The following is a 239,731-nucleotide window of genomic DNA, read 5'->3' as shown; positions in this document are numbered from 1 at the left end:
TATGGGGCTGTGTGATCCACTCCTCTCAAGGATGATGGTGAGTGGTGTGCCTGCACATGTATGTCGGGGTAGAGGGAGGGAAGGGGCCAGTCTTCACAACAGTCCATGCACACCAGTGACAGTCACAAGTGCTGACAGTGAGCCAAGCTGCTCTAAAGTCGGTTACTGCGGAGAAGTGATCTCTAGGTAGTGTGAGACTGTCGATGAGGATCTGTTACTGGTGTTGTGTACAAGGAGGGACAGGATGGATGAGAGGTTTCTAGAGCAGCTGTGTGTGCACAAAAAGATGGCTCACTGTCACATAGGGTGCATCCCCATAACACCTACTTTCTCTCACACACTTCCAACGGGTGACACTAGAAATATTCACAAGAGCTGATCTCTAAGGGTGAAATGAGGCCACCATGGTCATAGAAGATGGCCTGTCCAACACATGCTTGATCTTTGCCTTCAGATAGCAATGCCTTTATAGAAACTGCCCTAACCTAGGGATCAAAGCCCAGAAGATGCCCAATATCGATCTTTTGGCCACGATTTTGGTCCAGTTTATCGTGTTAGTTTGAATATTTTTGGATACATCCAAATCAAAAGAGGGCTTTGGCTGTCTCTGAGCTGCAAAGTGCCCATGTTCCCTAAGTTATTTTCCCTAAATTATGTTTTTCCAAGTAAACAAGAGAAAAGCCAAAGGACCAGTACTAGAATGGCTAGGGAGACCTGGACCACCAACAGCATGTTAGGTAGTATGAGGACGTTTCAGGGCTGGTGAGGGTACAGGACCTCCTGCGTAAAATGCTGGAAGACTATCTCAAGTTGAAACAGTGTAACTGCAGTCTGTCATCTTTCCTCTTGGGTCCACGCAGCTGAACAATTAGACTGCGGGTTCCAGTCTGTCATGGTTTGTACCTCTACACTGTGTTTATACCACCTTCAAGCTTGCACCATGGAGTGAATTACTGTGTCGCTGGCACACTGAAAACTCATCTTGCTCTGTTCTAGCTTGGGCTCGGTGGAGTGAAATTCTTGCATATCCTGTGGATATTTCAAGGACTAGCAGTCTGGACCGGAACGTAGATTGCACCACATAGAGTAGATACACCTAGAATGCTCCACTTTTTGATATCCTTTATCTTGCTATAGCATTTGTCAGTAAGATGGTGATTGCAACAACCCTCAAAGCAGGAGGTGTCATGGGAATGATCTTTCCATATAGCAGTTGTCCTTAGTGTAAATAAACAAGCACGTTTGTGTCTGCAGCATTCCGATGAGTTGCTGTGGTTGTATTATTCTCTTTGTCTTGAGATGGTAATAAAAAAGTAAGGTCTGAATGCTCACAGCACAGTTCTTTTTGATTTCACTTGCAAATTAGGCCTCAGGTGTCTCAGGTAGACTACCTAGAAAATGGAACCTGGACAGAGACTGAGTCTGTGATGTTTAATTTTAACGATCTGCCCAACATCATGAGGCAGATCAGACAGTGCCATCCAGTTTCCCAGGAATACATTTGCCTGTCTTCAACACAAGACAGCAAGTTCAAGCACAGAGGAAGTTGGAACACTTCTCTCTGAATACAATATGTTGCCCCACAGAGTTTTTTTTCATCTAGCAAGTTTGATGGGATTCTACTATGAGAAATAGAAATGGCAAAAGTTGTTGTAGTAACATCTGTCAGATGGTTGAAAGTTCTTAAGCGACTATGTCCCATCTTTGAAGATTCTACCTCAGCTTATCCACAAAACTGTTTTTGACCAAAAGTATCAAAATCCTGAAGAATGAAAGACTGGCAGTGATGAAAGGCACCATCTAACACCTAGTGGAGGTCTGTGGAGAGCAAATGTGGCAACAAGCATCCTGGGCCTTCCTGGACTAATCTTGAGAGATGCTAAAACCTTGAGGTAAACTCCTTTTCTTTTTTGGGGTGTGGTTTTCTTACTGTAAAAGGGAATTGAAGAAGAAGAGAGAAATAATACTTCTTTGGGGTAGAAAGATTGTTCACCACTGAACACCTATAGCTTTATAGTGGGTAGTTATGCTTTGAGTTTGCTAGCAAAATCAATCAGTATACGTAAGAAGAAGTAATTCCAAGCAGTTTGTCAAACAGTTTTGACAAAGGTGGAATTACGTAAGTTAGGCCTACGTACGTGTAGGCATTGGCTTGTTGGGGTTACAGTATAAAAATAATTAAGAGAGAGCCACTGGCAGACTGCCAGACCTGTCAGAGCCTGCCTTCCAGAAACTGCTTGTTTTGGCACTGTGCCTGTCAGAACCGTGTGTCAGGCATTTCTGTCTAGGTGCTTGTTTGAACTTATATTTGCAGAAAGCAAGTGGACAAAGGTTTAATTGACTGTAGTATGGGAGAATTTGTTTTTAGCAGGCTTGTGGCTATGGTCGGTTCATTTCCACCACAGCAAATCACAAAAAAATCCATTAAGGGAGGCGCATCCAGGAGTCAAGACTCGTTTGGATTTGTTAACATGAAGTTTTTAAGATAAGTGCTATGGCTGAGATTCTGGTCTAAGAACAGGAGTTACATGGAATATCCACAGGTAAAGGGATCATTAGTAATCAGAGAAGATCCTGCATAAGCTTTGTGAATAAGCAGATATATAATCAAGAGCTGAGACATGGCTGATGCCCAGCGATGTGCTTCTGGTAATAGTGACGCTCATGGAAAGTCAGCATGAATTGTGCTGTTCAGCAGCATGAGAGTGTCGCTAGATAGGGATTGCCCTCGGGGGGGGGGGGGGTGCAACGATAGGTTTATCTGAATCAAGCAGACCAACAGGCCAAACAACTTGAATAAGCTGTGAGTAGGGGGGCATTTCTGGGGCTCTAACAAAATTGTTATTCTGGAGTCAGAGATGAGCCGCATCTCACTATCTTTTCCCCACTCTGAGAGAAACTGGGACAAAGCAGTTTAATGGAAATACAATAGGTTCTTAAGAATTGATTACCCTGTGGTCCTTGCTAGTATCTAGCAAGTTAGTTTACCTGAAGGCCCTTCGTGCAGATGTTCAGGAGATGTTGGTGGGGATGTCAATAGTTGGTTGGTAAACAATTGTCATGTAGAGCTAAATGAGTGACTAATCATCAACTGTAAAACTGTATGTGCAAGCGAATAAACTTAGCTTATTAGACAGTGGATAGGAATCATAAAGCAGACTCCTGGCTGGGGTCTGTAAGGCTCAGAGTTCTCCGTGTGGCTGGTGTGTATTAAGTGTCTCACTGTGGTGTTGCTACCTGTGAGACATCCTTACCGGTGTCTGTATCAATAAAAATTGTAAGCGGATAATGGGCTTGCTGTTATCTTCCCTGAATTCTATATATATTTTAACATTTCCTGGTAACAAAATGAGGCCTGGGCTTTTAATGGGGTGCTTAGAGAGATCAAAAAGATGATCACACACACACACAAAAGAAAGGCATAGTAAGCTCCTGTAGTGGGAGTAAGGTGAGCCTTTTGACTTTTCCAACAAATGAGCAGTTTCTTTTGCTGTGTGATCCTGATTTATCTCTCCTTGCCTGATCTGTCCTGGCAAAACAGTGTCTTGCACTCATGCAATTTAAGAGATTAGTGTAAAGTACTCATGTAGTAGATCAGAATTCGAATTCCCCAGGCATTTCTTACCTTTGTGTGTTTTATTCCATCCACACATTCTTTTGACATAACTTGAAGCTCCTGAGTTGTGTTTAAACACTTCTAATCAAATACCTCACCCACATACAGCATTCTTAACCTGTCACACTTAATTTATGTGGATATTTACTGGTAGAAGAAAACTTTAACTACTTGCAGTTAGAGGGCTGCTCAGCCTCATCATGGATGGGATCTGTGCAGCATGCTGTGCTCCAGAAGTCCATCCAGTGCGGCATTATCTCAGGGTTCCCAGCATCTGAAAGGACATAAGCTGAATTTGAATTCTCTCTTTTCTGTTTGCCTCTTAATAAAGGTATTTTGTAATCTTGTGCGGAGTGCTCTTGCCTTTCCTATTGGGATACTAAACAAACAACAGCCGCTGGTGCAAAACAGAATTCCTTTGATCCTCCACTGCATCAGCTGCAGAGGTAGAACTTTGGAAGACACTGAAGAAACTGCTGCCATTTCAGCCCATAGAGCGAATGAGGGAAAATGGGAATTTCTTCCAAACAGATCTTCTGCTTTGATCTACAGAAGGAGGAAGACAACAGTCTTCTAGGGAGTTTTGCAGAATTTTCTGGCAGCAGAAAAATGGTGAGACTTGAAAATGCTGATTTGCATTCGGGATCTGAAGAGGAGAGTAATAGATTCAAATCTTGCTCACAACCTGCTCCATGCACAGACTTCTGTAAGGAACTGATCATGGCCTTGGCATAAATACATACATTTTACCTCCTGTCATAGGACAACCCACACTTAATTCTTCCCATCCACTTGAAAGTGATGTACAAGCAGATCAATAGAGTGGAAGTCCTTGCAACAGCACAACATTTTGGACATGCTTGACCTTAACACTGTTACTTTCTTTGACCAGATATGAACACACATGCTATAATTTCAGGGGCTATTTGCTTCACACAAATGTTATGACTCATTGTAAATCACACCCACTGTACTGGTGTGGTCCTGGAGAACCTAGAACGGAGCCAGTCATCAAGAAGAGCAACATGTGCAGGAAAGCATGCTTTACGAAGTGCTGGCCTTGGGAACTTGGAAGAGATTTACCACCGAATCTGGAGCTGAGTTTACCTTCCTTCCCAGGCACTCTAAGTACCCTTCTTGGTAGCATTACCTCATTAGCTCAGTGCTGCTAGGCGTGCTAGGCTTGCCCATCAAGAGTGATTTTCGTGGTGGCAGTCAGATAGGCTGTAGCCTCATCCTTGGTCCCTGGTCCTTTAAAACAAAAAGTCTTCCCTAGAACTTGACGATAGTGCCTACATGTAACTATTTCTCTTTGTTCTTGTCTCTGTGCCTTCCTAAACCTAATCTGTTGTCCCTTCTTTTGGAAACCCTGCCCTGCCTTCATCCTCTTTTTTTATTTTTTTTTTTCCCCTTTCCTGGGACTTCTTATTCAACTGCAATAGACACTTTAGCCTTGTTTTAAAAGTCTTTTTGTCTTCTCATCTTCCTGTGGTCTAATTTGTCTTCCTCTGCTTGCAATCCCCACAGTCTGTTTTCATCCTAGCAGAGCTCCCAGTCTTAGAACTTCTCCCAGCTTCTAGCTGCAGCTCAAGCAGCTCAACCTTGCAAAGCCTATCTTGTATTTGTACTTCCGCACTTAAGCCAGGCAGTTTTTTTCCCCTTCATGCTGTCTGTACATCAACATTAAGACCACAGGGGGGAAATGGTTCCTTGCTTTCAGTTCTTGTGTTCGTTGCTAAAGCAGCTCCCAGGTGGCAAGAAAAGAGCTGAAATTTTCCATTTCTTCCCTGCAGGCTTGAGTTGGAGGATGTCCATGGCAATTGGTGCTGTGGAGCACTTATCTCTAAGCCCTAGCAAATTTCCCTGAGCACATGCAAACTGACATTTTTCAAAAGCATTCACTTAGCCACACTTCGCTGTTCTGGTTTAGTTTGTTTGCTTTTTTTTGGGGGGGGGAGAGGGGGGAATGGGGGGAGAGAAGTGGTTTGAGGAAGATCAAAAGGCATGTGGCTACACCAGGAACCCCTAGCCCATGTTTCCATCCTGTCCTCCTAAATAGGAAGATGCTGGAACTTCCAAGTGAATGGAATACAATTTTCTAGCATTTTATTCTTTGAAATGACTGAGTTATTTCCGAAGAAACTTTAAAAATAACCTGAAGCTAAGTTCCTGCAATATGACATCTCAGATGAGACAATTAAAGTTTGGTAGTCAGCAATGGATTAAGCTTTCAAACCAAAGCTATGACATTTTCATGGGAAAATGAAGATCCATCAAGTTCTCTGGAAACACATCAGCCTCAGTGCTGAGACTTTGTGAGGAGGACATCTTCTCATCGTTAATACTGAGATGATAGAAACTAGGGTCTACTGAAGTTCAAATGACTATGGGCCTTGCAGTTTTACAATGTTTAAATTTAATGAGCAGTAGGAAAAAAAGAAGACTTCTACCTTTGTGGATATATCATGGCATAAAGTAAAAGATATTCATACTGTGCAATGGTGGACTTTGCAAAGGTATCATAGAATCGGTAAGGTTGGAAGAGACCTCTGGAAATCATCTAGTCCAACCCCCCTGCTCAAGCAGGGCCACCTAGAGCATGTTAGACAGGGTTGCATCCAGGCGGGCCTTGAATATCTCCACAGAAGGAGACTCCACAAGCTCTCTCGGCAACCTGTTCCAGTGCTCTGTCACTCTCACAGGGAAGAAATTCCCCCTCACATTCAGGCAGAACTTCCTGTGCTTCAGTTTGTGTCCTTTGCCTCTTGTCCTGTCACATGGAACCCCATCCCCTTGACACTCTCCCTTCAGGTACTTGTACACATTGATAAGATCCCCCCTCAGTCTTCTCTTCCTCAGGCCAAGGAGGCCCAGCTCTCGCAGCCATTCCTTGTTGGGCAGGTGCTCCAGCCCTCTGATCATCTTTGTAGCCCTACGCTGGACTCTCTGCAGTAGCTCCATGTCTCTCTTATACTGGGAAGCCCAGAAGTGGACACATGACTCGAGATGAGGCCTTCCCAGGGCTGAGTAGAGGGGCAGGATCACCTCCCTCGACCTGCTGGCAACACTCTTCCTAATGCACCCCAGGAGACCATTGGCTTTCTTGGCCAGAAAGGCACATTGCCGGCTTATGGTCAACTTGTCATCCACCAGCACTCCCAGGTCCTTCTCTGCAGAGCTGTTCTCCAGAAGGTCAGCCCCCAGCCTGTACTGATGCATGGGGTTATTTTTCCCTAGGTGCAGGACCCTGCACTTGCCCTTAATGAACCTCATGAGGTTCCTCTCCACCCAGCTCTCCAGCCTGTCCAGCTCTCTCTGAATGGCAGCACAGCCCTCAGCTGTATTAGCCACTCCTCCCAGCTTAGTATCATCAGCGGACTTGCTGAGGAGGCACTCTGTCCCCTCATCCAGGTCATTGATGAAGAAGTGGAACAGGATGGGACCCAGTACGGAGCCCTGGAGGTCTCCACTAGCCACAGGCCTCCAACTAGACTCTGCACCACTGATGACAACCCTCTGAGCTCTGCCATTCAGGCAGTTCTCAATCCACCTCACTGTCTACTCGTCTAACCCACACTTCCTGAGCTTATCTAGGAGGATGTTATGGGAGAGGATGTTATGGGAGACAGTGTCAAAAGCCTTGATGAAGTCAAAGTACACAATGTCCACTGCTCTGCCCTCATCTACCCAACCAGTCATTCCATCATAGAAGGCTATCAGATTGGTTAAGCAGGATTTCCCCGTGGTGAATCCATGCTGACAACACCTGATCATCTTCTTTTCCTCCATATGCCTGGAGGTGACATCCAGAATGAGCTGTTCCATCACCTTTCCAGGGATGGAGGTGAGGCTGACTGGCCTATAGTTGCCTGGGTCCTCCTTCTTGCCCATTTTGAAGACTGGAGTGACACTGGCTTTCTTCCAGTCCTCAGGCACCTCTCCAGTTCTCCAGGACCTTTCAAAAATGATGGAGAGTGGCCTGGCAACAACCTCCGCCAGCTCCCTCAGTACCCGTGGGTGCATCCCATCTGGGCCCATGGATTTGTGGATGTCAAGCTTGCCCAGAAGGTCTCTAATCCTATCCTCCTCAACCAAAGGAGTCTTCCTTTCTCTAGACTTTCTCCCTTGTCTCCAGGCTCTGGGATTCTTGAGGGCTGCCCTTAGCAGTGAAGACTGAAGCCAAGAAGGCATTCAGTAATTCTGCCTTCTCTGTATCCCTTGTCACCGGGGGATACTTTGTTCTTCTGTCTGAGTTTGGCCAGGAGCTTCTTGCTCATCCAAGCAGGTCTCCTGCCCCCCTTTGCTGGAATTCTTACTCACAGGATGCACTGCTCTTGAGCTTGCAGGAAGTGATATTTGAATACTAGCCAGCTCTCCTGGACCTCCCTTCCTTCTAGGTCTTAACCCATGAGATTCCTCTGAGTAGGTCCCTGAAGAGGCCAAAGTTCACTCTCCTGAAGTCCAGGGTTGCAATCCTGCTTATTGCCTTAGTTCTTTCCTGCAGGATCCTGAACTCCACCATCTTGTGGTCACTGCAGCCAAGGCTGCCCCCACCCTTCATGTCTCCAACCAGTCCCTCTTTGTTGATTAGGACGAGGTTCTGTAGGACACCCTTCCTCATAGGCTCCTCCACCACCTGTGACAAGAAGTTGTCATCAATGTATTGCAGGAGCCTTCTGGACTGTTTGTGCCTTGCTGTGTAGTCCCTTCAGCAGATATCAGGGTGGTTGAAGTCTACCATGAGAACCAGGGCCTGTGACTGTGAGGCTACTTCCAGCTGTCTGTAGAAGGCCTCTTCCTGTTCAGGTGGCCTATAGTAGACATCTACAACAGTGTCCCTCATGTTAGCCTGCCCTGTGATCTTACCCATAAGCTCTCAGCTAACTCCTCCTCTACTCCTAGACAGAGTTTGGTACATTCCAGTTGCTCTCTCACATAAACAGCAACTCCACCACCTTGCCTTCCTGGCCTGTCTTTTCTAAAAAGCACATATCCATCCATGACAGCATTCCAGTCATGTTTGCTATCCCACCATGTCTCTGTGACTGCAATGAGATCATGGCCCTGTGACCTCACACAGATCCCCAGTTCCTCCTGTTTATTCCCCATGCTGCATGCATTGGTGTACAGACATTTCAGAGAGGTAGTCATACATGCAGGTTTCCCAGGAAGTGTGTAGGAGGTCTGTGGGGGTCTTGGCTATCTTGCAGGATTATAAAGAGCTGAAGTAAGCAACAAGCCATTCAAAGGTCACCAAGGAGGAATTCCTTGGTGACAAGAGGATTAAGAAGACAAGATAAGCAGAGGCCTGTAATCACTCACAGGATGTGCATCCAGAAAGGGAGTCAACACAGCAGCCAATTAGAAACTGAGCAGATGCACGCGGACAATGCTAGACAACCAATAGAAATGCTTTGCGAGGTGCGTGGATGCATGAGCTTATTGGAAAAGATACATAAGCTAGATAGACAAAGGAATAAATTTGGATTGAACCTGCATCACATTGATGTGTGTGTTCCTTCCCGTCTTGCCAAGAATGGGCTATGGCAGGGGTCCCCCATAGCCATGTCCCAAACGCACATCCCCAGCTGCATGCACCCGTTGGAGGCCCCCCAACCTGAGTTGTGTTTTATTGACTACCCTCTCTCTATAACTCTCCCTTTCCCCCCTTTCTACCTAGTTAAAAGCCCTCTTTACCAGGCTGGCTAACCTGTTGGCAAAGACAGAGGTGCCTGCTTGGTGAGGTGAATCCCATCTCTCCCCATCAGTTCCTGATCTTCAGACAAGGTCCCATGATCATAGAAACCAAAACCCTGTTGCCAACACCAGCGGCATAGCCTGTTGTTAATTTGGAAATTCTTCTGCTCCTCCTCCCATGCCTCCCTCTAATTGGCAGGACTGATGAGAAGACCACCTGGGTTCCCAGACCCTTGACCACCATGCTCAAGGCCCTGAATTCTTGCTTGATTGTTTCCAGCTTGCTCTTGATTTCATTAGCACCCACATGAAAGAGCAGCAGAGGGTAGTAGTCTGATGAGCGGACAAGCCTCAGCAGCCTTTTAGTCACATCTCGTATCCTCGCCCCCGGCAGGCAACAAATCTCCTTAGGGAAGGAGTCAGGTCAGCAGATAGGCGCCTGGGTCTCCTGCAGCATGGAATCAACCACCACAACCACCGGTTGCCTCTTTGAGTGGTCACGCAAGTCACCGGGTCTGACAGCCGAGTTGCTTCCCTTGAAGTCAGGTCTGGGTCCTCCTCATCCTGGAGTGTATTAAACCAGTTCTTCAGCTGTAAGTCTTCTACAGTGCTGTGCTGTACTATTTCACTCTGCACAGAGCCTTCCAGCAACTCCCCTGCTGCAGGGGATTGGGACTCTGGGAGCAGTACGGTGTCTGAGAACACCCTATCTATCACCTGCTCACTTTCTTGGATGCTTTGCAGTCTACTGACTTCATCCTGCAACTGCCTGACTTGACGACACAAATCATCAACAACAGCACACCTCTTGCAGGAGGGCAGACCATCAGTCCAGGCCTTCTGGAGTGGCTCCAAGCACTCCCTGCAGCCTGAGACCTGTAGGGCAGCGTCTGTTGTCAAAGGCTTTGCCTGAGCTGAAGCTTCCAACACAGCAGATGCAGCAATTCCAACAGCTGACAGCTACAGGCAAATGTGCTTTGCGGTGAGTTAAAACTGTGTTTGTGAAAGTGGGCAATACTAGTGCTGGAAAAAAAGAAAGATGTCCTCTTGCACCTAACTGTGCTCCTCCTGCACGAACTGCTGCCAGATGGCTGCATCTGCTCACTGCCTCTGTTATCTGCCTCTGGGAGCTGTGCTCAAGGCCTGGCTGTTATACAGACCTCTCACTACCACTGACTCACAGGTGCTTGACCCACCCTAAACAAGGGCTACCTGGATCAAAAGCCCCAACTGCCTTTATTCAGGGGTGACCTGGACAGCTCATTGGCAGCAGCTACACCTAGCTAGAGTGGGTGATAAGTGCTGGAGTTTCTCCCAGGAGAGCTTAAGCCTTCCTGCAGTTGCCCTTGCCCTTGCCCAGCTCCCCTTACCTGTTAGCAGAGTCACCCTCCAGTCTCCTCGTTCCACAGGGATCGGTGGACCAATGTCCAACAGGGCCCCAGAAGTTCAAGGCAGAGCCAAGACAGTGCCGCGCAAACTGCTGCGGCTGTTCGCTGCCTCTGGGAGCCGCTTTCTATAATGTTGCTTTCTACAGCTACATGCACACAAGCATTTTACAGTACTGTTCAGTTTATACTACTATTTGGATTTCTCCATGCAGTGCTAACTGATCGGAATTGTGTGTTCAATCTTGGAATGCTGGCTTAGGTTATTCAAAAATGGATTTCTGTCTTAAAATGACTGAGGTGCATGTGATTTCTTGCTTCTGTTCCATGGTTATGTTGCTATGACAGTAATAATTCAAGAGAGTGGAACACAAACTCGTATTCTGAGAGGATGTTAGGACTGTAAAATGGAGCCTACACCCTTGTGTCCCTCAGGCCCCACCACATCCCCTGAGGACTGTTATAAAGTCTAGTTATGAATAGTACACTCTTTAAAGATAAAATTAAAAAATAAAATCCTTTGCTCAATAGATTATAAGTTAAAGACAGAAACTACAATCCTTACTACAAAGTACTACCCCAGTAAATCACTACAAAAGGTGATCTAGGTGAGACTAAAATGCAGGAATAGCTAATAAGGAGTAAAAAAAACAGTCTGTATGTTAATTGGCTCACAGTGCCTTTTCCTCACATCCCTGTTACACATCTTTCTTAAAGAAGTTAGCCTGCCAGTGTCCTCTCTTCCAGTAATTTTGGACTCTTTTGGCCAGTATCAAGCAAATACTGTAGAAGAAAACCTTGATGGGTAGTTTGAGATGAAGAAGCCAATGATAATTCTCCCTGTGCTAAAGTAAAGGCCAGGAGACCTCCGCTCTCAGGTTAGTCCACACACCGATGTATGTGCAGTTCACAGTTAGTTGCAAGAGATATTGATGTATACTCCACCAGGAGACAACATGGGATGGAGTTAGGGAGCCACATTAGATCCATAGAAAATATGGATCTGAACACAGGGTATTGTAGAGGGATTCAGGAGTTGCTGATTGCAGAAGTGAAGGAGCATCTCTGTCAAGGAGATGTGTAGGACACGAATCTGTGAGAAACACTTTGTTAATCCCACTGCTTACAGTACTTCTCTGCCTATCTAGTTCTTTAATAGTTTACCTGCAATGATTACAAAAAAATGTGTATGTTTATTTTGCTTGAGGAGTACAGAGACTGTCCTGAAATGCAGGCACTGCAGAAGCAAGAGTGACGGAGCACTGGCAGAGGTTGCCCAGAGAGGTTGTGGAGTCTCCTTCTCTGGAGATCTTCAAGGCCCGCCTGGACGCAACCCTGTCTAACACGCTCTAGGTGACCCTGCTGAACAGGGAGGTTGGACTAGATGATCTCCAGAGGTCCCTTCCAACCTTACTGATTCTATGATTCTAAGATGTAATGTTGCCAGAAACAATAGAAATAGTCAAGGCAAGGAGAATTTATTGCAGAATTCACCTTTAAATTGAACTAAAATTAAGTTTGGCACAGACAGCTGCTTGTTCATGCTAAAAGACATAGGGAACTAAAATGGGCAGGGCTAGCACAAATCTGAAAGACTTGTAAGATTTGTTAAGTCCATAGTGTGCTCTTGGGAGGACTTCAAGGAACAGACAAAACAATATAGGTTAGAAATAACAGGCTATAAATACAAAGAATACAAATTAAGACTAGGATAAACGCTCGACCTGTGCATAAAATTATTCTGCAGGTAACAAAAAAGGAACGCTGTTCCTAGATCCCAGTGGATAATAGACTGTGGCATACCCTGCAAATTCATCTTGTAGGACATTTACAGTGGACATATTCTCTGGATGCCAGTTTTCCTAATAGAAACCAGCAGGACCACCACAATAGCAGAACAGGCATTTTCTTTCAAAGACCTATCTGCAAAATTAGAACCAGACCAGAGAATCCACAGTATAGGAAACTTGTACAAAAGTATCCATAAATATCATGTAGAAGAGATTTATGTTCCTTTGCTATCCTCAGTGAAGGAAGAAAAGATAAATGGAATTTTAGTACCAATATTAAGCATATCTATCTCAAAAAGAAAAGATTGGCTACTTTCAAAAATGAGCAAATATCAACACATTAAAGCAAAAGACAACAGCAAGATAAAATAGCATAAGCAGAAAAATGCAGGCTTTTTTGTGTTCATTATCACAACTGGCTTGCCAAGGGGTATCGATAAAAGGAAAATTATCTGATCTTATCAATGTGGAATGATTACTTTAGAGGTAGATATCCTGAGGTTATGTCAGAGGTTGTAAGACACTGGTAATTTGTCAAGCTCTGTAAACAAGTGTCCCTTAATGTAATTTGCAATTTGGGTTCAATGGTGTCACATCCAGCAGAGTTACTGTTACTATAAACTGCTCTATGTAGTTCCAGTCTCCAGTACATTTACTGCATAGCATTTTTGCCAATATTAGAATTGCTTTGATAAATTGCTGAATGGATTGGCCACTGTCCATTCAGACAGCTGCTAAGAGGAAAATACCTGCAAGGAGCAACATTGTGGCTACATGGAGTATCTACAGGGAGCAGCATAAAAAGCCTGAAGACCATCTGCTCCATAGAAGCAGTCTTGATATACACATAAATGTCACAAGTTAACATCAGAACTCCTCTTGTGGTCAGCCTGGGCTTGACAGTGACCTGTGTAACAGAGGGCTGACCACAGTAGTGCTGTCTGCTTCACCTGTGGGCATCTCCAGTGGCTTCAATACGAATAGGTGGTACAGCAGAATAGACAACAAGAAAATTTTTTCATAGGGAAACCTGATGTTGCTCCTCTGCATTTCTGTTCTGCATCTCCTGCAGCTAGCTGTGGTTGAATGTCTTCTGATCTGCAGGCACATCCAAACTGAGTTTCATCTCTGGTATGAGCTTTGATCACTACCTACGAGACTTAAGTATGCACGTGAGTCCCCCAACCTCAATTTTAAAATGATGTTATCACAAAAAAGTATTCTCTTTATAGAAATAAGCAATAGCATGGATAAACCACAAAATCCTGACATACTTTAATATATGGAGGTGACTTAGGAATACTCATTTTAATACATAACTAAAGGTTAGTACTGAGGATTTAATGGTTTTGTAAATGCTGTTAATTTTGTGGTATTAATGTCAAATGACATTTTTATACTCTACTATAACAGTATTTTCTGGGTAAAGCACTGTCATCTCTCACATGAACTGACAAGAAGCTTCACACTGTTATAATGAGCAGGACAGTAAAAAGGGACGTTTAGTAAATAACTGTGTCCTCAAGATACTTGTACTAGATTTACTCGTGAACATGAGTCCTAAAATGCTTCTGACTTGTATTAATTTGGCACTAGAATGATAGGTTTCCACATGTAGTGTAAAGAAAGGCTCATGGGGGAAAAAAGGAGTAAAATGATGAGTCCTGCTGCTGTATGGTAGTGATGCATTTCGTACTGGGTGAGTACAAATGGCTTTAAACTTTACTGTGCTTTTGGGATGTTTTGCTCCAACTGAGATATGAAACTACAGTACACTCCAGGCTGTTTGTTGGGAGCAGGAGGAGCATCAAGCGGATGCATGTTAACATAGATGGTGGCTTGACATATGGATTCTATAGCTGCAAGTGCTGCTCCTTCTCTTGGGTAGGTTGGACTTCTTCCTGGAGTTATTTTCAGATTGCATCAGAGGACAGAGTCTTTCTGTAGCCTCATCTGTTTTATAAGCCTTCCTTGATTGTTATGAACATTTATTCTTAATTTTAACATGAATACTGTTTGTGGGAAGCAAAATGTGGATCGAAAATGTGTTGTTTTACTGCTTGCAGCTTCCATTTTGGAAAATCAGGAGTGAGAGGTCAAGTCTCGGTGAAAAAACTTGAAATTAGCAAGTAGCTATATTTTTAGAGGAGTCCCTGGCTTAGTCAGGCTGAGATATCCCTTTAGCTCTGACTCTAGACAATGTTTTAATGGTAAAATATCTTGAGGGTAGAACATGGTAACAGCCATGCGTTCTTATTGATTACCTCTAATGTGTTCTTAGTTGATTAATAAGGTGCAAGTGTGAATTTTGTTCTGGTAACAGGTACGTAATTTAAAGTGGAAAATCACTTCCCCCTGAGGGAGCAGAAAGCTTTTCTGCATTGGTAGTGCATGAGGAGGTGAGGAACATAAAAACCCCTTCTAGCCCGGGGCCAGGATGTTACATTACCACATAGTTCATGTGCTTGAAAAATAGGCACGCTTTATCTCCTAGGATGCCCACTAGCTGTGACGTCAGTAACATATCTAAACTCTGGGAAAGAGTCTGTTTTTTCCTAGAAAAATGATAACAAAAGTACAGCAAGAAAACTCATCATGTGATGGTATCTGTTCAAGGATTGTTGAGACTGTTTCAGAAGCAGAGTACAGGGAGCCCTCAGTTTCTATTCCAGCAGTTGACAGTCCCTTCTTCTGGCAAGCAGTGCATCCAAAAGAAACTTAAGGTTTGGTTTCCTCCCAGGGCTGTGTTTACCACTTATGGCTTACTTACTGCTCTTATGTTCTACTGACTTCCGGGGTCAGCTACACCAGACTCTATCTACTCAGTTCCATGGCTCTTGCTTTGTAACAAGTGTTAAGAAAACCCATCAGCTTATTAGCATAGGCTTAAATGCCTCAGACATTCATGGTTCTTTACAGAAGCACCACCTTGGCTAAATTAGACCAGGTCATGCCAATAGGAAACAGCACAGCAGAACAGAGCTCCAGAAGGAAACCTAACAGAAGTGAGAAACGCACTGGAACTTTCCAATAAAAGGAGCTTAACCACAAACAACTAAGTATATCCACATGCTCAGTTGGGATAATTAGTTTATGTATTCATGTTTTGATTACAGAAAAAGAATTCTGCTCTGAACTAATTTTTCTCCAGTGCTGAATTCTGTTCCTTCATAGTGCCTTCAACAGGGAACAGGGTTTCTATTAAGAGCTTGGTGGTAGATTGAGTAAGAGCTTGGTGGGTATCCTTGATCTCTAGGAGACCTGCCACCAGTTAGCAGGGTCACTAACACAGACTTAATCTCCAGCTGTTATTTGTAGCTCCTAAGTCGTATCTAGCACATACACCAGTTTCTGAATACCTTGTGTCCTATGTATAAGGGTATGTGCAATGTGAGAACATCTGCTTCATTCAGGTTAAATGATCGAGGACCTTTTCAGCACGGAAGGGATGATAAATAAAGCCAAAATCAGAACACATAGAGAGACAAAACTGATAGACAGGGGATAACAGAGATAATGACAAAGACCAAAAGTCTTCAGCCACTAATTACCGGGCCATTAAGAAAGTACAGGGACAGTTCTGGAGAGGGCCAACTGGACTTTGTAACTGATATGAAGGGAGGAAGAAGATGAAGATGAGGATGAGGATTTGGGATATCTGAGCAGTGCCTGTGGGATCCCTTTTTCAGGCATGTGTAGGGAAGGGGATTGAGGAGGATCAAGGAGGGATGTAAAAGGGATGTGAAAAGCACTGGTTGTGTGAAAGCCAAGGAAGGCTGCTCAGCTCACTTGTCCGACTGAGCCCTGCACCTGAGCTCTGCAGCCTACCCTACTCACTTGCTAAATTCTTTTAAAACTGACTTTCAGTGTAATCTTACTCCCTGCCGACTATGCGAGCGTTGTCAGGTCTGGTGCCAGCACCTTGTGAGGCAGGAACAAACAAATCTGAAGCCAACACCTGGAGCCATAGCTTGGGTGGTGGTGGCCTCTTGTCTGTGGTATCAGCATGGGGGGTGAGAGGGGTTCTGGTGCCAGTGGCTCATGCAGGATCAGGGTTGTAGGGCCCAAGGGCCCATGTACTGGGGTGCTGGCTACAGGGGGGCCAGAATGTTTGTAATTTTCCCTTACTGGGTGTGTGTGGGGGTGTAATTTGCTAGCAAACTTCAGGCTGGACTAGGCAGCGGGTATCCAAGGGATCCACAACTGTGCATGTGTGTATGAAGCAGTGAGTGAGGGCATGTGCACTTTCACTGGTGAATTTCAGTCTTCAATAGCCACAGAGGAGGAGAGAAGGATGGGGACTCGGCTGTCTACTGATGTTTGTGTGAGCTCTGGTAGTGTTATACATGGGTGTTGTTGAAGGCAGTCCCTTGTCTGTGACAGCCTATGTAACCGGCCGTGTTAGTGTCCTCTGTGTGTGTGCCCTTGGGACACACGTTCAGCCTCTCTACTGGTTGAACTCTCAAACAGGAGGGCAGCAGCTGTGTCCATCAGCTTGGGAGGGAGAGACCCTCAGGTCTCCAGTTTGGGCTCCAGTGGCTGGGCAGGAGGGATCCTCCTGTCCTAGAGCCTACTGGAGGCAGCAGCCCTTGTAACATCCCTTAACACTTTGTGCATCATGTATTACTTGCTATAACTCAAGTCAATTAAAATTCTGAAAAATAAATTGCTGTAAACATCAGGTTTCTGGAAGGCAGGTTGGCTGAACTCTGCACTCCCAGCTTATGTCTAGGAGTCAGCCATAGATGTGGTAGTTATTCCCTTTTCCAGCTAGATGAATACTGTAGCCTATGGAACATTTTTTTTTCCTCTGAATTTCTGCAGAAGGTCATTCAAATGGTTATTAAAATGGAGATTTCTATTAGAAACAACCTTGTAATACAATCTTACAAAAGCTTTTTGATAGAGCCTTTGATGTGAATGCAGAAGCGCAGTTAATGAAGAAAAGCTGGTATGCGTGATCTGCTGGTTATTGCAAACTAAACAATGTTTAAGGCCTCACTCCTCCTTTCTGTTGTATGTCAATGACCTCATATTCCTCCTTTATGTCTTCTGTTAAGTCATGTTTCCTGACAAACAATACCCAGAGTTAGGGTGAGGTCAGGAGCCCGCAACCCCGCCCGCCCCTGGGCCACTCCACACTGACTCCCTAGGGAGGATGCGGCAAATGGCGTTTATTGCGTCGTTACAATTCTTTATATACGCGCTCGCACTGTCTTTTCCTGTCTTAGCCCTGCCTCGTCATGACGTCACATCCCGTGATCTTCTGCAACGCCCCGTTTCGCCTATCACAGTTTCCTTCTTCCTCAGTTTTTGTAACAGAAAATCTGAAGGCAGCAGGATATTAAAAGCCCATAGTAGGGAAAGGGGACCACTGAGGTGAGATGGATCAGTAATCGAATTGCCAACCTAGTGCAAACATGTTTAGCATTTCTTCTGATGAGATAAAAAATAACTAGATTAGATTAGTATTATTATAACTGTAAAACAGTAACCTAATTGCTGGTCTGACATTAATGTATTTAGCTAATTGCTGATCTAACAACTAGTAGGTTGTAGGGAAGACATTGTAATAACTCCATGGTTAAAACAGCTGCAGAGTAAGGATGAGGTGATCACTTATCTCTGGGTCACTCTGGGGAGCTGATGCCCAGGAGGGCAGGTGCAGAACGCAGGTGGAGTGACCCCTTATCTCTGGGCCAGATTCAGAGCTGACTCCCTAGGAACTATAAGCAATCTGCCTGTGGGAATGCGGAAGCAGAGGAGGCCACAGGCCACAGGAACTGAGGCAATAAAAGGGAAAACCAAAGAGGTACTGAGAGGTAGGCCCAGCAGAACAGGATCAATGTTGAAGAGCCCACTGGCTGGGACTCAACAGATACCGAGGCAAACATCTCTAGGTCACCACCACACACGAGATGGGACACCCCTGGGCCTGCTGTGCCACAAGCATGGACTCTAGGGGCCAACAAATGTATCTTGCACACCTTTATGGACAGGGAGAACTCTGGGTTTGGAGGCTGTTTCTCATGGCTATAACACCATTCTGCTGACATTCATCATACCCCTATGCTGTAAGTTTATCATTGTTATATACTGTTAAGGTTAGGTGAGAATAACTGACACAGTTGTACATCATAATTTCCTTAACTCTGTAGTACTTGAGTCTATGGGGTAATTTCTCAGAGCAGGGAACTCCAAGGAGTGTGGGGTCAGAGCCTGAAGAGGCAGAGATGCTGCATGGAAAGAAAGAAAAGCAGCCAGGGTGCTTAACATGTTAGAGCTGTCTTTGAAAACTGGAGGGGTATCAGAGGACACCTGGGTCATGTACAGTAAACCCTTAAGGACATTTATTCTGCATCTGTCACAGCCAAGGAACTTCTCTCTTTTCCTTATAGTAAGGTAGAAGCATTTTCCCAAAAGAAAGGAAAGGAGACATCCTGCAGCCACTGGTTGACAAGGGGGAACTAGCCCTGCTGGGAGTCACACTAACCCAAAGAAAAAGGGATTATTGGACAAGGGGGTTAAAATGGAGGAAAAAAAAGTTATTTTAAAAAGGGAAGTTAAAAAGGAGCAATCTCAAGAGAACTGATTGAAAAGAGCAGAAAGTGTAGAAAGAAATGGTTTGGCTGTGTTATGTCCACAGAAACTGCAATGTAGTATGAGGCTGAGCTGTGGATATAACTATTAAATCCACTAGAGGACAGTGTGGAGATTGCATTCTGCGCTGCAGGAACATCTCTCGTGTTTTTTATGGGCCTGCTGCTGTTGTCTCACCACGCCACCTTAAAATCAAACCTTGAAATGTGCCCCCTCTCATACCTGGGTTTGTAGTGTCATCCATGGAGAGAAGAGGAACTCGGTAGGTGCTGGTAATAAATGTAACACTGGCATTGGAGGAAGGATTGGAGGAAGCTGCTTTAGCACCGGCTGTTTTTTGTTTAGCCTAGAGATTTGGGGGCTTGGATTAAATTGGGGAGTAGTGACGGAAAGTAAGTTCATGGACAAGAACCGTCTCTTTGCTGTGCCTTGCAGCTCTGCAGGCTATTCTGCCCTTACTGACCCACTGCGAGCTCTCGCCATCGCTCCCGTGGTGCAGTCCCACCGCGTGCGGTGCCTGACCCAGCAAGTCCGCCGGAGACTGACGACTGAGGCAGCAAAGGAAAAGCTGGAAGGAAGGGACTAGAAGATGGTGAGGTGATGGGGGCTATGGTTTCGGCTTCAGTTTTGCAAGAGGTAATGAGCAAAGCAGGTGGGAGCGACCATGAAACAGCAGGTTTCCTTTCGCAGGACTGGTATTGCCACACGGCCTCCCTCTAGCCAGTGACCCCATGTATAGATGCACCCCTGCAGCTGTGGGGTGAAGGACCACTACAAGTTACTATTGAATAGTTAATACCCAACTGAGATTTACAGTCACAAGAAAAAGAAAATAGGAACAAAGACTGTATGTGGATCAAAATCAGTACAAAATAAGTTAATATAAATAATGCTATATATATGTGTGTGTGTGTAATGTAATTTTATGGCAACACTGTCTGTTTTGAAAAACATGCCATCATTATTCAGGCAAAATATAACCTCAGTCTGTAGATCCTGGTTGTTGTGATTAACCTTGCTGATCTTTATTGCTTAGCCCTCTCAAATACCCTTCCTTTCGGAGGGCATCACCCGCTGTCAGCCCGAGGCTGTCCAGCTTTCACACGGGCTCCAGGTGTTGCTCTGCCTCCCCCTCCGGCCCCGCTGATGTGGAAACATGCCCGTGTCGGAGAGCAGGACATGCCGAGGGCAGCTTCGGGAGCTGCGCGCGGACGGGGAGACTACGGCGAGAGGGGCGAGCAGCTCGCGCACCCCTTGGAAAGGGGGAGCGGGAGGGCGCTCTGGCTAACCGTGCGAGAGGGGTGAAGGTCAGCTGGGATGTCAAAAGAGGCTGCGCAAAACCAGTTGGGACCAGAGGTGATACTCTCCCGCTCCCACCGCTGGCTCCCACCCGAACCGGCAGGTTGAAGGCGGTCGTGGTTATGCCCATCCGATTTTCAGCCACGCTCCTGCGGCCCGATTCCTCCCGGCAGGTTGCAACAGCATCTTCCTGTGGGGCCTCCCTGGGGGCAGGAGCGCTGCCCGGCACCCCGTCGGGCACGAATCCCCTGAGCGCTGGCCCTGCTGCCGTGGGGATCGGGCGATCACCCCCTTCCCTTCCCTTCTGTCTCCTCCCTGCAAAAAAATAGCTTCGCTGGAGAGACATGAAATATTAATCTGTTTATGCCACTTCTTGCGGCGCAGCTCATCATCCCCTGGAAACCCCAAGTGCCCTCAAGTCTCTCTCGGCCGCAGCGCTGCCGGATGCGTACGCCTGGCAATCGGCGTTTGGCACTTGTCCCAGTGATTTTATAACACCCAGGGCTTCAGGATTTCTGTTTCGTGTGCTGGAGAGACGTGTCCTTATATGGGGTAATATGAAATTCCGCAAGGGAGAGCAAACGGACTTTCTTTTGCTCTGCTTTTTCTTACCATTTAGGGAAGATTTGTCTGTCTGCTTTTCCTTACCACCCTTTCTGTAAGGAGACAGAGGAAAAGGGATGCTGTGAGTGATCTCACTGAATAACCACCAGTCTGTGAGTCTTGCATGGCCTTTGGATCAGGCAGCTGTACGAAGAAAAATTTTAAATCGGGACCTTTGTGATCGTCTTTTCCTTCTAAATTAACCTTGTATTGCAATTTCATGAACAATTATTTCAGCCTCTTTACTTCTCAGTGCAGCATTATTTATCATTAAAGGCTGCTTTGAATGTAAAACTATTAGGATGCCCTTTATTAGACTGGCTTACAGCAACTCTCTTCCTAATGATTTTTTTGCTCTATGACTTACTCACTGAGTTTGGGCTCTTACTTTAAATCATGCAATTGATTCAGTGTTCAAAGTCAGTTTATCAGACCATGCCTTCATGAAATTGCCTGCCAGTGGAGAAGCCTAAGTAATGAAAAATTAAGATAGAAAACAAAATAACCTTGTTATTTTTAAAATTGTCAAACATTCGAGGTCTGCTGCTGCAACCTTTAAACTGTGAGAGGGAGGCAGGGGTATGGAGCAAGGTTTTTCTGACTGATCACATCTCAGTGAGCTGTCAGTGGACCCCAGATCAGGCTGCAAGAGCAAGCGTAAAATTGGGTCCTCTGTGAGTTATATATGGGCCTTGTTTTGAAGGTTTTTAAGTAGGATGGAAGAGAGGACCACTGACTGCAGATGCGTGGACAGTGGCTACTGGGGGGCGAGGATTTTCAGTGGTAAACAGAGATCCTTGCAGTGCTGATTGCTTCACACCTTTGATCCTCTTTCTGAGGACCGGCATTGCCTCTGCAGCAGTGTTATTTGGGGAATTAGCTGTACTTATTTGCTGGACTGGCGTGGGGCACGTCTACCTTGCACAACAGTGCCTGGTACAGAGAAGCCTGGGAGAACCGCGATCCAACCGAAGACACCCAAATGACGCACCACAGAGCTGCGTGGAGGGGCGAGCCAGGCTCCCGAAAGCAGCGCAGCCCCAAAAGCACAGCTGATCTGCTTTCAGCTCCCCCAGTTGCTCACCTGGTGCTACCAGGAGCATGGCTGCACCGTGTGCCGTCATATAGTGCTACTGTGCCCACACCGACAAAGCAAACTGCTGCTCCAGGGAGGCCATCTGCTTCCAGCCTAGCAAACCTAAAAGCAAGGGGTCCTCTGGGTGATGAAATTGCAGGTGGAGACAGTCCTTTATTTTCTACTGGGAATATTCCAACATGATCTCCTCTTAACTAACCTCAGGACATCCCTTTCTCCAGTGCCTTCCAGAAGGGGGAAATGAGCTAAGGGGCCATCATGGGAATGGCCTGGAGCTGCCCTGCTTTCCTGCATGGTTCATCAAGTGGCAGACTCCCTCTTTTTATTTTTTGAGGTGAGATGTCTGTAAATGCCTGCACTGAGTGTTTTGTCGGTGGAGTGTACAGGGAGTGTGACAAACCCAAGAAAGCCATCATTCCCAGTTTGTAACGGCATGGTGAGTTATCATATCTAGTATAAAATGATGGGCAGGATAACATAAAATGCCTCATGTAGCAATGGGAGAAATTTTACAAGTTTTTATAACTGAAACAATCATGATGAGAGAGGCAGTCTCAGAGGATGAGGTTACAACAGGCAGAAGAGGGAAAACATTTGTTTCACATTGGCTGGTGTGGTCTTTCCACCAGTGAAGTAGACACCAAAGGAAGCTAGGTGGTCCTCAGAGCCTGGCACATTTGAAACTGTGCTGGACCCAAAGCAGAGCAATTGTAATCTTGCTTTGCCTTAGACGAAGAAAACGTGGTGCAATATATCTTTATAGTGTCTATCTTTATGTGTCTTCTAGTTTACAGCTCTGCGATTCAGTGACTGAAATAACTGGAGACTCAAAGGGCATCCTGCCCTCTCTGTCCAGCTCACACAGGAGGTTGGCAAGGCAGCATTTAAACACAGCAAAGATTTGATTTGCCAACAAGCCATCCGGTAGCAACACTAACTGAGCAGTGCTCTTTGGGAGTACATTAGCCTCTCTGCTCCTTGTGCAAACAACAAATTCACTTTTGACAAATAACAGCCCCAGCCTTGTGTCAGATGGTGGGAGCAAGAGTCGTACCTGGTAAGTTGCTGGAGGAGAGAAAGGCTGGGCGTGATCTGTATATGGGAAATCTGCAGTTTTGTAGTCAAGGGTAAGAGGTTTTCTGGATTAGGCAAACTCAGGTCTCATCACCTAGACCATTAAATGGCATTGTTTGCATTTTTTAATTTTTCAGTGCAAGGTTGTGCCCTGGAGCTGAATTCCTGTGAGCCCCAGGCAAGGCATAGCTCCTGCCTGCAGGACTGAAATGCTGCTGCCTACCCACGTCTCGACCCCACGCACCAGCTGCAGGGGTTAGGCAAAGGGAGCCACGGGGCAGCCTGACACGCGGTGTCAAGTGTGACCCCAGCAGAGCCAGACTTTGAAGCTGGCTCCGGCCCAAATCATAGAATCAGTAAGGTTGGAAGGGACCTCTGGAGATCATCTAGTCCAACCCCCCTGCTCAGCAGGGTCACCTAGAGCATGTTAGACAGGGTTGCATCCAGGCGGGCCTTGAAGATCTCCAGAGAAGAAGACTCCACAACCTCTCTGGGCAACCTGTTCCAAAATGGTCTAGCTGAGTGTAGTAGCTTTAGCACTGGCAATTCTGCACATGGCGCAAACAGTTTATTAAATTACTTCAGTTTTCTGGTTAGCTAGGTGCCACTTTCAGGTTCATATAAATGAAGGATGCTAAACTATGTGAGGTGGTTTAATGTTTTAAAATTTGCTCATATACTGCTTAATACTATTAATACTTAATAGTATATTATTATTATATTATAATTAGAATATGTATTTTATACATAATTATACTATAGAAAATACATGAATATATAATTATTATAATATTAATACTATATTTTACTTCATACTGCCAAAATAATTTTTAATTGGCCAACAGAACAAAGGGTTAAATAAGAATCCAGAAAATCTTTATTCTTGAAGAAACATCTCATTTCATTTACTCAGAAGAAAAATTATTTACATTAAATATGCATCAGAGCTTTATACAATTTTTTGTCATTTTTATTGCTTTTTGGTTCTTTCTAGAAATATACTGAGTTTATTTTAATGAAGCTGCATATACCTCTGTCTCTTGGTACAGAAGCGAGAACCACTGGTTACTTGAAAAATATTTCTTGATTGCGCAAATGTTTTGTTTAGAGTAATTCATCACTAAATAGCTTTTCCAGTATTGTGCATTGTGTCTTGGATGCTGTTTCTGGAGAAACCTGACACTTGCCAGAGGCAGAGTTTTCTCATCAGATAAATTCCCCATAGCGCTCTGAGAATCCCGTAGCTCCCAAAAAAGCCCTGTACACTTGGTTTAAATAGGGACTGCACTGAATTACGTAGCACAGGTCGTGGCTTGGAAATCAAACCACTGAGAAAGAACAGAGGCTTGCAGTATGGTCTCTATGATATAACACACTGCAGTCAGCAATGGCAGTTTATTTTACAGTGCTTCAGAATGAAACATTTTAGGCCACTTGGAAGAATACTGAACTTTACTTCAACATCGAAGTATATTCTATCTTGAGTACAACCTACAAAGTATTTATTTCAATTATTCCAGTTGTAAACTGAATTTATTTTCCTAAGGAGAATTTTAATTCTGTAGAAGCTATTTTCTATTAGGAAATGCACTAGCTGTTCAGTGCACAAAAGACTTTTCAATTGACTGTTTTGCCCACATTTCAGAAGAAAATACGACTTGTTGTCTTAGATCTTGTTTGGGTTTCATCAGAAAGAAGGAATCATATGACCAAGACTGCTCTAAACTGTAGTCAGACTCTGTCCTCCGATTGACCTAGTTATTAAAGGTATTTCTCTGTATGAACTGAAAAAATCAGTCAGGCTGATGTGATAGAAGTCATGCAAGTGAGTTCAGAAACGAGCATGTAGTAACTATGCCATTCTAATGGACGACAAAATCGGAAGTACATTATCTGCAAATTGATCTACTTGATGAAAAATGTATACCAGGTAAACAGAGGGAGACATAATATGAATTACTTTTAACTGTAGCCCTATACCTTTAGGTGTTGTCTTAGGACTTTCTTAAAAGGAAATAAGCAACACCTACTTCAAGTAATCAGAAAAATTTTGGCTCCTATGCGAGGAACCTATGAGGAACCTATGTCTGAGCTAGTAACAAGCATTGAGTCATAGGGCAAGGGGTGGAAGTCCCTGAGGAAAGTCATTTGCTGCGAGCAGACAGGGAATTTCTGAAAGGGAATTCTGTGATGATCCATTTCTAGAGCGAATAAGAAGGCTGAAGGAGAAGAAACCTATTTGGAGAGGCAAAGACTAGGTGGGTGGGATGTTGAGGAAAGCTAAGAAAAGTGATTGCGTGCAGGTTTTGTTTTTTTCCCTTAGCTTTGTATAATCTCTTGATCTGTCTGTATAGTTAAGCTTGTGTGTAGCTATTTGCAGACTTCATGAGTTCTCACTCTATCACATATTGTCCATGAACAGAGAAACCAGAGAGGTCACATTAAGTTCTGGATAGGTGTATCAGGTACAGAATATTTATTGGGAATGGGAATTAATGACCCTGGATGTGAAGCATACCATGCTGAGGAAGAACCAGCCCCAGTTGCGCTAGATACACACAAATCAAAATTTGGGATCAGCATCGTAGTTTATGCATATGAAGCTCATCCAGGCCCCTGACAGTTGGATTAAAGTTTATTCATTCTGGTAGGAAGCTGTGGGAGTACATGACATATGGAAGAGAAGACAGGAGATGGCAAACTATTAAAATCTGCATATCGTGCTGGGTGTGCCTGTTCTGGGTTCAAATACGTTAATATAAATTAATTATGAACTTGCCATCAAAATGAGAAGATGGAGTATTTATGGAAGGGATACAAAGTGGAATAATGTTAAGCAACATGGCAGAATTCTAAAAATAAAGCAGTTTGGGCTGAATAAGAGGAAAAATGGGGACAAAACATGCAGTTTTCTATATCCAGCTTCCATGTTTTGAAGAGAACCTGACTGAGTTTGTTCTGCAGTGCTGCAAAATATTATAGGATCAAAAAGGCTGACCCATATGGAAATTTCTGTTGAAAAATCAAATCTGATCATGCTGCTTTTCTGACAGCAGTGAGGTTTGATAACAATGCAAATCACAGACGCATAGAAAAACACAGCTGAAAAGAACCCTCTGAAGTGATGCTCTTCCTTTCCTTTCCCAGCTATCTTCCAAATGTAGCTACTGACACCAGGGCTACGGGTCTGTGAGGGCAAGAGAATCCCATGAAAAGATGCTAATGGCATCTACTAGGATTCCCTCCAAAGAAACTTATAAACAGTCCCACTCCCAAGAAAATGGGAGAAACTGAAACATTTCTGTTTTGCTTATAAGTCCAAATAAAATGTCTATCACCTGATCCTAAGTTTTGGACTTCGAAAAAATCTAGGGAAATACAGAGAATAAATGGAAGCAAAACTTTCCTCTATATCTAGACTGATTAAACTAACATTACACAGTAGATACTACTTAGATCTTTACACACAGAAATTTGATTTTAGCTTCAATAATAATAAGAAAAACGATGAAGAGTGACTCTCTCTAAATTATGGAATAAATTGCAAGGCTTGGTGGGGGCATAAAGAATCACTATTATGTACCTGAATAATTTAAAAAAAAATAGATTGAAATAATTAATCGTAGGTGTCCTGTGAAGGGATATTATTATTTGAAGAATATTTATTCTAAATTTGCTAGGGAGTCAATGATGTATAACGGTTTACTGTTATAGCTGAGGAAATGGATTTCTCTTCTGGTATTACTAATTTCTTACAGTACCTATCTGTCAAGGTGGTCCTAGCAATTATCATTCCTTTTCAGAATGGAATTTCTGATCTGAAGATCGATTTCCTAATACATCTTTGGGGCTGGCTGAGATTTGAGCTAGAGAGTAAGTTAAATAAGTATGCTTGCAGCTCTGCTTTGGTTTAGGTATCTCAAATCTCTTAGTATCACATTCATAAATGGTGTGAAAAAAAGACTGAGTCTGACATGGGAGCTCCAGTTTTTAAATCACTTTATCATTTCTACTCCTTTCCACAGAGAATATCTACTTCCTCATGTTCTCATTTTCTTGTAGGTACATGTTTCTTTTGTTATTTTGTCTCCAACGCTCCAACTTTAAGATTTTCTCTTTTTTATTATTTGAGAGATGTGGACTTTCTTTAAGTGAAATATAATTCGCTTCTGCATGTTTGATGGACTATTTGAAATAATGGACATAGTTTATCACAATTTCTCATTTCTGATTATATAGCACTTAAAAATAATCATCTTGACTAAATTGCAAAAGAACAGCTGTACAATATCAAAACAAAGGTCCAAATATCCTATCTGATAATTATATCTCTACCTTATCCAGTAGTAGATAGCAAAGAAAAATGGATAAAAACAAGGAAATCCTGGACTCATATTTTTTTCCAAGATACTCTTCCAGTTTCCACTAATTTCTAATTTAGTGACTTTCTGATGTACAGATTGCATCTATATCATCTTGTCTAGCTGCCCTTGACAGACTTTTCTTCTATGAACTTGTCTAGCTGCTTTTGGAATTCATTTATACTTTGAACATCCAAGCAAAACAGGATGATACATCCTGCAGTGTGTAGCTGCTGTGTGTGGAAGTACTTTCTTCCATTTGTCTTTGATTTCATTTAGTGCCCCTAATTCTTGTCACGTGAAAAATAATGACTGATCATTCCCTTGTCACCTGCTCTATGTGATCTATGACTTTCTAGACCTTCAGTCATCTCTTTTCCAAACTGAAGAAACCAAATCTCTTTACTGTCTTCTCCAGTGGAAATTCTTCCATACTTCCGACCATTCTGATTCTCCTTCCCTGTGTATTTTCTGGTTGTAAAATATCCTTTCAGAAGTGAGGCAACCACAGCTTCACACAAGCTTGGCTACAGCATAGCTTTACAGAGTGCCGAGTTTCTATTCATTTCCTGGCTTTTTTGATGGTCAAGGTGCAGGAAGCTTCAGCTTTCAAAGAACTGCTTACAATGACATACCAAACTTCTTGGTGATACAGGCTAACATGAGAGCCCGTCACTGTGAACACACAGCTAGCGTCACTCTTCCCCACATGCACTGCTTTGCGTTTATCAGTGCTGAAATTCTCCTACCACTTTGTTAGCCCCTCTGCACTGGGAGATCCTGCTGCAGCTCCCGGCTGGTGATTGCAGGTCTGTCTCTCTAAAGCATTGTACCTCCTGAGAAAAACTGAACAGAAATTATACAGAGTTTTATGTCAAACTGTATGGAAAGGTCACTTATTGTGCTTGTTTCCAGTTGTTAAACAGCCAGGAGTAAAAGAAACAAACAAAATACAGATTTTTTTTTCCCACTTGTTTTGTCTCCCAAATTATTAGGCAAACCATTTCCTTCAGTGATAAGGTGAAGGCAGAGACTACAAGCAGGTTTCTTTATTGTGGAGTCTCCATTGGTAAAATTTTCAAGAACAGGCCAGACAAGAAGCTGTAAAGAATGACAGACCAACTCCTGTCCTGGGCAAATGAACTTGATGTCTGTATGAGGTCTCTAAAGTGATGACTGTAAAATAGCCATAGACTTGGAATCAATATGCACACAATGAGACACACTGGGTTTGGCACATTTCATTATACTGAGTGAAAAATGATTGAGCTCATTGGATTATAATTCTTGTATGTGTTTTTAAGGATGCAGCATACATCACAGATATGTGATGTATATATCAGTGTCATGTCAGTATATAACAGCTGAACACAGCTGTGATGACAGTATTTTTTAGATTACTTATATATAGAAATGCTTTGAAATTTCACTCTATTAACAGCTCACATAACCTTAATGAAGCAGATGCTCTAACACTGCACATACCCTTACAGCCTGAGGAAAGACATGAGTGTAAAGAGAACAGAGAGAGGAAAAAAAAAAAAAAAGAAGAAGAGGAATGTGCAGAGGAGTGCTACATAGTGTCAAAGGGGGATTTAAGAAAAATAAAAGTGTGCAAAGACCAAATAAGCAGATTTTTGCCTCCCAGGGAACAGACTGAAGTTGTCTGGGGATGGTTGAATAAAGGGCAGAAATGTAAAGAACTCATGCCTGGAGCAAATAACTCTTCTAGTGGCTGAGGTGTCCCTGCCTGTTTCTCACTGTTGTTTAGAAAAATCTGCAAAATAATACAATAGGAAGCACAGAAACACATCTGGAATTTCTCATCATAAGCCCATCAGAATCGTGCTTTCTTCATTTGAAGGACTAAGCACTGACAATAGCCATTTTACAATTCTACTCTCCCTCTGCGTGGGCATGGAGCTGCTTCAATGCTATGTTGGCTTGTGTAACAGGTAAATGTGACTTTCATGTATATAAGCACATCTGCAAAATTCAGCATTAAGTATTGTTTAGAGAAGTGCTGTTTCGTTTTAAATATAATTCTTACCTCAAGGACTCTAGGCTGTTAATACGGACTCATTCAGTGAAATGAGCAGAGCTGTGTGATGAAGAGAGAATGAACCAGAAGACAAGAGATCCTTAAAGACTTTTTCTAAGTTCATACTCTTCACCAGTATTTAGTTGTGTAGAGATTAACTCCAGTCAGAGAAAGCAGTTTAATCATGCTGAAGTAACCTTGAATTGCAATGGTCTGTCAGGCTTGGGTAGATGGCTGTTTGGTGCGCAGGGTTTCAGGGGCAGTGCCAGCCTGCAGAGTCCCAGCTGGCTGCTCCTCCTTCCCTGGCCCCGTTCCTCTGCGCCAGCTGGACGGCTTGAGATGCTCTGCACCATGCGGGATCAGGGAAGCGATCCGCCGGGGAATTTATGCCACCTGTAATATTGTTGGTTTTCCTTTTAAGTAGATCACTGGTCAAAAAGGAAATCAAGAGTCTTAGAGCAGCTAATGTGATCTCTGCCTACCTTTATTACATCCAATCAGTACAACCACAGCTGATTAATAGCAACAGTTTGAGAGGAACTTTGCTTAATAGAGGGTTTCTTTTCCCCTTAGGGTGCAAATAACTTTGCAGTATATAATGTAATTTTTCAACATCAGGTTTCATCTACCAGGCTGGCTGTGATATGTCTCTCTCTCTCTCCATTTTTTTTAATGTTTAGACACCTAAGTAAGTTTTCTCTTAACATTTTTATTCAAGTCTCTCTATCAACACAGTAGAGTAGAGTACATGAAGCCCCAGACTGAGGTGAAAGCAGTGTACTGGAGAGGCTACTGGATGGTAGCTGTCAGACTGTTTGCCTCCCGTGAGAGCAGCAGCAGCAACGTACTTTTGGCCATATTTCCTGAAGGGCCTTTTTCTGCTCTGGTGATATCCCAAGACACTGATGACAAGGATCAGAGTGGCAGGTTGCCATCTCTGAAGATTATACCAGGCAAGCTAATCCTTTCTACCCTCAGTTCTGTCTCTGCTCCCCTGATGCCTGTAGTTTGCTCCCTTCTCAGTCAGAGAAGTCTCATTTTTTCCCCTATATCTCTTTATTTTCTTTTTATTTTCCTCTTATTGCCATATTGCTAAAATCATCCTTCCATCACTCTCTTCCTCCCTTTCTTCCTGCTTCTCATTTGTCATGGGTGGAAAAGGAATGCCAGACAACGTGACACTGCCACGCTCAACTTACTAAGTCAGTCAAGCAAGGGATAAGCTCTATCAGGAAAGGCCATGCGTACATGTATGCACACACACACACGCACATACACACACATGCACAGGGTTCACTGACGCTTGTCGTGCACAGTGAGTCGGCCCAGTTGAGCCCAGGGTAGACGCTTGCTCCCTCTGAGCTATCTCAGCGTTGGGCTTGTGTAGCAGCTTGGCACCAACGCGCAGTGGTTCCACCTCGAGCAATCTACCTCTCTGTAGTGTTGGGCATCTCCATAACAATGTCTGTCCCTTGTCCCCTTCCACCCCTTGTCTCTATTACCTTATAGCAGTGAGAAGTTTAGAGCCATAGGATGGCACAGGCCACCAGTCAAACCAGTCCACAATGATACCACCTTCCTGGCAGTTTCAGGTATTTTTCTTCTGCTATTTGTCAACTCATGGCCTGTCCCATGGCTCAATTAGTTGAGTAACTATAGTTACCCAACCCTTGACCAAGGCAAGATCATGGTGCTCCTATGACATCGTTATAAAAATACACAGATCCATGTTTAAATAGTGTTTTGTATTTGCTTAACAACAAACATCAACAGCTTGGTGTATGAAAGATATTGTAAAAGAGAAAGGAAAAAAAATATTTGCTCACCCCTCTTCTCTGGTCAACCAGGGTTGGACAACCAACCCTGCAGCATGTGTGGGAGTGCGGGTCTGTTCCAGCTTCCCATGGCCGGGAGTCAAAGGATGCCAGCTAGCCGTCATGCCAGGTCAGCCAAGTGATATGGCTCTTCTGACCATTCCTACCAGGAATCCTTTGTTCAAAACAAGTCTCTCATCCTGCTAATTCATTTTCAAAACATGTTTCTACTGTGACAAGTCCCTTGCAGAGAGAATCTGTGACGAGTTTGCAAATCAGCCGTCCCTTCTACGTCTAACATCAGTGAATCGCCAAATCTCTTAAAATGTAGCAGCTGCCATTTCCTCACTATATTAAGGAGAGGTAATTCACTTAAAGAAAACTAGAGAGGAGAGGGCCTTAATAACGGGGTTTCTCCCGTTATCCGAGTTGTGTTGTTTGTATCGTGCTCGCACTGTTTTCTCCATTGTAGCCAATTTCTTCCTTGGAGGATGTTCCCTACTTACTCAGCTGCTTGTGAACAAAGGCTGTGAATGATTGGCAGCAGGCAGCAGAGCAGCTGGAGGTCGGGCAGGAGGAAGAGACTGATCAGGTGCCCACATTTATTTTCCCATGGTTATATTTTACACTCCAAAATATCATCTTTTTTTTGAGGGAAGGTTGTTTCTCTAGCTTTGTGTTTGCAGAGATTGTGCCGTTTGTATCATGTAAACAGTGAGATGACAGTGGCTTGAGTTTTCAGACAGCCTGAAAAACAGTAAGATTTATGAACCATCCTTATTTACCATAAAAGGAATAATAAGCATCAAAGTTAAAAAGTATCAATATGTGCTATCTTTTTGCTCATCAAAGCAGGCAAAAAAGAGAGCTATGATTAGACACAATGTTGATAGATGTTCTGCAGGACTGCGTAATCTGTTTTCACAACTATACCAAAGTATTTTGGTGGACTTTTGGTTGTGACCGGAAGATATTATCACTCATCTTTATTCAATGTGGGACATAGCAAAATAGTTATTTTATATGCTGTCCTATATAGCTCAGTTATTTCTGATCTGACACACCTATTTGGGGACTTGCAAGGAACTGAGCTAGGTATAACTCAGCGTAGACCAATCCTTCTTGTCAGGCCCCTTCCAAGTGCAGAATTACACTCTTTCTGCCATTTTCTCCTATACATCCCATATTTACATTTGCCATTCACAAGATGTCTCTGAAGCTTTTCCACATAGTAACTCCAGGAGCTCATGGGGGAAGTAGTAGCAGACAGATGGGTAACTTGCATCAAAGGAATTACCATCTGTTATTTCACTTCCCAATTTTGTGCAAGGCTGGCATGGATTTGGTTGTTTCCCCTCGTCTCCCTTGATCGTTTGCTGCCCAGTTGGGCAGACAAAGGTAGGCAAATAGCAGCATTTCTTGCCTTTTCCCCTCTTCATAACAGGAACTCCCATAAGCAGCTGTGACATTTGGCACCCGAAGGTGATTATGCGCACACTTCAAAGACTCCCCACGCCAAGCTTCATCTGCTGCACTTTCAGAAACTCCAGATCATCCAAGAAAAAATGCAGAAATCTTAGCAGACAATCTCACGGAAACCACAAGTTAACTTTAGCCCATTCCAAAGAGATATTACATGTCAGGAGGGGCTCTGGCACCATGGTATTGTTTTACTCTACTCTTTCTTACACTGTACTATTGTTTCCCAACTACATACATGTAGAAAGCTGTTGTTAAACTATAATTCCATATCTTTCGACATCTGCTTGTTGATAAGACTTGCTCTAGAAATAAAATGTTCTGCTCAAATCTTTACCATGTCTCTACCAGGACAGTGCTAAGAAATCAGGCACATTTTCTGCTCTGTAAGGTCAAGATTAACTGCTGCATTCTTATTATGTCTTGCTAATTTGCAGGTTTTGTTACAGTCCATCTCACTTGGGCCTCAAAAGCTTATTCAAGAATGTCAGATTCTGTTAAAAAAAAAGGCTCTTGGTTGTAAGGAAAAGCTGGGACCAGATACCAGAGATACTAGTTAGTTTTGATCTGGCTCAGAAAGCAGAGAGCAAATGAAAATAACCTAAAATATTGTACCCTCTCCCCCAACAAAGCAAACCAGAAAGAAAAATCCTTAGTATTTTTAATGAGTTTCATCATTTTTGAATGGTCAGATTTGACAATACAGAACACATGTGAAATAACTTTATGTAATAAACATTTCAGCCATTTCGATCCTTTTCTGCATGTTGAATAACACAACTGTTAGGGGGAAAAAAAAAAACTTTTTTGTAATATGAGTGCAGTTATTGTAGGAGAAAATAAGTTGTAGCGAGGTTTTCAAGTAGTTATGCCCGTGATACCCTGCTACAGGACAGATCAACCTGATGTGTGACAGACCAATCATTTGGTCCAAGACCTGTAAAGTGTGAGTAGGAATAATCACACTGAAGTCATCTGTAGTTCATACCTAGGTTTTAATTTCTTAAATGTGCTTTACTTATCTGCCACCCAAGGAAAATAAATGTAGCTTTAATTCAGATGCCTTCTTTGTAAGCCTTCATTTTTGTGTTTTAAATATACACCACATGTTCTGTATTAGATGTTTTGACAAGTATCTAATAAAACTCAAGTTTATAGGATGGTATCATAAATCTGGCACCTTTCCCAAATGCTATACTCACTTAATGTAAACATTATATAATTTTCTTTGTGCTGTGCATTCTGCATCCATTGTAATGTGTGTTTAGCAGCTGCTTTTGAGAGAAGGCCACCATCAACCCATTCCTGAGAGCTCAAATATTAGCCTCCATCTCTCTACAAAGTAAGTTAAAATATGTGCCTTATTTAGTATCTGAATTCAGATATTTAGTATCTGAATCATTTTTCCTAATATTATCAGCACAACCTTCCAATTAGATTCCCCATAATAATTTCAGTTTCTCTCTCAGCCATCTTTCTCTATGACTGTTTTTAGACACTGATGCACGAAAAGGGTTGTAAAGCAAATGCGAACTTCAGTAGAAATCAGTGCTTTTCTGAGCTGTCTCTAGGTGTGCTGCAGCTTTCCGTTTCAAGGAAAAGCAGTGTATTACATGTGAGGCTGTTCCCCGGTCCCACACTGATCACTTGCAAGGAGTGGTTCTCCGAGCAGCGGGTGCTCCTGCCGTTTGCCTGCCGGAGACTGCGCTCTCCCTTCTCTTCCTCGCCTTAAACCCACCCAGTAAAAACCAGCACTGTGGCACTCATTTGTCTAGACCGAATTGCTGAGAAGCTCTTTAGACGACGTCTTCTAAACGGGCAGGTCCTCCTTGCGTCCCAGGAAAGTGCCTAGTAGTTCAAGCATAAATAATAATCCTTTCCGGGCTTCTTTAGGGCATTTGCTGGGCTAGAAGACCCTGCACAGAGTGGAAGAGCCAAGTCCTAGGCCGTGAGTCTAAGGGCAGCGCTGTCAGTTAAAAGAAGCAGCTGACATCTGTGAAGCTCAGTGAAGACCCACGTACAGCGCTGGCTGAAAGCAACATCCTGTCTGGCTGAGGCGATATTATCCGGTTTAATGGAACAATATCACATTCTTTGCTATGGTCTGTAGTTTTTCTATGCCGCAGGAATTGCTGTGTGGTTTAATTCTTGCTGTGTTCTGTCATTGTGCTTTATTTTTTTGACATTTTTTTTGTAAAAAACATTTTTTGTTCTCTGACTTCCACCCACTACATACAAAACTTCCTGACAAACATGCTTGTATGGTCCTTCATTGTGATTTCCTCGCTGAAGTGTTTCATTTTATTCTGTTCTCCTTTTTGGATATTGTATATTTTACATAAGTAGTTTTCAACCTTTTCAGGTTTGCAGGACCCAGAATTGTTCTGGTGGAGATACAGGTTCCCACAGAGTAAATTTTAGCCCACTTGATTATAGGCTTGTTTCTTTACTTTTCGCAGATCTTTTAGAGGTAGTTTATGTTTAGAGATAGGAGTTTATGGAGAACTTAGATGAGGACACCACTATTCAAAAACCTTTCTTCTGAATACTGACACTCACGTTAATCAGTGTAATACCATTACTTTTCATTATATACAGTATTGCTTATTAACTTTTGTGTTTAGTTTCTCTTAATGTTCTCTATAAACTAATTGTCTTAAAACCTATTACCATTTCTACTGCACTAGGAGCTTTAAATTTCTTCTTAAATTTCATTTTCTTCTGAGTGCCTCCCCTTTATCTCTAGGCTGATCATTCATTACAAATGTGTTGTGTATATTCAGTGCTCAAGAAAGGTGAAGGTTTGGCAGTATGACAGCTACTTGTTTATTTCCAAAACAGATAGAGCACAGCTATTGCACTGGCTTCCATCAGTGCTATTTTCCTCTTCTTTACTTTCAGGAAATCAATCTCATTCCTACTAACGAGGACAGATTGGTCCTCATACCACCCCCCCCCCCTTTTTTTTAATCTTTGGACACTCCAGTGAGTCTGTCAAACACTACTAATCAGCAGTTGTTAAATTTGGGCTCCAGTCCTGAGAGATGCTCCATACAAATGGACTCAAAGTGATGTCTGCGTACGCTGTAGGTGCAATGATTCAGCCATCTGCAATTAGTACTGGACAGATTTTTCAGATGCATTTTCCACTACAATGTAGACCTAGTAGTTCATTTCATATAGATGATTGAATGCCTCTTAAATGTTTTGGAATTTTGATAATAATATCATGAGCAAGATTTCAACCATACCATTTTGCCTGTCATTGAAAGTCTGATTGTATCAAAACGTGTAATCAGAACAGCATTTTTTGGTACTGGAACCTAGTATCCTCAGTTTAGACTCTAGCAATGTCACATGCCATGAATTCAAAGGGCAATTTCTGCTCATAAAGTGGATGCAATCATAACGAGGCTTGCTTTACAAGGGTGTTTTGAAAGTCACTAAATGACTATAAACTGTTTTGAAATATTTATGTGCAGGGAGTGCAGCAGGGTAAAAAGAAAGAGGAATAATGATGTAGCCTTTAATAAGGTGGAGACATGGTTTTGAGCTGGGAAAGTCAGAAAACATAAAAGTGTTGTAGCAAGGCTTAAACCAGCGTGAGATGATGCATATTTGAGCAGTGAAATTATTTAAAATACCCACATATTGTTTAGGGTTATTCTTAGTATAATCTTAAGTTATACTTAGTATAACTCTTAGTATTGTTTAGGGTTATACACTTAGTATACACATACTAAGAGGCATGCTCCTAAAGGTACCAGAGCCATGACTTGAGACCAGCTCTTTGCTGGCACCACCATGCAGTCTTTTCCACCCATATATTATTATGGGCAGTTGAGAGAGCAAGAAATCTCCATCAAAGGAGACACTGTTGTTTCAGTTATGAGACATTCACTAGAGAAAGGCCACCGTTGGGTCATGCTACAATATTTTCTTCTTTAATAATGTCATTCTCTATGACTAACATGTTGTTTGTAGGCTCATTCATCCTTTCTCATCTCCAGGGAGTCAGGAATGAGGTGAATCAGAGCTCACTATACTGGTGAAAAGAGCTTGAATATTTTCTAGCTCCATCAGTCACCTTAGTAGTCCATTAAAAATACAGGTGGTTGTGGGAAACTGGAGTCTGGGTTTCTGTTTCAAGCCCAAGAAAAAGTATATAGATATCTTTTATTACTTGAATTATAGACTCACTTGGTTAAACAGAGAAGTCTGAACATAGACACCTATGACTGGTCATCCTTGCTCCAGGTCAGTGAAGAGAAACTGCCAAGTCTAAGGCATGATTCATTTCACCCTAAAGTAGATGTCTCAAACAGTAGACTTCTAAAATGAGATATCAAAAGGTAGTCAAGATGAATCTCATCAAAGAGCCAGATTTGATACTGCATATGTATAGAAGGCACAGTGCAAAATAAATCAGTGCTAATGATAGCAAATCACAGGCCCACTGGGGGTTTTCTGTTTAGCGTAGCTACAGGACTTCCAGTTTAGGAAAACTTTCTCCTAGTTACTGTGAACTTCTGCACAGTGCATAATAACTGGAGTTCATTCCTCCTTCCAATTTTAAAAAGCGAGATTCTTCTAAGCCTTCTGTGTGAGGTAATGCAGAAAAAAAGGATGCATTTTAATGAGCTGGATTTCCTTGCTGAGGCACAGATGTTCAGACATGTGGTGAGGCTGCCCTTGGGTTATGAGTGAGATTATCAACAAAAGGATGAAGTGGAGTTATACCAAGGATAGACCATGTATAGGCAACCAGTGGCTTCAGCCAGTTTCCACATCGTCCTTCAAACCACTGCTCATTTTCAGCACTGATCTTAAACTGTTTTCCAATTCATTCCTGAACGTTCACAGAAGACTTGCTTTCACAGTGGCCTACATCGAAAGCTGAAGAAAGAGCCCTTTCTAGAAGCTGTATAGACTCTAAAGATAACATTTTGTTCCCCCCTCACCTTTTTTTTTCTGCGGTTCATAGGATCTTTCATCCTCTTTTGAGAAAAGGATGTTAAGGATAGGAGTACTGGTGGGATTATGCTTGGAGTATTGTTTTTTTTTCTCCTCTGCTTTGAGATTGTCATTCATGAGAGCCACTTGCCTTCCTTTCCTATCATTATTCACTCTTGTTTCTTTCGTATTTATATTCACTCTTGTTTCTACACTGGAATTTATTGAAAATGTGCATTTTTGGAAACTGCTTTCAAGCCCCCAAAAGCCTGTCACCTGTGTTGACAGAGCACCTATTACTTTGCATGCTCATCCTGTTTATGTTCTCCAGGCAACAGAAGCAATGTTTATGCAGATTATAACAATCTGTTAGAGTTATGCATGCATGCATGCATATATATTTATAATATATGTGTTATACAGTATATGCATATATTGTATGATTAATGTTAATGCTTTTATTTGCAGATCTCAAAACATCTTACCGAGCAGTCTAAACATTACTACCTCTTTTTTACAAGACAGGGAAGCTGAGGTAGAAAAATGATGCGACTTTTCTGAAACTGCATAACAAGTCAGCAAGAAAGGAATTCATGTCTTTGATTTCCAATACAGTGCTCCACTGGAGGATGGTGATATCCATCTTCTATATGTAGCATTTTTTTATTTAACAAATCATCTTCCTTTTCCTGGAAATTATAACCCAACATCACTGTGTAAAGACATAATTTTGCTACTATTTTTAAAAAGATGTTTGTCAAGAGTGAAAAATTAATCTCATTAGTACTTATGTCAAAACTCAATCAAAATCAGTATGATCAGGTTTCTAAGCTGTAGGCTGATGAAACAGTAAATTTGGGTTCCAGATGCCTAGTGCAAATCAAAAAGGCTGTGGCAATGACATATTAAGACACTGATTTGGCACAGTCTCATTTTTCCAGTTCAAATACAGAGAACTCCCTGATTTGGTGCGTTAACTTGGTACTGGCAGACGTTGTACAAGATCAGTTACTGTCCGTCTGCACCACTCTAATTTTATGCTGGACAAGTATCATCTGTCTTTCTGCAGCCAGCATAAATCTGACATAATCTATGCATCAGCTTCTCTGGTTAATTTGACAGAAAAACAATGGTGTGACTGCATCTGATCCGGATCAGATTTGTACTGCTGTCTAATCAGTAGTGCAGAGATCTCGCATTAACAGTCATGGAAGTGTGGCCTGAGCTTAACGCCCTGCTCCGTGGTTGTTTCACAAGCAGGTTCCCTGCACGCTCCCGTGTACGCACACTGGGGCCAGGGAATGGAGCAGCCGCTTATTCCTTTGCAGTTTTCCGAAATGGCAGGTGGATGCTTGAGGCTGTGCTCCTGCTCCTGCAGTTCACTGGCTGCATCTCAGATTCTATTTTTAACAGCACCGCCAGCAGTGTGGCCCTCGCTGCAACATGCTCAGAAAACCAAGAGACGCTCAAACTGCATCACAGCTCCCCAGCCCTGCTCCGCTGCCAGGAGCGCGCTGGACGGTGTACAGGAAAGGCTTCAAAATTAGCCGGAGCAGAGACGCTGCTGGGCATCTTAGGCCCGAAGGCCAGGCGTAATCTGCGAGGAAGGGCGGGCTGCAGGCGCGCAGTGCGCCCGGCGCGGAGCGCCTCCATCCCTCTGCCCCCTTCTTCTCCTGTCCATTAGCGGGGACCTCCGGACACCGTCATCTTCAGGAGCGTGGGGGAGGGACCGACTGCGCGGCCAGGGGGCGGCGGGCAGCGGGGAGCGGCACCTTCCCCCGGCGCCGCACGAGCTGCAGCCGCAGCCTCCGGCCGGGCCGCGCCGCTGCCGCTGCCGCCGCCGCCGCCGCCCGCCCGGCTCGGGCCTCCGCGGAGCGCGGCGCGGCGCGGGCACTGCGGCGGCGGAGCGCGCAGCCGGCCCAGGGCGGCGGCGGCGGCGGCGGCGGCGGGGGCTGCGCGGGGCTGCGCGGGGCTGCGCGGCGGCGGCGGCGCCGCCCCTCCGCCGCCCCCGCCTCCCCGCTGCGCCCGCGGCGCGGCGCGGCGCGGCGGCTCCGCACTGCCGGCAGGGCTATGGCTGCGGAGGAGGTGCTGCAGAGCGCCGACCACTACAAGAGCGAGATCGAGCGGCTGACCCGCGAGCTCTCCGAGACGACCCACGAGAAGATCCAGGCGGCGGAGTATGGGCTGGTGGTGCTGGAGGAGAAGCTCACCCTCAAGCAGCAGTACGACGAGCTGGAGGCGGAGTATGACGGCCTCAAGCAGGAGCTGGAGCAGCTCAAGGAGGTGAGCGGCGGCTTTTGTCCCTGCCCGCGGCCGGCGGGATGCGCCCGGGGCTCCGCGCAGCGCCGCGCAGCGCGAGGCGGCAGCGACCGGGCGCTGCGCGGCGCTGCGCGGCGTTGCGCACCCCTCTGTGGCCGGCGCCGCGGCGTCCGTGCTGCCCGCGCAGGGGGGCGGCAGCCGGGAGCCACAACTTGTGCTGAGAGGCGTTTGCAGCGCTGGGGAGGGGGTTCCTCAAGTCGTGCCTGGTGCCTGGAGCTCTCTTAGGAGGAGGAGATTGAGCAGCGCATAGATGAGAGCTGAGCAAGCCTAGTCTGTATATGTATACATATATACGTTTATGTCTATGTGTATATATACAGGATCTGTGTAAACGGTTGTCTGCAATACATACAAGAAAATTCCTCTTGAAGTTATTTGCAGACCTGTTTTATTTTACCAGTCAGGGGAGTCACTGCCATCCAGAGGGATGAAGTAGCCATACGGTAGTCCTGAGGTCACCCCCAGTCAGTGGAAATTAAAGTTCTGCGTCATGCTGAAACGTTAAAATATTTGATCCTCGTTGAGAGGTGCTTGTTGGATTATCTTTTAAATGAGCTTTTGTGGCAGCCAAAGTACAAAGTAGGTGAGTGCTGCGCCTAACCTTTTGGCTTTACTAAGCATGACTCTCAAATTTATCAACACTGTTCCTATGTTCGTCATTAAGGGAAGTAACTTGAGACTGATACAGTGCACACACACAGGGTCTATGGAAAGGGTGTGTGTACACATATGCAGTGCTCGTCCAGCCTCCACATTTCATTGTGATACAGTGTAAAAACACTATGTAAACTGTTACATATTTGGCAAAGAGAAGGTAAAGGATAAAACCAGATATTTTTCAAAATTTTGAAGATTTCTTCTTGCTTTGTCTACAGAATTATATTGCTATATATAATGTGCAGAAATTCTTTGAACACATTCTATACTGAGGGAAGTCACTTAATAATCAAACTTAGATTATATATAAATCTATTCTTTAGAATACTAGCTTTGAGGGTCTTTTAGAAATATCTTTTGTAAGAGTTTGATTTTATAAATATGCTAAATATATTTTGCTACAGTCTTTGCTCAGCCACCAGAAGAGGTTTAAAAATTATTTTTTGATGAGGAAGAGAGCTAATTTTCAGAAAAACCTATTGATGCTCTCAAACTTGTTATCTGCTTCCCCACCCCCTGCTGAGACTATGCAGTAGGCTCAGGATTTCTGAAACCCATAATCACAGGTGCAGAGATGGGGATATAATGACTTGCCCTGGCATGAGGACAGTGCTATTTGAAATGACCCAGCAGTAACAGAAGAACAGAATTAAGAGGGAATTGTGCAATGCAATTTCTATGAAAAAAAATAAGCAGAGGTAGCTGTTACCACATCATAATAATACACAAAAGAGGACTGATCCATAAGTAGGGAAAATACATGCGTATTCATGGCCACAGATACAATGGACAATGCAAGGAATTGAGTTTAAATTATTAAACTAGAGGGATTAGGCAAAATGATTAACTGAAATCAAAGATGGGCACAAATTCTCTTCCTATTTATGTCCCCTTGAAGTCAATGGGATTGCATGCTCTGCAGGCCGGAATTTGTCCCGTGGGGCCATGCCTTCATTCTGTGCCAGCCACAGCCTGGGCATGGAGGATGACAATGGAGCGAGGAAGAAAGAAAATCCCGTGGCTTGTCCAACACCAAGCAACAGTGGGACCACTCTGATTTCCACTTCAGGCTCTGGGCTCTCAATTCCAGACCTCTTCAAAGCTGGGATGGGGTATTCCATCCCTTGTGTAGGCTGTGGGGAGATATTTTTCTCCTTTCCATCTTTATGGGAAAAATTGTACTGATTTTTATGGTATGTGCAGGCCTGCGAAGGAGAATTTGCTCATATACCTTCTTGTCACTGTAATCTATTTTCTGAATTTATCTGTTAACACTTCCATTAGAACCATTCCTTGAAGGCAGATCATACTCATAACTGTGAGTTAACCGTAAGCAAATGGTGCCTCTAATGACATTATCTAGGGAATTTAGTCTGAGATGGTTCAGGCAAACTGCACAACGGTGATTTGGGGGCTCAGACTTTTGGGTTGTAGGGTTCTGTCTGAAAGTGCTCGAAAATGTGGCAGGGTAAGCCCAAAGGCAGCTATCTCATTAAGGCTCTCTCTAACATATGTTGAGAACAGTCTTTGTGTCTCCTTTCCAGCAGGCACTGCAGGGAATGTCCTGGGCTATGCACCTGGGATGTGGACTGCATACTTGGATATCAAAAAACTGTGACTGAAAAACAGGATTTAGGAAATCTCCTCATTTGTCAGTGAACATCTGTGCTGCTCTCTGTATTTGTATCCATTCTGAAGTCACAGTGGAGTAAAATTTAGGTCTCAAGTTTGTACTGGAATGAGTAGTTTATCCATTCATGAGGAACAGCAGGAATGAGTGTGTGGGCAGGATTAAGTTTAGGGTTATTACCTCTCTGTGCGGACCTTCTTTGCACGGATTGATTTACTGGGGTTGAATCTCATCTGTATTTGTATTGAAGCAAGTCTTCATTTCTGAACTATTGCATTATTAAATTCTTATGTTTTGCTGTTAGGAACTCACTGTGTTTATTGTTCAGCAGATGGCTTAGTGATCTAGGATCTGAAGACTTATCCTGTACACCTTGGCAATTCAAAACTACAGTGAACTTCAAATCTAGATTGCAGTGCAGAGTCTCAGCTGTACAGTAGCTGACCATAGTTGGTCCGTGAAATGGGTAGGTAAGCCCATTATGTAGAAGGAAAAGCAAGTTGCAGTACATTACATTAAATATTAATACTTGTACATAGAATATATGCAATCTACCATACAATATGAGTTGTTGTAGTAACCTCTGGTGTTTTCTTGTGGTTTATTCAGAGATCTCTACTTTAGACTTTGATGTTTTGGATATGAGATTGATGTACATTACAAAAGCCTTGAAGTTTTAATCGGTGACCTAGTGTGGACATCTGTCATCCAAAATCGAGTAGTTATTGCATCTTTCAGCTGTCCAGGAAAGACTTGAGTCATCTATCAGCTATCAACCTTATGTTTTCAAAAACTAGACTGAATAGTAGGAATGTGAAAAAGTATGTTGTGTCAATTTTTAACAACTTTCAGTGTTATGAGATGGAGTAGTGATAGTCCTGATGTCAGATAGGATTGTAAGAATAGAGTTGCAAACAGAACTTTATTGCTTTAGAAGCTTTATGAATTTTCGTCATAGCTTTTTTTCCTTCTGTAAATAATGTTTCTGTGCCTCATGCAATTACATCTCAAACCAGAGGAATTTTGCCCCTGCAGTAAAAACGCTATACTTGTAGGACCTCTGTTCAGAAAGTTACTTTAGCAGATGTACCTCTTAACCTGCAGTGAACAGGAATACAGCAGTAAGACTCTCGGATGTCATGCACATAAAGGTAGCCTGCTTTCACTGTCTTACTGAGGTGGGATCTAATTACCAGCATTTTTATAGAAACCATTTTCCAGTGGTTTTAGTATTTGTGGTCTGACATTGCGTTTGCTGTAAGGATGATGTTTGTTTTAGTTTTCATTCTTTTAACAAAGTATAAAAGAGCTTCCTGTTGACTAGTTACTATGGAGGGGTAGTCTGTAATGTTTTTAGAGGGGAAAAATATCATTCACCTCCAGTCATGAAACCATGTGAAGAAGGCTGATGCAGCTTTGGTGACCAACTCTTTCAAGACATTATGGGCTGGAAATCCCAAGCAGACCAAGATTTCTCTTTGGGAATCAGATCATGAGCATAGTGGCCTGTGATAAATAGATCTCCTTGGCTCCCTCTCCAACTGACTAATTCAAGCAATTTCTCACTCAGCTTCTCAGCTTTTGTGTCTTGCATTGTATGGGGACAAACTCTTCTCCTGAGTTGCATATAGAGCTAACTACCTGAGTTTCAGCTTGAAGATGGATTTTGGTGTTTCTGTTATTTTAAACCTAATTATACTTGGTAAATTGTTGGAAACCAGGCTTTTGAAGAACAGCCCTATCCTTGTCAGAAGGAAAATCTATGTTTCTTTTATTCACAGAGATCTTGTATCAATCATTATGAAGAGTGGTTAGTTAGTTTAGTAATGGGGCTTCCACAAATGATTCTTGGTTTCTAACAAGAAAAGGGTTTCTGAGAAATAAAGCTGAAGCTCTCTGTGGCAGTTTCTTTTCTTTTTCCCTGCACTACTTTAACCCGGGTCATTCAAGATACAGCTCCCCACTTTTCTTACCCAGTGTCAGCTCCTCTGACTCCCCCACTGCTCTCCAAAGCCCTGTATTTGCAGATTCCTGCTCTTACATGCCTGCTGCTGGAGTCACTTTTCTACCTCTTCCGTCTTTGAAGTGTACACTTGATGGGACCTCTCTGGGTCCAAAAAAAGGGCAGAAAGCTGGAGGGGGAGACAACTTGTCCCAAATATAACCCTGTTTTAAATGGGGAGTTGCTCTACACAACTGTCTGCAGCACAGGATGCTTAGGAAAGTGTGAATTGGCTCATACATCCCAAGGAGACAGTTTGAATACTCCCAAGAGATGAATGTGTCCCAAATACATAATTCTTGAGAGTTGTGAACTGCTGCGATTTCAGTACGTGTTTTCACCTCCTTTTCATGACAGGATTTGTGGGCTTAGGCCAGATGAGGCTGAGCATTTTCAGCACCTCATCCTGGCCTCAACACTTTGCTCTTGGTGTCTGCTCACATTGTGTCACTCAGAAAAGCACCATTGCCTAACACCTAGCTCAAAGATGAGCATAGAGAAAGCGTGACTGGGCTGCAGACCTGGAGGGGCAGTAGTCAGACACTGTCTGCAGTGCTGTCTTCTCCAGAGCCTGGCTAGCACTATCTTTGCCTCTAAGACTCACACTGCTAATGGAAGGCATCTTAGCCCATTCCCTTTCAACTGGACTGGTTAGGTCAAGAGAGCAGGAGAATATGGAAAAAAGTTACCTGTAGAAAAAAAGAGAGTGGAAGGCAATATTTAGGAGCCTAATAACTTCAGTGCTAAAGCCGTTATCTAGAGGCTTGTACAGCAGCTGGATCCAGAAGAGCCTTAAGGGGGGAAGGCTGACAAAAGGATTAAGTATCCCTCTAACTCTTCATTTCTCTATACTTTCCTTTGTAAGCAGAGGTCTGCAACAAAAAGGAATCTGAAGATATTCTGAGCAGTTTGTTTTGGGAGCTGTGCTTGTAAGGACTGCCTTAATAAAATGAAGCAGCAGCTTGCAAAGCTTCCCTGTGATTGTCACTGGCCGGGGAGCAACTTTGTGCAAAAGGATTTGGGGGTTCTGGTGGACAGAAAGTTGAATGTGGGCTGGCAGTGTGCCCTGGCAGCAGAAGGCTAACAGCATCCTGGGCCGTATTAACAGGAGCATAGCCAGAAGGTTGAGAGAAATGATTATACTCCTAAAACTGGTACCTCTTAGACCATGTCTAGAATACTGCATCCAGTTCTGGGCCTGCAATACAAGAAAGACATGGATAAACTGGACCATGTTCAACAGAGCACCACCAAGATTGTCTACAGCAGAAGAACTTGCCCTGTGAGGAGAGGCTGAGGGAGCTGGGCTTGTTCAGTCTGCAGAAGAGAAAGTTTCAGTGGGACCTAGCAGCAGCCTGCCTGTACCTGTGAGGAAGTTACTGAGAAGACGGAGACAGGCTCTTCACAGCAGTCCATGGTGGGAGGACAAGGGCCCTAATTTGAAACAAGATAGGTTTGGAGTGGTTTTAAAGAAGACCTGTTTCACCATGAGGAGAGCCTGGCAATGGAACAGTTTGCCCAGACGGGTGGTAGAATCTCCTCTTGAGGTTTTCAGGCTCCAACTGCGTAATGCCCTGAGCAATCCAGTGTAAGGTCAGAGCTGCCCCTGCTTTGAGCAGGAGGTTGGATTAGAGAAGAAAGCAGGTGGACAGTGAGGGACATTGACTGATCTTGGCAGGGTCTCTGAGAGCACTCACTGTGTCTAGCTACATGCCAGTAGAATCATAGAATCATAGCATCGGTAAGGCTGGAAGGGACTTCTGGAGATCATCTAGTCCAACCTCCCTGCTCAAGCAGGGTCACCTAGAGCATGTTAGACAGGATTGCATCCAGGCGGGCCTTGAATATCTCCAGAGAAGGAGACTCCACAACCTCTCTGGGCAACCTGTGCCAGTGCTCTGTCACTCTCACAGGGAAGAAATTCCCCCTCATGTTCAGGCAGAACTTCCTGTGGTTCAATTTCTGCCCATTGCCTCTTGTCCTGTCACATGGGACAACTGAAAAGAGTTTGTCCCCATCCCCTTGACACCCTCCCTTCAGGTACTTATACACATTGATAAGATCCCCCCTCAGTCTTCTCTTCCCCAGGCTGAAGAGGCCCAGCTCTCACAGCCGTTCCTCGTAGGGCAGGTGCTCCAGCCCTCTGATCATCTTCGTAGCCCTACGCTGACTCTCTGCAGTAGCTCCATGTCTCTCTTGTACTGGGGAGCCCAGAAGTGGACACAGTACTAGAGATGAGGCCTCCCCAGGGCTGAGTAGAGGGGCAGGATCACCTCCCTCGACCTGCTGGCAACATTCTTCCTAATGCACCCCAGGACACCATTGGCCTTCTTGGCCACAAGGGCACATTGCCGGCTTATGGTCAACTTGTCATCCACCAGCACTACCAGGACTTTCTCTACAGAGCTGTTCTCCAGAAGGTCAGTCCCCAGCCTGTACTGGTGCCTAGGTTTATTTTTCCCTAGGTGCAGGACTCTGCGCTTGCCCTTGTTGAACCTCAGGAGGTTCCTCTCCACCCAGCTCTCCAGCCTGTCCAGCTCTCTCTGAATGGCAGCACAGCCCTCAGCTGCATTAGCCACTCCTCCCAGCTTGGTATCATCAGCGGACTTGCTGAGGAGGCACTCTGTCCCCTCATCCAGGTCATTGATGAAGAAGTGGAACAGGATGGGACCCAGTACTGAGCCCTGGAGGTCTCCACTAGCCACAGGCCTCCAACTAGACTCTGCACCACTGATGACGGCACTCTGAGCTCTGCCATTCAGGCAGTTCTCAATCCACCTCACTGTCCACTTGTCTAACCCACACTTCCTGAGCTTATCTAGGAGGATGTTGTGGCAGACAGTGTCAGAAGCCTTGATGAAGTCAAAGTACACAATGTCCACTGCTCTGCCCTCATCTACCCAACCAGTCATTCCATCATAGAAGGCTATCAGATTGGTTAAGCAGGATTTCCCCGTGGTGAATCCATGCTGACAACACCTGATCACCTTCTTCTCCTCCATATGCCTGGAGGTGACATCCAGAATGAGCTGTTCCATCACCTTTCCGGGATGGAGGTGAGGCTGACTGGCCTGTAGTTCCCTGGGTCCTTCCTCTTGCCCTTCCTGAAGACTGGAGTGACACTGGCTTTCTTCCAGTCCTCAGGCACCTCTCCAGTTCTCCAGGACCTTTCAAAGATGATGGAGCAGCTTGGCAACAACCTCCGCCAGCTCCCTCAGTACCCGTGGGTGCATCCCATCTGGGCCCATGGATTTGTGGATGTCAAGCTTGCCCAGAAGGTCTCTAATCCTATCCTCCTCAACCAAAGGAAAATCTTCCTTTCTCCAGACTTTCTCCCTTGTCTCCAGGCTCTGGGATTCTTGAGGGCTGCCCTTAGCAGTGAAGACTGAAGCCAAGAAGGCATTCAGTAATTCTGCCTTCTCTGTATCTCTTGTCACCAGGGCCCCTGCCCCATTCAGTAGCGGGTCCACATTTTCCTGAGTCCTCCTCTTGCTGCTGATGTATTTGAAGAAGCCCTTCCTGTTGTTCTTGACATCCCTTGCCAGACTCAATTCCAACTAGACCTTAGCCTTCCTCGCAGCATCTCTGCATACTCTGACTGCTGTGAGTTACCCAATACATAACAGCAGGCTTCCTAGAAGCAGTGTTCATTAGCAGGGCTGTATTCTCACTTCATGCTTGAATCTCACTTTCTTCTGGCATCTCATTAAGCTTATATTGACCTGGGGTTACCAAGGGGGTAGTTTGATGTGCTTTTCTCTCAGCAAGACCAGCCTGCATCTCCTTTCGTCATTGCTGCCCCTGTTCTAGCTGTCAGCTGTAGAGTTGTTTATACTACTGCACATGCCCAGGGTAGAGAACTGACCTAGGCTAAAAAATAACTGAGGAGGGGGTATATGCCATCTGTAACCTGGACTGGTTACATGATTCGGTTCACAGTAAGTTCCCATGAAACTGTTTTACCTGCATTGCCTAAGGGTCGGCAGGAGGAGAGGGAAGAACACAGGGGAAGAGGGGAATGGGCCGAACTGCTTAAAGAGGAACTGTCATTAAAAGAGACCCTCATCAAATTATGGCAAGATTGCTTCCCCTAAAGGGAAATAGATGCTGTGCCTACAGAAAACCTAAGCAGCTGAGATCATCTTCAGGGAGATGAGGGCGATTGTTGGAGTCCAGTGATGGTCGTCTTCAAACAATTGGGGTTCACAGCCTCATAAAATATATCTAAATAGAGTTCATTTTTTTTCTCCTTAGTTAAATTCTTTTCTGACTTTTACTCTTTCTTCTAAGAAATCCTGTATGAAATTCCTCTTTAATCTGAGGGATTCTGACTGAACCAGTTATCTGTGTTGGACTCCTCTGAGATAACTGGGAATTGCAACTGGATTTTATGTCAGGGAAAAGTTAATTTTCCATAGATTTTCTATAAAATATTGGATTAGCACCAAATCTAAAATGACTGATTGAAATGTTAATGGGTGAACCAGACATTATTATTGTGAAGTACTTCCTATTTAAGACGTGAGAATGTAAAAATGATGGCTCACTGAATAGATTTTAATCTAAAGGTCCGCATCTGTTTGGAATTAGGCCTTTTGTATTGGATTAAAAAAATTAATTTGCTACCATCTTTTCATCTTTCTTTATATGAAATATACTTCCTTCCCTTTTGTATTGTGTTGTAGCATTTTTCCTTCTAAGATGTGGTGTGTGCAGTAGGTAGTGTGCATAACGGCAGTCAGACTGAACACTTGGCTTTATTGAAAGTGCCACCAGGTGCAAAACTGGGATAGAGAAAATAAGCTTTGGCATAAAATAGTAATTTATGAACATTAATCAAGGTAAAATAAGGATTCTCAAAGTCAGATGCATAGATTAAATTAGCGCCTGATCTTCTTTTACAAATTTTATGCAAATGACACTTGGAGGAAAATGTATACAACATCATCATAAATTTTTCTGGCTGTAGAGAGGGCTTCTAGAAAAGGAGTTTTTCTTCTTGAACAACCTCTCAGTTTTTCAAACAAGCTTAAACATGTTAATTCTTCAGCACCTCATTTTCTGGAATGTTTTTGCATTGGTGTTTTCTTCATCATATGGACAATGGGAATGAAGTCTGATTTGTTGTCCACTTGTTTTTTATTTTTGCTGTGTCCCTTATAGCTCTGCTGTATTGTAGGTCTCTGTTTCAAAGTTGCCTTTGCTATGTATTTCCCTTCCATACTTGTCTGATAGCTGATGTGGTAACGGTTAACTCACTGCAGTTCTGCACCATACCTTTCTTCTTTGGGATGGTTTTAATTTAAAATGGCAGAGCATGAAAAACACACGTTCATTTTTGTTGCACTGTCTTATATTCGTGGCGTGATTTCCATTTCCCTCTTTCTTCTTTTCCTTGTGAAGTCAACAGCACTGTATTTTATGGGAAAGGAGAGGGCATATTCCTAATTTAGAGGAAGTGATACGGCATGTGAAGACATGAATGTTCTGTTTGTCCCCTTACTCAGGTCTGCTTGCATCACGAGCAGCGAATGACTATGAGAATACAGCAGTTCTTTCATACTGTATTGTGCAAACAGTCTGTGAGTACAGACCGGCTACAGAGAGAAGTAGTTAGAACTATTCAAAAGGTGAAAAATGCATCTCAGCAAGGGTAGGTTGAAGTAAGCAGGTAGAAATTAATCTGGATTGCAGATTAGTGCTTTAATGGGAACTCAATTTCTCTGTAGAGGGTAAGATTAAAAATAATTTCAGGACTCTAATATTTGGATTTCTGAATTTCTTTCACTATCAAAGTTAATAAAACATAATAGCTAAAAGAAAAAGCAAGGCACCCTGTCCTAAATCTATGGTTTTGGGACAGGTCTATGAAGCCTGTTTAAATGTCAAAAGGCTTTCACAAGACTGAATTTGGTCTATTCCTGTTTTCTGCATATCTCACGTGGTTCCTTCCTCTCTGGCTGCAGCATTTCATTTTCTGCATCTCATTCTTGTACAGCATTTGTCTCCTGTCCATGATGGTGATTGCACTCTTTTATCTTCCTGTTTGCCAGTCTCTGCCCTACATCTTAATTAGTGTTGATTTGCCGCTTCGTAAGACACTGAGCTGAGTATTTTGTATTAGAGACCCTTTTTGTCATTGTCTGCATGTAAAAAAATCCAGCCATTTAGGACAGACTAGACCTTCCACACTGTGCCTGGCTATTGCAATGACAGGGGATCACAGAAACTCTTCGTAATGCTGTTTTAACAAGGGCTGCAAGTGGAACAGCAGAGGATTTGTCAACTCTGCTTTGTAGCAGCCGCACCATCCTGATCCTCCTTAGAAAGATCATCTTTTCAGGGAGTTTTAAAATTGGATTGGCTAAGGGAGTGCACAAGAAGATGCCCTTTCATGAGGTTTTGCCAAAAATAACCTTTTCTGTGACCTATTGAACTGGAAAGTTTTGCTGCTCTGTTTCTAGGGTCATTTACTTGTTTGACCCCCAGGTAGGAAGAGTGATGCACAGGGAGGTTGAGTGATGCAGTCAGGTCCTCGTGACCAGAGCTGCGTGTGGAATCTCTTAGCCACACTGCCATGACATACACTCGCTGTCTTCCTTTTTTCTCTGAATCACACTCAGTTTGCCTCTGTGCTGTAGATCCGTGTTAAGCCCGTGTACATAGCACGTAGTTTTGTAGTGCTAGCAGGAGTATATACAACACTATATGTAACCAAGACGAATAAAAGAAGCCATCAGAGCTACCACAGGGTAGTCACCTTTCACTGCAGTCTGTCGACTCTGGGGACCTTTCAGCTAACTTGTGTAAACCGCATCCGTCCTTGTTCCTTTTGGTCTGTGTGTGCTTATTTTCAATTTTGTGCTCTCAGAGATCACAAGTGACACACAGTTATCAGGATAATGCCGTGCATTCAGTATGAATGCTGGGAAGTTTATCCATGTAAAACAGCCTTTCCTTGGTTTCCCTAGTTACTCTGCATAGATTTAAATGCCAATGTAATGAGAACGAACTGTGAATTGCTGTTCCTCATCACTGACTACTGGGCACATCCATGGAGGGAAGTTGGAATTTGATAACAGTTGCCATTGTAACTTTTATTTTGAATATTGAGAAGGGAAAAAACAGCTCTTAGTAGAGTTAAAGCTCGGATAGGAAGACTGAAAAGAATTGGCAAATTTCTAGGAGTGATGGTAGGAATTGGGGTCAGTTATGAGGTGAGGCAAAGGGAATAGGTGGCTTGGTGAAAGAATTCATTTGTAAAAGTTTGGCTATTGGCCAGACATGAACAGAGCATTTATTTGGATTTAGTTTTACTCAGGACTGGAGGACTGTCTGCTTCCCACATCCACATGGCAAGATGCAGGATGCCAAACCCTGCAGAGTCCTGGCCCCGTGTTTCCAGCAAGGCAGAGCTCTCAACCTTCGGCACTCACATTTTAAGAGAGCTAAGAGACTCTTGTATGAAGATGCATGAGGAGTTCACAGTTGGGTTAAACTATGTAGACTGGTTTCAAATTTTATGCATAATCTGGGGTACCTAACAGTTATTGTCCAGTTTGAATCAGCGATTCAAATTTTATCAAAATGTGGTCTCAATAGTTTATACAATTCATTGACAAGATTTTTTTTATTGTGTGGGAAAAGTTTTTCTCATATTCATAATACATCACAGAGTTTTTACAATGCATTAAAAGATTGCACTGTTCTGAATAAAACTAGGCATCTGCACAGCAATCGCAAACATGCAGAGCTGGTCCAAATCTAGTTAATGGGAATAATTGCATTCATTTCTTACTTTATTTGATAACTGCATGTAACCTATGGATAGATAAGAAGGGTTTTATATATACATTTTGTGTGAAGAATGCTATCTCTAACAATGTGCCCTATATTGTGCCTCAGAGTCATTTATGTAGGTATGATTTGAAGACCTGTGTTCAAGTCCTGGCTACATAGGTAAGTCAAAGATAAAATTATCAATGGGGCAATGATTTAATAGTTGAGTGTGTGCCCACCTCCTTTTGGGAAACAGCAATGTCATCAAGATGCAAATAGTAAAATGTTATAAACTTGAGAATTCAGAGTTGTTCACATCAAAGAAGGCAGAACCAGAATAGCCGTAATTTCTAGGTCTGAAATGTGATCTTATTATTGTAGTTAAATGAATTGTCATAACTCAGCCCAGCTTCCATAACTGACCGTGTGTGTGCACTTGGCTTGCTGCAAAAGAATAAGGGTGAAGTAAAAAAATAGCAGACACTTCAAGGAAAGCGATTTAACCCAGTATGTTTTATCTTATATCTGCAATGAGCTAAAAATGTGCAGAAGATCAATTACTTACTGATCTGTAAAGTCTGTCTTAAATCTGGGTCCTTACTGACAAATTTTTAAGTCAAATTTAAGGATACGGTCACGACAAATGTTTATTTGACATTTGTCATATAAAATGTGTGCTATATTACTGTATGTAAGAGGACACTTTGTATGCTAATATGGAAGTTGGAGGCAAATGACAACTGTTAGGAGTTCAGTACTTTGGGCATTAGGTCATTCCATTTCTAGGGCGTTAGGTAATTTCTTATTTTTTCTGCCAGTTAAGGGCTGATGTTTGTGATCTGATAATAACAAAACCTTCATTTAACATGATGTAAGCTCAGCTGTGTAAAAATAGGAGCATATCTGGAATAACACAGTTGAGGAATAGCATTTTTCCAAATTTGTAGAATCTGAAGTTACAATGATCCTTTATATAGGATCCTAAAATAAAGTTCATATTGAAGTGATACAATTATATTATCAAACTTTGATACCTGGAAGTTCATGCCTTAAAATCTTTATTTTAGTTGTCTCATGAAAAGCATTATTTTTGCTTTAGTAAGCAGGCTGAGCAACCTCATATTGAGACCTATATGACTTCCGTTTGCTCACATACTTTGAAATTACACCTATCTAGTTGAGTAACTATTTGTAGATTTAGACATACCTATTTAGACTGCCAGATATAAACTTTTTTATTGTAATCTGCTTAACAGTGCTTCATGATTTGTCATTTCAAGCATTTTCTGTCTTTTTGTTTGCAGTAGTGTAGAACAATATATTCAAGAACAGGAAATGACACTTTGAGTATAGTTTTGGCACTTAGTGCTTGAAAAGTATTTTAATCTCCATTCTTTGGGCTGAGATTACATAAATTCAGAATCCTATGTTTTTCTGCTGTTGATTTTGCTTTTCTAGCAGATTAGATGGATGAAAAGCATTTAAGTTGAGCCCCTTGTTTGGGTATACATATCCCTTTCCTAGTGTATAATAAGAAGAGTTAGTAGTTAAAAATCTTGCTGTATATACTTTTGTTCTGTAAAGTTTCCTGTTTGCAAGATTCTTCTTGGAAGGAGGCCTCTGGTTTCTCTACCAGTGAGAACATCTATTAGAGACCCATAGCTCATGCTGGGCACTAAATCTAGATACAGACAGTTGTCACTTCCTTGCTCTTACTCAAGAATCAGCTTGTTGTGAGAAACCAATAAACTAATCATTCCACTCTGCAGAAGGAGGTTTGGAAAAGGAGAACCTAAATTCTACCCCCAAAACCTGTGGCAGAGATTCTTCTCCTACTAGCTTCTGCAGCTCAGCTCTTCCCTTAGGAGTGTTGTCTGGTTTAGAGTAAGAAGTCTCTATTTCAAGTGTTTTAAACTCCCCGCCCTTTTTTACCCTAGGTAGAAAGTAATCAGCTGTCTGAAAAGGAGTCAGAAACCTGATAAGCGAAATTTTTAGGAGCTTGCAATCCAATGCTTTGTGCTGTCTGTAGCGAATGGAATTGCAGCTTTGCAAGTGACAGCGTTATGAATAGTCAACCACTTACCGGAGCACTGGCAGTGGATGCAGGGGAAAAGCCAGAGAGAGTGAGTCAGCATGACCTTGGCTGCCGCCAGTGATGGGTAATGCATCTAGCCTAAGCAGTGCTTGATATTGGTTGGGGTCTTTAGCAGGAAGAGCCTATGGTGAAATAAAATTCACTAGATTAACCACTAATGGGACATGTCTGACAGGTGAAACGGATGAGATGCATATAGCGGTAAGCAAAATGTGCATCAGCATAAAATAGAGTATATACTTAAAAAAAAGTAGCTTCATTGGTAAACAGGTCGAATTCTTTCATACACTGTGAAAGAACATGGACTGCTCTGTGTAAAGCAGAAACATTCTGAAAAATCAAAATACTGCTTGTTTCACAAGCTTCTGTTTTGGACACTGGATCTCAACAGAGTGGGATAAATAATTGATCCTTTTTGTGTGACTGAGGATTCCACGACACTAAGCCCAATGACTTTTAAGCGTATAAATAATAAAAACCCAGAGATCTTACAGTGGAAACAGGCATAATTGCCAGGGATTTGGTCTTAAGGAATAATAAGGGGAATTTATACATGAGGAATGGAGGCCCAGAAGCTATGGAGTAATAGGTTGCTCAGCCATCATCTCATAGGAAGTCTGTGGTTAAATCACGAAGAAAACACAGATTTTCTCAGCTCCAGTCCAATGATTTATCTGCCAAAGATCCCTGCATATAAAAAAGCCAATCAGCCCAAAAGCCGATGCATCAATTGCCCTGTACCCACCAGATGTGAAGTCCCCTGAGTGTTCACGGACCAGCATGTGCATTGGCAATAGCTCCCACAGAGACTAGTGAGACCAGTCAGGCTAGTTAGGAGTGGTTGTTTGGTTCAGTGGTTGTTTTGCTACTGTAACACAATCAAAACTTGATGAAAAATGAGGATGAAAAATTCATGGAAGCTCTTTGGTTTCTTAATTCATTATTTGGCGGTGTTTCAGTGGTGAAGTCCTTGTCATTAAAGACTTTCAGTAGCTCTCCATCTGTATCTCTGCCTCCTGTGGAATTGCCTTCTTCACCTTACGAGCCTTTTATGGTGCCTCTCCCATGTACTCCAGTGATCTCATCCCTCTGTCTCTTTCCCAGCTGCTTTTTCTGTTCTGCCACTTCTGGCTTCTACTTTGCACTTTCTACCTTTGGCAGTTGACCATTTTCTGGCTGCCATTCCAGTATTTGTAACAGTCTTCCCACTCCTTCCCACTCGTCCTTTTCCAAAACATGACTCTTCTCTGCTATATTGAGATTTTCACATCAACATTTGCTAATTCCCTAGAGCTGGCTGAAAGACTTCATTTCTTTTTGTTCTTTCCTAAAAGCTTAAATGTTCATTGCAAGGGGAGAAAAAATTCCAGCCACCTCTCCGTGTAAAGAATGTTTCCCGCCTCTCCTCGTCCGCTGTCTCCATCTAGCCTTATCCAGCTCTTGACACAACATACCCGTTGTTGGTACTGCTGCACGCGAAAAAAGTTAAATGACCCTGTTCACTGCATCGGGCTCTGGAACGTGGGACGCCCTTTGCAACGGCAGTGCGGGGGAAATGCTCGTTTAATTCTGCGAGGCATGACTTTTGCTGTTTCCTACTGGCAGAGCTGGCAATAGTTAACGGGGAGCTTGGACCGCGAGTTTGTAAGCGGCGAGCTCCGTGGGGCAAGGCCTGTCCTTGCCCATCTGTTTGTATTGAATGTAATACAGTGAGGCTCTATTCTTGGTCGGGACAATTAGGTTCTGCCACAATATGAGTAATTAATAATAATAACAGGGCCTCTTCTGTGGATAGACTGTTAGAAATAATTTCCTTCTGCCAGTTGCTTCTCTAGAATGTGCTTTTGAACTCGGAGAACCCCAAAGAGATAATGAAAACACCAGCAGCTGTCACAAATCTTTAGCTTTGTTTGCATTGGCAGTGACGGAAGTTCTTTAAACTAAATTGCTAATGGCTCGTTGGTTTGTGTCTGTTTTGTTACAGCACTGAGCTGTTATACAATGCAGCCTCGTTTGATTAAAGACCATTCTCACTAAGAGTGGGCTTCAGCGATCACTAGTTCTTCTAAGGGGAGAAGCAGCAAAACCATGTGAAGCAAAGCACTGATCCTCTGTTGCTCTGCATCTGTTTCAGTCACAGGAGCGCCCAGGGTCACCCTGTGGATTTAGCTGTGTTATGTACTGAGCTTGCACTACTGTCATGGTGTTCCAGCTGCTGGAGCTGCAAGAGTGGACTCTTCTTTCCAGATTTATTGTAGTGGTGACCCTGAATCCTGCTGTTCACCCAGGCAGCAGCTTGGGCCTGAAGGCAGGATAAAGCATCTGGTTACTTTGGCAGGTCACAGCCCTTCAACAGCCGTTCTTCATCCCCTTCACAGGAGAGTCTGAGCCATCTGTCCCACTGGCTGCAGTTTAGATGAGCTGGTGAATGGTGCCACAATACAAAAAGTAGTCTAACATCAGTCTTCCTATCCTTAGGGTTTCTCAGCACTCTGAAGGTTCCTCTGTCTATCATCTTCCCCATTTCTGGGGGGAGCTGGACCATGCAGGCCTTCAGGAGCCTTTTCCACAGCCTCCTTTGTAGCCTTTGTCAAAGCATTTCCCAGAAAGGTATTAGTGATCCCTACATTTAAAGTTAAGTATCCCAATTGTACTTTATTCCTCCAAATTATTTCCTACTAATAAAAGAAATGTTCCTCCAGTGAATGCCAGCCTGACGTTTTTCAGGAAGTTGACAGCTGGTCAGATGATAGTGAAGATGAGTATGACTGAGAGTGTCATATTGTAATTCAGAGTTTTAGAGTATCGGTCTCCCACCAAGCAATGCAAGCACAACTTCATCAGACTGTTGCTAATGAAGAAGTTAGTCATTTTTTAAATGTGGACATGTGCTCTAACTTCCTTCTCCCCTTCTCTCCCCCGCCATTTCCACTCTAGTAACCATAGTAATTACGCTACAATTTTGTTCTAATCCTTCCAAAACCAGATCTCTCAGGTGACCAGATCTGGCCTGCAAAGACATTGGTACTAATAATGACTTTAGCTGTTCTCTTAAGCTACATAGAGCCAAGTACAGTAAGTATTTTTTTTCAATTTATTTTTTATAAAAAGATTGGATTTCATGACAACACTATGTGAATTATGGTCTGAATTCTTGGCTGCTGCACCTCTCCCAAAATCAATAGAATTATACTAGCAATGAATCTGGCCCTTTGTAGTGCTAAATCACACAGCACTAATAGCAACTGTCATGATGATGTTCCCAGAACTGTAAGGTGTTTTGATGAGAGGACCTGGCAGCAGAATTCAAGCTCTGGTGACTCAGTAGGCAACAACACTGACTTCTGAGTCCATAATGAACCAGTGCTCCAGCAGTGCTGTTGGTAGTTTGGTTTTTGTTTCCCTCTTTGAGAGGTAAACCCATCCGTTGTCATAAACAGTGTCTTCCATCAAGAGGATGCTTTTTTGTAAGTTACTATCAAGAGAGCCACTTCTGAAGATGAGTTCACTCTTTGTATTATCAAACTGGTTGAGTTATTCTTCATCACTTTCTGCACTGGGAAAAAAGAAACAATTCTAAAATAGTGAAGTGAATTAATTTGTGAGAGTAACTACCCTGTTTCTATTCAATATTGTCTGCATTTTGCAGGGATGGATGAAGTGATTTCTTTTTAGAAGGAGATGGTTTTCAGAGACACGTGGGGGCCTCTAAGTCAGTGGATGTAACAGGTACAGTGGAGGTAGCAGGCATCTTTCAAAATCAAGTCTGTAATCATTCTGGAAACTTTTGTGAAGAAGGAACCTTTTTTTCCTGTATTTTCCACCTCTACCTTTAAAAATTCTTTCCTTTTCTTCTCCCTGTGCTTTTCCTGAAAGAATGTCAAAAGTGGCATCCAACCTTGCACATCTAATTGTAAAAATCTGCCTATAGAATAATAATAAAAGAAAAATAGGAGCAAATGTGTGACTTTAAACCCCATTTCCTCTCTCCTTAGCTGTCTGTTTTTACAGGTCTGGTAGAAGATGAATAATCTTTGGAATACTTTTCCCTCTGTCAAGTTTGGTTGTAATTAGCCAGCAGATTCAAAAATTATTGGAGAAGGTGAAACTTTAAAAGCCCATAGGAAAGAGGCTAGGAATTGCTGTCTGTTGTTAGTTAGACTTGAATTGCTAAGTCTAAACTTGTACTACTGAACATGGCCTGGGCACCTTTCCGGGCTGACGTCCATCCTAATGAGGATCAAATTTCATTCTCAGGTGCACTGCTGTAAGTCCTAAGGTATCTCATTGACTTCAGTAAGCATCTAGATTTTTATGTCAGTTTTTATAAATGAGACGACCTCTTACACTGGAATAAATAAGAATGCAGTTTGGTCCTTATAGCTAGTCTAGAAGATGTTCCTCTCTGCAAATGTTAGTTGAAAAACTTAGCTAATACACTCTGAAACTCCAAATAAGCAAACTGATGTGTTACCTCTCAGCCTGGGTGTGACAGTCAAATTTCTAACTCTGATATAGGAGGAAATGTGGGCAAATCAGTCCCTAAATTAATCACCTGTTAGTTTGTTGCAGTATGTCTATCAGGATTCATGCAACATACTTTGGCCTAAGGAGCCACCAGAAATCTTTTATAGGTATTCTTTTTTTCTAACATGTATATTGCCAGTTAATATGAAATTATTAAAAAGGTCTGATTTTAGGTCATGCTAGCTGAGTGGGGGCTAAGGAACTTCTATGATCTGTCATTTGTGGAAGATTATTTTACAGCTTATATCTGAAATCCAGTTGACCTACTGAGGAGAGAAGCAAACAGGGATAAAAAGTCAGCACTTCAGGGACCTACTTTACCTGTAAAGTTCTCAAATGGACTAAAGTTCCTTTAACAGTCTTGCAGAAGCCAAACTGTTTAAAGCAACATACAGAAAACCCTTAAGTTAGCAAAGAGATAAAGGAGTTCTTTAAAATGACTATCACTTCAAGTGTGGTTGTGAAAACCATGGAGGATCTTTGTTTCTCTTTTTGAATTCCCTCATCACTTTCATAAAAATGAAATAAAGGAAACCAAATAGACTGTAACCAAAGAAAGAGATCAGATTTCCAGACAGAGCATCTCACCAGGGCAGGCTTCTCCTTGGATTGTCCCCTAGCAGAGTTAGCTTTGTAATCCTGTGGAAGACCTCCTGAACTAATGAGAACTGGTATGTAACTATTATATGAGCTTGGCTTGTTATTTTTCTCTTAATATTATCCAGTAATAAGTATATTCTAAATAGGAAACTTCTTCATATACAGCCTGCTGATCTCACAGGAACAGGCAATATTAAGGGGTTAGATATTTATGCAACGGCAGTTCCCCTGAACTGGGTTAGAAGTTAGGACACATCCTTTCCACCAAGTTGCAGAGGGTTGCATGTACCATGTCTGTAAGCAGAGATTTTCTTTATCATATCTGGCGAACAGCGGAGGGAGGGAAATATTGGTGCTTGTAACAGGAGAACCATCCAAGAGCTCGTGCTCCCAAAGCACCCACTAACTGACCAATCTATAATAGACTTTCAAAGGACCACTAAAGTATATTTTTAAAATTATTTTTTCTTACTATATTGCTGTAGAGTTTAAGCTTATATTATCAACTCTTTCTCTCTCTCTCAAAAAAATCTCCCCAGCAATCAACAGCAGCTCCCCTGTCCTACCTATGTACAGGGACTACTGTATGTGAGAGAGTGTATATGTGTGTATGTATACATTATATATATATGTATACATATATATATGCTTATATCACTTGTGCAGTTATTTATGTAAGTATATCAACATCAGTGAGAACTGAGATTAGATGGCTTTGCGTACAGCTATTCATGTACAAATCTTACTGTTTTTAGCGATCATTGCTGTAATTGTGATCACAATAATTTTGTTGCGATGTAGAGATTAAACTTGCATCTGTTGCAGAGGCATGCAAATGAAACATGTTCTAAATTTAGCTTAAAACAATTTCAAATAACTCGCAATATTTTGTTTCAGTTCCAAATGGAAGTCTGTTTTATTTCCCAGATGTTCTCTCAACTTTATCTACATTTGTGCATCATTTAGAGGAGGCAACTTTTTACCTCCTTTTCCCCACATGCAGGGGGAAAAAAAGCCTGCATTAATTGTTTATTTCAAATTAGAATATGATTTTTGTCTTGTGTAACTGATTTTGTGTTTGTTTGTTTTGGCTATAATATCATTGGAAGTTCTAAAAATATTTCTGAAATATTTTCCCTGTCTGTAAATACTTGTAGTGACTTGTAAATGAAAATGAATTGTATTGCAAGATTTTAATTTTTTTTTGTGATAGTCTTCATAAGATATGCAGCTAAGCCTGCTTTGTGATGCATGCAACAGAGGACGAGTTAGTAGTATAACAGTAAGTATAATTTACGTTTGGTAAATTGAACTGCCTCTGACAGCATCAATAAGGCTGTGCTTCCTATCTGCTAAAGTTTGTGTCCAAGACAACGTAATCAGTTTTTGTAGATTATGTTATTGACATTTTTGTAAGGAATTTCTATGTAAATACTACACTTCTGCGTAGTGCTGTATACCTATAGCAATTACGCCGGTTTAAAGAAGTCTCGTGCATAATTTATGAGTTATACTCCCATTCCCACAAGTTCTGAATACCAAAGTGGTTTATTACAGGTATACCCAGGCAGTCATGAAGCAGCTCATTTTTAATTCATGTGGAGTCGTATGAATCCATAGCCAGGATTGCATAAAATGACAGCTTTTAGTGCCAAACACACAACGAGGTGATCTGGGGAAATATGCCTGCATGCTATATATGAAATCTGGTAGTGACTATGAAATTGCTGCAGTGCTGAGTGCCTACTGGAAGGCAACTCATTCGTATGCTGTTAGGACTGGATCACTTCATCTTACAGATGAAGCAAGGTCTAGGGAGTCGTTGAATTTTGATGGCTTTTTTATTTATTTATTTATTTATTTTTTCTAGAGAGAGCACCTCAGGATAAGAGCCTGCTCTGCTGAATTTCAAGAAAACTGAGCTGACCTAGTTTTTCTGCACGATTAAGGTTTACAGGAATGAATTTACAGCAGTCCAAAGAGACCAGATACTCTCATTGTCCCTGAAATCCCACTCTGTGAGAACAGGAAAAATTAGGCTTGCAGTCATATAAACTATTCCAGTTGTTTTGCTGAAGTGAAGGATTGCTGCCTTAAGCTGCATATCCCATCTCCTTCCCCAGTGCTCACTGTCCTCAATTGCTCTGTAATGCAGTTCTGGAAAATGCATGTGAAAAGGCAGGTTTACAGTCCTTAGTGTGGTTCACAGACTTTTAGGCATATTGTGTGGAAAAGAGAAACAGAAGGGATTCCTTTATTATGGACTCAGCAGGATCAGCTAGGAAAGAAAGAAATAGGCTGTAAAGGAGAAAGGAAAGAAGGTGGATCTTGAGGGGTAGGAGCATCCTGTCTTTCCAGCAGAGAAGGCACATGGATCCTGAATTGATTTAAAAAGATTTAAAAGCTGTACACTGAGCCCGAGCAATATTCAAGAAGCTATTTCCCTGTCTCAGTTTTCACACCAGAGTTGATACCAGCTCATTTGCTGCTATGAATTGTAAAAAAACACTGTTTTTGAAACTTGTACACGATCCATCTGCTTCAGCTGTGCGTCCCTGGAGGCTAGGCCAGCTCGATATAGGCCAGCTGAGAGCGCAAGAGCTGTGATGGAGGGTGTGCTTTGGCTCAGGCTCTGGTGATGTGTATTCTAGAGGTTTTTGCTGCTCCAGAGAGGTTAAAAAATAAACAAACAATCCTGCCGTGTTTGCAATAAAGAAATGAGACAAACTAGCTCCCAGCTGCTTGCCTTGCTCCTCTGCTGGACTTCAGCCTCCCCGTATGGAAGTGGCGGGGAGCCGTGCGCCAGAGTACTGGCTCGCGTTGCAGGTGAAAGTGGGTTTACAGTAATATGTTGGCATTGCAAATTTCTGCTGCCCCTGGCAGGGGAAGTTGCTGGGGCTGCTCGTTTGCTAGTGCCAGGCTGCTCCAGCTTTAAGACAGCAGTGCTGCCTTACAAGCACCTGTGCTGTGAAGACCAGTCTCTGTGTAAGAGAGGAGGTGGTGGTGGCCCCCATGGGAAGTGGCAGTCCTGGGCTTTGCTCAGAGCTGGGTGAGTGTCGGAGCAGCCTGCAGGGAGCATTTTTGGGGCTGGTGGCTCGTGTTCACCTTGGGAGGAAATCCTGTGTTTTTATCAGTACGTATGGATTTGTCTGGGCTCATGCCATTCCTAGGGTGTCTAGATAGGATGCTTCCGCGGGCAAGCTGCAGGAGTATGGCAGCTGCCTGGCCACGCAAGGTGCCTCTCTTTGCTGTGCGACTGCATGAAATCTGCTGCTTTTGCTGGTATGTCCTGAAATACCTCAGAATCTTCATAGTCATTTTGGGGTAAATAGTATTTCATATGATTTTTTTTTTTTGGTAGCTTAGCTGTGGAAGTGTAACTTAGGCTGTAATTGGGCTTGTGGAAACCTTTCTCCTGAGGGTGCATGAGAAACTGTGAACTCAGCATGACTGTCATATTTAACAGCAAGTATTTGAAAGTAACATTTAGGAAAATCTTCAGCTTTTTCTTTTTTTCTTGATAACTCAAGCACATATGCTATTGCTCTACCATAAAACTGTAAGCTTGGGATCCTGAAATAAATTTCTTTCTTTTTTTTTTTTTTTTTTTCCTATTCTCCTTTCTGAAGAGGAGAGAGAAAGAGAGGTACTAGTGGAAGCGAAAGAAAAGATTTGATAATTCAGCACAAAATTGAGCCTTTATTAGTTTGGCTGCGGTCTTGATGGATTGTGCTGGCTAACAAGGTGTCAAATGTGGTAGAGCTGAGACTTCCCTCCTTGTTAGCTGATAATTTGGTGGGTGATACTTTCTGTGTCAGACAGTGCATTAATTTGAACATTCATAGCCCTTTTCACAGGGCTGAATGTATGAAGCCAAATATTTTGATGGATCCATGTTCCCTGTTTGCTTTCCCTCTGCATGGGGGGGGTGTGTGTGTATATACATAAAATTTCTTGTCCTAATCCTATACATGAGACTGCTGTATTCCATCAGATTCTCGATGAGCTGATCGAAGAGACTATCCACTGGTTTAGTTCTATGCAGCTCTTGGCTGAATGAGGAGCTGGAAGCAGCTTTTGCAGTACAAAAGAGCTAACAGACTTTTCATCCTAAAGTATTTTAAAGTCGTGAGATAGTTTTGTTGTTTTTATGTTTTAATCTCTTAATTTTATGTATAGGATTGTTACTTCCCCCCCCCCACCTACCTGCATTTAATAGATCTGCAACACTTGCTTCAAGAGGAGCATAAGCTGTTGGGGTTGTGATGGTTTCTGCAGAAGGAAGGAGCAGCAGATGCTTACGAAGACTTGGAGAGTGATTGCCCAGCTGTAGAACTCTGCACTAGTGGCTGTGATTAAATGGAGAGTATGCTTAACGGACTTCTGTGCAGGCATATCAACATATCTATTAAAAATCAATCATTGACAAGACAGAATATTCTTCATAGAAATGATACTACCAGGCTATGCCTTTGTCTTGACAGAAACTCTTTTGGACCGGTCTATAGCAAAGCTTGAAACTTGAGTCCTGCTCTTAGTACTCTATGTGCACTAAAATCAAAGCTTTCATGGTATGCATCAAACAGCTAAAAGAAATTTAAAGTATAACTAATCTTCCAAATAATTATTTTGTTTAGATTTTGAAAAATGTCAAAATTTTTATTTTATTTTTTTTAAAATATTGAAGATTTGACTTGGATAAAAAGTCATTCTTGTTTTCACTTTTATTACTACAGATTTTGCTGAACACTAGTTAGAAGGAATCATAGAATTAAAAGTCTTCTTTTTTTTTCTTTTTAGTACTTCAGGACTGTTTACTACATTGCCTGACTTTTTTTTTTTTTTTTTTTTTTTTTTTTTTTCCCCCTCTCAGAAAGTGAGAGAAGAGATCAAAGAGATCATGTGGCCAATGTCAACTTACCATCCTACAAAAAAGCAAAATAAATTTGTAGCTTGAAAGGACTCAGTGAGAAGAATATGTGTTTGAGGTATTGTTTTTTTGTTTGTTTATTTTTGTGTTTTGTTTTACCTTAGTTGTAGCTGTATCCCAAAGCAGAGGGACTAGAATTAAAGGAGACTCCCTGCATGAATATAGAGATGTACCCCACAACATCAGACATACTGCGGCTGCTACAGAACTGCCTTTAATAGAAAACAGTAATTCTCAGGCTTTAAGACGCTGCTTCACTTGCATTTTTTGACCTGCAAAAGTTATTTAGCATGTCTTTTTCCAAACTCACAATGCCCTGTGTGTGACATGTAAAAGATCTCCAATGATTCCACTTTTCTTATTTAGATTTAAATCACATATGATTGCTGTTGTGTATCTGTTATCTATCTTTATTTCCTGTTATGTTGTTTTTTTTCTCTCAATTTCTTGCTCATCAGTGGCTCTGTCATCTTTTTGTGGTCAGTAGGCTCTTCTCTCCTGAGTATACAGCATATACTTCTGGAAAACTGCATCATACACAGCTGTCTGGATTCTTAAAAATATTTCTTTGGCTTACATTGAGAGACTATTTTATTAGCAGATAAACTTATGGGGTTACTTTTAGAAGAGAATATTTGTTTATTCACTAGCTATTTCTATCCACATAAAGATTAATTTAAAATTTGGGATTCTATTAAGATTTCTAAGTTCTTATAGCAATTAGTCATTTAACTAAGGCTAGAAACAGCAAGAAGGGAAAAATGATCAGATTTTCCTGTAGTGTTCTCTCATTGTGTTTGTTTTTAGATAAGAGGAAAAAGATATTTAAACTAGAAATCAGAAACCTAAGTTAGCGATAGCCCAGAAGATGATGAGCTGTCACATTGCAATATTATTACAGATGACTGCTGTGATTTTTTTTTCATAAGCAAGCACTTCCTTTTTGCTCTACTCTGCTACACATATTAAATATTTAAATTTGTCATTGGAAAAGAGAGTCAAATTTTATGACAGTGAGGTATTATTTTTTGCTTTAAAGGGTAAGATGAATTCCCCTTGCCTATTTGAGAGAGACGGTTTATAAACTTCCACAGAGAATCTCAATGTCTCCTTTCCAGTCCTTTTCACAGAACATTGCTTGGTCTACAGAAACCCCGATGCTGTTTGATTAAACAGTTTGTCTAATGTACCAGCAATCGGTTCTGACAAAAACAGTCTGGTGGCTCCGGTGTGGGAGAGGGTCAGACCGGCAGGCTGCAGAAGGGCCCTTCTGGACGTCCCCCACAGGCAGGACCTAGTGGCTAGTTTAGATGTGACACCAAGCTGTTAGATGGGTTGATGCTAGGGATATGTCCCATGCAAAAGACTTATAGCTGTGCTTTGCAGAATTGCTTTAGGCTGGATGAATAAATTTGGTTTATTTAAGGCTGGAAAAGCACTAAGGGTTTCTCTAGTCTTGGCCTCCTGATTAACAGTTGGCATCTAACTATCCTGTTAGCTCTGCACTGAGCACCACAGTCTGTGTTTAGCTTACAGACATCTTCTGAAAAAGGTGTTTGGCCTGTGTGTGAAGACATCAAGAAATGGACTCTACCATCTCCTTGGCAAAAGTTTTAATGGTTAATTTCTCAGGTATCTAAAATTTGGTTCCTATGTTCAGCTGTGTTATTTATTTATTTATTATTGTTTTAATTATTCCAGCTGGGGATGGAGTGGAATATGCATTTCTCTGCTTGGGGCAGGAGGAACCCTGAAGACTGGCAATTTCTGCTTGATGCGATTACTATTATTATTATTGTATTTTTTTCTTTTTTTTCTTTTTTTTTTTCTTTTTTCTTTTTTTAAGATGTCATAATCAAGTCACCTGGCCATTGCCTGTCATGTGCTAAACAGAGTAAGGTCCTTCTTTCATTACTGAGTTTTTGTATCACCATGAGACAACGTTCTAATTTTCTGCATCCTAATTTTCACTGTGTTCAAAAAGAAACTGGATATTGGAACTCTCAGTTCTTCCAGTATCTGAAGAGCTAACACCTTACTCTTAGAGAATAATCATCTCTGTGCTTCTTGGTTCCTTTTTATGCATCTGAGGACTGCATTTGCTCTCTTCTGACATAGAATCATCCTGGGAATTGCACTGAATTGCTCATCCTCTATGATGCCTAATTTCTTTTGAGGGTTTTTGTAGTTGCCCATATTATTGATAAAAATACCGAACAGCATCAGATCTGAACATTATTAAATTAAAAAAAAAAAAAACCCTTTCAGTGAGTAATATCTCTGTAGTCTTTGGTCTTTAACAGAAATTGGTGGCAGAGGTTTAATTAAAAAGTGTATTTGTCCCTGTGTTTTGTTATCTCTCTTGCATTTCATAATATCTGCCTGCAGATTTACAACTTTATCTAGATAAAGGTGTAGAATAAGGAAAGATAGACTTTGACAAGTTCTGTGAATTTTAAATTTTAAATTGCTCTTCAAAAGAAATAGAAAAAAATTGCCTGTAAAATGATTTGGTTTATAGCCTTATCTGTTACAAATTAAGACTACCCTAGTTGAAAATCATGGTACTTACATGTGCGATTTAAGCACTGGTGTATAATGTGCAAAACAGCCATTTTCTATTATGGGATCTGAGGAGAAATAAATGGCAGTAAGGATTGCATTATATTTACATTGGATTACTTCACTTTGAAGCCTCGACGTTTGACTGCTAATGTTTTATAGTGCAGTGCAGCCTTTGCTCTTCCTTAACCTCACCTGAACAGCTTAGAGTGGCCAGCTTCAAATAAAAAAATAAAGATAACTAAGGTGATCAACAAGACATTATGAGATTCTGAGAGAAGAGCCTTTTTCAATGTTACTGCTAGGTAATAACCTGTCATTATACCCTTTACCTCCTCTGTCTTGGAGGAAAAACCTCAGGAGCTCTTCTGCAGATAGGTATTGTGATGTGCAATTAAAAAATGCAAGCTAACTGCTGGTGCAGATGCACCTTTCTGCTTGTGAAGGCCCAGCCTGGGTGGTGGCACCTCTCTTGGCAGTGTGTGCTTCTGGAGCCCTGCTCCCCGACTGATAGTGATCTGGTGCTGTGCTGGCTCCTGGTGGCGTAACGTCATTTCCATGGTGCATCGGCCGCGGAGTGATGCGATTAGCGGTTGCGTCCCCACAGCTAAATAGGTTTGACAGACCACGGTGGTGAGGATGATGTAGCTGCTCTGCCCACTGCATTAGCTAAGTGACCGGAGATCAGTATGGCCAATAATGCAGCTTTTCCAAGGCTGAGAGTGTTACTGCTCTAATGTTGTGTAATTGTCTCCTGGAAGAGATGCTGTTGCTGCTCTGCACTTCGCCTGGGGTATGTGAGCAGGATGTCAGCAGTGAGACGAGGCTAATTCGCTGCTCTCCGCGTAGAGATTATCTACGATGGGTTGTGTGGCTGGGAGGTCACCCATCTGCCATAGTTCTGCGCATCTCTTTTTCCCCACCTACCAGTTCCTACTTGAAAAGTTATATATCATCATCACTGTCATCTATTTCCTGTGTTACTGTGGACCTTGTGAGCATTGGTAACAGAGTAGGACTTCATTGATCTGGACATTGCGCAGGCACAGAACCAGAAGATGACCCCTCTCCCTGGCATCTGAGCGCTTTTCAGGGAATGATCTGAGTGAAAGCTGCTGAGATAACTGGACTGAGGGCTTTTTTTCTTTTTCTTTTTTCTTTCTTTTTTCTTGTATGAAAACATTTAGTTTTTGTTGAAATAGTTTTCAGTTCACAGTTTCTCTAATATTGCAAAATGTACGATTTAAAAGATAAGTGCTACTCATTTGGGAACAAGTTCAAATATACATTTGAGTCTAGTAACAGAATGAATATATTCTTACATCACACAGATGTTAGGTTTGGAATTTCATTGAAAAAGCTTTTTCACTTATTCAATATGACATTTTCATTAAATTTTTACCACTTCATTCCACCATTGTCTAGTGCTAGTCATACTGTTTGCTCCCAAGAAATAGATTTCTAAGGGAATCACGCTTCCTCACAAGTTATGAGAAGGAAGTTTTTCATGTGGTTTTGGGACCTTCATCAAAATGTCCTTCCTGTTTAAGGAAGCTTGTATGGCGAGAGGTGGATTTGTGGTATCAACTCTGGTAGAGACAGAGGCTGAGAGAAGTCTCTTCACTAACAAACTTGCTTTGGGTGCTGCACAGTGTGATGCAGGAGGAAAAGGAGGGCAAATTCTTCTGTAGGGTTAGAAAACATTTTTCCCTAGACTTAGAAGGTTTGTGACAGTCATCACTGGCCAAAGCTTAAACAAGTGAACAATAAATTTGTTCATGCTTTAGGAAATTCCCTTTCTAGTGAAGGGATAACAGCGCTGTTATGCTCTCTGTTGAGAGACTGGCACAGAAAGGAAGAAATGATACGACCCAAGTCTGCTGTTTGGCTCAAGGGGAATTTGCCTGTGAGGTGTTTGGAACAGAACAATTAATTGGAAAGTGCTGAGAGCCCTTTGGGAAGATCTTCTCTAAGCAACTGCTTGCACGTGAGCATCTGCTTCCCTGCCTGAATTGCAAAATGGGACGGAAGCAGAGCTAAATCTGTATAACTTACTAGCCTATGATAGCTTTATTTATTGCTTTGGATACTAGTAGTTGTGTGCTCAGACAGGTCAGGGAAAGAATTTGGCAGCTGGCAAAGTCTTGCTACACTGAATCTTTTCTCTCTTGCTCTTTTTCTTCCTCCTACCCTTCCCTTTCAAGGGAAGACGCTGGATTTAATAGTCCATTATGTCCTACCAGTCCAGTGGAATTTATAATCCACTGGAAGCAAGTGCTGTTGGTGTGCCTGGATGCCACTGTGCATCGCTCGGTGCTGATGTGAACAGTAAGACCAGCAATCATTCTCTCCAAGATGCAACCTGCTTTTATTAAGTACATCTGACACATCTCTGGAGTGGCTAACCTTGCTGTTTTTAACAGCATAGTAAATTCACGTAACGATGTTATTTGAATGTTATCTGCTGTGTGAGGGTAGGATTTAGCCCATGAGTTTAAGATGATACCTGCCTAATTTGATAACGTACAGCGTGGAAACCCTGGTACGCCGTGATCTTTGCAGGCGGGCAATCAGGCTAGAGCAGTTTAAATCATGTAAACAGGATGGTGTGTGTGTTTTTTTTTTTTTTTTTTTTTTTTTTTTAATCTCCAATCTGTCATTGAATTAAACTTGCAGTGCAACCATAATGCCCCTTCTTATTGCTTAGTGATGATTATTTCTGCCAAAACAAGATAAAATGTGGCTGTTTTGCTTCAGAAAGGATGTAAGTAGCTTAATTGAAAACTAATTAGTTTCTGGGGTCGTGTGCTGTGCATCGGTTAGAAATCTAATCGCTAGTGTTTCTTTGCATCTTGGTCCTTTACTTCCCAGAGGTTGACTGTAGGTCATGCAGAAAGTAAATGTTTTAGCACTAGTAATTCCACATCTCTTCCTCAGAATACTGCACCATTTTCTAAATATCTTTTTACAGGTGGCCAGTGCTTGCATTTAGTTAGTTTTAAAAATATTAATGCTGAATGGAAAAAATAAATATTCTTTTTGTATATGTGTTTTCGTGAAGGAGTTTGTATATGAAAGCATCGAGGTGTTTCTCTGATAACGCAACTAGATGTTTTGATAGCTATCTAACTCTTCTGCTGTGGCAAAAAGGTGGCATTTTGAATTTGTAAACTAAGATTATCTCAAGGGGAAGTGGTACACTTCCAGTTTGGCTCATCTGCACCTCAGATTGCTTTCGCCTCTGTTTGTTACAGGTTTCACAAAACTTGAATATTCTGTTTCAGTTTTGATTTTGAGAGATGTAATAGTTCCCCAATACTAATAAGGAGTTTCCTGTAATATTCTTAAAATAATATGGTTATTTCCATGGTTAATAGCAATGCACGATATATTACGATGATAATACTAGGTAGTGTGTTTTTTTTTCTTCTTTTTTTTTTTTCTTCCTCTGCAGTTTCAGTGTATTTAAGATTTCTTCTCTTGACCACTGTTTCCCCTGTGACCAGAAGCAGATCCCAGCAGATCCCACAAGCCGTAGTGCTGCTAGATGTCATGACTGCCATGGAAAGACCTGGCTGTGCCGGGCGCCATGTCCCTTCTGAGAGGTGCTGAGTTCCTTCACGGCGCATTGACCGCGGTGGGAGCTGGTCTGTGCTTTGGTCCCCGTGAGGCGCTTGGAAAGCGTCACTATCAGTCGTGTGGCAAGCGTTTTTCCTTCTTAAAAGTTTTGTCCGTATAGACCTGTTCTTATTTGAATGGTATTAGCAACCTTCTCTCCAGAGCAGGTTAAGCTGCCTGCTCAGAAGAACAAAAAATGGCAGAAAACTTGCATTTTAAACATGTTGGAAACTGGGGGTGAGATCATAGCTTCTGGTTCGTTCCCATTACCTTGCTCTGACAGTGTGCCTCCAGGATACTGCTACTCTTAGGCTCCTCTAAGTTATGTTAAGGTCTGACCTCAACTGAGGATGAGGAAGCCAAAAACATTGGCTTAAATGTGCCTTCTCTTTAGGGTCCTGTCCCCAATAGCAGTTAGTAGGTAGTACAGCTGGCTACCAGTAGGGCTTTAGGGGTAAGACTCAAATGGCCTTGGCTTTGCCAAGATGTTTGGCTGGCAGGCTGACCACAAGCAAAAGGGAAATAATAAGCATTTGAAATTATAGCTGCAGCTATTTACATATACAGAAATGTCTTTCTATGAGTCTATGAGTCTTTTTTTTTTTTTTTTTTTTTTTTTTTTTTTTTTTTTTTGACTAATGATAAAGGACCTGTTTGGTTATGTCTTCCAAGCGTAATTAGTATTATTATTATTATTAATATTACTTTGCTTAATACCTTCTGACTTTAGTTGAGCTAATGATCTAGAAATTCAGGTAATAAAGATTCAGTCAATTGCTCTTTCCAAATCATCAACAATCTGTTATGAGACTGGCTGCAAAATTGCCGCTTTTTGAGGTATCTAAAGCATACTGTTTCCCCAAGAAGTAATTAATTCCTTTCCAGCAGTTCTTGGATATTTATATATTCTATATGATGTGCAGACTTTTTTGCATTTACTGTCCCATCAATTTAAACACTGAAGTCAGGCAGAGACAGAAGGTGACAATGGTGACATTTTGTATTCTCTGTATGGAAAAATTTATTAAAGTTATTAAAAATAAAAATCATTAAAATATTAAAAAGTTGAAGCAGCTTCATGTGAAAAAAGCATACTATAAATTACTCAGACTGTGGAGCAAGTGGAGACTTTCCTACTGTGTAACATTGAGTCAAAAAATGGATCAAGTGCAGGTATTGGGTGATGGTGGGGGGGGTATCTACACTAGCAGGTATACATAGAGCTCAAGGCCTGGCTGTTCTGCCTTCAGGCTTCAGTCAAAAACAACCTTTTTTAACTCATGAGGACTGGACACTGTCATGATCATTCAGGTAGAAATCTTAGTCTGCATTAGAAATGCCTGTGTTTGGTGAGGCTAGGCAGTGACTCTGTTTTGAGTGGTGGCATGAATCGAGTTGAATGGAAGGTAACGGGACTGAATGAGGAATGCTCAAACTGTTGTAATAGGCTTTCCCTTAACAGGCACAGATTATAAATAAATAGAGATTAGCATCTTTGTTAGTCATGTTGTAGCATTGCTAGGCTGTAAGTCCTCGCAGGTCTATGTGAAGCAGAACCCTGGTAGTACTTACATTAAGAAGACATAATGGCAATCTGAATGCTTGAGATTTGAGTTCAGATTTGTTGTGGGGAAAGTCAGAATCTCTAACAGCTGTTCTGGAAATACAAATTTTCCTTCCATGAGGATATGGAAGAGATGAGAAAAAGGTATGTGTAACTGTAACCCCCATTAGTTCAGGCTTAATCTCTCTGATAGTTTATCCCACACTGGGCACCTTTGAAAGCATGGATGCTTTATTTCTCCAGCTAAGGAAAACAGGACAGAACTTCTTTTTGACCACTCAGCATGGTTTCTTAATTAACTGGTGTGTTGATGATAATTGCTTTGCATGAGGAAATCGCTCTCCTGAGGCACGGGAAGTAACACCCTCAGCAGTCCTGCACCTGGCTGTGCATAGTGATTTGATCTGACTTGCTATGCTTTAGCACGGAGGCTGCATGCGCTCTAGTTCTGCCCAGCTTAGTGCTTTCCTGAGGACACTCTCATAGATCTGTTAGATACCTTTTGCATTAGAGAGGAGATGGTTCCTCTCTCTGAAAGTGATGGAGCATGCTCTGCTCTACTTTCCCCAAATTCACACCCTGATACAATGCAGTATTTGCCAGACTCTGAGGTTCTGCATTACTTTTTTGCTGGTGATCATTTGCAGTTGAGAGGTCGTATTCCCACTGTCCTCCTTTAAAAGATTGCTACTCCCACCAGTGTGCCAATTCAACTGTTTCCATGGGCAGACCCTCCCCAAAAGCCTGCCCAAAGATCTGGGTTTATAGACACTTCTCAGGGAAGGTGTTTTCTCTGATGCAGGTTAGGACACAGCCATTCAAAGAGCTGAACTGGAGCCACGCTGGCAGTGCTCCCTGGTGGAGAAATGAGCTGGAGGGGGCACAGCTGCAGTGGGTGTCAGACTTCTTGTGTCCCATCAGGTGATGGATGGACAGAGATGTAGAAACACAGCTTTACGCTCTTTGTCCACCTGGGAAAATAACCTCACCCTTTTCTCTCTTTTACTTCTTACTAAGACCCTGCTGGGTGCTCCAGTGTCAGCAGGAGGAATGCTTTCTGCCTGGGCCAGCTCCAGCTGGCTTCATCACCTCTGTGACAAGTGCATCCACTTCTGTCTTTGCCCACGCAAATGGTGCGAGAGGGATAAAATAGGAAGGCAGAGGTAGCCTGAATTCATGAGATGCAGGAGTGAGTCTGCGTACCGCTCTTATGAAACTGCGGAGGCTTGTTCTGATGCCAGTGCCAGTGGTTTTGTATATCCATATGGGACAACAAAAATGAAGGAGGACAAGGCAACCACGAGAACCTACCCCGTTTGTAGGTTTTCTATTTCTGTATTTCCTGGACCATTATCTAGCCCTGCCTGGATGTCTTTGCTCATTGTCCGAAGAGCTGATTTCCGGAAAACTCCTCATATTTGACTCCAGCCTCTTCCAGGCCTCTTGCTTGGAGACTACTTGAAGAGTGCTGTGCTGTGAATGCTCAGCAAGTGCTTAAGCCAACATTTTGGTTAATACTTATTGCCAGTGTTGGCAGTAGGGATCACTGGTCTGGGTTTCAACAGCTTCAGCGAGGTTTTGCTCGCTTCTCCCAGGTGAAGGACTGACTTCCTACCCGTGCAAACCAGATCAAAGTCTTTAGTCTGGAGCAGCACAGTGACTATAGTCCAGCTAAGCAGGTTGAGAGTGGTGGTCGCAGGATTACATGCAGGAACATGTTTCATAACAACGGCTTCTTCCATGATGCCTGCACCTCCCTTTTATTCCTTACAGACTGGCTTTATATAAAGGAGGAGAGTGCAACCATTACCTTGCTGTTTCCAGTGCTAACAGAAAGTGTTCCTAAATAGCTTAAATAACTGGCTACATAAATAATGTGTTTAGTGTGTTGTTTAAAGGAGGATGCTTAATTTATGCGAGCCACATTGTCCAGCTGAAATTTGTTTACCACACTAAAATGTCAATATTATTATCTGCTATTATCTTGAAATGTTTGCTATATCTGTCCTCTGACAGTAGAGCATTTTAGAATACCAACAAGGTAGCTCAAGTGAGGAGACAGAGGACTTCTATAGCCCTCTGTCCATAGCAAAGTCTTATGTAAATCTTTGCAAAATTTACTCCATAGCTGTTATTTTGAGGAAATAACGAGTGAGATTTTGGTGCATGTTTCTAAAAGTATGGGTGCTTTTGTTTTCGTTGTTTACAGTGTCTTTAGACCACTTGAGCAGGAATCAAAAACCTATGGAAGTTGAAAATGGTTCTTATACAGTAGATATTGTGATGTGATTTATAATCTCAATGCGGGAGAAGAAACAGTTTGTTAATATTACTGATAGTACTGCTACATTTCCAGTATATAGGGTCTGAAGTATGTGGCTGTTTTTTTTGTTTGTTTTTTTCATTCAATCTTTGCTCTAGTTTTAGTGATAATGTGTTATTCCCTTTCTGTGTGCCTAAGCAATGAAAATGCAGTCAGGAAAACAGTTGCACAAATATTAATTTGTGCTCACTCATTGGGTGCTTGTGTACTTGGTGCTTTAAGGGCCAGATATTTAAAGCTAGCCCCCCCCCCCCCCCCGTCCGCCTTGCCAGCAGGTCAATGCTTTTAAAACAGTGGGCTGAAAAAAATCAGCCTTTGGGCCTTGGAAGACGAAAGTCAGATCGCAGTATGGGTAAGTTGCTGCGGTGTTGTGCCAATCCTTTCCATCTGGGTGGCTGTGTGGGCAGGAAGAGGCGGATGGAGGCAGGGCAGAGCTGCTGGAGTCTCCGGCAGGATCAGCGGACTGCCAGGTCCCACAAGCAGCAGTTGGCGCTGGGGAGAAAGTACCTGTGAGCCGGGAGGAAGAGAGCTGTCCGCAAAAGCTGCGTCGGGTTTCGCACCATGAATCTCCACCGATATATTTGCCCAGGAATTTACCCAAAGAGGCAAAGCTTTACTTTTAGACCAAACAAACAAACAAACAAAGAGAGGAAAAAAAAAAAACCTTGAAAGTGTATTTGGGTGGGCTCTGCCTTGTGGGTAGGTGAATACTTGTTGACTGAGCAATGCTCATTACGAAATGACAGAGGCCAGAAGATAAATATGTTGCGTCTTTGATTCTTGTTGCCTCCTTTACTGTCTGCAGAAGTGTCTGTGAGCATTTAGAAGTGATTTGAGAAAGTATTGCTGTAGATTGGTGGGTTTGGGGACATTGGATGGGAAGGGGAGGGTGGGGAAGAAGACATCCGAATTAGTTGTTTTTTGTTCCTCTCTGTTCAATGGTTTTGGCCGTACCACAGTGCTGGATAATATACCAAGACTATCCCTCATAGTAAGGGGCTCTTTCCTGTGTGATATTTTAGGAGACAAGACAATAATGGAAAATAATTGGTGATGTTAATGGCTCATCGTCACTGCTAATTTATCTCCTCTACAAAAACCCATCATACTGGGTATTTAGAATCCTAGTCTTTTTGCTAATCCAAGTTTTATTGCTAATCTGATTTGGAGGATAAGTGTCAGTTATCTGCACCTGCGGTTGCTGTTCCATGCATCTCTCCCAGTCTGCTCTGGAGGTGGGAATCAAAGTTATCTGGATATAATGTCTGGTTTCTTTGGGAACTTTGTGACAAGGATTTTCCAAAAAGAAAACTAAATCCTAGTATCTGAAGGCTGAGCCACTGCAGAGACATCTGCCAAGACAGCTCAACCATTTTAGAGCCTACTAGCTAGCTAGCTGTAGAGGTAGGTTGCGATTGCTTCTTGCTTTAGTGCCTGCGTGCTCTTAACCCATAAAGCTGACCAAAAGAACAGAGATGTGGTTCATTCAGTGAATTAATCTTAGAAAACATCTTCTTTTAGAACTTCATCACTAGATTAGTGATCAGTGAAACATTTGTCTTTTGGAAATAGCCCTTAGCAGTGCCACTTTAAAGTATCTCCAAGGTTTTCTCTGTAACTTTGTTCTACCTACAGCAGCTCTTGCAAAGCAGCCAGTTTATCCTTGGGAACTTGTATGGTCATTTTAGACAAGCTTCAGTGTGTGGAAGGGAGGTGTTGATATATACAATGAGGAAAACTATGAGCATATATGATGAGAAAACATTTAATGTCCTGGATCTAAACATGAAGATTCAAAAATCCTGTTCAGTAATCTTTCTTGGACTAAATATAATTTTATTCTTGCTTTATTCTTCCTCCATCTGTCTGCATCTATCTGTTGTTCCTTGTTTTACAGTAACTTGTCGCTTGCTTTTGTATCTGAAAATAGCATCTAGCATGTAGCAAGGGCTTCTTAGTGTTACAATGATACAATTAGCAGCAATTAATAACTTCCTGAGCTTCTGTCAGAAAATCGCCTTGAGGCACTGAGCCTTTTAATGCCTGGTGGTGCAGAATGTCTCTGAATACTGTTTTTTTTCATCCTAATGTGCCGTTACAGCTACCTGACTCTTTGCTGGGTCTGTGGAACAAACTGTTGGAGCAGTTTTGGACAGGCTGCTCCGTATGATCTGCAGTTAGGTTGCTTTTGGTAAGAGATGGTTTTGCTGAAGTGAAACATGGCCATCAGAAAGGGGTAGAAGCCCTACTGATAAGGATTTCATGTTGTGATTTAATTTGCTATCAAAATCTGAATAGCTGTAACGTTTTGGGGTATTTGGATTTTAAAGTTTGATACGAGCCAGGATTTTAAACTAAGACTTTTTTTTTAAGAAGGGAAGTAAGAGGGGGAAATCTAATGGTGTGTTAAATCTGAAGCATGTCAGTGTGACTAATCCTTCCAAGATTTGCATGATTGGATTATTTCCCAGTGACTTTTATTTGTCTTTAGGTCAGTTTAAGAGCAGTAGGTATCTGAAAACAAAAAATAATTTTTTATGTGCAGTCTGATACACGTAATATACTTTTGCTTGGGCATTGATTATTCCAAATGAGCTACCTTTGTGTTATAAGCACAACCAAGAACACTTCCTGCTGTAAAATTTCAGCTGTACTTCATCTTCAATTTCTTTTTCTCCTGACCTTTTTTTGAATTAGGCAAGTATCAGGTAATTTTGAGTCAGTAGCAAATGGCTTGGTCCAAATAAATTAAGGGCTGCTGGTTTTCATTCAACCTAATTGTGTGTGTATGGTCAACCTAAATGTTTGGCTTGATGCATGTATGCTGCTTTGCAGCAGCAGGTGATATGGTCCCTTTGTCCATGTGTTCAGTTATTTAGGAAAATTGTAATAAGCTGGATGAAATCTTCAGTAAGAAGAATTCTTTAAAAAAAAAGAAAAAAGAGAGAGAGAGAGACAGAAAGCATTGCTTTTGTTTCCTGGATTAGATAGCTGTGCACTGTCTCTATAGCATGGCCACTCCAATATAATTGGATTTGGAAGCTGCTTCATAGCAGGAAAGGACTTGTAACTTTCAGTAAGGTTGCAAGGTCATCACCATTCGAGTAATATTAATAAAGCTCTTGTAAGTGAGGTTTAGAAGGAAGTGCAATAGCTTTTATTTAGACTGAATGAAAGAGTGATAAAATCAAACATGCATTCCAAAACCCAAGGCTCTCCTGAAGTCTGAAACAAGTACTAACTTTGGGCAAACTCCCGACTGAGAACAGTTGCTCTCTGTTTAATTAAAGTATCATCTCTCAGCATCCAGTCATGTTGCAATAGGAGCTAACAGCTTGTGCTTCCTACCTACAGAAAAGGAATCAATGTGTAACATCTGGCAATAATTCTTACTGGCCTGACAAAACGGGGAGCTGTGCTGCACTCTGTATTGTAGAGGGCCTTCACGGAGCATCAGATTTGTCCACAGCAGTAGCTGAGTAGCTGAACAATTTTTTTTTTCCTAAGAATACACAGATTTAACAAAATGGAAGCATTTCATGGGTATAGCCGCAGTTTTCCTAGGAAGTTTTCAGCAGAGTTGGTTTCTACTTTGGTCATGCTTACCATGATAACGCAGATGACCCCATTCACTGATGGTCATGTCTAAACTCATAACAAAATGGGCATCCCTGGGACTGCTCTGGATTGGAAACTTGTGGTGGTTTTTAAGTGAACCTTTGGGATCCAGCATGAAAGATTCCTTGCTTACAAGTGTGATTAATCATGGATAGGGAGCAAGCAGTAATTTCTATGAAAAATGTAAGTCACAGATGACAATTAGGGGGACTTCTAGATGCCAGTTACTTAACACCTCTGGCACAAGTAAATATAATCTATGAAATTGAAAAATTGCAAGAAGGACCATTCCTGAGTGTTTTTCAAAGCTGCAACACATCAAACTGCAAAAAAATAGACTTTAGAGGAAATGGATTTTGGCTGACACTGAATGTACTTGCTGAGGCATTTTGGCCTATTTAATTAAAGTGTCTGATACAGTGCATGCAAAAAAGCTTTCTCAAAAAGTCTACGTCCAGTTGTAGGATGCTTTTTTCACAGGTGCAGACTATGCTCTCAGATTTAAGCAGAAGAGAGAGAGGTTGAGCAGAATCCCTGTGGAAAATGTGGCATATTCCTTTTATAACCTCTGTTTGACACATTATGTTAAGTGTATTTGTGACTGTTCATATGGCAGTGATAAATGGCTTACTGGGTCAAAGGTCTGGGATAAATCAATAAAGAAACTTCTGCTTCAGTATACTTGTATCTTTTGATACCGAGGGGATATTATTAAATATCAGAGATGAAGGGAAGAACTGTCTTAACAACTGCCAAACTATGCTGTGTTTATTGGATAGGCAGGCAGAGGCTTGGAGGAATTCAAAAAACTTAGTTCTAAGCAATTTAGATGTAAAGTAGATCAGTAATCACTCCATTGAATGTAGCACATATCAGAGAGTAAGACCTCTTGCATATTTTTAAAAGCATGAATTCAGTGTAGTTAGCGGAGACTGGGAAGCTCCCCATCCAGACAATTTCCTATGTCAGCACCTTTTTCTGTGCTCAGTAATATGAATAATTTAGTTCCTTGGTAATGTCGGTAAGAACTATTTTTAAAGCTTGCTTTCTACCTTTTGTGTGGGCTTGTCTTCCTCTCTTCCTACCTCCAGATTGCATTATGAGCTCTTCTTGCATTATTTTGGCTTGGGAGCATATATAGAGAGCTGAAGTCCATCCTCAATGGTAGTGTCACTGCACAGCATGAGTTGCCGGGAAAGAAGTGTAGTGGTGGTGAAACGTAGTGCAGTGCCCATGTTTGTTCTCTGAAGTGTTTATGCTGTTTCAGACACTGATTTCTCTCGTAGCAGCTCAACTCTTTGTATATTGCCATTTTGAACTGCTTGTGAAAAATATATATTGCCTTATATTTTTGAAGTGGTTTTATATTGTTCCCAGTGAGGGAATGGGACTATAATTTTTTTGTGAAAGATTCAGCGTAGGGAGTTATTAGGGATTTAGGTGTATCAGTTCCTAAACAGAAGTAGGGATGCTCAACTTTTTCATGTTTGTGCTTTCCAGCTTCTCTTAAACAGTGAGAACTCTTCCATGAGCCAGTACCTTGTTTGGGTGAAATACCATCAGCAAAGTCCAGTGCCTGTTTCGGTGCAGGAAAAGGAAGGAGGGAGGGGAACAGCTGTATATTGTGAATATTGCTCAAGGGAATGAACATGGTGACAGTGAATCTTTCTGTGGTTCCACAGATGCTGTATGTCTATGATGCAGTCCCTGAGCTACAGGAAATGTGATACATGTTTCTAGCAGTGACTATTATTAAGCAACTGTAAGAAACCTGTGGTTAGCAGTTTGTTCACCTGTCTTCAGCATTCTCCTTTGCAGCATACTAGGCTCAGTAATTCTGTGGCTCAGATGTATAATTCAACTAGAAAACCTGTAGAATCCAATTATATTGCATGAACAGAGGCCAGTAAGTTCTCCCTTCCCAGCATTGTCAATGAATCACAATAGGAAAGTTAGAAGGACCATCCGGATGTAGATGCAAAAATAAAACAACAACAATGCCCTCAGATAAATAAGTATTATAATGTAAGTAGAAGTTCACCAAGGGAGAAATAGGTTCTCAGTTTACTGCTCTTAGTATCCTAAATGCAGTTTATGGGGTCCTGACATGCGAACAGCTCAAGGTTTTCAGAAACAAAGTTCTTCTAAGGCTTCTTACTGAGCAGATTCACTTCTACCTGAGTGATGCTGATGCTGCTGAGGAAGAGGCAATGAGGCAGAGAAATGTGCTGAAGAGCATGCCAGGGACTAGGGCAGTCCCATCTCTAAACTAGCAGTCCTAGTTGCAGGGCTGGAGAACAGTGGCTTGGTGAACAGTTGCAAATTGGTTGCAGTAATGAGTCCTCCACATAGCAATGTGTCCCCTTGTGCTGAAAATCTCCTCCCAGGACTTTGGCTTTTGAAAGAGTAGGGGAAGCTGTCAAATAATGAGGGATATATATATATAAAACCAGTCCTGTTAGTCAAAGGAGGACTGCCCAGTGACTTGCCTGTTGGCTGCAGGGATGGTGGACATCACAAAGTGTTTGAGCAGGTTCATAGGAAACGGGGCAGACAACCCAGTGGTCAAGGCCTCTTGCCTGTATCCTTGTACAGTGAATCCAGAGCTTCCAGAAACAAAACTCAGGCTCCCTCCTCTACTGCCTCTCCTGCAAGCGACAGAAGAGGGCTTAGCGGTAGTTAAATAGGAAAAGAAGGGTAGAAACAAATGGAGTGTCATTTAAACATGCACAGAGGAAAAGAAAACCAGAACATAGTATACATGTTTCTGCACTAATGCTAGACACCTAAGAAGGACACCTAAGAAGTAAATCAAGGGAACAGAACACTTGTCTTTAAAAGAGGACACTGACATAATAGACGTCTTAAACTTGGTAGGAGGAAGACAACTGGTGGGATAGTATTAAAGTACAACAGAACAAAACAGGCTGAGCTGACAGAGAAATTGTGCAGTATATTGAAGCTTAAAGTCAGATTAGCAGCCTGTCATAGATAATGTAAAATCCTAAAGGGTTCAGATTCTAGGTACAGAAAATAAAAACTTGGTGGTAGGTCTGTATTATAATGACCAGTGTTGTTACACCAGCAGTGATGCTCTGAGGAGGATAGAGTCTGTAGAAGGATGAAGTTCAGTAGTAATGGGTGATGTCTTTTAGCTCTATGTAGCTTTGATACCTGTTGCTTTGGGTTGTGATGTGACTATAGATATAGTCAATAACAGCTTCATGGACCTACTTGCAAGGGGATTCATAAGAGGAAAGACAACATTTGATTCCTGAGCTGTGTATGCAGGACCAGTTTCAAAATGCTGACTTAGAAAAAGTAACTGCAGCGTACTTAAGTTTGACATCTGTGCAGGAGCAACAAAAGCCGGAAAACTCATTTCGGGAGCTAAGTATAGTAATATTCAGACAACGGAAAAGGAACTGATTTGTATTTATTTATTAAACAAACACTGAAACAAAAGACTCATTTGAAAAGCTGTATTAGGATCCAAATGAGTAGCGTAGGAAGTATCAGACCTAGCAGGTTAAATACAAAAGCAGATTAAAAAAAAAAAAGTTTGTGAAAATACTTGTAAAAAGTGTGTGTGTGTGTATATATATTTTTGCAAATACACTGGAAGTTGGAATACTGCTCCTAAGTTTCCAGGGCCAGCAGACTACTACAGTTTTAAAAACAGCAAGAAAAATAAAAGAGTAAAAGCATTCAGAGAAAACAGACCATATTAGTAAAAGCATTTTTTTTTTTTAAGCTTTATCTTTCCAGTGAAAAAGATTTGGGAGGTTTATGTTCTTCAAGCCTTCTCTGGGGATGGAGGCGGGGAGGAATCAAGGGACTTGTCTTGATGTCAACGGAAGAGATGACTAGAGGAATAAATGAATAAAATGGATAATAGGAGGTCATCATAATGATATGTTTTGCATCGAAGAGCTGAACAACTAATTGTGATGAGTAACCTCTCACTTTAATATGATTCTGAAACAGAATACTGGAAGGATGATAGAGGGGGGCCAATGTTTCAAAATCTTCCAGGGAAGACTGGAAGCCTGCTGTCCGTATGTGGGGGATTAATTGACACTACTTTCAAGAATATAATTTACCTATGGATAAGCATGACAGAGAGAGGAACAGTCAATATGGCTTTTGCACCCAGAGGTTAACATCTAAGTGGGAATTCTTTGAAGCACATGATGAGCATGTAAACAAAGACAGTCCAGGTGATGTGATATACTTGAGTTTTTCCAAAGGTATTTGACAAAATCCCTCACCAATCTTAATTGATTGGGGTGGAGGGAGAGACCAAACAGAACTTCTGGGGTGTAATGGACTCAGAGTAAATTTTCATATAGATTAATAATGGATGAAAAGTTGTGAGCTGTAGATGTGAATAAAATGGGCCAGTCTCATGGTGGTGGGAAATCAGTAGAAAAGGTCTGCAGGGATCTCTGCTGGAGCCTGTGCTGCTCAATATATTGATGAATAACTTGGAAAGGGGGATGAGCAGTCTACTGGAGCCTGTGCTGCTCAATATATTGATGAGTAACTTGGAAAAGGGGATGGAACAGTGAGATGATTGAGTTGCTAATGATACTCAGGTATTCAGGGTAGTAAGGCTGAGATGTGACCAAAAAATTGCAGGCAGACAGGCTTTGTAAGATTGAGCAACTGGGCAATAAAAGGGCAAATGAAAATTGATGTAGATAAATGTAAACCAATGAATATAAGCAAACAGTCCTAACTATATGTGGTGGAGTCTGAGCTGACAGTTTCACTTCAGAAGTGATGACTGAAGGTCATAAAAGATGCTCTCATGAAAACAGCTTCTCACTAGTGGTTAAAGAAACCAAATCAAATGGTTAGAATTATTAGGGGGGAACTGAAGAACCAGCAGAAAACTTCCTAAGGCTTCTCTGTAGGTCAGTGGTGCACCCACATCTTGAATACAGCATGAAATTGTGGCCTCCTTTTTCTACATACCATTTTAAAAATGATATGGCTGAACTGGAATACATATAAGAGGGACAAGGGTGATTAAAGGCCCAGAGTGACTTTTGAATGAGGAATGATTTGACTACAGTAAGAGTATTTATACATATGTATTTTCAGCCTGGAAAAGGGCTTTGGAGGGGGAAGTGTGATGGAGGTCTGCACGTGTGCGATTGCCAGGATGGAGCTGCCTAGGGAATGGCTGTTCGTGGTATCTTCCAGCACAAGACCTGGGGCAACAGGCTACAAGCTCAAAGCAAATAAAAGAAGTCCTTTTCTGTACGATGTAGTTAAGCAGTGGAATGTGTCGCATGGCATTTTGGTGCATTGTTTCACAAAATGTCAGAATGTCTTTCAGAAAAATCGGCTGAAGGCTGTTAAATACGAGGATATCATTTCTATCTTGGCAAGTCCCAAACGTGCAGACTGGTGTATGTTCTGTGGAAGCCTTGCCAGGTGCTTTGCCTCATCCTCAGGAGCTTCCCTAGGACTGTAGTAGGCAACTGGTGGGCCTCGGCCAGACTGGTGCAGTTTGTCTTACATCACTGAAAATACAAAACAAGTGCATGGATGGTCAAATATCTGTAAATTACACTAATCTTTGGGGTTTTTTTTAATAATATCTATGAATAAATCTTCTTTTCATCCCTGGTGTTTCTATGGCTATGTATTTCTGTGCTGCAGTGAACGGAGCAAGACAGTTCTGCTTTGCATACTTGTGAACCCAGAGGGAGCTCACCAACGAGTAGGCAGAATCACTGGCAAGTAAAAAGTGAAATAAGTACCGCTTGCTTTGGGTTCTGCTGGGGGTTTTGTAACGGGTTGGCTTTTGAACGTGTTGGCTCCCTGATGTGGCTGCTGACACAGCTGCCCAGACACAAGAGGTGAGTGCAAAGGTGGGTGTATGTGGTCAGGAGGGATAGGTTAGGGAAAGGGGTGCACCCTGGCCTGCTGGGCGAAGACTGGCATAGCTAGTCTTTGTGCAACACTTACGTTTGTTGGATTAAAATTACTTTTCAAGCAAATGCTTAGAAACTAGTATAAAGACACAGGTTGAGTTTCATATGTGTATTTAATTCTGCTGGTTAATACATTAGCGTGAATTAGCAAAAAATATGTTTAAATTACATTGTTGCTAACCAGATTATAATTAACGAGAACAGTTTTACAGCAGTTTCACAACAGCAGTTTAAAAATTAAAAAGAAAAGACATTTCTAGGTTAAGCTGCAGATTCTTTGCCACATCCGTATTACAACTGTGCTCAGAAGTCTCAGGAAGGCTTTAGAAATCTTTTGAAATGTGTTTTTTTTTTTTCTTCTTTCTTTTTTTTTTTTCCCCTCCCTCTCTCCATTGGTAATGTGACCCAGAAGCCACTGAAGTTAGCTGGATGCTTCAAGTGACTCCTGTGTTGGGGATGGTGTTAGAGCAGAAGAGGAGAGTAAGGCTGGCACTAGGAAATACGGGAGGAGTCAGGCGTTTCGTGCAAATAGGTCGCTGTTCCCCACAGCCAGGAGTCCTCCCTCAACTCCGCAGCATTCGGATCAGCTACGCATGGGAAACTTGCCGTGTCCCTCTTGGCCGAGGGAGGGAGGGGACGGAGAGATGGGGGGTTCGTCTGAGGATGGATAGTGGATGTTGGAGATCTGTTGGTTAGCTAAAAGAAACTATTCTATGGAAAAGTATGATGTGCTGAACCCTCCAGTAGTTTTTTTTTTTTTTTTTTTTTTTTTTTTTAAAGTCTGTGCTCAGTTAACACTCGCATGAGCAGTGTGAGAAGCAGCTTTAAATCGTGCGATATTGGCAGCAGCTAATTAGGAATGAGGAATTGTGCAGCTGGGTTTTTACAGCAAACCACTTTCAAGTTCAGCCTAGAAAAGCCTCCTGCATTCCCTCATGCTTTAGGTTGTGGTTCCTTGTGCTATAGGCACTGGAAAGTGGCCTGTGTGGGATGTGCATGTGCAAAATAGATAAGTTAAAATTCTGTTCTTGAGCACATCTAACCAAACACAATATCTTAAAAAAATAAAAATCAAAATAGTACTTTTTTCTTCAAAGAGCCTACATTTTTTTTAATTGTAAAAAGTAAAAATGTTGTTAACTTTTCTGTGAAGGTGATACCTAATGATTAATTACGTACAGACTGAAATATAAAGTGTCCAGGTTTAAAATATTTGTTACAATAATTCATAAAACTAACATTCTTAGTTAATGCATAACAATCAGCTTTGTAGCTGTAGCTTTTCTACTAATTCTTGTAATGTTGTTTTGTGTATATTTAATTCAGCTGTTATGGCTGATTCAGCTTCTTTTATCAGATTTGCTCATGGTAAAAGTCTATGAAGTGCTTTAGTGTTGAGTTGGAAAGTGAGGGAGCTCCTTCCCTTTTCATAAGGGAGCGTTGCAAGGTGCCCTGAAATCCATTTGAACCACAAAGTACATCTTGATTGAATTACATTACTTGCATTTCTGTCTATGCAAGTATTTTCTGTTCCTTTTCAGCTATCCTATTTAAAAAAAAAAAAAAAAAACTAAAATGAAAACAGTCTGACAATAAAGCAGCAAAAACTGAAAAATTTTCCAGTAGTTTTTTTTTTGCCCTCCCAATTTGTGATTTAATTTTAATTTTATTTTATTTTGATCTTGTGGTCCCAGGTGGAAGAGAAAAATGTAAGGGCTATGCAGCAGGAGCCACCTGGTTCCTGCAGTACTAAAGGTGCCAGTCATCTCCATCCTTGTGTGGAAGGATGGAAATCTCCCGTATTAACTCTGTGCATGACAGCAGTTTGACACTCGTTGCTTAAAATATTACCAAAACGTCGTAAGCTGGGGGGGTGCTGCCGTCAGTAGCTGAACCATGTATGCTGCTGCAGTCTGTTATGAGCCAAAAATGCTAAAGAAACTTTCCATCTTTCAGCTGGGTGTTAGCACTAAAATCCTTGCTTCCTGGGTTGTGGTTTCTGGGCTTTAGGGAATGACAGTTTCCCTGCCTGGTTGCTTAGTTTCTGTAGCATCATTAATGCTCATGACGAGGAGAGATTTACTTATTTTTGAATGTAATGTAAGCTTAGAAGATGCCAGGAAGACTGGAAAGAGTCAAATCTCTGAGAAATTAAAGAGCGAGAGTGAAGGCAGTGATACTGCACTACACGGATTCTTTTTTATTACATTTCATGACGCATTAAGCTTCCTTTACCATAGAAGCACTGTGACTCAACTTTGGAAACCATAAAGAGAGAAGTGACTTAGGTTATTTTCTTGAACAAAGATTCTTATTTTATGGTGTGTAAATTCATTTTCCTATATGGACTCCAGTTCTATGATGACCCAGGCAGAATTTTGTGCAAAAAAATCTTTTTTTTCCTCTTCTCTTGCTATGTTCAGTTTAGTGGAAAAAAGAACAAACTCCTTGCCAAAATCCTTGAGTTGTGATACAAAACAGGAACAAATCTAAACTACCTAATAAAAGTGAAAAATTGAAGTGTGTATGTGGATTTTGTGCTTATGTCCTGAAGCCCTAATTCGCTTTAAGATCACCTCAGGTTTTAAGTACTTGGAAGAAGAGATGCTGCTTTGCAAATTTTACAGTGTATACTTTAGACTATTTTTACTGAAAAAAGTTATTTGCACATAATGCAATGAGTGAAACAGCTCAGTAAAATAAGCTATTCCGAGCACCATGAGAAAATCCTTGATAGTTAAACCTATGGTAGCATTCTTATGCTTACAACTTGGACAACTTTTTTTCATACAAATTTTCCCTAAAATATGTTCAGTTCAATGAGAATGTGGTTACAGAAAGTGTTTAGACAGCAAGAGATATATCAATTTTTTTTAATTTCTGAAAGAGTAGAGCATCAATATGGTTACTTGTACGTTGGAAGCGAGTGTCTTGTAAACTGTCAATAGAAATTCCTGACATAGAATATGTGCTGTCTTTTTTTTTAAAAAATATTGCTTCCCTATGTTAGCACAAAACCTATGATCTGTATGTGAATACATATTAGAGTTTGACTGTGTTTGACTAGTAATGATGGAAATGATTTTTCTATATGAGTATTTCTTTAGACAATAGGACAGAACACAAATGACTTTTATTTTTCTTTTTTTTTTCGATGGGTATATAATTTCCTGTAAAACTCCACAGTTTTACTGTGCAGGATTAACTTCTTCAGAGATGAAATATGTTTAACCCAATACATCCTTCCTTTTGACCATCTGGCAGAGGTTCTTCTGTTGAAAAATCATGATTCCTTTTTTCCAAGGCTTTTACCTGTTTGCAGCTGGCTAGAGCAGCTTGCTAGAGTAATCCCCATTAGTAGTGTGGCATCATCCAAAAACACAGTATTCTCAGCATGAGAACAAAGTAGACTACTATTAACAAAAGGATTTTATCTGAAGGAAAGTTGTGTGGTTTCTATATAAAGTTCCTGGCTTTGCAATTCTGACAGATGGAGGTGTCATTTTTTTCAGAAACATGATTCATCTCAGATATTCTAACTATAGCTATAACATTTTTGAAAGGCATTTCATAATTTATTCACTCACACAAGCTCTCCCAGCTGTCTGAATTTGCAAACTGCAGGGTGAACGCTTTTGCAACATTCAAAAGCAGGCAGCTAGTTCGTTAAGCAGGGTTCTGCTCAGGCACCGCGCTGAATGGAAAGAAGGAGTAGGTGGACCAAGGACCAAAGGTGGATTTCTCGTCGTGTTACCTCTCTAAACCAGCTGAGTCCCTGCTGCTTGTGTAGGAGGCACTGGCCTTGTATGGTAGCATGTGTCCAGCACATGGGGGAGGAAGAGGGATATCCTCAAATACATCACACTGCCATATATGATGGAGCACTACTGAGTTGAAACTGAAGCAGTATCTAGGAGTGTGTCCCTTGAACTACTCAATTCTCCCAGCCCTATCAGGATAAGAGATATTGTTTTAAGATATGATAAAATACTATTATTTTTGGCTATTCAAATGATGGCGGGTTAAATTCAAAAGTAGTTGTTATGTTCTTCATGTTTATTGTCCTCCATGGAGTGTGATGTGGTTATCCTATTGCAAGATGCATCCGGGTAGGTTCTTCGACATGCATACATGATTGTACAGCGTATTTTCAGTGTTATCAGCTTATGTACCTGCAGTTATGGTACAGACCAGGCAAAAGATAGTGAATAAGCATGTATGAATGCTATAGTTCCCGAAGCCTGGACAAAACCCGATTCTTTGGACACCTGGTAGGGATGCACCCTGAAAAGGAAGATGTTTGCTGTTTCTCATTCCATTATCAGAAATGCGATTCCATTATTTATTCATGACAATACAAGAAAGTGTGAAACGGTGGATCAGAGATGGCTATGATTTTAGAGGGGAAGGAGTGGGATTGGGGCTTGTCAGTGTCTTACGGGAGATGTGAGAGTAGAAAAGACCAGAAAAAGGGGTTGAGATTCAGTGAAGAAGTCTAGCATTGAAGGCTTTTGCTGGGAGAGGCCTCTCTTCCCTAACCGTTCCAGTAAGTGCTGAGTGTCCATACCCGGGTAATAGAAATCATATAGCTCTAATGAAGTCGATGGGAGCTGATGAACATTCAGCATTTGATTTTAAAGTGATCAGCCTTGGCAGTTAAACAAGACATACTCTTAGAAAGCCATTTTGGAAAAAAATTGCATATTACTTGCCCAGTGAGAATAGAAATAGGGGCAGGTGGGGAATACTAAACACAAAAGCCTTCCCATCTAAGCGTTAAAATGTTGGTTCGTTGCTGTAGCTCCTAGTTTGGTATCTCCCCCAGCTGTGCAAACCGTAACTATTTTTGCTGAAGATGTTCCTGCTACATTCAGATGTCTTCTTCCTGGAAGATGCAAAACACAGTGTCTAAAATTAAGTGTGACCTGTTTTCCTCTTAGCGTTAATAATGTTAGTGACTGCCTTTGAATACAAAACTTTAAAGATCTTCTGTTTAAAAGGGGGGGGGAAAGGACCAAAACTTCATAATCATGTTGGCTATTGTACTGCATGAACCTGAGTATAGTTTACTGTGCAGCAAATAGATATTTTGCCTTCAGAAGAAAGCATTGAAGAGCATTAGCAAAATCGATAGCACGTTAAAGATTCAGGCTCCATTAAGTTGATATGAGAGATTATTTTCGGTGAGTGCTGAGGTCATTCTTTGGTTGCATATGTCCCTGGATCCTCACGAGGGAGTGCTACTGCTTGCTCAGCATTACTGAGACCTTCAGCCTCCTGGGAGATTCTGGCTTGCGCTTGTGCAGCGCCGTCCCTCCAGGAGTGGTCTCCCGGTAATCGTGGCCGAGGCTGCGGCCGGCCGGATGTCCTAGCACTGCTGCCGGTCCCCAGGCTCTGCGCTGGCCGGGATGCTTGAGGTGGTCCTTATGGGCCTAGCCAGGGGCTCGCATTAACCAAAAGGTGAAGCAGGTAGGTTGGAAGTGGTCTGCAGAAGGCCCCCAGAGGAATGTTGGTGGTGGGGAAGTCAACAGGAGAGTGAATTTCTTCACTGAAGTTTCTGTATTTATTTGCATGGAAACATGTGGTGCAATAGCAGGATACCGAATTGGGACAAAAAAGCCCCAACTTCTCTTTTCAACTATGTCACTGGCTCGCTTTGTGGCATTGAGCAGTTTGCTTTCTACTTTTTCTGTGTAGATCAGGAGAATAATGTTTATCTTTTATGGTACTCTGAGACGCCCAGTGGTAAGGTGGTAAGCATTATTATTCATGGAGTTGTTACTTGACTTTTTCCTTTTCCCTTAGTAATTTTTGCATGTTATAATTAAATATTTACATAACTTATTCTGAGAAGATTAATTTCTCACTTAAAGCAGATGTGTTGATCATTACTTTAACGATAATTCCTCCCCAGTAAGGCACTGGTATATACATCAAATAAAAAAGACAAAATGGTCTGAATTTCAAAGGCATAATCTTTAGTGTATTGTGAGCAGTGGCTGGTAGTTAGTGACTTCCTTTACTGAGTACTCAGCTGTACTTTTAGGAAACTGTTGATTTCCATTAACACAGTTCCTTCAAAGCCTGGGAGTAAAAACTTACAAAACTGTGTGTGCAATTTAAGACTTTTATAATTACATTAGCAGCTCTTGTAAAGCTTTGTGAAACAGGGAAGTAATGTGACAGTTTGTAAAAATCAGTTGCCTAACTGTCATCTACAAATAAGATCAGTGATTTAAGCCTAACTATAGACTTAGATTATTTAACTCTATCTTACTTGGCTCTAATTCTGGACACACCGTTCTGAAATTTCATTTAAAAATGTCTAATCAGCTACTCCTTGTTCAATTTGATTCTCCATGAATGCAGAGTTTCATCTTCCCCTCACTAATGAAGTAAATAAATCAATACAAATGGCTTGCAGTCATAAAATCTACTGAGTTATAAGCTTATGCAACATTACTGTCTGCGGACACATTATTTCAGTGCTTCACTTCTGATTTATGAAGCAGCGAGTTTGGTAAGGAAGTTATCAAGGCTGGAGTCAAATTCACTGCCACCAAAGTCAGCTTTGAGCAATGGCCCAGCCGGGGTCAGAGGAGCAGGGGGCTGAGAGGCTCGCAGCAAACGGCTTGCTCTAAGTGAGCCGTGCGCGGAGGAGGCGCGAAGAACAGCCGCCAGCCCGTAGGGAGCTGGCACGGTGGACAAGGAGCGTTTCCCTTCCGGAGGAGTCCGTTTTGAACTTCTTCTGATGTTCTGCCAGAAAATGTCCCCTGCTGTCCCAGGCATGCCGGACCTCCTCGGCACGGAGGGGCAAGCGCTGAGGTTTCTAGCGGCAGCAGCGCTTCCCGTGCAGGTGCTTCCTGGGGGCATCCTACAGGGCGCTCTGCTTCAGGTGTCCTCTCCCTCTGTCCCTCGCCTGCTGCGCTCGTGCTGTTGGGAAGCTGAATCAGTATTGCTGTTCTCGTCTTCTCTTCTTCTGGACTTTCCCCTTACCTTCTGTTTCTGCTGCTTTTATCTTTCTCTTGGAAAGTGATCATTGCTTTATGTGGAGGTGGCTTTGACAGTCAGAAAGAAAGCAGGTGACTGGTCAAAATTTCATCTGCAAAGACCTCAGTACTCATTTATCTTCATGTTTAGCATGGGATACGTGGGCTAAGCACGTGTGTGTATGTAGGTATTATTTATTTATATATGCGTCCATAAACACTCACACACACTCACATGCTAAGGCTACAGTACACCGCTGGGTCTGTGGTTGGCAAACGATGTCTGTCCCAACACCTCTGTCCTGGTTTCTGACCAATTCTGTTGATATTTGTGCTTCATTCGTTCACATATGAATGCACTGCACTTGAGAACAGGGTCTTTCGCAGGTTATCAGTTCCTCAGCTGTGCCCGTGTTCCACATATGGAGAGGTTTTAATCAGTTTTCTTGCATACTGTTTAAGGAGATAGCTTATCAATTCCTTACCTCAAAAATGGCTATTTTCTACAGCTTTAATCTATAACATTACAAGAGCTAATCATGTTCTTTTTTGCTTTTACTGAATCAGGCACTGAGGTAAAGAATGGCATGTTGTGAAATGGCATTTAAACGACAGTCCCAACTTTATTTATAACCTCAGCATTTGGATGCCAGCTTTTGCTTTACAAACAATGACCAGAATTTATCTGGTCCTTGGTCTTCAGTGAAACATAATTGGAAATAGAAAAAGGAGGTCATAGAGAACCAGAAGTTTGCATCCCCCTCCCCCCCCCCCAAAAAAAAAAAAAAAAAAGTAATGTTGAACCACATATTCCACCTTCGGTGCAGACACATTGAATCATTTAGGTTGGAAGGATGTTCTGAAGGTCACTCACTCCAGGCCCTGTGCAAACCAAGACCAACTTCAAAGGCAAATCAGGCTGCTCAGCTGAATTTCAACCATCTTCTAAAACAGGGTTTGTGCAGCCTCTCTGGGCAACCTCTTCTGCTGCTTGCACCACTGTCATGGTGAAGTTTTTTTCATTATGCCAAACCAGGTTTCTTCCTACAGCTGGAGACTGCTGCCTGTTGTCCTTTCCCCTGTGGATCTCGCAGAAGAGCCTGATTCTGTTTTTGCCGCAACCCTCCTTTGGGTAGTTGGAGACAGCGATTAAGTTTCTCCTCCCACACAGCACACATTTTACCTTTTGTTCTGCAAGCTGGGCAAACCCAGCTCCCTTGGCATCTCCTTGTACTGCATGAGCTCGTACAAACTTTGCTGGTGGCTGCCTGCTGCACTGACCCCAGTTTGTCAGTGGCTTTTTTGTACTGGGGAGCCCCAGAGTGGACACAGTACTCCAGGTAGGAGTACTGACTAGTGGGGTGCTCTTCTGGTCCGTATCCAATTGTGGACTTGAGTTTTTGGCCATCTTGAAGGTACAACAGCTTTTTGTTACATTTTTTTTCCTCCCCTTGAATATCAAATATCTTTTGGCTCCAGTCAGCTGCTCATTTCTGGGAAATTCCTTTTTGATTCCTCTGCTAATGAATGCAATGGATTATTTCATAGCATGAGTTTAAACTCTGGATTTTGGGATAGGTGGTCTTTGTTTCAGCGCTGACTGAGAATGGGTACCGCTTGGGGGCAGTTTAGTTGTATAAAGCTGGTCTTTTGAGCTGAGCCCAGTCTAGCCCTTACCTGAGGTTCGCTGCTTTGATTGACAGCACTTTCTATCGTCTGTTTAAATCCTCTCTGTCTGTGAGATCTAGCTTTTCTTTAATTACAGTTCTCCTCTCTAACAATCACTGAACCAAGCCTTCTTATTTTTGAGAAACTCAGAGAATTTTATCCACCTATTTTTGAGTATTTTTCCTGTTACATATGATAAAACAATAAAGGGCATAATAGTTATTTTCATGTGCTAGAAGAGTACAAAGATATGAAAAAGATTCAAGAAATGTTATGGCTGACTGACAGAGAAAGAAAAAATACCTGTTCCTGTTTCAGCGTTGTCTTCAAGAAATCGAGTATCAGACAAAATATGACAAATCACCATTTACCCCACTTTTTTTTTTTTTTTTTTGCTTAGCTCTGTGATGCTAGTGTGCATTTTTTTATTTTTTTTTCTCCACAGTGTGACATTGTGTTGCATTTTCTGCAATCCAGGATGCAATTAATTTGAAAGTACAAACTGCATCAGCACCTGAAAGCTAATATTTAATTGAGGGGAGCTTTTGACATAATCACCTTTTCTTTAGCCTTTTTTATAAGTATGGGTAGTAGGCAAAAAATAAATTTTGTTGGCTTCCTGAAAGAGAGAGTCAGTACAGACAAAATAAAAGAAACAGAAAAACGGAAAGTTTCCTCTTGAAAAAGGCAAGCTTACGTTTTTAATTTGCCAAGCATCAAATGTTCATAAATGAAATACCTAAGACAGTAATAACAGAAATGTACTTTTTTTAATGACAGGTTGTTCATTACAAGCACAGAAATGCAGCACATGTAAGAGGGATAAACTTGGTTCAGACTGCTTTGTAAATGAGTTTAGTATATAAAGCTTCAGGTAAAGAAGCCCTGCGACACCTCCCGTAGCACCGGATTGATTTGCCAGTATGCGAATTTGCCGCATGTGCGCACACACCACAAAATGAAACCCCATTTTCTCAAGGTACTCTCCATTCACGGTCGCACCTCAGACACCGTGTTGCAGTGACAGCTTTAGTGGGACTGTTTCCACTTGTCAGTTCTCTGACGACTGGGGATGCTACAGCTCTCCGCAGGCTTAAACCAAGAAGTTACGCTGCTGTGGTCTTAGCCTGTTTCACTGACCAGCCATTTAAGAAAATTGGAGTTTATTGATGCAAAGGAGATAGTGTTGTGTTCCGCAGCTGGATAAACAGTCTATTTGGACAACTGAAGGTAATGCTTTCTGAAAGGAGCCGGTATCTTTTCTCCCTTTATTGTCCTCGCTCGTAGTGCAATAGGAAAGGGAATCTGTGAGAGGTTTCAAAGACAGCGTTAGCTCAGAATCCATAAGGTGAGAGCAAAGGGTAAATCTATTGGCTTCCGCAAGTTTAACCTTGCTTTCAATCTCTCTTTCTTAGATGGTCTTAAATTCAGCAAGAAGCGTGGCAAAGGAAACGGTCCATACTGTCAGCATCTCTGACCACTGCTGCGTTCTTCTTTGTAGTTGTTTCTGTTTAGCCTTGTCCCTTTAAGCTGCACTAAGCTGACTGGATAATTTTATTTGTAAACAGCTGATTTAAGCTCTTGAAGAGAAGACTGTTACCTGGGAAACATCTGGAATGAGTGGTAGCTGAACAGGCAGGAAAAGTGTATGAATCGCCCTCCCTGGGATTCACCGCTCGGCATCATTAGAGGTGCAGAGCAGGCTGATGCTCTGGATGCTAGGACCTGCTTTCCACATCTCTTCTAGCTCTGCCTGGTCCTTCCCTGTGTAACTCACCTTAGGTGGTTTCCTAGCTAGATGGTGAAAGGACTTCCCGGCACTTGGAAGAACCAGTGGAGGAACCTGTGCGTGTCACAGGTGCTGAGGGGCCTTGGAAACAGTGCCAGGGAGGGCTCTCCAGTGTACGGCTTGGGAGGACAGCACCTCAGTGTCTGTTGGGACTTACAGGTGGGCACAAGCAGAAAGCCTGTAACCAAGTAGCTCGGTGTTCGGCAGACTTGCTGCGTTTTCCCACCTTGAAAAAAAGCACGGAATAGAAATTATATGGGGAATATAATGTTGATTTAATAAGTCACTGTTGTTTTTTTTTTTTTTTTTTTTTTTCCCTCCCTTCCCATAAGTGAAAGATCTAACATGCTGCAGATGGTATAAGACAAGCACGACAGATGTAGGGCTGCTGGAGATCTGGGCTTGTCATTCTAATAGGCCTTGGGAACATGCAGGAGGAATGCTGGCGTTCTTCTGCATGGTACTGCAAGTCATTTAAGAAAAATTGGCTGAGATCTTGTGTTTTCTACTGCCTATGTAATTGGTTCAAATCTAATGGTGCAAGAAATCCCTTAAAATAGAGACTGGTCCTGCATCTGTTAAAGCGAGTGGAAAATGAATCTCATAAGCAAAATCTTCCTTCATTTGTTCCTTCTTGGTTTTGGGGGTGTTTTTGTTTGTTTTTTGCATCTTCTTAACTCTATTAGTGACTGATTTGGATAGACATATGCAGGAAGCAAGTCATGATGGAATTGATATCTTGTCATATTGTCAGAAACTGTATAATGCTGTATCCTGATTTCTTGAACTGGTTTTTGAGCCATAGTGAAATATGGGAAGGTATGTCCACAAGATTCATGGTTAAAGTAAAATGAGAAACTGAGCCCATTTAGCTATCTGTATAGGTCTTACTGGTGAGCTGCAGCTTTTTGTTTCTCTCTACCATGGTGTAGTTAATGTATTTTAACTGTGTGGTTGGTGCAGGCCTCTTATTGCATTGTTATTTCAAACTCGATATCCTTTATTAAACACGAGAAGCTCTTTTTCCTTCAGCTGTAAACTTTTAAAATGTTTCTTTCATGTTTTCCTCCTCTTTTCTGTATGGTCAAGTTCATCTCCATCATTCTTGGCAATTAACTGTTTTACTAGCAAGCTCAATGCATGCCCTTAATTTTTTCAGCCCTTCTAAGCAGAAGCAATCCTTGACTTAAAGCTGCAGCAACAGATAATAGAATCGATGGGAAGTCATTCCGTCGATATGAAGATGCACAACTGACTTGCTCGTATTTATGTGCAGTGTGGAATCACGTTTTTTTGGTACATAATCGTAATGCTGTCTGAGGGCTTCAAGTAAGTTTGAAGTGGTCAGATAAGGAAACATCTAGCAAACTTCTGCCTGCCTGCCTTACTGTTCTCTCTCTCTCAGTGGGAATATCAGCCTGGACTTGAGTAACCTCCTACTAGCGGTAGCTCTCAGGGCAGTTTCAGAAGATGTGAATGAGGTAAAGCCAGCATTCCTGACTTCAGTGATTTCTCTGTTGTTCTACATTGAAAATGCAGATTGGATGTTTTTTATTGCATATGTCACAATATTATTATGTTGAAAGATATAATCAAGCCAGCATTTGATCTCAGACACTGTTAAAGCAGATGGAAATGATTCCTTTAGGGAAAATAGAGAAGAAAATTAAGGGAAAGCTGGAAATTACAGGAGACAGTTACTTTATGTGAGCTTATATTTTTGCAGACTATTACGCTTTAAAGACGATAAATTCTATTAGATCAATTTTCAGTGTATCCTGAATGGATTTTCTCTCTCTCTCTCTCTTTTTTTTCTTTTTTTAAAGAAAGGAAAAGAAAAAACTCTGTCATCTGTTACTGAGAATTCTGAATTCTCCACTTCGTGCTCACCTGCTGGCTCAAGCCAGCAGGTGCGGATGTTTGTAAGGGGAATGTGATACTGACAGCCTGAGTCAAGAGCCACTGAAGTCAATCAAGGGCCCTCAACTGGCGTCTGCGCTCTCTTGATCAGAATGTGCATAAATGCTGGTGATGTAGGATGTGCCCTAAATTTAAGTGGAATCAACTTTTTGACTTCAGGAGCAGTTTGAAATATATATATATATATAAAATATATAATATATATAAAATCCCTTATTCCATATGGCAGAAGTTTGTTTTTTCTGTGCATATTACTGTGTGTTTATACAGATACTGCTGCAGGTCTGGAGTATGTCCCATAGCTCTGCCACCCTCCTCTCTATTTCAGATTTCAGTAGTGGTTTCTTGATGGTTAAAAGAAAGAGGAAGGCTACTCATTACTGTGGCCTTGAAGGACAAAAATGAATCTAGAAAGAAGCAAACTGATTTTCATCAGAGTCCCAGTATCAAGCTAAAACACATTTGAGCAAGCACAAACTGCTCATACTCATCTCTCTTGCCTGTCTTAATCAAAATTATTTTTTCCCAAGTTCTATCACAGATGCTTCTGTAAAGGGAAAGACAGGGTGACAGGGCTGAGGCTACTATGGAGAGCATGAACAGAAATGGCAGAAGTGGTTGCGATGTCATTGTCACAAGAGAGAAATCCTTACAGTTAGATACCCAGGTAAGCTTTAGTGCAGGGTTCAAACCTAGACACAAGTTAGCTAATGTGCAGATCCATAACCTATGTGAAGAACAAATATAGACAACACTTGGAAGGATAAAATTGAGGAAAGCCCAGAGCAGTGTATGGCCAGAAGGACACCAAGTGAGGGATGCTTGGAGGAGCAGAGCTGAGGTTACTCAGGGCTGCCAGCTCAGAGCTAACAACTGGAAAAGATAACATGCCTGGATTACCTTGTCAGAAGCCATCATTGCAGAGCCTCAGGATCTAAAATTGGATTGTCATTTTGTCTTTTAGGGATATTGCGGAATTGCATTTGCTTTGCGAGCAGTACTTCAAAGAGGAGAGAGGATGTCTGGTATTTTGGGTATAGAGGAGGGTGCAGAGGACTATTGCTTGAGAAATCTTGAAGAAAACTCTGAAATAATGAAATGATTGAATTTTAGCCTGGTGTTTGAGATGACTTTCCATGATAGTGTTAGTAACTAATTAACCTTGTTAGCTGAGGGATCAAGGAAAGACTGTCTACTAAGAGCCAGGTGGAAACCTGCCCATGTTCTTGAACAGTCCTTGGCAAGGCATTTTGACTTTCCTCAGTCTGATATTACAGTTTTTAAGGGAAGGAGTGCCAATACATTAAGAACTTGGGGGAAGGAAGAAGTGATTTTTTTTTTTTTTTTTAAGAAAAGCCATTTAAGTGCCAAGTCCATCATTTGCTTTATTAGTGTGTCATTTGCTGTGTTTACTGAAAACTCCAGTCATGCTGGGAATTATCCATCTGATGTGAGGCATGTACTAGGAACATTACTTCTAATAAATCTGATACTATAAGCTATATTTACTGTATGGAAAATCTTATACACAGGGGATTTCAGTTCTCGGAAGATCCTAAGGATGGAAAGGAAAATTATATTTCCTCTTCTGAGTGAGAGGAAAAATGGACTAATCAGCACTGTAGTTAATATGAACTTATGCATTTCTGTTAAATTAAATGAGAGAGATAAAACACACGAGGACAAGAGTAAGAGAAGGGACAGAACAAATAGATGTTAATAGTGCAGTGAAGGGGGATCACTTTAAGGAAAGAGCAGGCTAGCAGTAACTTCAGGTATGCCCCATTGCCACCAACCTCTGAAGCATGTGGCAGAAGAAGGGGGAATTAAATAGCCAGCACCTTGTCCCTAAGTGAACTGATCAACGTGAGCAGCGAAGGAGGAACTTTCGAATGAGAATGTCCTAGCAGTACGTTTTATTTTCTTATCTGCCTCACTCCGAGCTTAAGCACTCAAGTACAACCCCTTTCAGCTTCAAAACGCATCGGACTGCAAACTGCTTAACAAGGCAGAAGTTAATTCCAGCGAATATGCATGAGCTCTGGCCCGTCGCTGCCGCGGTTGCAGGAGTGAGTCCCCCATCGATCGGTGCCCATCGGTTTGGGCACCGCTCTGTCCTTGCAGCGCAGACTGCGGGGTGTCTTTCGTGGGTGCTCGCTGTCCGAGTGCCTCAGGCTACGCCAAGGATCTTGGCTTGTGCCGTGTTCACCCTTACCGCACTGTTTCCTCCTGCTCCGCTTGTGAATTTATTGGCAATTGGTTTAAGTTTTGTTAAATGTATAGTAAATATTACTGCAATAACTGGAGTAATCTAACTGTCAAAACCCAGGTAACAGAAAGGCTTATAATTCAGCATCTTATTTCATGTTCTTACAATTAAAAGTAGTCCCTACAAGTCCCTTGTTTTACATCTGTGTAATTTTCCTGCAGGTTTCCTGTGCCCGAGAGCTTCAACAGCTAAGACGGCCACTTACGCTAATTAGACCGAGGTTTATACCTGCATCTGTTAAGAGCTTTGGATGCTGTAATCAAAACCTTTTTATTTGCAAGAATTAACCATGATTCTGTCTTTTTTTTTTTTTTTTTTTTTGGGTGGGGGGGAGGGTTAGTGATCAGGCAGATCACAGAAAAAACTTTACAGGCAAAGGGCACCTGATTTTTGTAATGATTTCCTTTGCTTTCCAAACTGGATGTTAATACAGATGTGGATCAGTTCAAATACAGAAGACTAATTTCTTAAAAGCACATGGTACACTTGAGTTGATAAGAGATTAGCCTTTTTCACTTTGAAGTTAGGCTTTTTTTGGGGCAAAGTTTCAGTTCTGTTCAGTAGCATAAGTTAATATTTGAGTTACTCCTATTTTATCTCAAGAATGTCATAATCTCACGGTTTTTGGTCGTGACGAGTCTTCCTGTTCTAGTGGAAATCGGGTGCGTGAGCAGGGACTCTGTGGGGTTGTTTTGTTAGGATTTGAGGCTTAATTTGCTTGGGGTCTGGGATTTTTTTGGGGAGGGGGGTTGGGAGGAGGGTTAGGGGCTGGCTTTTTCATTGTTTTATACAATCAAATCCAGAAACATTCTTGCCTTTTTCTAAGAAATAAAGGGAGAAATGAATAAATAGTCCTACTTTACAAGGCAGATAGCAGATGAGTCAAAGGAGAAGCTGATTGACAGCTGAGTATTTTGCTTGTAAGTCATCATTAAAATTCCAAAAAATATACACATATTCAGTGTGTTAAGTACACTGTTCAGTCTCCAAAAGGAATTGGATGCGTGCATTGCAGAGGAGGTATTTTAATGCATTGTAACATGACAGAAGGGCTTTGGGCAATTGGATATACCTTGGCCACTTTCTCCTCACTCACCCTTCATTTATTTATTTATATATTTTTGCTTTCCAGAAAAAAGTGTAGAGCGTTTTCCTATCAATTAGATCCGTGATTTTAGTGCCGTACTCAAAACTGACTGAAAACGAATGGGAATGTTTCCCTTGGGCTTTGATAAGGCCCAGGTTTAATTTTATAATAAATGACGAGTGAATAAAATGTAAGTGATAGTTTGTTTAATGAGGTGGTGATGGAGTTTTAGACATGTGACCCGGCACGGGACACCCTTTCTGGACGCGTAACAGCAGGCAAGTTCTCCCTGCTACATGGGCAAAGCCACTGCCTGCGCTGGAGCTGACCAAGTGTAACGCTAGGTCGGAATTCAAAAGATGAGCTAAACAATATTAGTATAGACCTTGATCCCCTTGTAGCATTAATATTGCATAGAACATTAGTTGTGTTATTAATAACTGAATAAAACAGATTTTTCGACTTTATGTGAATTGGTGAAGCATAGAGGAATATGTAAAATATAATTGGATACTCTTAGAGAGTATGTTACTTAGAAACAGGAAAAAATATATGCATAGGAAAGAGGTGCAACTCTCTTGTTGCTTGCTCTTGACTCTGGAATTAATTAAAGATGCCAAAGTAATCTGCACGTGCCTCCTTGGAAATACCAAGGGGCACTGATTCATTAAGTGGCTTCTGAAGAGGAAGCTTTTCAGATTAGGCCACTGCCAAAAGCACTAATTCTTTCCTGAAAGATTTTACAAAAACTTGCTTTCATTGTTTTATTTTTGGCATTTTTAATAAGGGACGGGGAAGGGGAAATCTAGAGATGTGCCGAATATGTGGGAGAGCTAGGTGAGACGTTTCTGCCAGCTGACCAAAGACATTGCTAACTCCCTTTGAATGCACATTGGTAAAATCAGTGCGAATATTTCTCATGCATTTCCATCTGCTACCCTCAAGTTCTGTAATTCAGCTGATCTCTAGCACTAGTGAAACTAGTCTGCTGTCTGGTAAAGTACTAGTCACTACAAAGTATAACATGGAGGGGTGGGAAAAAGCTCATCACAAGTAGGTATTAAGTAACTGAGTAGTATAGTAGAAAGAGACCTTAGACTGTGCGTCATGCAGACCGTGGCTTCATTTATGCCATTCTCTGTTTTTGAATGCCCTTCTTGATTCACACATTACATTTTCCACATTGCTCATTTTAAATCTATGCTTTGATCTGTAAGAGAACTAAATGGATCATTGTACAGAACTGGGAGCTTGGTGTTGTTCTGGATCTTATTACAGGAGAAGCAAAATTTGCCATTTCAGGACATATATGGAAAACAACAGGAAGTTTCACTGGGATAACCAAGTTTGGATTACATTAGAAATATAAAATATTCATCAGCTGTGTTGATATGGCTTTGATTCTAGGCATTTATTCTGGATCAGCACAATAAATTAATTACAATATATTACAAATACTGTTTTTTTTAACCATAGTGTGGTGTTTGGGATTATTTATGTCAAATATTATACTTCAAACTTAATTCTTTTGATTTGCTTATCTACATTTAAAAAATTCTGTTTTTTCTTGTAATCACTAGAAGAAGGCAAAGAGACTAGATGTTAGCTACTCTTAAGCTGATAGAGGGTGCAGAGGATAATGCAACCTTTTATGCATTTGAAGAAGCAAACTCTTCTAGATCTTATTGTTAAAGACAATCTCTTGTCAGAAAAAGATGATGACCTACAAGTTTATTATCCTGGATTAAGCATATAGAAATAGAAGGATTGTAATAGACTGGAATCATGTATCTCAGCTCCAAGAAGTAAGTAGTTAAGAGGAAGCATGGGGAACCGCTGTGTCCTACTGGACGAAGTTCTTGATTCAGGGTGTCCTCGCCTGCAGTGTTGTAACCAGGCTGGCCTAACGTGACTCATGTCAGATAAGATGGCTGATCTGTTGTGGGTGTCACAGTCTATTTTACTTTTGTTTCTGGCTTGCTTATCTAGTCTTGCAGAGCATATGGAAGAGGACTGCATGGAGGCTGAGCATCCTGCGGTAGTGTCTGGCCATCGCTATAATGACAGAGTGGTGTTGACTGAGTAGAAACTTGAATACATGCTTTGCTCAGGATAGATTGTTTTCAAAATGTGATGCTGTTCCCACTGAACAAAACAAGTTGATTTGTTTTGGATTTTAAGCTTTACATAATTAACTTTTTCATTCAATTGAACTGGACCAAGTTATGCCTTTGGCGCTACTGCAGATGCTAAATCAAACTGAATTAGCCCGGAAAGATACTATAATCTTATGAGATCATCTAGAATTTCAATGAGATGTTATTAAACTTGATTCTAATGAGCAGCAGAAGCAGAACCATAGAACCCAGGTTATCGGGTGAGCATATGGTTCTGCATGTGTTGCTGCGTGATGCCAGCGAGTCGGCGCATCTTTGAAAAGGGACGCGTTACTCGTAGAGAAGTCTGCAAAATGCAGCTTTTGCAGGGAGTGTGTGGCTGCCTGGGATCGATTCCAATGTTCGTGAAAAATAATTCTGTGGAGCATGGACTCAATTGTGATTCCAATTCCTATCTCGGCAGACAGGGCTGTACCCTTGGAAGGATATTCACTTTCACCACTTTACTGATAGCATGGAGTTTTGTTAAAAAGCAGGTGTGAATTAACGTCTATTAAACTGAACACTAAGTCTCCCTTGGGGAAATAGACCAAGAATCTATTTCCATTTTATTTCTTTCTATGAAATATTCATAAATGCTATTTGGGAGATGGACTTTTTTCTGAAAAAGTTAAACAATTATCTGGGCCTTCCAGAACACTTACTAGCAATGGGAGTGGAAATATAATTAAAATACCCCAAAGTCTGTGTTACATTACCTTTTATTCAAGTATTTAAGTCATTTATAGATGATATTGTATTACTTACTGTGTATTTGGAATTTATGAAATTTTCCCTTAGAGTTTAATGACTAGGAAATCTTCACAGTTCTAGGATTGCCAAGTATGCCCAGGAAATAGTTTGTTTTGTATATCTATTTTAGGGGATTGGGGGGAATTGTGTGTTTTGGGGTAATTTTTTTTTTCTTTTTCTCCAGTTCACATTGAATCTATTGTGGATATCCTAGATCTTACTCAGCCTGAAATAACTATCTGAGTAGCTGCAAAGAGGAAATAAGGAGTATTGTCCTAATCCAATGAAACGCCTTCTTTGTTGTTAGTTCCGTAGAAACCAGGAGGCCTATTCACACGCTTAAGGTTATTGTGTGCTTAAGTGCTTTGCTTCCTTGAGGCCTCTTTTGCATCTTGATTGAAAATCCACTTACACAACATCGAGATCAATCTTGTTGCCATTTTAACTCGTAAAACAGGGCTCACAGTGCTCCTGCTTTTCTTGCTTAATGCTGACTCTCTTCTGAACTGCTTTTATTGTTTTTTCCTACTTGAAATAAATTCTTTTCCTCTTTTTTCTGTCTCCTAGTACCTGAGGGTGAAATCCTCTCTCTGATTTAAAGGACGAGGATGTTGATGATGATGTCTGGCAGGAGCTTGGATAGGAATATTTTGCTCACCAGCCCTAAGAAAGGGCCTGGAGTGAACCAGTGAGTTTAACTGATATCCTCTTCACTTCACCATTAGATACAAATAGATTTGGATTTTTTCATTCATCTTTCATGCTGAATAAAAACTAAATCAGCGGCATGTTGTATGGCCATTAAGTTTATATATTTGATGAGTTAGGAGAGCAGAACTGCATCTTAAAACATCTGCCGAGACGACTCAAGCTGCCATTTGTATTTTGGTAGTTTTAAATTCTTAATTTAATTCTGAGTATCAGACACCTCAGTGTAGCCGAGGTTCTCCATGTCTGCCTTAAGATAGGAATCATGTTTGACGAAAACATTAGCTATAAGAAAAGGTGGAGGGGGGAGATGGAGAGAGAACGGTGTTGTTTTCTAATGTACGGAGCAATATCCTGAAGTAGCAAGTAAGCTCCTGGTTTCATGTCACAGTCGTCGTAGGCCCTCGTTCTTGCACCTAGAACCACTGCGGACTTTAAATTGAGCAGCTGCTTTGCTGTGGAAATGGGAGTGTAAATATAATTAAAATACCCCAAAGTCTGTGTTACATTACCTTTTATTCAAGTATTTAAGTCATTTATAGATGATATTGTATTACTTACTGTGTATTTGGAATTTATGAAATTTTCCCTTAGAGTTTAATGACTAGGAAATCTTCACAGTTCTAGGATTGCCAAGTATGCCCCAATACTCCTTATTTCCTCTTTGCAGCTACTCAGATAGTTATTTCAGGCTGAGTAAGATCTAGGATATCCACAATAGGTTCAATGTGAACTGGAGAAAAAGAAAAAAAAAAATTACCCCTTACGCAGGAAAACCCTGCGTAAGCAGGGTTACGACTCAGTGTTGCCAAAAGCATGTATGACCTGGCCGGTGATTAATGTTAGGCACAAGCCGGTGGGATGGATCCAGTTCCCACTGATTTTTGTTTTGCTTTAATGCTGAGTGCGGCTTTTGTTACCTCTGGCTTGCTTTTAGAGTGAGGCCCCTGCCTCCAGGGAGAAAGTGTTTCTGGGTATCAAGGCCACAGAGTGAACAAAAACGAAGTACCTGTTCCTGCAGAGGAAAAGAAACAGCCTTAATGGGAAATTATTGGATAGCTTTTTTCTTTTTTCTTTTTCTTTCTTTTTTTTTTAATCATACCTCAGGAAAAGTATTAATCATACTTTAAATTGGCTTGCTTGGTCTTGCAGTTATTTGTAGCTGAACTTTATTGCATGAGCCAACGGAAAGCATAGGAAGAGAAAATCTGAAGCTGAGCAACTTTTAAAGACTTGTGCGATAATGTTTTGCGCAGTCCAACTGCATAGGTGGGAGCCTGCGAGTGGCTTTCAGTGTGTGATCCAGCGATGTCTAGCACTTCTGCAATGACTCCCCTGAACGGATGCATGGGGGTTATTAAAAAAGCAAATCTATTTGCAACAGACTTAAATTCACTTTACAACAAATTTCTTCTAGGCACCTGGAAGAAGAAAAGGCAGGAAATAGCTTATCTAGATTTTTTTCTCAGATTGTTTCTCAGAAATTTTTGAACACTATGGGTAAATCTCCTGCTGCAAGACAGCAATATACAGGGAATTAAAAAAAAAAGAAAAATCTGAACGAGCAACAAAGATAGTTAAAGTGTAAGCGGTTTTCTTCTGTTATATAAGTTCTTATATGACTATGGAATGATGGATGAAATCCATCATTAATCAGGGATGTTTTCCTGTACAGGAACAACAGGTGCCCTGTTGGCTTAATTCTTCTGTCTCGCTTTTGTGCAACTAGTTGGAAAAGATTTGTTGTAAATATGGTTACACCATCCTAAATACACATTCATTTGTTCATTCTCTCTCTGTCTTTTTTCTTTTTTCTGCTTTTGTCTCTACCTTCTGCTGCCCTGTAACACCAACTCTCCAGTGCATTTCCTTTCCTAAGGTTAGGACTAGGCGTCGTACCTTCCCAGAAGGGACTCATTACCTGACTTCTTTGACTAGGGGGGTCTCCTGACTAAAATATATAAATAAAGTTCTCCTGACTTTATTGAACTGGCTCATTCACTGGTGTGTCGGGTTGTCTTTGTCTCCATATTTTATAGAAGCGAATAAGTAAAACCATTTTCTTTCTGTCCTACGTCCTTTACTGTAATTTAGCAGGAGGGCATTTGGTCAGATCTGGTGTTGATGGCAGCCACAATTCACGGCTTGTTCTGCTTGTTGCCTTGGAGCCGGTCTGCGTCGCTGAACAGAAGGCTGACAAATTCCCTGCTGGATTTCCAGGACTGCTCAATGGATAAATTGTGTGTGGGAGTGAGTAGGAAGAGAAATGTTTCTCTTCTATTCTTTTCTCTCTTCAATGAAAATTGTTTTCTCTAAAATAGAAAGTGAGGCAACCCAGCTCTAAAAGTGGGCAGCACCAGCTATAAAATCAGTTCGTAATGTGCAAGGGTATAAATTCTGAATATGTTTTTTTTTTTTTGCAGATAAGGCATACAGTTTTTCAAAAGAAAAGTAATTCATCATTACAATGTGCCTGGAAAATAATCTTTAATATTTTCGTTGGCTACTCTGTATTGCAGGCCGTCAACTTGGACAAAATCCAGCCCAAAGAAGGGAGCAGTTCTTATAAGTAGTCCCTGTGTCTGTCTATCTCCCACTTCCACCACCCTTAATCCCCCTGCTCAGTAGCGTACAAGATCTAACAATATAAATGTCTTCATGCTCTCATTCCAGTAAATATTTCTGTTCTTTGTAATTATTTCATATACAGATATATTCACATGTATTAGGTTTTAAAAGTATTAAAAATATTCTTTACTATTGTCATAAAACAGCTACCTATGATGGTCTTCCTAGAGGAAGCAGGTGTATACAAGAAAAAAAAAATCAAAAAAAAAATACAGTATTTGATATATGATACTGTCATGAAAATAGAGGCTGAGCAGGCATGAAAACCTTTGTGGAGTAATAAGACAGATCTTCCAAAATAATATGCAGGAAATGATAGGTGATGGAAAATAGCTTGTTTATTGGGGAGAGATAAATTTTGTCCCAGATCTTCGTATTGTGAGTAAAACCAGAGGGTACCTGTGAAAGGAAATGAGATGTTTTCTACCTGATAGAGTAAGTAGAGTAATCAGGTGTGGATATACATGTATTACAAAGCAGCCTAAAAATGTAATTGATGGGTCTCTAATTAGCTCTTAGACAGGAAAGAAGGGACAGTAAATGGAAAGCTGAATTACTTAAACGTTTTTCAGTAATTAGAGATTTGTTAGTGTGAAAAAGACAGATTGCAGGCTCATTTGCCCACCATACGGACATTGCGAGCATATGTTCCCTGTGATGGTTTTTCATCTGACCCAGATATCACATGAAGTTTTCACGTAGGGGAACAATTATCTTCTGTAGACTCTTTTCACTTTACATTGTACATTGTGAGATTCTAGATACAGGTTACAGCTGCATATAAAAATCTGAGTTACAAGGAGTTAGTGGCACTTCAAAACTGAAAGCAGAAAATGAATCTACAGTTGCAAGAAATGCACCTAAAATTATTGTGTTTTCTCTATTTACTTTTCATTTGCACCACTTTAGAAGTGTGGTTCTTGAGTTCCTGTTAGTAGGCTTTAAGTTAAAACCTAACAAACCTAACCTTGAAAGTGAATTTCCTTCTAGTTGTCTGTGTCAGTATCTCAAATGCTTACTAAAAGCTGCCTAGCTCTTTGCCTTTCTGAAAAGGCCAGAATGTTTTTGTGAATGAAGAAATATAACTTTAAAGGTTATGAGCTTCTCCCCGTTTCTACTTCAAAAATGATGAAAAATCTGTTCTGAAGAGGATTCTGACATACTCAGTGTTGAACTTTACATATAAGAAGTGATCAAGGTTGTTTCTTACAGAAGCTTTTGGACTGGGCAGCAGCTTTGTTTTATAAATGGATCAAGATGTTAAAGATTCACAAATACGCTGCTATTTGTCATCTTGTAAGATGAATTACAATTGCAGCATTATAATCTATAGATTCAGGATAGGCAGTTCTCTCTCCTTGTGAAATTAATGTCAGGTACGCCATTAGCCAGTGATGGGAAGGCAGGGATAGGGAAGAAGCTCGCCGGGCCTGTCTTACCATGCTTGTATCCGTCTCTTCTGTTTTCTTGCATCACCCATAGCATTTCTTTCTTCTTCTGACATCTTGATGGCACTTGATGTTACAACCATTACAACCATTCCGCTAGATCATTTTATTAAGACCAGGAGATCTGAGTTCTTTTTCCAGCTTGTGTGTCCATGGCAAGAAATTTTGGCCAATGCTATTGATCTTGGCTCTCAAGAGATAGAGACCAACAGTTAAAATGTATATGCTTAAACAAGAAGGCTTTATTTAAAAAAAGAAAAGAAAAAAGAAAAAGAAGAAAAGAAAGGAATTAATTCCCTACAATCCTAGTGAAGCAAGTCTAAGGTGGGCACCTCTGGAACTCAGTCTTATTGATGAATTCAGGCTTTTGGCCTCTTTTAAGGCTATGATTTTATGACTACTGAAAATCATGACAATGGCCTGTGGTAAAAAACTCCAGTGCAGGATGCCATTTGTTTTTTCTCATTCTGCTTTCCTAGTGGCCGCTACCTTTTTTTTTTTTTTTTTTTTTTTGATTCATGCACTTGAAACTGTTGAAACTGATACAACAAAGGCTTATCCTAGAGAAATTTAGGGGGAGAAAGTCTGCCTGTAGCTTGTAGAGTAATGCCCAGAGTTCTTTTATGGAAACTCCACTGATAAATGGAGAACTGCCCTATATAAAAAGTAGCTAAAATACTGCACGAGGCAAGCCACCCCTGGTAAGTGCGTTAGACTAAATTTTAGGGAAACTGCCTAGTTTTTTGGTATCTGATTGCTGGGATCAATACTTACCTGTGAATAATAGTTGTGTAAAAACAGGTGGGACCATCATGAGGAGGAACAGATGTATGTCCTATCTAGCCCTTTTCAAACTCGTGTTTGTTTCAGATGTGGATTTCTGTACCAAACACATTGGTTGTGATTGAACATATAAGTTATATATATAAAAAGAAGCCTTGTTACTTTAACGCTATCCTTCATGGTAAATCCCAGTTTGAATGTCACCAGTAGTGGTTTTTCAGCGCACCACTGTCCACTGATCTTCCAGTGCTTTCAGATTGTGCTAATGTGTATTCCTTCTTACAGATTGTATTTTACCTTAAAATGCTTCTAGTAACGCGCTGTTATTAATGTAAGGGTGTCTTTCTGGTTCAGGAGAAATAATGAGGCAGACAGCCATGGCATCACTCACTGTCAGTGTTTTAACAGCTCAAAATGAAATTAGTTTATCTCAAAACTGCTCTTTATAATAGGGATTTGCCAATTTAAATTCTATGTACAGAAATACTCTAACCTTTATGATCTGAGCAACAGTCACAGTTGACATCCATGCTGCCTCGGGTGAAAAATGTGGATATTTTCTTAAAATCAGAAGGTCGTTTCAGCAGCACTAGAATTGGCTCTGTAACTTTATTGTTATTGTTTTGCTTACTTGGACCGCAATTGTTTTAATAGCAGAAAAATGGTAGCCTTTCTGTCCTTTCTGCGACAGGATTTGCCTTAAACACCTCTGTGCATTTTCTGAAACAGTCTGACTAGATTATAAAAAATACAGAACTACAGCATCACCTGATGATTTATACATATGCAATTTAGTAAGTTGAGACCAGTTTAAAATCAGACAGGAGCAGGGAACATTATTAACCATTAGTCAAGTTTTTGGCTTTATTTTCTTTATGCTCAATGTTTTCTGTCATTTCATTTATGCGGAGCATATAACTGTCTCTTTTAAAGTGTAAAAATTTCTAATTTTCTGTCATCCCCAATAATAATATTTATAGCATGTCTTTATTTAAAAACAGAACAAAAACTGTGTCCTTCTAGGACTGCCCGTACTAAATGTTCCCTAAAAAGATTAAAGCAGCCAAGTGGAAGATGGTAAGAGTTAAAAGGTCCAATTTAATAATTTAATCAAAACTGAAGAATGAAAGATCTCAGTTTATTCACTTGCCTGGTTACACAGCCCTTGGTTATCAAGGTGAGTGTAGAGGAAGGACTTCATTCCCTCCTTTTATCAGATCCCAGACTTCTTGCTCTTCAAATCAAAATGGTAGTATATTTTTTCATATTTAAAAATATGACATATCCTGGAACTAGAGAAGGCCCTCTGCTCAATTTTTGAGGGGAAATACTAACTAGAGTTAATCTTTTCAGGAAGTTTCCAAAATAACCGTAATAAATAACTAATGAGTGCCTAGTTTGAAATCAGGTGTCAAGGGACTTGATATTTAGGAAGCACTGACCTCCTGCCTTTTAAAATTCAAAGGCCTATGAGGTGTACAAATGTAGGTACTTGATACTTGAGGTGTATTCTCCTTGAAAAATGTCAGCTGGTGTCTTCAGCACTGCAAAAACATTACCAGAATGATGTGGTGAGGATTAAAGCTGTGATCACTGTGCTATCTACTTACTGAATAGGGTGCATGTTGAATTATTTCCCACCATCCTTCCGACCAAATGAATACCCTATTCCTGGACACATGCTATTACTTGTTCATATGGAAGTGTTCCAGCTAGCTAGGACAAAGATTATCTGTATTAGTTAATGAGTAATTAGCTGAGCCAAATAGTGAAAAAGGAGGATGATGTACAGAGAGATAATGTGAAATGACCGTGGTCAAGTAGGAAATTATCTTGAGTTTAGCAGATAGTTTCTTGTTCTCTTTTATGCCTTATTTGTAGCTCCTTTCCAGTGTTTTTCTATGAAACCTGTTGATGATTCCTAACTTCTGCTGTGGAAGTATTCTTTACTTGATTAATGCTGTGAATATCCAAGTTAAAAGGTAGGCTCTTGAGGTGAGTGACAGTGTTTGTCATAGCTGTGATATTAAAGCACTGCTTTCAGTTAACCGAGGTCAACTCAGTAGTTACCAGTGTAGTATTTTTCATGTTAAATTTATGAAAAGAGAAGGGCTAATGAGCTTCTTTCAGATGTGTTTTAAAGAGATTAAGACTATTAAGAATAAATCTGAAGGCCAGAAGAGACCATTATATTAACTAGCTTAATTTGCTGTGTAAAAAGGCTATAAAATTTCATGGAGTTATTTTTCTATTGAGCCCAAGAGCTTATGTTTGATGAATGCAATTGCATCCAAACTTTACAACCAGTCCTCAGAGGCATGTGAACAGACTGATCAGTCACACTTAGGCTAAATGCTAGAAATGTGTTTTCCTTTTACAATAGTAGGACAGTACTTACGTACGTAGCTATACAAAACAGGATATCAAGTGATCAAATTCACATATCTAGTTCTGATGAAAAAGGGCAACGCAGTGATATTTCTTGTAGTTCTCATACAAATGGTCTAGAGGTGGCTTCACCTCTGATATCGGAAGAGTTGATGTGTATGGGTTTTATTGGGTTTTGTGTTTTTTTTTTCCCCCTCCATTTCCCTCCAAATGTTCAAGATAACTCTAGAACCTCATTGAACATGTGCATGTCATGTGCATGTTCTTACTTCTGGGAACTTCTTAGGGTGGCCAGAAATTCATGTGATGATAAAAGAATGATAAGCATGATAATGATAAAAGTATGTATATAATTTCTCTCTATTGCTTTGTTATTAACACCTGTCACATTGGAGCAATGTTACTAGTATTGGTTTAAATTTGGTTCTTTTCAAGTTAAAACAAGCTTCTCCTTGATGGAGACCCATTCAGATAACCAATGGTTATCATTACTGGCCTCTGGACAGGGCAGTCTATTTTGGATGCTCTGGGCTTGCCAGATGGTCAGCTCTAAATAACCTTGCTCTAATATACAAACATATTCCATAAATGTTAATTCATTACTTATAAGATGAGAAGCTGCTTTTATTCTGAAACAAAACTGACTTTGCTCACTCTCACTTTCATACCCACATTCTTGCAAGCACCAAGATAAATGTGTGTTTAAGTGATCTGTCAAGGTTCCCTGTTCCTCCCAATGACACAGAGGACAAGGGCTGTCAGATCTTCAGAGGACAAGGGATACCCCTTGTGTCCTCATCACATCCTCACAGTTCTTAGGTTGGTGGTAAGGTGCTGGTTTTGGATGTATCTTTTGTGTCTGTTAGGAGCTGTAGCTGTGATTAGGGTCTCTTTTTTCTCCATTCTGTTGGAGAGAGAACATCCTAACTCCAGTCTGTAAACTGTCGTGATTTACTTTCTGCCTTTTGCATCTTTGTGTCTGGAAGTGCCCACCCTATCTTTATCAAGCCAGTAGGCTTGAGTCTTTGTTTTTGTCTGGGTGTCCCTTGTCTTCTCCAACTAGATGTCCTGAGATAGTATGTTTAGAAGCACTAGGATCTTGATGACCTGCTAATCTAGGTGCTGTCAGCATGTAACAGTCCGTGGCCCTTCTCCTGCCACTTGCTCCTTCTGGCGTTCCCACACCCTGACATTCCTATTCTCCCTTCACAGCAGTCTTAACACTTCTCTTTGCAGTTCTCTACTGGTACAGTTTATCAGGATGGGTTTAGTTTTGCCTCTTGTATTATTGTATCTTGTAAATACTGTATTTTGTAAAAAGCTGAGACAAGGTCTCACTATTCATAGACCACAGGTCATCTTTCAGACATTCTTTTGCTGTTTGTATAACATCTGAAACTAATGAGGACATAGCCTTTTGAAGGAAGGATGATTCTGCTTGGTTATGCACTAGGACTTGTAACTTTTCATTTCCTCATAAGAAAGCTTTCAGCACATGACTGCTCTTCAGTGTTCAATTATTCCAAATGGATTTGAGCTTGTTCATGTTGATGGTCTTCTCACAACTCCCAGACTTCCTAATAAAGAATTTAGGTCCCTATCTCTCCATTTTACTTCAGGATATTTCTCAGTTCACTGTTTGAATAGGCTTTGCCTGGCGTATGTGCGAGTTCTAGTCGAACTGTTTGGAAACTTAGGCTCTGTGGAACTCAAGCTGATTTGTATCGCACATAACTGAACTCCAAGTCGAACGTAGCTTTCAATTCTCCATGATGGTTTTGAGTAATGGGCTTCTCTCCAGAAATTTAATCTTCCTTCTAGAGAAACTATTTAATTCCTGTATCTTCAATGGATATTGTGAGTAGTTGTGGCTACTATGTGGGTTCTCACCAAAGTTGCTACCTTTGATCTATTATAACAGAGATAAAAGGTGTCCTGGGAGCTGTTAATTTTTTTTACTACTTCATCTTCAATCTGTTTGAAAGGGTTTGAGCAGGTAATATCGCAATTTTTGCTTTATAACACCAACAGTGTTCGCTGTCTGGATTTTGCTTTCTAAATTCAGATTGATTCAGAATTTGCAAGATACCCTTATCAATTTTTATGATCCAATTAGCTTGCTGATTTTTATTTTTAACCAACTCGGCATATTTCCAGCTGCTGTTATGGGCAGGAATCACTTAGTTATCTGTGGGAGTATAATAGCAACACGGTAGATGGATGAGGAGCAGGTGCTTTATGGAACCCTTGGGGCATGTTAGTAAAAGCTGCACTGCTTCCCTTGGAACATAAAGGCAAACTTAGAGCAGCATTATTCTGCTGAAGGGACTGCAAAAACATATACACTAAACCTATTGCTGAATACCATTTTGCCCCTCCAACAGTTACAGCAGACATCTGGCATTTTGGCTACAGCTGGAGCTGTTTGTGGAGTTAAAAGATTTAGGGCTGATTCTGTTGGATTCAGGACTGTTCTCTGTATTTAGGATCTGCTCTTCAACCCTGGCCAAACTGGAGAGCCGTGTATACTGCAGGGTTATATAGCATACATGCAAACTACATGCATACCTGTTACTGATCTAAATTATCGATGATAGGCTGCACTCCCTCTTCAGCTTCTGTCAAATATCTGTACTGGCACTGTGCTGTTGGGACTGAACCTGTAATAAGTACTTTCACTTGATCTTTCTCACATTTTGTTTTCTTCTGGGCTACGCAATTTTACTGCCTAACACAGGTGAACCATGGAAATCCAAATATCACTGGCCCTATTCAAGCTACTCCATAGACATTCATTACCTAAATCTAACACCAAGTTTGTTTCCTTAAAAACAAGCTGTCTACTATATCTTGCTCTGCTCCTTTGGTCCATCTTCATAAGAAGACAAAATAGTCATTTTCCTTGGTAATTACTTTTTTCTTTGTTTTTCTTTTATATTTGTTCCCACACATGGTACTAAATCTGTGCAGTTCCTTTGATTCCATTTGGTACCAAAGTCTGTTAAATGCTATTTACTCTGGCTCTGGAAACAGTTCATATATTGGGGTGCTTTTCATTAGTTTGTTTGTTTGTTTGTTTTAGTTAATATAAAATTTTCCCGCCTTCCCAACATAACACTTTACCCAGGGAGGCCAAGGAGATCAGGTTCCCCTAATCTGATCAAGACGAGGGATTTATTGAAGCCGGGGCTCAGCTACTTCATTTTACTCATAGTTGTCAGAAGGCACTGGTTTTCTGTCTCAGATAGCTGTATCTTCTCCCATCCTTCCAAATATTCCTAATCCCTATTCTGGTCTTGCTTTTTGTGCCCCCTGCTGTTTCTCTTTATGGTATCTTTTAAGGACAGGGTGAGTGTTTAGCTGAAGTTACTAGTTACCCATGAATCTTGTTTGACCCTCTAGTCCTTAATTTTAATACACTGTCACTTAAACAGGCTCTTCTTTGTTCTCTTAAAAAAAACATAGTAAGGTTCATCTCACAGTTTTTCTGTAAAAATTTTCAGCTCTTCAGATATTATCGACAAGCTCACCCAACTAGTTTCTGCTGGTAGATGCCCATAATAACCTTTAAGAGGCAACTTAATCCTTCATATACTGCTAGCTGAAAACATATTCATTGTAATTATACTTGTTTTTGTCCTTGAGCACAAACTCGGCTGCAGCCTCCAGTAGCTGCTTCACTGTGAAGTGCAAAAGGAAAATGAGAGCTCTAAAGGATGCTCAGAAAAGCAATCTTGATAACATAGCAAAGCCTTTAAAGCACTGCAGAGCTCATCAAGTCCATCTTATTAGCTCATTTTTAGTTATTGGATCAGCTTGTATTTCTGAATTGAGCACAACTGTCATCTGCTATTGTGGTTGCTTGAGCAATTTGATTTGATCTCTATCTTACCTCTGCATTGCAAATCATTCATATCTCCCTTTTTAAGGGTCTAACGTCTTTCACGGGAGTTCTGACTTGACTGGCATCTAATTTCATTTGGCTAATAACTTGCTCATTTCTGCTTTGCTCGTGATCACCTGCTGTCTCTGTTTTAGTAATGCGCTTTGTAGTCTTTGGCTATAAAGTTTTTGCAATTGCTTTATTTCTTGTCTAATGGAGTGCAGGGAGAGCACATGCTATATGCTTCAGGACCCAAGTAACACCTACAAAATCACACTAGTTGTCTCCATTCTTGTTGTTTGATATCCCCCCGCACACACACACTTCTGAGGCTGCTACTATATCTGTTTTTGCTTCTAACTTACTTTGTAAAGCTGCAGTTTGCCACTTGCCCAATATGTGCTCAGCATTCTTCCTTAGATTCCTCTTCTTCTCCTGCATGACTCAAACAGCAAGCTGTGCTTCCATTTATTTTCTCTTTAATCGTTGTGTCCTCCTTTTAAAAAGGATGGCTACCCCTTTTTCCATTTAAGCCTTCTTTTGTAGAAATCTCTTAGCATAGCTACTTTTCGTAATCTTTCTGCTAGTGTATTACATTTTTGACATGTATTCCTCTACCTTCTGTTTCAACTTCTACAATTTCTGTTCTAGGGCTTGTCCTATTTTTGTTGCCTCTTCTGCTGTTTTCAGCCTTTCTTTATCCTATTTTTTTTTAGCTCCTTCTGCTCTATTTTTGTCTCCTTTTCTCACACCACAGTGTCCAATGACATGGTCCTAGGCTCTTTCAATGCTCCTAGCTTAATTCCCCACTTCATGTTAAATGCAGGATGAATTTTTGAGTATTAATGTTCCTAACTGCTCTTAAAAATATCCTCTGTCCATGATCTGGGACCTCTCCAAGAGCCCTGTGCTTCTAAGTGAGAATTCATTTTGCCCTGTTTGAGATGACAAGGTGAAGGTGGTGATCCTTTCAGTCTCTCAATTTTCGTGTATTACTGTTCACTGTCTCTTGGGTAATACAGTAATTCTCAGTCACATAGATTATTTGGACATTCAAAACTGCCTTTCAGCTAAAAGGTGAAAGTGAAAAACTTCCCTTCTGTTAATTGCTTTGGCTGTTGACATGGTTGCAGCTAGATTGTGGCAGTGATAGAAGCATTTATCTCCTGCTCTCAGATTTTCAGCAGTCCCTATTGCTCAGATTGCCTATGTTCTCCATCAGTGTTGCATCCAGATTTCACAGCTAGCTTTCAAAGATAGACCAATGAAGCAAAAACAGCAAAACATTAGACCAGATACTTGAAATCATTTCTTTGTTAATGATAATACAATACTATCATATATGCCACTACAGACAAGAATATCCGTGAACTATTCTGCATACCCAGTTCTGAAGAAGGGGACATCGAAGTGGTGTTTCTTGCAGTCCCATATGGATGAGCTGGCTGCAGCTCCGCCTGAGCCATCAGAGCACTTGATTTTTCTCAGAGAGGTTCCTATTTTCTTCAGCTTGGCATGCTGCTTATCTATAGACTATGCACGACAGGGCACAACATACTGTAACAAAACTCCATGAGAGACCTTATGGAAGGGGAAGCTGATACTTATGTCACAAAATTGATGAAGTTGATTTTACCCTCTTGCACTCACTCTTTCATAGGTTTCATGTATTCATACTCTCATACCCATACCCACATGGTGGGTATGTCCAGATATGTGTGCCCAAATGTTGTGGCCAGGACAAGTTGTATGTGATGTGGAAGACAAGGGATTGATTGAGTCCTCATCATATCTATTGGGTTCTGTGATTTGTGTCAGCAAACTTTTTTTTTTTTTTTTTTTTTTTTTTTTTTTTTTTTTTTTTTGGTGAAGTCTCTCTCTCGTACCCTCTGGAGACCAATAGTTACTATGGCATGATCCTTTTGATTCAGACTTTTGCTTATTTTGGCCTCCATAAACTTTAGATGCATTCACCGCTTCTTTTTTTGTTTCCTCCTATCGAGCTGGAGTCTGTCTTCTGGGTGGGCTAGAGAGAAAGGGGTGGCCTGTGTGATGGGCTGCAACCTTGTTGCCATCGTTGTGTTGTCAAGATCTTCCCCACACAAGTCCTCTGTGCAGTGGTCTTATGGGAAAGCAGGTCTTCTGGGCCTGGTGGAAACAATATGTTCCTTGTTTTCTTGCTATGAACTGTGTTGCGACTTCGCACTACAGGCAGTTCTTCTAATTTTTTTCTACTTACGGTGTTTACATACTTTAATTCGTACCTCATTCATACCAGTCTTAATATTTCTATTTCAGATCTCTAAAGGCAGCTATTTCTAATCTCTTCAGATGTATTTTCTAACCAAGTTAACATAGCTAAGATAACATAGCTAATTTTCTTCAGATGCAGATTAACATTGTTTTGAGGCATGGTATCTGCATGACATTTTTCCAGGTTTGGTTCGAGATTTTGAGGCATGGTATCTGCATGACGTTTTTCCAGGTTTGGTTTGAGATATCCCCAATACCTTCTTGATCACATATACATTCTCAATTCTGGATTCCCAGACTTCTCATGTTTCCCTGGAAATTCATGTTACACAGCAGTATTAAGACACACACACACACACACACACACACACACACACACGTATGTATATGTGTGTAAATATATGTATATATTTCTATAGCTACATATATATGTACATAGAGTTCTTTCTAACAACTTGTTAATGACTTCTGTCTAAATACTGGTATGTGTTTATATTGTTTATGTTTCACTGGTTTTGGATTCTAATGCAGTGACTTTCTGCTTTTGGAGAGGTTTCAAATAGGGCCTTGGTAATGGTGATGAAGCTACTATTTTTGCTAGTCATTTTTTTCTATCACTCTTGCTTTTTACATTATGCCCTTATTTCTCATTTGTACTTGTTTAGCTTTAACTTACCTTTGTCTTTGGGATTAAATAGTTCTTGTTGCATGGAATTTTCTACAGTTGAAATGGGTCTTCAACTTTTGTTAAATGATATCTCTTTTTTGATAGACTCATTAGTTAAGGTTCTTTATTTCCATTTTATTTTAATCACACATTATAAGCAGTTATTCCTATAAACAGAAACGAAAAGGCAGAAATATCTTCCCCTTGTGCAATTTGAAGGGTAGTTTGAGTTCATTTTTATTTAGTGCAACAGAATGTTGGCATGTTTGGGGTCCCCCTGCCGCTTAACACAGTGGTGGTCACAATGTAACTGAAAAGAGTCCACAGCATTGAAATGTGGGTTTCTTCCAGAGGGGTGATGGTCAAAGGAGCGGACAGTTACTAGACTTGAGTGATCCTCAGCCTCTTTGAGGAGGCTTGGCCAGGTCCACGTTGAAGCAGGCTGGTAGTGCTGCTCCTGCTGAAAGATGTCAGGTGGGTGGTGTGTTTCTGAGTCCTTAACTCTGTTGTTTTTCTCAGCGAGAAATCAATGTTCCCAAAATTAGGATGCCAGTCATAAGTGACCCCTTTACCAGGGAGCTAAAACGTGATTGTTTCATGAAAAGCATTTGTTAGAGGTATAAGTGTTTCTGCATTTAAAATCTCTTTATGTGGGGACATGTTTCCTCACTTCATGTTATAACTAATAATCATTCACCAATTTTAATAACTTCTACAACAATTTAATCTAATTTCCTGGATGATGCAGGACATGAAACCTTGCTTTACACTGAGTACATAACCTCAGTCTGAACAGCAGCAAAGATTACGAAGGCATCTCAAGATGAAATCTGAACCTTTTCTCCATGATTATTTTCAGTGCTTTTCATCCTGAGAAGCCTGACTCGTCTGTACTTTCACCAAATATCATTGTTATTTTTCTATGGAATATGGGTCATCTTCACACTCTGACCTTTCCAAAGTCCCATACCTTCCTGCCACGATGTTTTGCAGGAGTTGGAGGCCTAGGTCTCTGGTTTTGTTTCCAAATGTGCCTATTCTTTGAAACCAAAGGTTGCTGTGTGCTGTAATTCTGATATTATTGGTATTCTACATTGTTTTGGCAAGGTCAGCAGTGAAACATGATTATCTTGGGATCTAATGAAATAGTTTTCAGCCCTCTGTAATTCTCCCAGTGCTTCAGACGTTTAACCTTTTGACCCATTGGGACTGGCTATGACAGCAGGTCTGTCTCAACTGTTTGCTGCATTTTCAGAAAGTCAAATATTTTAAATGCTTAACATTTTGCACTTCATTTTCTTCTCCCCCATGATCTCTTTGTAACACAGCTCAGTAATTCTAAATATTTGTTAGACTTTCGAGGCTTGCACAGTATCTATACAGATTTTATATTAATGAATTATGGCATGGCAGCTATATCCTTGGAGAACTTTTCACTGGCACAGATTCAAATATTTTCTGTTAGACTATATCATTAGGTTTTTTTATTCCATTTTTTTAACCTTTATCACCTCTCTGTGGTGATACACATATGTATACATGTGCTACATGTACAATCAGGGCTGTGCAAGTGGTGGATTTCACCCAGCTCTGGCCATGATGAGGTTCCAGATATTTGCTCTCTCACTTCACCTTTTTTCTGATCTCTCTGGAAGCAATTTCAGTATGCCTCTGCAATTCTCAGCTGCAAAATGGCATGCCCAATGTGACTGGCCCAGTGGAACTGTGACACTGCTCCTACTGAATGGACCTTCAGAAAACGGCTTGGAGCGTGTTGGCAAAAATGGATTAAGTAACCCTGAAATAAACCTATGAGTTGCTATTTTCAAAACAGCCTAAGGGGTTTGGAAAGGCGTGGGATTTTTTGTTGTTGTTTTTTGTTGTTGTTTTTTATTTATTTTATTTTTTTTTTTTTTAATTCAAAAATCTATCTATATTTCCTGGAGCATTCTGTGATAATAAACAGTGGTGTATGTGTGTTTGTTTACACACACAACACACAATGTCTTGATGCTATCTGTGTAATAAACAGCAGTGACACAATGAGTTGCCTTTTCTCCTTTCCTTTAAACTCTGTCCTAATCCATTTCTCTTAAGATATATAATATTCTAAACCTCTGGTTCTGTATATTGCTAGCCTTTTTTTAGCCTTTGTAGGATGGCAGCTTAATACTGAAAGTTTAATAAAAATTTCCTTCCATTCTTGCACTTTTTTTCCTCCTTCCAAGCCATGATTTATGAAATCTCTCCACAGCTCCCAGTAATATATTAGCAGTTTGTGGAGGTTTGCAATTAATCCTGTAAAGAGAAACCAACATTGGAGGAAACTCTTGGATGCGGCTCATTTGTTCACTTAAGACAAGGCTTTGTGCGACAGGAGTTAAGCTGCTGTCTGCAGACATGACAAGATACGCTGCTGCTGCCGCAGGCCCCTGCAGTGTGCAGCCAGCTTGGAAATGGGTAGTGCTGGACAGCTTGGTACAGAGACACTCTATTAGCTTTCTGCAGAGACAGTGTGGGTTGGCTTGGCTGGTATTGAATAGGTGTGAAGAAGCCCTGCTGACTTTTGCAGAGCCTTTTGCCCATACTGTGCAGCCCAAGGCTCAAGGCATTTGTCAGTTTGAATGTAAGCTCATGCTTCACGGACCTTCCACATCCTTCTTGCCTAACTAATCAGCCAGTGGAAAACCTGAAATGCTCAGAAACATGGTGCAGACTTAGCCAGCTGGAGCTGCAGCAGTCAGGTCTGGCAGGGCATGTTCTGGTTTGCTGCTGCCCATGTCCTTCAGTTGTGAAGTTTGACTTAAACTTTCTCTCTGTATCTTTCATATGGAGTCACTGCTGTGTTTAAAAGGCTGGTTTATAGATTCACAGTAACAAAGAGTTACAAATATCTTTATTCTGGCACAAGGATATATCTGTGAATTTGCTGCAGAAGAAGCGTGTTCTTCCCTGATACAGTGCATTTTTCAGTTTGTGCATCCTTTTGTATGGGTGCATGTTTCCAACAAATGCAGTTGTAGTTCAGAAGTTCAAGTTGTTCAAGATGTTTCATGTGCATGCTGGTTTGAAAAAATAATAATAAAAAAAATGTCAGCAGCCCTCTCAGGAGTTGCCTGAAAGAGAGAGTCAATGGGGAGATCTTTGTCTCCTTCTGATGTTACAAATCCTTCAGTTAACTGAGAAGACTTCAGTGTGGATCTGACGCTCTTTAAAGGCTCTCTGTCCATAAAATAATGAATGGAAAACACACATCTCTGCCTGCTGTTATTTCGGCTGTCAGATGTCATGTTGTGATAGGATTTCTTCCTTTAATGAATCATCAAGTATGAGTCAGTGTAAATTACAAATGTAAATTAGAAATGCTCTTCATATAATGAATATCTCATAACAGAGTACGAGAGCCTAACAATAAGTGGAAGCTTCTTCTGAAAGCTGGAGGATGGATTGGAGCTGGTGAATTGTGGTGTATACCTTTCAGCAAGCTACCAGGTGTGTTCAGCTTCACTGGGCAAACTAGAGCCAACCGTAGTGCAGGTAGTATGAAGAGATCTTATAATGAGATTTTAATCTGAGAGGCATCCTCTTAAAAAAAAAAAAAAAATCTCAGATTTTATTCACTCACACTCACATACCTACTTAGTTACAAGGACTGAGACATGAATGTGTGCCTAAGTAGTCAAGCCAGGATCATCTGTGTGTGACGTGGGACAAGGGACACCAAGTAACTGAGCCTCGTCATGCGTCTTGGGTTCTTCTTGACTGGTAACGACAAACTGTTGTTTGGCTGTACGTGTTAGGAGTGGATGCTAGTTTTAACTGTGCCTCATTATTTTGTTTCACCCCTGTCATGGGATGACCGACTACCTTACAGTCCTGGGTTTTGTGAGGGAGAGAAGGAGATTTACTGCAGGACTCCACAACTTGTTTCAAAGATCAAAGTTTGCAACGCAAGATGCAACAGCACAAAGCAACTGTTCTTATTAACAGAAACTTAGCTCAACTAGAAAAAGTGTTTTCTACTTGCACTAGAAGTTATGCTCATGGTAACTACTTAGTAAGCAGACAAAGCTAGCTCATTTATCCTAACTGTAACTACCAAAAAAATGCTACCCACCATTGCCTCAGCAGCTAATGTACACACAGTCCCAGGGAAGTAGCTGCAGGCAGGCATCCCCATCCAGAGTTCTGCAAGCTGGTAGACCTACTGTTACCTGCCAAGAGCCAAAGATGGCTTCAGGCCAACCTATTCATATCCTTCAGGGGGAGGCGGAGATGGAGTTGCAAGGCTGGTTGCTGTTCTCCTCATGCAGTCACAGTCCCTAGCTCTTGGCTGCTGCAGGGTTCAACTCTCCTCCATTGTTGTTATGAGGAACACATCCACGGTCACGGGGTGGGGGGTGGCTGAACACCCCCAACAGCAGGCTAGCTGCCTTGAGCACTCTTCAGCACTGGCTGAAGACCCCATGGCTTGGGTAAGAAGGAGTTAATTCCAATCTGCAGTGATTAACACTGCCCCAGCAGAGAAAGCAGGTGTTGTCCCTCAAGGTCTTGATGATGAGGAGGTAATTCCAGACCACCATAACTAACACAGCCCCAGGGGTGAGAGGAGGTTTTGTATCTCAAGGTCCTGGCACCCAAACAGGCCTTATCTCAATGTCTTGATGTCCTCCTTTTTGGAGCATGAGACACAGGAACTTAGCCTGCCTGTAACTGGCACCAGATGGGGAAAAGCTGGGTGCATCCCCCCACCTTCCCTCCTACAGCCTAGGCAAAATTTCACAGTTCTCTTGTTTTCCTTATCTGGATATTTTATGGCTCCGGTTCAGTTCTTCATCATCTTGACACCTTAGCTCCAGGTCAGTTTGTTCTTCCTTTTCATTTGCATGAAATCACACAGATGGTGCTCTGTAGCAAGTAATTGCTGTCTTTCCTTTTAACCCCAGTCTGCCATTACTTACAGTGTGCTCATGCATACGCAAACACATTCTGTTTAGATTTCATTCAAACCAGTCTCAGTGTTTCTGTTACATATTTCTCTGCTGAAAGGTGGAGATATAATTCACCTGAAATATTGGTGGAAGGTGTTGACGCTTGCGTTCTGCCGTTGCAGCTGTGCAGGTGGCCCTCTGACGTGTGCTGGAGACATGGCTTCTGCTGTTTTCTAAGGATTGAGTTCAGAGGCAAGCAAAAGCTTCCTTTTGGAAAGAGGAAAGGAAAGCTCTGACGTCCGGTATCACAACACACTTATCTCGCTAGCTAAGCGCTCTCTTGCTGGCTGCTGATGATAGTTTTTTTTACTGTCTGTGCTGCTAAGGGGCTGTTCAGCAGGAGCGTGGGCCTTGCTCCCCAGGGCTTGGGGTAAGTGCGGAGGGAAGCTGATTTTTTTTTTTTTTCCTGTTCTGCGAAACCTGCTGTTGCGAGAAGGAAGAATAAAAAAAAATTCTGAATTATTATAATTATTAAAATCATGAAGTTGTTTAAAATAAGAGCGCATCTGAGAGAGCTGAGATTGTTGGGTTCGGTTATTTATTTATTTATTTATTTTTGAAATTACAGTTGTTTAACCTACTTAAAATTCTTACTTGTAATTTTTGCATGATTAAATATAGTGAATCAGGAGCCAGGATACTGTATACTATCCAGAAATAAATACTTAGGGCTGGAAATCTTGGTTCTGTTGAAGCCAATGAAAGCTCTGGTATTTTCTCAGTAGAATGGGATAAGTCATGGGTGCTTGGTTTGCATATTCTTATGTAATTATTTTATAATCTGGAAGACAGGTCACCCTGAGACAAAGCTACTGACAAAGCAAAAGCTTATTATCCTTTTAAATTTGTTATCCCTTGCAAATTGCTTACTGGGAGATGATTTATTTCACAAATGGGAGTTTTTATCACTAGGTGATATTATATATCTCTCACCATGTCAGAGAATAAGGCTGAGAAATATTTAAGATCCAAGTTTTGACTCAGGTAAGATTGGCATATTCTGTAAATGAGCTTGTAACCAAAGAAGCTGGCTGCTGATTCCCAATCTCCCTAGGTTGTGTGTGTTTCTTAAATGCTGTCATTGCTCTAGCCTCCTTCCTCTACCTTCATATAATAAAAGGAAACCAGGGACAGCTGAGTCCGTAGGCAAAAGCACTGGGACAGCTATGTGGGGACAAATGGCTTAGATTGACCAAACTTTATGAACAAAAAGCAAGAAAAATCTGCAGACTGTTCTCTTGCTTATGTTGGAGTGGCCTGTGGGAGCCTGGTCACTCTGGAGCCTCACTGCGCTCAGACACACAGGTATACAAATACAGAGCACGGGGCATGGTCTGTCTTCATCTTTTTGGTGTCAAATTGGCTTTAGACAGGCACACCTGGTGCGGATGCAGTAATACTGGGAGGAGGGCCAGGCTGCCTGCCTTCTCACACGACCTCCTGTGTCAAATAAGTCCCCCCCCCCCCTTTTTTTCCCCTGTTTAGTAGATCCTCTGCTCAGCAATGTAGAGCAAACTCCTTTCCTCACCATCTTTGCTTTGGGTGACTAAAATGGCAGATTTTTTTTACACTATTGTGAATGGATTGAAGACCTCCGTGGATTACAGTGGGGACAACCTACTGCAACGCCATCCTTCAATTCTTACTCCTCTTTTTATGTTAAGTAGGCAAGTTGTTGTGTTGTGGTGGTTTTGCTAACCATGTTTCATGCTTTAAAGCCTCATTCGCTCTAGAGGCGCGAGGCTTTACAGCGTCTGCAGTAAGCACTCGGCCGCAGTAGCGTTGTGTAAAGCAGGTGTGTGTGCTCCATTGACCAGGGCTAATGGAGGCACAAAGTTCCCCAGAGCAAATCTGCACCTCGCAGCACTCCCATTACACCCTGCTTTGGAAATAAATGTGAAAATGTTCTGGTCTGTGTTCTCCAAGGCATGCTTTTGTTTAGGGTTTTTTTCTAATGTAAAATTCTTAAAGATTTTATAATCCCCTGATGCAGCAGAAAGGCCTGAAAGATCTTTCTTTTTTTTTTTCTCCTTTTAAACCTTTGGTTTAAATATTATTACTCTAAAAGTTAACGTGTGCCCCCTACAGCAGCTTAAATACTACAGCTTTAGGAACTGGAATGTGTAATGTTTTCCTTGCTCTCCATCGTCCAAGCCACTTGTGCTAAACCTGGCTCCGGCTGCCCCATGCTGATATTAAGTACATTGTGTGTGATCCCAAGGAGAAAGTGCGTTCCTGTTAATCACCCATGGAGTAATCAGAACTGCTCTGCTGCCAATTAGGAGAAAGAATTGCAGGCAATAGGAATGTAAATAGTTAGATAAAGCCTTAATTTACCTGTCGCCAAAGTACTTGTGTTTATTAAATTTATACAAGAAGCGTGCATGCATGATTTTGTAAGTATAGATGATCATGAGGTTTTAGCAGTTGGAACATCATTGTTTGCTACTTTAGTTGCTATAAACAGGAGCTAAGTTTTGCCTAGTTACTGGGACTTCGGCTCAAATTGAGCCCCTTTCTCAGGCACTGATTTTTGACTGCTGCAATAAAACTATTTGAGAGTGCTGGTGCTCCAGGTTAAAATAAAGTAAAATAAAGGTCCAGTTACACTTGAAAACAACTTTTCTAATGTTGGCACTTCCTGTCTTTATACACTCAATTTTACTTAATGATTAGATTTGTTTATGCAATAAAATCACAACAGTCCTGTTCTTCATTTTTAGAAAAGCATTGAAGATATCTAACAACATGGCCAGCTATGAGTCCCAAGTCTTTCAAACGTGTGACCCGTAAGAAGGGTAGTGCCTACCAGTCCTTCCAACATACGGAATTGCTCCCTTAATCATGGCATAATTTAGTTTGGAAGAGGTTTCTGAAGATGAGCTTGACCACTCTACTGCTTAAACCAAGGCTAGCTTCAGAGTTAGATGTTCTCAGGGTCTTGTCCAGGTGTGTTTTGAAAGCATCCAAAAATTGAGATTCTCTAGCCTCTCCAGACAGTTGTTTTAGTGCTCTGCCACTCTTGGAGTGAATTTTCCTTGTGTCCTGTAAGAATTTTCCCAGTTGCAGTTTGTGATTAGTGCCTCTTGTCTTTTCCCTGTGCACCTGTGAGAAGGATCTGACTTGGTCTTCTCTATTCCCTTTTAGGTGACAGAAGAATGTAAGTAGGTCTCCCCCTTCCCTGACATTTTCTTCTTACGCCAGACAAAGCCAGTTCCCTCAGCCCCTCCTTGTATGGCATGTCCTCTAGTTTCCCAAACAACTGTCTTAATCTGGCCATAAAGTAAGTACTTCAGCGTTGAAGATCTCAGACTTAAGCGTCAGTGAAAAATAAAGACAACAAAGTATGTTGGGACTAGTCCAAATGTCAGTTCTTTCTCAGGCAGTAGTCAGTTGTAGACGGGTAGAGAAAAGGAAGAGGAGGAGGGCAGACATCAGTGCTGTTCCTCCCAGAAGAACCTTTCAAGCCTTCCCAGCACAGCAACTTGTGCTACCTTCCTGATTGCTGCTCCTCTCCCTGGCTGCTCTTGTCATAGAGCTATGGGCAGTGAGCCTAAAATTGGGTTAGGTCTGCTCCCTTCTGTTCTCATGTGTTGCTTTGCATTTATCAGCATTGCTTTTCATTTCTTATTTTATCGGCTGAATAAACCATATTTCTGCTTTGATCATCTGAGATTTTCCTATGGGCCCCCAAAATACCTTGAAGAAGATACCTTTTTTCCTTTTTTTTTTTTTTTTTTTTTTTTTTCTTTCCTTCTCTGTGAAATTGTGGATGGTAGAAATGCCTTTTTCAGCATCTAATTTCTTCTGGTTTTATCACAAATAGAAAGTATTCTGACCCTTATGACTTCTACCAAGGATGATACCTTACGGTATTTTGAAGGCAGGATTGCATCTGTACCACTTGTTTTCTCATTCCAGAAGAGTTTCCTGTTATTAGACATTATTTTTTTTTCAATTTTCCCATTTGAGAAAATGACTACAATTTGCTATACATCCAGAATACATTGTTTCAGGCCTGTACCTTTTTTCATACAAGAAAATAGTGCAAACTGTTAAAAGAAGAGAGTCTAAATAAAGTAGATATTTGGAGTTACTTCCAGGCTGTATGTAGACATAGAGAGGTGTTCCTCCTAAATCCTTCCTAAAGTAAGGCTCAGCTGATTTAAATGTTTCAGGAGATTCAGTGAGCAAGCAAGCCACTGGTGTGTAAGTAGTTCTGTTCTCCAAGGAGGGTGTATTGGAAGGTAACAATAGTTATTTATTTAAATTCCAGGAATGCACTGGAAAGTTGGTATATACATAATATTATGATAATAAAACTGCAGTTTTCTACTCATCACTTTTCTGCATCTGTGTTGAGGTATATTCGTTGCATCTGCAGCAGGCTCTAAAACAGGATTCCTCTGTTCCTTTTTTTTTTACTCTAATGTTCAGAAAAGAGCATTCCCCCCCCTTTTTTTTAAGAAGTAGCTTCTGTTTCCTTACTGCATCCAACTTCTGATGTTTCTCTGCCTTGACTGCTGGAAATGATCTTTCCCTATGTGATTCTATCCTTGAAACTTCTCTCCAGAATAAAACTGCTGCAAAATTAGTAGCAACAATGTGGAATGTAATTACTATTCTTAACAGGTTGCTCTTGCTATTCCCTAGCAACGTGACTTTGCTTACATTTCCAAAATGGACTTTTTTTTTTCTTTTTTTTTTAAAAAAAAAAAAAACTTTTAGTGTGGACTGTTACTTTACATATGGGGAACTGATGTGAAATAACTTAGTGTTTCTAGGCAGACCCACAGCTCAAAGGAATTGAATTTCAGCACACTTTCTTTGCAGCCATATTCAAACAAACAAGGGAAGGAAGTGCAATTACCTTGGCCCTCCCATACTTAGAAAAGCAGAAAAGGAAGCAAAGAAAATATTAAGCTTCGGTTGAAGTTGGGACTTTGCCATTTATGACAAAGGTAGTAGGGCTCCCATGAACGGCATGTTCCGTCTCAGACTTCAAATGCATTTTGTTAAAGATGGAAGATTAAAGTTATTTTTATTCTGGCAATGCTTCTATTGGGTTAATTGGCATAATTTTAATAGTTGTGCGTGAAAAAGTTGGCCAGATGATGGTGTGAACTAAAAGCACCAGTCTAGACATTGGTGCAAATTTTAAAATCATTTTATGGTTTATTAATGTGTGAATTATGCTGTTTATAGAAATAACTTTATTATTGACCATATTAATTTTGATGATTGAGCTGCTTTAAAACTACAATCGTAAACCTAATTAGCTGTGTTGTAGATAAGTGGTTTTCTTTGTTGAAAGCTTTCCCTTTCTTGTGTTTTCTGTGCCTGGAGGGATTTCTCAGGAAGGGAATTTATATCCTCATTTTGAGTGCTGTTAAAGGCAATTAAATGGAGATTTTTATTCACTCTCCCTTTACGAGATTGCTGATGAACAGTGGAGATAGTATTTGAATGTTCATTTTCATGGTAGTGCTTTCCTTTTGTTGTCTAGAAATGTTTTCCAACTGACAGATTTAGGAATATTTTTGTTCTTTATTTATTTATTAAAAAAAAAGAAGCTGGAAAGTCTGCCTGGGTGCCTAGGGCCTCACACCGTGACATGTTGATTGAAATCAGCACAGTGTGTACTGGGGCTGCAGAAGCATGGCAGTGGCTGTAGCTGAGTTGAATGTAAATGCCCATTTCCCCAGTATTTCCTGAAGGCTTTGTGGATCAGCATCTGATATATGAATTTCAACAGGATACTGTAGGGATCTATTGAGAACAAACAGAAGATATCCACACTTTTATCCAAAACTTCCTTGGGGAAAATACTATGAATTGTTTATATCTTGTGCTACAGTTCTGTGTTTGTAAACAGTTTGCATGTTACATATGTTTTCTACTGTTATTCTCAGTATTTCTGGCACAGATAAAACCTCTAGCACATTAGTATGCAAGTCCTTTTAGCAAGTTAAATACTTCCTGCAGATACTAAATTACACAACTTTACCAGTGCACCAACATTGTTATTGATGGCATAGATTAAGTATGCTGGTTATTTGGAAATAAGCTTAAATGCTTTTTTTGTATTTATAAGGTAATAAAACAGCTTATTCAGGTACTGTTTACAGGTTTATTGCAGTTACTTATATGTGCCTATAACCACAGGATATAATATCGTGGATCATGAATGCCTGTATAATAAGTCTTTTTTGCGTTGTAGTAGCTAGTCATCTACGTTTTCAAATGGGGTGTTGAGAAACAATTTGCTTAAGTCATATCAAATGCCTGTGGCAAAGCACAAATTGAAACTGTCCTTTTAAGTTTAGTTTTCACTTTTTTCACAAAGCTATCTAATCTTATGAAAACAAAGAACAAATATGGAAACCGCACTTTATTTCAGCTTACTTCCAGCTGCAAAGCATTTAGCAGTTTCCTGCAGCAGTTGGGGTATATCAAGTAAAAGATGTGTTGTTAAATTAAAAAAAAAAAAAAAAAAAAAAAAAAAAAGCCCTGTTGATGATGAGTGGCTTAAGACAAAAATGGATAATCTTCTTGAGTCTGGAAATTATGGAATGACCTGCTCTTAGTTGCTTGGGTATAACTGAATTTTGATCAGTTCTCTAGTATTCCTATTGACTAGTGACCAGTTAAGTCTAGACATCTTGTTTGGTATTCTGAGTTGAAAGAGAAATTGGAGATCGGATCCAGCATCTTTTATCTTCTCTCTCTCTGTGGCAGTGTTCAGCAACTTGCTTTCTTGAATGCAGGAGGAATCAGACAAATGGGACACTTTTGTAGCCACCTCACCAAGCTATTTTCAGCAAGCCTGTAAATCCAAAAGTTCATTGTCTAGTTTTCTTGTATGTAGGCAAATGCTGATTCAGCTTGTATTCTCAATCTGTTTCTGAGTTTTCAATCTGTTTCTCTGCATGGGCCGTCTGTCTCGCATGCGCTATCCAGTCAATACCTAATAAATCTCTTTCTTCTTGCACCACTCTAACTAAATATGCATCTGTCTTTGTTTTGAAAGCGATATGCCAATGATTTGCATTCAGAGCCTCTTTAGGAGGCCTCAGTATCAGCTTCCTAAAGAAAGTCTCTTGACTTCTCCCAACCATCTTAGATGAACAGCAGCAGGAAAGGCCATGTACATGAAGGTTTAACCAAAATTATGAATAATTTTTAGAGGCTTAAAGCTTTCTCATCTTTTAAGACAAATGCATATAATATGTCTGGAGACCATCAGTCACTTCTGCAAGGGCATTACCGTGTGTTTGCTTTGCAATAGTGTCAAGAAATGCTAGTCAGGTTTGGAGCCCTCTAGGTTACTTAATATATATTATCACAGTCCTTATCTAAGACTGTGGACAGTCTACATACTCCAGGGGTGAGGGAGTAGGGAGTAACAAATAGCCAGGCGATCAAAAGCAAGTGCTGGGCAGATGACTGTGGTTTCCCAGCCCGTAGGAGGAGAGATTCACAGTTAGGCTGCATGCTGGCTTGGGTGGGTTGACAGAGGAACTGCTGCTTGCGGGTTGATTTCAGCAGCGTTCAGATAAATAAGATGTACTAGAGGTGAGTAAAGAAGATAACACTAGTACTGCTGCTGCCACATCACATCTTGCAGGGGGTCACTATTGTAACAGCTGGTTTTGAGGGAAGGACTTGAACCTGCTTAGTTTGCATGGAGAGGATTTCATCATAGACCTACATCTGTCATTGATTGCTGTTTAGCAGGAAAATGTCACAGAACCCTGAGCTTTGGTTAATGAAGTTTGAAGAAAGGACAAAAATATGTAGTAAGATTAATTAAAAAGCAACCTTACATGAAAGAGAGGGAGACAGAATTGCAAGCAACTGAGTGAATATTAAGTGATAAGTGGGTAGTCAAGTTGTGCCACAAAATAAGGCTTGTCCCTGTGAATAACCCCAGTGAGGTATCTGTGGCAAAGATTTCCATTTTGGTGTGCTACTGAAGTCTGCTTAGGATATACACGACTGTCTTGGATAATCCCAGTCTGCTTCTTCCTTGCGTTTATGTTAGCAGTGTGGGGGTAACTAATACATAATGCATGCCGCCTTGCAGCAAGTTCACAGCTGAAACAGGTAATCATGTGAACAAGTTTGGTGCTGTTGCATTATGCATCAAGGAAACTACATTAAGTGTCATAAAGGTAAGCTGATTGTTTGCCTGCTCATCTGGGTAGCAGTCAAGTCATGTTTTATTGCTTATTAATCATCAGTCTAGAAGAGTACTTTCTATGCAAATACTTAAGAATTCCTGCCCCAGCAGGTGGCTAGGAAAAATAAAACTGAAGCTCAGAAATAGCATCCTGCATTACCTGTTTCTGTTTTTGATCTTTTGCATATGTGCTGCTTTCTAGAACCAGATTAGACTTTTAGCTTCTCTTCTCTTGCTTTTTTTTTCAAGTGCTAAATATAACTTTATGGCGATTATTCATGTCACTCACTGCACACTAGCTTTTCATTGCTGTTTATATTTCACATATAAATATTCATATATGTATTATTTGTTTGGATCAGTCATATTTTTCAACTGCTCTTTCAAAAATCTGTGTTGATTTTATTCATTATTTCTTTCATGCCAGTTTTATTCTGAGGTTAATATTTCCATGTAGGGTTATTCTGAGTTCAGTGATTAAGGGCCTTTTCCTGAAACTTAATGCCCCTTTCTGTGATCAAATTGACCCGTTTTCCTGTACATGCCACCATTTATATCATTTGTGATGCACTCAAGCTAACACTGATCACTGTTTAAGGCCTGTTATAAGGTAGTTTTCAAAGTTTAAATTTTAAGACATCCATAAAGAGTCATCATACTGGTATGCAATTCTCAATATACGTGTATATATTGCTTATTGGCATCATGTAGCTTAGCTTTTATGATCAGCTAGAAAAAAAAAATCTCATACTTCAGTCAACAGCATCTTTAAAGCAAAGTCTTGAAGTATCATAATGTGAAATTCAGACTGGTCTCTGTTAGGATAGTTCTTGTCAAAATGTTAAGATACATCTCTGTGTTCGTAGCTGATTTCAGCTGTTTTGCCTGCACTGGCAGGAATGTTCTCGAGAGGATAGAAGTCATACAGGGTTTTATATATTCATCTCCTCAGCTCTGTATGAGTCTTGATTTGAATTTGGAAGATGATGCACTTGTCAAAAATACTCTGCAATGTGACTGTTGAAACTAAAAGCCACCATGGGACCAATAGTGAATTCTATGGGGTTTCCATGAGTAATCACGAGTGACAGTATATATCTACACCAAGCAAGGCAGCATCATACTGAAGATAGCTAAGGTAATTAAGTAGTGCTTCTCCAAGGCACAGAACAGCACCAGTCAGAAATACTATCACAGAAACAATACAAACCAGTTAGTGTGGGCACTATTCCTGTGGTTACAACCAAGTGCTTTGCTTCTGCAGGTAGCTACTTCAGCGTTAGCTCAGAGAGCTATATGATTATACCTTAATGCACTTGTCCCAATCCAGTTGAAAAGATGGAAGAGCATGAAAGAGTGTGGCCCCACTCTTGCCACCCTGACAACACCTGGAGTTTGGTTTAGGAAGAAACCTGTACAGACAGCTGTGGTACCAATGCAGGTGACATGACACTTATAGGCAGGAACAGCATCTCACCAGAAGCCAACCTGGCTGTAAAGATATCCCCTCACTGTAAATAGCTGACAAAAATATTGACAATTTCTTCAATGCTGAGGGCAGGGTAAAGCTGATGTGCATTTGCATGGTACTTCAGCCTTGCCTGCAGCATCATATGCTATCAAAGCAAAGCTATTTCCTCAATCAGATTTTCATAACATGATGTTATGTTTCCATATAGAATTGCCTCGGATATGTTTAGTAGGCCAGTTTCTGTCCCACACTTGACTTAGATCCAAATAAGCTTTTCTTCAGATCGCAACCTTACAACGTTTTGAAAGAGGTTCATCTGCTTTGTCTTCTTCCATACCTGATGCAAGGTGCCATTTGTCTTTAGGCAAATGTCTCTGTTGGTGCCAAATGCCCCCCAGTTCAGATCTTATCCATTGCTGGCTATCACCAGTATGATCTTCCTAGCTCCTGGTCACCTTTTGGCTCTTTTCTGGCTGATGTATTCATGAGGCAGTTGTGGAGACTGCAGAGAATGGATTTTGGCCATTTGAGGCTGCAGCCTGCTTGTGCTGTTGGCCAAGCGAGAATGTCCGTGTGAAGTGCTGGTGTGAGACACGTTGTCGCATCGCGGCTGGAAACGGATGGTTGCTGGAAGACAGTTGTGCTGGTTACAAGGTTTGTTGGTCTGAACAGATTTTAAAGTGCCTGGGTTGTCCCGCTGTGGGGATGACTTCAGTGAACTAGGTGTGAGCAGTTATTTTTTTGAAATATCTGGGTGTATCTATATCATCGAAAGGTTATGAGGTTTTGTAAATTGGTAAACATACTAAGCAAATTACTAAAATATAAACTTAAAGTAGAACAAATATCTGGCTACAAGCTTAAAAATATTGTTGTGTAGTTTAATACAAAAGTGAGTAATTCTGTGGAAATCCATAAATGGGTATGTCTGGAAAGTTTTAACTCTTTGGCATTCCAAAGACACCATTAAAAGCAGAGGCTGGATTTTTTACTTGCACATTTTAATTAAAAGACATGCCTTGTGTTCTTCCCCATGATGCATGGATTTGCATAATTTCCATTTATATGGGAAGAGAATTATGCTTCCTTTCTTTCCTTCCTCAGGCCCTTGACATATTGATAGGAGTTTAAGAAACAATTAAAATGGTATAATAAACAGTAGTATTCAAATTTGATTTCATAGGAAAAAAAAATCCTAAATGATTTTCATGTATTTTCTGTAGTATAAGGAAATGTTAAGAAAGTACACAGTAATTTTCTGTCAAACTTTGTAATGTAAAAATTTTATATTTAAAAACTTGGCAGTTTGGCAATACTTTTAGGCATTGTATGTACATTATATTTGCACTTGCCCTTTTCCTTCTATATAGTGCCCATGTTTGTCAGAGATGAGGATTTAGACAATGGGGTGAGGTTATATTGTATAAGAGCAAGTATATAGCATGGGAAGTATATTATGACTTTGCAGGTTAACACAGAAATCCAAAACAGAATCAACACGGTTCGTAATTGCTTTGTGTATAAGTACCTGAAGGGAGGGTGTCAAGGGGACGGGGCCAAACTCTTTTCAGTTGTCCCATGTGACAGGACAAGAGGCAATGAGCAGAAATTGAAGCACAGGAAGTTCCGCCTGAACGTGAGGGGGAATTTCTTCCCTGTGAGAGTGACAGAGCCCTGGACCAGGTTGCCCAGAGAGGTTGTGGAGTCTCCTTCTCTGGAGATAGTCAAGGCCCACCTGGAGGCAACCTTGTCTAACTTGCTGTAGGTGACCCTGCCTGAGCAGGGATGTTGGACTAGACGATCTCCAGAGGTCCCTTCCAACCTGACTGATTCTGTGATTCTATGATTCTTTAAAATATTTTGCAAAATAGCTGGCATAATTAAAAGATTTACCTTAGGTAAAAGACCATATGGATAGTTCTGGTATGGTGCAACTAGAATTCTGTGACTTCACTAATGCTCTAAAAAGTTCAGATATTTTTGACAGTCAGTAGTCCTACTCTCCTTTTATAAATACATATTTGTTCCTGAGATTATGGAGAAAAATGTTTGGTTAATTAATGATGTTTCCTCCATATGCTAGCTGTTACAATCGTTCTGGAAAACATCCTCGGTGCTGTTATAGACCTTGCTAAACAAAGAAATGTATTAGATTTGATGCATAAATAATAATTATAGAGTTGTTGGGATAAATCTTTTCTTGTCTTAAATTCTGTTGGTTCCCAGAGCAGTTTAATAAATACAACATAGGATTTTTTTATTTTTTATTATTTATTTATTTATTTATTTATTTATTTATTTTTGCAAATCAGAAGGGAGCATGGTCCAAAGCAAAGAGAAATCATTGCAGGAAGACATAGTATGTACGTGGAAGGCCATTATCGCTATGTGCTTGTATTTATCTATGGGGTTTTAACTATCCAGTCTTCTGACAGAAGGGCTCTGGGTCCCATTTCTTCATGAGTGGTGAGATTCTCTAGCCTTTTCAATCCTACCTGCTGTTCTGTTGTGTGTTTTGATTTTCCTCTGGATATGTGACACTTTACATTTATCTTAGTGTCTTTTAATAGACTAGTACTTTTTGCTTAGGTCTCAAATTAGGCACAGTGAGCCATTTAATATAAGTATATATTGTGAGATATGATTTATTAGCAGTGTTCCTGAAACAGTCTTCTAGATTCACAGGTATAGTGACTGAATTAGTGGATAACAGTTTCATTAAATTGAATTTCTTGTTATTTGGAAAATCCTATCCAGCAAGTTGCTGATGCTTGCTCTTTCAGTAATTTGCAGTCTTTCAAGAAGACAGCTGGGTTAATACATTATTGAATATTTTTAGAATCCTTTAATGCTGAGTTCACAGAATTCTCCACGTAGAGTAGACTTAAAAACTGCAAAGTTCTGAACAGGGTTTTGCTTTGAAGTTTTTAAGGGATTGTTTCAGTTCTGGTGCCAGTAAAACTTTGAATGTGTTCTGAAAGGCTATAAATACCAACAGTAAAACAAAGAATTTCATTTGGCAAGTGGTTGTTCTTGATGGGAAGGCAAAGGAGACCAGAGGTGCCAGTGGGAACAAATATATTCTGTGCTGTGTGATTTGGTAGGTCTGGGTAGAAAGTAATTCCCCACTGAAAGAATAGATACTACCATAGCTTACACCTGTCTCCTAAATCAGAAAAATAAAACCAGCATCTTTCACTGCACGTATATTCTCTGAGTTAAGATATGAGAGATTTTTTTTCCTATAGTAGATCTGTGTAATATTTGCTTACTTCTTTAGGCCTTCTCCTGAGTTAGGCTATATGATTTGTGACCAGATATCTATTTTTAAAGCTAATACAGATAAAACAGAAAGATTTTGCTTTTATGTTCCTATTGTTTTTTTTTTCTTTTGTCTTTGATAGCTAAATGATATCTGCATCATTTCTACTGTCATGGCTTGTACTTTGTTTTCTTCCAAGTTGCTTCTGAGAGTCCAGAATAACATCCCTTCAGACATTGTCGCTAGAAATACTACCTTATTAAGCTGATCACTCTAAGCCGGTTTCAAGAAGAGTAACACAATCACTGAAAATTACTTATTTTATTCATAAACTTCCTGAACACTTAAATATTTTGGTTATTTCCCCATGGAAAAAGGAACAAAAGCAGAGGCAGTACAAATGAAAGGAATGAAAGAAAGGAACTGTCAAACTCAGTATTTAGCCTACCACTAATGTAGATGGCCACTGCTTGGTATTTGGCTCATTTATCTTTCTTTCAAGTTATGGGAAGCTTTTTTGCACTGTCTCCCCTTACCGTGAGGTCAGCTCCTAGCATAAAAGAACATTGAAAATGGAAAGCAATTTAGAGAGATTTGCCAGCTATTTATGCTTAAAAAAAAAAATAAAAAAGAAGCACAGTTTGTGGAACTAGAGAATAAAGGAATTGATGAATATCAGTTCGCCTCATTCAGGAGAGTTAACCATAGGCACTAATTAATGGCTAGTTAGCAATGCACCATCTTGATCTCAGTGGAGGCTGCCTGGATATGGGCCATATTTCAGTGCTGCAAATGAGAACAGCTTCAAGATGCTTCCTTTCAGCTAAATGAGATGGTGACCTTCCTCTGGTAGGAAGCTGCTAAGACAGTGTTTATTAGGTCAGAGTTTGAGACTCAGATCTAGTCCCTCTAGCTATGCAAGTGCTCATTACTGTTTTTTTTTTTTTTTTTTTTTTTTTTTTTTTTTTTTTTTTTTAGGGCTTTAGTGGTTTCATACTGTGCATTGTTTTCCTGTTTCAGGCATTTGGACAGTCCTTCTCAATTCATCGCAAAGTGGCTGAAGATGGTGAAACACGTGAAGAGACTCTCCTCCAGGAGTCTGCATCAAAGGAAGCTTATTACCTAGGGAAGATTCTGGAGATGCAGAATGAGCTGAAACAGAGCAGGGCAGTGGTCACCAACGTGCAAGCAGAGAATGAGAGACTCACTGCTATCGTCCAGGATTTGAAAGAGGTAATTGGGTTTGTGGATGGAGCAATGGGATGAATTTTCTTGGAATATGATGGATGGTATGGCATTGAGTCCTGAAATACTACAGGATGTAAAAGCACACACCTGCTAGTCGATGATCATCCTAGAGACTTTATGGCCTGACAGGTTTGGGATTTAGCAAGGAAAAAAAAAAAAACAAAAAAACCCTCCAACCCAAAACCAAAACAGTCTTCAAATATTATAAAGCCCACTTTTAGAAGTTATAATTTTCAAAGTACTGTAGATTTTTGCATTTTATTGTACAGTTCCTACAGGCAGGTGCATTTTACAGAAATATCTTTTTTGCATTCTTCTCATTTGTGCAGCTCTTTTTCTTCTCACCTTTCACATCATTTCTCAGGTATTTTGGATTGTTAGGGTTACCTAAAGCTTCTACCCATTTTCTCCCACTCTGGAGTAAAATTCAAAGGCATGCTCATGTTTAGAAAAGGGGCAATAGTGAGGAAGCTAAATGTGGCTGACAGTAGCCATTGAGGTTTAATGATTTGTTGTTTTTCCCTGAAATTTGGAAGTGTAGACCAAAGCTCCTTTACTTATTACTGTTTCCATATACCACTTAGTGGAGGAAAACTGCTCTATTTTTATTGACTTATTCTTTCTTTATTGATGGTTTAATCGTACAACTTACGTAGCAGTGCTCAGTGGGAGACCATACAAGAAAGGAAGATGATTTTGTTTCTTTCGGCTCTACTAGCAGATTGGCTCCAGCTCACATTCTTATATAAACACTAGGATGTGTTTGTGTGAGTCCAGCCAATCTGGCTAGCATTAATTGTGATGACCTGGAGAATAAGGGATGCTGAATATCCAGTCCTCGTCACATGTCTGGGGTTCCTCTTAGACTGGTGACCACGTGTTCATTTTGGAGGTGGCTTTGGTACCTTTTAAGAGCTAATGTGTATTGAGATCTTTTGCCTCTTCATCTTGTCCCAATTCCGTGAGTCATTATGTGACACTTCTGATTTAATCTTTGTTCTTTAGTCTCTTTCCCTCGGTGTAGGCTGTTTTTTCCAATCTGGGTGTCTGAGAAGTTGTTCATCAGTGTACTATGATCTTGATGGCCTGTTCATCGAGGTGGCATCAGTGCACACTGTTCTTTTATCCTTCTTCTTATGTTTCTTCTAATGCTTATATATACACATATTTCCGTTCATACTTTATTTATACTAATCCTAATGTTTCTATTGCAGACTCTACAGATTCAGTTTCCTAAGCAGACAAGTAACTTCACATCATCCCTGCTTAACCTAGGCATGCCCAGATGTAGGGACTCTCCCCACTATCCAGCTAATAGCAAAGAGCCTTCCTAGATGAGCTTGGAAGACACTTTTTTTCACGGGAACTTAAAAAAATTATGAGATGTTACTGTTTTTCCTACAGTTGAGTGGAATGGCATCATCTTAAGCTACAGAAACACCTGAGAGATGTCTTGGGTTACCAGACTCCATGGACATTAAACTCTGGGTTTAACGATTGCCATACACAAGAGGATGGGACATTTTTGTGTAGTGGTTGTGCTGAACTTGTCCTTAATGCAAATCAGATTTAAATAAGAAATAAATATAGGTTATTTACGCAATCCAGATATAAACTATGTGGTTATAAATAGTGGTTAACAGAAATAAAAACAAATTTATATTCACTTATCCTAAAATCATATCCTAAAAGCTTCTCTTGCTCTGCTGTGCAGTCGATAAGCTGCTGAAACACCTGCCTAACCATTTAGTTAAAGCTTGCAGGCAAGCAGTAACGCTGTGACCTGGAGTTCAGTCACAGAAGAGGAACTAAGTTAGAGGATACACATTCATCTTTGTACCTAATGCTTTCCTCAGGGGTCTCCTTGGGATTCCTTCAAATGCAAATCTCCCTTCCGTTTTCTGTCATGATTATTGATCTGTAAGTTATTCAGAAGGCAGTTTCAGTACACATCCTCCCTCATATATTGATTGTCTTCACTTCTTTGGAGATAATAGTAGCCCTTAGTGTGAGGCCAGCTGCAGTTATTTCCTGTTCTAATGCTAAACAGAAACAAGCCCCAGTGGTTAATTAAAGTATGAGAAAAGAATTTGCCTGAATAAAAAGCAGGCTGATAGTGTTCTTTATTGATAAGATGATGTTAGAACCGGAGTGTAAAGTCCTTCAGTGTGTTGAGCTTTATATTTTGTATAACTGTGATTGATGTATTTAAATATAAATAGGATTGGTGCATTCAGTTCATTACTGAGTGATACCAGACATTATTATGATTAATCATTTGAAAATAATAATAGACATAGGATGATTGACATCCACCCCAGGTTCATAGGGATCTTGTCACACTCAATTATACAGGCATTTCACCTTATGCTCAATGAAGTCTCATCCTTGTACCCAGCACAGTATTGGTCCAACCATGTAAATCCCAAGACAGTAGTATCTGAGTGCCTGCAGAAATAAGGTGCTCTTCTACTGTAAGTGTATATGAACTTTGCTTCATTCTGTCTCCTGCTAATAGGAAAAGGCAGGTTTAGCTTACTCCAAATCTTGAAAACTACTAAAGTGTTTTGGGAGATGTTGAGTTTTTTCTTCGATTGCTTACAAAATGTCTAGCACATTTTGGGATGAAGGCAGTCATTAGAAGCTGCCACAGGTGAATTGCTGCAATGGGAAATTCATTTATCTCTTTAACAGATTCTGGATTTAAGTTACTTGATTAAACCCTGTGTGTCTCTGCCCCCCAACAAAGGATGCTTTATAGTTGTTTTTTGAACAACCTTACAAAAAAAAACCTAACTAAACCCGAAACTCCTTTCACCTTCATACTTGATGTAAAAAAGGTTAAACACTATGCTGTGTTTCTGGAGATAGCATTTTTGCACAGATAACAGAAACTGATGGTATTTTAGTCGTGCACTCAGCCGGTGCTCTATGATACTGATGGTAGATCATGAGATTTTCAAAATATTGCTCCTGTTATAGGTACCACATCCCTAAATTACACAGTCAGTGTGGCTCCATTCTCCAATCTGCCCTGGCAGTTCTCTTCTGAATGGGTTCTGCTTTCTGAATTTGCACAGAAATCCATAGTCATATGAATGCATGTGAGCATTTTATGAACCATCAGAATACTCTGGGATGTATACTGATGGCTTTTATGAATGCTGGGAATTCAGTAGCCCTGGAGTTTAAAAGTTCGTGCTTTATTTCAAGCATGTGCCATATTTTCACAGCTGGTGTCTGCAGAGCAGTTTGACCTGGATCCCTCTTGTTATGAAAGAGGATGTATCAGGCTAGGTCTCTGGAGATTATGCATCTCAATTTCGGAAAACAAACAAACCGATTTCAATGCTTGCCACCAGGAAAATACATGTTTTTGAAGTACTTGAGCATTGTGATGGTGAAGAATGGACCAGGAGTCTCTGGAAGTGAATGGTTTTCTAGGTTCGTGTTAAAATGACTGAAACACCAGCACTGTTATTTATGATGCAATAAGAACCTCTAAAGCTTTGGCGTATTATTAGTTATCATCTAACTAAATAATATACACGTTTTGGAAAGTGGGTAATCTCTCTCATTCTGGCCTCCCATCAAGATGCCTGCCATGGGACATTGAGAATTATTAGGAGGTTTTTAAAATTGCTTTAATATGAACCAGAAATTGTACTTATTTCATAAATGAGGCCAGAGGCATCATTTTTAGTAGTCAGAGGTGAGATTCATATATTTTAAAAATCATAGAGTTTATGGTAGCTGGCCTCTGTGTCTGAAGAGATCAGTATGCTTATCAGTTCATTTGACCTTTTATAACTGGTTATTAACTGCCTGCCTTTATTATAAATGTAAAATGTAATATGTATTTAAAAATATATAGTGTTTTTTTTTTTTGTTTTCTAATTCTCCAGTGATTGTGCTGTTGAAAGATCTTTCTATATGGTAACCGTAACCACAATTTATAGAAGGATAAGAAGATGAAATCACTGTTCTCAAAAATGGATAACCTGTTAAGGGTGGTGCTTACAGAAGCACAAATAAACCAGGCTGCAAGTTGGAGCAGAAAGTTCTTGTGATGGGATCGTCTTCAGAAGGAGGCTAAATGCCTTGGACCTATGCATCTGCCTCAAAACATGTGGCAGCTAAAGGGGGAAAAGCCTGAAGAAAGGAAGCAAGTGCAGTTGTAGAAAACGGAGATGAAAGGTTTCAGTATGGTTTGAGTTTTGTAGGTGTTAAGAGATGGGGATTAGGAGTCGGTGCAAGGCATGTAAATGAATGCTTCTGCAGCCAAAGAGGCTGGCAGGTGTTGATCAGCTCTTTATTCCCAACCCTCTCGCGTATATGAAACGGGACTAGTGAAAAGGAGGAGGAATAATCTATCAATGTTGGGAAGCAAAAGGTTAAAACACATAGTCTGTGCAACTAAATGTCACTGCAGCAGCTACTGGGCTTGCAGAAAAATATCAGCATCTGGGTACTTGCAGTCCAGGAGCTAAGAGATGAAAAGTGAGGTTTATGTGATGCTAATGTTAATGAGCCATAGCAACACTGCACACCTGGGCTTCTGGAGGGCAGAAGAAAGGGAGGCAAAAGAGGGGGGATGCAAGCAAGGGAAAAGTGGGCAGGGAAAACAGAGCAAATAAGTGAGGAAATGCATACTGAAACCAGATGAAAGAAATTCGAGGATGAAATCATGCTACCTTCCTGCCCTTGAAATCAATAGCTAAATATTTATTCACTTAAGTAGAACAAAGATCTTGTGCTTCATGCTGATCATGGAAGGTGTGGCAGTGATGGTTTGGGCTCTTTCTGTGGTGAATGTGTGTGATTGCAAAGCCTGAACACTAGCTTGATGAAGAGCTACCACCAAAACTTCAACTGCTGGTTGCCATTTCAGAAACAGCTTTATGCTAAGTGGCCGCACCTGCATTCTGAAAACATATCAGAAATGAGGGAGAAAAAAAAAAAGAAGTTACAGGCATGGCTTTCAAGTTGACTTTTGTCTTACAAACATGCCAAAAATGCCAACTGTTTTTTTTTTTCTTTCTTTTTTTTTCTTTTTTTTTTTTTTTTTATTTCAAACATACCTTTTAAAAATTCCCACTGGGCTATTTTCTATTTAGAAATGGTACCTTTTCAACTTGAAAAGTCACGAGAGTTAACATTTTCTTTTGTTTTTGACAATGCAAAATAAAACCTAAAAACTTTAAATGTGAGCACATCTCTAGTAAGTACTCACCTCAATTTCAGGTTCTTGTTTGGTTGCTTTGGGGTTAGACCCATGAAAGGATTTGAGTATTTAGTGCTTCCTAACTAATGTGGAATATAGTTAGGTCCGAGACTGTGATGCTTAAAAGATTCATTTAATTGCTGTCTATTCCTGAAAGTTGCAACAGTCAGTAGGTGCCTAAGTTTTCACTTGTGAGCTTTTCTACCCATCTGGTGGTCTGTTCCTAGGCATGCTCAGGATCACCTCTTGCTTGGACTGGGGTCTGTTGGTATCTTGTTAGTGGACATTGAGCACTGCTGTTGGTGCCCCTGGAATGCCCCAAGGAGCTGGTTGCCCAGCTGATCTCACTGAGGGTGTTTCTCCAGCTGAACTCATCTGAGCAAACCCCCTGGAGCAGGAGTGGGTGCTAGTGATTTCCTTCTGCCCTCTGGTTCTGTGCTCATGGCAAGGTTTCTTGTCTGCCTTGAGGGAATGCTAACCCGCTTCCTCCTCTGCGGAAAGTGCCCTCGGAGTCGGGCAGCAGGTTGTTTTGGGGTGAGGCCCCTTTTTGTTCCTTCAGCTAAAGCAGTTTCACTTTACTGGGGGGTAGCTGAGTATTTTGTGGGTCAGGGAGAGTGAGCAAGCTCCTAAGAATGGGTCTGTAGCCTAAAGGCTATGGTGCTCAGCTGGGAATAGGGAACTAGTTCTAGTCCCCATTTCAATTAATGTTTAATAAGAAGTACTTAAATATTAATTGGAGCAGAGACCAGAGCCCCAGCCTCTCCTCTGCGAGGTGACGGCCCTCGGCAGAGGCTCCCTGCCTCATCCCTCAGGCAGAGCAAGACCTCAGGTCCAGATCTCCCATGTCCATGACCAGTGGTTTATCTACTGAGCTCTTGGAGTGAGGTAACTCCACATTACCAGATGAAGAAACTTTGACACTGTGTTGAAGAAAGAACTGGGTAAGATGGCTGAGTCTAGGAGACTAATCGCTGCCGCAAACTGTGCGCTGGGGGAAGCAGCTTTTAGCAGCCTGGCTGTAGCAAGGAGGCTCTGGCAGGCAGAGGGCATCTCTGTCTTCAATGGTGTTAGCTCACCTCTGCTCCTGGATGTCTTGCTTTCTTCACATGCTGCATAGGGAACCTGGGAATGTGACTTGGGCAGCGCGGTGGTTTAAGTTACTGCAACGTTGACTCTGATGATGCGTGCGAGGCGAATGATGTCCTGTGCTTCCTGGCAGTCACCTCGATGAGCCATCCTGCTCAATCTGCTGAAGAAGAGTGGTTTATTTTGGCCTTTGAACTGATGAAATCAAGGCTGCATTATAAATGTATTTGTCAGCTTGCTAACATGATGCACGTGCTTGCAGGAATGGCTTCATTTCTACAGGGAGAGGGAGAAAGGAAGTGCGGTGAAATATTCAATGAGGCTCTCGCTAATGGTTTCTCCATCTAATGTGCCTTCCTGCAAACACTGCTTTTCAAAAAGAAGCTGTGCATGTGTGGGATGCCAGAGCAGCCCACAGAGATTACTCTAGAGGTCTGAGCTGCCTGAGAAATGAAGTGCAGCTGAGGGGCGATAGAGCCGAACTGAGGACGAGTTGCACCAGGGGAGCGCGCTCATCGCAGTTGAGGGTAGCACTAGCACAATCACTCTAACTGACTGTATTTACATTCCTTTGTTTTGAAAGTTTCCTTAAGCTGACTAGAACCAGCTCTAAATTAGGTTTAGAATAAAAATTTATAACTTTGCCCACTGGGAGGAGTTTTCCTTTACTCTCTCCTGTTCTTAGAAAAGCCTGCTGAAAGGAGATTTCCCAGCTTGCTGGTGCCTAGCTGCTCTCATAAATTTTCCTCCTCCTTTTCCTAACTTAACAGTGCTAGTATTCTTGTGTTTTAGCAGAGGTTGAAAAGTTGGCCAAAAATGTGTTGCTTCCTTCTGCTTTCAGGAAATTTATTAATTTTACTAATTTCATGAAATTTACTGATTTTGAATTAGTAAAAATTCCTAGTTGTTATATAATGGCAGAGTGTTATGTAACACGGGAAAAGTTATTAGATTCTGCAGAGCTGCTTAAAATCAAATTCCAGTGTACGCTTGTGTCTTGTCTAGACCACTTTAAGAACATAACAGCTTCTGTAAGCAGTCAAGTGTTAAAACTTTTCCTGTTGAAGGCCCTCGCTTGTCTGCTCTCCGCCTGGACCTGAGAGAGCTCCCTGGCCTTTGAGGATGTTAGGCCGAACAGGGTGGGGACTGAGCCTGTACTTGTTCTGAATTCTTGTCCTCTCGAACGTCAGCAGTGTGTGCTTGTGAGCTAACACTCTCAGCAGGCCCGGAATAAAATCCTGTTCAGTACCTTTGCCATCGTTACGCCTTGCTGCATGAGCCCTGATGTTAGCCGTGAAACCGAATGAGAGTGGGTGTAGGAGCCTCCCTGTATACCTGAAGTTTGAGGCCTTCCAGCAAGGAGGGACTTGTCTGGGGTTATCGCTGCTTTAGGGAAAGTGAGAGCAGTCTCAGGTAGTGGGTTTGTAAGGTAGAGGGTTGGAGGATAAAAAGGGCAGCTGTTGTGTCCTCCTCACATATCTTGGTTTTTGACTGGTGACAGCCAACTAGTTTTTGAACAGACCTATGTCTTTAGAGAGTCAACAGGTGCTATAAGCATGGTCCTTTGCAGTATATTTTCCTCTTGGATTAACAGAAAAGGGAATGGCATATATGATGTGCTGTGACCTTGTTGCCATCCCGCTGTTGTCAGAGTGGTGTCTTCCCCTGCTGAGTTCAAGCTGTCTGCACTGTGTCTTGCTAGAGCACAAATCTTCTGGGCTTGACAGAAATGACGTGTTTCTAGGTTTGACTGACTGTGGATACTGTCCTTTGCTGCCAGTGCAGGGTGTTTCTTTGACCCTTCTGCTGCTGCTTCTTTCTGATGCTTACACACACATTGTCATTCATCCTTTGTTTGTACTGGTCTCCCAATCTCTGGGTAAGTCTCTACATCTGCTCAATTCAGACTGACATGACCCGAGATGTAATCCATCTGAAAGAAAGATCTGCTGTAGAGTTTCTCTTGAAGGCAACAAACGTAGTGTCCAGTTAGGTCTGCCAGACAGCTGTAACCACAGGCTCCAATGAGCAAAGACCATAGTGGACCGTGCTGAAGTGTAAGGTTTTGCTGCAAAAGGCAGTCTGGAAGGTACAAAACTATGGAGATCTTCCTCAATAGTGTTTGCTGAAAAAGCTTGTTTTTTTGTTTTTGTCTAACTGACTTTTTCCAAGTTTGTATGGAGGATTTGTGCGGACTTTTTTTGGCAGATTTAAATATTAATGCTTATTAAAGGGACGCACATTCCCTGTTCACACTTTGCCTGCGGAAGTAACAAAACAGCTTTCTTTTTCTTGGAGAAAGAGAAATAAATATGATTTTAGCTTGAACCCCACATGAATCTTTCCTCATGCTGTGAAAGGGACTGTTGTACTAGTAATTGATATTGTCTGTCCATTACAGGAGCTTTGAGTATAGGCAAAAAAACTGTCCATGTCTGTTTAGCTTGCTTAGACTGCTGCTGAATACTGTTATTAACAGATAAAGAGTTAATTATGAATCTGCCATTTAACTTGATCCACTTAGTTATCACTATGCACTTTCTTGTGGTTCTTGTTTCACACATTGAATGACAAATCACTCACTCCCGCATGTGAAACCTAATGCAGCCTTGCAGATGTGCCCTTATGTTTGCTGAAATATGATTTATAATGCTATGGCCACTCATAAAATTATTTTATTTCCAAGCAAATACTCCTCATAAGCAACAAATGTAATAGAATAAGAACAATAGCAGCGCAGGATAAATATATTTTGTTGCGACATCCTTGTTTTTCTAAGGGTAATCTTCAGCTCGTCGTTTGGCTGTTGTAGTACTCGGATATACCTGCAAGCTCCCCAAGCCAGCTTTGGCCAGTCTTGTTTCCTGTTAATAAGCCTGGAACAATGACTTAGGATGCCAGCTTAGGGTCTGACGCATGCGCGGCGATGTGCAGGCATGCAGCTCTGCTGGGCATGGAAGTCGGACAATGGACAGCAGGGAGGTCAAAAAAAGGCCAGGCAGGATAGTGGAGCACAACCAAGAGACCGTTGAGTAAATACAGAGTGCCTTGTTATGAACCCTCCGGTTCCCGGCTGCCTTTTTTTTTTTTTTTTTTTTTTTTTTTCCCCTGAAGGGTCATTTGCAGGGCCACAAATACAAAATGAAAGAGTGTATGCTTTCAGCTTTGCTCCTCAATCTCTAGGCGCTGATTAGTCAAGTCAGAGTGTGGCAAGGAGATCTCTTATGTAAGTTCTGCTGAAATAATTACCCGTGATTTCTGTTGCAGTAACATTTCAAAGCCTTCTATCTGCATCGCTGTGCAAGGTAGCCTGTACGTACATACTGAGACGACAGCTGTGGAGGCCAAATATTAGTGGATTGAAAAAGGAGTTGGACAAACTTCGTATAAGACAGGCCCATCAGTGCTTATTATACCTCAAGATCTGGACCTAGCATCCAGGTTGGAAAATTCCTTGGCCCTGTTTCTCATGGCTCACGCATGTGTGAGGTGCCGCTTTCAGAAGCAGAATACTGGACTAGCAACTCCCTGAACTGTGAAAATGTTAGTTCTGTACCTCCTCCATATTTTTTTCTTAATGTTTAAGTATGCTGACATGTTATTATTTCTAGATGAGGAAGCCCTCATAAGGACTGCTTGTGCTGATTCATTCTTTTCACCATTAATTTGCTGGTTAAGAATAACTTGGGCTTTTGTCCATTCAAGTGGTGTGGAATAAGACAGTTAGTTGTTGGCAGCGCTTGCGTTAGCTGTGTTGCCAGTTTTTAAAGAATCCTTGCAATATGATCTGGACTCTTCATGAGCTGTAGCCCAGGAGCTATGCTGACTTGCGCCTCGTGACTTCATTCATTTGCCTGAGTATTCATTTCTGCATTCATTCATTTGCCTGGGATTAATCAGGAAAGGAGAAATTACGCTGGTTGCCAGAAATTGTGAAGCTCAAGTCCAACAATTTACGCACTGTTTGAAATAAAATAGAGGAATAACAGGAGAAGGAGAAATATTTGCTAAAAGTCCTCACCCCCTGAGTGCATAAGTGAATGGAGAATCCATGATATGTGCCACTGATAAAGGGTATTAAACACTGAAAGCAAATAGATTTCCCTTTTCTGATAAATTCCTTTTGACTGACATTCAAAATATCCTGAGGGTTTCCAATTAAAAAAAAAAAAAAAAAAAAAAAAGGTTAAAACTTCTCTGAGAGACTGCTGACACCGTTCTTAACAGTCTTTCAATATTAGAATGTGCCTGGCAATTATCAGATGTTTTATCCCTTAAGGACTCTCTTGGGTTACAGAACAGTAAACTTGATGTATTCCCAACAGTCAGTATACAAACTGTGCAGTCATATTTCTCTTCTCCTGGGAGTCTGTAGCTCTGCCTGACTTTGCCTTCTGTTGCTGACTGCCTCACACTCTCTGTGAATGGATGTATCGCTGCCTGCTTTCCTCACCTGCTGCCTCCTTAACTTTTGACATCGTTCAGGATTAAGCAGTGCAGAACTGACTGCATTGAGGAGCCTTTGACTCAGTGATGAGATCTACCCGGCAAAACCAAAAAATGTGACAACTCTTTTAGTATTGTGATTAGTACTTGGAGCATGAGAGAAACTCAGGCATGCTGATCACATAGAAACAATGATTATGAGTTACGATGCTTGAGCTTCAGATTGGATGCTCTGCATCTGCTCTAATTTGTGCTTACAAAAAAGAACACATCTACTTAAAAAAAATTTTTTTTAATTGTTCTTTAATCAATACTGATTTATTTGCAAGAGTCTCTCCTGGGATTTACCAGCTGAGTCCTAGGGAAATGCCTTGGATACCAGGGTACAGGGCATCACTGATGACCTGACCCCAGGATAGGTCGATTTGTTAGATGCAATCAGATTGAAGCAGAGCATGACACACCTAGCATCTATCTTTTGGACTGTTAACAATTAGTAATAATTTCCTTGACAAAAAGGGGGGAAAAAAAATAAAACCAAAGAAACTGTGTAGAACCTAAGCTTGTGAAACATCCCAAAATAGGAAGGTTATTTTTGTGCACAATGTGATGATCCTCTCCTTTGGATTCATTCAGTTGCAGCTTACAAAAATGAAGCTGGCTCCAGGTGGCAATGTGATGCTCCCCTTACGTATAGTCCTCCATAGAGTAGGTTCTCCTGCTCAATTCCCTCTTCTGCCTGAAAACCCCAAGCTCGTTACCATTTTGGCACTGCTATGAAATTGTTAACAAGTTCTTGGCTCTCATAATCCTTCTAATTGTGCTTTCTGCAACAAACTCTGTTCTCAAGGGGAAAAATATGAGAGGAAGATGACAGGAGGGGGGAACAGCAAGAAACTCAATATGTCACTTCTTTTTCTCCCTTTGCCCTTATTACAGTGTATGAGACAGGCTGGTTATTTTTAGTCATTCTCAACAGCCATTGCCAGTCAGCATCCAGGAGGAGGGCAGCGAGTCAGGCGGAGGTCAGACAGTGTTATCACCCTTTCATTGTGATGGTCAAATCCACTTCTAAGCTTCAGGATTGAGAGAAATGCACTTTTGTAGGCAAATGCTTTAGACGTGTACGTGCAGATGCTCATACATAATTGGAGCTAGTCCACTTCTATAATGTTATTGTTTCAAAATACATCAAATAGGTAGAAATGGATATGAATGCAGTTTTTATCTTCAGCCTTCATTCATTTAGTCTCTCTGACCTTTCCGCTCCTTTGAAGGAAGAATAGTACATCAGCTATTTCAGCCAAACATGTCTTGAAGGCATTATAAAAGGTACGTGCTTTTTCACTTCAGAGAAACAGTCAGGATGTCTGTGCTGATACAGGCTTTGAGTTGCATGCAAAGAATCACTGTGGCATCACAGTGTCAGTTTAGACTGAGGCCGGTTAAAAATGGGCCACTTTCCAGCAGTCTTGCATGCCTAGCTATGAAGATGAGGCTCGAAGGCTATTGGAGTCCCATTAAAAATATTGTTTGCTAGTGCAGTACTGTGAGCTGTGGCATAGCGATACAGAGTAGTTAACATTTGCAGCTCATATTCCCTTGTATCGCATTTCACAAGGGAAGTGACAAAACAGCAGTGAGAAGATACCAGATTCTGGTTTTGTGCTTAGTAGCTGTTTTTGGTTAAAAAAGGCAAGGGCAAAATTCTGGTCAATGTGGAAAGAGCAAAATGATACTTTCCCATATGGCTTTTCTCAAGTCGTGTTTCACCTGCAGGTCTCAAATCAGACACGTACAGATTTGAAGGGAGATGAGAAAAACTGAGAGATAAAAGTGAAATATTTAAAGAATAGCTGTAGATAGGGTTGGTTGTCAAGTAACTAGGAATATGTAAAGGAAAGAATTCAGTCTTTTGGCTTATATCAAGTCAACATCAAGTTTTGTTCCACAAACTTGTGCTGATTTGGTTCGCTCTAACTACCCGAGAGAAAAAGGAAGGCTTTGTGTTTTTGTCCCCAATTCTTCGAACATCTGTGGTCAGGAAGAACCACCATGTCAGGCAGGTGTTAGGAGTTCCAGCTCATGAAGATGTCTAAGCAGGTTTTAAACAGAAGCATAAAAAATGTCTAAGAAAGCATATGAATTGGCTTATTGATACCTGCAGGCAGGTGCATCAGCACCTTCTGTAACTGGTGCCCGCCTTGTTTGGCAGCAGTTCAAATAAGCATTTTACTAGGCAGTGAACTGTTAATCAGGTTAGAAATAGAGATAGATTTAACTCTTTAGTGTTTTTGTGGAAAGCGTTTTATTGCAGATCTCTGAGATGTCATCATAATATTTATGTTTTGGAGGTTAGGAGGTACAGCTTAATTTGCCCTGCTTTTATATATATATATATGTATATGTATGTATATGTATATATACACATATATATGTATGTGGTAATTTAAACGGTCTCTTGACAGGTTTTGTGTATTAGCTTTTCACATTGTTTTATGTTTTTATCTCTTTTCATAAAAAAATGAATTTTCTGTTACCACTTCTCTTGCCTTCTAAAAATTATGAATGACTTTTCCTGCTAACCTGACTACATAATTTATTTCCACCAAATTTGTTATGAGATGGAGATATACACTAGAGCCCTAACTACATTTTAAAATAAATCACTCTATATGATATAAATGAAATTGAATCTTAAATTGATGAAAGAGTTTAAAAATACTGTTTTATTGTTATTCTACTTGAAATTTTATTTACATATTTGAGGGAAAATAATATGTGTTCTGAAGTTTAGAAAGGTTTCAGACCTTCAGACCAATGGGGAAGGGAAAAAAACAAAACAAAAAACAAAAAACCCTACTTCAGTCTGGAAACATAAAATAATAAAAGACCCTGCTGGTGTTTCTGTTTAGGAAATCCTTCACCATTTAGCATGTTAGCAATAAATTCTTCACATAACACGAGTTCTAATATAGGGCAGCTATACCACCTGCCTCTTGCTGAATTCAGGCTGGGAATTGCATGGGTGACCTGAGGACTAGTTTGCAGAAATTCAATGAATACTATTACCTAGCTTCACGTTGCAGCAATTAGAAGGGAATAACGAACCAGCTTCCAGCTCTACTTCAGTATCATTTTTGACTGTAGATTAATCATTGTTTTTTACGCCTTTACTTTTGGGAGGCATATTTCCTTCTCACACCCGATATTTATTTGCTGCAAACTCAAGCTCTTGAATTCCCCTAACAGAGGGGAGCAACACTGTTGTTGTTCTTAGTTAAACTGTGAAGTGTCAGGGATGCAGGTTCTTTGGGTATTCATAACAACAGTGCTACAGAGACTAACTTCATGCCTTGAGGCAAGAAGAGCCACGATCATCTTATTTAAAGGCAAGATAGTTAGCAAAAAATTTGTTCTTTAAGTTAAACTAAAAAGCTCCTTGCTTCTGAAGGTAGCAACCTAATTAGGGATTGATTGTTTTCCTCCCTGTTGTCATTTCATTAAAAACGATGGCAATAACTTAAGGAGATAATGAATTCAGGAGTCAGTCTTTCTTTCCATCAAGAATCAAACACAAGGCCTGGACTATCGTAGTGTTTTTCATATCGTATTGCATGAGCCTTTTCCCAGGAGGCTGTAAGCAAGCCCAGGAGAGTAAAACCCAAACTATCTCGTTTCTTCTTTAATACAGGTCAGTGCTTACGGGAACTTAGCCGTGGCTGCTGCTTCCCTGGCCACCACTGTAGCAAAATTCTAGCGAGTTTTTCAATGTTTAAAGTATCAAAGCTTGTATGCTACTGAAACAGTGAAAATTACCTGCAACAACAGCTTACTGGATTTAAGCAGTTTTGTTTAATAGTTTTGTATGCTGTAGGCTCTCTCTAAAGAAAATTACCCTGTTAGTTGTGCCTGGAAATACTGGAAGCAGCACCAAGCATCGTTCCCTTCTGAGTTTTGAAAGGTCAAATTTTTAAAGCTACTGCTGCAGTTGAAAAACAGTTCAGGCCCTAAATGGTGTCATTCAGTGGTGTGGTAAAATGGGTCATGAAAATATTAGTAATGTAAAGTAAACACTTGTCACTTCCTCCAATGAAGCAGATAACTCAGGACCTGTTGGGGTCACTCCCTGGAGGCTTGTGCCTTCTTCTCCTCTGGCTTTCTGCATTGCATTCCATTTTTGTAATCCCTGAGAAAATAGTGTTATTTCAGTGTGAGCAGGGCTAACTTTTAAACTGATTTATCATAGACTTCTCTCATGAATGCAGAGATGTTTCCAGCTATGCTGTTCTCAAGTAAGATTCAGACTTTGTTGCTCTGATTTTCACTTTATAGTGTGAGGTTTTCTTGCAAAAAGTCAATAGCCTATTATTGTTCAACCAAGGATGGGGGAAAATAATTTAGTCTGAGGGAGATTTTAACTGGAATTGACATTTTTCCATCAATTGTTTTGGAAACAAAATCTTCTTCAGAATGTAAGTGTTATAGCTTTCTTTTTAACAGTATTTTCCTGGAGTTTTTCCTTTTTTTCCATTAAAAAAAAAAAAAAAGTAGTGAACAAAAAGCACTGTTGTTAGATTTGACCCTTCAGCAAAAAATGCGTCTGTAATACTCTTTCCCAGCTCTCCTCTGTGCTGCAGCTACTACTACATAAATTATGTCTATGTACACCTTGTTCTCTCAGGTGGCCAGCTGAGCAGCAAGTCCAGCCAATAATATCTTTCATTTTTGCACATCTGGAAGTGAAAAGCTTCACTGAAAAGTTAAGAAGTAATTTATTTAAAGAACTTCCAGTGTATCATGCAAAATAGATAACAACTAGACAAATTCTTCTAACAACAGGGATAGTTTAACCAAAGTGGAAGGCTTTCTGTGTTTATTTACTTTATTCTTTTCATATAGAGTTTTTGATCTTCTTTTAAAAGGAAGTATTTATCACATATTACTGTGGAATGCTGTGAGTCATGTTTCACTCTTTCTCTGGCTGGATTTATATATAACTGTACTGGAAAGTTGAAAAGTGATGATGGAGATCTGCCTGATTTTGATGACCAGTGGATCATCTTTAGGTTAATGTCAGGTAACATGATTCCTCACTAGCATGTTTTAAATTAGTTTGACCTGGTGGAGATGAGTGCTCTTCAGTGAGTATTGAGTTCTCTTCTGCTGTGCTGGGATTTCAACCCATGCCAACTGCAATAAAAGGTTTCTGGACGTTTTCCTTGTTGCGAGGTATCTGGCTGGAAGCAAGGGTTAGCACTCACGGTTTATTTGAAGAGGATTTTTCTCATAACCGAAATAGATGGATTTCCTGTGTCTCCAGTGTGGCTCTTCTGGGAGCAGACAAGTGGGACAGCAATCAGGTGATACAGGGATACATATGTATGTATAAAAGAACAACCAAAATAGTGGTACTTTAACTTCCCTATCTCATATAATGAGTATCATGGAGTCACATCTGAGCCTTCTGTAGATGTGTTTATGTGTGTATTGATGCATCAGTAGTCTCGTTTGTTTGCCAGTATCACTGCTGCATAAGGTAAGCAGAAGTGATGTTTGCTTTTTAAATAACAGCAAATGATGAAAAAACACCCTGAGCTGATGCCCCTCTTTCTTTCTTTTTTTTCTTTTTTCTTAAGCTAGAAAATGGCTCTTGCTTAGTTTCTGCTGTTTCTGAGAAAAGGGAGAACTGGAGACATGTTTTCTCACGTGCACTCAAGCACGTTTTCCTTAAATCACCTCCCAGGAAGATGATTTTCCTACCTTCCCTGTGCATTATTTTCTTCTAGTATATTTGGTAGCCTTATAATTTTTATAACCTCTTGCCTTACTCAGCCAAGACACCTGTACTTCAACTATCCTCAGTGTCAAAAATAGGCTGAATGCAGACTCAGAATTGCAGAATGGCTGCAATTAGACAGCACCTGTGGAGATTATATGTAGTTCAGCCCCCAGGGTCACCTAAAGCAGGCTGCCCAGGTCCACGTTCAGTCAGGTTTTTGACCTCACCAAGGATGGAGACTGCACAGTCTCTCTGGGCAACCTGTAACAATGTTTGATCACTGACACAGTAAAAATATTTTTTTCTTACATTCAGGTGGAATTTCCTGTATTTCAGTTTGTGCTATTGCCTCTTGGCCTGTCTCTGGATAGCACCAAGAAGAGTCTGGCTCTTCCTTCTTTGCATCCTTCTATCAAGTATTTACACACATTGATAAGGTCCCCTTGAGCCTTCTCTTCTCCAGGCTGGAGAGTACTGGCTCTCTCAGACTCTCCCTGTATGAGAGATGCTCTAGTCCCTTAATCATCTTCATGACCCTTCACTAGACTCACTGCAGTAGCTCCATGTCTCCCTTGTACTGGGAGTCCGGAACTGGACCCAGTGTAGCCTCACCAGGGCTGAGCAGAGGGGAAGGATCACCTCCCCTCAACCTGCTGGCAAGGCTCTTCCTAATGTACCCCAGGATATCACTATCTGCCTTTGCTGCAAAGGCACATTGCTGGCTCACGGCCAACGGTCCTCCAAGACCCCCAGGGCTTTCTCTGCAGAACTGCTTTCCCAGCAGGTCAGCCCCCAGCCTGTGCTGGTACTTACTCCTCCCTAGACGTGGGACTCTGCACTTGCCTTTGTTGAACTTCCTGAGGTTGTTCTCTGCCCAGCCTGTCCAGGTCCCATTGAATGGCAGAACAACCATTTAGTCTATCATCATGTGTGTATTCCTTCTTCAATTAAGTTAAGGAATCCCTTGTAAGATTAAGGCAGTGCTGTGTTTCTCCTGTCCAATGCTGTGTCATTGTGGAAAGGTCATGATCCCTCAGCTTTGTGCACTTGTCTTGTCCTGATCCAGGGACAATAAGCCTTATAGTTACTGTGAAAAGTTAAGGCAGGGTTACTGTTGGAACAAAGTTTTCAAGCACACAGAACATTTTGTACCTTCTTATCCTGTTTCTGCAAGAAAGTTACCCTAGGAAGCTCTGTTTTTTTTTCTAATAAGATAACAGACAACTAGCTGCAAGAAGCATCTTTCTTGATGCCGATCAGACTTTAGAAGCTCTGTGAAGCTTTGTTCCAGTCTGTGGCCTAATTTGATTTACTCTCTCCAATTGCTTACTTGATGGACAAGTTTCTGAGACCTTCAGTGCTTTCCCTCTCCCGTCTCCTCTTTTTGGGGAACTAGTTTCGTTTAGATAATGAGATGCATCAGACATGTTTACCTACATAGTATGTTTATAGGTCTTGGCTAAAGTTAATTCCTCATGCATCACTGTTGACCTCAGCTGAACTGTATCTAGTATATATTTGCCTCTTTATCCTCAAATTACTATTAAAAATTACCAAATATTTTCATATATATTTTGGCTATGTATGCTTACTATGCTGTAAAAGGGCCTTCCATATACAAAGGTATATCTTCAGTCATTGTTTTTCTCCATGGGATCGAGATAATCTTAGCATAAAAACAAAGAAACAAAAAAAAAAAAAAATAAATAAATAAACAAAAAAAGGAGGTAGCTACCAGTTTACTGAGAGACTGTTTATTTGGAATGCATCTCATAAGTAATTAAAAAACACACCTAGTAATTAGTGGAAATGAGTGTCTCATTTTTTGGAGATTGTAATGATTTTAAGTTGATGTGTAAGTATTCCGTAATCTTCTGTTCCAGGAGAAAAAAGGCAACTTTTCTGCCTCGTTCACAGAATGTTCTTTTTCATAGGTGAAGCATGTTCTCATCTTATGGAAATGATAAAGATCGTCTGGATAAGTAAGGACTAGATTACTGTTGCTACCTAAGTGTTGCTGCCATCTGTTCAGCTCCCTGTATACTTGGAGAGAGAATTTAACTGATCTGTTCTTACAGCACACATTAATCTTATTCATATGAGAGATAAGTTACTATGGAAATAAATTCTGTCTGCAGTAAGAATTTTTTTTAACAAGATGTATTTTAAAAATTTACCACCTCTTTATATAGAATTATTTATAACTTACCTGATAATCAAATTTGTGCACTGTATTCTAACTGTGCTTATATTCTAAGTACTTAACCTATATAATTTGCACAAATTTACTATGATTAGATGATTTTTTTTCTCCCCAAATGGGGAGGTTGAGGCATAGAAGCTAATATCCCCATTTTTAATAACTGAGAACCTGTTGAATTTTAGGTGCCTTTGGTACTTAGTGATCTATCTAAGATGATAGTTTATGTTGCATCCTACAGCTCCAATTGGATTTATTTATTTTTTTTAAAAAAAGAAGGGGCTTTTTCATGTTAAGAAAATTCTTTCTTCTGCATCGCCTGTTTCCCATTTCCCAGTTGCTCTCAAAGCTGTCTGCTGTTGCTACGTCCAAGTTTCTAATTGAGATTCGAAGCAGGAAAAATTGCATCACTGGCTTTTGTTCTTCTGTGAAAGCCCGTGCTAGTGGGGACGGCCTTACATAAAGCGGTTCCCTTTCACCGTCGCGAACAAAGAGGAGTTCCTGCACGGAACAAGTGCTGCGGCATTTCGGTGGTCTCAAAGAGCCGCAGCGAGCCCTCGGTTGCTTTATGCAGAGCCTTCGCGCTCCTGCTTGGCAGAGCAGCGCGCTCTCAGCACCCGCAGTGACGGGGTGATGTACACGGGGCAGTGCGGAAGAGCCGACCCCTCTCCAAGCTCTTTCCCAGGGCTGGGACAAGTGGGAGCCACTGGCCTTTGCCGGAGCTCAACCCTAACATCACTGCAAGCAAATACCCGTGCCGCAGGCTGGCGTGCGTCTTGCACTCTGCTCTGCTGTACCTCTCCCGTCCAGTCCCACAACTGCCAGAAATGTGTTCAAAGCTCACCAGACTGACAAAGTTTTAACACTTCCTGTCCACGTTCTTTTGCTGATTATGCTGGATTTGGATGAGATTTAGGATTTCTCTAGAGCAGAAAAGGGCTGCTGCTAGAGCTTGTGGCATGTGAACAGACTCTCCCAGGAAACACTTACCTGACCTAGAGGAAAAGGACGTCTTTCACGAGAGCAGTCCTGAGCCAACAGATATCAAACCAAAATGAGAAAGTTTATCTACTGCCTTTCTCTTAATTCACGTGAGAGATGACATCTCTTACCTCAGTCTGTTGCATCTGAGGAAAGTGTGAGAACATGATCCTTCAGTGGGAGGAAATGCAGATTCAGGTATGATAAGTCAAAATGTAAGCAACCTTGACTACTTTTCTCAATTTTAAGCATACGTTTAGGGCTTTGTCAAACGTCAACAAAAAAACAAAAACCAGATTTTTTCCATCCTTATGCTAACACTTGCTGGCAACACTCTTCCTAATGCACCTCAGGAGACCATTGGCCTTCTTGGCCTCAAGGGCACATTGCTGGCTCATGGATTTCCACAAGGTGTTCTCAGTTTCGTAAAGCTTTGGGGGAAAATGTCATTAGAGAGACCAGCCTTTCCCTCTGTCCACAAGAGACAGCAGAGTGGAATAGACTCTTCTTGGTGCAGGTTTCTGTTTCTGTTTGTTGTCACTAGGGTATTTTTTTTTAACTCTTTTTTGGCAAATAGCTTGAAACATTTGTCATCACTTGGGTGTTAATGCACTTTGAAGTTTGGCAAATAAGCAGTCTGCAAGATTTTTTTTTTTTTGCCACTTTAAATTTAGCTGCTATACATTATATTTGTATGTCTTTCATTAACTCCTGTTTAAAGCAAATGACAGATATTTGAGAAATTAATCTTTGTTCCATGTTGAACACTCCTGTGAGAATAAGGAGATGGGTTTGGAGAGGTGGAAGAAAGATTAATTTGGTGATCTTCAGCAAGGAGTAAAAGGACCACAAATGGTAATGGGGAGAAATAGTTTTCTGGGAACTTGGGAGTGTTGGTGTTATTAGGCAGGGCAGGAGGTTTTTATTGCTGAGCTTAGAACGAGTTCAAGGCAGGAGAAGCTTTTAGTAGGGCATTTACATTTGGGCAAAATGGTTGGCGAAGACTCATAAGGTTAGGTACATAGGCTACTGAGTAAAACAGTTCCTAAATAAAATATCAGCATGGTCGACGTCAAACGGCAGCCCCTCGGCACAGGCTCAAAGGCTGATTTCCTGCTCGTCCCTCTGTTGCTCTATGGAGCTGTCTCCAAAAGCTTCCTGCTTAGCGATGGCAGCGGGAAAGGTCTACAGGGATAGAGGTGGTTCCTACTTTCTCAGGACCAAAGCCAGGAATGGATTTATAACTTTAACTTGAGCCTTTGAATTGCACCTAAAAAGAAACCCATGTGTTATGGAAAGCCGGGTATTTTGACTTAATACCTCATGCACCACTAAGGTCTCCAATTTATAAGTAGGACTGTTGTTTTCCTAAGCTAACTCAACTGTCTTCCCTGTGTGTGCTGGAGCTTAGCAGATGCTAAATTGCTATGAATTAATGTCTGACATATTGCAGAACACCAGAATGATGTTTAATTTCATACATTGGGCTCCTACAGTGGCAGCTGGCCTCTCCATTAAAAGAAGCTAACCTGCTTCTACAGTGGAGATGAGTTTGAGGCAGAACAGGGTTAATTTTTCCTGTTTGCAATTATGATCTTTCATACCAGGTACCCCCATGCTGTACAAGCTGAAGCAAAATTCTTGTGCCACAGAAATTTACATTTGATCAAAGGCAGAAGGTGGAGGCTATAAACAGCTGTGCAGTCCCTGATGGGGTAATGCAGTATTTCAAAGGTGAAAATCCCAGCAATGATCCATAGCTATATAGGTATATGACAGGAAATACATCGATCAGTAAAGAAAAGGAAATTCATGAATCTCACCTTTTTCCCGTTCCTTGTCTGAATCCTGACCTAATTCAAGTATGATGATGTTCTGTTCCTCCTGAGGAAGGCAGTCACTTTAGATTGATTATTCTGCTGAGTTTTGTTTTATTTTGTTTTTTTGTAATGTATAACTGCATTCAGTTGAGTTGTATCAAGGCATGGAGCACACAACAAAATAAGAGTTGAAAAACTAGCATTTAAATAGTTATTTGCTGAAACTGTCATTGGGTTTCATTTTTAATATTGTTACACCAAGGTCCTGGTTGAGTACTTTAAAAACTCAGAGGAAATTTAAGAATGCCGTAATGCACTTGCAGCAATCCCCAAAAGTTTTGTTATATTTGATATTAAAAATAGTCCAAGTTAGAAAAGTAGAAGGAGCAATTAAAACTGTGGCACATAATCCTTTACAGAGACGGATGTTGCTTCTCCATATCTAGAGTTGTAGGCTGGTGCTTTGGTGACTCCCCATGTGGTGTCACCCACGGGCGGCTTTGCAGCTAGTGGGAAGCTGTTATCAGGCAGCCGGCCGGGGAGCCTGGAGGGGCGCCGGTGCCTGCCGAAGCCGGGCTGAAGAGGCGATCTGGCACTCTTGTTCATGCAGCCGTTGCCGGCGCGTGCTGAAGGCTCGAGCGAGGTGTGAGTGTAGAAAGTGGAAATCTTGATGCTGAAATAGGTAAGGCCTAGATACGCCTAACTTTTGAAAAAACGTTTTCCTATCTATTTCTCATCTGGGCATGTCTCTCTCCATAAAGATGCAGAAATCTTTCTGGATTTCCATAAATCTGGAAAAATAATAGGTTTTCATTCATCAAGATTCTTGAGCACAACTTCAGCAAAGGCAAACTGCTCTGCTATCTTGCTGAACAAGTGAATTCACTGTCCAGCTCCAAGAGCTACTGTGCCCCTTTGCTGATGTGTGCTTTAACAGCCTTGGAGATTGCTCCATATTTGCCATAGGGTGTTCTCCTCTTCATGTCATTAGGAGTTTATATAAAATAGTCAACATTATAATATTATCTTCATGTAGATAAAGGGATGTCCTAAGCTTTGGGGGCATTCTCAGTTTAGTTCTTCTAACCATACCTTCTTAGATTCAGTAATCTTATTCGTCATAAGACTCCTGTTATCAGACCAGCACCTATAATAAGCTTGTATGAAAGTCTGGTGGAAGGGAAAAGAGCAATGTTTGCAAAGGGATATAACTGGAAAAAATGGATTTAAAAATCCACGGTTCAATAATCCAATAGCTTGACTGATATTTTACTCCTTAAGTAAATACAGCATTTTATTTTGTTTTGATGCATTGCAGGCACTGAATAACATTATGTTTATTCTGTTTCCAAGAGGATAATTTAATCCCAAGGTTGTGCTGTCATGAACAACATGCGTGAGTATCTCTCACACAGATTATATCATTAGTATTCAGTCCTTGCATTGTGTTCATATGGAATGTGTTACATTTGTATTTAACAGATACAAAGTAAATCCATGAAAAATGCAATCTATTAAAATAAATAAAAGGGCAGATTATAGTAGCCAAAATAAAGTTTAAAACTATTTTATATTGCACTGTCAGGAATAATACAATGTTACAGAGACATTTTCAGAGGGCAGGTATTTTCACCATCCACCATCAAGAAAAATAAGTAACCTTCAGCATAGTTTACTTTATCAATTTTCTGTGTAGGCATTTGTATTCATGAATTATTATGTGTGCTCTAACAAAAAAAATTATGCACAAAATTCAGTCCTGAAAGATGTAGCTTACAGACAGATGAGAAACATATCTTTGCTTATATTCACCACCTAAGTCACTCAAATATATTACCTAAAATAAAAATGCCAAGTCTTTGAGAAAAAGGCTTTAGTCATCAAGTCATTTTCATCGTTTTAATATTAATCAACAAATACTTCTGAATTGATGTTTCTGATCATGCCACAGAAAAATAAGTGTGGGTGGATGGCTGTTCTGCACACAAGGTCAAGTAAATTGCAGAGTTCTGTGCTTATTCTTGTAGCAGACGGATAAAATTACATGGATTTTAATTACAGAAATTACTCCTGACTTTGAGGAAATACTATGCCTTAATAACGACAGAATTGGCCACAAGCTAACACTGGGATTTTGTGGCACAGATGTGTTTGTTTAAAGATGCCATGCCTCTGTGTCCTTCTGGAGAAGAAGGAGAATTATTGAAGTTTTACTTCCATGTTTTTCCTCCTTTCTTGGCAGCCTTTTGTGTACCCTATTGATAGTTTTCAAGGAAAACTCTCTATAGTCTGTTGTTATTGAGAGGGAAGTAGAAACAGATTCCCGAAGAGCTTTTAAAATACCCTCTGCACCTGGCACTCCGCAAGAATAATTTTTAACAAGGGAAACTTTGTACAAGCATGTGTTTTTACAGAGTACCTTTAATGCTGAGCTCCTGTCGCTTCCCTGGGGTACAACAGAGACTGTCCCACTAGATGACTATTTTAAATATATTTTTACTGGTGAATAGTTCCTTGGCATCCTTTAGCTATTTATGCACATTACTTTCTAATAAGTATTAACAGTTGCATCTGTATTTATTTTTTTATATATATTTCTCCTCTCTCAGTCAACTGTGAGGAAGCATGTATTAGAAGGAAAGTAGAGTGTTAATTGGGGTCTTTAGTTTTCTCATCATCAAGTTATCCTTGTCAACATCAACCAGCTCCCTACTTTCCCACTGTATCTTGTGCAAGAATGTCAAATTTTCTCTATTGTAGAAGCTATTTGGAGTCCTCACTTCTGCTTTTTTTTTTTTTTTTTTTTTTTTTTTAAGAAAGAGATGGCGGAAGGTGAATATGGTAGGTAAAACAGAAAACAGAGAGGAACAGATGCATTTGTTTTACTGCCTTTTGTGGGTAGAAAAAGTACTGTTTGCCAGCTGTAGTGTGAAAGACTCAGGTTCAGATTAGACATGCAGAAGAAGTTTCTGACAAAGGCAGAAGTGAAGTTGGGAAACAGGCTTAGGGGAAAGATGATGAAATCTCTGTCATTAGAAATGTCCAAGAAGGGACTAGGCAAATACCCAGAAATGATACAGATATAGTTGCTTCTCCCATGGGAAGAAGAATGGATTGGATGCTCCCCTGGGGCCCCTTTGAGATCCATCTTTCTATGATCCCTATGATCTTCTGCAAGCTGAGGACCAGAGTTAATTACCTGTCTGATTAACTTGAACTCAGCCCCCTGCTAATTTAGCTGTACTGTCCTGAGGACCAGCCTAAGGTTGCTGCGCAGTGCGCATCTGTGCAGCAGCGCACGCTCAGCTTGTTCCCTGAGCTCTAACGCGACTCTGCAGTGGCGTTCTCCCCACGGCAAGTGGCTCTGCTGCACTGGAGGAGGCAGAGACACTTGTTCTTTGCAACTTTCATTTATCAGACCAAAGATGGGTCAACATGCAAATTGAAAGCAGCAGAGCTTGGATAGTGTTGCCAGCCAGGGCAGGATGGCGATGCTGAGCTGGGAGCCCCATCCCGTCCCATGCATCCCTTGGCAGTACAGCTTGATTGCTGAAATACAGAGTGCAGGATTGAGCTAGGAACAAGCTATAATTAAAATAGCTCCAAGTCCTAGGGAGGGAGCCAGTTGCCATGGGGAATGGGAAGCTTACAAGCAGCCTAGCTGAACTGTGCCTGAAACATAGGGGAATGCGATAGCAGCCCAGCACGTTCGGAGATGGGGTACAGCAAAGAACTCTGAAACCGTCCCACCATCAAAAATTAAATATTAGCAGAGAGTTATGCAAAAGCAAGCAACAAGTGACTAGGAGGATATTTTTCCGTATCAACCAAGCATGATGGGTGCTAAAATAATCAAGCTCGCCCTCTTACTCAGGTGCTTATAGTCGGCCACCTTAGTGCCTTCTTCCTCCTCTTCATCCTCAGGAACTCAGTGTACTGCTCCCCACTCTTCAACACTCCAAAGCATGCAGTGAAATCGTAGTCCTACTGGAGGCCCTATAAATTTTACAATTTACTTTGTTAGGGCTGGGTTTCCACCTCTGGAGCTTAAGGTAGAGCATGGATTTTGTGCTGAGCAGCAAGAATATCCGAAAGAGAAATGCAATGTGGTCCTGTTGTCTGCCTTCAGATAGCGCCAGTGTCTGCGGGTCTACCTCGTCAGCGGTATCAGGAGATACCACTGAAAACTACTTTTATTTTTTAAAGGCTGGCTTTTGTCTTTGCTGTTCTTTTTCCTCTGGGATGGATTGCAGCCCCTTGATCTCGCTGATTATGCGAAGAAAGCTAGTGCCGGCCCAAGGGACGGTCAGGGACCTGGGTGCAGCAGCTGTCATCCAGCTAAGCTTAAACTGATTGCAAAACCCACACCCTGTTAGCCCAACTTTTCTTTTGTTGGCTACCCAGTGCCCCTGCGGGTCTAAAAAGAAATTTGGCACTTCCTACCAGACAGATGGCCTCTCAAAGCGATACGTGTCACTGGCAGATGTCTCCCCCAAGTGATCAGTTAGGCTTTAAAAGCAGCTTTTGGTTTCTTGATGAGCTTGAAAAGGCCTGCATGAATCCTCCATCAGAAAAAGCCTGCCTTGAGGCATTGTCATGTAGAATCACTGCTGTTAGTTTGTTAAACAGTGGTTAGACATTGACACCATTCGCAGTAAAGGTTGTAATTGGGTAAAGGAAAAAAAAAAAGGCAGTTCAATTCAAAATGCTCCAAAAGCCCCCCTTTTCTTGCTGAGCTAATTTGGTCGGAGTGATTTGTTTTTAAAATCTTTAGGACAGTGCCTGGGAGTCCCAGTGATGGCCCAGGGAGCCTCCCTGCCAAAGAGTTTGTGTCTTAAACGCTTATTGCCCAAGTGTTACCCCCTGCGTTTAACTTCACCTGCCTGAGTTACACCTCACCTGCAGGGACGTGGCTTCGGCCGTCTGCGCCCCTAGAAACACGAAGACCCCCGTGGGCCGGGGAGCCCCCGTAGACCCTCTGTGAAGCCCCCTCTAGACTCTCTGAGAAGAGTGCTGCGTTTTCTCTTCTGTTGCAAGATGGTATGATCAGCCTGCTCCAGGGCACAGATATTTTTGTTTTCGCCAGTCAGTGGGGCGCTTCAGAATAAATCTTCCCACTTAGAAATGTTTAATGCCACTGGAGCTGCAAGAGGCAGATGAGCAGAAGAATTTTAAGTTTAAACAAAACCTCCACAACGTCCTCTTCTGGGTAAAACTTTTTCCAGCCAATTGGAATAGAATATTTTACTGTTTTCAGTGACCTTATGGTAATGTGCGACTTGATTCTAAATGCGCAGATATGCTGAAGGATCACATTAAGTGAACTCTCGTACATCGCTTAATTCCGAATTTCCTCTCATGCTATTTTAGTGCAGCGTAGTTCAACATAGTTTCTCTTTCTTCAAGACAAAAAGTAAGGAATATTACAGCAATGTTTGTTACAGGATTCTAATATAAAATATGTTTTGTTGTTAATGCAATCAAGATCAAACCATTATTTTTTTTATGTATTCCCCAGGCAGTTGCATATAAATATGGTATTAGAGGTTTATAATTCTCAGTCAGTTTATAAAAGAAACAGTGCTCATAATATGTGACTGCGGTGCTCAGCAGAAAAAATGAATGCCTGCAGAACCAGAGCAATCCTTAATTCTCTCTTTTTATGTATACTTTTATATGAATGTTAATAAAATTGATAGGAAATAAATTTATATGTAGCAGGATTTACAACATTAAATATTATGGGTTTCAAACTTGGTAATAAATACATACATGGATCATTTCATTACCTTTGGTAGAAGTTCACCTTCTTTAGATTTTGCTAGCTAATTAAATGTCTTGAAAATCTAACATGATGCAGTTATTTGGTGTACTGTAAATGCTTTATTCAAGAACTGCTGCAGGCAAAGGGACTTGAAATATACTCCCGTTATCTTGATTTGACTTCTATTCAATATACTATAGCTAACAAAGATGTGGCTCTTCTCGACCTTATCTGTAATAGTGCTATTATTTTGTAAGTAAATCCATGTAAGGGAAAGATAATAGGTACTTATATTATTTTACAGCTATATTTTCAAAAAGTCTAAATACGTTGTGCACAGCGCTACATGTCTACTTTTTTCTGTTTTTGAGATTTAATGAGAATGACACATCAAAAGCTAAGAAGTTTGTTTTCATGTCAGAATCAAACATACACAATTTCAAAAGTTAGTGATTTCTGCTTTTGCGCAATTGGAGCACCATTCTTGCTCTTAAGGTAGTGTGCCAACTATCAGGAACTCTAATGATGCCATCTGGATGAAATTGTTTGAAAGGTAAAATCAGATAAAGTCAGATTAAAAAGAAGGATGCAAACTTTTAACGGTCAGGAAAATAAATCTTGGAAATAGTGTATTTTGAGAGACAGAGATTTGTATATTGAAAGGGAAGAAAAAATGTTTTTTTGAGAGATGCTTGGTCCTAGACTGCTAGGATGTCTACATTTAGGAGTTGAGAGGATCAGGGTTGCAAAGTCTCTGGAAAAGCCAGATGAGGTCATCCACAAAATCCCGTTGTGGTCTTAAATATCTATGGGAACAAGGAAGATGTTATTCTTTCAGTTCAAGGTGAGTATCATTATACAGGAGATAGAGAAATTTTAAGGGGAGTCTAGAAGACTCCTTTGGAGGTCTTAAAACAACAAAAAAGGTAGATAACGGAAAGTGGTGTTCTCTTCTTCCATTCCCCCCTTTCTTCCTCTCTTCTCTCAACTTCCTCTCTCCCTTCAGAATGAAGAATCAGGCCTTGCCGAGGGCAAGCTGTGTATCTCAGCAGACCGTTACCGGTTTTCCAACATTTCCAGGTGCTTCATAGCGCTGCCAGCTCAGCTAACACAGTTAAAAAGACTATACTTGTGCCTTTCCCTCTCGATGTTGCACAGTGCTATTCCTCTATTCCATCTGACAACATATTTCGTCTGTGCCCATTTTCTCACTGTCTGCTCCAGATGAACCCTCATCTCCTCCAGTTTTCAACTTGATTAGGCATATTCTGTCTCGGGGGAGGCTCAGGGAACCCACAGTTGCAGATGGGGGTCAGAAATGAGAGTCAGGAGAAAAGAAAAAAAAACAACAAACCGAAGACCCTTTCTGAACCTTGTGACCTAGTTGGAAGGGTTTATGAGAAAGGAAAAGAACAAATCTCTACGAAGAGCTGTGATGTCTTCACAAGGTCTCTGGAGAGCTCAGTTCCTCAGCTCCTTGGTGTCGTGATGTACGCTGGAGGCAGAGTCGGGGCGCGGGTGCCCTGCAGGTGGGTATCTCTGTGCTCTGCTTCCCTGCAGGGCTGGAAGCTGCTGAATATCACCCAGGATCTTCCAGGGTATCCCTGACCTCCTCTTCCTCCCAGGTAATGGAGATCTGAGTTCCCTCCTCGTTTCTTTGGAAGCCTGTTGTCCTTTGAGGGTATGAAGTGCTGTGGAGTAAATGCTCTCTGGCCCTTTCCTCCCCATCTCTTTCTAGACTGCAGGTCTTTTCATTGTAGTGTTTTCCTCTTTTCTGTGAGTAGGAAGGAGGAAGCATGGCTTTCCAGTGATATCCTGTTACTTCTTCCTAAAGTGTGCTAGGGAGAAAAGTTTTCTGTGTGATGCAGAACTAAATTTTCCTTTATATTTTTTTTTTTTTTTTTTTTTCTGGAAAATGGAAACATACCCACAACTCGCATTCAGAGACCTCTGAAGAGGAAGTATATTTTGTTCCTGGAGTGCTGGTTCTTTTCGAATCCTGACAAGACAGATACATTTTTCAAGACAGATAACTATTTATTAACATCCCAGAAAAAGATGATAGCAAGTTATAAAATCTTACAGCCCTTCTGACGCTGGGAACTCCAGGATGACACAGCATTGGATGGCAGCGTCGGATGGACCTCTGGTCACAGCATGGCACGGTGTGCAGAGCCCATCTGTGCTGAGGTTCACCAGCTCTCTGCTCACCTGTGCTCTTATAGAGCCTTGTCTGCAATACAGATTCACCAGACACTGATAGCAAGTCAGGTCTGGGCTGTGGACTTCGCTTTAAAAAATCCCTTGTGTAATACACCCTAATGTCCCTATGGCATTAATAAACCTACAAGCCCTGGGAATAGGTACATGGAGTGGACAAAGCTATATAATATTTCAAGTGGACAGAACAACACATAGCACATAACATGGGTGCTTAAAATTGCATCCACATCTACTGAGGCATACAGCATTCACAGCAGGTGTACGCTTGGGCCAGCCGTTATGTGGATCACTAATTCCTCATAAAATAGTCTTCTGGGCTGGCCACTACAAGGTATAATTAGGCTATAAATTTTGTAAGGGTATAGCCTTATTTTCTAAAGGCAATGAATTAAAGATGCTTTAGGGTTTTGTTATTTCTTCTTCATTAATTTTTCAGGAATTTGTTTATACTGTCATGAGGCCAAATAGATAATAGCCCATAAATTTAAAAAGAAACCCAAACTATTTATGATTAGGGTGAATTGTGTTTTGGAATGGTCCTAAACTAAACCGGTTTTTGACCAAAGGTATTAGTGTGCTGGCAGTGCTCTGGGACCCCCCCCCCCCCCAACCCGTGCAAAATTAGCCTGTTTGTAATTAAATTTGCACCCAACTTTAATTTTTATATTATTTGCTTATTATTGCTGTTAATAGAGCATTCACCTTGTATTTTCCTCTGCAGAGTGAAGTAAGCATGGCACATGAATTTTACAGTAAGACATGTCTGCAAACACATGAGATCATGAATATTAGTCTAAGCATAAATTTTCGATTACATTCAATTTACTGTTAGTGCAATAAAACTGTCACCAGATCAAATAAGGTTTTGTACTGCATCAGCCATAATGTAGTTACATTAAATCTGAAGTATATAATTTTTCCACTGTTGTTCTTACTCATGAATTATAAAGGTTATGAAATCACACACAACATCATGATATTGCATGCATTTTCTAGCAGATGAGTTGTGATTAAATCAGGGTAGTTTGAAGCATCTGTCTAATTAGTTTCTGATTGCAAGGCTATTCTGCAGTGTGGAAAATAGTATGTTTTACTGCAGTAGAGACTGGAAGCCTTTTCATTAAGATTTACATGAAAAAAATGTAGGGAAAAAACCCAAACACTAGTTCAACAGTTTTGTTTGGGACAAGAACCGGGAGAGGAAAAACAGAACTAAATTTAAAAATGTCCTTTTTGTGGTCCTAGGGAGACTGAAAACTGGCTGACGGAAGGGCATTCACTTTAAAAGGAAGCTTCAAAACAGCACCATTTTCAAAAAAGTTCATGCATCTTGATCTGTGGGTCCATAGCTCAAGAAATCAAAGTCACGAGACCTGACTTCTCATCATGGAACAGAGAATATGCAGTGTCAGGCCACTGGCCCTTGCCCACTTTACTCTCCTTAGGTTTATAGACTCGCCACAAGAGGCAAGCTGCTTCCCTGGCTAACCTTCCTTGGTGAGGGTGTTGCAAATTGGAGATGGCCATCAGGGAATTATGGATTCTTTTTCCTAGTGCTTTCTCACCATTTGTGAGATGAACCACTGCTGTTCTCTCCTTTCGAAGAACTTTTCCACGTTGAATTATTTGAGCCAGCACAATACATTACGATGTGTCTGCACGCACAATTCATACAACATGCTCTATACCTAGCATATAGCATGCAGCATTTTAAAAGTCTAAATTGAATCAAAGAATGAATCAGACTCCAATATATTGCATTAAATTCTGTGAGAACTACCGAAGTTTGTTATTTAATGCTTACATTCCAGTGATGCTCAGAGAACTGTGAGGGTTGAAATGCTGCTTGTAATATAAAGACATTTCCTTCTGTAAAGCCTGGAGAGGTCTTTCACTTTTCATAAATGGTAAGTCTGGAAACATATCTAAGTTTCTGTGGATAGGTGACCTAAACAGACTTTATCTCAACTGGATCCTTCTGTTTTTTATTTCTCATGATCTAATCTGTTGTATATAGGTTCATTAGAAGTGCATTGAACGATGTGACTGACATCTTCCACAACTAAGGCTCGTGTATAATTAGATGCAATGCTGACAAGGACTCTTTTGTCTGCTATAGTTTCACAGAAAGGCCTTTTCCATCTTTTATGGCACAAAGCCATTAAAACCATGGCACCATATTCTTCTAGTGACTGGGACTGAAAATAACTTCCAGCCATTAAAATATTTCTCGTGTATCATCAGCTCCACCTCTTGGATTAAGATGATTTTTACAGATGCAGTAGTTCAAAGGGGAGTCCTCTCTGGAGAAGTAAAATAATACCAGTGCCCTAATAAAAGTATCTGGACCAATTGTCTTAGCCTGAAAGTTTGATGTTCAATATTTGGCTACTGGTATGGTTTAATTATGAATCATTTTGCTGACTGGAGAATAATTTGGGTTGTATTGTCCTCTAGTGGCTCATGGAGATAACTGCCCTGCTAGCAGACTCCTTTTGCCTTGCATTTTTTTTATCTTTTCATATGGTTTTCATACAAGTCCAAATCACCTCCAGAGACGACTGGTACAATGACCAAATGTAAAGTTAGCATAGTACTGCCAGTTTATCAGTAGAGCAAACTCTATCATCTATGCCCATATAGTGCCTGCTGAATAAATATATCTTTTAAACAGTTCTGAAAAACAGTAGACATTTTTTGGGAAGGTACTGTTTTTAATGAGAGCCCCTGTTGGAAACAAGTATACAGAGCTTCCTGAAAGGAAAAAAAAAGTACAAACACAGCATGAAATTTTTTGAATTGGTGAACAGTAGTTTACTTCTTCAAGGCAGAATGGATAGAGACTTCACACGAATGGAAGCAGAACAGCACTCCAGCATGTCCTGTGGCTGCTCCCTTGGAGGGCTTGGTAAGGCTAAGGTTTTGCACTGCTGGTAAAGCACTGCCTTTCATATAAAGCAGTGAAAGCAGTAGAGCACTTTGCAGCTGGATCTTTGCCAGCATAATGCAGACGTGCATAAAAAAAAAGGGGGGAGCCCAGAGCACGGAGAATAATGCTGTGGCATTTTCACCGAAGAAACGCGCATTTTAGGTGCCACCTAAAATGATACGGTGTCACCTTTTCAAGCTGCCGTGCTGAGTTTGTTTTGCCGTTGTGGCAGAGCGGTAGGACTGCTTCCACCCGACGTTGCCCCGTCGGGTAGAGCGGAGGGGTCTCCGTGGGCAGAGCTGCGGTAGGCACGGCAGGCGGGCCGCTTCGGCTGGCGACTCTTCCCTTCTCGCTCTGTTTCTTGTTTGACCGAACACCAGGAACGAGGAGAAAGAGAGGTTGCTCTGCAGAAGTGGAATAAGCATTATGGGGGAGAAGCAGTTACGAGTGACACAGGAAAGCGTTCTCCGTCCTCTTAAAACAGTGGTGATCCACTCCAGCAAGAGGATGGCTCAGGTTTTCTGTTGCCGTTTGCAGCACTAGAAAAGCGTACTTCAACCTTGCCAGGTTAATTTCTGAGGCTTTTTAGAAGTAGTCCATCAGAGAAGTAATATATTGGGATTCAGATTTCACCCTCACCTAATGTGACCGATTATGCCTGCTCCTCTTAATCAGGAAAATCTAGAGTCTGTTTAAAGCGCAGGTGGAGACGCTTACTGCCCGTACCAGCCACCAGTCCCTGCCGACTGCATTTTAATTCCATGTTCACGCCAGGTGTTTTAATTCGGAGTCACATCATTAGAGCTTCTAGGAAGATCCAGGGTCTTTCTAGAGTGGCCAGACTCTTGATGTAAAAAAAGAGACACACCAGGAATCTGATGGAAGTAATTTCTGGTGAAATTCATCCCTTGCAACCTCTCTCATTACGTTGTGCAGGAACTGCATTTACTAACAGGAAAATTAAAATAATGCCCTTGTGTATTCTCAGACACTCGGGGTTTAATTCTTATCCCTCTTTCCTGGCTGATGAGCTCCACAGAGCGATGGATTTTCCATTTTTTAAAAAATGCTTTATGGCAGTCTGCATGGCAGAGTTCCCGCCACCGCCATGCACGTGCACATACCTATATCTCCCTTTAATTCCTGCATATACAAACATGTGAGTGCATCCTACTCAGTACCAGATGTCATTCCAGAGCAGATGCTGTTATTCATTGCTCTTCTGTGTGAGCGTGGAAGGTGCCCTTTGGTGGAAGACAGGAGGTAATTGTATTTGGATGCAACCATGTCGTATAGCAAATAAAACCAATGAGCTGATAAGGCCGTGCCGGGTTTTCCATTTCAGTAAGCATCTAATCTTGGAACTGTTTTAATCAAGCTTCCTTATCATATGTTCTCATTTAGGTATTGCCAGTATACACCTGAAATCAGTTTTGCCTGAAATAAAAAGGTGATGCTGTTTCAATATGCACTGTTAAATCGTTTCTATTTGAGAATTATTTTTTTTTGTGTGGCTTTTTCTACAGACAGTGTTTATCACTAAAATGGCCATGAGTGAGTGGTAACATACTTGTATTTTCTCTCATCAGAATAATGAAATGGTGGAACTACAGAGGATACGAATGAAAGATGAAATTCGAGAATATAAGTTTCGAGAGGCGAGACTTCTACAGGACTACACTGAACTTGAAGAAGAAAATATCACTTTACAGAAACTGGTGTCCACACTGAAACAGAATCAAGTAAGCATCAAAGGAGTCTAAGTGCTATGCTGAAAAACAGCATCATTTTCTCAAATTTCCCTAACGTGTTCTAGCAGAGCACTTTGATAGAAGTTTCTTTATGTATTTTCAGTAGGGTTTTTGCTAAACGCTTGCTCTATAACAATATTATTGGCCATTTTTGAGATATGGGGAGGCATTTCCCTCAGTTTTAGGAAAATCCCGGTGGCATATATCTACACAGAACTTTTCAATAGCAGAATAATTATTGAAAATAGGTAGAACTGTAGCTTTTCACTTTCTGCTTTTCCTCTCCTCCCTCGTTACCCACTGCACTCGATGCCTAACCGCTGTTTCCTCTTTCTATTTCCTGCACTGTTTCCTCTTCCTAAGTGCAGAAAAGGGGAGTAACGTTCTGCCTGCTCTTCCTTTCCGTCTCCTCCTGCACCAAGATTGCTTTCTCCTCAGCAATGCTAACCTGCACGTTTGGCAAGCCTCGAAAAAACGGGAGACGGCATGTCGCACGCTCCCGGTTTGTCTCTTGACTTCCCCCCGTCACAGCAATTGGCAGCGGCCAGCAGGCCAGCGCACTGCACTTCCCCGTGCAGCGCGGCGGAGGCACCGCGGTGGGGTGAAACCCCCGTACACGCAGGCGCCCACGGTCGCGGGGTCTCTTCCCTGCCCCCTTGCAAAAGCAGAGCTTCCTTTGCCGCTGGATGCAAACCCTGCTGAGGAAGCTAGCAAGAACACGGTGGTCTTTTAAGTTGAACAAAAGAGGTTTGTTCTCATTTCAGAAAAGTCAGTTTGCCGTGAAAAATAAGTAAGTATCCAATCTGGATGATGAAACAGTTTTTATCTTTTTAGACGCCTCCCAGACTAGCATAGGATTGTACTGTATAACGCCATTGCCTTCATTTCTGATACACTGTAGTACTGCTTTGCAGTCCCTGTTTTATGTCCTGAGCTACTGAATGGCTCAATTAGGGCTTTTATCAAAAATAAATATAATAAATATTTACTTATAGCATAAAAATAAATATCTAACATTGTCATGGTTTGTAATGGGAGCCTGCTAACAAAACTTATCTTACTCCTGTAGGAATATGCAGTACTATTTTATCTATCCTTATGTATATTTTATGCTTCTAGCACAAAGGAGACTGAAACATTTAAAACACTGAAGCAGTTCAGTAGGGGAATATACAGGTAACAGAAACTGGTACATTGTTTCCTTGTTTATAAAGGTACCATGCCTTTTGCACCTCTGAAAGTGAATTTCTAGAAGATCTTTGTGTCAGAGTTATTTACCAAGCCAGAAAATTCTCCCTTTGAGACACATTTTTTTTTCCTCACTAGCCTCGCAGGGGGCATTTTCACACTCTCAGGAAAAAATGTGAAGACTCCTTTTTGGACTGTCCTAGTTTCCATCAGAAGAAAATCTGTTTGGAAGTGTTTGCAATACTCTGTCACAATATTTTACTTATAATGCATCCAAATACCAGCTGTGCATGGAGAGAAGAAGGATTGCCACATTTTGAATGACATTAAAAAATCAGTCATTTCCTATTGCATTTCCATGCTCTTGTAATTCCTAAAATAGCAATTGAAATAGAATTTAAATGCAAGACGTTAGGTGTGTTTGTGTCCTTAAGTTGTAAACATAGCTGCTAGGTTGGATTTTATAATGTTTTAGATGGATGTCTGCAGTCCAAAAAGATTTCAAGTTTATAAATAGAGATTTCAAAATATCATAGATTTTGCTATTCTTTTTAACATTTCCCAGTATGACATGGGAACTTTCTTTGTTGTTTGGTGTTTTTCCATTCTGAGTTTGAAGACTAGTGCTTCAGTTTTTAAGTTTGCCTTTCCAAAGGCTTACAAGTACAAGACTTTTGACAGGTTGATAAATATTCTATTCCAAAAGGAACGGTTGATGTTTCTGTTTTTTACCAGAACCTTATTATAGTTCATTTAAAAATATACATACATGTGTATAAATATAAATGTCAAATGAAGAACAAACTAGACTGTACCTTAAAATTGCAGATAGTAATGCATATGAATTCATTAAAAGTAGAAATGTTTCAACTGAAGAGTCTTATAAAAGCATGAAAATTCAGCATTTCCTTTTCTGTTTCACCAAACTACTGCAGAATTTCTTCTGATATTGGGAAATTTTCCATTTAGATGTGAAAAAGCTGTTGTTTTCTTCTGTGCACACTGCCAATAAATATATTGATAAGATACTACACCTAGGTGTGGGGCTGGGTGGCTGTGCTCTGGGAAGGCAAGAGACCAGTTAGTCCTGCCAAGCCTGATGAAGCAGCACCAGTTCACCAGGAAGGTGTTTCAGCAACAGGTTGCCAAGTGCTCAGCAAAGGCATCCGTACACACAGTTCAAGCACTGTGTGGCCGAACGAGCTATTTGTTACCTTTCCCCTGTAGTTTTAAAATCTCTTAACAACTTGGAGCCTCTTGTGGTTTAAACTGGTTGTGTGATCAGTCTGCTGTTCCGTTTTTAAAATTAAATGTTTCTCAAATAATGGAGAAGCTTGTGTGACACTTGCAGAGAAGATGGTTGGGCCTCTTCTAAGAGTTTTGTACCTTCCATCCGTAGATTTCAACACTACTAAGATGCCAAGATACTTTACAGTATCTGTGCCTGCCTCAGTGACTTATGTCCGATAAGAATTTAGATATGAAGATTACAGTCGTCTTCAGAATACTGGCAATTAATAACTCAAACCATATTAACTTAAGATCGATACATACCACAGTATACCAATACTGCTTATGGCAACGCATAACAAATCTCTGATTACCAGGACACCTGGTACTAAACAACCTTCTTTCCGTGAAATACACTGTTTATCCTCTTAAGTGGCTTGGAAAAGGGGGTTTTATTTCTTGATTCTCACCTCCTGAAAAAATGAGCAGCGCAGTATTCAATAGAGAGGTCCACTTGCATTTTCTGTGCAGCCTGTTTTTGCAACTGCATGCAGTGCCTGGTATTTGAAATTGTATTTTCTATAGCACCTATTTCAATAAGGCTAATGAATGGCAGGTTTTCATGACTCAAGTTTTAGTATTATGAATGTTCTTTGTCTTGTCTAATTCAGGTTGAATATGAAGGCTTAAAGCATGAGATTAAACGCTTTGAGGAGGAGACAGTGTTGCTTAATAGTCAGCTAGAAGATGCCATCCGGTTGAAGGAGATTGCTGAGCATCAACTGGAGGAAGCCCTGGAAACTTTAAAAAATGAAAGGGAGCAAAAGAACAATCTGAGGAAGGAACTCTCCCAGTATATCAACCTCAATGACAGTATGTATAATAACCATATTAATATATCAGTAGATGGATTAAAGTTCGCAGAGGATGGAAGCGAGCCCAACAATGATGACAAAATGAACGGACATATCCATGGGCCTCTTGTGAAACTCAATGGTGACTTCCGAACTCCCGCAGTTAGGAAAGGGGAATCCCTGCACCCAGTCTCGGACCTCTTCAGTGAGCTCAACATATCAGAAATACAGAAGCTGAAGCAGCAACTCATGCAGGTAAGAGCTTAATTTAATGTTCTGCTTAGACACATCTTATGGATTCTAGTACCAGCTTTTGCAATGAACTTGATTTCCCCCAGGGATGTTCTTGGCCACATATGTCCTGTTCTCCACTTCTGCTTTGGTGTTTCTTCCTGTCCTGATTTTGCATGAAATACCTCTAGGAACAGAATACCCCTGTGCCAACACAGTGTGATCTGAGCTGATGTTTAGTGGGAAGAGGAGAATGGGACTGAAATACAACTGTTGTTGTCAATGGTCAGATTTTGGTGTCATTTTCCCAGTTTAATAGCAGGAAATGTTCCTTAGAGTGCCAAGTGGAGGAATGTATGCTTCAATATGACCAAAGCTATCTTAAAAAAAAACCCACTGAAATACAGACACTCAGTTATTCCCCCCTGCAACTCGGAGTTTTTGCCATTAACTTCAGTTTGAAGAGGATTTGGCGTACCATCAAAAGAGGGCAAAAGGAGAGGGACATTCTTCTCAACAAATGTTCACTTAGAGAGCCTGTGGCGTGTGAGATGCCACAGCGTGGTGTTGGCCACGCTGGCTGCATGCAGGGAGCGCCCTTGGGGAGCAGGCAGCCAGCAGGTCGTTGTCTGTCTGTCCAAGCCCAGATGGGGCATGATCAGAATTGGAGCTTGGGAGTGGTTCAGATAAAAACTCAAGCTCCGATGTTGACATAATCTTAGAAGGGGTAAAACACAACACATATATATCAAGAGTTATTCAAGTTGTTGAATGTCTTCCATGCCACAGGAACTGAAAGGTTTTGGCACTTTCAAGGAAAAGTCCACTATTTTCTGATTATGGGCTTCCAAAAAAAATGCCTCTTCTAAAGGGAGACCTGCCTAAAATGTGGAAGATGACCTTAAAGTTAAGTTGAGCAAAATCTCTCTTCAGCACTTGCTAGAGAGCAATAAAACCCTATATGATATGTTATATATTTGCTGAACAGTTAAATGTTTTATTTACTTCATTGCCAAATGAACTGTGGGAAGGTTTGATCTGAGCTACGATATGGAAAATACTGATTATATGATATCTAGTGCTTTGTAGAAATACCTTTGATACATGTATGTAGTCTAACTGGAAAATCTTGAAATTTGGAATTTTATTTCTGTGGAAAATTCTGTCAGAAACTGTCCCAATGTTCAAATATAAAATCTATGATTTTTTGTGTGTGTATACATACACAGATGTATGTAATGATACATATATAATAGATAATACACATATATTTATATTTGTTTATTATATGCAGCTTTTGATTTCATTTAGAAACACAATATGAAAAAATTAGAAAGAACAGCTTCAGAAAAAATGCTCTGAAATGGTTACATTTTAAAATACAGTTTAAACGTTTTCAAGTCTAATATACAATGAAATTCATGCAATATAAATTTGGAGTGAAAGTTGTTTCAATCAACTTTAATTTTAATATTGCTTGTTTGTTTTACACTTTTTAAGAAACAGCCAACCTTCTGGAAAAGACTAGCCACAAACTGTCCCCTATAGGACTGTAGCGCTCTAGAAAAGAAATAAAAATGTTTCTCAGTCACAGTGGCTTTGCCAGGCCACAGCAACCTCACACAAATAGCAGCTACTATTGCCCAGTGTGCCAGTTATGGTAAAAGGTCTAAAAAGAGAAGGAATAGACCCAGTAAGAAACCTGATATCTTTAGCTACAGGAAAGGCTTACTGCAAAATACTGATGCACATCACCTGAGGGCAAACGAATTAAATGTGAAAATTTCCTCCAAGATTTTTCTGCATACTAGATTTGAGGTTTAATTGAGTTCAAGCTGACAAAAAGTAATTCTTCAGCAAAATTGGATTTCCTCTCTTTAGTGGTGTTTCTGCCATGTGTTGTTCAGTTTGTCATATATCAACAGTTTATATTCCTCCTGTTTTCTCTGAAGAGGCTGTGGCAGAATTGCTGAAGGAATTGTACGTCTCTTGGGAAACATTTTAATATATATAGGACAACAGGCTCCCTTTTTGAGGGAAGAAAACTGCTGTTTTGTACGTGTGTGACAAGCTCAAGAAGAAGCCCACGCCAAAAAAATTCTTATACACCACAGATATAATTCCTTCAACAACTTTGAGACTCTGCTGCTCCATGATGTGTGCTAGTCCCTAGAAGGGGCTTAATTGCAAGTGCTCATTTTCCCTGCATGGTTCTTTTAAATCCAGGAGGTGACAAATGTCTTCCTGAAAATTCTCATATTCCATTTGTTCATGGTCCTCTGCTCTGCTTCTCTGTCTGTTGTTCAGTGGGAAGAATTAGTCATCTCAGTTTTAGAGCCTAGTATTCTTCTTTTCCTTCCACAATGTTGTTTTCCTTATTCTTGACATCTTCATTGTCTTATTTGGAAAAATTTGATTAAATTCTCTTTTTTTTTTAAAAAAAAGTCAAGTAGCACGTATTCACTTCTTCCACTGTCTAGTACTGACAAAAAAGATAAGGCTGAGATTCAGGGTCCTTGAAGTGCATTTCCTGTTCATTTGGTTCACTCCTTGTTGTTCGATGATCAACTCATGTTAATAAAGGGAAGGGGGTGATAAATAGCAATGGTTAAATTGGTTCCCATAATTGCAAACTATAGAACAAACTGAGAGGGGAATCTCCGCAAACCTGAATCCTTGAAGGATATACCAAAAATAATGGCCTATCCCCAAAAGTTTACTGTGGGTGGAAATAAGACACAGTATTGTCTAGAACAAGAAATATAATTACTGTACTGAAAACCAGCAGAGAGTTGTCAGTATTCAGATAGTGTCCTCAGGGCTCAGTCTGAGCTTTGGGGTTTTTTTTCCCCCTCTCTTGAAAGTAGAAGCACGTACTTATACCTTCACCCCGAAGTAGATTAGCTTCATCCATTATTACTGGACTGTAATAAGTAAAAGTCAGTAGGTAGATGTATTTCATTTTACCTACTGTCCAAGTTGGTGTATGGGTTTTAGATGTCAGATCTTTTCTCTGGAAGCAGTCTTTTGTTTTTAAGCTCTTCGTCTATCATGCCAGTCTGAAGTATCAAAAAGAAATATTTGTTCCAGAACCATTTGTGTTCAGCATAGAAAGAAATGATGATAGAGATCCCTCCTAGTTCTGTTATGTTTTTCTTTCATCGTAGTCTATGAGAGCTGAGATCAGGGCCAGTTCTGTCCAACTTTTTAAGCAGTCACTGAAAGCCAGTGCTGCTTTAACGCTGGATCGAAGGGGCGGCTCTCTGGCTGTTAGCTCTATATTTGTTTTTACGCTAGTGGCGTCGACTGTTACTTGTGTGCTTCCAAGGCTTTGAACAGACCCACAGTGCCACTAAAAACTTTAAAAAGACAACTGCCTTTGGTATGTAATATATCATTATTATACACGCCGCGTCAGTCGTAACGTGAGACAGTCCATTAAGTTAACTGGAAGTCTGATTTTCATACACAGGTTTAGCCCACCTTACCAGGCTGAAGGAATAAATGCCCCAGTTAACACCCAAGCCTGCTGTAGCCGGTGGTATCAACCGGAGTTCAGCTGAAAGTTTCCAGGGAGAGTAGAGCTGGGGAAGACTGATTGCTGAAAAAGAAAAACAGGGGAAAGCTAGTGAGAAAGCTTTTGCTGAATAACTCCCCGAGGCTCCCTGGGACGGGTCTGAGAGAGAGGTCTGGGGAGAGCAGTCACTTTTTATGGTGGCTGCTTGGCAGAGAAGAAGGTTATGCTATTTTGGACTTTCTGTTAATAAAATTCAGAAAGAGTGGGCTGATGCTGGGAAAGAGCAGTAACAGGGAAGAGAAGGAAACTGGGACAGCAAGTGGGGAATAGTGTCAGAGAAACGTATCACTGTGCTCCTGGCACTTGGCTGTCCTCTTCCACCACCTCGCAGCACAGGTTATGGAGCGCCCAAAATGAAGGTCTCTCCATCCAAGGAGTCATATTTTCCCTAAATCATTAAATAATGATGAAGTTTGGCCCTGTTTTTTCTTCTTAAGTCATCACTCACCTGCACACAGGAAAACTAGGCCGATTTTTTTAAGGTTTTTAACGTGGTTTCTATTTTTGTTCCTTGGATGTGGTGACTGCAAATGATTAAAGGTTCTAATAAAAAGCCATGTTTTGAAAGCCTGTCTACAAAACCAGGGGATCAGCGTAGGCTTTAGTGCTGTAATACGTTTCAGCAGCAGCCCCTGCATTCCTAGTTCTGAGATAACAGGAATCTGAACTACTGCTGGAACATTTTCTGAGACAGCATTAATATTCTCTTAAGTCTCTAAAAGGCTTTTTTTCCCCCTTTGGCAAGTTTCACGATGGCCAATTTGAGTCTTCCAAACACTACCTGGGGAGATGCTGATAGCGAAGGATATCTTTTTTTAAAGGGTTTTTCACAACTGACAGCATTGATTTTTCTGAATTAGTAATTCAGTTACTCATAAAGCGAATGTGGAAACTGCCAGTTTCACTGCATATGTGAACACAGGGCTGAGATATTGCAGCCATGGGAGAGAGAGAGCAGTAAACTTGGGCTCAGGATTTCCGCAGACACCCTGATCCTGCTGCAAAAGCCACGATAGCAAGAAGGAGCCCATATATTTTTGCCTTCCTCTGGCTCCCAATTCAGAACTGAATGAAGGCATAGAAAGAAAAGCCTGGAGTTTTAAATTTAGAAGTTAAATGGGAAGTCTTTCAGGGGTATTACCTGAAAGTAGTAACTATCTGAACAGACCAAATTACTCACTTGCTTTAAGACACTGTTTATAAAACCTCTAGAGGAATGCTCCATGACATCTTCTGCTGCTCGAAATCAGATTTCAGAGGGAACTTATCAAGTTACAGCCAATAGTTTGGTAGTTATACCACAAATCCTGCTTTTTTCCCCTTGTCCTTAAAGGGATGAATTTTGCATACAGTTAAATGTTGGATGTGGGGAGTCCTGGGAGCTGCATGTGCTCAGTGTCCCAGTCTGTTATATTCACACATGGTGGCAATTTAATCTAATCTATAGAAATGCGGACAGGCATTTGTTTACTATAATTGCATTCAGTAATCAAACGCTCTTTTATGAGTGTTTGCAACAGCCCAAATATATAAATAAAGATTTTGAATGAGTGGTGGAGCTCTTCATGAGAAATGCAAATTCAAACTCCATTGACAAATGTGTATGTGTCAGTATAACACATTATGGTTGATATTATTGCGGTTTCTGCCTATTAAAATTCAGAGAATATCTACTCTATTAAATACAGTATTATCACTCTGTTTTAGGTGACTAGGCAGAATTGCTTGGGCATCAAGTAATTCTTTACTGGGCAATGTGTAAAACATGATGATCTTGTGACATTACAAATGGTAGCGGGGATAAAACTATTTAACTCCCTACAAGATCAAGATATCTCTGGGACTTAATTTTATGAATGAGGGGTACAGGTACTTCAAAATCTCCTTGAAGACTTTGAAGCCTTCAAGTTGTGTTGGTGGAGCGGAAGAGATGGATGTGATTGGCAGAGTTTGGTGTTCAGCAGAAAAGTGCAGGTAGGATGAAATTTCTTACTTTGATTCTGTTGTAGGTGGAAAGAGAGAAGGCTATTCTCCTGGCCAACCTTCAGGAGTCTCAGACACAGCTGGAGCACACCAAGGGAGCCCTCACTGAGCAACATGAGAGAGTCCACAGGCTCACGGAGCATGTCAATGCCATGAGGGGGCTGCAGAGCAACAAGGAGCTGAAAGCAGAACTTGACTGTGAGAAGGGCCGAGACCCTGGGGAGGAAGCACATGACTATGAAGTGGACATCAATGGCCTGGAGATCCTAGAATGTAAATACAAAGTAGCAGTCACTGAGGTGATCGACCTTAAAGCTGAAATCAAAGCCTTAAAGGAAAAATATAATAAATATGTGGAAAATTACACTGAAGAGAAGGCCAAGTATGAGAGCAGAATCCAAACGTACAATGAGCAGGTGACAAACCTGGAGAAATCAACCAAGGAAAGCCAGGAAAAAATGGTCCACATGGAGAAGGAATTACAAAGAATGACAAGCGTAGCAAACGAGAACCATAACACCCTCAACACCGCCCAGGATGAGCTGGTGACCTTTAGCGAGGAGCTGGCTCAGCTCTACCATCACGTCTGCCTGTGCAACAATGAGACACCAAACAGGGTCATGTTGGACTATTACAGGCAAAGCAGAGTCACCCGCAGTGGAAGCCTGAAGGGACCGGATGACCCTCGAGGTCTCCTTTCTCCACGGCTTGCTAGAAGGGGAATGGCATCACCAGTAGAAGCCAGGACCCCAACCGAACAGGTGACAAAAGAGGGCACAGAGCCTGTCAAGGAACAGAGCCCAACAAAAACACCTACAATTTCTCCTGTCATCACAGCCCCTCCTTCCTCCCCAGTCTCCGATACTAGTGACATTCGCAAAGAGCCGATGAACATCTACAACCTCAATGCCATAATAAGGGACCAAATCAAGCACTTGCAGAAGGCTGTAGATCGGTCACTGCAGCTGTCACGCCAGCGCGCAGCAGCTCGGGAGTTGGCACCCATGATTGACAAAGACAAGGAGGCCTTAATGGAAGAGATACTGAAATTGAAGTCACTCCTGAGTACCAAGCGGGAACAGATAGCAACCCTGAGGGCAGTGCTGAAAGCCAACAAGCAGGTAAGATATTGGAATTACTGTTATTTCTACTGATTGCTTACATACTTTCCCAGAAGTATTTCTAGGGGAGAGATTTTTCTCATAGGTTATTTGTCCTCTCACTCAATCATGGTGAGCTTAGACTTTTCTTGCCTCCCACCCCAGCTGTTCTTGGAGTGCTTGCCCCAGCATTCACCAAGAGAACAGGCAGAAGAGCTTTTTCTGTAGCATGAGATGAAAGAAGAGGGACAGGGAAGGAGTCAGTCAGAATCCACCCTGGTGTCCCCACCAGCTTAATGGGAACATGAAATACCATAGGCTCTGGAGGGTGCACGGCCCTCAAGTGCCAACAGTCGAAGTGTGACGCACTGGATTTGTATGGCATTGTTTAATGAGGACACCTCAAAGCATTCTTCAAAAGTAGATCTTTCCCCATTCTAGAGTTGATTTTCAAACTGTTTATCCAAAGTTAAGTGATTTGTCCACAGCTATAATGTTATCAGTGACATTTAAGATTAGATCCTGGTTCTTCATTCTTCTGTATTCCTTCCATAACCAGTCTGGTGCTTACTACCTCACCAGTCTTTCAATGGAGAGTACTTTCTGCTACACAGATTCAATGATTAACCTCTATGACTGGATTCATCAGCACATTCTTATCAGGGAGTAAATCGTTATTACTGCAAAATGTAACAGGCCATCTCTGGAGAAGCTCTCTGGAGTACTCTGAACCTTTGCTAATCTGGGGTGCTGTTGCAGGGATTAGGAACACAAGCATGGAAGAGACCACCTTGGCAGCACCTCAGCAGCTGTAGGCAACCCCACTTGTGGGATGTAGTTGGGCAGACTGTACATTTATTTGCAAACTATATCCCTTCAAACCCTTTGTATCCCTTAGATTCTAGGGTTTTAAAAAGTTAAATTTACTTTAAAAGTTAAATTTAAACATGCAAGTGGTTTTATTTATTGGTTGCATCTCGTTATGCCCTGAATAAAGTATGAATGTAAGAAGCTGCAGTCTTCAATCCAGATTGCCTAGGAATTTTTTCATCTAAAAAAGTGTGCAGTGATCACCACACGGGGGCGTGCATCTTGATTAACAGCTTAGGCTACTGTCATCTGACGACAAGGATGCTCTTTCAGTGTTAAAATTCCCAATAGTCAAGTAATCTGAAGTCTTGCTTTCAAATTAAAATTAGTTATTGGATATTTAGCTGGATTTCTAGACTGGAGATTTAAAAATTGGAGCAATGTTTCAACACACATTGAAGTATTTTTAGCATTTTCCCCCCAACTATAATATGCATTTATTATTAACTTAATTAAATGCTATCTCTCACTATAGTAGCTAAGCAGTAATAGTGCTGAGCAAATATACGTATATTTGCCATGTAATTAAGATGTATTTGAAGCATATGACTTTAGATTCCAAGTTAAAGATTTTTTCCATTAGCATAGAGCTATCATTTATTTTATAATATTACAAGAGAATCTAACTCAGTCTTGCAGTTTCTATAGTTTTTTATTACTATCAGAAATAAAACATCATCTAAAGGATGTTCATTAGTATGGGAAAGAGATTTGTTGTGTAAGAAGGTGCTGTTTAGTAAACCTTTATTGGATAAAGGCATAGATACTGGTAACTGTAGAGCTGGGTGTGAACTCTTGCAATACGATTCATGCAAACCAAATACCAATGTCCTGAAACTTTCAAGTTATGAGGCATCATAATATAAAAGGAAAAGATAAAGGTTACAGAGACGGAGGAAGGGGGGGAGTTTTTATTGCACTAATGGCAGTACTGCCAGCCAGAACTGATGGATGTATCCTAAGTACCCAAAGCACACTTCATGTTCAAAAAAAATGAGTCAAACATGAGTCACCCCTCTAGTTCTTCCCTTCTGAGATAATAGGATTTAAGCAGCCGTAGGCTGGTGATTTCTTCTCTGTGGGTTTTAGCTTAGGAGATGAGCCTACAGAGGACGAACGGTTTGGCCTTCCACATTTTCTCTAAAGCCACATAAGCTGGAGTTTTGATTTGTTGAAAATCTTCCTCAGTCCCTAACAGGGCTGATACTAGCACAAAACAAGGGCTCCTCATCACGCACGTATCAAAGCAAGAGGGTCGCGGTGCCGCGGGGAGGCCCCCAGGAGAGGCAAGGCCACCGCCGGCGAGGCAGCTCGGTGCAGCGGCTCCGCTCTCAGCCTGCCAATGGGGCAGGTTCCTGCAGCCCTCTCCTGGGCTGCAAGACCTCGAGAGCCTGAAACATCACCAGGTCTTTCAGTGAGGGCTTTGGTGTGGCAGCTCAGTCTGGGTGATTTGGAAACAGGCTTGAGCAATGTGAGGGATTTTGTGGCTTGCTTAAGGAAAGGTCCCCCCGTTCGCAGCAGGTTAAATACATGCGTCTTGCCCAAGGTGGTGGCAAAACCCGTGATCTCCCTGGGCCTGCTAAGGCCTTTTGAGCTGCTGCGGTCGGGCCCCGTAGAAAGAAATGAAATGGGGTCCCCCAACTCAGAGCAGTCTTCCTCCACTGCCCAGGTGGGAAACACTTTGCTGCCTTTGGGGGATTTTATACTTTGCACTGACAAGTGCTCAGGAGAGACCTTTTGTCCCTTACTGAATTCCCCTCCGTATTTTAAATGTTGTGCTTTGTAGAAATACTCTCACAAGAAACCTGTATTATTAGCAGTCTAAACAGACCTACGCTCTCAATTGAGCTTTTTCGTTGGGATAATGTTGTTGAGCAAAATGAGCACAACCAAAAGCACTGTAAAAATGGAAAGAAAGAAAGAAAACAAAATGCTGCGAGGAGAACCAGCCTTCCCAATGGGTCTTGCCATTCAGATCGGGGCAGAGGTGAGAGCAGCAGCAGGCCCCAAGGCTGGGGTTTGGGGCTCTGTTTCGGGTTAGGGAGTCACACCCCGAACCAGGAAAACGCGGGGGCTATCTAGTGACCACCAGAAGTATTGCAGCATCATATGAGAAAACGTGTTTGTGCCGTGTTCCTGGTGAAACGCTTTGCTTCAGTGCACTGACATCCTCTGCTATCCGGGTATAGTGGTGAATGATTCACTGAGAGAAGAAAAGCAAACAGAATTTCTGCCTTCTACCTTGAGTTGTATTCATTTCTCCTCACTGTAAATTGTTCGCCTGCACAAAGCACTGAAGGAGGCGGTGTTTCTTTTTATTTCTGTTGCAGTGGGTCTGTCTGTGTGGCAGTGCAGTTATACCTTTTAAATCTTTAACAGCACACAATATATTTCTGTTCGAAGATGACAAGCCTTTGCCTCGTTTAATGCACTTGGCAAATTTTTTTATGATAAAGTATTTCATTTTGTTCTAGTTGTAATTCTTTTCTGTAGTAGTATTTTCAAATAAGCATTTTAGTGCTAAGCTGAGCCAGAAGTAAAATACACAAAACACTATAATGCAGAAAAAAGGGCAAGGTTTGCTTTAAGAAGCTGCAAACCTAAATGCAGAGAATTGGATTATTGAACAAACCAGCACTCAAGACAGCAAGCACATGCATCTTGCTAGCTTGCTTTCTTACTTGTTTTTGATTTATGTACTCATTTATTCATAGCTTTAACTACTGTGTCAACACTAGTTGTGTGAAGCAAAACGAACTTGCATTTTTACATTGTCGAGTAGTATTAAATTGTTAGAAGAACTTTTAGGATCAGTTCAGTAATAGTTTTGATTCTGATTTCTAATAATATGCTGAAAGCAAACGTGCCTGTAAGGAGAATTTAACATCCTGGAATTCTGACTGCAAAACAGCCTGTTGTTCTCCTGGGTAGATAGTTTATGGGAAGGAGTCTAGTCAGCGTGACTGTCACACCTCTATTGGCAGCACTGTGGTGTCTCCAGCTTCCACATCTGAGATGCCGATAAAAATCTTCAGAGAAAGCACCTGAGAACCTCAGCCGTATAGTGCCTGGTCTATGAGCAAAAGCGTGATGTTACACAAACACAAAGCGGTAGAATTGTATGTGGAAAGTGAAGTTGGGTGGAAAGATTCAGTACCATGTAAATGAGATGCAAAGTCATCTTAGACTGTGAAGTCTCCGTTAAGGAGATGAGGTTTGTTCATGGATTCCAGGATTAAGGTGGCAACCGTTAAGATGCTGAGTTTGGGCACACACCTTCTGTAAGGATAAAGAGGATGATGGTAGAGAACATCGTTAGTGCTGGCAGTGTCTCTGGTCCTCTTTGGCTGGGTCCGAGGGGATAGAGGTGCTGAGCACCGTGCACCCTAGCTCCCTCCTCCTCTCTAGCAGTTCATGCTCTTCAGTCGTCCAAGTCTTGGAGATCTGCTTGAGATAGCAAATGCTACGTGTACTGAGTGATGAATTCTGTCTCCAGGCATCTCAGTGAGCAGCTCGGTAGTTTGTTTTTCCAGTTCCTCGGCATGACCTGGTCTTCTGTCAGGAATGTAGTTAGCCCCTCTCCTGACCTCTTGCATTATTTGCCTCTCTGCAGAGTATTCGCACATTTTTATGTCTTTTCCTCTTCTTCTTATACTCTCCATTTTAATGACTATTGCTCAGAGGTTGCATTTTTATTTGAAGCGATGTTCTCTAGTTTCTCTGATACAGTTTTGTAGTTGACCACAAGTTAAAATCAAAGGCTTCAGAAAAAGCTTTAAAAACCTTGAGCAGTTGATGTGGCTCTACTGTAAATGAGATCTCTGAAATTACCTGGGACAAAAAAAACCCACTTTTTTATTTTTTTTTTCTTTTCTTTCCCCCCCCCCCTTTTTGTTTTTGAGAGGGGAAAGGAAGTTTTTAAGCACTAGATTATTCCTCAGCACTGCTTTAGGACACCACCACACAGATGGCTGTGTCAGTGGGCACAATTTGGGAGGTCGGCTGAGAGGCCGCACACAAATACGAGTATTTTAAACCAGAGCTGCTGCTGCAGGAAGAGCAACATGAAACTATACCTTTGGTTCATTTTGTCCTTGAGTACATCCCTCAGGGTAACAGTAAAGGTGACCAGACCACTGAAGGAGGAAGTGTCCCCTGAGCCTTGCTCTTTGTCACACATCCCTTCTCCAGGATGCTTCAGGCTAGTTTTCTGCCAGTTCAGCTCCCCAACCTGGCTCCATGTAAGCTTAGAGGAGTACCGTGGGGGTGCAAAGGGTAGGGATGGGGAAAGGCTGGGTAGCTATTGTTTTGGTGGCAGCTGGCCAACATAGATTGATTGAGCTGCTTTGTAAACTGGCATCCTCAGAGCCAAGGAGTCTGTCAGGAATCTGCTTCCATCAGCATCTCAGTTCTAAAATGATCTGCATTGGGTAACTTGAGCATCTGCAGTGTCTGGCACCCACCAGCTCTTACAAGAACCTGTTGAACATACTGAACGTCTCAAAGCAGTGCACTTCTGCCATGGAGGCCTTTACTCTGTGTCTATGGATTCCTGATAGAAGCTCCCCTGGCTTTCTTCCCTCTTCTTGGTCTTGCCTATTAAAGTTATATTTTTCCTGGTTTGGTTTACTTTCCTGGTAGAGCACTTTTGCCCATTCATTCTTCACTTAGGAGGCCCTCAGAAGGGAGACCCTTAACAGCCTGCAAACAAGCATGCTGGAAAGCTTGTTTGGTGAGTTGAGAGCTAGCAGGCGCTTCCAATAGATTTTTAAATTTATGCTTTATTTTCTACATGTTGTTTTATAGAAAACTAAAATAAGAAGTAAAAGAGGCTTGAAATTTTGACACAGTCATTCCTCTTTGTTACTTGGTAACTCTGGGTATATTACCTTTATTAATTGCCTAAATTACATTTATAAGTTGTTTTTCATCTTGTAGTATTTCAAGCCCATTTATAAACTTACATTGACATTGAGGCTAAAATGTATCGATCACTTTGCTTGGGGAAATTCAGCCTGATTTCTGAATCACCAGCAGAAATGGTGAGACAGTTCAAGAAATCACTGCATCCTAGTCACGCGAGTCTACTGTGACTTGGTTTGCTATTGCTAGGTACATAAGAAAGGAGATCCTTGGGAAATCATGCCAGAAGAGCCAGCAGTGTTGTGACTATTTTGTAAGCCTGATGGTCTGTTTCTTAGAGGGAAGGCATTTAGCTGCAGTAAGGGAAGTGCCAGATTAGCTCACTGCAGTGCTCACTGTGAGGAGATGGACCTGGCTAGCTCTTGTTTTTCATTAATCACAAATCTGCACATTTTAAGTGAACAGCTGTGCTTGAAGTTGCAATGCTCAAAGCCTTGCAGAAAACATAAATGCAAGTAAGAAAATCTCTCGCTTGAGGGTGAGACAGGCAACACAGCAGCACGTTGGGTAATGCCAGGGCAGCATCCTCACTTGCACCAAGGTCACACGACAGGAGCGGCCACAAGGACAGCCTGTGGTTAAGGGAAGTGTCTTTTACCCCATGCAGCTTCTGCAGGGCACCGCTGTCCCTCTGCAACTGGCCTTTTCCTTGATGAGGCTGCATGGTGGAGCTGCTCTGGCGTGAGAGTTCCTGGCAAGGCCAGAGGGGTGGGTGCTGGAGGGGCACAGCCACCTTGGTGGCACGCTGGGGAGCCTGCCTGCGCAGAGTCCTGGTTTCATACTGCTATCTGCACGGCAGATGTTTTATCAGGACCACGCCAGCAAATCTAGAAGACTCCTTGATATCACTGAGTCTTTAGGAGAGGTACCAAAGACCTCAAAGACAGCCCTGGAAATATTCCTGAAAACTGGGGTAGGAAAAATGCAGCAGCTATCCCAAGCTGGTCAAAATCGGACCTCATGAAGCCATATAAGAAACTTGTTAAAATAGCTAATAAAAAGAAAGGACTGTTAAAGTCTTTCTTACCTTGCAATAAAACACATTTTCTATATGTATTTTACATGTTTTCACTTCTTAATGTAACACAATTAAATTAAGGCAATGGTGACAAAAAACTCAAGGTTTTACCGTGTCTAGACAATAATATTCAGCTACTGGCTAATAAATTATCAGTAGTCATGGAAAGTAGCAGTGAATTAATTTCATCCTTTCTTACTTAAGAGTACCAAGATCATGTTTTTATTCGTTCTCCAGAAAAAAAGGCAGTGATAAAACATTGCCAAGTTTTTAATCTGTTGCTCAGACTTCCCAGCACTCTTCTCTGGTAGTGCAAAGCAGCCAGAGCAAACAGGCCAGTTCGAGTGAGTCGCTGGTAGTTAGTTTTGCTCCATTTAGCCTACCTGACCAGAATGCAAAGATGAGTTTCTGCAAAATAGGTACACTTCATGAAATTCTCCAGAGAAGGATATTGTGCCCTTTACTCCCTATTGAGATGGGGAGAGGGTTTCTGTTATAAAGAATAACTGGCGGGACAGGATGAAAGGGAAATAATTCTTATGGACTAGTCCTTGCACACAATTTTAACAGTATAAATTACTGGGTTTACAAGGAACATGTAAACCCACTGCTGAAACAATCGAACTCTTTTTTTTCTAATCTGGAATTAGGTAGTACATATATTTAAGTTATTTTGATGCTTAAACAAAGGAAAAGTTTCACATGAATTCACCTGTCTTTGTTTTGTAAGAAAAATACTCAAATATTCAAAAACTAAGCATGATAAATTTAGAAACTGTAGGCTATATTTTTCTTACAAAACAGACAGCTGAATTCCTGCTTTAGGGCCAAAGCAGAACTTAGGTGGAGCTATAGAGTCTAGTTGTGCTCTCGTAAATCCCTTTTGCCTGGCTAGCAACCTGAAGATTCTTAAATAAATCTGATTTAATCATATTTGTTAAAAGGAATTTGTCCCTTGGCTTGCTATTTCCTTCAAAAAAAGTTGTTTTATTAAACATGAGTAATCCATTTTCTCCATGTTAATTTATGAGTACAATTTTGCTCATACCTGGAAACAGATAGGAAGCTGATGATTTCTGCTTTATCCTGCCAAAGTGTAGGATGGTGTTTCCACTCCTACATTATATCAAGGCATATGTCATTAAGACCGATAAAAGTTGCATTTATTTGAATATATCTCTAAGTGTTTTTTTACCGTTTGTTGCTGATGGTTTCAAATTTGACATAGAAATCCATCTATTTAAAATTCAGACAGTTAGTAGTGAATTTTAAAATCTCTTCTCTGTAAAATAGTATGAAAGTAGGAAAAACATTACTGATGGGTGTACAAGTGGAGACAATTTTGATATAATTTATTTTAGTACTGCAATTTGTTACTGTAGTATTTCACCAGACACAAATGAATGGAGTTGTATTTTAGCAGGAGATATTAATATGCCTTTTTCTTAAGAGACAGTGTGAAATCTAGTGAGTTTTAGAAAAACGGGTTTAAAACAGATTTCCAGCTATTTGGCCATTACTTTCTTTGTCATGTCCCCTTGCTGTTTGCCTTAAAATCATATTTCTCTACAATTCTCTCCCTTACTGATAGTTCAAGAATGCACAAAATCAACAGGAAAAATTGGTTGTGTGTAACGAAATATTGCAATTTACTGTGCAGTAAATGAACTGAAGAAACAAAAATAAAGCCCCCTGAGAAACTGTAAAAGGAAACATTTTTTCTTAATGTCTTTCAATGATAACAATTTTAAATAAGTCTCATAGCAGCAGTAGGTATTATGCCTCTATAAAAATATGTATTTTGAATAACTTCAAAATGATACTACACTTCATAAATAAAAGAGACAGGATTCAGTCCTTTTCATTTCCAGATATAATACACACATAACAATTTTATAAGCAGTATGGCAGGAAATGAAAGCAATTTAAGGAGGAAATGGAAAAAAGAATGAAGCAGAAAAATCAAGGAATAGGATGACTACAATTCCTTGCTTTTCTTTTAAGTGAAAATTGTAATTTATACATTTTTGTTTGTTTGTTCTCTGTAGCGGTTAAAACTGACAAAATAAGCTAATTTTGTACAACAGTAAATATTCCCAGTGCTCAGACCCGAAAGGAAGGTGTCAGGCCCTAGCTGTTCCCCTACACGAGGTCGGCTTCGGTCACCGAAGGTGGGGGGAGTCCCCGCTGGCAGAAAGCTCCGCTCACACCCCGCTGCAGAAGTGCTGCGTGTCCTCTTTGCCGTGGGTTAAGAGTACGTGCAGGGTTGGTTGCTGCAGTTCGCGTGATCTTGAGCGGTAGTACCGTGCTCGCGTGGCTGAGCCCTCGATGTGTAGCTGCGCTGTTTTGTAGAGATTTAAGGTTCCCGGTTGTTGCCCAGTGTATTGAAATTAGCTTTGTTCTTTTGACTGCTTTCTCCTTTTCCTGACTTTATGGAGTATGATTTGAAAGAAGTCGTGTAAGGGGACAGTTCAATGGAATGTAGTTCAGGTCTAATATTATTTTACTGTATGAATGAAGAAGTAGACAGAAGTAAAATCAAACATGGCATCTTAGCTCTTATCAAATACCTGTCTCATAAGCATATATCTTTGTATTTTCAGACAGCTGAAGTGGCATTAGCCAATTTGAAGAACAAATACGAAAATGAAAAAGCAATGGTGACTGAAACCATGACCAAACTACGAAATGAACTGAAGGCTTTGAAGGAAGATGCTGCAACCTTCTCATCCTTGCGAGCAATGTTTGCAACCAGGTAAGGGAAATGGTTTCACAGTCTGGCTCAAATTTGTAAAGGTAAATATGTGTGCTAAGTGAGAACAGACTTAGCTGTATATGTTGGGTGCTTAGGAGGAGATACAGAAATTATTTTCTGCAAAGGCAGCGCTTTGCTGGATGAAAGTGAATGAATCTTGTACTGCACGCTGCAAAACTTGCAAGCTTTGAAATGCTACTGAGATGCATGCCCTTGGAAGATAAAGCTGGAGAATAGTAATGTCAATACAACCTTGAGTAAAGTGTTATATAGGCCAATATCAGCCTCCAGTTTATTTGCATTTATAGGGTTTTCTAAAGTAGAAAATAAATGCTAGATTTATGTGGCTGATGTTCACATTCAGAAGTGCATAGTGATTCTCTCACATAAAGCTTTTATATGGTTAATGATAATCTTTAAAACTCTATGTTTTCATTACTACAAGATTTATTACTTACCACTGGAAAAATCTATTTCATCAACTATTCTATGCTGTAATGCAGCACAAATAATTGTGAGACCACTGCAATTTCCCAGTTCACTGTGAATTCTTATTTTCTAAAGCTGTGGTATTTGAGTTATTATCTTCTCCTTCTTTGGTTTATAACTGTCATATATCTTCTGCACCAAAGTTTTTCCTGTCAAGACAGTAATTAATCATCTCTCTCCTTTCTTTCTGCCATACATTCTTCAAGAGACCTTTTGATTTTAGCAGCTCTTTTAAAGGTGACCTATGAATAATTACTTTTTAAAGATCCAACACTTCAATCAATAAATTCTTAACTCTCAAATAATCAAGGAAAGTAGTAGCCTCAGGAAATTTCTCCATTATGTCATGATTTTTTCCCCCATCAATGCAGATTACTTGCTTGTGCCTTCGTCCATAAGCAATGAGCCTTCTTCATGCCTCATGCCAACATCTCTCCAGTGCTCCCTTTAGTATGCAGGTACCATCTCACCTCTTTCAGCCTCCTGCAGTCCCTGGGTGCTTAGTGACAGTGACTGTGGCAGCTGGGAGAGTTAGTCAGGGAGGAGAAGGAGCCATTTATGTGCCATGATGTTGGTGCTGTGTACAAATTCATTATAGCTTCATCATCAGAAGAGTATGGGTTGGGCCATAAAAGAAATAAAGAACCAACCCATCAGGTGATGTGAACCAAGGTAACTCTATGGATTTCAGTGGTGTATAGAGATTGTCTTCAGGAGAGCAATGTTTTGTATGTATTTTGGAAATGCTCGTGTAAATCTTATTTCAAGCTTGTTAATATAGCAGTTACATAAATGAACTAATTTCACAAGGCTACCTGCTAACTCCTGAGGAGAGGGGTGGCACCATGAGCATAAAGCAAAGGGTCTTTGCATGGAGCGTAAGTCACAAACCTGTGAGGCAGAACAGTTTTGAAAAGCTTTAAAAGTTGTTATTTAAGGGCCATGTTAGATTGTTGGCGTACTGAATGCCCTTTACCCAACTGAGGCACCCTGAGTGAACACTTCTCTTGGATTCAAGGCACATGCTAAAGCTGCTGGGAGATGGCAGTGTCTTTTCTGTGAGAATTAGGCTCAAAGGGGGCTGTTTATCTCACCAATTCGAGACGTCATGTGTAAGATGTGATAAAATATTTGTTTCTCTTCTATGAATTGTAAGGGGAATCTGAGTAACTTGCTGAGTTATAGATGTCTACCTTGTAAGTGTCTAGTGTTACTAGAGATAAATTGTACGTAGAGCATCTTATACTGCTGGTAAACACTATGCTGTAGTGATTAAAAACATACTGTATAGGCTACAAAAAGTAGCACATAAGAATTTTGCCCAGTATTTTCTTTACAAAAAGTCACTGCAAAGTCTTGTATATCCGTGTGCTCCTATAGATTTTCCTGTTGTGAAAAATTCCTTTTCTTTCTCTGTTCTGGAATCCAAAGGCCTTTACAATTAAATTGATTTTCCTAAATGTTCAAATAGTTGACTCGTTTGGAGTACTCCATTTAGAATAGCATTCATCTAAATGACAGACAGCAGATATACTATAGTTGTCTGTTCAAAAAGAGAAATCTGTTTGGAAATGGAAGACTGTAAGATTCTCTATGCAGTAGCTGTTCAATGGAATAGCACAGAAAAACAATTGTTTAGTCTTCTGTTAAATAAAACAGTGGTTTCCATGGTAATCCTGCATCACATAGGACTTACTATTAAATTTGTGTTATAGGATGAACATCCCTCTGATACTAGGATTATATTATAGATTTGAAAATGATTTCATACACTGTTTGATAGGATAATATTCTTTCTCTTTCATAAATCATTATTTTCTGTTCATTTGGTTCATTCTGGTGCTGAACTGCATGGTTTCTTCTTCCGTTAAATACACTGGATAAAGGTAGTGCCACATTATGAGAAGAGCACAGCAGATCTGTTTCTCGACTGAACAACACAGAAGAAAGCTTTCCCCAAAGATCATCTTATATAGAAAGCAAGAGCAAGCAAACCTTTTTTTCTGCAGTTTCCCCTCATGCTTGTGTACCCCTCCTTAAGTTCTTCATTCAGTTCTTCCATTCTCCCCCTCAAACAGCGTTCTGCTTATACAAGCTCTGTCCAGCTTGTACCTTTACTTTTGCGCTTTTTCTTTCCCAACATTTTTGTTCCCCAATCCAAAATCTCTGCGGTTCTGATCTCTACAGCTTCTTCCCTCCCTCTTCATTGACCCCTCGATTCCATTGTGGATTTACTTCAAACCTGTCAAGATGTGTCCTCATTACAGTTTGAAAGAAGAATAAAACAGCATAAGGTATTCAACCTTCTTTTCTGTGAACAAACCCTTGACAGAGCTGCCATGTTACCGCTTGCACTGTACAAGCAGCATAGAAAAATGAAGGATTTCTCCATTCTCACACCAATCCTTTTGGATCTCAAAACCACAAAAAATCCAACGCGCTTTCTGGTTAAAGGAGGATCCATTTCCAAGGTTCTCCTCATCATCCCCGCTATTTGTAGAGCAGAGAGAGCTACAGAAGGTTGGCAGGGTGCACTTGATTGGGATACTTAAAGCTATCTGGTAATAGAGAAGAGTACCTAACTGTTAAACACAGTAGCTGTTCATTTTACAAGTATTCTAAGTTTTCTGCTTTTTAAAGACTATCTTTTATCGGTGGTGAGGTTTTAGGGCACTAGGTAGGTTCCACTGGCAGTAACTGCTCTGCAAGAACTCTTTCATAAAGGCATTTTTGTTGGGGCATTTCAATGGGGTGTTAACTCTGCTGCTGCAGCTTTGGCTGGGGAGGTCTCTGTACACACAGGTGAGGTGCGTGTGGTTGGCAGAGCAGAATATCAGTTCTCAGCTTCTGTCATAAAATGGCTTATTCTGACCTGTACTCCCAGGCCAGAAAATGGCATAAGCCTTTTCTGCTGCTCCTGTCATTTCCCCTCACGCCAGCCCCAACTCGCTGACGCAGGCTGTGAGCCATGCGAGTGTGAAGTAGTAACACGGAGGGCCAGCACACATCTGGAGGACAAATGAAAAATACATTCTTTAAAATGTTAGTTTTCTCATCTACGGTAGGGGTTGGGAGAGAAGTCTAGTGCTAAGGGAGAGAAGGAACTGCTTTTAAAGCAGGATCGTAAGGTATTTAGAAAGCTAACTTTATTAAGTCCCTAAATATGTTTGTTTTTGCAGTCTAAATTGAGATAGTCAGAAGGCGAGAGCAAGAAATATTACTCATGATATTGCTACAGTCCTGACACTGCATGTACTGATTTTATTCTCCATTCATTAAGATGTTTTCTTATGTTTGATAGCTAGGGAGGAAAAAAAGGCACTGAAGAGATAGACTAGGAAGTAAGGAAAGATTTTGGAGGTAACTTAGATGAGAAAGCATTCCTGGAGAAAAAGAGAATTATGCTTATAGCTAGAAGAGGGATCTGTCAACGTCAGTGTCTTTGGGTTTTAGTTCACGCTCTGCTACTGATTTCTGTGACCTGAATTGTGCATAGGCTTGACTTAGCATGGTTTGCATGCTTAGACAAGAGAGTGAGATGAAAACAGAAATCACTTAGACTCATATATAAGCTTCTTGGATCAGTTTATACAAAATAAGTGGAGGAATGTGTCTGCTTCCTTTTCAAGACAAGAGAATTGATAATTAGGTGAAATCTTGGCTCCTGCTCTGGCAGTCAGCAGACCACCAGACAACAGAGTAACCGTGATGCTTGTGTAATAGTCACCAGCAGCTTGCACCCATCCTGGGGCAAGGAACAAATTGGAAAGGAGCTCTGACTTGGGGGGAACAGGACAACTTTTGTTATTTGGCATTTGAGCACTTCTGAGACTTCTGTTCAGAGCCCTGGTGCATCCTGGAGCCCAGCTTCCTCACCCGCAATGTCAGCCCCCTGCCAGAAGTCCTCTCTTGAGAGCTCTTAACCTTTTGTTACTCAGTATGCTATGAGACTTCTCAAATGTTTATAAAACGTGGGCAAAAGGCAATATGGATGTGTGTCACGCTTTTTTTCTTTTTTAATTCGAAACACTTCTCTTTTCATCCCACACTTGCACATAGCAGGGAATATTTCAGTGAAGGGAAATGCCATGGCTGCAGGCAGTAGCCACCTCCCACTATATGGAATAACCTTCACTGCTGCAGACTTGAAGGAGCTTGGAGGCTGTTGACTCAGCAGTTCCTAAAGTTAATTATGGCCTTTCCTTGACTGATTTAGGCTTAACCTTTCTGAACAGTTTCTCAAAAATATATATATACTTGAGCAGCAAAACTCAGACACAATGAGCTGTGTGTTTGTGAAAAATAATAGGAAATTTTGAGTTGTGGTGGAGGTCAGATGACTAGAACCATCCAAACACTGCAGTGAACTGCCAAGAATGTTGTATTGCTGTTATGGGGAGACCTCGAGAAAGGGCATATAATTAATCAGAACAAATGGAAAACATTGCATTAACTAGCTTGTTTTTGTCTTGAGTATGAGGCCAACCTGACAGCATCTAAGTGTCCACATTTCTAGAGCTAGCTTGTTACAGTTTACAGCAGGCAATGAAAAGCAGGTTTGTCTAAACCTCCTTTAGTAATATCCATCTTTGTGAAGCTTTATATTTCTTAACTGCTCAATTACACTATTTTACAAAATAGATGTCTAGTTGCCTACACATCCTAAGGCCTGAGGAAAACCAATCCTTTTCCAGAAAAAAATTGGCTCATTGCCTTACTAAGCAAGGTAGTCAGTTCCTCTAGTGGCACTGTGCTGCAGGTGTTGCTGCAGATGTTACTTGTTTTTGTTTTAATTTCTGACAGTAAATGTACATTTTTTAAAGTGTCTGTTACTTCTAGACAAATTAAAGAGGAAAGTGGGAGAGAGAGAGATGGAGAGGTAGATACAGTAACACATCTGGTTGCAAGAAAGAGAATTTTAAACTTTGATAACGCAGATCTTATAGTAATTCCTATTTCAAATGGATTGAATTTAATCTCCCAGATGCTGATTTCATTCTAGGGACTCTGTCAAAGAAACTGGATAAAACATCCATTAACATCACAGAGCTTGCAGCAGAAAGAGCTGTGCAAGGTGATTTTGAGCCAAAGAACATTTCAGAAATATCTCTCTTCCTCATGGCTTAAATAAAGACAGTCATGCCTTTCAGGTTCTGCAGAAGAAAGTTGTTACTGAAACTGTAGCTGAACCTACGCCTGACTTATTCATTTTGCTTCCAATTAAAATGCTTAAATTATTCAAAAGGAGAGTTTAATATATACATGTGATTTAGATGTGAACAATGATTAAGAATCTTTAAGTACAGTTTATTTCAGCTTCCCAAGGAGAAGGTGAAAGTTACAGACAAATAAATTTAATTAGTTGGTGTGCAGTAATTCAAAGGTTTATTAAGTCCTATATTCTGAGAAGGAAAAGGAAAATGGTTTTCTTGATGTTTGCTTTCTGTGGATAATACTGATTAAGTTAAATCATCATCCATTACACTATTGTAATTACATTGAAAAGTTATTTAGATTTATACAGATCACATATGAGAGAGGATTTGGCAAAAGCTGCATTATTTCAAGTGAAAAAGTCTTTTGTGGAGCATCTGATGTTGCTACAAATGCCTGATGGTCAGACAGAACTGCTACCTGTGAAGCATTTCACTTCTGGTATACTTTCTTATGACTCTTGGTTCTTATTGAATAGATGATTCTATTTTTAATAAATTGAATCTGTTTCACTTCAAACAGTGACTAAGACTATACTGGAATGTCTTGCTTTTCCTGTTACCTTTAGCAATCATTGTTTACAGCAGGACTAAATTAAATTGCTTCTTAAATAGTAACAAAATCATATGAGAAAGGGAGTGCATTTCCAAATCTATCTCAGAGATCTTGAGAAGGAAGGCAGGGCATTTTTTCATATGGATAAAAGAGGCTCAGGATTAAAAAAACAGCTGGTGATATCAGATCACACCTCCAAGAGACTTGTCATTAAATGTGAAAGCATTTCCAGGTGTGGAATTTCCTGAACACCATGTCTTTAACCAGTTAACAGTGGCAAATAACTGAGGGCTTCTCATTTCACAAAATCTGAAGCGCCAGGTGTTTGGAGCTTTTTTTTTTTTTTTTTTTATCTTTTGTCTAATCCTTTGCTCAAGTAGCTGTCGTTGTCTATAGTAAATAATATTATCTATTTAGTAGATATTGTTATCTGTTCTGAGTTATTAGATGACCAGTCCCCAAAATTGTGCTTGTGGTCTGACTAAGAGACAGTCCCAAACGTACCCTCCAATTACTCATTATCTGTATTAGAAACATATTACACTGACATAGACTACTCTGATATTCCAGCAGGTTCTCCTGCTGAATGGGAAGCCTCGACATGCAGATCCAAGTCCAAATTTGTTAAAAAGTGGGACTGGAAGAATTAAAGCTGTCTGCTTCCAGGATTATGTTCAGCAAAGCTTTGACCCAAACCTGTCTCTGTAACAGAGGCTCTGTCCCTGCCAGAGTTGGTTCTTGGACCAGTTCCCCAGATTTCTGTCTTGTTTGTTTTCCCAGGTGTGATGAGTACGTCACGCAGCTGGATGAGATGCAAAGGCAGCTAGCAGCTGCAGAGGATGAGAAGAAGACTCTAAACTCTCTGTTGCGCATGGCTATCCAGCAAAAACTTGCCCTCACCCAGCGACTGGAGGATTTAGAGTTTGACCATGAGCAGTCCCGACGCAGCAAAGGCAAGCTCGGAAAGAGCAAGATCGGCAGCCCTAAAGTAAGTGAGGAGGCATCAGCCACCGTGCCAACCATAGACACTTTCCTCCTGCATAGTCAGGGCCCACAGCAACCAAACTTACTGGTCAGCAGTGGCACTCAGAGGAAAAGGTATGCATGCAGTGATCTTTATAGTACAGTGCAGTGACCAGACTTTCATTAAAGTCTTTCACTGAATTGTAAACATTATGTATTTTTTTCTATTTTGACTGGGGAGAAGGAGGTGGGGAGGATATGACTACGGAATTCAAAGCCTGGCTACGTGTGGTTCTGATCCACCTACTCACAATGTTATTTCCTCCTCCTTAATGCAGTTTTTTGAACTATATTCTGTCAGTGTCTCAGTGCATCTTGTGTGTCTTTAATATTAGTGTGAATGTATTTTCTTTAACAAGTTTTCCATAACAAGTTAAGGTATTGCATATGGTAAAATGAGCATCTGAAACAAGAAAAAGGGATTGTGTTCTATGAGCATTTCAGTGCTTAACACAAAAGAAAGAGCCTCTCTTTGTTAAGCTCTGATGTTCACTTTTTCTTCATCAGTGCAAAAAAAATATGGATGTGTTCACTCAGATCAATTTTTCCACATATGGGCAAACACCTTCTGAAGGGATCCCCCTGCCATTCATAACAAAATGCAAATATTTTGCTGTTCAAGCAGCGAGTTCTTGTCTTGTCTTGTGACTGTCCTGCCAAAGCTCTATAGCTGGGGGATCTCCATGGTTCTGATGACTTCTCTACTAGGGAAGTCCTAGATAATCATTCCCTTTTCCTATATGTTCCAGTCACAATGCAAAAGATAAGAGAACATCCTGGGAGCCTTATATGCCTCAACTCCAGGACGCTGAGGTATAAGTCAACCTCATCTCCTCTGCCCCTAATATGAACAAGAATTTCCTAGGCAGGCAAGGTGTTCTGCTGTGGAAATGACAAGGAGTGGCAACACTGGTTGTTTTTTTACCTGTTAAGCAAATTAACTTGTCATACATGAGGCTTTGAAAGGTAATTAAAGTAAAACTCTTTTGTTTCCATATGTATTTTTCTTGGATCTCCTGCAAGACTATTCTCACCTTCCCTTTGTGATCAGAGCCATCCCAGGACTTCAGGGACCTACCTACAGAAATTATTAAGAGCCCCCCCTCATCCCGCCTCCACAGAATCATATCTTCTGAGGGGCCCCCCTTCTATGAGTGAATTCATCCATGGGCACCGTCTCAGCAAGGAAAAAAGGTTAACCGTGGCCACACCAGGTAAACATTTTTTCCTTGGGTGCATGTGGTGCTGAGTGGTTAGCAGAGCAGGGGGCCCTCCCCACGCTGCACATGCAATCTAATTTGGGCACCTTATTGTGACATGAAAAACAAAATGTCTTCTCCTGTGACACGTGTGGCAGGAGCTGACATTGTGCTAGCAGTGGCCCAAACTGGTTCCAGATGCGGTGGGGAAAGTCCATCCAAGGAGTAGGTGGCTGCAGCTCCCACTGCCATCCACAGAGGCTGCACCCCTGTGCCCCAGGCAGTACTTGGTGTGGTGGTTGTGTTGGTAGTCCCTGCAGAAAACACAGATGGAAGGTAACGTGATGGAATAGTCAGATGTATGAGGACTGATGGCAGAACAGCTAGCAATATGCACAAAACTAAGTGATAACCATCCTCTGCTCACACTTGAGTATTCAGTCAGGGTTTTCTAAAGTGTAGTATTAAGCTCATGAAAGGTTTGGCTTAAATAAGTTGAGTCATGAAGTTCACCTTGTCAGGAAGCTTTTGTTCTTCATTTCCTGCTGAACTGTAGTATCTGCCTAGAACAACGCATAAAAAGGAAATGCAAACTGGAATGCCACTTCAAAGGTGGTATTGTCTTTATTCTCCTGACAGACAAACTTATTTTTTTTCCTTAGAAATCACTGTAAGGGAAGATTTGTTCTTGAGCAGAACTTTTATTTTTCACACATGCACAGTCTTGTCTGCTGGTAATTTTCTTCATTCTTTATTTTGAAATTTGTTGCACACACAAGGCATAAGTAGAAACTGTAAAAGTTAAACCCCAGAAAAGCAGTTTCTGCTCCAGTAAATGTCTATTCTGGAAAACTGAGTAATACCCCATAATATGTTATATCTCAGTTAGTGCCAACTAACTGAGTTAGTGCCAGCCTTTGAGTAATACCGTGCAAGTAACACCTACACAGATGAAGAAATGACAGACAAATGTAGCACTGCAGAGAGCCTCAACAAAACATTCTCGTTAGGAATACTGCAATCAGAAAACCAAACAGCAGCTCCTGGGAAAAAAAAAAAAAAAAAAAAAAAAGAGAGATGGGGGGAAGCAAAGACTTTATAAAACAAATGATAATGATCTTTTAGGAATCCCTTTCTATTCTTCTGGCAACAGTTTAAAATATGCTGCAATACCCCCTTGACTTCAGAAGGAGCCTCTGTGAGCAGTTATGACGATATCTTTTTGTGATTTGGAGAAGGCCGAACTGTGCTAAGAAATGGAAGAACACACGCTCTTTTTCTACCCTGTACACAGGAATCTGTTCCCTAAACATTGGCAGTGTCCCTTGTATTCTTTCCTCCTCATCCCATAACAGAATGAGGATCATTTTTTTCTTTCTGATGGATGCTTAACGTGCCCAAACATAGCAATCTTCAAGTGTAAAATTTTCAAAACTCTTCTAATTGTAATTGTACTTCTAATTGTACTTCTATTGTACAATTCATAAGAGAGTGTCAGGCCTAAGAGAACCAATCTTTAATCCAAGGACTTGCTCACCTTTGTGTGAAGAACCCTGACTCTGTATTGTATCTGCAGGTGGATGGTTTGGAAGAAGTCATCATTTGAAAAAGAAAAGTGCTTAACAAATAGGAAAACACAAATTTACTGCATTGCAAAATTGCTAGTACTAATGATAAAATAACGTGACCTTTGAATGTGGGACTCTTTGGCTGCAGACAGTGTCTTCATGCATTATTTTTTTTTCACTATTTTCATGGACCAGTGTAATGTCTCATAAAATACCACAGATTCATGGACCCCAGGTTGAGAAACACTGATATAGCCTCTGACTTTTTGCATTAACAGAGGCCAAAGGATGAAGCACCCTGAGTAGTACAATTATTCAGAAAAAAATTATCTAGAGCCTCACTCAACGCTTTAGGTACGTCTCTACATATTAAAAGTACAGGGGTCTGAAGACAGTGTTAATGATTCATACTGTAATTTTCCTCATGATTCTAAAATGGTCCCAACTTTCTGAATGCATTTTATCAGAATTTCATGCCTCACATGGCCTTAGTTTCAAACAAGCAACTTGTGACACTGCCAGGTTCAAACAGATGATTTTTTTGAGCACTCAGACTCCAGTATTAGTGGCAGTTCATATTGGAATCAAGTTGAGGATGAGGCAGAGAGTTGTTCAACATTACTCTCACCATGCTTAGCAGTTTCTGGAAATGTTCTTGTTAACAGATCAAATGAATGATGTACCAAGTAGTATTTTTTTGCCATCTAACTAACTAACTTTTTCTTGAAAGCAAGGAGCAGTGAAGGATGCTATTTTACTGTTTTCATATGGAATTTTTAAAAGCCAGTTATCAGAAAGAGTCTTTCCCCTGATGATTTGCACCATCAAGCAAATAATCAAGACATGTAGCAACCACCACCTACTTCCTCATCATATAGGTTGAAAAAGAACAGTGTCCAAACTCTTAACACATAGAGCAAAAGACAACTTGATATGAAGGTGTGTCTTCAGTATTGGAGGAAGAATGATGCAAGCCTAAATTAAATGCATTCAGGTTTTCTAAAGTCCTGAAAAATTCTCCCTCATGTGAAAACTTCACCCATGTGATGGGTGGCCTTCCTTGTCATTTCATTAGCTCCCAGAGCTGGGAGGCTGCGAGGCAGATTGCCAGTTCTGCCTGTATTCTCATTGCACCTTCTTCTAGACTTCCCGTGGTCTTCTAGACGTGCCGTGGTCTCCATCTGGCCCTGGCTTTGACTGCTACTGGCCCCCTGGTAGGTGGAAAAGTGGGAAAGCTGTTTACTGCTTTTTTCAGTGGAGGATCCCAGCATGAAAGCTTACTACCGAAGGCCAGCTGAATTAAAGACCATTCAAGAAAGATTGCTCTTTCTTACTTGGTATTCTCTTGACTGCTACTCAATTTTAAATCACCATCTGAGTCCCTTTGACACCAAGCTGCGGCAGTATGACTTTCTAATTGAACTAATGACTTCTAATCACTGTGCATAGAAATACCACTCAGGCCGTTTCCAAAGTATCTTGTTTCATTTTCTCCAGGTAATAGTATATATTTAGCTTTGCTGTGGTATTGCTGTACACTAAGCTGGAATGGCAATTTATGGATGGTGTTTAGGCCTGTGATTTTACTCCTTCCTTTTTCTTCTTTGCTTTTGTTATTAATGCATAGTTTTACACTATATAATCTTTATTCCAGTCAGTATATGCCCAGCACAATTTCAGCCTTCTTTTGCATGTGGCTGTTTTCTTAAATATGTGAAGAAGTCAGGGCGTGTAGAAAGCGTGAGGCTGAACTGGACAGCTGCACAGAGTATAGCACTGTATTAGAAGTGACCTTTCCTTTGCAGTTGCATTTGAACTCCTTCTAGAGTTTCATATACAGGGCCTGAAAATGAAGTGACCAGATGATTCTCAATATCCCCCAGTCCCAAATACAAAATATGTTTGTCTTGACTTCTTCAAGGAAAGAATGAGACAGAAAAAGTCTACCGTAGATGACCTGATTCTATCTCCTGTCCACTATGTTAGCATGGAAATTCTCAATGTTAAAATGCCCTAATTCTAGCTTAAAATTAACTCAAATAAGACCTTGTGTGGGTGATACAGCTGCAGTAAGAGGCTCTTGAGACACAGAGTCATGCCTGCAATGTTCCCCCTTAAACAAGTGGCTGACGAGTCAACCACAATTAGCCTTATGTTCTCTCTTTGGTTGGCGTGACACCCAAAGAAACTTGTAGGTACTTCTTTTCTGCATTGTTTTCATTTGTGTGTACCACAGGGCATTTTTTCAGTGTTTAAAATCCCATGCAAGAAAATTATTTGACTAGTAAAATATTTCCTATTTCTTCAGAAAAGGAGTTGCTTAAATCGTAATGAATAATCCCTTTCCTTCTAGAGAATTCCATACAGTCATATTTAAAAGAAAAAGGGAAGTAGCCGTAAAAAGTAACATATTTCTTTCAAATTCAAAGCCTAGCTAAGATCAGATTTTTAGTTGATGTAACCCAGGCTAGCTCCAGTAGTTTCTATAGAACTAGGCTGGTTGTGTAGTTTTTAGATTTTATTGTTTTTCACTGTTACAAGACCTTTGCGTAAAGTGATGCCTCTAAAACTTACGAAAATAAAAAACACAACAAAAATAGGTAGTTTGAGGAAGTTGCTCATTTCTGAAAGCACATTAAACCTGAAAGTTTGCTTGCTTTTCAGGTGTCTTTCAAGGTTGATTTACAGAATGGCATTTAATTCTTCTCATAACTGACTAATGCAGAAGATAAAGACAGAATAAGGAAAGCTATTTAATAATACAGCAACTGCTTGAGCGCTAAGCTCACCACTTATGCATACATAATTAAGAGTATATAATATATACTCTTAATATACAATCATCCAAGATTAATTTCTGCAATAGTTTTATGCTTATATGCAAATAAAAATGGAATCACAGTTTGATACAAACAAAATTGTGGGGTTTTTTTAGGAAAGGTCTACAGAACTAGTTTTTCATTTTGTTTGTTCACTTGCATTCTTACCATAAAAACTAACTCAATTTGCAGAAATTCTGTCTTGAAAGAAATTCCTGTAGAGAGTTCCTAACAGAGTCTCAGAGATAACATTTGTAGGTAGAAATTCATTCTTCTAAGCTGACAGGGAATATGATAACAAATAATACTCAGTCACCCAAATATGGAGACCCTGACCAGTCTTCCAGTTAATGCTTTAAGTTGGGACTCATGGGGAATTACTTCAGTGATGTCTTGCTAATTGCCCTTTAACTTGAAAGAGGTGTCACCTGTGAAGTCTAACTTAGCTGAGAATGCATTGAGCTGTTTAGCGTAGCCCAATCACAATACTACATGGAGCAAGAAAGTCTTCTGGGTAGGGTGCTCCTTAGCATTAAAGGGAATTCCCTTTTGACTGAAGGGCTTTTGGTATGAGCTATGAGGTGCTCAGCCACCTCCAGCACAAGGTGTAAGTCGTGAGGAGTATGCACTGCTGCTGTTTTCATTTTGTTGTTCTGAATTTTGTGGCTTTTGCACCAAAAGGTAGTGTTCAGAGTAAAATTTTTCAGAAACATCGTATAGAATGCCTTTCTCCTTGTAATTGAAAGCTCATGTGTGTTTTCCCTTAAAATTATGTTAAAACAAAAGTGTTGTCTGTGGGCTTACCACGTGAGACAAGATTCTTGGCTTCTGCTCCTGCTTCTTCACGTTGTTGAGGAAGTAGGAAGATATGGGAAAGCATCTTCAGAGGGAATACTATGGATAGGAAGCCTTGGTAGGAGGTGAAGCTGGCTTTGCCCTTGCACATGAAGGGGCTGGGAAAATGACTGAGGAAGGCTTGGACTGACGCTACTGTCCACATTGGAGCCTGTTCCCAGGGACGAGCCTGTGCACATTGGAAAGGTAGGGGAAAGCATTTTTGGTAGTGACTTTGTGTCCTATTTCATTGTGTAATGAATAGGCTTTGTGCTGAAGGTCTGTAGATATGCCCATTTTTTGTTTGTTTAGGAGCATTTTTGCCAAAATGGTCCTAGCTTTGCTTTTAAACTTTAATGCCAGTGTCACAAAGCTCCTTGCAGATTTCTAAATCCTGCTACTTCAGTACCCAAACCTTGCTCTTTTATGCACAACTTCCCTCATTTTTGAAACAGCAGGGCTATTAGAAATCTGAAGGAAGCACAGTTTCTTTTAAAAATAGTTGGGGATAAGGCCTTTGAGGAAAATTGACAGCTCAGACCTAAATTTTGCGGAGAGTGTGCTTTGTAGATCTTTATCATTATATGGGTTATCCAGCCTCTATTACTATAATGCTTTGGTCATCTATTGGAATGAATTTAATAGCAGATGTGAACAGTTTTCAACATTTCTTACTTCTTATTTGTTAAGAAGTATTGCAGACTGATTTTCTTTTTTCATCAGTATAACTAGGAATTGATAACTCTTTCTATAATGATTTCATATTAACAAATAATTTTATCCTGTGGTTCAGGATTTCAGTTCATTTACAGTATGGATTTATCCGTACATTAAATGGCTTATCCTTGAAAAGCAAGGGAGGTGGTTAACTCAGTCATCACTATTGAATAATATATATGTGCAGCCGTATAATTTTTAACAAGCCTTCAGCACAGGCCAGACTGTCAGTCTGCTCTGATTGTTCAGGTGGATAAGCTTGACTTGCTTCATCCGAGCAATGCAAAGCAGTTGGAGCATGAAAGACATTCAAGCCTGTTATTAAAAAAAATGAATGATAAAGCTTTATTTTGATAATTCTATGTATTTATAATATATAAGGAGAACAAATTCACTGCCTGCATACAAATTCCGCTCACCTAAATAGAGAACCATGGATTTTTTTTTTTTTTTTTTTTGAGTCTTCAGCTATAAATGTATTGTATGTTTATCTACAGAGAATGTTCTTGTGTTGATGGTGAGCCTGTATGTGGAAGTTGACTCAGAGTTTGTATAACGAGGCAGGTTACTAGCAATTGAAAGACAAGTGTAATATTGGCACAATTTGTCTCTTACTATTCATGAAAATTGGGTTTTATTGTGTTTTTAGCAGGGTTTTTAAAATCAGGTGTTTTAACTGAGTGTGGCGCTCTTCCCAGAAAGGGTAATTCAGTCATTATTAGTTTATTGTCTGTGTTCACTTTTTGTTCTGCATAGTTCTGTTTTCTGTGTTTTTTGTAACATGCCATATCTGTGCATATAAATGTTCATTGTTTAATGAGTGATGTTAATGCATATATGCGGATATGTGTATATATCTTCCTGCCCTTGGGGCCATTTCCTGCATCTGATATGCTCATTTAACTAAGCTTAATGAGCATTATATGTTTACGCTATATCAAGCATGGTACGTTGTCCTTGTGGAGGCCGTTTTGAATCTGAAGAACAGTATCCTTGCCAAGGACATTAGTTGGCTGTAACTGATCCAAAAGTCAGCTGGCTAAATGTACTTTTACCTCTTGGTGCCACTGTGAATAGGACCTTTTCACTCTATGCTTTTCCTCTCTTACGTTTAGTTTCTAGTTACCACAGATGAGACCAAAAACATACATTTCATGCTGATCAATATAATTTGGCTTCTACAATATAATTTAGCTACTATGACATGAATTCACTGCAGTGCTACCAGGTTCATTTAATTTCTATTTGTATTTTTCACTGTGTAAAGAAAGCAGTTCCAAAATAAAACTCGTTCCTAATGGAAGCCCTAAACCATGTTTTAAATACTTAAAAAAAATTGCAGTGAAATCCATGCCTTACTGTTGGATATAGTCATCAAAAGGCTATTGACATTTTTTCTCTGTATATCCAAGTTATTACTTCATTGTTGGATGGAATGGCAAAAATTGGCATCATCTTTTGAAGTTCTCCAGTAAAATCAATTAGACTTCTGGCTGTTTCTAACTAAATGGATATGCAGGTGACACATGACATCTTTAAGTCATGTTACCAGATATATTTTGCTGCAGTCTATTAACACTTTGGGCTTTGGAATCCACTATTTTCAATTAACTGAAACAGCTATTTAAATCTCTTTAAAATGTTGATACCAAATGTTCTCTGTCTTTATCTTATTTTATGACAAGTTTTAATGTGGTTTCATAACTTACTGATTTTTACCATCAAATATATAGGAATATTCAATACTGTGCTTCTCATCTCATAAAATAGGCAAAGCAGAAGTGAGTCCCTCTTTAAATTAGACACGCTGATATTTTAGCTCTGTAATAGAGCAGTTCCTTGAGATGTTCTGATCTATGGAGTAAGCTCACCAGCAATTCTTTAATCAAGACTAGTGTCCCTAATTGTAAGTATCTCTCTGTCTGCACTTTGTAGGGCTGTGAAATGTTATAGAGGCACCTTATAGTGGTGGTTCCAAAGCCTACTAAAGTATCATTCCCTCTGACTTCTTCAGGTTTTGGATCAGGCCCTTCTTTACCCAAGAAATAGTGCAAGTATTTTTAGTTTGGCCATGTTTGTGGCCCAAAATACATCTAAAGTGTATCCTAGATGTTTGTTTCCTTCAAAGTTGGATAATCAACAAGACAGAAGTATGATGATTTCTGTGTTTATAAGACCTTTCTTCTTCTCCTTTGAAATGTTTAAAATGTGTGTTTCTTTTAATGAATAAGTACTTCATGAATCATCAGACCTTTCTAAGTGTGCTTTTTGTGAAATATGTAATGAAAGAAAGGAACTGAGTATGTGTGTATTCTGCTTCTACCCATTCCCATTTCTGCTATTTTACTAACCCATTGTTTAGCTGCTAAGTAGATTTAATGAGGAATTATTTAAGGCATTCACAGAAACCATTTGAGAAAATAACGTAAAAGCATCATGATATAAAAAATGTGAAAAAGCCTACAGAGCTGGCAAGAAATCTCTTTATGTTCTTAGTCCCTAGTGGGATAAAAAATGCAGTTCACTGACTTTTGTTAATGACTAGGAAAAAATCTTGTTTTGTACAGCAAGGGACAAGATTGACATTTAGCATTGCTGCAGTGCTTTGAGCTATCTGTCATGTTATCACTGAAGCACAGGGACTGGTGGGGGAGACAGCCCCTTAGGCTGAGGATAGTTCAGGTGCAAAAGGAATGTACAAATCAAGTCAATTAAAATTAGCGAAAAGCAGTCTAGTGTCCCTCTGTAGGGCAGTAGGTTAAAAAGGGAGAAAAGTCGAGGCGGGGGGAAGGCATAAAAATGACTTAGTGGCACAAATTTGAAAGGAGAAAACACTAGGGATGATTCACTAGAGATTTTTGTGGAAGTATATCACTCGCAGTGTTTCTATGGGCAAGGCTTTATGAACACAGTATAAAGAAGATGGTACAGTTAGAAGTGAGGCTTTTCATATTGAAAGGAAAAGAGGGAGAAGTTTTTTAGAGGAAGAAAAATCAGCTAGTCCCTTTCATGCTTTGCTTCTCTTCTCAGGCTATGTTCATTCCCAGGTCTGGCTTTCCAGCTGCACCCAGTCCTGCCCGCCCATAACCTAGCCCACGTTGTTTGAGGTCAAGCCTTTGCCTGACCGCCGTTCCCTAGTTATGGACTATTCACCCTATTCACCCTTTTCCCTTGAGTGTTTTTTCTACTTGCTTCATCTTCCCAACCTCCTCCTGTAGGCCGGAGGTTTGCCCCTGGGAAGGCAGTGCCCCCATCTAGGGCGCTCTCGCAGCCTTTTCCCTCCCTTTCCTGCCTGTTTCAGTTTCTGTTCCCTGGCTCGACAAGCAGTGCCAGTCTGCCCCCAGCCTTCAGACTCTCCTTGTGCGCGGCGACTGTTCAAAACTCATCTCAGAAAATGATTCAGCTCTGCGGGGAAGATAGCACAGCCCTCACTGCATGGGTGCCAATTCCTTTCTGCTCGAAGGAGATGGTATGCTCCACACCTCAGGATAGGGGTGACTAGGGAAGGCCACATACTTGCTAATGACTCCTGCCCATATGCAGCATGTTTCAGAGCAGGAAATGAGCTCCTGAGTGCTTTTGAGAGATAATCTCTTACCTCTTTCATAGTGAGGGGAAAAGGGACATACACGTGCATTTTGCAGAGGTCATTCTTCATCCATATTGGCTAGGTACCTGTCACGTAATGTCCTCTTGTTACTGTGGAGCAGAAGGACCTGGCGTTCTACTCCTAAGATCAGCAGATCTACCTATCCATGAACTGTTTTTCCTTAACACAGAAAATAAGTAAATGTATATCACTCTTAAACCTCAGCTATGATATGTAGTGAAGAACGTGGATGATAGCAGCTGCAGATGTGCGTGGAAGCAGATTGAGCTATGCTGTAGAAGTAACCAAATAGTTTTATGCTACCTGGGCATCCTGTAGAAGCAATGTGTGCAGGTCTGTGACTTTTTTTTTTTTTTTTTTTTTTTTTTTTTAAGTAAAATAAAAGTCCTTTCGTTCTTTTGTTCTTGGGCTGAAGCAGTTCTGGCATAGGATGATTCCAGTCTGCAAGAGATCCCGCACACAGTCTTTATTTCTTTCAAAAGAAGAAAAAAAAAAAAAAAAAAGAGGCATATGCTAAGCTTCCCAAAATATAATGTTTCAAGTTGTAAGACAACCACACAAAGATGGAATACCGAGAGGCTGGATTATTGGAAAACTGGAGTATTGAGAAATGAGTCAACTGCAAGGACGGGTTGTGACAATAAGGCCGAGCATTCAATCTCAAAATATGAGATTTTTAGCTGCTTAGCCTCTTCCTGAAGGGTAAACAGCTGATAGGAGGAAGAGGCCTGTGTCAGAAGCTTAGGAATATAGGAGCAGTTGGACTTTCCTGGGCAGTCTCTGGAAGAAAAAGGGAGAACATGCAGAGGTGACAGGAGATCTTATATATATTCTCCTGTTAACCTATTGCTTATTGGTGCAATATGTAAATATTGCTGATTCCTTCAGCTGTGTGCAGACGTGAGAGTTCAGGGGTATACTCACATCTCTAATCTTTGTTCTTCAAATAATTTTTTAGAAGACTAAAATACGTGTTGTTGAAGAAATCCTTCCCCCACGCACCACTGAAACAACTGCTACCCAGACAGTGGGGAAACTCCAGAGACTGAGTACTGAGTACTGGCACCTGGCTAGGCTAGGTGTTTGTTTGTTTGTTTTTTTTTTTTTTTTTTTTTTTTTTTTTTTTTGCTCCCTGGGTGCTAGCAGCACCACAGCGGGGCTGGTCTCGTGGGGGAATGGCACTGTACCATGCTCCCTCTATGCTGTTGGCTTTGCTGCCAGGACAACCAGAGTCAGTCCTGCTTCAAAAGGAGGACACAACCAGTGTGGTGGCTTTTTCCGGGAATATCCTGCAGAAACACACAGCTGCACCCACTTTGCATTTGAGAGACATGCTAGCTGAGGCTCTGCATGTGCAGAAGTTCCTGTGTTAGCTGCAGTAGCTGCAGACCTAAACTGACCCTGGAGGCAGGAGCAGGGAGAGACTTTTCTAATCTTTGACCTTACCATTGTTCATGTTTTTTTTTTTTTTTTTTTTTTTTTTCCCTCTAGGGCAAACCACAGCTGTCCTCTCACCAGCTGCTGTCTGTGATAACCATTACCACTTTAAGTTCCTCTTAGCCCTGAAGAAGGTCAAAGTTTTTCTGGCATGCCTTAGAAAAACAGAGATAAACGATAGTAAATTAAACCGGTTAGTCAAATAATAGCATAAAGAATTTTTTTTTCCAGAGTATGAAGACAATATATGTAGCAAAGATTAATTTATTTTTTTTTCTGGACATAAAAAGCTTGAAGACTCTTCTCAGCTTGTCAAACTACAATTTAAAGGCATCTCTAAAAAAAAAAAAAAAAAAGAAAAAGAAAAGAAAAAAAAAAAACTCTTACCTCAGCAAAATGGGCAAATGTTATAGTACTATATTTGTCCTGTCTTGACATATCATGTGTATCTTGAGTTTGACAGTTTTCCTTGTTTTCCGATGTTTTAGTAAAGAGAATTGCAAGTCCTAGAAAGACAACCAATCAGAGTGTGAAGCAACATGTTTCTGCACAACCAGAAGACTACTGATTTGTTTTTTGCCCAATACTTTTGAATCATCCTATTAACCATTCATTTTTTCCCATTAAATGCTAGTTGGTTTTTTGTTCTTTTTATTTTTGCTTTGACATCTGAAGGAAGAAAACAATTCATTACTATGTAAATGGAGACAGCTTCTCTTCTCAAGTAAATTAATTGTAAATAATATCTTCATAGTGCATGTTATCAAATTTCCTAAACTTTTATTCAGCAAATTCAATTGATGCTGCGTAGCATGACACAAAGTGTGATTGCTGCAGATACTCTAAAACGTTAATCTGTGAAGGAAGGCCTTTCTGTCAGCCTGGGCTGTTCAGAGGGATGCTGAGGAAAGTTTGTTTTAAAAGACTTAGACAAAGCCTCAATCTTGCATTTTGCCATAAGCATTTCTTGAGAGCTTTTTTTTTTTTTTTTTTTTTTAACAAGACCCAATTTTCACAATGTTTATTTCACATCAGTGATACCAAATATGTAACATTCCCTGTAGAAACCTTGTTTGACTTTCAATTTCTTTCTTTCAGATAAGAGAGAGAAAGCTCTGTATTGACCGGTTGTAGCTAGACATGGTTAAGTGTGTTTTATATCAATTGGTCATCTACAGCATCCCCACTACTTTGTTTTAGGATCCTTACTACTATTGGACTTTGACGGTAGTAAGAGGAGAGTAGGAGTTTAAGTGCCAAAACATACTGAAATGTTCCAGTGCGTTATGCTGGGTCCAGAGCAGGTGGTACTAAAAATGCTTGTACAAAGGATTTTCACTGGGGACATTGCTGATGTCAACAGAAGGTATGCCCATCCTTTTGAAACCAACAACCCAGTTAAGCAAGGCTGTGTTGATGGGAGCCACCCAGTTCATAGACTGGAGGGCAGAGCACATCTTGTGACACTAGGGAAATGCACTGTTCTGGGGGCTGAGCCAAAGGGAGGAACAGGAAAAGGTGGGTGTTATTTATTTATTTATTTATTTTTGTAAGAGGTTTGCTTTCAGCAGAAAATTTATAGTAGTCCATTCAATCCTCATATGAACAGATGTAGTTTCACTGAGTTTGGGGATTTTTAATGATCTTGTATTAGGAGCTGATTAAGCATATTAGGACTGGATGTGAAATGCCAAAGGAGAATTGGCACAGGCTAATCTGTGAGAGAGGAAATCTGAGCCCTTTACATCTCTACCACTAGCAAATGGCTAAAATGGAAAGAACTGAATAATCTTAGCAGGCCCAGTATGTAGTAGGACTTACACCCCTAAAGCTCCAAACGACGTTGCGGTTAACAGTTTTCATGGGTTACTGCTGCATGACTTGGCACAGCTTCAAGGCCTGCTGAATTCAGTGAGACTTGGAATATAACGCTTTTGTGCAGCATAGCTCCTCTTTGCACTTTGTGCTTGCAGTGGTCACTGAACTTCATGTCTCTGTTGTAGGTTCACAAGATCATAAAAGGGCTCTTAAGAGATCAGCTACCCCGTCCCCTGCTCCACGGTAGTTTGTTTCCTCACAGCAACTGGAGATGAGAGCGCTAAGATAGTCTGTGTTTAATAACTTTATTAACCATTTTGTTGATGTTCATCTCCATAGACATACAAGAAATTACAGTCTGTGTTCCCCAAGTGTCTTCTGCACAAGTGACAAACTGTCCTTTCATTCATAGTCGACTGACACTCCCTCAGAGTTGAAAAATATTGGGAACAGCCATCTTCCAATGTAATCACTTTTTTTTTTCTCCTTTTAGTACAAGACGGCGTGTCTTTCCTTCCTCATCTTCACAGTACATGTCATTGACCACAGACTCGGAAAGAAATCTCTGAAACTTTTTTGACCTTCAAAAGAATGTTTCAGAAGGAAACAACCACTTGCTTGATAGAGGCAAGGGTTCCTTAGCAGAACAGAAGGGCCAAATGCAGTTTTCCAGTTTTCATCTTTAAACATAATATAACAAGAAGTCGTTTGATGACTGCCATGTCATTGAAGAAGATAGGAAAAAATCCTCCAAACTTTAAAGGGATTAAATATAAAAGGAATAAATTTAGCTCTGGCACTGTTGCCTGAATGAGAACTGCTGAGTAGAACTGAGCCTCTTTGAATTTACAATGTATGTGTTTAAGCCATATGCATTGTGCTTAGCTCTTCCTAGCCTAATCCTCAAGAACTTCACTCCTGGAGGATGTAGGAGGAAATTTCAGACATTTTAAGTCATGTGGATCACTAGATTTCATACTGATGTAACTTTCTCTGAGCCAGATTGTGAGTGTTGCAAATGATAAGTAGAGCTGTTTCAAGTGAAGTCCAGGGAATTTGTTCACGCTGAATATTTATTATTCAGGTTGCATAATGCTTGCAGAATCTGGCTCCCTGTTCATGCATTCTGCTAAATCTAGTAGAAGAGGAGGTATCAGAAAATGTTTGCAGGATGGTTGAGATACTAGAATAGGATCAAAAATCAGACATTTGCATTGCTTCCGGCAAAGCCTATCAGAATAATTTCTTCTACATTTATAAAACCTGTCCATATCTCTTCATCATGTAGACTTCTGCCTTTCTCGCTGACTATGTTCTATAAGCTGTCTGGGACAGGTTTGCAGCAATCCAAAGCAAATTGGTGTTTATTTAGAATAAGAAATTAAAAAAATAATAATCTTAAATTCCCTTCTGCAGTTAGCTGGCTCTGTCTGTCCCCATCAGGCACTTTTTCTTTTAATTGAGCTTTTTGCTGAAGTGATAGGCTTCTCTATTTGTGGCTCGGATATGCTGCAAACTCCTGCATTCCTCTGCTAAAAGACATAGCATGGACAAGAGTGACCATCCTGGAATATGAAAGAATGGCAGTGTCCTTCCTTCTTCCATTTCTGCCTCCCGACTAATTGTGTAAGGTCAAACTGTGCATGTATCTCTTTTGTGATGTAGATACCTATGCACTTGGAAATAGATTCAAAATCATCACCTGCTGGCTGAAGCAGGAAGTAGTGAGCGATTTGGGTGCACTTGCTTCCACCAACAGGAGGTCAGCATAGATCTTCCTAGGAAGTAGCATTCTGGGCCTGTCTGTAAAGGAAACACCGTGCAACATTCAGTGTTGCTAGGAAGGTGTGTTGCTCTGCATTGTACCTGATGTCAACCCAAAAATCTTTACAGCACATTACTACAGGCTCTGTCACTTGAATTTGACAGGCACCACAGAATTACGCAAAGAGTAGAAGTAAATTTTGGAAAGCATACATACTGGTTTGTTGATTACTGGTATTGAGCTTCAAGTAGCAGCTATATTAGAAAAAATTTTTTTTCCTAGTCCATTAGGTCTAATCAATTCATTTTTAAGAAAACGTCTTTCTCCTGAGAAGTTAGGTTGAGAATCAAGTTGTAGCAGTCAGAGGGGTCTCTAGCTCTACAAACACTGCTGGAGTCCAAAAGTAATCTCCTTGTGATTTCCGGATAGTTAGAATTTCACCCATAGACTTTAATGTCCGAAAGGACCCTGACAGGCTGAATCACACAGGCCATGGAAAGCATTGGTAATTTCTATCATGAAGTGCCAGACTGATGTAGGGCAAGTTAGGCAAATGCTGACATCTGGAAATCTGGCTAGAAACTAGTGAGCTAGGAGGCAGAGTTCTGTCTTGTTCATCTATTTTTCTGAAGTCCCCAAAATAATACTGACTTTAGAACTGTTTTTATATTCAAAATGTCACAGTAAAAACAGCAACAAAGGATTAATTGGCTTTAATTTTATTAAATTAAGGAGTAGAATACAGCTTTGCAAGTGATTGTTGTGCAAACTACTTTGGCAGAGAGTTGATTAAAATAGTCTAGACTAAATAGTGAAAAACAACTGCACCAGTTTCCCCCCTTCTTTTCCTATGCAAAATAATCACACAGGCACTATATAGAAGATGTAAACTTTTCATAAATTTTTCCTCAAAGATCATAGTGAGATGGCATCCATAGCTGTAAGATGCAAGATCACTGGAGAAATTTTGAGTAGCTTTGTTGGCACTTCTTATATTAGATGTAAGCAAAACAGTTGCATTCCTCACCTGCAGAAGAATCATGGGTACAACGGTTAAATCCAGATTCTGAATATGACCTGTTATTGCTGTCAGTTTAAACAAAACACTTGGCAATGTTTGGGGAAGACAAAGATGTCGTTGCTGCTACTTGCAGAAAGAAAAAAGCCAACAGCTATTGTTATTACTATCAGGTAAAAAAACGGTACTTTTGTCAGATAAGGAACCAAGCAAACATTCCTCACTAAATCTCTCCATCAGATGCATAGCCTGTGTACTATTGTTACTAACCCCTTACTCTGTAATCTCTCTGTATATATGTCTAATTTATCAGTTTCTTGTAGATTGTCAGCAGCCTGCTGCCTCCATACCGCCACACGGCTCACAACTAGCCAGGGGGCCAGATTGCCAGACTGTCAGGTAAACTTAACTAACTCTTTTCTCTTTGCACATAGCTGCATGCTGTAGCAAGTCTGCAACTCTCCTTGCCTTCCTTTTAGAAAAGCTCTTCCCGTCTGTACAAGTCTTCACTAATCGCCAACTTCTAACAGCTTAAGGAGCAGTGATAATTTCTGCAGTGACAGTATAGACATGAATCACAAAATTCGTGCACTTATATCCACGTAAAAATATGGACAAGAATGCAAAATTGAATCTTGCAATCCTCACTTTTTTTTTTTTATGCAGACACCTTCTCAATGAATGTCAAAATAGTGGTGATTTTATATTTTTGCTAGATAAATTTACTTAAGTGAGTGGCTTCTGATTTCAGAGTTAGGTGCAGGCTCCTATTTTGTAGGATGGTATTTTAAAGGCATTGGTGAGATTTTAGCAGGCAGAGAGCTCTCCTAGCGCTGGTAACTCTGTCCTACCACAGTGGGTTCTTAGTTGTGTTAAAAGTAAACTGCTGGTGTCCTTGCTCATGGGCAGTGCAAAGGCCAAATCATGCTTCCAAGACAGTTGAGTAAATCAAGGCAGGCAAAAAACAAGCTAATACTTCACAAATGCTTTTTTAAATCAGTTCACTCTGTTTTGTGCATATATTCATATTTGACCATACCCTCTCATTTGAAATAGCTTGTATTATTTTTAGCTTGATATATAGTGACCGAGCTGGTCTAAAGCCCTACATACAACAAAGATATTTCCCCTCACCCCCGTGATAAACTTATGACATAAGGAAGTCAGCAAAAAGCTCTCTGGAGAATGGTTGTGGTACAGCTTTCACGCTGCAGGTCAAGCGCTGCTGGGCACAAATTGTGCTAGGTCACAGGCAGTCTCTCAGTGACCTCGAAACAGCCCCTTAATTTGTGCCTCTCTTTTATTGCCTGTGAAGTGGAAGTATTATGAACTTCTTTACTGCATACAGGTAGTATGAATATTATTTAATATTTATAATAAAAGGTTGGTGGAAGTTCTTTATAAGCAATAAGTACCGTTACTGGTTTGGAGTGTTACAGCACAACAAAAAAAGTTACTAGTTCCATTTAAAATCCCTATAAAGCATTTTCTGCTATATTTTAGATATGACAACAATTTGATAATATCCTTAGACAAGTGCTTTGAATATATGGAGACTTAATATCTACAAATCTGATTTTAACCCCATTTTGTTTAGCATCACAAAAACAAAACCTGTTCAAGTGTTCCTTCCAGAGCAGCTCTCTTTGTAGAGAGAATGCTATTTTGCCTTCCCGCTCTGAACGCTAACAAGTGGTTGCTCCTGCAATTTTGCAGATTTTTGTCAGAGTGGAAGATCTAGCTAATTTACCCCTGCTACACATTTGTAGGCATTATTTTGTTGGGGGGGGGGGGGCAGGAAGGGGTAGGTTCCAAAGGGAAGTCTCAGGATTTTGATTTGTCTCTGAATTCTTCCTCTGTTAGAAAGATATCATTAGATACAACCAGAATTGGGAGTCATGTTCAAGAAGCATTTCTTCCTATGTTTCCAAACCAAAAAAATGGCATATAGGAATTAATAATGATAATTAAAAGTATGGCTCAATACTTTAGAAATTCAAATCAGTCATCCTACGCGCAATATGTACCATATGCTTAGCTTAACTGTTGACCTTTAAATGGCTATCAGTTTTATCACTAGATTGATATTCTTCTGGTTAAGTGAAAACACACACAGTTTTTGATGTATTACCTATGATGCCTTGCTTGTCTCAGCCACATAGCTGCATAGCCTCGTAAAGCAGTGAAGCATAAAAACAGATTTAATAGAAGTCAGCATGATGGCATGAGTTTGTGAGTGCTTTAAATCAAGTAATTGAAATCTAGAGTAAAAACTATAGGCATATAAAAAACCACTTAGACTTAGTGAGGCTCAGATTTACCAGATCTGGGAGAGAGTGAAGACAGGAGATTGTAATGTCCTTCTGTCTCTTCTGATTGTCCCTACTGGTATAATGCGCACACTCTCAGTTGTGTGATGATGCCAAATGAGGCAGATTAAAGCCATGCCCAGCCCTAATGTCACCCATTTTAAGAGAGGTATGTTTGTTTTTTCAGTCTTTATTATCACTCTTGCAGTAATGTGACCTCTCAATGGCATCTCACTGAGGATCAAACAATAGCATGCTAAGACTTGTAATTCACACAAATATTTTCTGTTCTGTGGTATGTCTAATCATGTTCAGACTAGATTTTTATGCCTGACTAAAACCTAAGAACAGAATCAAGCCAAATTTTGTTTCAGTCTTTGCCCTTGTGTCTGCATATTTCAATTAGAATTTGATCTGGACGTTCTCTGAGAGCTTTTCTTAAGAGATTTTCTAAGTAAACTAATGTGACATTGCATGAAAATCTCACTGTGCCTGCCATGCATCACCTCAATTTCTAGTTCCAAGATCATGTGGCAAGCAATCAAATGTAGGTCTATCCAGAAAATTACTGGATAATGTCATCATGTTCCACTCCCCCTGCCATCACATGTAGTTTCCTGTGTGATATATTATATTTGGCAAGGCTAAAATATTAACCATAATCCCAAATTAAGGAGTGTGTCTGTCTTTGGGCTGTATTCAAGCTTCTATTGAATCCAGTGAAAAGCTCATGTTCATTATCAGAAGTCAAAACATAGTTGCAAGTTAACTATAAAAAATGTATCACTGCTGTAGATGAAATGAATGTTCATAATTTTATAAGAAATAATACTTTTATTCCTATAAAAAGGAAATAAAATAGAAATAAGGTAAAATATTACTGCATGCAAAATGGTTCCATTCTGAAAATATCACTGACTTGTTTATAATTCCCTGTGCTGAGTTGTTATGGTTACAGTCTATGCTAGACAATATTGCATGTGAATGACATCTTTAATCAAGAAAAGAGCACTTACTAACACGGAAGAGCTTTGCATGATTCTGTCCAATTGATTTGAAAAATATATGTTTGCATTTTGATTGCTGGGGTGGGGGAGGAATTGCTTTAAAAACAGGCAATAATACTAACACAGAAATTACATAGACCTCATTCATCAACTGAATGAATAGATCCCCAAATAGCAGTGGCCATTAAACAAACATTTACAAAAATGTTTAAAATCAAACGCTTTAAGAGCAGCACATATTCTGTCCTGTAACTGTATTCTCACTTATTCCCAGTTAATAGTCAACAGTTTCAGGTTCCTTCTTATCTTTCTGTTGTTTCGTGTTCTTACTCCACCGGCCATCCCCTACGACCTGCAGCCTTTGGTATGTCTGATAGCTGAACTCCAAGACCTGCTATCATGATCACCTGTACGGCCATAAAAAAAGCGCACACGCTGCATGCCGTGTGCCACTCGCTCATTCTGCCTGATGGATGATGTATTTTCTGTTCTTATGCTGCTATAGTGATCTGTATTACTGAACTGGATATACTGTTTTATCCTGGAGAGAGGATGGTATAACAATGGCGTGTTAGGATAAGTACTCCATGGAGTCAAACCCACTAGGACTGCAAGTGATGGGTATATATGTTGTTGCAAAAGTGCCTGTACTGATAACCTTGTGATTTTTTTTTCTTCTCTTCCTAATGCCCCTAATGTTTCTTATTGGTTGAAAAGGGAATGGTGAGACCAAATTTTATATTTATTGTCTTATATTTTCAAATGGGAAGCAACTCAGGATTACCAGGAGGAGAAAATGAATGTGATAAGTAGAGTGTTTCCTAATCTCAGCATTTTCAGGGATAGTTTGTATTACAGTATCTTCAGTCAGTAATGATTTTGTACTGAAGGGTGATACTAGATCATTAATATAAGTGGGCATATATCCATGCGGCTGAATCTTATCTTTCAAAGAGGTCCTGTTTCAGGCCATTCCTGTACATAATTAGTGCTAATGATGGCCATTTCCTCATCAGTTTTCTCACCCAAAGGATGAACATCTGTTGCTTATTTTTAAAGTTGGAATGGAAGCCCCCAAAAGACACACTTTCCTTGCTCATAAGCAGAAATATATTTATGTTGAGTTTTCCATTCCTTTCTGATAATCACACAGGCCTTGAAAGAAGAAAGGGGGAGCAAGGGAAGGGAAAAGCAGCCTTTGTAGGGTAACATGAGTACTACCTTGTTCGTCCTCCCCAAATGCCATGTTGAAGCTGCAATTTGTTTTTGTTTCTCTTAAGGACTTAAGAAGTCTAGTGCTTCCCCTTAGTCTATCTTGAAGACTTGAGAGGTGCCAAAGCCTGGAGCTGGCTCTTGATCTCCAGTGACTCCTGACACAATCATCTGAGTGCATGAGGCAAAGATCTCATTCAGGTCCCGCTTTAGATGCTATCTCTGCATCTCTATGTTGTGTAATACAGCAGAACTAAAGGAAAGTTACAACCATGGAAAGAAATTTCTGGAGAAGACAGGTTTGGTGTCCTCTCGGGACTCTTGTTTAAACCAGTCCATCTACTAAGCTTCAAGAAAACATTTTGGGTTAAATATTTATATCTAAGCACTTAGACTTAGTCTAACACCAATATATAGGTGTTCTTAATCTGTACAGAAACTGAGGAGTCATAGTCTTAAAAAGCGCTAGATACTTTGTGACTGACCTACTCACAGAGGTGAGCATAAAGCAAAACTTGAGAGATGCAGAGCACCTATAACCCACACTGACCAGGCATTTTTCAATCATCCAACTTCTCTTTAGAAGCATAAATATGAAACAGAGTGTAACTTAAGGCATGCAAGTTCATGATCTTCAAATAAGTCAGAGGTACAAGGACTCTTAACTCTTGCTAAATTGTAATACCTATATATGGTCATGATCTCTTAAGCTCCTCTGACCTGAAAGTATGCATATCCCCATCTAATTTCTTAGCAGTGATAGTGCACACTTGTTTCTGTCTTCAGGTAAATGCAATGTCAGTTTGTTGTTTCTCTATTTTAAAATGCTGTGTGTGTAACTACAGATATTTTCAGTACCTCTGGCAGTTCCAGTTGCAGATTTTCAGATGCCTCTGGCATTTCAAATTGATTCATTTCCAGCAATAGACTTATTGGTTTCCTTTCAACATTCCCGTAGTCTGTTCTGAAGAGATAATATGTAACAGCATGGTTTCTAAAGGAAGGAAAATGGAAAAAGCAAATTCTTTTGAGGACAGGAACATAAATGATTGTGCTTCATCATATGCACACTGCTGAGCTTGGAATAACTCCAGGACTGTAAAATATATGAGACATTAAGGAAAAAAACTATTCTCAGACACATTTAAGTGCTGCACTTGTTTATAAATTATATTAACTTGTATACTGTTTTGATATTTTGGTTTGCCACATGCTTTCCTTAAAAGATTACTGGCTGTCAGTCAGCTCGACATCACTCTATGAGCTGAAATTCACCCTTGTGAAAATGAGTAGCCCAAGGCTGAGGAATCGTAGAGGGGACTAACTTAAGCGGGGCCTGCATTACATATTGTAGTGTAGATAACTGAGCTAGCTTTAAATGAACAAATTGGAGTAAGTAAAGTTTCTTTGGAGGAGCATCCTGGACCTCTACACCAAGAAGTGAGGTGTGCTTATGGCAGCCTGCCCTTATCTTTGTGCTGCCTTAGCCAGGCTGCTACTCATACCAGACGTAGCCTGCTGAAAGCTAGTTCAGACCTCTCTGTATCACATGACGGTATGCGCTACCTATAAATGAATATATGCACATTTAGAGGTTTAAGAGGTGAATGCTGTTTTCAGAACAATTGTTTATGGAAAAACAATCAAACAAGATAGTATTATGGAACTGAGGAGGATTCAGAGAACACATTGAAAAAAATGTGAACCTTTGGAAGTGGTGAATTACGAGATAAATAATGGTTATATTGCCTGCTGAGGAAGATTGTCCTGTATTTATATGGATATACTAGCTGATAGATTGCATTCAGGAAGAGACCATGTTTTCACAAGGTGATGAAACTTGATTTCCAAACTGGCGCTTTTCTTCATTTAGAACGGTTAATTGGTTGCATATGTAAAATCCTTAATGCTCGCATTAAAAATGGCACCTGTACTTTGCCCTTTAAATTCACCCTCTCGTTTTGCACATGCATTCATTTCTCCATTCTTCATTAGGGCATGCAAACAGCAGTTGTATACGTGAATTGGCAAGCAGGATATCTGCAGTATTTCATGTATACATCCAGGTGTCATTGAATGCTTGTGCACTGAGGATTTTCCTTATGTATACTATGTATTTGAGGATGCATATTTAAAGATGAGGGTTCATCATCTTTTGGAGTTTACTGTTTATGTGCACATGAAAAGTTTGCCATGTTTTTTAAGCCCTTTTTCTCTTTTCTTTTTAAATTTCAGTCCTAATGCTCTTCCAGAAGAGCAGCCACATTCCAGCTCTCAGTGTGCCCCTCTCAACTGTCTCTCTAAGCCTCCTCCTTACCCCTAATCTTCATATGCAACGTAAGAGAAAATGCAAACAGAGTGGAGCGGATGCAACAAGGGAGCGGGTTGTTCCCAGCGAGCCGGCAGACAATCCTGCCTTGTTGCTGCGTTGACAAGCCTGGATTCAAACCCACTGTTCTGGCAACAGAGGGAAGGTTGAGAAGAAGAACACAAAGCACAGAGCCCAACCTATCAAGAAGACTTTTTATGGTTCCTCTGATTGTATCCAAACTTTGCTATCACAATTACAAAGTGTAGTGAAATTTAACATCCCAACAAAATGTTCCTCCCAGCTGCTTGGCTTTACCTCTGGAATCCTGAGAGACTTAAGCCAATATTTAAAAAAGTATGTTACAAAAATCCTACCCTCCTATTCTGTAAGTTCAGCCATAGGAACCTGTTAAAATTTCTTTTTGTTATTAAGGGTGTGATATTTATTACTTACTTTATTTGCACCATAATTTTTTGTTTATAAAATGCAGTCTTTTTTGAGAGAATTGTATTTAATTCATTTTATTTAAAAGAGGAGAAAAAAAAACAACAAGCAGAAATAGCTTAAGTGAAGAATGACTGAGTTAATATTAATAAAGAGGCTTGTTGCATTGGCCAGCATATGGCCAATTTGTATTGCACAAAAATGTTGGAAATGGGTTGAATTGGAAAGTTAACAATGACTGTATATTTTGCTGCTGCACTGATACTGTTTATGCACTTATTTTCTAATTCATATTATGCTAGCTTCTGGTTTTGTTGTAGCTCTTCACTGAAAGATAATTATTAAGCCTAAGAAGGAGATGAAAGGATGGTGTATTGATTTATTTTCAGCTGTTTGCTTGCATCGTAGTTATTTTTGCATTTCAGACAAGTAGATGAATTGGTGCTGTTTTTTGGGGTTACTTTCTATTTGGTATCTGAGAAAGAATATCTAAAAACAAGTAAAATGTTGTGTGCTAATTAAAACATTCTTTCCTCCTGCTCCCATATTCAGGATACTAGCTCAAGGCCTTACAGTGAAAGGCTAGTATGAATGGCAAAGTTGTATGCATTTTGTGTGAAGTATTCTGTGGTGAAATAACTCCCGCAGGTGAGGTTAACAGTGTGGATCAATGTTAGTAGGATTTTACTGTAGTGCATTTTTTCCTTGCCAAAAATCAACAGATACAGAACCTTAGCTCATGTCAGTTTATGACAAATACTCAGGTGATTTACGCTACACAGATTCTACTGCAACAGTGCACAGTGTTCCTAGTTAAAGATTCTTTCCTGCAAAAGCTGAATAAATCTTTTTTCTTTCTTTTTTTAACAGTGGATTTCAGAACAAAATCAAGGATCACAGAATTTATTTTGCACAATACCTGACAGCAAGGCAAGTGGCTAAGCAAGATGTAATGTTTTAGCATCTATGGGCTTCCCATCTGGTTATCAAATAGAAAAGAAGTCCTCAGTACTGCCCACTTGCTGGTAATTAGCAGACTCCTTGCTCTTTGTCAGGTGGCCTTAATTTCTTTACAGATGAAAGGCTTAGGTTTTTCCACATCACTCTATTCCTTCTCTGCAGCTTAAGTATGATCTACAAAATTGAAAGGCAGTACAGCCTACAGTGCAGAGCAGTTGAACAAAATTGCTGCAGAGATGGTTGGAATAATTTCTTCATATTTTTGCCTCTATGTGAGAAAACAAACTCAGTTGTCTGTTGTTAACAGTGCTAACCAAATGTTATGATACACAGAACATCAGCAGAGGAAAGAATCAGTGACCAATCAGTGTGCCTAACTATCCTTATCACCATAGTACCAGTAATGAAGGTGCTGTAAATAGAAATACTCTATGTAATCAACAGTGTATGTCCTGTAACCTTGGCAAAGCAGCTGAGCTATTGTAACGAAACATTCAGAGTCAGAGGTGGAGAAAATAGGAGCAAACTGATATCAAATTCTGATCAGATCAAACAAACAACACTTGGCAGTGTTTCTGCTTAGATTTCCATGCGGTTCACATGATTCTTGTATACATTTACATAACTATTTAGTATCATACTTAATCTACATGTTGTCTTGTCATAGGAAAGTCAAGTAAAACTTGTTTAGCTCAATCATATTTTTGGCACTGAAATTAGCTGCTATTTTGATTTTTACTAAAGAAACATTTTGCCTGAGGCAAATGTTGCCTTTAAAAAGCGTCTCCGAATTCCTGACCTTGTCAGACTGCTGCATTAATACTCTACAGTGGTGATGTCTATGTCCAACAAAGACAGCTACTGTGTATTGTTCAGTGGGAAAAGAATTTGCATTGCACATTGAATACAGTTACTGCGAGCTTTACTTGGAATATTTTTACCTATTTTCATATCCAAACCAAACACTTTTTCCCCTCTATTTAAAAGTTAAATTGACCATAAATTGAGTGAAATACATTTCCATTCTATATATGAATTTATTGGAAAAAAATCCTTTTATTGGAATACTTGTTTAGTAATGTATTTGTTTCCAATTGTGATTTGCAAAGCAACTTTGAGAAATTGAAACATTGTGCTGGTACGTCTATGTGGATCAAGAGTTACAGAACAGCATCCAGTGGTTTAGAGATTGTGGCCATGTTTTATAGAAATCAATGGGTTTATTAAATTTTTTTATTCTCTTAAGCTTTAAACTCTTCATTTCTAATTTTTCAATTTATATTTTTTAATATAATAAAACGTAAGTGTTGGAAAGTTAAGAGAACTAGAAACAAAGCAGCTTATATGTACAAATGACTGTAGTTATTGCATTGTAAGTTATAAAACTGTAGGTCTCCAGGACAGCTTTTGTCAGTTAATCAGTAAAAAAATAAAATATATATCTTGAACTTGAGATGATAAACTTTTCTTTATTATTTTGTGATTGATGACATACAACTTTGTGAGCAGTTTCATAGAAAGTATTTACATGCAGACAAAAACGAACAAAAGCATGTTTTTTTAAGATTTGCAAAATACTGTATTTCATCCATTTAGAATTAATTTCCAATGTGTTGATACATATTTTGATTTTTAAAGATTAAAAAAATAAGAAGAAAGATGCATATATTTTCTAAAGGTCAGATTTACTTAAAAATGCTGAAGGGTGTCGTACGCAGGAAAGAAGTAATTTTCAAATCCTCCTCTGGCTTTCATGTCTGCAATGCAGCTTTTGTTCTCTAGAAAGGCCTTGAAATTTCTTTGGGTTTGGAATAGTCTGTTCAGATCTGGGGCAGTCTGTTTTGGGCTTTATTTTCCTTACACAGGGGGAAAAAAAGTATTCTTTGTTGAATGAAATGATCTACTTCTGGAAGTCCAGTTTATAGGAAATGTGTGAAATAACAAAACAAATACATAGATTAAAATATAAGGGGAGAAGAAGATGAATGAGCAAGAATTTGCAAAATGTCACAGTATGGAAAATATATTTTCTATCAGCCAGAAGGTAAATGGAAAGAGTAAATACTGTCATTTCTCATGCTAACCATACAGAAGTCTCTGCCTTCAACATGGAGGCGATAGTGAGATTCTTTCTGCTTGATCAGATTGATAGGCTGGCAATCTCTGCGCTTGCTCCATCCAAATTTTTCCTAGTAAATTAATGTAATCATAGCTATACTGCAGAGTTCATAGAATGAAGCTATAATTAAGATAACACTGCAAGTTCTAATGCCAAGATGATGACTTTCAGCTTATTTTCAGTTAAAAAAGGATTCTGAAATTGTTTTAGCCATTTGTCATACTTAAGTGCAAACAAAAAGGAGATTATATTATTAAATACAATCTAGACCTCATCTACGAAGGCTGGTCATGATAATTATGTTGCAAATGCTTAAGTTCAGCCGTTAGGAAAGCGGGACCCTCTGGGGACGACCCTCATAAGTCTGGGCCTGTGTTTTGATACTCGGTGTGCAGCGCAGAAGTTAGTAGGAGTTGTGCTGCCCGTTCCAGTAGAGTTGGATCAAGACCGTCACAAGGTATAGATCCTATCAGCCCCTTGGAAGTCTGTTTCCTTTCTCTGGTGGAAGATGAACATCCACAGAGGGTAGAGTGAACTTATTTCTTTCTGTACTTCAGAAGTCATTGAAAATGTCAGGGACTGATGTTTTACCTTTGAAGTATGATCACTGCTCTAGTTACCTCTTAAAAAATTACAGTCATCACTTTTCTTTTGTGTGTGCAGTGCATCTGAAAGGGATATACAGTATTTAGACTTTTTTAACCATTGAGAGTTTTTTTTATAGAATTAAGCACCAGTGGGAAAGAAAGAAAAAAGCAATTGTCTTTCGCCTTAAGGCACAAATGCATCTAAAAATGCAATGTAAAATGCGGCACGCATGAGATTCTTAACATCATGTAGCTTTTCCATATCCATGATTAAGCTAGAAAATTCTTATTTATTGTGTGATATGCATATTCTTCATGTTAGAAAGGCAAGAAGACTGTCACACAGAGTCTGTATCTTTCATTCTGAGATGCAGGGCTTAAATCTGTGTTTGGGTTTTAATCTGTTTCCTGTGGAGTTCTTGAAAATCCCCTCCATGAAATCTAACGGCACTGAAGCTGACAGACTGACAAGAGGTAAAGGAAAAATCCTATATTCCGTGACTGGAGTTAATGTGCAGGCAGACTCTGAGTGATGGGGCCTTCTGTTTCAAAAAGTGTCTTTTTATGAAGGTCTGTGTTGGTTTTGCTCATCGTTATTAGCTGTTGCAGAAGTAGTGGAGAAGAGTGTATGTTTTTTCTCAGCATTAATAACCGAATTAAATATTTTTTTTCATATAAAAGCTATGGTTGTTTTGATTTCAAGAATATTTTGGAAAATAATGAACACAGGAGGTTGATACAGATTTCCAGTAGACTGGTTTGCTAGCTAAGCTGTTATTTTATCAGCTGTGAAGAAGAAAAAAGAGTAATCAAGCTTTTTATTTTCCTATTCACAGGTATGACCATTTGTGTGCCATGCCAGTGGATGAACTAAATCCATTTTATTAGTTATTGCCCTATTGACTTAAGCCCTGTGGTTTGACTGTTAAAGGGTTAATTAACTTGATCATTTGTAAACAATTTAAAACAATGAAAACTGATGTTTTGTGACTTTTGTAATCTATTGAATGTTACCATTTGCATGATGTTCTGTATCTAATGAACCATACAGATTGCTGTGTTCTTTTCAGAAGAGTTTTCACATTGGTGATGTTTGTGGGAAAAACACAAATTTGTATACTGTATGTTTACTGCTGTAATAACTCAGCTACTCCTATGTTGAATTGACATTATGTTGTTCTGCCTTCTCGGGGTTAAATGATGGAGTGTTTCTTGGTGGTGAAGAATATCAAAGTATATGTGTTCATTTGCTAAAGACTGAACATTGGAAACTCTTCTTGTTGCTACTTTATGCTAAAAGCAAAAAAGTTAAATAATTCTTGTTTCCAAAAAAAAATCATCATTTCTTTTTAAGATTGAAGTAATTCCTATGTTAACTCTTTCTTGTCCTTGTAGACAATCCTAGGTTAATGCCTTGTGAGGGATTCATAAAGTCTGTGCTTGTACATGTGTAATATGATCATGCAGTCAAATGGTTGGGAAAAACACTCTAGTGCTGAAGAACATAATTAAAAGAAGCCAATATACTGATTCTTACATCTTTATGTTCAAATTAAAATTACAGTGTAATGCATAACTGTTCCAGTGAATAAACTGGCCATTTTTGTTCATTTAATTCCATGCTCTCTGGTCTACTTCTGTCAATTTGCAGTGCGTTGTCTTGGCCTGTGCTTTTTACATTTATTTATTTCTTAAAGATGCATAATTGTAAGTTTAATAGGTATCAGAATTTATTATTATTATTATTATTATGAATACTATTATTATTTGTTATTGTTATTTATTATTATCCCTTCATTATTTCCAAAAGATTCGAGACATCTTTAAAATTCTCCAGTATCTAAATAAGGTCTCTGTACAAGACTGCTGCGTAAGATACAAATCTCCAGCTTCAGGGGTTGTGGAAGCAAAGGAAGGGCTGAAGTTGGCAGAAAATTGGGTTAGAAGTGCTGTGTACAGTGCAGTGTACCATACATGCTTCCCAAAGCAAGAAACATTTCCCTGACTGAAGTGCCCCTGCATGTCCTGACAGTAAGGGCATCCCAGTCCTCCCTCGGCAGCTGGGCTCGCCGGCCCGCAGGCGTGTACTGCTGCGGCAGCTCCAGTGAACCCTGGAGGTGGCAGGATTCCTGCAAGAGATGTGGCCAAGAAGAGGGAAGAGCTAGAGGCGGGGTTTGCCTCTCAAGCCTGCTTGGCCTAGGTGATGTTGAACTTGGTGAGGGATATTGGAGGCAATAGGGTTATCTTTGGCTCGGGCTGGCTGGCGAGCGAGGGGCTTTGGATAGTAACAGAATTTGTGCATGAACACGGAAATGCAGTCCTCAAGCTGTTGCTTGTCTAAATGCTTCCCATTTCTCTATTTTCTTCCTTTTTCTTGTCAAGCAGGGAGAGCTATCTTGGTCCACCATCTGTTTTCATCACAGGAAGTGCTGATGGGAAAAAATCAAAAAAATCAAAAATGTATCTTCTGCTTCCAAAGAAATACCAGTGTAGTTTCTCCTTTGAGAAGCACTGTTACCTCTTGTTCTGGAACAGGAGTTATTCTCTGACAAATGAACTCTTGTTTTTCCTGTAAAAATATGTCAGAAAGACCATGAAGCTAAAGTTTTCAGGTGACTACCATTGCATTGCATGTATTCATTTTGGGTACCTCCCAAATAAAGCCCACAGATATACATAGAGAGATGCAGAACACTCACAGGTGTGCCCAAAGGTAGCAGGAGCTTTATTTTGATTGTCTAAATGCTATAAAATAATGAATGCATACAAAACCAGTCCATTGGCATCTCGAACACACACGATTGCTGCACGATTTTGAACAGTGTTGCAACCCAGGTTTCATGAGACTGTTAGTAAGAACAGAAACTCTTAATTATGAAGAGGGCCGTATCAAAGCACCTGACGTCTACATCTTCCAACTCTAACAGGCTGGGACAGAGAAGTGTAAATGAGATTTTATATATAGGACAAAAGAAAAAAACAGAGAAAAAAATGAGCTAAAATAGATGATAATAATTACGTGACCCTGGGGAGGGGGGGTCTTATTGGAATAAGACCAGAGCTCATCTGTTTGTATACGTTAACAGCACAAATACAACAGCTTTCCATTCAGTGGTAGATTTGAGCAATTGCCTGAATGAAAGGATAAAGCACTAATTTTGCACAAAAATAAGGCTCAATACTATAGTTGACAACTCAGCAGAAACTTAATAGCTCAGTAACAAAAAATTGATCTTTATAAGAATGATTCCTTTTTGACTACAACAGTAGATTAGAAAACACGCATTTCACTCATTGCTATTTATCAATTCTTTTTTATCATATTGGAGATATCTAAATCCAGGAATAAGGTTTCATAGCTGGTAGCAAGAAATGCACTATTAAGAAATTGTTACTTGTGAATAAACTCCATAGAAAGGGAAAAGTCCCTTGATCTCCTATAAATGACTTACCAGGAAACTTTGGAAAAGAGGAAGTAGACCGTTGAGTCCAGTTAAATCAATTCACAAGTTTGTTGATTACCTCTGTCAGGCAAATTTGACTTTTGCTGTTTAATGCCATCATATCAGTTAGGATATTAAAACTGAAGCTGTGTAATCAGATTAGGAGTATAATACGGAAAGCTATGTGAGTACAGAGCTCCCTTGGAGATTAACTTCTGAATGCAGAGGATGTGCCTTGCTTTTTGCTCTCCCCTCAGACATGGGAAAGTGATTGTGGGAGAAAAACAGTTACTGTGTTTACAGCAGTGCATCTTCTTCTGTCCAGCTATACAGGACTAAATGGCTTTGCTAATAGAGATTAGACAACCTCTGTAAATTTGGATGGCTCAATACTGATCAGTGCAAGGTAGCTGTTCCTCCATGACAGAATTTGCTAGTGCTCTACTCATCCAAAATGAAGTCACAGCTGTTCTCCATGGTGATACAGTGCCATTGGACACTAGGACAGAGTGCTACTTTAGAAACCTGATGGGGTTTGACCCATGTCATCCACAGAGTCTGATTCAAAATTGGTTGGGAAGCTTGAGTGAATGTTGGACCTGGCATCCAGGTCTTTCCTTTGTAATTTGGTGCAGAGAGGTGCCTGGGTTGGAGCAAAGCTCCTCTGACGTCAGAGGGCTCCATGTGGATGTTGGGCAGTCACCTGTGTAGCGTGCATTACAGGACTGTGGGCACAGCAGGGAATAGCTAGTGCATTTCAAAGAAGTGACTGGTGAGTACTTCTGTGACCAACTTGTGACTCAACTGCCACCATGCAAAGTGTAAAATTAGAACATTGACTGCATACAAATTACCAGCAATCTTAATGAAGTCCTACATTACTGAAAAAGGGAATGTCTCTGTGAAGACACCACTGCTTTCAAAGGTTCTTGTTATCTAAGCAAAATGCAAATTAGCTTTTTTTATCTTCAGAGCACTCTACGCATATTAATTCCATCCTGAAACATCTCTGCAAAGTGGGTACTGTTATCTCTTACCTACAGATAGACAAATTGAGACTGAGAGCCTGAAAAACATCCATAACAGTCAATAAAATGAGCCAAGTTTCATTATGTGTAACCTTTTGTCTCTCCACATACGTTCACACTGTGCACACTGGAAACCAAAGTGCTTTTAGTTGCAGTAGCCAGGTACCCTCAGCAGGATGTGTTAGTCCATGTGGTATACCATGCTACAGACTACATGTCTCTTGTATTTGAGAGAGTTCAGAACTAGTTCAGATCATCTGTAATGCTTGGTATTAATAGATCCTCCCTACAAATAGCTGAGGTTTAGCATCCACTTTCTGGTTTTAGTTTCTTTAGTCCTATGCCCTGCATCTGACTGTGTGCCAGACCTGCCAACTTAAAAGGCAAATTAACTGATTAGGCTGAAATTAAAACACTGCCCAAACATGGGAAAATGTTTCTTCCACAAACAGTGTCAGCTCAGTAAAATACAACTGTTCTTTTCTGGTAGAGAATTTGAATTTCCTTTGAATTGACTCTGTCTTTTTAAAAAACTCTGTCACACTCATGGATATAAATCCATGCCAGAGCCCAAACTGAGATTTTAGTGTTTCTGAAGTCTCAACCTATGATCAGAGCACCCTTTTCCAATGCTGTTGTGCTTGAATACAAAAGCATGGCACATTTCAGAACAATAAAGGCATATCCATTGGCAGTGCATGGAGCCTTGGGTGTGTATAGTAAAGCAAGCTTAAAGTACTGACTTCCAAAATTAGACAGCATTAGATCTATGGAAGTAAGGTATGTTTGTGACATATCCAAAAATACATTTTTGAAATTACAAATATGAATGGAGTTCTATTTTTGAGATTCAGGATGTAAGAGAGAATCTAAATGGAACAGAAGCAGCATTTGTGTCCTTTTCACAGACTTTGCTCCAAATAATCAAATTTCAGGCCAGAAATAACCAAGAGAGACTGTGGAATATGGACTAGAATGGATGAGAACAAGAACAGATGAACTTAGAGGAGTCTGCAAATACAGCAACTGCTTTGAAGTCTCTCTCTCTCTGTTTTAAGTCATTATAAATTATTAATAAGCATGCTGAAACTCCTGTGCATGTACCGTATGCCTCATTAGAAGAAATGCTATATACCTGACAGCTTGGTTTTTGCAGTAAGGAAAAGTTAAGGGAGAACTGCTGGCAGATTGTAGGAATAAAGTTACCAGCAATATTGAGACTAGTGTATTCTGTTCTACAGCTGGGGCTAATAATTATGCCTTTCTTTTCATAACATGTTTCGTCAGCCTGTTGCTCTTTAAATAGTGATTTGTTAAGGAGAGAACCACAACACTTTGCTTTGCAGTTTTGCTAAGCTTCATGGAGGGACAACAGTTAATGTATGCAGCGCCTGAACAGTACACGGCTCTTTAAACAAAGCACCTCTCCTATGAATTTACCATCGCATACATCACTGCACCAATGAAGGCAAGTGGGGACTAAGGCTGGGCTTTGGGAATAAATGCCTGGCTATGGCAAGGAGCGCTTGTTTCGTATACACACAATTCCATGTGGATGGAGCAGCTGCTCAGCTGCAGCCCTTCCCAGGGATCATAGGCCCTGGGCAGAGGCACACTGAAGTAACAGCTCAGAGCAGCTGCCAGCTTCTGTCATCTTTTCCCCAGGAGCTGCTGCCAGCTTTCCAGTAATGTAACTGGACATGGGCCCCTCTGAGAAAAGGGAGATGCTGCAGGGTGCAGAAGACCTAGTAGCAAGGAGCTGCCGGCTGCCCCCAATGGAGCAACTAGCCGATGGGCAGCTCCCAGCCGTCTCAGGTAAAGCTCTCCCAGGAGCTTGCTGGCATATATTTTCCTGGCAGACCACAAATGACTTATGGGCCTCACAGCTTTGCCTCATATATTAAGGCACATTTTTCCAGCAGTAAATTTAACTTGATGTGGTGAAATGCTAGAATGACTATTGATTTTGGATGTGGGGCACATCTTAAAAAGTGATCACTCCTTCCCTGTGAATCGTGAACCAGGCTCATTAAGATGTCTCAGATGGGGAGCTTTGACCTTGGTTTTTAACCTGGCTTTCAGAGTGGCTGTCAGCTCTAGCAGCAGAAGAAGCTAAGAAACAGGAGAGTATGACAGTTTTCTCAAGCACAGCTTTCTTTCTCCTTTTTGCTAACATGACCTTATGGAAGTTTGTTTTCACTTGTAGTTAATCCAAATCAAAGCTAAAGCACTGTCAATGCCTGACGTTGATAGGATAGTCTGAAACATATTTCATTATCACCTTCACTCATATATCACCTAATTAGTGATAATGAAGAATATTTCCAGACTTTTGAAGGCGATCAGAGTCTTTGTTAAATGAATGCCATCCTAAGAGACTTAGCTAACAAAACTGATGATTAAGTAGCAGTTCTGCCTTAGATGCCTAAGCAGCATTCCTGCAGTAAAACTAAGTATATGTGTGATAGCTTTATCATAGAATCATAGAATCACTAAGGTTGGAAGGGACCTCTGGAGATCATCTAGTCCAACCTCCCAGCTCAGCAGGGTCACCTACAGCACGTCAGACAGGGTTGCATCCAGGCAGGCCTCGAATATCTCCAGAGAAGGAGACTCCACAGCCTCTCCAGGCAACCTGATCCAGTGCTCCGTCACTCTCACAGTGAAGAAGTTCCCCCTCACCTCCAGGCAGAACTTCCTGTGGTTCAATTTCTGCCCATTGCCTCTAGTCCTGTCACATGGGACAACTGAAAACATTTTGTCCCCATCCCCTTGACACCCTCCCTTCAGGTACTTAGACACATATTGATGAGATCCCCCCTCAGTCTTCTCTTCCCCAGGCTGAAGAGGCCCAGCTCTCGCAGCCGCTCCTCATAGGGCAGGTGCTCCAGCCTTCTGATCATCTTTGTAGCCCTATGCTGGACTCTCTCCAGTAGCTCCATGTCTCTCTTGTACTGGGGAGCCCAGAAGTGGACACAGTACTCGAGATGAGGCCTCACTAGGGCTGAGTAGAGGGGCAGGATCACCTCCCTCCACCTGCTGGCAACACTCTTCCCAATGCACCCCAGGATACCATTGGCCTTCTTGGCCACAAGGGCACATTATTGGCTCATGGTCAATCTGTCATCCACCAGCACTACCAGGACTTTCTCTGCAGAGCTGCTCTCCAGAAGGTCAGTCCCCAGCTTGTACTGGTGCCTAGGTTTATTTTTCCCTAGGTGCAGGACCCTGCACTTGCCCTTGTTGAACCTCAGGAGTTTCCTCTCCACCCAGCTCTCCAGCCTATCCAGGTCTCTCTGAAGGGCAGCACAGACTTCTGATGTGTCAACCACTCCTCCCAGCTTGGTATCATCAGCAAACTTGCTGAGGAGGCACTCTGTCCCTCATCCAGGTCACTGATGAAGAAGTGGAACAGGATGGGACCCAGCACTGAGCCCTGGAGGTCTCCACTAGCCACCGGCCTCCAACTAGACTCCACACCACTGATGACGGCACTCTGAGCTCTGCTTTTCAGCCAGTTCTCAATCCACCTCACTGTCCACTTGTCTAACCCACACTTTCCGAGCTTATCTAGGAGGATGTTATGGGAGACAGTGTCAAAAGCCTTGCCGAAGTCAAGGTACACAACATCCACTGCTCTCCCCTCATCTACCCAGCCAGTCATGCCATCATAGAAGGCTATCAGATTGGTTAAGCAGGATTTGCCCTTGGTGAATCCATGCTGACAACACCTGATCATCTTCTTTTCCTCCATATGCCTGGAGGTGACATCCAGAATGAGCTGTTCCATCACCTTCCGGGATGGAGGTGAGGCTGACCGGCCTGTAGTTGCCTGGGTCCTCCTTCTTGCCCTTTTTGAAGACTGGAGTAACATTGGCTTTCTTCCAGTCCTCAGGCACCTCTCCAGTTCTCCAGGACCTTTCAAAGATGATGGAGCAGCTTGGCAACAACCTCCGCCAGCTCCCTCAGTACCCGTGGGTGCATCCCATCTGGGCCCATGGATTTGTGGACGTCTAGCTTGCCCAGAAGGTCTCTAATCCTATCCTCCTCAACCAAAGGAAAGTCTTCCTTTCTCTAGACTTTCTCCCTCACGTCCAGGCTGCAGGATTCCTGGGGGCTGCCCTCAGCAGTGAAGACTGAAGCAAAGAAGGCATTCAGTAATTCTGCCTTCTCTGTATCCCTTGTCACCAGGGCCCCCGTCCCATTCAGTAGTGGGCCCACATTCTCCCGAGTCCTCCTCTTGCTACTGATGTATTTGAAGAAGCCCTTCCTGTTGTCCTTAACATCCCTTGCCAGACTCAATTCCAACTGGGCCTTAGTCTTCCTCGCCGCATCTCTACACACTCTGACTGCATTCCTACAATTCTCCCAAGTAGCCTGTCCCCTCTTCCACATTCTCTGGACTTTCTTCTTCTGTTTGAATTTGGCCAAGAGCTCCTTGCACACCCATGCAGGTCTCCTACCCCTTCTGCTGCATTTCTTACTCATAGGGATGCACTGCTCTTGAGCTTGGAGGAAGTGATGTTTGAATACTAGCCAGCTCTCCTGGACCTCCTTTCCTTCTAGGTCTTAACCCATAAGACTCTACCAATTAGGTCTCTGAAGAGGCCAAAGTCCGCTCTCCTGAAGTCCAGCGTTGCAATCCTGCTTGTTGCCTTACTTCTTTCCTGCAGGATCCTGAACTCCACCATCTTGTGGTCACTGCAGCCAAGGCTGCCCCCAACCTTCACATCACTAACCATTCCCTGTCTGTTGGTAAGGGCAAGGTCCAGCAGGACACCCTTCCTTGTAGGCTCCTCCACCATTTGTGACAAGAGGTTATCATCAATGCATTGCAGGAGCCTCCTGGACTGTTTGTGCCTTTCTGTGTAGTCCTTCCAGCAGATGTCAGGGTGGTTGAAGTCCCCCATGAGAACCAGGGCCTGTAATGGTGAGGCTACCTCCAGCTGTCTATAGAAGGCCTCATCAACTTTCTCTTCCTGGTCAGGTGGCCTGTAGTAGACACCCACAACAGTGTCACCCATGTTGGCCTGTTATCTCAACATATTTTCAACAAATACCAAGAACTTGCTTGCAACAGATGATAAGATACCTCTATGCAGAAAAATAGGGGTAAGACCAAATTAGCTTCAGGGTAAGATGCAGCAGAAATGCTTATTTCTTTGAATACCATGTTCTTGCAGAGCTACATGTTAGCATTCATCTAGTGGTCTTCTTGGTGATGGAGAAAGAAACTCTGCCTGTAAGGGTATAAACAGGATTTTTTTATTAAAGTAGCTGGAAGCTGATGAAACCTGCTGCTAGGTAGGCCACAGCGATCAGTCACCAGAGAAAGTCTAGTGGCTCAGGGTCATTTGCCCTACAGCACTCGGCTCTGGAAGTGATGATCAACTTAATAGCCCTACAAAAGCACATGATCTGGGTAATGTGCAGGCTTGTACTCACCATCATTCAAAACAAGTCTCTCTATAGTACCTATCCTTCTCATATTCCTTCTGGCTGCACATAGGATCATCTGAACTGGGTAATGTTCAAAATGTACTGTTTCTCCTAGAAAACTTGGGTTAAAATGACAACAGGAGAAACCTGAAACAAGACAGTATTCTGTCTTATACACAGTGAAGCAGGAGAAAACAGGAAATCTATGTTAGAAACATTATTTGCTTGGGTTACAAGAAGCTGCAGTGGATTTTCTTCTGATGGCTGTCTACTCATCGCTAGTTAGTCCAGCAGTTAATACCCAGGATTTGTCTAAATACCCTGTGGAATGCTTGTCGCGTGTTTTTTTTTTTTTTTTCCCCTTGATGTTTGGCTTGTAATTCATACTACTGACTCTACAGCTCCTTCTCACCTGGGAGTAAAACCATTCCCAGGATCATGTGTGTAGTGCAATTTGTGGTGGGGGGAAGTAACAAAAGAGCTGAGTGCATTTTTTGGTGCAAGTCAGTGTAATGCTACAAATCCGGTGACCCCTGCCCTGCTCTGCCATGCACTTTGGGTGCTGCAAGCGTGCAGGAAGGAGAGGCTGGAGTCCTGCTGATTTCTGTAAATCATTCCCCAGACTAAGAAGCCTGCGTGTACAGCCTCGGGCTGAATTTCACATAATGTCCTTGAATGTTGGCTTGTGTGTTTGCCTGCTGAATTAACTGATGTTAAATCTCTTCCTCGCCTTTGCTTGCTTGCTCTGTGTATCTCTGCTGCACACACTGCAGTTGCTTTGTGCATTATGCTAAGGCTGCCATTGGAGAGACTCTTCATCTGGAATGTGCATAAGAGCCTGAGATGAGAGAAATTCTTCTCTAATTAGTATCCACTCTACCTTTTGATATATCGTGTCTTGTTCCTCATTATACTTCCCTGCTGGCAGAACTGGTTTGTGGGTTACACAATATTCTGTTCACAGAATAGAAGATTCAAAATGTATAATGTACCCTAACTTAGGCAGAACTTGGCTGGCTATGCAGTTTTCTATGCGTTTTGTATATGGCTGTTGCATTTTAATTTTAGATTTTATTTGGAGTTTTATATCTAAGAGAGAATGGCAATTTCTATTGGGCCTCAATGAAGATACTGTCCAAGTCAGCTCTAACTAAGCTACTCTGAATTCTTTGACACATTATACTTGGATTTGTGATAGACACCATGTGAGTTTCATGTATCTTCCTTCTCAGGGTCCTGTAGATTAACTCTCCAAAAAGATATGAAAAGTTACTTCATCCAGATTTACTCTGGGATACAGCACAGCATAGTACTCTGGGAAACCAAAGCTAGAGTCCATGAACTGAATCCAAGAACAGAGTTATACTGTAGCTGAGCTGATGATAAAGTTAAGCCCTAGCAAAAATAAAGAAGCTTGACCAAAAGCAGCAACAGAAATAGTCTTACTCAAGCAGTTAGTCAAATTGAAGGCTTCTGAAGGTTTTTCCCATTAGGAGAAGAAATCATTAACATGAAAAGGGGAACAATCATTTGTTTTACGTACAAAGTAAAATATTTGTTTTCTTAAAAATTAACACTTGACAATAAAGGTCTCGTTTATCTGAATGCTTTGGAGATCCCACAGCATGTGATGAGAAGAGTTACTTCAAGCCTGTTACTTGCCAGAGCTGTGTTTTCAATTTTTTCTTGATTTTTTACTTTGCTGGCTGTTCTTGACTTTCTTCTACACCTCTGCTTCCATGGGGTTCCTGTTGCTCCTTCAGCACACAGATAGGTATAATTAAAGGAGTTCTCTATCACTGCCTTTCTCACCACCCCTGCAGAAAGTTTTTGAGACAGATGGGCTCACACTTGAGCTAGTGCTCACAGTTGAATGTGGGCTAGTTGTTGCTTACTGGTTACCTCAGCTGTCATAAAAAGAAAGGGGTAACTGTTTCCTTACTTTCCTGGGAGATGGAGATGATACCATGTAAGAGCATTCAAGTAGTGAATGTGTGTGATTGGCTGACTCACACATTTTAAGCAGAATTGGCAGCACTGTCAATATTTAAGTTTATTCAATACTTTCTGTTCTCACATCCTGTTCCCAATTTTTATGCTAAATTTTAATCATTCAGGGTGATGTTTTCCAAGGTAGTATCTATCTCAGATTGACTTAGACAAATGTTGTTGCTCTTGCTGACATTGCCCAAAGCCTGTCTCTCCGTGGAGATGGAAAACAGGAGACTGAACGCAGTGTATAAAACCAAAGGACGGGCGTTCCAGGAGGAGAGGCTGGTGGTTACTGTGTTAAAGCAGGCAGAACGGACCTGTTGCGAGCACACAGCAGTTCAGAGCCAGTTTGAAGCAGCTAGTCCAGGTCTGCACTGTAACTAACTGAAAGAAAGCAAGACAATTAGCTACTCTGAGAATCCTGCTCTGCACTGAAGTGTACAAATGCTATGAAATTTCCATCAATACATTTATCGTGTGACTTTCTTCTATTACAGAATGTCACTGCACTGCTTTAAATAGATCAACGTGCTTCAGAAGGATTTTTCTCAAGGAAAAGAGCGTTTGTGTGCCAGCCTCCTGATGCCACAGCAGAGTTGTCACAATTCTCTTTTCTAAGGTGGCATCTATTTTCCAGAATACATTGCAATAAGTTGCTGCTCACTGAAAATCACTGTGTCATTGAAATAAAAAAATTAACATAGTCCATACCACTTGGTTAGAATCTGTGGGATGTGTGCATTGTCCTTGCTTCCTATTTTATCTCCAGGAGCAGAACTCCAAGTTTAAAGAGGTAAGAACAAAGTTTAAAAATAAGTGATAAATATGCCTAGCTGAAGACTTGTGGTTGAGCAACAGCCTTCTATTCAGTTATGTTATAGTACATAAGAGAAACAGGGAAAGGTCCTCTATTTTCAAGCTTATTTTTATTCTCATAAGTCAACATTTTGTATTCTATTGCTGGCTCTGCCATAGGCATCTTGAGGGACTTCTTTGAGCAACTCACTTCTCCCCCTAATACCCAGTTTTCTTTCTCTTTGATATGAGACTAATACTTGTCTCCTTGGTAAAGTACTCTGAGAATTATTAATGAAACATTCTCTGCCTCTCTTGCTCTTTCCGTATTTAAATCAGTAATATTTAAGATAAGTTAGTACTATAAGGTCTTTAAAAAAGGATCAGAATAAGTCCACATGAAGATTTAAATATGCACCAGCGATCTGGAAGAAGACTTTTATCTGAACAAGTTAATGATTGTTCCTGCTCCACGACCTAACCTTCGTACACACCCATTAACTGTTTGTAGCTAAGTTTACAAGAACTTGTAGCTATCCTGCTTCAATAAAGCCAGCAGGTACTCCATAACATACATTTATTCATCTTCATATGCCCAAATCAGATCAGGTCAGCTGACTGCAGTCAGGAGATAAATGTATGTCTTTTACCTCCAAGTCACAGCATTTTTATTAGTTTGTAGAAGTAAATTCTACTGTTTGAGAGACCACAAATAAAAGCCATGAGGTGATTTGAATACTTCATTTTTAATGGAAAATAAAATGAAAGCGTGATCTGTAAGACACTGATCTTCTCCTGCAAAAGAGCAATATCACAAAGAGACCAAAAAACCAAGATTCTTGACACGTGGTTGTAGATTGCCTATCCATAACCATGTTGGCTCAGTCAGTTCCCACTCAGCTAACTGCTGATCTTCTTAAAGCAGGAGACCCACTCATTTGCCTTCCACCTCGTGATGTCTTGCTGCTGCATGTGTGCTCCAGGCAGTAGCACCATGGCCCCTCTACCTCCATGTCTCCCATGGGCCAGACCCAGCTAGTGCCCCACACAGGCAGTCCCTTGGCATCAGGAGGAGGGGTGTTACTCTGTGGGGTCCTGCACTCCAAGGAAGCCTGCTGGAGGTGACAGAGCAGGAGCCTCACACCATAGCCAAATTACTATCATCTGATTTGACATTTGGGGGGAAGGTGATGCCCCATCATGCCATTTAATGTGCCAATATGACCACATGCCATGCAGGACTCTGCACAGTGATGAAAGCTGCAATACAAGACAGATGCAAAGTCAGCAGCTTGCCCGAACAATCCATAAATGCATACTACTAAAGATGTAAGAACTCAAGAATGGCTTAGGTCAAACGGTGCAGGTCACACCTAAGGTCTCTTGCCCAGTTCCTGTCCCTGACAGAGGCTACAGAAAGATATGAGAGCAGTGATACTTCCCCAGGACAGGTTTGTTCCAGCAATTTGTGCACTTCTCCAAGGGTTTTTGTGCTGGACCATCACCAAGGGGAGGACATACTCCAGCTCCACTCCACCTCTTTTATCGTCAAACAGTTCAA

The 239,731-nt window shown here is 40.8% G+C and overlaps 1 protein-coding gene across 12 annotated transcripts; it reads left to right on the top strand.

Annotated features, from left to right (window-relative positions):
* The first annotated feature begins 39,860 nt into the window (after positions 1–39,860).
* On the top strand, positions 39,861–224,215 carry BICD1 (BICD cargo adaptor 1). 12 transcript variants are annotated; one of them, XM_062590155.1, is made up of 10 exons: positions 39,861–40,091; positions 136,296–136,508; positions 170,568–170,720; positions 173,819–174,256; positions 179,819–180,913; positions 190,307–190,458; positions 197,497–197,704; positions 198,791–198,953; positions 214,848–214,923; positions 221,288–221,453. In XM_062590155.1, exons 1-10 carry the CDS (start codon positions 39,879–39,881, stop codon positions 221,373–221,375), a joined length of 2,799 nt encoding a protein of 932 aa, XP_062446139.1. In that variant the 5' UTR covers positions 39,861–39,878; the 3' UTR covers positions 221,376–221,453. The 12 variants fall into 12 exon arrangements, with proteins under 12 accessions (XP_062446139.1, XP_062446115.1, XP_062446108.1 ...); XM_062590131.1 differs by having other exon boundaries at positions 197,497–197,814; positions 198,763–198,953; XM_062590124.1 differs by having other exon boundaries at positions 173,786–174,256; positions 197,497–197,814; positions 198,763–198,953.
* Positions 224,216–239,731: the final 15,516 nt, after the last annotated feature.

Source organism: Rhea pennata, chromosome 1 (genome assembly GCF_028389875.1).
Source record: "Rhea pennata isolate bPtePen1 chromosome 1, bPtePen1.pri, whole genome shotgun sequence".
NCBI lineage: Eukaryota > Metazoa > Chordata > Aves > Rheiformes > Rheidae > Rhea > Rhea pennata.
The sequence above is the reverse complement of the archived record's forward strand: the minus strand, read 5'-3'. Positions and strand labels throughout refer to the sequence as shown.

What these genes read in the sequence shown, in the direction of transcription:
- BICD1 (XM_062590115.1), top strand. Translation starts at nt 39,879, where the DNA reads ATGGCTGCGGAGGAGGTGCTGCAGAGCGCCGACCACTACAAGAGCGAG. An exon ending in AGCTGGAGCAGCTCAAGGAG is followed by an intron (nt 40,092 to 136,295) that starts GTGAGCGGCGGC and finishes TTCCTGTTTCAG; the next exon opens with GCATTTGGACAGTCCTTCTC. An exon ending in TGAAGCAGCAACTCATGCAG is followed by an intron (nt 174,257 to 179,818) that starts GTAAGAGCTTAA and finishes ATTCTGTTGTAG; the next exon opens with GTGGAAAGAGAGAAGGCTAT.